This window comes from Musa acuminata, chromosome BXJ1-6, assembly GCF_036884655.1.
Source record: "Musa acuminata AAA Group cultivar baxijiao chromosome BXJ1-6, Cavendish_Baxijiao_AAA, whole genome shotgun sequence".
NCBI lineage: Eukaryota > Viridiplantae > Streptophyta > Magnoliopsida > Zingiberales > Musaceae > Musa > Musa acuminata.
The window spans coordinates 1,345,869-1,594,967 of NC_088332.1; the positions used below are offsets into that span (position 1 = coordinate 1,345,869).

A 249,099-nucleotide genomic window follows, 5' to 3' on the forward strand; every position below is an offset into this window, starting at 1 on the left:
TATCACCAGCATTGTTCCGTGCCAACATCATCATCAAGCCACTGCAAGGAGTCAGAAGGCTTTGACAAGCCTGCTAGTGTGGAGCATAAGGGAATAAGAATACCAAGGTGGGGAAGAGGAATGAGAATACCAAATCAAATGTAAATCCAATGTAGACCTGGATGTGGGTATCAGGAGATTTGCAAGGTCAAATCATCAGACATAAATAGAAAATGGGAGAATATTTCATCGAGTACGACTAAGACTACTGCAGAATCGATTTGACTGGAGGTACCCTACTCTGCACTTTATAGATGTTTATCTCTTCTTCAATCAATTACATTCATGTCTACATGAAAAATCAGATATGATTAGCTACGAGTGATAGTTACTGGTATGACATGTTACTACACGAGTGATAGCTACGAGGGATTGTGTCGCGTAGTATATTGTTGCATCACCTGGTACAAAGTCTCATGCCACCTGGTACAACATAGTATAGGTAAGTATACAGCATTCGATGCATGAATATGGATCGATATATTATCAATTTAAGCCTTACTCAGAACATTATTATTACCATTACAATAATAATAAAATCATAAATACTAACTATTTAACATCATCTATATAGATCTTTTGTTATTAAAAAATTATATATTTAATTAAGTTTAAAATATTTTATTTTTTTTAATAATTTTTTATAATTTTTTTAATATTTTTTTAATCTTCTCGTACCACTAACATTAATCATTTCACATCTTTTAATTATTACATTCGTAGGTATATTAAACATAAATCTATACCATCTTAAATAATTTTTTTTATTTTATCTTCGATCAAGGCAATACTTAATTATTCATAAATATAATTATTTCATTTCCTATCTTCGGTAGTGACTTTATGAATCTATCTCAATAGTTTTATTTTAGCAATATAAACTTTTTTTTGTATATGTTGTTTCCTAATTACTTGACACTTGAATCCATAAACTATTGCTGGTCTAATAATTATCTTTCAAAAATTTTATTTTGCATCTCAAAACTACCGTGATGACATATGACTTTTGACACTTCTTATCATTTTAATCATTTTATTTTTATTCTATGAATAATATCTTCATCAATCTCTCAATTTTTTTTAAATAATTGATATAAGAATCTTAAAGCTTTTACTTGAAATAAATTTTTGCCTACCCAACTTAACTATATTCTTCTATCTATTCATAACATTACTAAAATTACATCTTACATATTTAGTTTTTGTCCTACTTAATTTTCTAAGAATTATCTTTATAACTCAAGTTTATAATTAATTTCATTTAGATTCTCATCAACTAAGATAATATCATCAGTAAATAATATACATTAAAGATGTCTATCTTATAATTAACTAGTAAGTACATCCATTATCGATGTGAAAACATAAAAAAACAAAATTCTTTAATATAATTTTATTGTAATAAAAAACTATACTAGATACACTCCCTATTCTAATACTACTATATATTTTTTATATCTTCTAATTTTCTCTATATGGCTATAATATATGTGAAGTCTTTTGTATATACCATTTGTATTGGTATCCATCCAATCAACATTGGTGTCTTATTAATAATCATGACTATCAATGATTATTTTGAATATATTTCAATATATATATATATATATATATATATATATATATATATATATATTGAAATACATAAAATTCCTTTATATTCTCAACCATTATTTATTGCCTTTTCTTTTTCTTCACTTCTTTGTCTCACTTTTCATTCACCATGATTTGATATTAAAATAGAAAGATATTTTAAGGAACACAAAGTTGAGGATTGACATGATTACATAGCCATGCTATAGCCAAAATGGTTAAGCAGCATCAAAAAAAGAAAAAGAAATCAGGAAGAATAATGTCAATGTGGTACCTTCTTCTCCAACCTTAAAAGCGATTTCTAGAACAATAGGTGGCTCCATCTTATTGAAGATCTTAAGAATTTCTCAAGTTCAAATTAAATGATGATACTCCAGAATAACAACAAAATCATAATATCTCAACTATTTAATCCGAGATCCATAAAATGGTCACATATCTCACTAATGTACAAAAATAGTACTTTTAGTACCACAAATGACATTTCTTGGACAACAGTGTTATTGGTATTAAGTGTTCCTTTTGCAAAAGATAGTATGTCTTCGGCAAAGCAGAACATCCAGGCAATGTTTCAGAACAAGACTCCAAAGACAAGTTTACCATTTCTCACAAAAGCTGCCTTAAATCATTATCCACACTTCATAAAGAAATACACACTATGATCATACTATCTACCTCATCATGTCAACAAAATCTGCTGTTACTATGGCAAAGAGAGTACAAATCCTTTGCTGAAGTAGTTTTTCCTTACGATAATAAGATTAGATATGGAAACAATATTACAATGACAAAGTTGTGTTGCCAAAGAAACAAGATCAGAAGTTTCAATTAGTTGATTCTCCTACTGCTGGAAGCCGAGGAACTAAAACTGGTCCACCACGAACCTTGTCGATAGCAAAGCTTATTCTCAACGGTCGACCTAAGAATGCCTGAAAACAAGTGTTCAGAAGTTGCAAATGTTGCTTGTTGTATATATTTTATATATTATATGGTTTATGTCCTCTGTCAACTCAATTTATTGAACTGAAGCAATCACTCCTCTTACCTTTCCATCCATGGCAAATTTAGCGCATTTAGCTGCATCATCCGATGCAAAATGGATGAATCCAAACCCTCTTGACCTTCCAGTGTTCTTGTCATACATGATCCTCACTGAAACAAACAGGCAATAAACATGCAATTTCACATAAGTTGTCTGAAGCAATAATAGTCTATATTTTTTCAAAAATAAACAGTAATATTTTTTTTTATAAACTTTTTTCAAAAATCAGGGAGAAATATTAATCATACAAAGTAATCATATTTTGAAACAGAATCAAGGAGGTTTTCTTCAATGAACTATGATGATATACATATCAGCAACAGAAAGAAAAACAAAAAGTCAATATTTACAATGACAACAATAATTAGAAAATGTTAATGTTCCGACTGTTTGGATCAGTTACATGAATTTTTGCTCATCATCGAGTACTTTTACAAGGTGATATCTTCAATTAAATTGGAAGCATTCAGATATCTCTATTTTTATATAGTTTAGCATAAAGCCTTCTAAGTCTTTGCTGTTCTCTTTTCTATCAGTAACATTAATTGTCTCATCTTATTTAATCATAATATTTAAATCTTCTTATAATAATATTTATACAATCTTAGATGATTTTTTTTTTATATGAGTTACACCTAATTATTCATAATAAAAATATTTTTAATAAAAATATTTTTTCTATATTTCATAATAACTTCATACATCTATCTTGGTATTTTCATCTCAACTACAGGAACATTTTATATACGTTGTTTCTTAATCACCCAACACTTAAACTCTAAAGTATGCTAGGAAATTGCCTTATAAATTTTTTCTTCTAAATCTAAAGGGCATTGGATGGATAAACAAAATTCTCAACACTATTCTCCATTTCAATTCACTTATCTTTTACTCTATGAACAAAATCCATCCCGATAAATAATAGATTCAAGATACCTACATTTTTTCCTTAGAAGAACTTCTTATCCATTCATCCTCTCAGTTTTTCTCTTGTTTTTCCTAAAGCTACACCTCATATGTTTAGTCTTAATTTTACTTAATCTAAGACCTTAAATTTAAATGTTTGCCATCATCACTCAAGTTTAAAATTGATTTTGTTTACAACTTTTATCAATCAAAATAATATCATCGATGAACAACATATACCAAGGGGTTGTATCTTGTACCTGACCGGTAAACTCATCCATTGCAAATGTTACATAGGTAAGGATAGCAAAGCTTGTATTTCTGATATATAAAGTATTCAAATAAGATGCAATTACATTAGGAATTCTATGTGCAAGTTTGAGCATCATATTTTGCATGTTTGCTCCAATCTTCTACAGAGGATGTCAGGTTGTCAACTTTTGTAGCATAGCCACAGAGAAATCTATCAACAAGGAAGAAGAGACGGGGAAATAATGGCTCATTTCATCACAAAAATCACAAATTCAAATTTGAATAAACATCAAGCTTGATAGTGCAGATGCCTTTATGTAATCAGATGAGTCTCTCAAATAAGAAGCCTTCTTCTTAACATTCAAGTTGCGGGAACAAAAAGAAGTATACCTAAAAGTTACCTCAATATGGGCTGTTTTGATGACAGTGACAACACACTCCTTTGATTAGTGACTTCTAGAGACAGAACAGCAGAAAAAATTGAAATTATAAGTTACACTACGTCCATGCCACCTATGACTACTTGAGCTCACACTCAATGAACCCAAGCTTGGACACTCAACTCTTTAGCTTCCGATCTCAACTCAGATGCCACAAATCTTTTCGTTTGCTCTATTGAATGAATCACAATAAGAAAAAAGATGCATTAAATTGGGTCTCAGAAAACCTGAGATGGCAACTCACTTATTATTCCATTTTGTCATATCACAATTCTTGATTCATACTTCTTTGATCACTTTGTGCTGGTTCTAATTACTCTAAAATAGCAGTGATCTCTGAGACAATTCACCAAACAACTATCATGCAAGATGGCAATGACCCCAGGATCCAATGCAATCACCAAGCATCACAAGATCGATCACTCTTTCTGCATAGAATTTAGTGACTGAGCCTTTCCAACTAGGGGAACAAGAAGATCAAACACTAGTATCATCACTATTCTTCCAAGATGCGACATTCACGAGCACATTACAAACTAAAACAGAGAGAAGGGAGTGAAAACGCGCACCTTCGGTGACATCTCCAAAGGAAGAGAAGGCATCCTTGAGAGACATCTCATCCACAGACCACGACAGACCTTGATCCAATCCAAAGCAAAGGAATCATCATGAACTGCAACAAACACACACAAGAAGGTGAAGCCAAAAGAGTTAAACCCAATCAAACCTCCCACAAACAATTTCGAATTGGAAGGCGGCGGAGGCGGCGGCGGAGCGCAGTGGAATCGCGGCTGCTGCAAGCTCGAGGGTCGAGCGAGCCTCCACCTACTCACCAAATGCCTCATTCCTCTTCTCCTCTTTCTCTTCACGTCGACTAAGAACGGATCGTTATAGAGCAAGTGCCAATCGCTATCCCACCCATAGGTTTCGTACTCGTATATATACTTTCCTTATTATTAGTCTATATATGAGGTCCACTGTGGGACCCGCTTACATAGCGACAATTCTCCAATAAAAGGGAAGGTAGGCAGCTGCCGTGTTCGCTGGTGACGACGAACGTATCATCACAGAGCAAGTGCCAATCCTTATCGCACCCCTGTGTCATTTAACCGTTTGGTTACCTTTCTTGTGATTAGACGATATGGCATTCTCGAGGGACCCACTTAACATGCCCCTCCATTTTTCCAATAAAAGGGAGGGTAGGAAAACGTCGTGTTTGCTGGGTTGTGGGCGAATGAAGAGGTCTCGTTCTGTGATCTCTCGGCTCGTCCCGCACGCTGCTGTGTCCCCCTCGCCGCCCCCAACCGATGCATCTCATCTCGACGCCCTCCACCTCTTCCGCCGTGCGCACCGCCGCGGCGCCCCCCTCGCCGCTGACGCGTTCCCACCCCTCCTCTCCGCTTGCCGCTCCTTCCCCTCCCTCGGCCGCCAAGCCCACGCGCTCATGGTCAAGTCCGCAGCCGACCTCGACCCCGTCCCCGCCACCGCCCTGCTCGACGTGTACTCCAGGTGCGGCCTCCTCCGCTACGCCCTCGACGTGTTCGACGGAATGCCCGTCCGGGACTCGATCGCGTGGAACGCCTTCATCTCCTGCCTCGTCCGGCACGGCCTCCCCGCCGACGCCATCTCGGCCTTCCGCGCCATGGCGGTGGATGGAGGGTCTCCGTTCACCGGCTTCACTTTGTGTTCTGTGCTGAAAGCCTGCGCGTCCATGCGTGCGGTTCGGCTTGGCAAGCAGATCCACGCTCGGGTGATTGGCGACGGCAATGACTCCCTCGTCATGGCCACAGCGCTTATCGACTTCTATTCCGGTTGCGGAATGATTCAGGAGGCGTTCGACGTGTTCAACAGATTGAATCGCGAGAAAGATGTTGCAATCTACAACGCCTTAATCAGCGCGTGCATCCAGAACAGGCGATTAAAGGAGGCCTTCTCGGTGTTAGGACTCGTGAGGCCCAACGAGATCACCCTTACTTGTGCTCTTTCTGCATGCTCGGACTGTTTGAGCTTGTCCTACGGAAAGCAAGTGCACTGTGTGATGGTCCGCCATGGATTCGATTCAGATACGACCTTGTGTAACGCCATCGTCGATATGTATGCCAAGTGCGGGGAGCTAACATCAGGGCGAATATCTTTTGAACAGATTCATCGCAAGAACGTTGTTTCTTGGACAACCATGATTTCGGCCTATGGAAGCCATGGGCGTGGTGTTGAAGCTTGGAAGTTGTTTAAGAGGATGCAAGAAGAAGAAATAAGCGGTCATGTTTCACCAAATGCTGTGACATTCCTTTCGGTTCTCTCGGCCTGCAGCCATTCGGGACTGGTGGATGAGGGGCGAGAGTGCTTGTTTGCAATGCAGAGCAAGCATGGCATAGATCCTGGGCCTGAGCATGATGCTTGTTTCATCTACCTGTTAAGTCGTGCAGGTAGGATCGAGGAGGCATGGAAATTCTACTGTGATCTAATTTTGAATCCAGATAATCTGACCAGTGCAGTCTGTATAGCTATGCTGAATGCTTGCAAAGCCAACATGGATTTGAAGAGAGGTGAGCAGATGGCAAGGCATCTTCTTTCGCTGGATCCTGATAATCCTGGAAGTTATGTACTGCTGGCGAACTTTTATGCAGCTTGTGGACAGTGGGAGGGGGCAGAGTACTTGAGAAGAATGATGAAGGTCAGAGGGTTGAAGAAGGAGGCAGGTAACAGCCAGTTTGAGTTACCTGTTGCAATTGAAATCTGATGCTGCCTGAGCTACTGAGTGGAAATCAGGTTAGTTTTCTTAGTCAGAGATCATCTCTTTTTGATAAAAAGCTTCATACTTTCGATGATATCAACTGGATAAAAAGCAATTATACATCAAATCATATTGTTAGTGTCCTTCAATTCTTTAGCTGAATTAATATCCAAGGCACAAGGTGTAGGCCAACATGGTAGTTGAGAGATGCATCAAAGATAAAAGTTACGTTAATATTCGGAAGGTGTCGAACAAACCGATGGTGCCAAGGTGGTGGGAGGTGATCTTGTAAAGCCTGGATTAGTTTAGAGTTATATGTGTGTGAAACAAATTCAAAGATGCTTTTTCTAAAATGTCATTCAAAGTTCAGAAGTTCAAGAAACTTTGGTTTTGAACTCTCAAAATGATGAGATAGGAAACAAATAACTAATAAATATTCTCATATGGTACAGAACTTAAGTTTGAACTTGATCATAGTACTAATGAAGGAACAGGATAAACTATAATATTTGAAATGGAGTATAAATTTAATGTCAAGACACATCAACCAAATTTTGTAGGAGCTGAGGTGATTAAAATCATAACAAAAGAACAGGGGGACATGCATAGAGAAGCAAAAAAGAAAAGAGAATTTGCTGCACTCTCAGATGGATCAAGATTTCAGATGAGAGAGGGGGCTGACTGTGATATAACATAAAGATGATGTATCCTAAGAGTTAGAGCAACAAGTTCTCTTCCAAATGATTGCATGACAACTTCACTTGTTTGATATTTGGCTAGAGAGTTTGAAGAACCATTTACACATCATATTTGTTGCTTTCTGGACCTATTTACTCATGCACATAGAGGATCTATTGTCGTATGAAAAGATCACTAATGATAAATTTACTAGTTTTATACGTCTAAAGGTTACATATATATCATCAAACTCAAGTATATCTCAAGTATTTCAGATTCTACAAGCTCAAAGGTCCTATTCACTTCAAGAAGATGAACCAAATTTTATAAGTTTAAAGATATATATAGCACCCATGTACAATCAATATGATAGTTTCTCATTGTAGAGAACTGGAAAAATAACTACTGTTTTTGGATGAGTGCATATTTCATGGTAAAACATCTGGTATTTGATTACAGAGTTACTATCAATCGTTCTCTTCACATGCTGCCATCGTCTTTAGTACTAAATGGTCTCTTCTACTTTGTTGGCATTTAATGCAAATTTTTTTATTCATATGCAAATTATTATTATAATCACTAATAGATAGGTTTAATGAAAGTTTCTGTTGAACTTGCCTGCCCCACCTCTCTCCTCTCTCCTTTTCCTTCTCCTTTGCTGCATGGCTCTCTTCGTTCCTTTCAACCTTGTTTCCCTGATATTTATGTTTCATAGATCACTATCATTTGATATATGCAGGCGTCTGGATGCTAATTAGCTTGCTATTATGTCATTGCAAGTGGATTACATACCCTTTTAGAGGTGAGCTTTATGTTTGAATTGCCATCCTAACCTCAACCAAGCACCATTTTTTGAGGTGAGATTAAGATGACCAGTGGTTTACTTACAATATGAAAGAAAGCTTTGAGAAGCGAACTGAAAAAGAAGCTTTGAGAAGTGAAGTGAAAAGTCTCTTTCTAAATGGGCAAATCCAGAGCACGAGGCTCCCTTTTCGATGTGGTATCTGGCGAGAGTCAACATATGCAGCTTAGCTCTATATTTAGAGAGACGGTTTCCAAGTCTTGAACCCTGATCTTTTAGGTTGCAAAGAAGCAACCTCACCACTGTACTAAGGTTCACCTTCAAAAAGAGGTCTCATTCTATCCATCATATGTGAGAGATTGTCAGGTAAATTTGTTAAGACATCTTAATCAACTCCATTCACACTCACTCTTACATTTAATGTGTTTATAAGGCTGACCACTCCTCTACTCAGCAGATACTAAGAGGAAGGCTACCGACATATTTATCCTCTAATGCCAAATGGTGATATGGAGATAACTACTGCCTTCTTCCATGCTTGTTGCCTGTCCATGCCACACTCTTTGATTTCTCCGGGTTGTCATCTTCTCTGCTCCTTCAGATAAAGAAATGTTGACTTGAAGTCTTCCAGTTTGGAAATAAAGCAACTAGGGCAAGTTATTAAATCTCATTACCTTTTTCTCATTGTGAATTTGCATTAGTTATTTCATATCATGATACTCAATCAACAGTGTATCTATGTAAAATGATCTCATCTAGGGGTGTTACAGGACAATATCATTTTATGATGTTTTCTTAGCCTTTTAATTGTCATTTTTAGAATGAAATTAGAAATTAGGTGGTAGAAAAGACTTGTATTTCCTAAGAGCACAGCAACATAACATACTGACTCTCTATAAATCAGCAAGATTGATTTCATTATACTTGAGATTCACATCAGTCTAGGAATATTAGTTGTTATATTTCTAGATAATTAGAGTAGGCAACTACTCAATTATGGGTTGAGTAGGATGGTAACATATAATATATTAGCAAATTTACAGACAGCTCAAAGACTTAAGTTATTTCTCTATAACTAGCAAAAAATTATTCTTGAATGTAAGTTGCATGCTAATATCGGGTTCATTATTGGATAATTAATCTCTGCAAGATTGAGTTTGATGGTTGAAAAGACTTGTACTTCCTAAGAGCATAACTAGCTAAAATCATGCTTCTCTGTAATTCAGCAATACTGATTCCATTGTCTGTAAGATTCCGACTACTCTAGGAAATATTAGTTCTTCTATTTCTAGATAATTAGAATAGGATGAGAACATATAATATTTTAGCAAACTTACAAATAGCTCAAAGCATTTAATCATTAGATACATGTCTTGATTTTTCATAACTAGCAAAAGTACGCTCTTGAATATAAGTTGCATGCTATATATATATGCATGATTGCATCATCGATCACACGAAAAGTAAACAATTTAAGGATCCTTTAATTTCTATTTGTTTGCATTACTCCTATTCTTGCTTACTCATGTGCCAAATTAATTTTCTGCTCTTTTGGTTATATGCAATTGTGAATTGATCGATGTAAGACATCTTAGTGATTGATTGCTACATGTATTTTTAGTAATGTAGTTGCTGGGGCATGATTAAATTGTCGATTTGTGGGTTATTCTCAGTTTAATTTTTTTTACATCATCCAAAGTTTATGATTGATTTTTTTTTATTTATTTCAGGGGGTCTCAACGAGTTAAATGGAATCAAACAAGCTCAAAAAAATTTTGACGACTGCATCGATCCAATTGGAAGGAGGATGATAATGAGGTTCATCATCTGTTATCACTGGTGTGAATACTCTATTCGTATCATAAAGATGATTTTTATTCGCATGATGAATGTAAAGTATTTCTTATGAAAGAATTCTTATTATTTGCCATAGTTGACTAAGCGAAGAATTAGTTATTTCTTTTGTCTTTAAAGAAGGCATCGATAATATCTTAGACTTTCTTTTCTAATAATAATTCACATACAAATAAGATATTTTTTTAGGATTTTTTTTCATTTATATCTTTTCGAGGTTTTGAAATGATATATTTATCCCTATAAGTGTTGGTATTACAGATTTTTTAACATTATTAAGATAACATTCAGAGAAAAAAAATAAGTCAATTGTGTGACTAACTATAGTCAACCTTAGTTAATTTAAGTTAAAAGGATAGATACTAAGGTACATAACATATTCCTAATATTTGTTTATACTCTTATAATTCTTAGAAAATTAAATGTCATTTGTAATTTTAATTAATAGCATCCCATAAAAATTATCATCAATGGCGTATATGCAAGTTTTTAGGGTTTGCATAAGAGGGAACTACAAAAATAAGAACAAGGATTTCAACCCTCGGCATGTGAACAAAGGATCTAAAAGCAAGACATCATGATGATAATAACGAAGATCGTACAACAAAAGCTTAAGAAGAAAGTAACAAGCAAGAAGGGTAACAATACATCATGATGATAATAACGAAGATCGTACATCATGATGACAATACAGCAAAATTAACAATGACGACGAAGTATAAGAAGGATAGAGGACAATCTTGTGGGAAGCTAAAACTCTGTTGCTTAATCCTAATTATAAATGGGAAGATTCACCCTTCTTTTGATTACATCTTGTAGCATCACTTGGCATCATTAGACTCCACTTGGGGGAGATAACTGTCACAGAGGTGAAATGGCTTCAGAAGCAGCAGCACGAATGGCAATAATAGAGAGAGAGAGAGAGAGAAAACAATCAAGTCCAAAGACATAACTCTATGCTTAACACTGGTTATAAATGGAGATATCCTTCCTTCCTTCTGTTTTCATTGCTCCTCTTGACAACATTAAACCCTACCTGGAAGATGCAGTTGTCATATAGGATGAAAAGGTATCAGGTGTATGAAACATCACAACACATGGTGAGGATTTAAACCCTACTTGGCTACAAAACAAAGAAATACCTAAATGAACATGACTCAATAGGACCGGACATGATGGCACTACTAATTCCTTGCTTCTATCTGTATTTGAACAACAAGAAAGATGCACCAATTTTTCGAAGAAAAAATCGCTTATAGCACATTGCATATTAATCTTCGAAAAGATATATGTGTTACCAACTTTGATGATTTGGATTGTCCTTCGAGAGTACAGGAAATCAAAGTCCAGGAGATAATAAATCAGTAATGTAATGCATGTTTCAGTCTCTGTCTAGACTAAGATTACGATGCATCGGATTCACTGGCACAAAGTCCTACTTCTTGATTCTTGTATCATTTGCATGATCAAGAACAAAGCCTCTTCTTCAGAAATTGCCATTTGTGCAAGTGCACTGACATTTCTCAATCCACTAATATATTTTATTTTTTGTTCTTCTCCATCACTGAAGAGATGAAAAATCGAAGAATACATGAAGCAATCAAGGACATGATAGTTCCATTTCAGTGCTTTTTACTGGCAAGGCTTCTTAGAAGAACTGACAGTAAGACTTTGCGAGTAAAATAACAGCATAGGAAAAGGTATAGTAGCATTACACATACGAATGTTACGGAACTATTTGTTCTTTTTCCTTGATGATCTAATTAGAATTTTGAATCTTCAAATAGCAGATATCATGACATAAACTAAATTATACTAGACTATAACTATGTCCAACCAGAAATGGGACACACACTCGAAACTTATTGCAAGTCAGTCATCTAGATCATGACACAAGAATTAGCTACATTGATAAGATTCTCAACAATCTTAACAGATATATATATACACACACACACACACACTCAATTATCACCACTATGGATTACACTGGAGAAAAACACTTACAGTACTTCCTCATGTTTGATCCTTAGAAGGCGAGAAAATGTTGAGCTGTCAAAAAGGTTACCCTCTAGCAAAAATATCAATCCTCAGATAGACGTCTACATGGCAACTGAAGTCCATGGTGCAACATCCCATACTCCATGAGACACAATTCTTGATATGCCCCACAACTGCAGTTCCTTGCTGGTTGCCCACTTAGATCGTCTGATATAAATTTTGATAGCTAGGCAAAATAAACAGAAGAGGTGGTGTTAGAAACTCCAATGCTAGACTTATTTAGACAAGGTACAGTTTTACAATGTGTCCAAGCATGGAGTTGTACCATTCAATGAAGAAATAAATTGTTGTTTCAGCTGCATTTTGAGATGAACACTAATATAAGACCAATTTCCACATATGCATGGAAACTAGCTTGTCGGATCGAGCTCAAGAAGATTCACAATCTAGAAATACACTCATTTCATTCTTTTATAAATGAAGAAGACAAGTTCAGAATCACATTCCAAGACACAGTTTCAGTTCCACACAGTCTGTCACTTTGCATGGAATCATGGCCCATTCTTATAAGCTCTACAACTTTAGGACGATTCTTATAAACCCCTTGAATTTTTCATGATACCATTGATTTCCCAGATGAACAAAAAGATTTTCTTTGATACCAAAAGAAAGACTTTGAATGACAAACTGATGCAACCATTTTAGTGTGACTATTCCATAATCTTAGTTTCATTTTGCCACATATAAAATATGGACTGACCGGTTACAATTGTGTATCATAAATGGTTTCTCACCTGGATAGCCACCCAGCTGGTTGATGCTTGTTGCATTAAAAAAAAGCACAATTAAAGTACTCTAACACCAAGGTATGCCCTGGCAGCTCAAATCATCAATGCTCTTTGCCTTAACCAACCAATCATCTCGTTGTAAGACTAACCAGAAAAGAAGGCAACAAATTAATCTGTCCTGCATTTGATGCATGTCAACACCTTATTCTGAAATCTACAGCAGCTCCGCTAAATGTCAATCCAACTCAAGCCTGGAAGTTCGTTGAAATTTCTCTTATCATTGCTCTAATTCTTGCAATGTTATCATTGTCAGAAGCATACAGTTTCCCTAGTTCTTGGTTCCACCTTCAACAGTTAGTTCTCTGCAATCTCAGTATTGGCACAAGTCCTCCAAGCTGCAAGCAATGCCACTAGCGCTCCTGGATGAGGCTACACTAGAATACTCTGAACCATCTTTTGTGCTTCTCTATGCCTCCCAGCACATCCATGCAGAAAAGGAATCACAGAATTCCAACCCTTTGTGTGACAAGCTTTGAATGGCTCCAGGCACTCAGCGTGCTGACAAACATGATACAGACTGGCTTGATCACCTCCCAGCGCATTGTGTCAAATATGTGGAGCTCTGAATTATCTTATGTGCTTCCTTAAGCCACCTTGCCCATCCAAGCATGTCCGTGATGCAAGAAATGCTGTCGGCTCTCTGCTCCATGCCATAGCTGCAAACAATGCTTTCCCAGAACTCCTGACAAATGTGATGCAATCTGGCATCATCATCTCCCTTCGCAGTATGTCAAAGATGTCGAGCGCCATCATTTTGAGTCCACGGGATGTTATCCCGTCTATGAGCTCGGCGATTGAGTGTGCATCCAGGGAAGGAATCTCTTCGAATGTGCACAAAGCTTTCTTGATGTTGCCTCACTTGGCATGCATGTCCACAAGTGCATCGTGCTCGTTCCTCTCGTTCTTCTTGCTATTGACATACGATCCAACTCAGATCAGCAGCTCCACAATTCGCAGCTGAACAGAGGCGGAGATGATGCAGACCACAGTGGCTGCGTCTGGCTCTATCTTCTGCCATTTCAACTCGCGCAAGCGCCTCTTTAGTCATCCCTCGTTAACTTTAGTGGTCAACAAAACCAGGTTCTTCTCAGGCAGTCTGTCGAACAGTTACCTAGCAGAAACGACGGCACCGGCCTTGCAGTACACGACTACCATATGCGTCCACGAAACGGCATTCTGGTCGACGACGGCCCTGGCGAAGGAAAGGCTACCGGCAGGGCATAGCGTCGAAGAGCTGGTGGGTGACCGCTAGGCGCCGAGGAGAGCATAGAAGAAGACGAGGTCCTTCAAGAGGGTACCAAATGCCAATGAAGTTGGCGCGCGAGAGGGGGAAACTATAGCCCTCGCCGAACACGTCGACGACGGGAAGGACGGCAAGGCGGCCGGAGCGGAGGGCGGGCGCGGGTAAAGCGGGAGAAAGCAAGGGTGGCCAGTGCGTAAGAGGGTGGCCGATGCGTAATTTCCTCGAACCGATAAGAACGAGGTAGGATGTTCCTGCAGCTTATGATAAGAAAAACCAAAGTAAAATCAAATCTGTTAGATAAAACAATTTATGAATCTAGAAACACTAAAGGTCCACCGACAACACGCTGTTAGGGTCGCACTCGAGCTCAATGTACCCTTCACGATTACATGTGGCTTATTCCCCTCTTTATATATGCCTAACGAGGAACCATTCGGTGCTCGAATAGTTCTGCCATCATTCCTTTTCGAGCCGTAGCGGAAGAAAAGGGCGTCACTGCTTTCCTCGTCTCCTCCCTCCTCCCTTCGATTGATCTCGAGCCTTCTCGGTCTTGGTTTATGAGGCAATCTTCTCGATCCTATTTCTTTTACCCTTATGTATTTTTTGCTGCTTAGGGTTTGCTTCTGATTCTCGAGCATATTTGGGGATTTCTGATGGAAATCCGAATTCTTGATGATGATGTGGTAGATCGCCTGTTTTGGTTCTTGATTCGTTAGATCTGCCATGGTTTGGCCAGAGATCTGACTTTTGGGGCTTGTTCTGTCGGTGAACGTTCCGATCTTGATCTTGCAGTCCATATATTGAATCCAAGATGTTTTCTCTTAGAGGTGGCCTTATCGTTTTCTCTCATCTTGGTTGTTTTACAAGCGTCAGATGTAGAACACTTTCCGTTTCTCCTTTTTCATTGTTGTCTTTTGCTAATGCATCTGATCGGATTCTTGCTATTGAATTAGCATTTTTTGTGGGAGATCTATGGTAAAAAAGAGTTATTTTTGTTTTAAACCGAGATCAGTTAATCTTTTGTTCTTGATAACGTTTTATATGCAATGTCTAATTTGTCTCTTTTTGGATTATTACGCAGCTCGAAGGAGAAACCCACTCTAGGGTACGTTGATCTGCTTCCTTTCGTTTGATACATTTTATTTCGTTTTTCTAGGGCATGTTGCATGGATTAATTATACAGAATGGAAGTATGGTTTTATTTTGTTGTATTTCGATTATAAAAAATTTTGATGTCTGAATAATTATGGGTGTGCTGCTCTTGGGAATGATTAGCTGCAGCACTAGGCCCTAAAGGCTTGATCTGGGAAAATTCAGATAGGTAGAAATTGAATATATGTATTTTTTGGAAGGCTTGTTATGAAGGGGGTTAGAAGGTATGTTCTTTGCAAGAAATAAATTGTATCCAAAATTCAATCCCGTATTTATAAATTTACTATGGTACCCCTAGTTACAGATTGGTAAACTTTCTAATTAAATTTGTGCTATTTGTTACGTGAAAGGTCTTGCTTCTTGTTGTTAACCAATTTGGTCCTTTGTTTGACACTTCGTGCTTATGAAGCTGAGCCGTGACTTGATGTGATACTCCTGAGTGTTTCTTAACTGTCTTCTAAGTGGCTTCCCTGTCAATATCAAGTTAGGTCAACATAGTTAGATGATAATACAGCAACAGAAATTTGTATGGTCCCATAAGTTGGAGAAAAGTGCTACAGTCCAACGCACATCAAGCTGCTATGCACTTAAAAAAATTCATTGTACTATCTTCATTGACCATTAGTACTTTTAATATATAGGATAAATTGGATTGTTTGCAATTCCTTTTGATGTGTGTGGCTCTGAATTTGAATGGTTATTATTTTACTTCATTCTTATAATGGTTATCAGACATTGTAAAAGTTTTTGTGTCTATGATGATGTTTTTATTTGAGGAATGCTGAGGTACATTAATGATAATATTTCCAATGCAGTGGCACGCGGATAAAGACCCGCAAACGGAATATAACTGCTCCTTTGGACCCTGCAGCTTTTGCAGATGCAGTGGTCCAGATATATCTGGAGAATGCTGGTGATTTGGTATGTTTATCATGAAAATTTAGGTGCAGATGGCAAGTTAACTTTTATTTTTTTCAAGTTATGCTATGAGAACTTCAAATTGTTCATGGTATGATGACTAAGGGCATGCATGTTAGACAAAGTACTTGATCACATACAGAGTGATATATGTGATCAAAATGAAATCAGTTGCCAGATGACTACTGTGTTGAGACTCTTCTGCCTTTGCCTTTGACTTTGCTTCCCTTCTAATTTTCTTAGGAAAATCCATTTAGTCATAAATGATGGCTTTAGGAAATTCTATATTATAGCAGGTCTAATAGATGTGTTTGTTCCTGCGTTTATTAAACGTGGGTAAAAGGCTAGGGAAAATCCCTTTAATCTGTTGGCAAATAATTTGATTGCTTTAGGAAATTCTATATTAAGCCATCCTCTAATTAATTAAGAATTTGAATGCTTTAGGAAATTCTATATTATAGCAGGCCTAATAGATGTGTTTGTTCCTGCATTTATTGAACATTGGTAAAAGGTTAGGGAAAATTCCTTTAATCTGTTGGCAAAGAATTTGATTGCTTTAGGAAATTCTATATTTAGGAAATCCTCTAATTAACAATTTAGAGGATTAAGTCATAAATGATGGCTTTAGGAAATTCTATATATAGCAGGCCTAATAGATGTGTTTGTTCCTGCATTTATTGAGCCGTCGGTAAAAGATTAGGGAAAATCCCTTTAATCTGTTGGCAAAGAATTTGATTGTTTATAGCTCATGCTCTTAATATTTTTGTTTTGGGTGGATTTTGTGTGTTCGAGTGGTAGATTTTCTTAGCAAGGAACTCCTTTTCGCCAGACCAATACATACCTATCAGCATTGGTCCGGCCATGAATCGGCATGTGGATCTGACCCGAACCCCCATTTTAGGCACTCCGGTTTGTATGATAAAAAAAACTATAACTCTAATAATGAGTTGTGAGTCCTTGATTCCGACTGTCTGTGACACTTAGCACTCCACCAGCGTCGGAGCGGAGTGCTACACCCTACCTATTTGCTGCCCACTGTGTGCCATTGATCGGGTATGCTCCTCTCCTCTTCTTCCTCTCTTTCTCTTCCTTCTTCATCGCCTCTTCTTTCTTTTTCCTCCGTTCTTCCTTCTCTTCCTCCACCTGTACATTTTTGTGTATCATGTGGACACCAGTACCAGTCAGTACATACTGGACTAACCAGGAACCAGTATAGTACCATGGTATGAGATTGAAATCCTTTCTTCTTTGTTATTCATCTAGGTTGTATACTCAGGAATTGAGAATTTCCTTGCACTACTAATGCTAATGAACATTGCCAGTCAACTTAGATAAATAATTTTTAATCTGAAATTTCTCTTGTACTTTTCTTACAAGAACTTGATTTCTGTTTGTACATTTTTCATCTGATAGGAACTTGTTGCAAAGAACGTCGAGTCTTCGGATCTTAACTTCTCAAGATACGGTGACACCTTCTTTGAGGTACATGATAATTTCCTTGTGATTTTGAACAATCAATGTGTTCTGTGTTCTATGCTGATATTTTGTTTTTCTTTCTTCCTGGTTCTGTTCTCCCGGTGTTTCATATGTATATGGATTATGGATTATCTCTGAATATTTTTTTCTGGAGATCCTTTATACATCATTGATGTCTCTGGGAGCACCAAATACCATTTATTTTGGTTTGGTTGTTTCCTATCAAGAACATGTTTCAGTTTGGTTTTTTTTTAATCTTTTTTTGTACCTATTAAATACTACGTTATTCTGGAGGAGTTGGTAAATTTTCTTGGAAGTTAGAACTTGACTGTTGGTATCGTGATTCTTTACTTTTCGTTCGAGATTGCTTGGTAATCGAAATAATCTACTAAGAAGTTTAGCATTGAATCAATAATAATAACTCTAGTTATTTACTTTGGTTATTTTCAGATGTGGAATTTTTTTGCTTTATGTTTAAACACTAAGAGAGTGCAATCGGTGCCAGAGATTTATAATTTATCCATCTGTAATACAACCACATCAAGTGAATTTTGATTCTTTTCTTTCCTCTTTTTTCAATTGGTTTCTGAAAATATGAAGGTGACAAACAAAGTAACAATTTGGTTAAAAAATTGCATCTAACATTTGATCCAAGACTGATCTTGGTCTGGATACAGTGAAGTTTGATCCGAGTCCTTTTCTTTGTAACAAAGCTAGAATCTTATGAGGCTATTTCTCTATCCTGTTCGACTAGAATTGGATGAATGATGCTTCGCAACTTTGGGTTCCTTAGTTCTTTCCATTCAACTCTTTGAACTTACATGTTTGCAATGTTAACTACCACAGTCTTGTGAAAAAAATGACTGTTTATTTCTACCTATAACTGCAATAGGTGTATGGAAATTTACCTGAGTTGCTGATTACTATTGCTGTATCGGATATTGTTTGATCCAATTATAATTGCCATAATGTGGCATAGCATAAGGATATCAGTTAATTTCTTATCGACAAGATCATAAACTTGTAAGTTGATGCCATTTTGCCAAGTATATAACACTGTTTTTAAAGATAATATAGAGTTATACTTTTGCTTGGTTGAATAACCATACTTAGTTGTTCTCATATGGCAGGATGTTAGATTGCTTTCAAGTAGTTATTAGTATTATTGTGTTTTTTTACTATTTTTTACAAGTTCTCACATATTTTTTGAATGCTTATGAATATTTACCTGTGTTGTTGAGTTCATAACAAATCCATGCACACTTGATACCATCTGTTGTCGATTGTAGGTTGTCTTCACTGGTGGGCGTACACAACCTGGTACAATAAAACCCGATGAAGGAGAGAGGCATCCTTATTCAGTTCTAGATTGCCAGCCTATACGTGAAGCTATCTTACCTTATGTACTCTACATACAGAAGATCTTGCGGCGTAAACCCTTTTTGATTAAGAACCTTGAAAATGTTATGCGAAAGTTCCTTCAGTCCTTGGAGCTCTTTGAGGAGAATGAAAGAAAGAAGCTTGCTATATTCACAGCCCTTACATTCTCTCAGAAACTATCAGGGCTTCCACCTGAGACCGTCTTTCAGTCATTACTTAAGGACAATCTTGTGGCTAAGGGGATAGTTCTTCCATTTATTACTGAGTTCTTCAAGGAATACTTGGTCGATAACAGTTTAGATGATCTTATATCACTTCTGAAGAGAGGTAAAATGGAGGACAATCTCCTTGATTTTTTCCCTTCGGCAAGACGCTCTGCTGAATGTTTCTCTGAGCATTTCAAGTGAGTACATCTTCTGAATTATTATGAAGTTTATTATACCCCTAGTCCATCTGCAAACTAATCGCTTACCCATTTCTTCATTTGGTGATTTTCCAGCAAAGAAGGATTGGTAGCTCTTGTGGAGTACCATGAAAAGAAAATATTTGAGGTGAAGCTGAAGGTAATGAAATCAGCTCTGACGACTCAGATTGCAGAAGAAACTGATGTATCTGAAGTTATAGAGACTGCAAAGCAACGAGTGAAAGATGCTAACTTGCCTGATGTTGAAGTTGTGCGCATTCTCTGGGATGTGCTAATGGATGCTGTTCAGTGGTCTGGTAAAAACCAGCAGCAGAATGCTAATGCTGCACTCCGCCAGGTAAGTAATTCTTTTTAATTTAGTTCTATGTTTAGATAGAAGATCTTTGACATCTATATTGATTAGTGACATTTATATGTTCTCTTACAATAATTTCAGATTCTTCTGTTATTTCAGTTTCTTTTTTACTTTACTTTTCAAGAGAAACATGAGTCATAGTTGTAAACTTCACTAGATGCCTTTTCATGTATGTGCGACTCCTGTCTACCACAAATTTACAAGCTGCTCTATTTTAGTTAGTAGATACATTAGGGTTAGCATTTTGTGAATTAAAGTTCATGGGACGTGATAGGCAGAGCAACTTGTCTTGAAAAAGAAGTGAGCATGAAAACTGATCACCTTTGGAACTTGTAAAGTCATTTTATCTAAGATTAGTAATATGATTATCAATTTAGGTGCAACTGATTACACAAAACTGAGGTGTGATTGTGCAAACGTGCATTCTGATTTGATGTAACACGGCTTTGGTCTCAACTTTAGTCTAAGACAACATACTAATGTGAAAAATAACTTGATCAATATGATGAGAATGAAAGGGCAAGAAGGAGAGAGGGATAGAATTATACTAGAACCTAGAGGAAACACTTATTACAAAGAGATAAGACAACAAGACCAAAAAGCCTCTTGACAGAAAAATTCATGAGATCATTTTTATTGTCATTCTCATTTCACTGCATACTTGTTTTATTTATTAAACAAATGATAAGATGAGAATTCTATATTATCATCTAAAACTACTTACTAATCTAGATTATCTTGAAGATAAGATCTTGTTCATTTTAATGTTGTTTCCAAGAGAACAAACAAATTATAAATCCTACTAAGATGATGATATGATAAGACATTCTAACCGATTCAATATCTAACTAATACAAAAAAGAGAACTTGAAAGTCTAACCAAACTAAATTGAGTTGAAAGCATGAATCCTTTATAGGATGCATTTATTTGCTTTCTGCTGTATAGAGCTCATCCTCAAAATCCATGGTGGAGTTGCACTAGATTTGATATTAAAATTTCATTGGAATTCCTAATCAGGATGATTCTGGTTTTGAATTTCTCCCGCTGTTGCAATCACTTGAATCATAGAATTTCTGTCGTCTGAGTGAAGATTATAAGAATAAGGCTATAAGCAGGATGATTCTGGTTTTGAATTTCTCCCGCTGTTGCAATCACTTGAATCATAGAATTTCTGTCGTCTGAGTGAAGATTATAAGAATAAGGCTATAAGCTGGATGAGAATTTTAAGTGACTTTCAAAATTGAAATATTCTTCAATATTTTCTTTCCCAAGGTTTTTCGTAAGTGCTGTCTAAATGATAAGACATCCTTTCCAAACCCAATATCTGATCAGTTCAAAAAAATCTTGAAATCAAATCTGGTCTATTTTTTGGGAATGTGTTAGATATCCGAGAATGTCAATGGTTATCGGAAGAATAGGGAAAACAGAATGATTTTCTTTGAACATACAAAAGGAATGGCACTCTTCCATTGACTAGATGTTGTGGTATTTATGTAGTGTTATTCTGTGCTTCAGATAACTGTCACCCAATGCATCCAAGTATGGACTGGCAACTATTGCATATTTTCCTTCTATATGGTGTTTACATTAGATGGAAGGATGTGCTATTTCTATGTTTCCGTAGCTGAAATGCTCTGGTATCACAGTACATTGTGTCTAGACTCCAAGTGCTGTAATTTGGACATGTGCTTAATATTGCAAAGATACAAAGCTACGAAGTTCAACCATATCAATTGTTCAGTAATATGTCTGTTCGCTTTGGCAATTTTAATGATGCTATGCCATCAAAGTAGCAAAAAACATCCTGATTTTTGGAACCAAGATGTGTCTCATGTACAGAGGTTCAATTTCTCTAAAGATTAAATAATTGATGCATGAGGAGTTTAACTTGTGTTGGGAATTTTTTGAAAAAAGTGTTCTAGGCAGCAGAACTAGGATGCAGAGGTTAACTTTGAAAAATGGATTTTCCAGTTCAATCTTGATTGGCTGTTCCTTTTAAGTTGACTTCTAAGCGCATGCTTATTATTTCATGCATGTGCCCCTAATCTCAGTTCTATTCAATTTAGGTTGCCAGAATTACCTAATTATGAGGATCTTTTAGCCATAGGGGACTGAATATCAATGTTTCTTGCAGATACATTTTGAGCAACTGTTGTTTGTTGCTTATATGGGATGCCTGTCTTTTGTCTCGATGCTTCAACTATTTGGTAAAAATGTGCATGTTTTCTCTTTTGTTCTTCTAGTTAAGCATCCGTAGCCATCGTCTTGCACATCATATAAGTGTAGAATATTTGGTTCTATCAATGCTGTACTTGGAAGTTGGCTTCCTGTGCATTTGCTTTCATGAGTTTCATAGTATAGATTTCAGTGTATTTTTTTTCATGTATTCTGTACAGCATGTTAATTGATTATTTTTTATGTATGTTATGCAAGTGTACACGTAGGGTATGAAATCCCTTGATAATGACATTCTTTGTGGAGATGACTTCACCTTTTCCTGTTAAAAAATAAATTGAGCATAAAAGGAATGGAGAAAATACTCTTTATTTTTCATGCTATTTTTTTTTATTTATTTGGATCAAGGACTTTGCTATGTCTGCAGGTGAAAGCTTGGGCAGGGCTTCTGAATGCTTTTTGTACTAGTGGGAAACTGGAACTAGAACTGATTTACAAAGTCCAGATCCAGTGCTATGAGGATGCCAAACTAATGAAATTGTTTCCAGAAATTATAAGGTCTCTTTATGAGCAAGATGTTCTTGCTGAGGATACAATTCTTCTTTGGTTCCGCAAAGGTGCAAACCCAAAGGGCAGGTGCGTAAGCCTCCTTTTTCCCTCTTATCTATTTGGATGGAATGATGCTTTCTAAAGTTTGTAGGATGTAGACAGTTATTGATGCCAGTATCCAGATGTAATGGATACCGATGCTTGTTAGGTACTTGGTGTCAAAAATTTAGGGAATACTTCTCAAGTAATTTATGGGTGGCTTTTTTATTGACTAGATCTATTAGCACGGAACGGGGTGATTGATTCTAGAATTATTAATTTAATGTTGTCGTTATGGAGCATGTGACTACTGTCACAAGATCATCAACAGTATTGTTGGGTACTAGACCTTTGATGCCGGTTTATTTTGACCTTTGATGTTTTGGGTACTAGAACCGTGTCGGTCTCCAAAACACTGATTTGTCAGTACATTGACATGTGCCACAGATTTCTTTTCTTTTCTTGAGATTCAAGTATACGCTAGGCATATGCTGCTGCCCATTATGCTGACTTGAAAAGCCATTGATCTTTATGCATCAGTCTGGACTGCACTCAGAACCATGATTTTGGCATGTTATATGCACTAATTCACGAGTAGTACACCAGAATTCTCATCTTTTAACTGTGTTTACTTCAATTTCTGATTCTGTTCTCAAGATCATTCAATAAGCATCTGATGTTTGCAGGCAAACTTTTGTGAAAGCCCTGGAGCCATTTGTGAACTGGCTCGAGGAAGCCGAAGAGGAAGACTGAAGGAGCTGAAGCTGCATCGAGTGTGTTGTTTGAAATGAACTAGTAGTATAGTATGGCAATACAGTCTAATGATGATCTATATCTCCATGTTATAAATAAAACCTAAACTACTGCATGGAGTCATCGATGTCGAAGTCTACGAAAACCCAGACTTTTGGTAATTGTGTCTGATGCTTTTCCTGGTGAGATGTGCAAATACAATCTGTTTCTTGGTATCTGGCTAATGATCAGCTGAAGCTATTTCCAGATGAATGTGGATTATGCAGAACAAAATGTGGTCTTTACAGATCATAATTGAGGTGTGGGTGTGCAAACAGCTGGTGAGATGCTTGTTCTATATATCATATCGAGTGGCTTGCTTTAGCTAAAAAAACCTGCATGGATGCCTATTTTTTACTTTAGCTAATTTTTTTAAAGATTTGTTCTGATGGTAATTATATTAATTTGAATTAACTAGTAGTAGTCAACCATGATTAGAATTGAGTGAGTTATGTTAGGGCGAATGTTCTATATAGTGTCGCTATGACATGCAGAAACTAAGATTTAGAATGGATGGTAGATAAAATTTGTGTATATTTCAAGTCCACGAAGAAAATTTTTATTTAATGTTTAAGAAACATCTGTCCTTTAAAATATTTGTTTGGATATTTAAAGCGGCTAATGGTGTCCTTATCTTTTATGAAGGCAGGTCATATCCCACTCTTGCTGTCATCATTTTCTAATTGCTTGATAGCGAATTCAGGTGATATCTTTAAAGAAGTGTTAGGAAGAGGTTTTGAATTTTAAATATTTTTTGTAATTTTAATCCTCTTAGAAGTAGATTAGATGTATCTTTAGATCAATATCTAAATCGATAACTATCTTGTGTCTCTGGGTATTGATATTTGAGATTAATATTTGATTAATATTTGAGATGAGGAGACCTACGGATCACGTGAGATGAGTAAAACTAATGGTGCACGATACTATGAATTAAGATTTATTTACTCTTAAATAAAGATATCGCTTTTTAGTTAGTTATCTCAATAACGCGGTAAGTATACATTGATCAAGCCAAAATAATTGGAGCTTTTAGGTTTCGATGTTATCTATCAAAATTTGATGATGATGAACAATTCTTGGTCGATGAAAATGAATAGTAATACGTGAATCGTCATTATTTATTTTTTAGTGATAATGACGACTTAAATATGGGATGTTGAGGATTTCAATATCTTTATTGATGATTGATGTTCATATTCACATTTCATTATCTTTGTTGATGATGATGATGATGATGTGGCATAAATGGCATCACGAAATCATTATATTTTACTATCTTTATTGATGATAATGATGATGTCTCAGAATTGTTGAACCGAGGAGTAATTATTAGATATTAAGTTATAAAAAATATTACATAAAATTATCGTGTACTCGAAGAAACAAAAGAAGAATTTTGAGTTATTCTGTAATAAATGGTGTCACCATTGACTAACTGGGAGATGCGACTCTTAACAAAACTAGCGTTTTTAGTGTCAAATTAATATGGTAAAATTTTAATTTTTTTATTGAGACATCAATGTTAGTTGATGTATTATTGCATAAATGATGAGTTCTATAGTCAACTTCATGTGAGTATTATGTCTAGATATAATTTTTTAATTTTAAAAAAATTATATCCTTAATTTAGTTTGAGTCTAGAGTATACTAGCGTGAATATAATGGTAATCAAATTGTGATGAGATCATGAGAATGAGACAGATTCGTCTTTAAACACAAGTCTCTAAATCGTTTTGATCATAAGTTATTCAAAAAGGACATCGATATAACTGGAAAGACCGGTACGTTGTATACTCGTCAATATAATGGAGGCGGTTGGTTTCATAATAGTTCATGTAGGACATTAGAGGTACGGTGCAGGTGTTCATTGGAAAATGAGTTCATTGATTGATCCGCTTATGGAATGTTGGATGGTTAATGATACCTGACGTCAGACAACGATTTCGTAGTTTCAGTTGTGTGTCTGGTTTTTAGACTTAAGACATCAAGAACTTATATGTTTAGAAGTTCTAGATTTGGTATAGCTAGTTATCGAGAATGTCAACAATCATACGAAGACAATTGAGTGTTAATAGATGATCATCCACTCTCGGTATCACGAGAGAAATATCCCATGTGTGCTTGCTCAAATAAAATCTCCGTGATTCGGATTAAGAGATAGAGTTTTCCGGAAGAATCTGATTAGAACGAGACTCGAATATAATTCTATATAGGCCTAATATTACAATGTTCAATATAGGATACATAAGATATAAGATAGATGATGGACTATAGATACATTGTAATTAAGGATAAAAATGTTCGATATATTAGATCGCTTGTATCGTATAGGGACTATGGCAACATTGACCTTCCTAAGAGCATTATTCACCTTTCTTTTTTATTAATTTTTTCTCCTCTAAGACTAAACTCTCCCATATTTTTCAAGAAGGGAATGGATGTGTTAAGTGGCTTGCAAATCATACCAGCTGTAGTCGTTTCTTAAAATAATGAATTAATTGTTTTTCGTTTTCAAAAAGAAAACCAAGTAAATTTTGTTTCAGGCAATATGGTGAACTCTTCTTCTTCTTTCCTGAATCTTTGTAGAGATTATGCGAGTTTCAGGTTGGCAGATTCAATCATGGTCGAGTTCGAGAGTAATCGGATGAGCTCATAAGGATTTATTTAAAAGGAGGAGAAAATTATTTATTTATTGGTAGGAAATTTGTCTTTTGAAAGGTGCAGTTGTAATCTTGGTTGACTATAAATGCAATAAACTTGAGTGTTTTGCACCCAAAAAAGAGAAAAAAAAATTGTATCATTGCTCACTCTCCTGCTTAACGGGGGCATCTTTGCATGCTGCGTTTCCACCTCAGGCATAAGTTCTCTTTTCTTTTCTATTTTGGTTGGGTGAGGCATCAGTTATTTGAAGTTGAGCTACCTCATATGGATGAACATAACTTTGGGCTAATTTAGCATTCCCTGAGGATTAGGACATAATTTCTGATCAGATTAGCTCAAGGGGCATTAAAATTTAGCGATGGTATCTTATAAAAGATAAGAAAAGCAAGCAACGGGAATATAAGTTTGCGAAAAGCAATTACTGCTAGTTTACAGTTTTGATATACCATCATAATATAGCAGCACTAAACTGTAAAGGAAAATTGATACTGGTACTTTACACGACTGGCTTGGCTTTATAGGACACTCTCGCTTTGTTTGGGACTCGGCTCATTGTAGTCCTTCCTTTTGCCCATTTTCTTAACAGAAGCAAAATACTTGTTGATTTCCTTCTTTGATACTAACTATCAAAACCCACCCTCCGGTAACATGATGAGTCATAAGGATACTTAATTTTATCGAGACTGGAAATTCAAGCGATTCATTAAGATCAGCCAAAATTAGGTCTAATTAAAAGCCCGATGCAAAGAAACTAAGCATTCCAGCTACACACTCAGCCGAGTATTTAACATCTCAATTGAACTGTAGGCAGCACCCACCCGCCGGTGGCCAGGACAACTAAGAAAGTGGATATGACATCCAACACGTTTATTCATTCACGGTTAGAAAGGGAAGCGACGACCCCCTACTACAACCACTTCAACCAACACGACCTCAGAGAAGCATCCAAACTACTGATTCTTGTGAATGTGGCGGATGAGGTCAACAACTCGGGAGCTGCAAACAAGAAGACCAAAATTCAAATATATAAACATGACGGCGAGTCATTTTTGTGGGCAGGCGGGCGGGCAGGCGGAGTGAGATTTAGTTACCTGTAGCCCCACTCGTTATCGTACCACGACACGAGCTTGACAAACTTCTTGTTCAAAGCAATTCCAGCCTTGGCATCAAAAATGCTTGACCTGTAATGACCAATCAAAGAATTAGACAATTAAAATATCATCATAAAGGGATCAGCTTCGACAAGATTACCAAATCATGCAATGAACAACTTTTCAGCTTTGTCACCAAAGTAGTTTCTTTGACATTATTAAATATTTGAGCAGAGACAGCACCTGTTATCACCCACAAAGTCGGTGGACACCAAGTCCTCTTCCACATATCCGAGGATGCCCTTGAGCTTTCCTTCAGATTCCTCCCTGAGATATAAAATTTAAAAAAAAAAATCAAATAGATGTAAATGCCAAACATTAAAAAAAAGGGAAGATGATTTCCAACACATCTCCATGGGTTACAAAGCATAATACGATATACTTGTTTATTAAGCCAATAATTGAAAATATTATGTTTTATGACTTTCCAGCTAACCCATGTCCCGCACCCAGATGAGTAATATCTACAACACCAGTTGTGTGGATTTAATCATTGCCATTATAAGAAGAATCATGTGCGTCAACTTTCGCTACTTACTTAATGGCAGCCTTAATCTCATCATAGGTAGCTTCTTTCTCAAGTCTGACAGTGAGATCCACCACGGACACATCAACAGTTGGAACACGGAATGCCATACCAGTCAACTTTCCATTCAAAGCAGGGAGAACTTTTCCAACAGCCTGCATGATTAGCAGCAGATACAAGGTTTCGGTTCAGACGTGTAATTGGATGTCAGACTAGAAACAAGCAATTATCTCAATGGTCAAATAAGCAAGGGGAATAGAAGAAACAAATTTAATCAGGAAATAAAGTATAACTGTGTAATTTGTAACTCTTTCGAATGGCCACTTGCAATGAAATGAACATGTACACTTTAAAATGCATCCGCACAAGCATACTCTACACTCCACAGATCAACTTAGAATAATTTTAATGCAGAAAATCCATAGAAACACAGAAACAGATGTCTTCTAACTTGCAATCATCAGTAACCACCAACATACATAAAAAGCAGATATGCTATCTCAAATCATTCAAATGTGTGTATTCTTGAGCATACAAGCATTAATGTTATGAGTATCTACATAATATGTTCAAATGAGCACCTATAAGTTTATGTATATAACAATATAAATCATATTATGGAAATACCTTGGCAGCACCAGTGCTGCTAGGAATGATGTTGAAGCTTGCTGCACGTCCACCTCTCCAGTCCTTGCTTGATGGCCCATCGACAGTCTTTTGAGTGGCTGATAAACAAAAGCAAAGATCGTATCAACTTTGAAATGCTCCGTAGGATCATACAACTCGAATAAGAATTACCGGTGATGGCATGAACTGTGGTCATCAAACCCTCGACTATTCCAAATCTATCATGGATGACCTGCCATTAGAGATATTTAAACAAAATATTAATTAATATTAAGTACAAGATCAAAAATGAAGAACTAGGCCATCTTGAAAGTAATTTACCTTAGCTAGAGGAGCAAGACAGTTGGTGGTGCAGCTCGCATTCGAGACGATGTTAATGTCAGGCTTGTACTCGTTTTCATTGACACCTACAACAAACATTGGAGCATCCTTGCTGGGAGCAGAAATAATGACCTTCTTGGCACCACCCTGAAGTTAAATGAGAATAGCCCAACAGGAAAGTTCAGCTTGCTAATTTTAGGAAAACGACAAATCCTTGCATTCCACAAAGAAACACAAGAACTACAGAAACTCTGACTGCCTAGGAAAATGAAAATCCACAAACATATAATTGGGTTTGCTTCTAACATGCAGATCTTGTATTTCATGTTACCCACAAGAGGATCAAATAGAATACTTGACTGTCACTGTCAGATACTTTGGAGAAGCTAGACTAACTTGTAGATATATCCACAGGAAATACTTGATTTCCACATGGACACAGAAACTTGAGCGACTTCCATTCCTTGAACTTTTGAAATTAGCAATAATTGAACACTTGAAAGTTGCTCTGTTAGCACCTGATGCAACTTATTTTAACCACCATTTACTTACCTCTCATGCCACACTACTATCTCAAAGCAATCATGGTTTCCTATGAACATGGTAAAAATTAGAAAAATTGAGTTTAGATAGTATATATCATACTCCACAAATGTTTTAGCTGTGGGTTCTGCTAGTTTTCACAAACAACTTATCTTTATTGTGTCATAGTCCACTGCCCTTGTTTGACTAAAATATATTACCAAATGACAACTTCTGAATGATTCCCTGACATGACCTACATAATTTTCACGTTAAAAGAAGAAAAAAATCGTTTTAAGTGAATGTCAATTATTGGATTTGAAGTAACATTTGTGTGCTAAGCTCAACCTCGAGTAGGAGTCGGCCTATAGCCTGTGTCACCCAGGCTATTTGACATTGACGAAGAAGATTGACGTATAATATTAGAGACATTGTTACATATACCATTACCTTAAGGTGAGCAGCAGCCTTGTCCTTGTCGGTAAAAACACCAGTGGATTCCACGATGTACTCAGCACCAGCCTCACCCCATGGAATCTCCTCAGGGTTCCTAAAGACCAGAACAGCTTTATTACACAAACAAGGGCAGTGTCTCAAACATAATGATTACTAACATCTATATCAGAAAGGATAAGAAGAAGACTACCTAATTCCAAAGACAGTGACTTGTTTCTCGCCAAACAGAAGAGTTTTGGAGTCCTTCACCTTGATATCGTGATGCTTCCATGACCCATGCACAGTATCATACTTAAACATGTATGTCTGCGGTGCAATATCAAATCGTAAAAGTCAGATTCGACAATCAAACGGAGCAAATGCACAGGTTTCACAATAAACGAACAGAATAATAACCAAAACACACGTCGACATGAAAGACGATAACTAGGACAGTTAAATCCCACGGATCTGTCGAATTCGCCGTCAAAACCATGGATCGGTATCATCCTACTAATGATCCACACAAGAAAATACACAAAGGAGCTGTAATGTCATCAATCCACACAAAATCATTAGATCTGTACATACAGCAAACGAGATTAGTGAAATGACATAGTACCATGTAGTCAGTGGTGATGAAGGGATCATTCACGGCGACGAGCTCCACATCGTCGCTCTGGAGCGCGACTCTGGCGACCAACCTCCCGATCCTTCCAAATCCTATCAACAACCACAAGATCGAGTCATCGAACGCCCACAGATCGATCATACATCCCACCTAGTCCCAACCCCAACCACAAACACAACAGATCGAAGTGGGCGGAGAAACCAACCGTTGATGCCGATCTTGATCTTTCCGGCTACAACAACAAGAGAAAACCCAACATGAGATGGATATAGAGGAAAATTATAATATCAGAACGCGAGAGAAGGATTCGAAGCCTCACCCATGGCGATATCAGATGAGATACCAGAAGCGAGGAAAAGCGACGAAAGAGAGGAATGTAACGAAGAGAGACGGGTTAAGCTACGGAGTATTATATAGGCAAAGTGGCAGGCGAAGCCATTTAGTGTGGCGCAGGGTTTCTGGAACTTTCTTTCTTTTCTATAAAATATATGAAACCTGCTGCCGTCCGAAGCGGTTTTGTTCCAGCTGAACGATCTTCACCGTCGGATGGAGATTTATGTGCTTTACGTTTCGCGTACAATCACAGTGTGCGTTCCGCTGCCTCTTGGGACTGCTATGATTAAACTACATCGTGGAGGGAGTAACGGAGTCGGGAGATATTTGTTCTGGGACCAACGAATCAGAGGAAGGAGCGGGTTCGGCTTAGGGAGTTCCGGCGACGCGGAGGAACAGGGGATGCGGTGGTTCGCTCGTGGGCGGTCACGTGCGAGGGTGGCAGGGACCCGGAAAGAGCACTTAGGCGACCAAAATGGCCCCGGGATTTGGGGGTAATTTACGGATAATGCCACAGGGCCGGTCTCGGGGTTTGTGTGCCGTCCAATACCAGCTGCTATCCGGTGGGCTCACTGACACCTGCCAAACTTAGACCGGCGCCCAATGGTTTTATGCTCCCCTCGTTTTGAAGTTATTTATTACTATTATTATTATTATTATTATTATTATTATTATTATTATTACTATTATTATTATTATTATTATATATAAAGAAAAATTGATAAAAATAGGATTTATTATATTATATACTATAATATAATAAGTGAAAGTGATGACTGTCACTTATTTGACGTGCTCTTCAAAATTATATTTAAATGAGTTTATATATAAATTATTTAAATGACTATATAATTTTTCAAAAGTAATTATACTTGAATTAAAATACATCTCAAACTATATACTATAATATAATTTTTTTGTTGGACTTCAGCTAAGTTATGAACATTGATTTTGAAATGCGTTGATCTTGCTTCTTTTAAGTAAATGCACAAATCTGCCTCAAGGAATCCTATGCATGGAAAAGGCAAAAGATACGACAGTTACTGAGAATGAACACTTCAAATGTAAGTATCTCTAGGCATCTAAAAGCTTTGAGAACTTCAAGATAACACTTACTATAGAGAAGGTAATCATGTTACCAACTGGCTGACTAATTATGTCAGACTCTGAATTCTAAATTCTAATAGGATACAAAGTGGATAATGTAGCATTGAATTGGTGTCAAATTTTCAAGCTTATTATATTTATATCAAACATCAAGAACACCTCTAAACATAAGAGTGCACAAAAAAAAAAAAAAAAAAAAAACAGGGGTAAAAGAAACCGATATCGCTAAATAAAACAATGGAGCTCCTCATGGTAGAATGATGTATCATTCTTACCAGTTCCTGTCGATAATTTTCAACAGATTATGGAGAATATCAACAGTCTTAGCAGTTATTTCCACTGTTCTTTGACTAGTAAAGCTTATTTGGATTCTCTCTGCTGCAAACAAGAGGGACTCCATCTTCTCTCCAAACAATTCTATCCTCACATAAAGCTGAAACTACTTCCACATAGAGTTGATGCTCCTGTAATGGAAGATTTTAACAATAATTAGGAATCTGCAATGAAACCCAAGAGCAGCTCCTCAAGTTGAATTAGCTAGAAGAAAAGATAATTAAAGTCTCATTCCATTATAAATATAATCTACTCGCTGACCTCATGAAGGACTCTCGCTGCCAGCTGCTCGGCAGTGTCATCTGCAAGCACAGGGACTACTCTCTGAGCCACGATACGACCGGTATCATACCGTTCATCCACAAAGTGAACTGTGGGGCCAGAGTACCTGAAGGTCGAAGAATAGTCACCACATGGAGCCAGGTACATAGAGGGGAGGGTTTGTAAAAATCTCATCTATTTGTGATCATTGGAGAACAGGAAGTGTTTCCATACCTTGCCCCAGATCCTATGACAGCTTTGTGCACCTTTAAACCATAAAAACCTTTACCACCAAAAGCAGGAAGAAGAGATGGATGAATGTTCAATATGGATCTTGGAAATGCCTGAACTAACTCGATTGGTATAAGCTTCAAGAAGCCAGCAAGCAGAAGAAAGTCGACCTCAAAATTCCTGCAAACATTAAGGAAATGCATGAAAAAAGGCAAAAACATTCCAAAACTAATCAAAATACCAAGTATATAATATAATATTGCATGTGAACCTAAGAACAAAATAGGAAGAATGCTGCCTTTCCAGGTAAGGCATGACTTTGAACAAAGATGGCCTAGGTTAGGAACACAATAGTTTTACTTTATGCTAGTACCTCCAAATTTGACCACTATAATCACAAGCAGCATAGAACAGCTTGACTATAGAACCACAAACACCAACCGTTCCTTTCAATAAGTGTTCCTACATCCTACGGTTCATACATTCTGCAGTTAGATTTCAAAGGTTACATACTTGAGACCTGGAAAATGATAGACAATATTTTTAAGTTCCTATGTACAAAAAGAACAAAACTTCATCTTACAGTGTCCCTGCCATTTTGCTTTTTGTAGAAAACATGAGAGATAAAATATGGAAATGACAATTACAATACCTTAAAAGAGATGCAAATGTACATGTATCACAAGAACATTCACCTTAAAGTTGCTACAAGTTCAGCTGCTGATACAGCATCAGGCGAGGACATGGACCTGGGAAATACAATAACTGGAATTTGATTGTCTCTTGCATATTCAGCACCACCACAACCTGTCAGCACGAGTAACAGACTTCTCTCATAATGATTACTCTGGTGTTAAACTTCTGATAATAGATTACATTCCATATTCTTCTTTCCATTTTGTTGCTATGCTGAATTAGCAATCTTACCAAATACATATTATTATGACCATCGCAACTTTGTTATGAATTTATTACTGAGCAGTCAATGATGTTTATGGCAAGGTAGTTTGGTTGCAGTTTAGTTTAGAAGCCATCAATAGTAAGTGAAAAAAGCTATCCCACTTGGTTGCAACAACCTAAGTAAGCGATTCCAATAAATTAGGAATCCCAGTCACTATGACAAAACACAGGTTGTCAATCTAATAAGTAATAACTATAGTTCAAGGTTATATGAGGTTGGATGGCAAAACAAACTCCATTCTACATTTAGGACACTACTACTCGGAGAGTTTCCGTGAGCTGATATGTGAATTAAAAGTAGAATGGAAGAAGCTCAAAGATACAAAATAATACAAATAAAGCTTCAGTTCTAACAATTGGAGATTAAAACAGAAAAATCTGATTTGGATGTGATAAGACGAGCAATCCCAAAATACTTGTCAGTTTTAACTAAGAGAAAAAAATAAGCTTAACACAGAGCAATACAGTCTTGGATGAACTGGGTTACTGTGGACACAATTTCCGGAATAGAGAACTATACTCCCACAAAACGCTGATGAGCTTGACAGGGATTGCTTTTATTAATGTATTCATATTGTGTATGTCAAAAAAATCTTAAGTTAAATGCTAACATTACAGGATCACTGAAGGCAAAATTGACTGAAAAACTCGATACCTAAAAGATGATAGACCTGGTCCTAGGTGCGCTTGCAACCAATCAAGAGAAAGAAGTATCATGTTTCTAAAAGTCACAAACTGCACTTGCAACTATAGATTCTGTTACTAATAAAAAAATAAGAAGTATTTTTATTTCTTTAGAATTTGTCACTCTGCTGTCTTCTGATACTACTTATCGATATGTTTTAAATAAGTAGCAAGTGCTTTGATCAATGTCAACATAATACAATTCAATTCAGTTGATTAATAACTCTGCAACCTTAGAGGCAATGGCAAATGCCTAAAATCCATTGTACAAATTTATAAGAAAAAATTCACAAACCAACATATACAATCTTCAAACATCATTTATTTCCTCATCGGTTGAAAATGCATCTTGATAGTCTTCTTTTTTTCTTTATAATTTTATTTTTCATAATTTCTTTTTCTTCTTACTTTGAATTGTGGATTCATCTCCATAATATTTGCAAAATTACTCCGAACATTAAATGTGCAATGTTTTTCATGTCAACAAGCATCCAGAGTATATTAGAGAACTATGCAATATACAAACATTTTCCTTTTTCGAAGAAAAAATAAGACTGTCATTTATAGGTATCCAATATTCTCTTTTAGTATTCAGTATAGGTAAGAGAACTGCAGGCATTCTACAGGCATTAAGTTAAAAAAACAAAGTACACGCAGGTCATCCAAATGACTAGGGCATGCCGTAGATGATTGGAGAAATGCCAAAAAGGAGAAAAAGATGAACATAATCATGAGGGAAGAACAATAGAAGTGAAAAAGCTGCAGAAATATTTTATCAGCAACAGTGACCAGCAATTTCTTTGTGCAAGTACCTCAAACGTCCAAATATGAAACATACCGGGCTTATCCGTGACCAAAACCATAATATCTCCATGAACCAATCCTTCCTTGGCTGCTTCATGAATAGCTTTAAAATTTGATCCTCCACCAGAGACAAAAACTGCTAGTCTTTTCCTTTGTGTCAAGCTTCGTGAAGTGTTGTCAGTTGCCACATAGCTCTCCATCTCTTGAGCACTGCATCTACACTCGAAGCCCCAAGTTTTACTTCTTGCCTTATGCAGAACTACTTCTGAACCACTAAATGTTTTTGTTAGAACTTGTCTCCTATATGGGACTTTACAATGAGAGAGAACATCTCGGGATGCCAATCTAATGGTCAGACAATTTGGTGACATAGAGATAAATTTTGTGTGGGAAGGAAGACTAGTCCCAATCATTGATCCCAAAGCTTCCATTGATTCAAAGAAGCAAATGAAACCCACAAAGAAGCTTCTCCCAAGAATTGTTGTATTCTTCAATTTATTCAGTAAAAGAAAAAAGTCCTGCACGTTAAAACCAAAATCAATTATAAGGTCTAAACCAAGAAAAAATTGCTGACACATAAAATATAAAATCATATAGATATTCAATATGGAAACAGTCTTCTCTCTCCTCCCAAAGGAACCATCTAGCTAGATGTATTATCATTAGAGATGGGATACAACTATGACCAAGGACCAAATGCAGGTTTATCCAAGAAGTCATAATACTGTAGACAACATTAGGAACAAATTAAGCTACTTTTTTTTTATAATATTGACTAATCTTCAATATAACTCTTGGTGAAGACGTGCTATCATCACCTTTTGCAACATCATCATCACTACTTGACCTGATAACATGTCAGAATGATCACAGTCGACTCAGGAATAGCAGTGTTTTGAAATCCAATTCATAAAGCATTGATCATTATGAGTCTGTACAATCCATATAATTGAGTTGAAAATCTCATTGCATATGAAACTCTCAAATTCTCAAATCTTTATAAATGTTACTCCATCTAAAAGCTTAAGCCTTTAGCCAAGACATGCTCAATGATTTTATATTTTTAACACTTCCTATCACGTGCATATGACAGATTAACTCAAACCCAAGCCATGAACTTTCAAATTGATAAGGAATATAATATTATTTTTTTTATTTAATACGTAACATGGATAAGTTTTGAATACAGAACCTTTCGTTTGGATACCATCTTAAATTTTTATCACTATCTTTCATCTCAAAACTTAAGCTTCTAGATGAGACACCATCTAATTTATATTCTTAACACTCCCCTCGTGTGTAGGTGGCTTCCAAACCCAATAATTATTTTTCATGCGATTTGAACAGAGGTTATCTCGCTCTAATACCATCATAATTTTTTTATCACTGTTGTTCCATCTAAAATCTTATGCCACTTGATAAGACATGATCTATAGTGCTACAATTCTTAATAGAAACTAATATACACAGTAGTAGCATAGCAAAAGTTGACAGGATAAGGAAGCACTCGTTATCAAAGCAAGAACCCATACAAAGTCGTGGTTTTTATTGAGTAGTAGGAGGAACTGAGGAAGGTACTCGTACCGATTTCTTGAACTTTGATGTCTGGGAAGATCAACTTGTGTCCCACCTTTGCCACAGCGATTTGCTGAAGCGTCAAAAGAATCGTAGTGATCTCGGTACTCCTTTCGGGAGGACGGAGGCGAGGGATGGATGAATAGGTGGCGTCGAGAGATGGAGGGAGGACGGCGGCGAGAGCGGGCGATGAAGAGGGAGGGAGGGAGCGGGATCGGATTCATCTTTACCTTCCCTATCTAGCTTCTGAAAAAGACCGAAATGCCCTTAAAAATCAATACAATAACAACTTTTTTTATTTGTTCTTTTAATTTTGGAAACAACATTTTTGTCCTTTCAAAATTATATATATATATATATATATATAATATTTTTATTTATTTATTTATTTATTTTTCTTTTAATTTTGGAAACAACATTTTTTCCTTCCAAAATTATATATATATATATATATATATATATATATATATAACACATAGAAATCCCTCTAAATATTTGGATCTCATATAAATAGCTTCAATTATTTCAATCTTTCATCCAATAAACTCGACTTAACTATTACTAATCACAATTTATGAATACATTTTATACTATATACTCCATTAAGTAAATATCAAAATTATTCGTATATCTACATCCATGATAACCATTTAGTTATTTTAATTTTTTACATTTAATAATATATGAAATTTTATCTTAATATTCTGCTATGACAATAAGTTATATTATTTTTCAAATTTCGATACAAAATATTTATTATTTATGAATTTTTATATAATATATTTTTTGAATATTAAGATTCTCAAAAAATACATATCAATTACTACTATTTATGATTAGTTATTTAAAATTAAAAAACACATAGATCAATAATTAATAAATATATAAGAAATTTGATACAATATATTATGTGGTTGGATAATATTATGTCTACATCTATAAAGAAAATAAAATTCTTTAATATATGAAATCAATTAGAAGGTCTTTTGACACAATTTCTCTTGTATATCCTCTCACATGAGCTTTAAAAAAATCTTCTCTCAATCCTCTCTAAAACCACTATATATAAACTATCGTCAGCACTCAAAATATCTTACCTCTCAATATATATTTATAAGAATAAATTATATTTTTTTAATAACACTTTAATCTCTAATTAAATCATAATCTACCAAGAATATTGTATTTAATTAGTACTCCTCCCAAATAATTAGATCATCCTTAAAAAACTTGGCAACCCTAAAAATAATAATATATATGTAGAATATATATATATATATATATATATATATATATATATATATAAGTTATACAAGATATTGAGGATTCAAAGTTAATCTTAGTTTGAATATGAGTGCATCACAAGTTTGGTGTTGAGAGATGAGTAGATTTGATATAAGAACAATAAAAAAAAAAATTGCAACAAAATATGTTTGACAAAAGTTACTCGATGTTTTAGTAACTCAAAGCATAATAATATAAGATTTGAAGGGTTTAACGAGCTCTACCAAACATATTTGAGCTATTTTATAGAAGACTTTATTTAATAATCATCAAAATTAAGTGGAAAGTTATATTCATTAGAATGATTTTGTAATGACATAAAGCATTACTTGGATGCAAGAAGTTAATTAAAATGTCGAGTTTTGCAATTGGCATCGATGTATTGATTATATGGGTTACTGTCTTTTATGTTCAACTCAGTAAGACATTCGAAGTATAACATGATGAATTGTCAGGTTATCTAAGTATATTGGAGGCATAAGATAAGACGGTTTGATAGATTCACATCTGAATAATATATCATGTCATACTCAAATATCTTATTATATCCACGTGTAAGATGAGTAGGATATGTGAACAACATAATGGTACTAACCAACAATCGATAATTAGTCTGACTCCTTATGTCTAAATAATATTTAATAATTATAATTTTTTTTTTATATTGATTATCGAAGTCTTATATAAAGCGAATATTCTACGTTACCATTAATCAAAGTTATTAACTTATGATCAAGAATTTATTATTAAATATACCTTCGATATAGATTTTTATAGGATTATTTGTCAAGCTCACTCATTTTGTTTCAGGATCCTTTTTTACATTTAGAACAATCAAATTTTATATCCTTTCCATGATTATTAATATTAAAAAATAAATAAATATATATTTATTACACATAAAATATTTCACATAAGAATTTTAATATTTAGGATGATAGCATAAATTTAAATTTATAAAAAAAAAATATATATTATTTCAAAAAAAAATAAAGAATATATATGAGGGGACGCAACAAAAGATGTCAATCCCTATCAAACCCCTCTCATCTGCACCTCGAAGCACAGTGCCAATCCTACTGTTGTGCTCATCAACAGCATAAATTAAATCCAAATCCCCCCTCCTCTTCTCACTCACTCCCTCTCTCTCTCTATCTATTTTGCTCAGCTGAGAAGAGGAAGAAAGAGAAAAGAGGGAAGTGAGAGAGAGAGAGAGAGCGAGCTCAGAGTAGAATATAACCAAACCCTTCTTCTCCCCGTCCCCAAAAGAGAAGAGAGGAAGGGACTCCAAGAAGCACTCGCCCTCTCTCCAGATGAGGGCACATCTCCTCCTCCGTTGATGGCCGCCGCAGCGTCGCCGTCCGCGCCCGGGGTGGCCGCCCCCGAGCCACTGCCACTGGAGGTGCCCCCCTGGCTCAGGTCGCTGCCGCAGGCTCCGGAGTTCCGCCCCACGCCGCAGGAGTTCCAGGACCCCATCGCTTACATCCTCAAGATCGAGAAGGAAGCCGCCGCCTTCGGCATCTGCAAGATCGTGCCCCCCCTCCCCCCCGCTGCCAAGAAGACCGCCGTCACCAACCTCAACCGCTCCTTCGCCGCCCGTGAGCTCGGCCAGCGGCCCCCGGCCTTCGCCACTCGCCAGCAGCAGATCGGCTTCTGCCCTCGCCGCCCCCGCCCCGTCCAGAAGTCCGTATGGCAGAGCGGCGAGCACTACACCCTCGCGCAGTTCGAGGCCAAGGCCCGCCAATTCTAGCGCTCCCACCTCCGCCATGCCGCAGCAGGCGGCAGCGCTCGCAAGGCCGCCGCCTCAGCTGCTCTCTCCCCTATTGAAATCGAGACCCTCTTCTGGCGGGCTTCTGCCGACAAGCCCTTCTCGGTCGAGTACGCCAACGACATGCCCGGTTCGGGTTTTGCTCCGCTCCCCAGCGACGGCCGGCACTGCTGGCGTGACAAGGCGCCGGCTAATGTCGGGGAATCGGCGTGGAACATGCGGGGTGTGTCCCGGGCTAAGGGCTCCCTGCTCCAGTTCATGAAGGAGGAAATCCCAGGAGTGACGTCGCCCATGGTGTATGTAGCGATGCTGTTTAGCTGGTTTGCATGGCATGTTGAAGACCACGAGCTGCACAGCTTGAATTACCTGCATATGGGCGCTGGGAAGACGTGGTATGGAGTACCGAGGGATGGCAGACTTGCCTTCGAGGAGGTGGTCCGCATACAAGGCTATGGTGGTGAGGTAAACCCTCTCGGTAAGTCCGGTTGCCTTAACTTGTTCGTTGGTGCTGGTTTTTAATTAGTTCAGCTTCTTTCATAGTCTCATGATGCTTTTCTTGATAAGATTCGCCAAAATAGAAATGACTTCACCACCACTGTAGTGCAAACCGTCAAAGTGGAAGAGGAAAGTGAGAAATGTGGTCTAGTTTAAATACGCTGCACCTTAGTCTGATGCACAATTGAAGGACCACAAACTATCAACAAAGGAAAATAGTGTTAAATTTATCAATATTAGTGTTTTAGGATTCATATTTCTGAAGCTCTAGGTTTACTTTTATCTATATGAACTGCCATGGTCATGGTTACCTCTGTAGGACTAGAAAATCTGTTGTAATGTCCTTTAAAGCTTGGTCAAAGTCTGAGTCATACCTAGCAGCTGGCTGCATAGACGATCATAGGTATTCGATGAGTAGCTTAATTGAACTATTCTTGAAGTGCCCATTTGATGAGTCCATGACAGTTTTGCTGATGTATCTTGTATCTTGAGATGTTCTCTGAAGCTTGGGAGTGCCATTAGTTGACATGATTCTTTTTTACCATGATCTGATACCTTTCTGCTAGATTTTAGCAACCATAACTGGTGAAGGAAGTAGATGACTTGTCTAGGTGGTTGAAATTGAAATCTCAGGTTATCTTAGAACTTGAAAGCGTCTGTTTGTAGAGTCGGATCAAACAACACTCTGAAGGGAGAAACTTCAGAAATGATAATATTGGACCTTCTCATACTGTTCCAGCATGAAGCCATCTATGTAATGCCTAATTCTTGCTCTCCTATATGAGAAAGTTACACATGGTAGATGGCCATGTAAGTAGACCACTCATGGAACTATCACTTGACATCTTTCCCTCTTGAGAAAGCTCATTACCAATCATCTTCCGCCAAAATTGAAGTGTTATCAAGGGATTTTGCCCAAATTGGTGGTTTTACCTCTGATTCCCCTCAACAAATATCAGAGGCTTGATTTCTTACAAATCATAGTTGAGAATTGAATCATAAATGCATTTCTAGTATCCTAGGTCTAGATAATACTGTCACACTATACAAACAAGTGAAAAAATTACAAGATTTCTACTTGTTTTAAAAACATTCTCAAGCTGAGCAAAAATTAAATCTTAAAAAGAATACCATCATGAACCTGTTAGCGATCATTTCAGACTAGATGATATATGTTACAAAACCTGTAATGAACAAGTAATTTTTCATTTTCATTTTTTGGATTTCTTATATTTTAAAGGTTAATTCCTTTCGTTATGGATGGAACTAAAAATGTCAAATTCAACCAGAACATACTAAAATTGCTCAAATATTCTGCTCCAGCCATCAGATCTGATTCTGAAACTGTAACATCAGATCTTGCAGGAATCTGGCATCTCAAATCAAGTGAAGAAACCTAATAAGATATTGTGTTTTCATTTTCTTGAAATATGTTTGCCAAAATTTATTTTACTTGTTAAGTAAAACTACTAGAGGCTTCATTTGGGGGAACTTCATGGTGCACCTTGTTGTAACAGGTTCAGTTCTATTCTTTTGTCATAATAAAGGTTTTAAATACATGCCACACCAATATGCATACCTGCTACTTCTGGCCCAATTAAGTACCAGTATCAAAAATGCAAGTTTGATTCTGGTACACTTATTATTTATATTTACTTTGTATTAATTTATTCAAAGATGATAGTTGGTACTTGGTATAGATCATATATACATGCCTGGTGGATACTGGTATAGTACTGGTCTGATAGGCTACCAAAACTGTTGTTGAAAATTAAATCTCTGGTCATAGTATAGAATTGTCCTTTTCTTATTATGATTGAAATTGCAAGAAATGCATGGAAACACACTTCTCTGTATACACTTTCTTGCATCCATCACTTCCGGTTAATTTTTTATCATCTGACACTTGAGAATTCTTCTTGTGGTAATGATTGGAGTTCTTCCATGTTTCTTTTTATTTCTCCTGTGAGGAATGTTCAAATTCACATGCAATGCTTAAGGTGCAAAATAATATTTTTTAAGTTTCATCAATACGTTGAGGTATTCACCTCATTTTTTGAAGATATTGTTTATATGAGTTTTTAGCTAAGAAGACTGTTTTTCATGGTATTATTGTTTTTAACTATTCACTTTACCTTATATCGTGTACTATGATTGACATAATGACAGTTACTTTTACAATCTTGGGTGAGAAGACCACTGTTATGTCTCCTGAAGTTCTTGTCGGGGAGGGAATACCATGCTGCAGGTGATATTTAGGCAGATATATGATTTTGGCATATTCAATAGCTTTTCCTTTTAATGCCATAAAATTATTTAGTGTGTGATTTTTCATTTCGTCTGAGCAGGTTGGTTCAAAATGCTGGGGACTTTGTAGTCACTTTTCCTGGGGCTTATCATATGGGGTTCAGTCATGGTAGACCTTCTTTTACTTTTAAATTTTTACTTCACTTCTTTCCTTTTGGGAGCCCTGTTATAGACATAGATTTTTGCTCAATTGCTGATTCTTTGATGAATAAAAAAGAAGAATTTGGATGATGTTGATGGTTATATATATCGAGGCACATTTGACATTCCTACAAGGATACAACTATATGGGCAAGATATCATCTCCCAAAAATATAAAGACAATGCATTGTTCTCATCTGTTGGTTAATGGATGATGTAGGAAGTCGTATGGAATTTAATTGAGAAAGTTCAAATGGATTTGTAGTAAAAATATAAACTTTAGCAGCTAGAATTATGTTAGGGTTGATGGACTTCAAACCAGATTGACATGAAATAGTGTTAATTTGACGCCTACACAAACTCTGAATGGATTTGTAGCAAATATGGAATAAAAAAATCGCGTTTCAATTTGAAGACTAATTTTCTAATAAGAAACTGATTTTATCATGGAGTTAATGAAACAATTTAAAGCATGCACAACTATAGGAAGTTGTGGCTTCCTTGTTTATCAGCTGGATCTTTTGTTCTTCTTCCTCTAGAAAAACTTCTGTTTCCAGAAGAGAGTTGGAATTTTATCTTTTTTCTCTCTTGTTGAGGATTCATCCTGGAAAAAGTTTGGGTTTATTAGAGGAGGGAAAAGTTTGTCTTTGTTGCGCCGACGGAAAATTTATCTCGAGTCCACTAAAATCCATATGGTGACTGTGTTCATTATAAGTTGGAACAAGAAGTGCAAAATTTGCATGATTAGAGACTTTTGTTTCTTTAATAAATGTACATATTATAAAATAGGATCCATGTCTATTGTATCATTAGGATTTAGGAGCCTAAATATATTGTTAGAAACCCAACTATTTTTTCTTGGATGGTTCAATTTATTGACTAGGAATTCATCTGGATTAGCAATTTGAGAAGTATATATGAACGATTTGATCGAGTTTCCATGAGAGTGCTACCTAGAAGAAAAAAAGTTTGATTGCTTTATGCTTTTATAATTCCTTCTTAATAGCTTGATGAGTGATCAATAATGTAGTGTGATTTCATCTATGCTTGTTTTCTGTCTTTATCTGCATGAGAACTGCTTTCATTTTCTTATATTGCCTAATTTGATTTTTTGATATTTCTTGTTTTAGTTTTTTAATTGTTCCTACAGAAGTTCAAGTGGAACTGCTGAGATTGGCAAAAGAATCTAGTTTGCCATCAATCTAAACCCAAAAGAAAAGAACGAAAAAGAAAAATCCTAGAATTTATCATGAAAATGTCTAAAATTATCTGCCACTTGTGGGGTTGTGGCTAGGATCCTCTTAAGATCTCAAAACAATAGTGATACTTAAATAGCTAGTCATATTCCAGAATCATGTTTCTGTTTAATTTGCTTATGTTATGCTGAAGTTTGATATTTGAATGATGCTATTATACTTGAATGAGAAGAATAGTTTTTTATCACTGGATTTTTGCTTTTCCAGAAAATTTTCTAATTAATATGATTTAATCTGTCACATGTTTAATATGTAAGATACTTGTCTTTTTTTACTTTTGTTTAGCTTGCATGTGAAACTTCTCTAAGTGTCTAAATGCCATGTTCTCTTCTCTATTTTATTATTCATTGTCATAGTTATTGGTTCGTAAATTAGGTGGTGACCACTACCCAACAGACTTCTGATGTAGAAATGTTTAATGAACCCTAGGAAAATGAAAGATGAAATAGAATTTAACAGAGCTAGGAAGCTTTTTATAAACACACAAATGATACTTTGTTGTAGCTTTATTTGCAAGTATATGCATACAGAGACAATAATACAAACAGCTAGAAGGAAACCAAAAGAGTAGACAAGCAAATTATATACAGAACTATACTATTTTCTCTTCTGTGTCATCTAATACTCTTTTGTTACAGTGATACAGTTTCCAGAAGTAATTAAAACTTTCATTGTTAGTTGATTGAATTTAGAGTTCTAATGTTACGTCGGCAAGCAAAAGGTTTTTTCTTCATCTTTTTACCCCTTGTATATCTTACAAAGAAATTATGACAATATACTACTTTGGTGTTCATCTAGGCCTTAGTTTTGATTGAACAAATTTGAATTAGTAAGCATCTGAAATATAATCCTTTACCTTCTTGTTCTATCCCTTGCTAATGCCTAGTCAGTTTATTGATATGAATTATCCCCTGAGAATAAGATTGTAGAATGTGAGTTCATGCACATTTCTATAGGTGTTTTGGATACATATTAAACTAATATGGTAAAGAACATTAATTTGTCTATATGATTTTAAATCTCTTGTAAATAATTCATCATTCACATTTTCTTGAACCAGTTCATCGTTTTCTTCATAGGGTTTAATTGTGGGGAGGCAGCAAATATCGCTACTCCTGAATGGTTGAGATTTGCTAAAGAGGCTGCAGTTCGAAGGGCTTCAATAAATTATCCTCCTATGGTGTCTCATTTTCAGTTGCTATATGCACTTGCACTATCATTACACACAAGGTTTAGTCTTGTTGCCTTATTTATTTCTGGTAGTTCTTTTTTTGTATAAGTCTGCACTATGATTATCATTTCAATTTCTTTTTTCTTGTAAGTGTTTAGTGTTGCCATTGGGCGCTCGCCTAGGCGCCTAGGTGAGGCGAGGTGAGGCCTGAGTACCTCCCATGTATCCCAGGCAGTTCATTCACTTGAGCAGCGACTAGGTGTGCACCTGGGCCTGGGCACCGCATAGCCCAGATGCGTGCCCGAGTGTGATCACACCTGAGTTGAACCCCAGTTGGGTTCAACCAGGTAAGTAATTGAATACCAGACATCCCCAGCCTCAAGCTTTGGTGAGCCCTAATTGTAGGAAGTGGTTTTTTCAATAAGCTGGACCGGACCACATGAAATAGGGGCAGTCTGTGTTTCTGTTTGGGCCTGGACTGGTAGATACAGTCAGTAGGAACCGAACATGTGGAAATTGACTACCTTGGTTTTTAGTGTACTGTTGTTTATTTTGACATACAATATATTTGCCTGTTTCTGAGCATCTCAAAGGATTGATGATTGAGTAAATATGATTTGTTCACTATTGGACAAGTATGGACCGAAGAAGAATAGAGATATCTATTACTTAATTGAGTTGCATTTGTGTAAAAGGAAACAAATTCACTGTGGCTACTTGGAAGGAGGATGAGGTACAAAACAAATGTTTGATAGAATACGGATGCTGAATAGGAATTGGACTAACTTACCAAATTGCCTAGTTCTTCTTGGACAATTGAAAAGCTTGCCATTTAAATGTAGTTGGCACACTGCCTATACATTTTTGGTTTCCAGGCTGATCATTTTTGTGCCTTTCTATTCCAATTTCATCCTACAAGGATTTTTAAGAACAAAAATAGTATTTTCTAATGGATGAGTTTCTTCCCATCAATGGTCAGGCTTTGAACCATCAAAACTAATCCCATCCTTTGACCTATTTGAGCCTTGGTTGATGTGTCATTGGTGGAACCAATGGATTGTTTGATTGGGATGTAGATTTTGACAACATTTTTTTTAAAATAAGAAAAATAAGAAAGACGTTGAAAATTCTTAAAACAAAGACTATTCAAGTTTTGTACCTTAAGAGTGTTGTGAAAATATCACAATGATCAATGTTTAAAATAGTGGCCCATGCAAACTACAAGTATATATTGTATGACCACCTTGCTATACAGTGTTACTGCATGACCCCACATTTGCCTATGTAGTAGCTTATGCAATCAACATATGCATGGAATGTAGTAGCAGACATGACCGGATATACATATCTAGCTGCATACGTGGTCTATGTCAGGGTTCGTCTTACCGGTCCATATTGGTGTATTAATTGACTAGCGGTATGGTATGTACCGCTTCATACCAATATACTATGTGTTGGTATGGTTGGGCATATCGATGACACAAAAAAAAATTGAAAATAGCTCCAAATTTTTTTAAAAAAATAGAAAAAAAATTAGATTAGGGTTTTTAAGTTGAAAATAAATATAATTTTAGTATAATTTTAGCAAAATAATCTAAATTTGGAAAGAATAGTTGCACATTTTTTTTTGGGCTTTGAGAAGTGACTTTTTGGTATATTTCAGACCGTCTTTTCGTTGATATTGAATTATTTATAAAGAAATAATTTGAATTGTTAAATTATTTGTTAAACAACTTAAATTTTAAGATTCAAATGAATCAAGTAATCGATTGATGGATATACTTGGTTTTACCACCAAAAAGAATGGCAAGGCTCCAGGAGCGGTGGATCGGGGTCTTCGATTCTATGTATCTATATATCAATTTGATACGTTTGTCAGACCAAATTCTAAAATTGATCCCATAACATAGTATATTAATTTACAGTATGCCATTGGTGCATTAATGTGGTGATGGTCATAGTCTGATCGTCGTGAATCACACCTATCCGAGGCGACTCCTGAGGCAAGTATGATTGTGCTGTATTAGTGCAGAGGTTGGAGAATGTCAGAACTTTTACTTTCGCCACTGATTTGCTGCTTCGATAAGAATGACCAACTATCATTGTTGCTTGGAGAAGAATGGCCAATTATCATGTCGAGTTCCCTGATTTGAATCTTATGTGACATACGTATTGCTCCTCGATCCATGCACCACCATTAAACTATGTAGACGAGACAATTGACTCTTCGGTGTCACTGTCATCATTGGTCTAAGCACTACTATCCACATCATTGCCATGTCTCCGGACCAAGTGGGGTTGCTAAATGCGATTGAGAAGTTGTCTATGTACCTTTTATTAGAGAGTTCTTCAAGTTTAGTGCTAATTCTCCCCAATTAGCCTCTCAAGCTTGATCCAATCCATAAATCGTAGCTCTGTGGAGTTTAAGAGAGTGCAAATGAAAGAATGAGGAAAATATATGAGCGAGAAAGTGATAGAGAGAGTATATGAGTGGGTAGAAAGGGTTTAAAAACCCTTAGATCTGGTTCAAACGATCAGATATACTATTTGAATTCAACAAATCCCAGCTATTGATCGGTACAAACCCCGTATCGAGCGATATGGGGTCCCTTGTTATAGACCATCTGGTATAGGGTGGTCCATGTGCCGATCTCCTATTGAATCGGTACACATCGCCCATACCACTCGGTATAGGTTGGCATGGCGAGCCATACTCTACGTAAACATTAAATGTTGTTGCACACATGGTATATATTTTCTCCTTATTACTATTATTATCTCCTCTTATATTATTCAACCACAATCATGGACATTGATTATATAGCTTTGTGGTTACACCATTATCCGTTTTGTTTAAACTTACTGTTCAAATAACTTAAATGTGGATAAATATCATTTTCCAAGTTACTGATTTGATGTTGGTATAATTTACGTATCTATTTGTTAAATGTATTTCTTTATTTCTACTTAATTTATGTATTTTTAATATTTAAAATGAACCACATATGTGCTTGCATATAATTTCTGCTCTATGTGGTATTTTGGCTGCCTGCAACCTGTGGCCACTCTTTCTAACATTTGTAAATGTGATGAGTATAGAACTGCTTGGTTGGGGTTGAGACCTGCTTACTTGGTCAGACTAGCTTGCCCAGTTCAGTTCTGATACTGCTTAAACATAATGGTGAATCTGGTTCAATTAAACTATCCACTTTGACAAGGCTTTTTTTTGTCTAATTTTATAAACTGTTATGGTTTTAGATCTTTATGTATGTGGCTTAGTATGATAACATTAATTATAATACAGAATATTGATAAATGATATCAACTTGCACCACCACTAACTTGTTTATGAAGAAAAGAATGATTATTGTTTTTGTGGGAACTTATTTGTGCAGATCTCAAAACTGTTTTATTGTTTTCATTCAAATCATTTTTAGTCGATCAATTGATCTACTACTGGATTTTTTATTTTTTATTTTTTTTGCATTTTTTCAATCTTTCAATGTTCTCTAAACCTTTTTTGGACGACAAATAATAGTTGATTTTGTATTTTTATTGCTTCACTTTTTCACTTGTATTTGTTCTACTTTATCAACTATAATTGTTTCATGTTTTTTCTGGCAATGTTGGAAGGCTTGATTAGCATCCTAATTTAATAGTTTAAGAGATTTAGAACTTAGTTCAGCTCACTTGTTTTCATAGCTATGAGAAGGCATGCTGACTGTTCATGACATGTATTCACTCTTTCACCAAATTGCATGTTAATTCTGCATTCTGGTTTTTCCATAAAGGAATATTAGGTTACTAGTGTTTCTGTAGTCATGATATACCCTACTTGTCAGTTTATGTTTTAGTTGGATGAGGGGTAAATGTCTTGAATGTAAGTTACTTATGGTGCCATGCTATTAGTATAGAAAATTCTTATTTTTCTTAGATATTAGTTCAAAGAACTCAAGCCTTTTCTAAAAATAAATTTTTTAGCAACTCAGTGTTTTAGTTCTTGCCTATTACACATTTATGCAGAATGATGTTGCTTTCCTTCTACAGGATGCCCACAGGGGATGGAAGTGAGCCACGAAGTTCTAGATTAAAAGATAAGATGAAAGGAGAAGGAGAAGTGATAGTAAAAAATGCATTTGTTCAAAATGTGATTCAAAATAATCACCTACTTAATATTCTTCTTGATAAGGGAACATCCTGTGTAGTTCTTCCACAAAATACACCTGATGGTCCATTGTGTTCAAATTCACTGGTCAGATCTCAGGTAAAGGTAAAGCCAAGATTATCATTTGGCTTATGTAGTGAACAGGAAGCTCTAGAAGCATCACGACTTTTACCTTCCAATGATGTGGGTCCAGGCTGGAGTGCAGCAGTTAGAAACTTCAATGGTTTGTCTTCATTTAGAGGAAATTCTACATCCACAGGAAATGATAGAATGATTTCATCAGGGATATGCGACAAATTTGTTGGTGCTGATCAATACTCTTTCTCATCTGATTTACAAAATGTGGAAGGTGAAAAAGAAGGGTCAATTCATGGTGATGGGTTGCTAGATCAAGGACTACTGTCATGTGTGACATGTGGAATTTTGAGTTTTGCATGTGTTGCGGTCATTCAACCACGAGAGACAGCAGCCAAATATCTCACGGCTGCGGATTGTGGTTTCCTTAATGATCATGCTATTGGTTCAGCAGACGTTAGCGAGTTAAGTAGAGACACAAATTGGAAGCCGAGCAGAAACAATCTGGTTACTGGCATTGGTGAGTTGCAGTTTAAACTCTAAGTTGTGATATTTTTATTGCCCAAATTATTCACCATCATAAGGCTTTTAATTGCTTGTGAATCCTAATGTAACTCTTCAGATAATTTGTGTGTATGGTTGTCATTTATATCTGTTGAACATATACATGGAATCGTTTGCAAGATCACTTTGTTTTCCTTGTTAAACATAAGTAATGCATCCATATCTTGAGATTTAATTATGTATCCTTAAAATTTTTAAGCTTGTATTGCTTATGGCTTATGTGTGTTCATTATGAATGATTTCAGAAGACAAACAATTAAATATACATAATATTATATATCTTTATGATTGAAACTAGAAAACTTTCAGATCCAATGTTCCTATAAATACAAGACATCCTTGAAATATTCATGATCAGCTGTTGACATTGTAATATTAGTGCTGAATTCCTATTAAAGGAAAGTTTAGGTGATAGAACAGCTGGATGCGAAATTTGGATGCCTCACTGTCAATCACCAAAATGCACTTTATTGTCCAAGTGTCACCTTATGGTACCTTGTAGCAATATCTTGAGAATTTTCCAGACCTTGAGAGATATGGAGCCATACTCATTTATGGTTATGCTGGTTAAAGAGTCAACGTTACATTCGCTTCTTATTCCATTTCTATGAACTATAACCTAGCAGATAGTTATGTATACTAGCTTCTCTAAAACTTTTTGAGCTTGTGTTTTTAAAATTTTGGTTTTCTTAAAACTTGTAAATTTTAAATTCACATTTGGGGAACTTTTTGTTTATGTATGATGGAATGGTTGAATGACAAGAACCAAATGATATTTTACTTGCTTAGAGACTGTTTACCGATCTTGGAATATATATACTCTGGTTTTGAATGTATCTAATTTCAACATGTGGCATCTTGTTAGTTAGATATGGATTTTGGCTAATACTAATTTGTCAAGTTATGCAGCATGCACAATCCTTGATCTTCTTCTAGGATTGCTAAGATGGTTTCCGTAAAATTGGGACTGTCTGCAGAACCAGAAACAAAATTTCACCTTGTCTTTCTTTTGGGAAGACAGGGGTTATCTTCCAAGAGTAATTGGGTTGGGGATAGTGGTGGGAGGGGAAGTGATATTTGCTCAGTGATAGGCCTATGCATATTCTAACTAGGGATAATTTACAACTTCACATGTAACATGATTACTGTAAAAAAGCTTAGAGTTTCTTAGTAGACAATTTTATTTATGATTTTGTATTTTTATTAACAGCTAATTGAATTATACAGAGTCCATGACATTCTGTAGTAGAGAATCTTATGTATAGTCAGAATTCTTTGTATACAACATGAAGAAGAGACCTGAGGATGATTCCAGACCTACTTGATCTCTAGAAGATGCCAAGTATCTAGTTATTGGAGCTGGAACCAAAAGAGATCCAATTTAATTCGAGTATGACTTCAGCAAGCAAATGCATCAACTGTTTGAACCTAACTAGTTGTTTTTTAAACTTTGTTCAGGTTGTAAGATCCAAATTGTTCTTTATATTTCTCAGAAAGATTCCAATCAACACACAGTCTGTTGAGGTCAAATGCATGCAGTTTTCCAATCCAAATTGTAAGGTTCCAATCAACACACAGTCTGTTGAGGTCAAATGCATGCAGTTTTCCCTTTGTAGGTAGAGTGTCAGAGGCTTTTTTCCATGTCTTGAATCCTTGACATCCATGTATGATAGAGCAATCTTGCTGTGGCACCAAGTTTAGTCATATAACAAAATATAACATAGGATCCTTCCAATGTGGGTCTGGGAGGACCAAAAATGGATAGCCTTGCTGTAATATCCTTTCTCAGATGTTAGTGGTTTGATTAATTAATCAATATACTCTAAGGAATACTCTGGACTCTGGAGTAGTAGGGCTAAATAAGAATCAAACTTCAAAATTTTCAACTTCATGATTATCACTAATCTCATATTGTAGATGTTACAAAATTTTTCTGCAGGCTTATAGTGCTGATTTTAGTTAGACTTTACAGTTATCCTAATATTTGAGCTAATGGTTTAAATACTGGTCTATATTATGTTTGGATGAGCAGTTAGATCAATACAAATTGTTGGAATGGACTTGTATATCAAATTACCACCATAGGAAAGAGCAGGAAGAAAAGGAATTCCAAGGAAACTGAGGGAAAAAAGATACCATGACACTTGGATGATTGAAAAACGAAATTTGTTTAATCCTCCTTTCCACTGAGCATGCAACTTCATATCTCTCTCTACGCATCACGGAGGGCTTTTTTTGCTGTTCTCTGTTGAGCAGATTGAGAAACCAGATATTCAGGCCAAAAATGAAATGGTTTTATTATACTTCAACTGATCCAATACTACAAAAATAATCATGGTACAGTTGAGGCGGTTTAAGCCAGTTGGGCAGAAATTTGGTCCTACAGGCTGTACTGCATATTGTCTTGTTGTTGAACTGATAAATACAGCTCCATGCACACCATATTGAGTCGATATTTATTTCTTTACAGAAATTAGGAAAACAAACTAGAAAGAGCTTCCAGAGGACAGGAAATTTCTTTTGTTTTTATATATTCTACCCATTGTGTATGCTACAGCAAGTCCTTGATTGCATTTGAAAAACAGTTAGTATTTATGGAAAATTAGCAATATGAGTTGTACCTCTAATTAGCATGATAGTGTAGTAATAAAAACTTCCCAAAGTATTAAAATTAAAATTACATCCATTATTTGCAGAGTACAAGATGGCTGTTGATCTCTTTATTTAGCATCAAAAGGTTTTTATTATTATATATGATATTTCATATTGGCACCTCTTTTCTTTTTGTTTTACTGTTGTGCTTTAAGATTTGACCTTTTCAATTTTATTCACTACAAAAACTTTTCACAATAAATTTCTGATTAAAAAAAACTGATGTCTTCTACTAGTGTTTTACATGTGGTTGTTCCTTTACAAAACTATTTAGCTGTAGACCCAGGAAAAGTTGTACATGGATATGTTCCTGTTTGGATGATTCATCAAACTGCAAGAACGTTCAAAGTTTAAAATGAGACTGATTGTTAGACACACACATATATCAAATTTTGCTAGTTTCAGGGAGCGTTTAACAAACAGTGAATCTACTGAAACTTATAATTCCAATATAACTTGCACTAACTTAAACAGTTAGAACAAATTAAAGCATATTAAATTACAAATGTAAAAGTCAGTGAAAGTAAATTGAGTCAATTAAATTACTTCTAATAGCTGATCAATTTGGTTCGTAAAACTTGTAGGGACATAACTTACCTAATACCTCACTGAACTTTCTTCTGTCTACATTTCTAGTTGCAACACTCATATGCAACACATTAAACATATTTTGCTTAGGTCTATGCATGGTAGAGGCCTCTGTTTTAGATTTATGAGTCACCTCATGGTTTATATGATTGTCATTGGAGAATGATCTTCAAAAGAACTATCATAGGTTTATTAGTCACACAGAAACCTAACAAGTTTGGAAATGTACGGCTGTCTTTATGAGATAATACTTCCTGTCAGTTTTGTTTAGCAAATCCAAGAAATTGTTATGATTTTGTACTTGATGCCTCTGGTTTGCTCTTTGATATCTTCGTATCCATTTTTTTGCATCTATCCAATTGAAAATTGCTAAATACTTTCTTACAATGTGATTATTATATATCTTTTTACTATATTACCTACATGTGTTTTGCAGTACAAATTGAAAGGAATGTCGAGGATAGAGTGAATGATGACTTGGTTCATTGTGATGCATATTCAGTTCAAGTTTCGGACTGGAGTATCAAAATGATTTCTGATGTTACATGTCCAAGAGCTGCTTCTGCACTTGATCTTTTAGCTTCTGTTTATACTGATTCATCAGATTTTGAGGATGAGGATGTTCCATTAGAGAAGTCTACATGCTCTGATAAAAATAATATGGGAGACTCATCATTAGTGCTTAACACTAATGAACACTTGGGAAATGCAGTTGAAACCCAAATCCTTCATTCGAGTGAGGTTGCACATGAGGAAACAAAATTGCACTTGGCTGGATCAGAGAGCCAAAACGATCTGTTTGCCCAAAGTTCTCAATCAGTTGATGGTTCAGATAATTTAAATGGGGATGACAATGATGTTGCTGATAACAAATGCCAACTAAAATCAGAATTCTCTTGCCTGAATCTGTCAGAAACTGGGAATTTTATGGGTAAATCTTCTTTAGAGGATAATGAGGCAATGGAAACATCTAAGACTTCCATAAAGTTTATGGGGGAATCTAGAGATGTTCATCACAAGGAATTCGACTGTGGTTCTCATAATATTGAAACTGCTGATATTTATTACAGTAGCCTGAAGATGGGAAATCCAACTGTTTTGGCAGATCTCCCTGTCAAATGTGATGATTCAGCTGTGCCAGCAGAAGCTGTCACAACATGTCAAGAATTAAGAAATGTTGCTACAAAGAAGAGCCCAAAAATATCAGTTGTGCAAGGATTTGACAGAGATTCTTCTCGAATGCACGTATTCTGTCTTGAGCATGCAGCAGAGGTTGAAAAACAACTTCAGCCAATAGGTGGTGTGCATATGATGATTCTATGTCATCCAGGTGATTTCTTGATTTATTTAGATGTGCATCTCTGGAAAATGGTACCATCTTTATTTGCTATGCACTTTCATTTACACTTATGTATTACATGTTCCTTCTTGTAATTTTTTGGTTATTTCCCCCCAGGTTTGCTGTTGAGTTAATTTGATGCAGTTCAACTGCATGAGTTGGTAAAATAGTTGGCTTTTAAAACGGCTGGAAGTGCCATGATCAAGTTTATTGCAGAAAGATCCTTGTTTCATCTCATGTTCAATATGTACATCTTTTTTTGTTATAACCAATCTTTGGAAGAGGTTGGAAGGGCCTAGAGGCTTAACGTTTGAACTTTTTTTCTTCCTTTAGAAAGTCTAGGGTTTGTGACTCATGAAGTGAGTTAATGAAGTGCTTGAACATGGTTGTGATTATTTAATAAGATTGTGACAAAAAATGCTCTACTTTTAAAGTTAAATTATGCAAAACTGAAACTTATATTGTTTTTTCTTTCGAATAAAAAAATTGTTATATATTATCAGTAAGGTTAGAAAGAATATAATGCCCAGGGAATAATTGAAACATCTTATAGTCTTATTAAAGCAGGTTTTTTTCTGTATGTCATTGTATAGGAGTACTTCTAATTTTGTTTTCATGATTGTTTTTCCTGTGTGTGGCCAAGCTTTAGGCTGTCATGTGCTGGCCTGAGCATGATATGACCTACTTTTAGATTTGATATGTAAAGTTTATGCAGAAATTTGAAGAGGATTCGATAGAGATTTACAACCAAAGCAAGTCCTTTTGTAAATAGTGCGATCTGCAAGATGATGGATAATCTAATTTATAAAAAACTGGTATGGGCCACAATGCTGGGTGATGACAGTGAGGAGGGAGGACAAAGTTTTGTTAACTTTTTTCATGGGGGTATGGGGTCCAATGAACCAATTTCTCTTACTCCGGTAGGCGAAAGAAGTGTAGAAGGACAAAGGGAGAAATCAAGCTGTCCTCAAAATCTGGATATTGAAGCTGGAGGCATCTTATGAAGATGGAGAACATATTACGAACTAGTTATAATAATGTCAAGGGCCACAAGTAAACCATCGTATAGAAGTTTAATAACGTCCAACAGATTGTGAATTTTGATAATGTTATATGGTAGAAGATAAGGACTTTGCAAAGTTAATTTTAATTTAGCATGGTTCTTAGTTCCCCAATAAATATACCAGTATTGCAATTCCAAGCATGCTCGGCGACTGTGCCTTGAAACGTCATGCAGACATTACTTGTCTGAATGTGGAAAATACCATTAGATATGACCTTTTTGATGCTTTGTGTACATAAATATCCATGTACTCTTTTGTACCTTAATGATTATATGCAGTGTGTAAGTTTGCTTCAAATTTCAAGTTGTCTGCATTAGTTATGTCCTTTTACGTAACTGAAATTTATATAAATTAATTGGCAAGTGCCATGAATCTAAATAAAAATTGGACTCAGTATCTTCCTTATATCTGCTTGTACTAAAAATAATGAGTTCAGTAATGTGCATAGCCTTCAATATCATATCAGTGGAAAAAGGATAAGTTATATACTAAGTATTATAAGTGATGCAATTAAATGCTAAAGACTTGATAATGACATTCTGAAGAACTTGTTATCTACTACCAAATTGATTGAGGTAGTATAGCATGGCATGACAATGAAATCCACGGATTTAAAAAACCGATGTAATTCACCCAAACTATAAATTTACTCACGAATGTCTTGTCACTTCTGTTGTTTTCTGGCTAGCTATTCTGTAGCCTCATCCTTGAACAAGAGGTCCATCATTGTCAGTTGTCTCTGAGAACTCACAAGAACTTAGAAGTATGAATTAGAATATCTTGAAGTTGGAATTCCTCAAGTTATAATACCTTGCAAAGCGAAGTTTGTTAATGATGAGTTAGTTCAACATACCATTGGGTTAAATTAAAATGATGAGCCAAGTAATTGTTCCAGTTTAATGATGACCTATTCTAGTAGATCAATTCTACTAATGCTTGTGTCTTGAAAATAAGGGTTCTCTATAGGTTCAATCGAGCAAGGTTGTTGTCAGGAGCTTGTGTTGCTTTACTTGATTACATGTTTGTTTGCTGAAATATTAAATGCATCTGCATTGTGCAAAATTTCATGACTCTTAGATGCTTTTATTCTCTTGGACAGGCAATTTTGGTTATTTTGTGTTTTTCTGATGTAGTTTTCTTCTCTCTGTTTCCTGTTACTGAAGATTAATGATATACCAAGTTACTGATGGCTATTTTGCCATTCTGGTTACGAGTCATGTGTTGGCTGCAAAACATAACTTGAGAAAGCCAAACAACCAACTGTTGTATGTGGCAATTGCATTAGCTAGAAACCCTAATATATTCTCTTTGTATGTGACAATTACTTAATATATTTTACATGCAATTGCATTGTATGTGACAATTACTTAATATATTCTCTTTCTGATGTGAGTCAAAAAGTTCCTTTCTGAAAATTGAATGTGACTTTCCCATAATGACATATGCAGACTATCCTAAAATTGAATCAGAAGCAAAGTTGTTGGCAAAAGAATTGGGAATTGGCAATATTTGGAAGAATGTCAAGTTCAGAGAGGCCAGTAAAGAAGACCAAGAAAGAATCAGAGTGGCCTTAGAGGATGAAGAAGTTATACCCACGAACAGTGATTGGACAGTGAAATTGGGAATCAACCTCTATTATACTGCCAACCTCAGCAAATCTCCCATCTACAGTAAGCAGATGCCATATAATCCAGTTATATACAAATCTTTTGGCCAAAAATCTGCAGGTGACTCCCCAGAAAAGCCAAAGACAAGTGGGAGGCGCACAGGCAGACAGAAGAAAATTGTTGTTGCTGGCAGGTGGTGTGGAAAGGTTTGGATGACAAACCAGGTCCACCCATGTTTAGCCCATAAAAAGGAAACTCTAGAGCAAGAACAGACAGAAGAATATTATTCATCTGATAGTGATCAGAATCCTTCGGATGAGATAGAGATTGATCATTCCAGCAAAGTTTCCTCGAAAAGTAATTCATCAGGTAGTAATCTGGCAGTGAAAAGTTCTGGGAAGAAAAGGAAAAAACCTTCGAGAAAGGCAAAGACGAAGAAACCCAGATGCACTATGGCAGACAGCAAATCAAAAGCTACTGATGTATCTGGAACTTCTGCATCTCCACCTGGGAGGACTCCAAGAAGCAGTTGTCCTAGAAACAGCGAGAGCACTAAACAGCACAAATTAAATTCGAAAGATGAAGCAGGAGGTCCGAGTTCACGTCTTAGAAAACGTCCATCCAAGTCTGAGGAACAAAAGAACAAATTGGCTAACAAGAAGCAGTCTAACAAGAGGAAAGCTAAAAACAACCAAACTGCAAATCTTGTACCCAAGGATGAGGAAGAATATGCTTGTGATATTGAGGGGTGCTCTATGAGCTTTAGCACAAAGCAAGATTTGGCATTACACAAGCGGGACATTTGCCCCGTGAAGGGGTGTGGCAAGAAGTTCTTCTCACACAAGTACCTGTTGCAGCACAGGAAGGTACACATGGATGACCGGCCATTGGAATGCCCATGGAAGGGATGCAAGATGACTTTCAAGTGGCCGTGGGCACGAACTGAACACATAAGGGTGCACACTGGTGATCGCCCCTATGTCTGCCAGGAACCAGGATGTGGTCAGACATTCCGCTTTGTATCAGATTTTAGCCGTCACAAGCGCAAAACAGGCCATTCTGTTAAAAAGGGCCGAAGATGATGAGGCTTGAAGTAGCTAATTAGAGCAGAGCCTCCTTCGGTGTAGGCAAATTTGGGGACTGTAAATTAATGCTCTTGATTGAAGTTACCATTACTGGGTGATCAGGAGGGTAGGGTAGGAGAGCCTTACTACATTTCTTTTCTATCTTCGTTGAATACTAATCCTCTTATCATTAGTCCAATCAATTTGACGCTGATTTCTAAGTTATCTAAATTAGTCAGATGGAGGCTGATGTTGATGTAGGCAGAGGTGGATGTTCTAATGGCTAGTGGCCATCAAAAACAGGCCTAACAAAGCTGCTTGTTTGATTTTGTCAATTGCCCCATTGCAATACTGACACTCTTATATTGGGTTGCAATGATTCTTTCCTCAAGATAGGGACATTTCTGTCTGGTTTGTCAAGGGTATGTGTTGATAGCATTTCCTCAAGTTCTTTCTCTCTTTCTGGCTTCCATCATAGGGACATTGATATCTGTGGCTGTCATCTACTATATGTTAACAACATGGCAGGGGATCACCTGTGCTTAATGAATAATGAACGACTACTGCAGGTGAGTTTATTGCTAATTTAGCAAATTTTTGGCACATGTTAAGATAGGTGAGCCTAATGATATATTGGTTCAAGATGTTGCTGGTCCTGCACTCTCCTTAAGATAATTTATTAGGCAATGTGTATCCTATTGATATGATGCATGCAATGAATGAATTAGTTTAGGTTGTTCCTCTGGGTTGGTGCTGCTATCATTCTTCTATCAATTCCATTGGAAGCACCCTGTATTATACTTGTCCTGAACACACAAGTATCTTACTGTTGAAGGGTTTCTCTCACTTACAACCCTTTGAATACTCATGGAAGTCTCACCACCACCTGTAAGTTATATTGATGTTTGTTATATTTCCTTGGAAAAGTTTCACATTTCTAGGGTTTTTTTTTTTCCCATCATGTCACTACTACTGTTCATATTACTTATTTTTCAGAAGTAATTCACATTTCTTTAGGAACAGTGCAACAAAGCTGCACTGCTCCTAACGAAAGAAACAAAAAGAGAAAATAAAGCTGTCTCCTCTGACTAAGAAATCATGCATTCAACGTAGTAAATCAGATTGGTTAATGCATTGTTGTACAGATGATGTGTGTTAGGTTTGAGTGTATGTACATAGTTGTGTTTGAAGTAAGTGATCTTCCATATATTGTGTTTTCTCCTCTTCTTTTTCATTCTTTGAAAGTGTTTTCCACCTTTCTTCTTCAGTGTTATGGGTTTTTTTGCCTTCGATCCAAGCGATCTACATTGTTAGAGATGTAAGTATATTGAACCTAATCCAACATTTTTGCAAAGTTATATTTGTTTAAAGACCGTTAAGAAGATGCATATGTTGAATAACTTAGCCTTTATAGTGTTTTTGTGTTTAGTTTATAGTGTTTTATGAAAACAAATCGATAAACGTTCCGTATAAATAATGTAATGATATATTTGAATCATAGGGGTTAATAAATCTAGGATGCAAATGATGTCCCAGTGCAATTGTGTATATGCTAGGCATTGTAAATACTAAAATTATTATGAAAAAAAAATATCTATATAGTGTTTTTGTGTTATCTGTATAGTGTTTTCGAAATGCCAATGAAAATACTATAACACTTGATAAAAACACTATACCAATTTAACTCAAAAACTTACATATGTCACATGATTCTTTCCATAGTATGGATACCAAACTATTTGATTTATTGTTATTTTTATTCTTTGGGTGATCAAATTATTATCAAATTAAGATTGAAGCCTTAGTATGAAACCATCTTTTTAATGTCTATGGATGAATGTTAATCCATATGGTATGATATCATTTGGATGTTATTCTTTCTCTCTCTCTCTCTCTCTCTATATATATATACTTTTTGGAGTGATTTTACATAATTTTAGTGGGAAAGAATACATTACCTCTCTGTCATAGTTCAATTGTAGGGTGATATTAGTTTGAACCAATTAAAAAAAATACTCAAACTCAGAAAAAAAAAATATTTTGGTTCGACCATCGGTATCGTATCGTACGGTTTGATATCACTTAAAATTTTATTTTTTCAAATGACATATCAAATTAGTATATTATCTAAATTATTTAAAACCTTGGTCTAAATTGGTAATAAAAAATAAAAAATAATAGAGACACCCTATGCTAAATCCCTAAAAAAAACCATTTATAGGATGAAAAAAGGAAAGAAAAATGAAAACTGTTCAACTAAGTCTCCCCATATTCTCAACTCTGACCGGACTCTGCCGCATCACAGCCGACACACAGCTTCAAATAAGAGCAGCGGCGGCGGCGGAGAACGACGACCAGTCCCCCAAGTCAACCATGGTGTGAGATACGCATCAAGCGAAGACTTGTCAGCTTTCGTTACCTGAGCAGTAAGATATCCCATACAAATGCCTTTCTCTTTCTCCCCCACCATTTGACTCTTCAAAAAGCATATCACGACACCTACCACTTTTTGATCAATTTAGCCATCTATTTGATCGAGATCTTACATTCTGCAAACGAAGTCAAAGTCAATTTTGACCGAGTAGAAGAGTCAACCACGGTGTGTTTTAGAGAGAGAGAGAGAGTAGGACGTTGTAGAACGAACAAGGGATTGCAACAAACAAAATAGTAAGGAAATTATATATATATATATATATATATATATATATATATAAGAGAGTTTGGGTTAGTCTTCTTCTTCTGCCACACCAACCTTCCTCGTTGGAACGCCGTCCCCTCTCCGTCGTTGGATTAGACCGTATGCATTCCACGTTCGATGTTCTACATGCGCCCACCCATCTCCGCTGTTACCAAGATCAACCCTCATGCTTTTGAATCCAACCAACCTTGCTACTATATATATATATATATATATATATATATATATATATATATTTGCTCTCTCTCTCTCTCTCTCTCTCTCTAAGATCACCGACCACTATGTCTCGTTTTCTCTGCAGTTCATCAATCCTTCTGATGCTGCTGCCGTGGCAGCTGCTCCTACCGGCTGCCGAGACCCGGCCTTTGCCGAGTCCCACGAGCCGGTGGGCGCTACAGCTGCTGCAGGCTCTCCCCAAGGGGCCGGTCGTACCGTCGGGTCCGTCCGCCTGCACCCACAGCCCCGACTACATCGGAGCGCGCAAGTGCCCGGTGAAGCTGAGCCGGGCCGAGGCAGGCGCCTCTCTCGACGCCACGCACCTGAAGGCTACCCCACCTCCGCCGTCGTAGCAGGAGAGTGAAGTATCGGGTGCAGCTCATCTGCGGACGGCAAAGTTGTTTGTGTTATTGCCGGGGGTCGGAAGGTTGATGTGGTCAGCTTAGTCCATTCTTTACACTTCTTTTCATATATTTGTTTTATTTGTATTATTTTGGTGGGGATGGGTTTTACTTTGTTCATATGATCGGCCAATTCATCTATACAGGTTATGTATTCGTGATGGAGATTTTAGAAGATCCGAGAAAACATCCATCAGCTGATCATTTCATTTTGTTTCTGTAAAAGGCATATAATGAAAGTAAACTCATTGAGAATGACCGTCCGATATAATGAAACCATGCAAAGCGAATCCTTTAGCTACGCTACTCGTAAGAGCTGCACACGAGGAGGAGAGAGAGAGAGAGAGAGAGAGAGAGAGAAAGGAAGGAGGTAAAACGAGAAGGATGTAAAGGAGAGGCATCGAATTCGATTCCTCCCCTTTGCTCCACTCTTTCTGCGCTGCAGTCCACTGGCACAAGCATCATTCCATGGATTCCTCACCTTTCCTCTTGTGAGGTAGCTCCCCCCCCTCCCCTCTCCCAAGCCTCCCTTCTCCTGCGCAGCTCGGAGGAGTTGCCCCTCTCCTTCCACCAATTCATGCCTGCCTGCCTGCCTGCCGTGCTCTGCAATCCATGTCGGGTTCAGAGAGCACGACCGGTAACCATCTGCCCCAGCTGCGATCCATTCGTATGTTGTTTATTCTGATCCGAGCTAGCTTTCCTCTGGCTCAAGCTTTCTTGCTTCCTTTGTCAGCAAGCCATCATCACTTTGATTCTTTTCTTTGGCGGAAAGTTTCACATAGTATTTCTACTTCTTGTCATTCACCTTCGTTAAGCTTTTGATGTTGTTGTTGTTGTTCTTCTTCTTCTGCTGATGGTGCGGATGGAAAGTGGCTTGGGTTTGTCTCATGTTGTCTCTGTTGCATTGCAAGCCTTTATCTTGTTTGGCGCAGTAGATTACTCTGTTCTTGAATTCATGGAGATGAATGAATTAGCTATTCATATTTCTTGTGTCTGACTTTGCAGTAGCAGATGTGGTGCTTTACCCCTCTGTTATCTTCGTATTCATCTTCTTCTTGTGTTCAGGAAAGAAAGAATTGTAATGAAAATGATTCTGATGTCAAAAAAGAGAGGGTTTATTAGTTGAAGGGAATGATCATACTGATCTATCGCATCAAAGGACAATCCTCATCACTTGTCTCTGACTGAGTAGATGAAACAGTTTGCAGCATAGAATTAGATATATTGGGTATTAGCTACTCTAATTGATCAGAGGAAATTACTAGTACGTGTGCAACCTATCAACAATACCTTACTTTTTCCTTGTTTCGTGAAGCATATGATATGACAAATAGGACATGAAGATGATGGAAGATGAGACTATTTTAAGCACAAGAAGAAATGGCTTCCCTTTGTAGAAAAAATTATACCCGTCTTTCTGCAATTTGGAAGCTTTTGGTTTCAATGTTATGGTCAGTGATATGAAGATAGACTGCAAAAGGATGCTGAAATTGTGGAGGTCTAGAAGGTTGCAAACTCTATATTAATCATGGAAAATTGAATATGTTATGGCCAAAATGAATAAATGTTGTTCTACAAGCATTCTGTTCTCTTGGAGGCTTTTATCTGGAGATAATGAGTTAATTTGGATCAAATTTATGAAATGGATTGGTTACCATATTGGTTCAAAGATCCAGTTGTAGTCAGTGTTGGTGAGGTTTGATTAATTATAAATGTATTCTTCACATAATTTTTGTAGTTCTTTTATTTATAGATTTTTCACAGCATATCTTTCTCGTATTGAGGGTGGAACTTAGTACAATAGTAATATTACTCCTTTGCAACATGAGAGATTAGGGTCCTAGTGCCGATTTAAAATAAGACTGTGTATATTGATCCTTCGCAGACCTTGTATCGGAGAGAGTTTCATGCACGGTCATCGTTAGTTGTATCTAGAGAGTCTAGGGAAATCTCGCTAATTTCGATGCATTTGAGCTTCTTTGTAGAGTATAAATTCATCCTTCACTGCTTATTATGAAATGTAAACAAGAAGAATGATGTCTCACTAATTGGGTTTGACACTCCATAGCACTGGATCTTCTACTTGCTTTCTATTTTTACTTCCAAAATTGAATGTGCTTGAAAAGGCGTTATGATTCATACAGCCTTATAGAAGGGAGTGGTTTCATCATTTAATCTTGATATATGTAAAAATGTGAACCTGAACTGTGTTCAACTTGATATAATTGGTTCTTGAATGTTGGTGAGATTTAATGCTTGTTTTCTATATTGTAGTGTCATATATATTATGCTTGTATGCAATACTAGTCTAAAGATATTAACACCATACGACCTCTATGAACAATGTGCAACAAGTTTTTTCTTTGAATTGTTTTGCTTTATGTATGTTTCTTTTCTTTTTACTTATTTTGATGGAAACTTCTGGAAAGACTACGTTTTATTGATGAAGCAAAATCGGCACGGAAATTGAATAGTTTCCTTTTTTTGAGATTAGTGATAGACATAATTCTAGTGCTTGTGCAGTTCAATTCAATACTGAAACTCAAAAACATTTTCCCTTTTTTTATCTGCTTCAAGTTCTTTTTATTTAGATTTGGCTATCATTTTCCTTGGTTTATGTAATGATTTGCTTCTTTTCATTGTCATGCATATAAACATTACATTCTCCAGCAGGTATTCACTTTCACAAAGAACATTATGTTTCTTTATTTCCCTTATTTTAGATCATGAAATGGATCAGAATTTTTCTTTGCTGTGATGATTCACTTTCAAGAAAATTTTCTTCCATAATGTTTAAAAAAATAATCTTGTTTCAGGAATACCTGGTGATGGTAGATGCTTGTTCAGATCTGTGGTTCATGGTGCTTGCCTGAGAGCAGGGAAACCAAGTCCAAGTGAAAGTATTCAGAAAGAACTTGCAGATGAGCTGAGATCAAAAGTAATAAACCAATCCTTACCTCAATAAGACCATGGTCCCTTCATTTGCAACTCCTATATCATACATGTCAAAAACATCTGGATGACATTTCTAGTTAATGTTTCTTGGTCACTGTTACTTGCATTTCCAATCCTACACATTCAAAATCTTAAATCAATTATGTTCCTATAACAAGAAGAAGAAATCATAATATCCTAACTATTTGGAATCGGCTACACATGAAGTATTTGTAATTTTGTATCGTCAATAGTGTTTGTAGTTTTCAAAAACAAAGTGCATATCTACACATGAAACACTGTTGATGAAAACTGTTGGTTGTATCAGGTGGCTGATGAATTCATCAGGAGAAGAACAGATACAGAGTGGTGAGTAGTTTTTGGTATCTTTCTATTATCTCCTTCAGCTGATTCTGTAATTTCATCAACTGCTCTCATCCTTAAATAGTATCAGAATAATTTCCTTGCAATATGAAACTATGTAGATTCAGAATGGGATTCTACTATGTAACACTGCATGACCAACTTACTTATTTTGATGTAGTTTCATGAGAAAGATCTTATTCTCCAACATATATTTTATTAATTAGTTTGTAGATTCTAGCAGTTAGACAATTCATTTTAGGTCATCCAGATGTTTGAAACTTGATGTTGTGTTAAATGTATGAAATGAGCAAAACACTTCTATTGATTACAATTTACCATCAAAATCAATTTCATTAGAAGACAGGAGATTGTTCATAATTTCATATCATCATACTGATTCTATGAGCATCATCTTGTTGAGAGTGTTATAATCAAATGCTGGTTAATATTAATATATATGAGATCTATGACCTAAAAGCTTAAAATTATTAAATTATGGGACAAACATAATATATATTATCCGACTTTTTCAATCCTTATCAATGTGGGAGTGTTCTTTAGTCATCTTATTAATCTCTCACACATCTCTTTCTTATTTGTAAGGGTAAGTCTAACTGCGGTTTAGACTCATTTTCTTTTTCACCTGGCTGCGACTAACATCTAACTCTTTTTTTCCTTTTTTTTTTTTTGACTTGCTCATCTTTTTCTAGCCTCGGCTTTATATCATTATTGAAAAAAATAAAAGATAAGAAAAATTATTGAATAAACTTTATTAAAGAAGTTTTATTGAAGAAGTGAAGAAGCTTAAATGTATTAAGCTGTCCCTCTCCTATTTATACATTATACAGATTAGGAGGGAGGATTTTCCTCAACAGAATAAAGGATTTCCCTTAATAGAGTAGAGAGATTTCCTTTAGGGAAATCTTATCTACTATCAGTTAACAATGATATATTGCTAATGGAGCTTGAATCAAACTAATCAGAGTTAACATACATAATATCAAAAGCTCATTAAGTCGAAGACCAAATATAATATATGTCAACCGCCTCTTTCATTCTTTATCTATATATTTAGTTCTCTTTCTAATCTCTCACAACATAAATATTCTCTCAACACATTTAAGAGCTTGTCTTTATCAATAACCTTCAAATAGTTCATCAATTACTTGGTACATACAGGTTTCTTGAAGGTGACTTTGATACATATGTGAAGCAGATCAGAAAGCCTCAAGCATGGGGTGGTGAGCCTGAGCTGCTCATGTGTTCTCATGTTCTTAGGTTAGTAACCCAAATGCACGGATCATAACAAAGCTTCCTAATTATTTCACAGCTTCAAAGTAATCCACATGAAATGTACGTTCTTGCAGGATGCCAATCACTGTTTACATGTCTACCGACAGCTCCGATGGCCTCAAGATAATAGCAGAGTATGGTCAAGAGTATGGAAAGGAGAATCCAATTAGAGTTCTCTATCATGGATATGGACACTATGACGCATTGCAAATGCCTCTCACGAAAACAAAGTCAAAATGGTATGAACAACTCTCATTTGATGCTATGCTGAGCCATTACTTTTCTTCACATCCTTAGGGTCACTTTTTGGTTCATTGCAGATGCCTCTTGGAAGAATAGAGCCCCAATAGTAACATGATGCTATCATTCTTCCTTCATGCAATATGTTCTTTGCTAATTGATCACAATGATGATGATGAAGCAATTCTAGCAATTTAATATGTATCATTAGCTTCATCTAATGCTCAATTTTATGAAAGCAGTGGAATATTGTTTCTAGGCAATACAAACCCATTCTATTAATTAAAAATAAAATAAATAGATCAAACAAAGAATTATCTATATATTAAAGATGTCTACGGCATAAATTTGAGGAGCTTATGGATTAATTTCGAACTCTACATTGTGTGATATGTTTAAAATCATTTTTATTTTCTTTTTTCCTTCTTAATTGAAATCGAGAGCTTATTGTTAAAATGTTTTGGGATTTTTGCAGGTACATGAAAAGTTGAAGAATTGCATAGAAAACAAGATCCACAAGGTTTCAGATTACTTGATGTTCTTACATGAAGAATCATTTTAGAGCTAAGAAACGTATCATCTTAACCTCAAGAAATCAACTGTCAACAACATCAAATGTCAACCATCCTCCTTGGGTGTATGATGACACAGCTTATTGAGTTCCAAGTCCATGATATCATGATCATCAATTCATAGTATATGTTCATCATCAAGTATAAATGAGTTGACACCTCTGATGCATATGTGTTCCTGTTCCCTTAATACATACTATGAAGCAAATGTATTCTGATCAATTGGTTCCATAAACACCTCAATTTCAAGATTGCTGAATACAATAATTGAGCTGAAGTGGTACATTTGATGTGCTCTAAATATTCCATATTTATTTGTTCTTGAACCAAACAATGATTTCAGAGGAGGCAAAATGTATCCCACATTTACACAAATTAAAAAGAAAAAAGAAAAGAAAAGAAAGGACTTTAATTTCTGCTACAAAATATTTGAGATTTTTCATTTTTTTCCATATCCTAAAAATCAGATGTTATTAGGTTTTCTAATTCTAATCTTGCATTTAGTTAGAAAAATAAGATAAGATTATACTCATATCATGTTATTTGGTTTTGTGATCTTCTGACTTCAACATTTTCTAGAGGATTCACGATGGTTCAGTATTGGTTTGTATGTTGAGTAATTCTATTTCTAGATATTTCACTTAGTGACAAGTTTAGTTATAATTTATTTTGACAAGACAAAATAGTTATAATTTATTTAGTGCCACATCAAGTGAAGAGTAGAGGAACTAAAATTTCAAAGGAGTCAGAAGTTATCTCTATCATCAAATATATCTTTATGGTTCATCCTGAAGAGTAGTGAATCTTTACGCCATGGTCGAAGTGTCAGCATGGCTCAGTCCAATCTCGGATATGCAAGGTTGCCCACGCGGATGCTCGGGTGGTGGAAGCGAGCGTCGAGTCGGGTTATACCTCCTGTTGAGCTAATCGACCTACACGGATCCACGCCACACGACATTGTTCCGACCTTTCCGGAGTTGCTTTTTGTGCTGCGGGGGTGGTACCAAAATATGCCCTAGCCCCAGGTTCCTTGTGGAGAGGCTCGGGGCATGGCTTGGTGCCTTTTGCTAGCTGGGTTGGCTATCATGCTGGGATTGGCCGAGATGCATGGCTTGGGCACTATTTGGCCGAGATGCGTGGCTTGGGCACTATTTGGCCGAGGTGCACAACTCAGACACTGTTTGGCCAAGGTGCATGACTCGGGTAATGTTTGGCCGAGGTACACGACTCGGGCACATGCTCCAATGTAGCAATCCCCTTCTTCTTCTTCTTTTTATCTCACACCTTGGGCTCATCTACTTCCGGCCTCGTCGTGGCGGGCCTTCTTCTCTCCCCGATCTGCTGATATGGGTAGCTCCTAACGGGCCTTTTGTGCGACTCATCATGCTTTCTTGCTACTAGTGCCTCTACAACAACATACTGGTTGACATGTTGGAGCATCTCAGAAATGGTCACTGGTGGTCTCTTGACCCGTGACCAAAAGAACCTTGAAGGTCATAGGCCCATTAAGAATACCTATAAACCAAAGAAGGGTGGGCATTTGGAACCTCTCGAATCTCAATAGTGAAGCAGGCAACAAAGAAGGAGAGGGATTCATCCTCCTTCCGCCTTAGCCCGAGGAGCACGGCCGCAGACAGTTTAGGTCACGCGCTAGCTAAGAAGTGATGCTCGAGTTCCCTTATAAGCTGATCAAAAGATGAGACCGAGGACGGCCTCAATCGGTTGTACCACATCTGAACCAGGCCTCGAAGGGTGGTAAGAAATACCCGACACATCAAGGCATCGAAAGTGCCATATAGGGCCATCTGGACCCGAAAGGTGGCAATGTGCTCTATTGGATTGGAGCCACCATCATAGGCCTCCAACGTCGAGAGGTGAACGTTGAGGGGGATAGGCTTGTCTTGAATTTCTTGGGCAAAGGGGGACCCAACCGAGGTACTTTCCTTGAGCTTCTCCTTGGATTTATAGAATTCCCTTTGAACCTCGTTCAGGTGACGATTCACTAACCATAAATGGGCTCGGAATGAGTCGTTTGTCGAGTCGGACGATAGGGTGTTAGCTTCGGGGAAGGTCGAGGTAGCGCGTTTGGGCACAAGGACATTGTGCTCTACCATTGGCCTCGGGTGTTCCGATTGCTCCCCAGTTGGGTGGTGGGCATTTAGAGCCATAGGTGGCTGGTCGACTAGGATAGCATTGTGAGGTATAGGGATGAGCATAGGTTGGATCACGGGCGACGACCGTGGGGGGAGAACCATCTGCTAAGCTAGCTGAGGTATGAGGGGTACGATGATCTGCATCATCCCAACTAACGCTTACACCTGGTGGGTGAGGTTGAGGAATGCCTCGGCTGAGACAACAGGATGCCCCATGATGGTCCCTAGAGGCGACGACTTAGGATCATTGAACATCCACCAATAGTGACTTGGGGTTGTGGTTGAGGTATACTCTTATTGGCTCAGAGAAAGTGGGAGTTGCCCTCCAAACTCAAAGGTCGGGTGAGTCGGGGTGGCTCTTCTCCGGGGCACTCTCCCAGCTTACTCGGTTAGGGGTGCTCTTGTGACATCAGGCCCTCCTTTTAGTATCAAAACATTAGTGAACCTTTACGCCATGGCTAAGGTGTCAGCATGGCTTAGTCCAATCCCAGATACGCAAAGTTGTCCATGTGGATGCTCGGGTGGTGGAAGTGAGCGTCAGGTCAGGTTGAGTTTGAGTCTCGTCTCCCGAGTGCGGTCTTTTCCCTTGCCGAATGGCATACTTCTTTGTCGCCAGGCTCCTGCACACAGGTCGAGGTTGGGAGGGAGATTTTTCGACTCGACCCCTCTGAAGGTTAAGTTAGTGTTGAGTGAAGAGGGAGTTGAATGCTCGATTGAAGTCATCCATTGATGCTGATCAAGGGGTTGGCTTTTATACTGTGAATGAGGGTCGATTATATGTGATATGTTAATGGTGGTCAACTCCTTGGGCGGCCAACTTGTACCTCCTGTGTGAGCACTGACCGACTTGCATGGATCCGTTCCGAACTTTTCGAAGCGGCTTTGTGCTATGCGACATCGTCTCGTATGGCCTCGGATAGCATGGGAACAAGCGGCTGTCCTATCCGAGTCCAAGGTATCACGTCGTTGCAAACTTGCAATGCACTATATCAGCCCTGAAGCTCTGTGTTGGCGCTAACGTGGCTGCTGACTATTGCTACGGAGATGGTACCAAAATATGCCCTATCATAATAGACAATTTATTATGGGATCACACTGATATGGTCCAAGAGGCTTGAGCTCTCTACTAGGGGTGCTAATAAACATATTTAGTAACATATCGATTACGGAGTAGCGGAAGAAAATTCTTGTAAAAATTAAGACGACGAGTATAGAAATTAAGATTCTATAAGAGCCAAAAACTACTTTCACTTTTAGATATGGTTTTTGGGATCATCATAAAGGATAAATTTTACTCTATCCCATAATGGATAATTTCTTAATGATTTATTAGATGACACTCACCATGAGTGCGAAGAGGCATTTGACTCTTTTAGTGGGGGCATTGATAGATATGACACAAACACAAATAAGTTTAAATCGGTAGTTCGAACTAATCGAGAATGACAATTTGTATCGACCCAATAATAAAAACGAAAAAAAATATGATCAAGATGTTTGGGTATCACATAGATGAAGAGTCATCCTATAAAACACAGATCCTTAAAAATCATTCTGTCAAGTGTGAAAAAGAGATTGTCGTATAAGATTTTGATTTCTTTCTTCATAAGAAGGAGAGAGATCATGTACACTCCTCAAACTTTGACTTGGTTATTATGAACCCCTTTGATTTCAGTTCAAGAAAAAAAGAAACATGAATATTTTAAGGAAGTTGGCCACGAACAACACTGTTTGGTCTCCTGATTTTGAGTGGTAATTGGTAACCCTGTTGAAATGAAGAGTACTTGTCCTTTCTCATCCTGACTCTTGTAACTTTGATGAGCTTCTTTTGCTATCTTTCCTTTGCTTGCATTTGATCTTTTGTCGTTTTGCTTTTATCTTCAACTTGATGTGGAAATTTTACTCAAACTACTGTGGCAAGGCCTCTTAGATTAAGCTTGATGTGACTCATCAAGCATGAAATCTATGCAATAACTGACTGATTTCTCATACATACAGTAACTCTCACCTTTAGTTGGTTGATGAAGAACATGTCAGAGTTCATACTGTGGTCCTCTGTGCATGAGCATGGTGGAAGTCCCACTCATCATGTCATCAGTAAGTTTCAGTACATGTTGGATAGGTTCAGACAAAGCTTTGCTTTGAAGAATGATGCTTATTTGATTCTTTTTTGCTCACCTATACCTTCTTGGGATCTTTATGGAGTTTGTGCAAGGTGAATTGAATATTGTTTGTGATGGAATGGATCAAAAGGAAGGGTTTGAAAAGCTAAGCTGGTAGTAGTTGATGCATACAAAAATCAATCCAAGTAGAGGGAACAGAGAAGGTTCTTGTGGTCCTCCTATCATCCAAAAACATAGCCTTAGATTCTAATGGATGTGCAGCTTAGCCTGTTCTAATTAAGAAAAGATCAAATGCTCTAACTTGTAGAGAAAATATATAACATATTAATGCAAGATCAAAATATTTTGAGAAAATAATTAATTAATTAATTAATTAACAGGGAAGAAGACAAGTGTTGAGATTTTAGATTGGACAAGTTGAGATCAATTTGGAGGTTGGATACAAATTTAATCTAAAACTTGAGCTGGTCAAATTATGATTAAAATAAATATATATTATCCGACTCTCTTAATATTTAGGTTTATGGATTATTTTTTTTAATGTTATTTTATTCTTCATCTTATATATGAATGTTTTTTCCTTAATTTTATGGACGAGTCAAATTATAGATTGATCTCAAACGAGTATTAACATAAACGAGGCCGATCACCGATTCATCTTAAACACTTAAATTTACTAAGCTTAAAATATATGTCAAAACCAATAATTAGTGTAACTATTGATAATTCTTGCCTAAAAATCTACTAAATCATCAGTGACTATCAAGAACTAGTTGCATTTTACATAGCCTGTTAATCTAATAAATATTATTTTTCTTCTTGATATAATAATACATATTCTATTATTTTATTGAGTTGCACAAGAAAGTGATGGGTATATTATTTTTCATACAAGTAGATAAATTTCAGTACATATTTCCTTTGATGAATTGGAGATACATCTTCTTACTTAGCATGATATGTATGGACTGCTAAAATATAGTGCATTAGTACTAATTTATTAGGGTCATTGATTTCCCATTCCATGACAACCAAATCGGGGTTGTAGAATTAAAATGCTATTATTATGGTATTTAATTCACTTTCTACACCTAACAAAATAAGAACACAACATAAGTTGTTGGTAGATTTCATATCAGTTGAAATGCAAGCTCAACATTGACTTCTCTTCCCCAAGATTGTGATGGTAGCTTTATGATAGGAAAAGAAGTATCATATTATTAGATCAACTTTGTCCCATAGTTGACTAAGCTTACAAATAAAAGTCAACGTCAAGGATGTGCAAAGACTCATGGCATGGAACGTCAGTCTCCGGTGATGCTTACTGCATGCAGACAAAAAGACTCCAATATTTCTCCACCGGCCATTGATTTATCCATTGAAAGAGTTGACATCGTCTCTTTTGGTATTACCAGAATCTACTTGAAGCACACAAGTCAATGCCTCCTTTCATATTGGATGCTCCATAACAATATGTCTCACATTATGTATTTGTTGTCGTAATTAAGAACATCAATCCTTGAAAGAACTTAAAGAATACATAAAAAATGAATTATAAATGTCATCATTTACAACTTAAAGAATACATAAAGAGACTGAAACAATTATAATCATCAATTGCAAAGAATAAAATGCAGATAACTCCCAACCCACCATGGAAGCGAAAAAACGATGAGTGATGTGTGAGCTTCTCCTCAGATCAGTCTCAGAGACTGTGCAAGATTACCCACCTGCCTTGCTGCATCTGGCCATGGCCATCCCGGAAGTTTCTTATTCGTCTTCTTCCTCAGCAGCATCCTTGCCTTGGCCAGCAGATCCATACCCTCCTTGTGGACTTGTACCACCTTGGGGCGCTTCAGCAAGCCTATGTAGGTCTCCAGGTCATGGACGCACGCAGGGTTCTGCATCTCGAAGAAGTCGAGCTCCAGCTCGACTCCTACATGAGCGTAGCAGGAGCAGCTCCATGGCAGCTCGAAGCTACCCCCGAAGGCCTTCCAGTTCTCGTTCAGAAGCAGCCCCGGCAGCTTGGTGACCGGATCGCGGACGTTCACCACCCGCAGCACCTTCACCCCGAGCTCCTCGATCCGCTTCTTGAAGCCGGTGTTGCCGACCCTTGGCCCGCCGAAGGAGTACACCGCGATGGGTATCTCTCGCCGGAGGAGGCGGAGCCGGTTGAGGCCGAGCTCGGCGAGGTCGTACCCGAAGAGCAGCGCGAGGGCGCTCCCCATGCTGTGCCCGGCCACTGTGATGCTCATCTCCTCGCCCTTGTGCTTGTCGATGAGGCGGGAGACTTCGTGGAGCAGCTGCTCTCGGCAGCTGCCGGGGCCGAACCTGGAGGTGGCGTCGGCGGAGGTGTAGAGGCTGAGGAAGCCCGACTCGACCTTCACGTCGCGCCGGGGGTCGTGGGGGTCGAGGTTGGCCGGCGTCAGCGTGCTCATGAGGTTGGCGATCCACTCGGTGGCGGTTACGGTGCCGCGGAAGCTCACGAGCACGTCGCGCCTGCCGAGCCGCCGCGCGTCGTCGTCGGAAGACACGGCAACGTAGCCGATCCACCGGCCGCAGCGGACGCCGGCCTGCATGGGGACTCCGACGCCCGGCGTCGCGTACACGTACTTGGTGATCTCGTAGCCGGAGGAGCCCAGCCCGACCTCCCGCAGCATGCGGCGCTTTCCGTACTTGCAGTTGAGGTGGCGGGGGGAGGTGGGGTCGACGTCGAACGCCTTGTAGCACGCGGCGACGAGCTCCCCGTAGCGGACGATCGCCTCGCGCAGCAGCTGGCTGAGTGGGTCGACGAGGCCGCTCCAGTCGTCGGCGCCATGGATCTTCCTCCACACGCTGGCGAGGCCGCCGATGGCCTCGGGCGTCCTTACCGGGCGCGAGTGGAGCACCGGGGCGGCCAAAGGCGGGCCCTGCGGGGCGAGGAGGGACATGCCCTGGCGCGGGCCGCATGGACGAGTTTTAAGCGAAGTGGCCGGATAGTTGGGCACGGAGAGAGTGGAGGAGGAAGAAGAAGCCATGGGCAAAAACACAAACAGCAACGAGGGGGCGGTGCCAGGGGATTATATACACACAAACAGGTGAAGCGCATGGGTGTTGACTGGGGTTAATTTTCTAAAGTGTCGTTGATTGTTCAATGGGTAGATTGGATGGCTTGGAATCGCGGCCGGAAAATGCTTGAAAGATGAAGCGGCGGTGCAGAGTCAGAAAAGAAACAGACGACGAAGATGAATGGTCTCCGAGTGAGAACATCATGGCACGTAATATATAACCTTCTACCAACCATACCAGAAAACCTTTTGAATTTTTTTGATAGATACCATCAAAAGAGGTTAATTGAGAACATCAAAAAGTTCTCTTTGCCTCTCTCTCTCTCTCTCTCTTTATTTCTTTTCCTCTCCCTTACGTTTATAGAACTCTCTCTTTGCCTCTCTCTCTCTCTCTCTCTCTTTATTTCTTTTCCTCTCCCTTACGTTTATAGAACTCTCTCTTTGCCTCTCTCTCTCTCTCTCTCTCTCTAACTCACTTCAACAGCAGCAAAAGAGTCTCTTGTTCCTACACGTAACATTATTTCTTCGGAAACTAAAAGAACAAGATTCGAAAGAGTATGTATTAATGTCGATCTCACGCATTATGACATCATAAAAGTATAAAAAGGCCAACCAAAATTAAAAATATATAAAAAAAAATTGTCCATTTCGAAAAAGAAAAGATAAAAAGAAGAAGAAGAAGCATAATAATATGTAGCCAGACTCACTTTCTCTTGGATTTAGGATTCAAATGTCTTATTCAAAAAACAAAAAAAAATATACTTAAAAATATTAGCTTGATAGCGAGGCATCTGATTTACTTAATATAGATTGGGAGGATCAATGTAAATTTCAAAAAAAAAAATATTTGTCTAGCCTGACTGATAGATAAAAAAAGAATTTTATCAGATCATTGACTTTGCAGAGTATGAATGAGATCTCACTGAATGATCAGCTAAGCCTTTCACTAGAAATCCAGTTTGTGCATTCAAATGGATTGCTCCCTCCCACCATCGTTCAGCAGCAGCCCTTGACTGATGATATCTTTATCCCCTTCTTAGTCTGCCCGTTGAATTAGGTTTACAGCCCCAATGGCTTGGTTGTCTCCTTACATTGCATTTAGCCCAGAATCCCATCATCCGTCTTTGGCTACGTGCCATACAAAAGCCCTTTTTGTTCTCTTCTTCTGACCACAGCCGCCATTTCTTTTGCAGAGACCCAACCTTAAAAGATGCGTGGCCTCAGAAAGATGGAGGAGGTAGGAGATATCTTTAGCCTCCAAAAAGGAGCTGTTTGAGGTCTTAAAGATGCGTGGCTTCCAGACTTGTGGCAACGCCATCACCACGTGGGGCAACTCTCTGCCAATTGGAAGACTAACAACTGCTTAAGAGAGTTGCAAGTTTTGGCTTTCCGTGGTTGACTCGAATGTGTGCATGAAGCTACCTCGAACCATGAACAACTTTTTTGGAGTTCTAACAGCTGATGCCATGCCGACCTTCTCTCACAAATTCTAACGTGGACAGGCAATCAGAATCAGAAACTCCAGGTCTTTACATCATCAAGGAGCTTTCGTGATGTCATCATGATCGAGAGATTATAAAAAAAAAATTAAAAAAAACTAGAAATCATATTTTTATTCATCCAACCATTTTAACTATGATTAAAGATGGATTCAAATGGAAAAATAATCACATAATTAAGGCTTTGTTAACCACCATTAACTAGAGTTCTTCGTATGAAACATCAGCTGCTAAATATCACTATTAACCACCACCACCAACGACCAGATTTCTGAGGAAAATTTAGTGACACTTCAGCAAACTTTGCCCCACAAGATTTATGCAGCAGCGAACATGTGTTATTTCTGTAAAAAAGAGAAAAATAAAACTGTCTGTTGTTTACAATGTTTGGCATTTTTACCAAACTTCAGTATCAGACAATATCATCAATGACGGATGTTCATCCGATCTCTGATGAAAGTCCAGTGGTCTCAAGTTATAATTTGACAAGGACTTTCCTATGAAAAGAATGATGTCCTTTGTATGTTTCACGTGCAGTACTACTTCGGTTTATAATTATTAACTCTAAATTTGACACAGTATACACCACCCCTCTCTCTTCCACAATGTTTTCATAAAATATCCTTTGGAGACAATTGAGCCAAGGTGACATCAGGATTTATATCCATCACTTTGGAGGTTGATAAGTGCCTCGATTTTTCAGTCACACCCAACCATTGCTTCAAAAGTTGAAATACTTTCTCGTCATTTAACAAACCTCTGTGGCTACCTTTAATACCAACTCTTGCAGTTGCTGCGAACCCATCAGCCTATCATGCAAAAAACGGAAATGAACAAGATATCAAACATTACTCAGAAAAAGATACAAAAAGAAGTGGATGAACCAAGGCATAGTTAGCTGTTCGATGCAAGAATATTCCTGAGGCATTACAAGATTCTCAACTCTCATTCTTGGGAACTTTTTTAGTGTTATTCCAACAAAATGCTGATAAAATATTTACCTTAGCTGATTCAGAAGGAACAGTCCCATCTCCATCCACATAAGAATATTCAGGCTGAAAATAAACAATATGAACTAATGATTAATTTTAATCAACAATAACAACTAGAATAAGTAGAAAAAAGAGGGTGTGTCCAGTACTAGTGTATGGCACACTTTGGATAAGTCGCCAATCGGTGAAGTTTCAGATCCATAGCTGCAGTAGCAAATAGGAAGAACATTGCAATGCGTAGTGTAGGCAGTGCTAAAGCAAATTTTTACTGAAAATTAAATTAATAATTTGAAAAGGCTCCTTAGCTACAAAAGAAACAACAAGAATACATGATTTGAGTTTCAATGATAAACAAATATCATTTCCAATGACAGCAAGCATGGTAAATTGGAAACTTTATCAGGAAAACACTACCGTATTGTAAATGGAGCATCAAACACAACGTTCTACAAAACGTTCCATAAATTCCAAATGAAAGGTGACCATAATATTATCTACAGGAAAAGAGAAACAATCCAGCTCCGAACTGACTGATCATGAAATATGATTAAAATCAAGGTAAAATCAATGGGAGATCCAAAATCATTGTTCTAAAATGAGGTCTGTCCAGTCGCATGTGCATATGTGGGGGCCATCCCAATTTCCCTTCCCTAGGCATTGTAACATTGTCACACATAACTTCACCTAAGTATGAGGTGAGATCACATATGTGGTTTATATTTCATCATTGAAGTTCAGCCCATATATGACATCATTTACATTTTCAAGCTTGATTGAACTCCATTGATTTCAGAAAGGAAAAACCATCTCAATCATTCCGAAATATGTTAACCCCACTTCTGAAAGAAAGAAGACCAACTTTTGGTTTTCTCCAAATGTGAAAAAGGAAAAGGAAATTCAATTTCTTTTCCTTTTCCTACAATAAAAAAGAATTATGTTATCGTGGAATTAATTTCCCATGAAAAGCTCCTTTTCTGAATTTTTTTCTTGCAAAGAAACAGACCGTTGACTGCCGTAAGAACATGTACAATTGTAAAGTTTAACACAGAAGAATTTACTTGGTGAATGGTGGAACAAGTTATCATCATTTCCTTGATCTATTGTAGTATTAGACTATTAGTTCATTAACAATTAGTACCCAGATCTAGAAATCTGCATGGTCATTGTCAGTGTTTTTCTTTGGCCACCTAGTGGTTTATGTTTTCTCAATGTGATCTATATTTCCTCAATGGATTAGATTTTTAGGGTGCACCCAAACTTGGTGATCGCCAATCTGCTTTTGAAAAATTATTTATTTATTCTAGCCACAATTTTCAAGTGAAGGGTTCACTTTATCCTTCACCTTAAATTTATAATTTTCAAGTGAAGGGTTCTCAGCATTCACAAGGTTATAAAGCTTTTCATTGTTGCCAAAAGTTTATAAAGATTTCATAAAGTTAAATCGGACCTTGAGTTTAGATTACTTAACAAAATTTCGATTTCAGGGTGGCCACAAAAATCATCATGCCTAAAGTTAAATGTACAATGAAACACGGGACTAAACCAACCAAAGATATCAAATTGAAAAATAAGTTATTAGATTTTAGCAAAAGTAGCCACATATACATAGTTGAAGAAATACTCCAGCAGATAATAGATGTAGAATAAAGGGAAAAAGAAAGAGAAGCAGAGAAAAACAAAGAAGGAAAGAAAAGATACTAGAGCTGCAAACAGGAAAAGAAATTGGCCTGCCAAATTTGTCTAATTAGATAAGAGGTTTGTTGACCACCTATCAGTCGTAACTGGAGTTATTTTTCAATTCAATAGCAGCAAAATAAATAATTCAAAAAAGTCTAACGCATATTTTTGAAAATAAAAAGTATTATAGACCCATCCAAAAATCAGTCAACTCAACCTGAACCAACTCCTGTGCTAAGGACTACGTCACAAGGGGATTTTGTAATTTCCTGACAAGAAGTACTTCGCTAAATACTTGTTCACAGTCATGGGTACAAACTACCAGGGTTATTTATCGTGTCATCTATGCAATAGCAGGAGTACATGAATTAGAGTTAGATCATCCAAAGCAATCCGACCTAACACGCAAAGGCATCTTCATTATTATGAACAAAGTTTTACAAGGCTAATTTATCCACTGCAGAAAGACTAGGCCCAGCATGTTGACTGTCCTAAGAGATGAACCATGGTGAATGGACTTGGTGGGCACTAGGCAAAGGCTCATCCTCTTAGACAACGCAGTATGGAGTGTAATATAGTGACAGACATTTTAGAGGGGGAAAAGGAAGTAACTAAAGGTTTAGCCTTTAGCCTTTTACTTAACAAAGTGGACAACTTGTGAAATTTACTTGATCATATCATCATCTACTTAAAACAAGTACAGCTACCGAATCAAATACATACCACACATCATATGGAGAGTCAAATGATGTCCCAAATATGTTGTAAAAGCTAACACTCCTTGGTAACTGGGCTTCATCAATAATTTTGCGAGTTCGAGCAGCCCACTTGAGGATAGAAAAATTAAATGGTATGGAAATTGACTTTCCATTGTACTTCAGCTACATGAAGCAGTAAGAGATGGAAAAGAATGTGTTAATCAGTGATTTTGCTAATGCATACCTGTTTGATGGAACAATCCCTAACTTTGACATATTTGAATCCAAAAGTAAGTAATGTGCATTTAAATGTTTTTATCACATAATTTGTTGTCGATAAAGTCCATGCTGAAAAATTATATATTTATGACAGCCAACTATGAATTACACAAGAAATTTGGCATAAATGAATAATTTTACAATCTCTTGTTGCTCATATAAAAAACAAAACAGAAGAAATATCCATGCAAGAAGCAATTGCAGTAAAGGATAATCTAAAAAAAATCTAGCTAAAATTAGTGGAGAAATATTTGAATTTTTTTAGTCAAATTTTGACATGGTAGCTTTTATAGTGATCACTAAGAGATATAAGATGCAAAAGCTATGTCAAATTTGACTCTGTTGTAATTATCCAGGATCACTCAGATATAACATAGAACATTAAAAAATTGTCCTTGATGGGTCTGCGCAATAGAGGGGACTCGGGTTCTCTCTTCCACAAATTATCCAAGTAATACGGTACATCAACAATAACAACAACAAGCAATAGTTTTTCAACTATCCAGGGTAGCAACAAGAACTTTTTTGCCATCACTGAGCTTTATGTAAGGCAATTCCCTAGTTAAACTAAGAGAAATTAAATATATTGTATTGTTTCTGAGAAATACTTTTCAGGTTTTTTCTACTTGACCCTCGACTACCAATCCTCAGGAACTTATTTCATCTAACTATGGTACCTACATGTCCTCTTTGAATATGTTTGTCCTCTATTAGTACAGTAGATAAGTATTCATAGATAAAAATATTTTTTGTTCTATCTTTTATAGCAACCAAGGGCGGCTTGGATATAATGATAAGGTTGCTCCTTTATGCCCTGGTTAGAGTTAAGAAAACAACCGTTCTTTATTAAGCAGTAAGTACACGTTGATCCACCACAGACTGCCGATGTGGGATCCTCATGCACTTGATTCACCCATTTTTTATCTTTTCTAGGAATTATGCACTCTCATCTATGCTACATTAACTTCTTGTACATGTTGTTTTATGACTTTCCTATACTCTAATCCTAGTAATAAGGTGATTATCATTAAGTAATTAATATAGCAAGCATCCAGCCTCTCAGCATTCTTGACATATGCAAATAGATTACTTTACTGAATAATTGGTTCAGGCAAAATGTCATCTAACATGTCCCTTGCAAATTTGAAAAGACACTTCCTCACGTTTACTACCCTGATGATAAATATGAAGGATGACAAAAACTACCTGTGACTTCACTATTTAAGTTACATGGAAAGTGCTAAACAAGTAATAGTGTATACATAGATAGCAACAAACTCAATATAGTTGCTGCATGGATGCTAGAAAATTTTCAAAAAATAATAAAGGTAGTGTCAGTTGTCATGATGTCTTTCCTTGAGTAAGGGGTCATTACTTCCTAGCATTGAATACCTTTTGTCAAGGCACATTTCTATCACATGCTAGCTGCCACTCCCTTGATCAACACAAGCCGAAACAATTGACCTAGCCAATCACCACTATAGCATGGATCAACATGGTTTGTGCAACTACCTTTTCACAATGATACATTACAACTCGTGTTGACCCATGAGATCAACATGACAATTTGTGATTAAAGCATGGATTTTAAGGTTGTAGTTTACTAAGCATAATGGTTGGTACATGTTGTAGAATGTAAATATAGAGCTACTACCACCATACACCAGAATCATATAAATTTTCTTATTTTTTAACGTCCAATACTGGTACTACAACAATCTACACATAATGATTCAACCGGGTTCTGAGACAAGTACCAATACCAGTTTTCAATCCTTGAGTTAGAGTTCTGAGACAAGTTAAAATACTAGATTATATTAATAATTTTGTATTATTCTCAAGGAATAAATTTTGCAGCCTATAACAATCCCTGGTTATTCTGACACTAAAACCCCAAACTAGATTCAGAATCGAAAGACATTCCATGAATCATGTACAGGTAATGTATTTAACAAGTAAACAAATTTCTAGCTCATGAGATATTATTAAAATAATGGACAGATCAATGAAGTACAATATATTCAGAAATTCCGACCGTATATTTGGCTAAAATACTGCCCTGATATACAAGCCTAAATAGTACCTCATTATTCTTTAGAGCTTCTTCAAAGAAAGAGATGCATGTAGCTGGATCATACTCTTCCAACTTCACATTTTCCTTCTCTTCAGATAGCTTCCTCCAGACCTGTATCAAAGGCTTCTTCTTCCACTTAAATCCCGAATTTGGCAGCATCTCATAAATAGATGGGCACTCAATCAACTGCCAACACAGAAAATTCTTAAGGTAGATATTCTCTAACAGCAATACCTTTCAAACAGTGATGCAAATTAACTTTATAATCAATATACACATGCCTAGCAAAATCTGATTAGCATAAAAAGAAACTAAAGATAACAAAGAGAACTTATAAACCTGAAGTGTTCTTCATCGCTCAGATAAGCCAACTCATGAAAAATTGACTAGCCTATAAGTGAGACAGAATTAATACATTAGCTAATATGATCCAGAACATGACCAGAGGTAGTTCTCGAACTAAAATAGGCTTATATAAGGGTGAACATATACATCAGGATTCACATGTTAAATAGGCAGAAGGTAGATACATGATGCACTGCATAGTGGGCATTGAATGCTCCCAAATTCCAAGATAATAAATTCCAAACCTAAACCTATCAAATTTCAAGAAGATGGTTTGTATCTTGTGATGGCTATTAAAACTCCACCATGTACAAAGAATGGTTCGCCTTATCGATTTGTACCAGTATGCCAATCAATTGTTGGTACAGTATGTACCAAGTTGTATCGAGCATACCGACACATGGTACATGGAGGCATTCCGATGCACCGCCCATATTGGTCCTCTATCAAACCAATATGTACCGCCCATACTGAGCAGTATGTCCTAGTACAATGAACCTTGGTACAAAATATTACGAATTAATATTAGGTGGTTGAGGGATATAATGTGCAAACCATATATAAAAGGGCAGAGGTGGAAGATTTGCAGAGCATTCTCGTTTTTGAAACTTTATCAAACCTTTGTATTTTGAGCTACTAGCTCTTAGTTATCTCTTGAAAAAGAGAGAGTTCTCTTTTGTTCTCTCATATATCACTTATTTTTCTTGCCCTCTTCTTCTCTCTTCATCTTGTTTCACATCATTTAGTATCAGAGCCTTTCTACATTCCTGGAGTACTTCCGTCTTATTGGCAATTAGAAGGAGCAAAGGGCAGTGCGGCGAAAAATTGATGTAACCAAAAAAAGATGAAAGGGATGCGGAAATTGAAGCACTAAGGAGACAAGTTGAAGAGATTATTATGCGCCTCGAGCGTCGAGGAACCCATTACTCTAGAAGCTCAAGCCATGATTATGCAAATGATGGATTCGAAGACACGAAACCCTTTGCATCTAGAGAAGCTTTAGGAGACTCATCCACGAAGAGGTTTTTTCGCGCAAATGGCAATATCAATATTGACTTTTTAGAGTTCCATGGTCAACTTCAACCTGAAGAATTTCTTGATTGGCTTAGTGTCATTGAGAAATTCTTTAAGTACAAGGAAATACCTAAAAGTAAAATTAATTGCTAGAAGACTTCAAGGTTATGCTCCAATTTGATGGGACAAGGTGTAAGAGATGCGCCTTCAGAAGAAGCAAATCGACTCTCATTTGTTTGTTTTTCTCCTTTATTTAAATTTACTTTAATTAACTTCATGCTGCATATAGCGCAAATTTTTTTCCTTTTGTAGAGTTTATTTATTGTGGTGCTTCTGAGCAGATCACTAGACTATATTTCTCAATTACTTTTTAAGGTTTTTTTTATAACTAAAATATTTTGATAAGAATCATTTGATTTAAAAAATATTTATATGATTTTTTTTAGTCCGATTAAGAGATCTAAATTGTAGGTATATATTTCTTTTCTTGATCTATTCATATCAGGAGTTACATTTTCTCCCTGGTCAAAAGTATATACTGCATATGCATTTCATACAAAAAAGAAACTTTAAAAGAGTTTAAGACAGCATAATAATGGAATGATGAAAAATCATATTTCACAACCATGACATAAAGAACAAATTTTAGAGTGGAATCTCATCATTGTACAAACCTACAAGAAGATTAAAAGAAATTCACTAAGATGCAATTATACTTTTTGACATGACTGACACATAGCTATGACATTCAGTGTGTAGGCCATAACATATAATAAACTCACATGTTAAGGAATTACCAATTGATGCATCGTCCACCTAGAAACAAAGAAGAAGCTTTCAAAACCATAAACAAATTGCAACCCAGTTAAAAGGGAATCGTATATGCATCCTGGTGCTCCTGTTGAAAATAAATTAGAGCTCGAGCAAAAATTATTATCTGGATTAGAAACCTTGTGAAGACAAATTCAATATAAAACTTTCATATCCATGAAATTTCATACTTAGCATGAAGTGAAATGTGTAATACATAACAAAGACCATTTGACTCAGAAGATCAGTTACCTTGGAAGGGACATGCTATGCAGATCCACTTGTTGACATACTTTGAAAAATCCTGAATAATAATTTAGTTCATTTCACTTGCACCTCATGAAGTTCTGATTAAAGTAAAAATTACAACAGTATAAACAAGAAATTTTGTCCACTGAAATATGAGAAAAATACGCACATCATTGTGTAGCGACATGAAGCATTTGACAAGCAATCCACCCATAGAATGTGATATTATATTTACTTTTTTACCACCGGAAGCCTTATAAGCAGTTTCCAATTTTTGTTTCAGGCCATCCATAGTTTTGTCAATTCTGAGGAAAGATATCATATGGAATGGTTAAGAATGTGCATTGGGAGGTCTTTGGTATTGCACTAATTTGGGATTATTCACAATAAATAAAGAAGCACAGGTTTAATTTTAAAAATATTCTTACCGATTGCTCTGCCGAAAGTCATAACCAAATCCGAAGAGTGTGGTTCCTTTCTCATATCCACATCCAATAAGCATATCAATCATATCATGGAATTGATATACATCGGTCAGACGCAGAAGTTTTGCCCACTATAAAACATGAAAAGGTCTATTAATATATTTATGCCAACAACTAGTATATATGTGTAAAAGTCTTAAGAATAACAGTTCCATGACAAGCCATTTGCTAGTATAGCAGAACCAGATGACACACATCAATGCCAATCATGCGCCACAACAAAGCATGAAATCCTTGACACATACCATAACATGTACAATGGTGACAAGTAACCCTCGAGACTGATAAATCATTAATAAGATAATTCCATGCAAAGCTTAAAATATCGGTCTGATACCATTTTGACATCTTGCAGACTGGTATGGCACCATTATAGCTGATAGCCTGATAGTATATTGATTTGCACCACCATGTCTCAATAATAAATTATTAAATAAATAAATATCGATCAGTATGGATTAAAATACTGCCCAGTGCCCATATTGATTAAAAGAGACCAGTTTTTATTGGCCTGACAACCAACCAGGAAACTGACTTGGTAATTTCATATGGTTCAGTTAGATTATGGATTGTATAGCTCGCTAAGCTCATTGTATCAGGCTTACCTAGTGGTATCCAGACCAATGCCAAAACTGCACAGGATTATAAGCCGACCATCTGATACCAGTATTGTATTTTTTTATTTCTAATAGTTGATACAATTCTCTTCATTCAGCAGTATCAACCAATACAGACCAATACCAAGTGTTGGTAGGTTGCCACGGTAACACATACTGATACTATACCAGTCCAGCAGCATGCTAGAATCAGTACCAAACCGACATTTTAATCCATCAATAGCAAGATATATGGTCTATTACCGATGCTTGGTTTGACTAATAAGTAGCGGTTTATACATACCAGGTGATGAATATTTGAAACCTACGTTCCATGTACATATGTTTCAACATATAGATAGGTAGAAATAAAATACATGCCATGCTAAGTGATCAAAAATAAAAAAGCATGCTAAGTGAACAATTTTTATTGTCCAGTTAATATGAGAAATTCATTTTATTATGACAAAATAGTGGTAAAACATTTTGTATGGCCTTCGACATGCATATGATCTACAAAATGAGATTCTGTGCTTTGTAACATATTTCTTTGCCAAAGTGCATGTGTATGATTGCATAAAAAAAATGCATGTTTCTAAACAATTGATCAAACTTTTCTAACCCTGGGACACCGAGTTTGATTATGGTCTCGTGGCCTTGACAACCTTTTCTTATGTAAACACTTGAACTTAATCACTGACAAGTAATACACACACACACACACACACACACACACACACACACACACACACATATATATATATATATATATATATATATATATATATATATATATTATAATAATAATAATAATAATAATAATAATAATTCTGGTTTTTCTATCAAAACACTACAAGGAAAAATCACTTACAACTGTTTTACACAATGGTCTATGTACAACTATATTCAATAGAAATGTGCCTTTTAGAAAATTATAGATAATATTAACCCCAAAAAAGGTCTCTTAATGATGAAATTATTTGTCTTTGACAGGAATGAAAATGCCTAAGAAAATTTCTAGGTGGCTTAAAGCAAACCATTTTCAAAATCCAAATGAAATTAAGTTATAAACCTGCCTTTTTCAGATTAATTTAATATCCTTGAATTTGCTGATTCGAAACCATCCTCCATGATTGTACATTTCTCTAATAGAAAAAAACCACACAAATCTTAATATCTTTTCCTTCATTGCATAGAGGCTAACTGAGACAGGACCATCCTCTATGAAAATATGCCTAGGTCTCAGATTAGCAGAAAAGAGAAGCCGGTCTTTTATGACACAAAAATAATATGTTTCGTATATTATCAGGTTCACCACTTGCAGAGCTGGATGACCTACAGAAACTCTTCCTTTTAAACTGCAGAATGAATATTCTTTGCTAGAGAAGATGCTTTCAAATTTTCTTGTTACTCTTGTTCTTTGTTGCTTCTCACAAACTAGCTTTTCATGTTTTCCAAGCTTGTTAATTTTCGTACTTGAATAAGAACAACCATGTTAATTCCTGATTATGATTAACACACCATCAGTTTCACAGCTAAATCCAAATACTGGATTGTTGGTCCTAAGGTATTGGATGCCTCATCTACTCACAACCACATAAGTAAAACTACTTCTCCAAACACCAGATTGCTAGTCCCAAATTATCATATTCCTTATCTACTGGCAAACAGATAAGTGATACTGGAAGTCTTCTCTTCTCCTCATTCAATATATTCGATGATAAGGCTCCTGTCAAAATTAGCACACCAGCTGTCGTCTGAAAACCTACAACAACAATCCTTCTATTAAACAAACTTAATAAGTGCTCTCGTTTCTTAAAATAAATTTCTACACTAGAAATGCATGAACAGCTGTGCCAACAACTAGTTTGTGTGAAGATGTCAGCTAGCTTAGCTAGTAAAGATAGTTTTTCATAAGGTCCTGAGCTCGAATCCCACTTTCACCACTTACTCTTTGCAAAAAAAAAAAAAACTAGTTTGTGTGTTTCTTTGCTACATAAAATGCCTTTCAGGTTTTCTAGTTTCTTGTTCTCTGGTGCTTCTCACAAAAACTATCTACTCATGTTTCTCAAACTTGTTTTGTACGTGAATAATAACAACCATGTCAAATCCTGATTAAGATTAATACAACAAGAATTCCACAGCTAAATACAAATACTGGATTGCTAGTCCTAATTATTGTATTCCTCATCTACTCACAGCCAGGCAAGTAATACTAGAAGTCTTCCCTTCTCCTCATTCGCTATAGTCAACCATAAGTTTCCATGATTGATAAGGCCCACACTATCCATCACCGATGCTGCAAACTCTTAGAACCGTTTGAGATTGGCCGCTCTGGGTTGAGCCCCATACAGTTTTGCCCTTTTGGGGTGGAACCCCAAGGTTCCTCTAGGAGTGGATTCACCTTAGCTCTCCAGCTCTCTAACTAAATATCCCCTAGTTAGGAGTCAAGACCTCAAGGGCTCCATGATGGATGCCATCGGATAAGGTCCACACTAGCCATTATTGATACGAACTCTCTGAGCCATAAGAAATTATGTGCTGGGGTGGACCCGCATGATTTTGCCCTTTCAGATGGACCCCAAAAGGCGCTTTTGTGAGTGGATTCACCCTTCGTTAAAATATGATATTATCAGTGATGATTTAGGACTTCTGTCAAAACAACCACACAAGTTGTGATCCTGCCACTAAACAAAATAAGTGCTCCCGTTTCTTAGCAATTTTTTTTACACTTGAGGGCACATAACAGCTGTGCCAACAGCCAGTAGACATAGGACGCAACTGATGAGACTGGTTCGGTAAAATCTATAATGTCTTCATGACATTTGACATACGCACTCCAGTAAGGACCATAATGGGCATGACTAAAATTCTAATGTTAACTCACAAAACCCTGTAAGAGGGCATGTGAGATGACACTGCGACAATAAAACAGTAACAAAAAAGAACATAAACAAGAAACAAAAAGCAACTCACTAATGATGGATCTAAAATGTCGATCGCTTGGAGACCGTAGTCATCTTCAGGGACTACAATTTCGTCGTCAACGTTGAGCGACTCCGTGTACCCTGCCAAATCAAGACATATACATATCAAAATCACGTGATTATTGAATTCCAAGATATCAAAACCACAGAAACAAACACGAGACCAACGATCAAACAGGTGCGGCGCGAAGCAAAATTCGGTTTCTTGATACCAGAAAACAACAAAAGGACCAAGAGAAGCAAGGATCAAGAAGAGACAGGGGGAGGGAGGAGGCAGACCAGTGTCGGGGTTGTAGAGGGACCAGAGGTACTTCTTGAACTCGAAGTTGGCGAGGAGGATCCGCACCCAGACGCGGATGATGGACCCGCTCTTCCTGTTCCTCGCGTTCAGGATCGATCCCCCCACGCCGGTAACCAGGACCACGGGGTCCAGGTCCGCCGCCGCTCGTCGTCGGCATCCCCCGATGCACCGGCGGAGGAAGGGAAAGCGCAGCCCGCAGTCGCCAAACATCACGAGTGCGAAGGGGAGGAGGGCATCGGGGGAGGAGGTAGACGAGTGGGGAGGGTGTTGTGCGCTTTAAATGGGGATGGATTAGGATGAGGTTGGAAATAGCGCAGCATCGTGTGTCGCTCGCTCGTCAGTGGCCATATCTAACAGTCAAAGAAAAGGAAAGAGATGGAAGGGGGAGAAAGCGGGCCGTATGATCGGTAGATGGTTCGCGCGCACGATGGAGCGGGTGAGAGAGACACGAGAGACCACGCGAGGAAGGAGGACCAACGTGGGTCCCACTGACTGGTCTCTCGTGGGTGGCCAAGAGCGGTGCTCTTTCCTGACGCCCGAATGGAACAAGACATCCCATCCATAACAGCCAAGACGACGAAGGTGGGACCCACTCCACCTACCGACCCGGGACTCTGTCGCAGTGGAGGCACGTGAGCGGTTGCCACGTGGCGAACGGGATGGAACGTAAGAGGCGACATGTTCCCACGAGAAGAAATGTGGTTCCCGCTTGGCGAAATTTCGTGGGCGTCCAGGAGCGGTGTTCCCTCATGAAGCCTGCGTCGGTCGAGGCATCCGATCCTAAATCACGTGGGTAAGGCCATTGGGCCCCGTCACCGACGAGCCCTGGACCCTATATCCGCCAATGCAGCTGACCGACGGCTACGTGGCTCGCGGGAAGCGTGAGGATTACGGAACGAGACGCCGCATGTCCTCCGGAATATACTTCCCTCTGAAAATAAAACAATAAAAAACAGAAAACGTTTCGCCCTCGCTGTCTCGCTAAAGCGACACAATTCGGCAACATTAGCAACACACCTTGTCAAACAACGTTTTGTTTTGTTTTCAGATGAGGCCACCTCTCCCATCAACACCTAATCTTACGAATTTAGCATCCTTTACTGCGTTCTTTGTACTGATAGCATTCAATGCTTTTCTTGCGTTGAGTTGGACATGGTGGATATGAATTCAGGACATGAAAAATATGCTTTTATATATATATATATATATATATATATATATATATATAAAGAGTCAAGGTGATAGTTAAGATAGGGCTAATTATAGATTACCCCTATAGTAAAATCTCTTTAATATTCCGATCTTTAGACTTAAAAATTTTATATTAAAATCTCAAAATTAAAGCATTTAATTTCATTTACTGTTGTGGTTTTATCGACAAAAGATATAACATATTCATGAATGGTATGAAAATGATGGGTAAAAAAATAATTTTAATAGGGATGACGGATGGTGATACCCTAGGTGACTGTTGTGGTGGTGGTCAACGACAACAACGTGGGGGTTAGCCTTATCGATGTCGATCCAAACATTCACGACAAGGAGGCAAAGCAATAAGGCATCCGAGCAAGCGCCAAAGGATAAAGAGGAGGTAGGTGAGTCATCTATAACGATGTTGTGCTCAAATCCTCAAACGATTGTTTCATCTAATGACGTGATAAATTCGAGAAAGATGCGGTAGAAGACGAGGAGAGAGAGGTTGCAAGCGAGCTTGGCGAAGAGGTGCGCTTGCTTCGAGCTTTAGCCAATGCGCGAACGACGCGTATGCCTCGAATACAATGATATAATAGTCAACTTGCTTTCAGATCAACTCCACTTGCAACTAGAGGGGATTTGATTGAACAATGAAGATTGATCGTTGCATAGAATGGAAGCTCGAATAGTATAGATCCGATAGTGGGAGATACAACAAACCATCATCCTTCTTCTCACTCACCTCTAAAGCCATGGTGGTGGGGGAGAGTATAAAAAATATGACGATAATAGATACAATGAGCGGGGAGGAGGATGAAGGTTTATTGTCTCTCCCATCGTTGGATCTATACTCTTTTAGCCTCTATTTTATGTGATAATTAGTCCTCACCATCCGATCAGATCACCTCTAGTTGCAGATGAAGCTAATATGAAAGTAGGTCAATGACCATGCCACTGTGGTGAGAGCATACGTTTTGTTTGCGTGTTGGCTAAAACTTGAGAGCTCGAAGCAAGCACCCCTCTTTGCTGACCTCGAGTATAACCTCTCCCTCCTCGTAGCCAATCACCCCTTCCTCGAATCTACTACACCACTAAACGAAGCGATCGTTTAAGGATTTGAGCATGACGTTGACGCATATGCCTCACATGCCTCATCTTCCTTCTCCGGTGTCGATGTAGATGCAAAATGACGTTGGAAGAGGAACTAAAGTGGTGTAGCGTTGATGCAGATGCCTCACCTCCCTCCTCTTCCTCCTCTAGCTGCAATGCAAATGTCTCATCACTGAGCCTCCTCTTCCTCTCGTCGATATTCGAATTGACATTAATAAGATCAACTACCATGTCATTGTCACTGACCACCACCATAATAGCCACCTACGATACTATCGTTCACTACCATTGTTAAAATTACTTTTGTCCATCATTTTCATATTATTCATACACATGCTATCACGTATCTTCGGTAAGTAAAATTGACGGCATTAGAGTAAATAAGAGTAAATATTTTATTTTTATAATTATAAAAAATTAATATAAATTTTTTAAATCTAAAAATTGAGATAATGAGAACGAGGTCTAATTATTGGTAATACGTAATTAGCCCGTTAATAGAAGATAGAGTCGAACCCAAACCTATACACACTCGTTGCTCACTCTCTCTGCGTTGCTTCGGCTTCATCGCCCCTGCTTCTTTTGGGTTCTTCCTTCCCCGAGGGAGGGAGAAGGGACGAATGCGACGGAGGATGCCCCTGATCCGATCTCCCGGCTCGCGCCTCCGCCCGCTGGTGGCGCCGGGCTACCCTTCCTTCTCAACCTCCGCCGCCACCGTGGAGGCCGAGAGGACCATCGGGGACGGCCCCAGGAACGACTGGAGCAGGGATGAGATCAAGTCCATCTATGACTGCCCCATCCTCGATCTCCTTTTCCACGGTGTACTATACGCCCTCTCCCCCACCTCCCTTTTCTTTACGTACCTTTTTTTTTAACGATGCAAAATCGCGATGATGCTCATTTATGATGAATTTAGTTATTTCCGGCGGTTCGTACTGCTCTAATTGCAGTTCATCTGATAAAGCTTGTCTTTTGATGTGTTTCATGCAGGGTTTACCTGGTGGAATTGTCGTCAAAATTTGCTTTTTTCCGGAGCTTAAAGTGGAAGTTTTTAGTTGTTCCAATTTGTTTTTAAGTGATTTGTGTTTGCATTATAGTTATCAGCCAACATTAGTTTAGTTGTTAAGGAACATTTAAAATAACTCATCGAAGTTAGAATAACTTATGCATGAACTGTTCTAAATGACTTGTCTTTAGTGTCATTATCATGGATTTTACCAAAGTCTTTTCTTATAGACTAGGGATCACCTTTAGAAATAATATGACGGATGTCAACCTGACATAACTCTTCAAAAGGTGGTCACGATACAGATTAAAAAAAGGCATATTAGGAAAGAAATTTGTTTTTAATAGGCAAATAGAAAGGGTACTGATGCTTTTTTGTTGAAGTTCACACAAGAACCGACAATGCTAGGATTCCCTGAACTTGGGAGAAATTGTAGAGAAAGAAGCAGTGACAAGAGCAATTGTCGTCTTTAGGGCACAAAGTAGGACATGCAGCACAAACTCATTGTTTTTGCTTGTTTGCAACAAAAAACTTGTTGAAACATGCATCATAGTCATTTAAGACTTGTACAGTGTTTATACCAAAGGAATTTGCCTAGTGTTCTAGTGTGATTATAATTTCAACTTGGTTAACTACAATATTCTTGGCCTTAGTTGATCCAAGTTGCCAACAAAGCTGTCAAAGAATGCTGGGTTACAAAAGGGACATGTGTATCATAAAACTTCTCGTATGAGCTTTAGAACGGCTGGTTATGATAACTAGTTTTATCTAGGTTAGAAAGTTGTCCAACCTAACCACTTGATTTTAGTCCTTAACCTGCTCCATGATTCCCCTCTTTACCCTGAATCATATGCTGATAGATCATATGCTTTGCATGTGTATGGCTGTGCATGCTGACCCTCCCTAGACCCCTCTTTGGAGAACGCACCATACTCTAGACCACCATTTATCTTTTCTATTTGGGAGTTATTTACATATTATGATATTGGTGACACATACATCTGTGCCAACCAGAAAGCTCATCCTGGTTAGACATATTTATTTAAAGTTTACTACGGTGGAAAAACAACATATGCATATTTTGGAAGGTGCTTATATGTGGTACATTCAACCAACGATTGACTTTTCATGTACCGGACCAGTATCAGTCCCTGGTCGGACTCGTACTTACAGGTCAGTACCGGTGCTTTGAAGACAAATGAGAAAAAGGAAAAGAGGAAGGTGTAGTGGAGGAAGAGGAGAAAGAAGAAGAAGGAAGAGGAAGGAAGAAGAGGAGGTGGTGGAGGAAGAGGGGGATGAAGCAGGAGAAAGAGGAAGGAAGAGGAAGAGAAAGGAAGAAGAGAAGATGATGAGGAGGATGCCTACTTGTCGGCGGTAGGCAGCGGACGGTGACGGGCAACAACACTAGGTGAACAGGCTCACATTTGGGCAAAGAGGGCTCATGAACACGAGACCTAAAGTGTGTTTTTAAATTTATTTTTTAAATGGTTTGGACCAAACCTCTAAATGGAGGCAGTCTATGTACAAAACAGATTTTGAAAAAGGTGTATGCATTTCTTTTTCCTGATCAAGGATATCTCCATATATTTTTTATTTTATCATGTGTTTTATGTTTTCTTTGGTGTGTAGATAGTATCTTCAAATTTATTTTATTAGCAAAAGTCCTTTTTTTACCCTACTATTTAATTACTTCAAAATGCATGGTTTATTGTAGGCTCAAGTCCATAGGCATGTTCATAAGTTCCGGGAAGTTCAACAGTGCACTCTTCTATCTATAAAGACTGGAGGATGTACCGAAGATTGTTCATATTGTCCCCAGTCATCAAGGTATAGTACTGGTCTGAAAGCCCAAAAGCTGATGAACAAGGATGCTGTTATGCAGGCAGCAAAGAAGGTAAGTCTTCTGGACATTCTGATAACTCACCATGACATGTTGACATTTGGTGGTAAAATGTTCTTGTATGCATCAATGTTCTATGAAGTGCTAGAAATGTTGTAGCAACAAAATTATATTTAAGTTTTGCTAAATTCTCAAGATACACTTACTAGTGAGCTCTGCTTTGGTTATTTGAAAAAAAAAAAATTAATTATTTGCAGGACATTCTACATGGAATGATGTCCTGGCTTTGATATATTTTTCCCACTTCTATGCATAGTTCAACAGTAAGCTTGGATGTCTGCATCCACTAGTGCATAATCATGATCTTCTTCTGTCCAAGTTTTCAGAATTTTTCATTGTTGACTTCTTTTGGGAGTGTTACAATTTGGACAGTTTTATGGAAGAGTCAAATATGATGGCCGAATTTTGAAATAATCAATCTATTTTCAGGATTTATATTCTCATCCAAAAGTTTGTTTAAAATTTGTTGCTGGTAACAAAATCTGTGGCTTATTAAGCACTTTTATGAACTGCTGATGTAACTTAACAAAAATAACTTTGCTCGTATGATAATGTCATTGTTTAAAACTATATAATCACTAAGGATCTGTACTCTAAAACAACTGATATCAACATGTGCTGATTTTTCTATATCCATTTTTTTCATTCTAACAAATATCTAACCACACTGATAATCCTCAGTTTTATGAATCTCTTCCTTGACATTTTTATGGCAAAACTGATGCATAAGAAGACCATTATAATACAATTTAATATGTGTATATACATCTGAGTGTCTGTTGGAAATGACTTATAGTCCCATGATATCCACTCTGTGATGGTCTACCGAGTTAGGAAGATGACAACTAACAAAAAAAATCTTTTGTTTATTCCAATTAGTGACTTGTGAAAGCATGAAATGCCAGAAAATAGTCAAATGCAATGAACAAAATGATTCAATTTATAACTATAATTTTTTTCTTGATTCTTCAAATGGATTGTCTGCAAGCTTGAAATAATGTTAATAAACCCAAGTGGTAAGTGGTAACATTATAGTTTTAGTTCTGTTGGCAGCCTTCAAATTTTACATGCTACTTTGATGAACCATATTCACACTACATATTGATCCAGAAATCAGTTGCTTAACGTGATTATGCATATATACTTTCTAAGATTGCCTTGATATTTCTTAAGCTTTCACTTGTCGATCAATTCTTTGTTAACGAGATTGCAATCTTCTTGTTATAAGATCTATCAACATCTATAATATTTTATGCAAAATTTATAATTACCATTGCTACATAGGCAAAAGAGGTTGGGAGCACACGTTTTTGCATGGGTGCTGCATGGAGGGATACAATTGGTAGGAAGACAAATTTCAACCAGATCCTTGAATATGTGAAGGTATGTATCACCAGGCTTTTTTACATAGGACACCTGATATTTGTAATCATCCTAAGGTTATGTTTACAACAACAACAACAACAAAATCGTAAGTTTCAACTATTTGGGATCAACTACATGGATCTTTTGCCGTCATCGAGATATGTAAAAAGCCATATGTTTAGTTAAGTTTAAACTTTAAAGTACTTCAATCTTTATTTATAGTTTTTATTAATGTCTTTTTAGGTTTTCCTCTATCTTTCCTCATACTACTAACATTAATTATTTCACCTCTTTTGACTACCACATCCGGAGGTCTCCTCAGCATATGCTCATACCATCTTAAATGATTTTATCTCATCTTATCTTTTATCGAAGCGACACCTAATTATTCATATTTAAAAGTATTTTTTTTCCTATCTTTCTTAGTAACTCAATACATCTATCTCAGCATTCTCATCTTCGTAGTACAAACTTTATATATATATATATATATATATATATATATATATATATATATATATATATATATATATATATATATATATATATATATATATATATATGTATGTAAGTAGAGCTGTATCGTCCCAGGTAAGCAGTGGAACTACTGATTCATCTATGAATCTGGTTGGCTTTGGACAGTATCTATTTCGCTTTCAAGGAGATGACCGTTCCTTCATTTTGAAGGAGGCACTGGAATATGCAGATAAGAACGGTATGTTCTTCATCGAGACATCGGCAAAGACAGCTGACAACATCAACGAACTCTTTGAGGTATACATTCATGTAGCGTTAACTATGTCTCTGAACCATGTCTGGTCAAAACCGGTGCCGCACAATAAAAGAAAAAAAATCAATCATTTGCTATGATCAAAGTTTTCTTGTTTTTATTTCAGGAAATCACAAAGAGGCTTCCTCGAACATCTTCTTAGCCGTCCGTCTGGAGATTGATTTTAGAAAGCTCCATCTTGCGCATGGGATTGTAGTAGACCTGTTGTGACGCTGCCTATAGGTAATGTATTATCGTCTCGCTAGTTCTTATGTTATGACTTGAATACTTTTCACTAGTAATGGCATGCAAAGAGGGTATAATGTCCCACTATTTCCAGTTGTGGTATTTTGTTCTCTGATGAGCACTATGTTCTGAACGGTGCCAACTACATACATACATACATATATATATATATATATATATATATATAAAGTTTGTACTACGAAGATGAGAATGCTGAGATAGATGTATTGAGTTACTAAGAAAGATAGGAAAAAAAATACTTTTAAATATATATGTATGTATATATATGTATATATATGTATATATATATGTATATATACATACATGCATATATATTTATATATATATATTCCTAATTGCCTAACATTTAGATCCATAAAACATTGTTGGTCTCACAATCTATCTTATAAAATTTTTTTTCTAGTCTCCAAGATATCCGATGATCACACAAGACTCTTGACGCCCCTCGCCAGTTTAATTATTCTGTTTTTACTTTATGAATAATATTTTCATTGATGTCTCCATCTTGTTGAATAATTGATCCAGTATACCTAAAACTTTTACTTAAAGGATTTCTTGTCCATGTAATTTAATTATATTCTCTTGTCTATTTCTAGAATCACTAAAATTGTATTTTATATATTCAGTTTTAGTCCTACTTAATCGAAAACATTTAGTTTCTAAGGCTTGCCTTTATAGCTCAAGTTTATAATTAATTCCACTTAGGGTCTCATCAACTAAGACAATATCATCCAAGGTTTGCCTTACCGGTGTATCGACCAACCATCGGTATGTTACGTACCGACGTACTGTATGTCGGTACATTGGGGCATATCAACAGTATAGTAAAATCACCAAAAATAGCTCCAAAAACACCTGAAAAATAGAAAAAAAGGTTAGATTAGGGTTTTTAAGTTGAAAATAAATATAAATTTAGTATAATTTTAGCAAAAATAATTTAAATTAAGAAAGAATAGTGACCCATATCTTTTTTAAACTTTAAGGAGTAGCTTTGTGGTACGTTTTGGACCACCCTTTAGTTAATATTGAATTATCTTGAAAAAAAAAGGATTTGAATTGTTAGATTATTTTTTAAATAACATAAATTTTAAGATTCAAATGAATAAAGTAATCAATCATACCTGGTTCTACCACCAAAAAGAGCAACAAGACTCCACGGGTGGTGGATCGGGGTCCTCGATCTTATGTATTTGTATATCAATTTGATATATTTATCGGACCTAATAATAAATATTGATACACCGTATGTCATTGGTGCATCAATGTGGTGCTAGTCATAGTTTGATCATTGTGAACCACATGCGTCCAAGGTGTTTCCTAAGCTAAGGATGATTATGGCATGTATTAGTGCGGAGCAAGGAGAATGTCAGAACTACTTTCGCCACTGATCTGTTGCTTTGTATCATAAGATCGATCACTATATTATTGCTCGAAGAAGTATGACCAACTATCACCGTGTTGTTGTTGGTCGTAAGACTCTCTATAATATGATGGTTGTGAATACGATGAGCTTCGCACTGTATCTATGTCGTGTAAGCTCTGTCGCATATGCTCATAATCATCCATTACCTTCCCCTTCTCGTTCTCCTTCTCTTTCCCCTTCCGTGTATAAATTTGACCAATACTCGAGCTCCATGATCTAAATCTTAGGTGACATGTGTAAAATATTGTTTCTCAATCTATGCATCACCCTCAAATTAGGTGACGTGTAAAATATTTGTTGTTTAGAGTGTTCTTCCTCTGAATCCTCCCAAATTTGATTCAATCCACAAACCGCAGCTTTGTTGAGTTTAGGAGAGTAGAAATATGATACTGAGAGAGAGATGTGAGTGAGAAAGAGCTTGAGAGATTTGAAGAGATTGAGACAATGAAATAAGTTGAGAGAGGAGAGCGGAAAGGGTTTAAAAACTGTTTTTTGTGGTTCAAACGATCAAATTGACCATTTGAAACAGGGCAATCTCAACCCTTGATCAGTAATGGTTGGAATTCGATCGTAACCGACCAATACAGGTTCATAATGGTCAGATTTCGATTGTTATTGATCGGTACAGACCTCGTATCGTCCGATACGGGGTCATGTAACTGTACCACCCGGTATAGGGCTATTTGTGTACTGATCCTTTATCGGACCGATACATACCACCTGTATCGGGCGATACAGCTCGATGTGATGAACCTTTATATCATCAGCAAATAACATACACCACGGAGGTCCATTATGTAAGTGATTAGTAAATTTATCCATTATCAATGTGAAAATGTAGGTTTTTAATGCAGATCCTTGGTTTAATCCTATGCTAATAGGAAACTCACTGGACACACTCCCTATAGTTCCAATACTAATTGTTATGTTATCATACATATCTTTAATAACATTAATTTAATTAGTGGATACATCTTTCTTTTCTTAAAAATGTGGATGTTGCACAATTAGTATTATTAGTATCATTTTACATTGGTAACTCTACTATTGACTCCTGTTACTCAATGCATTAACAAATTTTATTGTTGGCAATTGTACAATGGTTTTTCTGGGAGATTTTTCTTGAAGATATATAGAAGTTGGAACAAGCCACACATAGCAGTATAATGGAAAATCTTCTCCAGTAGGATGTTAAAGCCTATTAAAGAACATGTATTTTCTATTCATAGATTTCTGTCACATGGTGATGATGTCACTTTGATCTTCTGAGTCTAATAATTTGAGTAGATTTTCTTCCACATGCTTTGTTTCTCTTAAAACTTGGTCTCTGAGTAGCTTCTTGCATTAATTGCTGCACGTAGGGCTATGGGTATGGAGGTGTGCTGCACCTTGGGCATGTTAGAGAAGCAGCAAGCGGAGGAGCTTAAGAAAGCAGGCCTGACAGCTTACAATCATAATCTTGATACGTCCAGAGAGTACTACCCCAACATCATAACAACACGATATTATGACGAAAGACTGGAAACTCTTCAGTATGTCTGTGAGGCAGGAATTAGCAATTGTTCAGGTAATGCAACTCTATTTCCATTGAGCAACTAATCCACAATCTTCTGATCTCATCTCTGACAAACATAGGATCTGACCCAATCAGGGTACTTGTGAATTCTGCTGACATATTGTGATATTGTTGTAATTAATGTTACTAAATTTGATTTTTTTTTTGGGGTCATGTAGCCATTAGCAAAGTTATTTATAGCATGACTATGTCACTAAAAACTTTGTATTCCTGCTGCTTCCAAACTTGAAAGACCTCGGTAGGAAATGTACCACCTTGTTGTCAAGAAGATGGTAGTAGCATGCACAGTGAGGCATTGGATTTTTTCTCACTTTTTCACCACATAATGGTGCTATTCTTAATTTTATAGGAGGAATTATCGGTCTTGGCGAAGCAGAAGAGGACCGTGTAGGATTGCTGCATACACTGGCAACCCTCCCTACACACCCTGAGAGTGTTCCCATTAATGCTCTGGTTGCTGTCAAGGGTACACCACTTCAAGATCAAAAGGTGATAACTTTACCTCACCATGTTGACCGTAACCATTCTGCCTTTTCCCAAATATTCGGTTTAGTGGACTTCACATAGTTGGGTCACTTAAGAGTTCCATTTGCATTAATCTGTTGTATCTCTGTAGCTGTTCATTCCCAATTTTCTGTGTCTATACTCTATAACCTTTATGAAGCATTTTGAAAACCTACCTATTTTGCTCTTATTATAAGTAGACATGCCATTAATTCTCTGTATATGAATGATACCTCAGCAATCTCCTCTTGTGCTTCATGAAGTACACCTTTCGAGTACCAAACCTGCTAACTCATGCTTTCTCTTCAGCCTGTTGAGATCTCGCCACAGCTCGTATTGTAATGCCAAAGGCAATGGTGAGGCTATCCACCGGCAGGGTTCGGTTCTCGATGCCCGAGCAGGCACTTTGCTTTTTGGCCGGGGCCAATTCCATCTTCACCGGAGAGAAATTACTGATGACTCCAAACAACAACTTTGACGCTGACCAGCTGATGTTTAAAATACTTGGCTTGAATCCGAAACCACCGACTTTTTCCGAGGCAGAAGAAGCACTTGAGCCAGAGAGATGTGAGGAAGCTGTCTCTAACTAGGTTAAAGTTGATGGTGATACAATTTTTTGTGGTACCTGTGGTTAAACAGGGAAATTGAATTAGCTGAGCCCATTATATATGCTTTTGATGGTGTTACCTTGCCATCTGTGTGTTCTAGGAAGTCAAAAGCTATTCTCATCTGAGAAAAAGTATTGGAGGATCTATTTATAGGGAATTTTATATATAGATCCTCCTCATATATGTCACAGAGTTTAAGAAAATAAATATTTAAAATATATTTATTATTGTCATTGATTATTTTAATCTTTCTTTCCTTTTCTTTCATTGTACACTTTCATCTATCAAAGAAATTGTCCATTGATATTCTCTATTTATCTTTTTTAAGGGCAATATTTAACCACAAAATGGCTTATGATTTAACATTTCTGCTCCTCAGCTTCTTTCTCTCTCATTTCTTTTCTTATTGTCTGCTTCTCTTCACCTTCTCTCTCTTTCATGTTTTCAGTGATTTTTTTTTCTTTTTTTTTTATGTCTATCTTTTGTCATTTTCAAATAGATTGATGAATACTTGGTGGCCACCACACCATTTGTTGTAGATTGTTAGGTGTTGCATAGTTGGACCACATCCACATGGTCAACTAGATAAATTTGACATGAGGAATTTATGGTCACAATATGTCTGTCCATTTTTAAGATATGATTCACACCATGTAACAATTTCTCCTCTCTCCATTTATATTCCTTTTGTTGTGCCATCTATTCTAACATTCATCTTCTACTGCTCTTCCAAACCCTGTTCTCCATCCACCACCATTGAGAGAACCATTCTGTGTTCACTGTAGTGTTCGATTGCTTCTGACAAATCCTGCACTCATTCTTGAATAATTTTGGGGAACAAAAATGTCAAATACAATTGGAAGAAATGCTTTGAAATGTGCATCTCTTTCCACAATAGAAGTTTCCTCCTGAGTAGAACAATTAATGCCAGTATCATCATATAGTAAATGGTATATGGCAATGTCAAGACCCCAATCTTCCATGGATATTTTGCTGCATCAATCATACACTCATTTAATCAATGTGAATGATACATGTAGATTTGAGGACCCACAAGAGCATGCTAAATAACTATCATTAAACAACTCCAAGAAATCAAATCAATCTATCATAAAAACAGGCCTCCATGGCCAGAAATCAATTAAATGGAAAAGCAAAGAGTTTTCCGCAAGTAAATGATGCAGGAACAATATGTTCCAGTGGTGTTTTTGGCCAAGTTATAATCAGAAGAATAACATTGGTTTTCTTTTGCTCTCTGTGGTGAATGCATCACCTCCCTCTTGTCATTAACAAGCATCTTATGGCATGTCTGTGAACTGTAAAACATTGTAAGACTGCAAATCTATGATTATAATTTCATTCATATTACATTAAACAATATTCACAAACTTGAGCAATCAATATGGACAAGGAAAAAAGAAAACACATTTGATCCATCTATACTATCAGACACGAAAGACAAGAAAGATGTGCTTTACAAGACTGTAGGTTAGACTTGATATCAACTGATCTCAGACCTCAGACCATCCAGATAACTTCCTCTCTTGTATATCTCTATCTTTATCTTCTTCCTCTATGCCTCAGTTTTGTACCTCTGGTATATGATTCTGACAAGAAACTCCCCTCTCTATAAAAAATGCTGCAGCATGCCATGACACCAGAGGATTAATTCTATTAATTCTTCCAGTCCCCAGAAGAACACAAAAAAAGATGAAACCCTTGTCAGCTGCATAATCTAATAGTACAAGCCACTGCTTGAGCCCAATACCTCAGCCTTGCTTTAACTTCATCTGGATGATCCCCTGGTGGGAGAAATAGAAGCGAAAAGCTGAATCAGATACCAGGTCATTGCAGCTAAAACAAATTCGTCAAACCTAAAGATCAGATCTTTTCTTCACATTCCAAGTACTTCCCGCAAACAAGGGCTGCTCCAAATGGTATATGGAGGAACAAAAATGGAATCTTTGAAACGAGGGCTTCGTAGAAGGGGGGATGCAAGAACGGATTTTTGTACCTGGGCTGGAGATTCTCCAATTGGCGATGGGAGGAGACGTCAGCGACGCGCACAGATCCATGGACTCGCCAGAGGAGGAGCGGTCGAACGAGCGCTGATGATGATGATGGTGGTGGTGGTGATCGTCCAAGAACCTCTGGGTCATGGAGTAGCAGAGCTCCAAAGCCGGGAGCGTGTTGCAGAGCTCGGGGATCTCCTCGTAGCTGAAACCGAAGCCGAGGTCAAGGCACCCCTTGAGCTCCTTCAGGTCCTCGTCCGTCAAGCTCTTCGTTCTCAAGAATCCGCCGGGTCCCTGATCCCCACCGCTGTCCGCGCCGTCCACGTATCCCTCGAGCATCACCCCTCCACTCTTTCGTGGCCACGGCGCCTCTCCCCTCCATCCTCTCCATTGTACCCCCACCTCCGCCTCCTCCTCCTCATCCACTGCTACTGCCGGCTCCACCATTTCCTCCACCTCCTCCTCCATCCTCTCCGAGGAGATCGAAGCAGTCAAATCTCTCTCTCTCTATCTCTCGGGTGTTCTTCTTCTGGTGATGTGGGTGGCCTTTTATGGCTTCCGCTCATGTGGGATATGTGATAATGATGATGATTCATCATCATCATCATCATCATATCATGGCATGTGATGCGGCCTCGAAGGCCCGAGACAATCTGGACCAGCAATAATTCTGCCACCAACTGTAATACCACCTTTTGTTGCTTACTTTTTGTTTTATTGGACAGAACAGTGGGATCCACTGTTCTGTGATCAATATGGCAATAATAAGACAGGTACGAACCTGGGTACATGGCGCCGGCTCCGCAGTCGCAGTGGGTCGCAGGCCACGCAATCAACGGGAGAGGTGAAGAACCCGCAACTTGGTGCCGGCCACGTAGAGGTGCGCTCATCGCCGCCGTACGCGTGGCGCCCTTTCGATTTCAGTACGATTACATTTATATTCCCATATATATATAATTACTTTTACATTAATTCCTCTAATTTTAATGTTAACAGCCGAGAAACTTACTTATATGTCCTTTTAATTAATCTATACTAGTTTGACTGTCATTTAAGTGTTATATCAGGGATGCTTAAACTCTAATTGGAATATTTTTTGCCAAAAAGCTTTATTAAAGCAATGAGAATTAATTTTAGAAGTATTTTATTTATTTTTGTATTTAAATATTTTTATAAAATAATATTAGTAATTAATAACCAAGACTAGTGGTAATTTACTTTTAGATGGATGTATATATCAAGGATCTTACTATTTGGAGTAATATATATATATATATAATATGTTGATTGTTTGTAATGTGAAATAGTTCTAAAAGAGTGTTAATTAAATAGGTACCTGAGAGTTAGTTCTATAGAATTCCAAATAATGAAAATAAGTTAGTCAAAAAAAGATTTCACTTATAGAATTTAAATAAATGGTGGATTAAATTGAATAGAGTAGCAACCAAGAAAATTAAAATAAAATCACTTAGCTAAATTCTAATTATTTGGTCCAAATTATTTAATCTTGAATGAAAAACAACAATAAAAAGTTTTCTAAGGTCATGAAAAAACAGTCTTGAAAAACAAACATAAAGACACAATCAAAGTTGACTATTGACACATAAGGCCATATGACTTGTTGACGCTCTATGGAATGGGCAGTCAGAAACATTTAATTCCTTTGGATTCAAGTCCTGACAGTAAGATTTATAGCTCCATGCTGCTATTAACTATTGGGAGATGTCTTATCAGCATAAGGAATTAGTTGTTGTCATTATTGATTGCTTGATAGCAGCAAATGCAGATACAAATCATGTAGGAAGCCACAATTTAATGCAGTACACAAAAAAATCTACTCAAGACTTGCATTGGATGTTTCTAGTCACAAATATATATATATATATATATTTGATGCTTTTGATATACTTTATTCTTCATGCAATTTGGTCCTCCATCAATCTATTCATGAGCTTCTATTTGGATAGAAATGGCTACCTGTATACATTTCTTTCCACAAATAAAATGTAATTGCTGTAATGGATGGAAATCACAGTTTTCATTCTTTTTATCGCTGTAATGGCTGTAATAAAAGTATATTTGAGTAGACTCATTGAATATTTGTAGTTTGATGTTGGTCAGCCAGCACTTGGAATCTATTATTTTGGTGCATATGATCCACACCATATAATTATCTTATATGATCCTTCTTCAAGCATAAGCCATCAATCTACTACATCAAGATAGAAATGGTTACCTATGTACATTTCTTCCCCCACAATAGTAATTATTGTTGTTGTTGATTTTTCACCACAACTTACAAATGCTTCCTCTTTCTCTTTCTCTCTCTCTCTCTCTCTTTCTTTTTGACAACACATTGCATAAAACAAGCAATTTTTTAATGATAATAATATTATAATTTTAGGATAAAAATAATATATTATAAAAAAATAAACTTTATTAAAGATATCAACTTAGCTTGACTAGTAAAGATTTTGATTATCCATAGCAAAACCTCAACGTCAAATCACATATTCACCGAAACGATAAATTTTATTGGCGCTCTAAATTATCTATACTTTATAATTACTATTCTAACGAGTCTAAGCCATAATCTTTTTATCTTGATTGAAATAGCAATATATTTTTATTTTTTTGTACGCGTAAGAGGTAATCATTGAAATGGATATCATTCTTTGTTTTATTTTTATTCACGATGTATCATAATAATAATAATAATAATATTATCATGGTTACTTGGTAGAATTATCTATCAAAAAATTTCTAAAAGGTGAATAGGAGTCTGATCAAATATTGTTCATACAAGATAAGTGATGGCCTAATTGGTCAAAATGCGAATCCAACCAATCGACATATGCATTTGATACCTTCTCATGACCATGCGATGAGCTATACTTCCTACCAACCTGCTACTATTCTGTTCTGTAAGGCAGCAAAAGGATGTCTGCATTGCCATGTTCATGACATAGACTGACTAATTAAACTATTGAATATGAATCGCTAGTCCTTGGAAGATAGATATAATATGTGGTCATTATTTCAATCGACTTCACCTCCTGTATCGCATGATGTGGATGCTGGCATTGCAGTTGCCGCCATTAATTAATTTGATGCAGCATTATTATTCTAATCCATTCAACACCTCTTTTGGTCAATCCAATCAAACTACACCACCCACATTTACTTCATTTGATCATTGATGGGATTTGTAGTTGGGACGAGTCAAGCAAGGGAGGGAGGGAGGGAGAAGACAAGTCGAGAGTGAGACAGATAATTCAACATGGAGAACCTGTCTCCTATATTATACATGTAGAGAACCAAAATAAACGAGCTATGTGGCAACATATGAGCAAGACGTTAGGTGAGGATAGCAATTTGGTTGGGAGAGATGTGATCACATTAGATATCAATTGCATATGCAATGGATTCATAATCCATAGAAATTTAGTTCCGTCATCGAGTTTGATCAGCAACCAACCGTATAATCCTAAATTTTCAATCATGGATTCAAGCTATTTATTTTCATTAACTAATTTTCTTATATTTTTGTATACACTTAAATAAATATATACATATATTAAATATAAATCGTAAAACAATTTCATATTATAGATAAAACTTATGCAAGAAGTAGTTCATATCAAAATACATAATACCATATTATTTGAGTTCTGAGTGACGTCATGATACAGCATGACGTATACGGATATAATGACATAATGATATAATAAGACGCATAGGGTATGAAGAAAGCACATGCGACTTTACAGCATGACAAGCATAAGCCAACTACCATATGGCCAAGCATAAGCCAACTAGCATAAAATTGACTTACGAAAAAGGGTATAAGATTTAAAAATTAAATGATAAATAATAATAATAAAATCGTAAGATCCAACTATTCGGAATCGACTATCTAATTTTCTTTTTATCACCATTGAGATATATAAAAAAATCATCAGCCTAATTAAATTTAAAATATTTAATTTTTATTAATAATAAAAATTAAATAAATTCTCCTAAAAAAACTCTTTTCTTTTCTTCTCCCTCCCTCTCATAAATCGTCCCATATTTTTTTAATAATACCAAAATGCTCTACAATTTGCACATTTGTGTCCTAAGCAAAACCTTTTTTTTCGATAGGAGAAATAAAAGGAAATAGTACAGAGGTATTGCTATAAATGGAGAAAAGCTGAGAACTCTACAGGAAATTTGCTGAAAAACGGGAAAAAAAAAATCTTTTCTGAAAATACATACACCTACGAAAAATCACTCATATTGCATTATCAAAATTTACTTGCTAATCGATGACTAACATAATAGCCTGAATAATAATTACCGATCTATATAAGAATTTTCTTCGATCTATATGCATATATATACCGTGAGAACATGCTTCAAAGCATCACAATGTCATCATGCATTTATGAAAAGATCATTGGTTACAATATGCTTTACAACTTCTAATGTTGTTTTCTAAGTTTATATATAAAATCCAAGAAACGGTTCCTAACTCGTAAGGAATATGTGAGGATGAGAGCCCAAAAAAATTACTGCCAATTGGTAGGCTAGCAGTTCATATGAATTTTAGTATATAAAGACTTTAGTGAATCTTGCTGGTAATAACCGGAGAGACCTACAGAAGAGCACAAATTTCATCATCTTTCAAATATGTTTGGGTCTGTATCATACACCAAACAACAGTCATAACATTAATGTATTTAACAATATTCAAGAATATAATATTGTTTTAATGTACCTGAGTGCCAAGTTCATATATATAGATTCAAACCCTGACCCAATAAGATTATGTAAACAAGTTTAAGATCCATAGCTGATATGATAGCCTGATGAATCACTGCCTTGAAAATTATAGGAAGCTTATGCTGGAAACACTTCTAAACATTATTAGAAAGAAACTCACCTTTGGCATGCAGTTGTGTCCCGACCATCTCTCTACCCACAAACAAGGGGTACTAGAATTCTAATGACATGAATGACAAAGTTAGATGCAATGCAATTCACAATATCATGTAATCATGAAACAAGTTACAAAACCTTTAACAGCTAAGTACATGTATATGATAAATGCAGAAAAACATGGGTGCCAAGTTAAGTTCACAAACCTTTATCATGTAGATGTAATAATCCTCACAACAACTATCTTCAACATTAATATAATAGGCCATGTGACAGAGGACTAATATCATGGAAGAGTTATGAGTTTGATTTCTTACCTCGGTTTCTCCATGTAGCGTTTCCTGTCTAGTAATATAGAATTAACATTAATCAGAAACTTAATCCATCAAAGTCCATATCAGTATTTCATTACACATCAACTATCAGTTAAATAACTGATCTGAAACTTATAATGAAGTGTACAAGTAATGAACACATACAATACAAGTCTTCTATGTTATTGAAAAATGATCGACCTGTATGAATGTCTAGTAACATTAAACATAAATACAAAGTTGATTTTGAGAGGGCTTGTTCCCTTTGCATTGTGAAATACCAGGAACTTAGAAGGGATAGGATGGAATTTCAGATGCTGGTCTTGAACCAATTCCATGATGCAATGCTGTTGCCATCTGGGTGTTATTTCAAGATTCTACATGGAACCCTCGTGGCCTACAATCCTCTCTTGATGACAGGCGCTGGAGTTGGTTCAGTGTTTAAAGTTGTTTTTTGAAGTTCAAATAGAAAGCTTGGTCTCTGGAGCAAACAACAAATGGCAACTGTAACACAGTACAGGAACAGTCGTTTGTGACATGCAATGGATTTTACTGCACACAGACAAAAAAAAAGAACAAATTAGTCAACAAATTGTAGGTCATGAAGTTTATAATCAAGGAAGTACTGAAAGAACCATTTTGATGCATGATACAGAACACTTACCAGTGTTCAAAAACTAAAATGGTCATTTACATCCAAAATCTCTTGACCTCTTTAAACAGATTATTTTTCCCTATTTAATCAAGTTACAGCAAAAGCATGGTCAGTTGCACATCCATCACAGGTTCTTCCTTTGTTTTCCAAGAAATTTATAACAATTACTTTATTCAGTATGGCCTGGAGAAAAAAAAAAGTGTTCCTGCATTCAACTCTATATTCTTTCTATATGAATGTGCACAAGCCACATGCAAGAATGCATGTGGTATATGGTATATGGTATACATGCAAGCATGCATGTGGTATATGGTATATGGTATACATGAAAGACTGAACCAAAGGTGTATAGCAATTGAATCTAAGACCTATCATACATGTGCCACAGCTAACAAGACAGCAGAGTATTAACACTACTCACTAAACAGAGCACGTTCATGAGTCAGACCAGCTTAGTCAGCTGATATAAATCAGGACCTTGGCTCAATGTTGAGTCACATGTTGGATTCCCCTATTCCTCTTCCTAAATTTTTTCACAAAAGCATAGAACAGATGCTAGATATGAAAGTCTTATTTCTCATATTTGCCCCTCTCACTTTATACATTTTTTCTTATATTTTAGATTTCCATTGCTCAATTCAATATTTCAAAATTTATTTTGTGAGACTAGTTATTAATATTTTTTTTTCAAATCTAACTATACAAAACTTCATATTCTACTAATAAACCCTCTCTACATTACCATTCTTGCCCGTATGGCTTAAAGTTTTGACCACTAGGCTCATCCAGGTGCAACATGATGAAGCCTGGACATTTGCTTAGACCTAGCACTGAATGCAACTGTTGGATAAATAAACTCTTTGTTTGACAAGATGAAAAACATGTGCATTTTGTAAGGAGTAATTTGTGACGATAAGGCATTTTACCTGTGTCCAAAATCCAAATATTTGTATTAGCATCATCATATATAACATACAGTAGAGGGTTGCAAGAAATAGAAGCTGACGGTGCTAAATTAGAGAAACAGTTGGCAGATAAAATTATAGAGGGCAAAGGAACATATGAATATCTTTATAATAATGTTATGCTTATGGACCAACTTACAAATACAAGTACCGAGTTATATGTCACAAGTTTTTTTTTTTTTTTTGAGGTCAAAGAAATGTTGCTGAAATTATTTTCCTGCCTGTTCATTCATTAAATTAAATCACTTTCCTTCTGCCCATCGAACATCAAGGACAACCCATATATTACAAGCTTATGCCACAATTAACAGGATCTATTAGCAAAAACATCCCTTCAAATCTTTTTTGGCATTAGGTTTAAGTTTAATCCACTTTGTATCTTTTAAGTAGACTGTTAAATCTAGATCTGTTTGACTTAATCAAGGATAAATAAGAAAACAAAATGCATTTTCTAAAATATAAGCTCAACCTGTGCAGCCAAGACAATTGGAAGCAGATAGAATTTTAGTTCCATAAGATTAATGAGAAATATTGTATCCATCAACATGCTGGAGTACTTCAGATTCTGTAATCATATTCCTACTTGAAATGGAAATAAAAGAGTCTTTTGTAATGTAAATAGGGAAGCCAGATCAGAAGGGATTCAGCTCCATGTTTGCAAAATCTAAAGCTGAAATAGCATTCACATTTCATTTCTGTGGACAAAGTTCTCCAAAATCAACCAATCCTGAACGGGGCAAGCTGAACCAACCCAGTCACCTCTAATCTTTCAATGGTTGACTATCCTAACTCAAGAATTAGTGAATCCAGTCAATATCAACCGATTTCCCTTACTCTAATTTGTCAAAGGATGTTAACCTAACTCAAGAATTGGTTGATGTCAATCAATCTCCACAATCCAACCTGATCATAGACACCAGCCAATCCTGAGTAATTCCAACTTATCCAAAGCTAAGGATGGTGCATTTTGACCTGTCTTGACAACTTTTCAGCTGATCTAAGGTCCGTTGAGACAGATCTCAACTTGAGCATAACTCACCTGACCCAGATGATCTAGTCCAATCCCAAGATTCCAGATTCTAATCCTGATAAGGAAGCCAATCATGATCTTTTGAGCTAAACTATGAAAACACTTGACTACATATTACACCCAATTTGCTTAAAGTTTCAATAAATTTAGCATCTTTGAGCAAAAAGAACAAGACTATTTGTTTTGTCTTTTGAGCAAGACTAGCATTTTAAATTGACAAAATTCTTATCTAACTAGTTGACAATCATCATATCACTCTTTTTCAAGTGATCTTTAATTTCTTCATCACTAAGATTGCTCACAATACCTAGCACAGCAGAGCCATCAGTTGGGAGCAGATAAACCCATTTGATCGGCTCAAATTCATGTAGATCAAACAATTCTGAGCCAATTCAACTGCTGATCATCTGCTGTCCTATAGAAAGGACGCATAAGAACAAATAAAGCTAGCAATAGATAAAAAATGAGATCCCAATTTCTCCCTAGTATAAAATATAGATGTCAAGAACCACTATTAATAGAGATGCCAAGATGTACTAACAACTAGGGGTGAATAACATAATGAATAGGAGTTGCACACCATCATTAATATGTTCCAATCGAATTTACAATAGACAAATTTACATGTGTCCTCAGATGCTGTCAGAACAAAGGAGGGAGGATGGAATAATAAGGTACTTGTTAACTACCATGACAATGTAAAAGAAAATCAGGAATGGGGGAACATTACCCTTAATTCCACAAGTGCTAGTATGTCATGGACAAGCATTTTTAGCTAGCAAGAATTACTGATCGAAAGATAAGTTGATTAGTTCACCTAAATGGCTCTTCAGTGAAGGCAGATAACTGAAGGTGATTGCATTAAGGTAACAAATGACATGAAACAAAATCAGTATATTTTGGGGTCAAAATTAGGAAAAAATAACAATGGAGAAATCTCCATCGTGATGAGACGAGAAGGGAAAGGTGCTTTATTCAGCTGCAGGACTATATAGGAGCCCACATGAAGTAGAAGATATGTTCTCATTAAAGGTGTCCCGTCTTCCTGAAAATTTAATCAACTATCTCAAGGAGCTCAAAGAAAAAAAGTCATTTACTCTATATGACATGAGAAATTTTTCACAGCCTTAAAAAAAGAATTTGTTTTCCAAACAAAATAACATGTTTTGAAAGGAAAAAAAGGAGCCTTCACCATGATTTTATTATGGATATTTTTCATAAAACCATACCTATTGTAAAGAATAAGTGCACACATGACAACTTGAGAAAAGATGAGTTCCCAAACAATCCTAAACGTGCACTATCTGTCAACACTATACCTTTGCATATTTGCATGTGATACGAATGCCTTTACCATTCAAAACGGATCCCTGGTATAAGCTATTACCTGATAACCTTTACTAGTAGATGAAACTGGAGTAGAAATAAGTTATATGAGTTTAAGGCATGATTAGAAAAGTTATAATACTGTTTTAGGTTAGGTAAGACTATCTCTGAATACATGAATAAGTAAACTCAACAAATAATTGAAGATTGGGTATTGGATAACATTTGGAAGTCACAAAAAAAGTCCAGTACATCTAAAGTCTTGGATCAAGGAAGATCCCAAGTATGACAAGATATAGGTTCCTGACTCAAATTGCAAAATGGTAAAAATTACTAGTTAACTTAACAGCATTTAGCAAACTAAACTACTTTATGCAATTATATAAGAACTGAAGAAACTCCCACTAATAACAATTTTCAACATCTGTAAATCCATGTCTATTGTCTAAGGACAAATCTTAAAGAGAAGCAGACTGAACCTTAGAGACAAGCCTTGTGGAACGCCTAGGTATAACAATCTCATCAGACATTGCTTCCTTGGCTGAACTTTTAGTGCTTTTTAAGTCCATGATTGTCCCACTCATATTTTCACAAGTGTGCTGCCTCTTAACATGGATCTCCTCAGGAAACTCTAAGTTGCTAGATCTCTTAGAACAATTGTCTAGGGAAGTCTGCACTCCAGAACATCTGCATATTATAAACCATGTTTAATGCTGAAATGCTGTAAGGAATTTAAATGCAACTCGAGCTTTGATCAAACATCACTTACTCTGAAGTGTCCTTTCCCCTCAATGGTGTGCTGTGACCCTGCATCAAATGGTACAGTTGGTTGGTTATCAAACATAAAGGAGGCATCAGTTATAAATTCATAAAATAGCAAATAGAGCCCACTTACAATGTCCCACAATTATTATGGTTACAAAAGAAAATACATAATCCAATGCTATTAAAAAGAACAACATGGACTTCTAAAAGAAGTCAGTGTCCTTTCAGCTTAGATGAACAGGCAAATAGGATTCTCCGAACAAATGAAAAAAGTCTAATATGTAGTTATTGTGCCATCACATACATTTGTGCATACATGGTTCTCCACTAAAATGCAATAGCTTTAATGTGATAAAAGTTGATAACCATCCTTTAAAAGCCTAACATCTTAAAAGGTACCGAGAATTTAGTGCAAGAAAAAAACAATTACCGATTCATCTTGAAACGTTGAAGTTTGATCCTCAGGATTCACCGTTCCAGAGTTAACACATACTGGTTGATAGAGAAGGCCATCTGCTGCCCCCACCTCTGACTGTGCATCGGCCATTGGACCATCTGGTACCATCGGTCCAATAAGCTGAACAGAATTTGGCGACCCTTTGTGTGGACTGGCATTCTCTGGCAGCTCGTCGGTGGCATGCATAATTGAGTCTTCACATGCTCTACTATAATTATTAAGATGGCCATAATGATTAGTGTCTGTACTATTCTGTATATCCTTGGACATAGGAAGGTTACTTTTATCAGGAACGTCACTCAATGTATTAGATAAAGCATTATCTTCAACACCAACAAAATCAATGCATGCAGTCTTAGAAATGAAGCCATCAGTTGTAACAGGAGTAATGGCACCAACATCCTTGTTATCAATAGATTTTGTAGAAGCATCAGGAAGTGATGCATTGCCCTTGACCATTGCAAAGGAAGCATCAATAGAGTCTTGAATTAACACTATACCTTCTTGAGGACAAGATGCAATATCAGATGCCACGTTGTTTTGAACTGAGTAAGCTGCACAAGAAGATGAAACCACTTGATTCTCCTCCAAACCTGATATGCCAGCAGGAACACTGCCTGATGTCAAAACAGAAGATCCAGATGTCACCACAGTTGTGTCAGGTGGGTAAGCCTCAGAATTGCAATTCTCACTGACGACTGAACTCAATGATGAATTAGTACAACCAGTGTTCCGATCAACTCCAACACACTGAAGGTGCATCCCACTGTCAACAGATGGTGAAATTTTCATATGATCATCTTCTGGTGAACCACTAATATCTTTTGAAAGAGTCCTTGACTCATGATGTTCTGCATTTTGATGGACACACACTTCATCCTTTAAGCTATTGATCCATTCTAATGGACAAGAATTCAAATCAACATATAAATTAATTCCCTCCTCTGACATCACAAAGAATTGAAGTGAAGGGGTTCTTGTAGAAATTTCATCAGCAGATACAAACCCACTTTCCATGGAGTATTCCTGAGGTTTATTATGTTCACATGGTACAGGAATGGTATTACAAGTTCTACTGTTTGTAATAGCATCCTGGGTTAATTTCTCCTCTGGATTTCTATGATCCAACAATTTTCCAGATGCACTTCTGAAACTCGCTTCCTTGCAATCCAGACCATGAAGTCGATTTGTTGCAATTTCTTGGATATCAGCAGCAACACAAGATATTGTTCCCATGTTACAATGCTCAGAAGAAGATCCAAAACCTTCCGTACCTTTATTATTAGCAGGCCATGTTTGTGGCTGCATTAAAAAAATATGTCCTAAATAATATGCACAATGAAATTAATATTAACCAAGTATAAACATACCTTTTCAGAAGTTAGATTGACCATATGGCCAATAAGTTTCATTTGATTACCAGTCCGACAGAGTGATCTACTTTCACCTGGAATTTCACTAACGCTAGAAGACCGTCCATGTATATTAACCATAGAAGAATTTGATCTTCCAAACAGTCCTACAAAATGTTTTTCTGGATGTTGATTAAAAATAATTCCTTTGGCACTTTGGCATGACTATAGCAAAATTGCAAATTTCATGACATATGACCCTTACCTCCGGCTGATTCGTCCAGAGAAATGAATGTTTGTTTGACTTTTGTTTCTAATACAAATGATTTTTTGGAAATTCCATCCTTAGAATTAGTTGATTTCTCCAGTGATGATGCTGAACTGGCATTTCTTTTCTGCGAAAACATTAGATATGTATTTAACAAATTTAAATTGCAACTAGACTGCCACCAAGTTTATATATTTATGGAGGAATTTTATTAACTATATGGTAATCTACCTTAAACAGTGAAACCAGTGACTTGGCTAGTTGAGCATGGCTTCTATTTGCAGGAAGATCATGCTGCTTGCACAATTTCTGAAGTTCCTTTCTCGACTTTTTGAGATTGAAGTTTAAGTTCTGATAATCCATCATCTCGACTTTACACTTCCAAAACAGCTAGTCCCAATAATTCCACTTTTATGCCCAATAAAACTGAAGAGAGAAAAAAATCAACATAGTTACAATTTTTTAGTATACAGCTGGAACTGTATACCCAAAACAAGAAAACCAAGCAGTAAATTAACACCATTTTCTAAAGAACATGGAGGAGAGAAACAAAAGCAAGGAAAGCATGTTCAGTCAATTAATTGCAAGAAAAGTTATAACCAGAAACAACACTGTATCAGTTATATTAATAACTTCAAAAAGAAAAAGAAAATGGACACACACACACATGTGTATGTGTGTGTGTGTGACGATGACTGACAAAACAGAACAAGATTGCTCTGTCAGATAGTGAGTAGAATTTCAACAGTTAGCATCTCTATTTGATTTTCATGGTCCTTTGAAAGGCTTTACATAATATCAAGATGCAAACAGATTGTTTTTCACATAGATATGCACTTGCTGACCACAATAATATTTTATGTTCAATACTTCCGTTCAATGTATTAGATCCAAGGAATAAAATATAAAGTGCAAGCAGAAACCAAGCAGGCATGCATAAACTCATATATTTCAGTAATTGACAACATGCTTAAGAATGAAAAGGCGAGTCTGGCATCAGGATGAGGTTATTATTCCTTTGTGACCTGGGTAACCAGGGTTTCAGTCATGCATTGACCCTCCCAAGATGTCGCACTGGTGAGAGAGCAATGTGGACCGGGCCACCTATTTATGTTAATTCTCAGGACTGGAATTGCTCTATACTCCAAAATAGGTCTTCCTTCAAGGACATCGTTCGTACCACTTTGCGGCCAAACCAACAGAGCCACTCAGTTCCATAGTAGATAAGAAAAGAAAACAAAGATGAGTATGTATGGCATCTTCTAATTGACAAACGACATGCAAATACAACTGCACGCTGTCCTCCAGATGGATGCAAGTGAAGAAGCTGCAAGTTTTGAACCTAACTCCGAATCCCATCTCGCAAATCGAGTAAAAAAAAACATAGCTATATATCGAAGCAGCTACCAATTAAAGAAGAAATCCATGAAAAATCAAACAGAAAGCTCAGAATCGATTATCAAAGATCGAACCAAACTTGCAAGGCCTGGAATCTAAGAAGCGGAAAGAAAGGGCGAGCTAGGGTTTCGGATAGGTGGGGTTAGCTCGGTACCTCTTCGACACGAGGAGTCTCCAGAGCTCCGTTCATCTGCTGGGCGCTCGCGATGATCGTAGGGATAAGCCGGAAGAGAACCACCGAGAGAGAGAGAAGAGACGCGACGAGAGGAGGGGCGAGAACAGGGAAGGATTGCTCAAAGGCGCCGGTGGAGATCGATCGATCAATCGACGGAGACCACTTCATGTTGATCCGGGTTCGGGTTCACCGCATCGAGCCCGATCCATGAGATCGCTCTTGTGTTTTCTTGGATTCAAGAACGGATGATAGCGGGTCGGATGTTTTTTATGAGATTAATTTGATTAAGGCCATCGTAATATTTGTGCATAGCCCGTGATACGAGAGTCGAGGCCCAACGAGAGTCGGGTCGGATCATGTCTATTAACCCGACCCGAACTGTAAGCATATGTAGTGATTTGGCGATTTAACGTGTGAATAATCTTATTTGACCGGACGAGATCCACTAAGATGGAGTGGGTATGTTTCCAAGTGAATTAGTTTGAAGGTCCACTAAGATGGCAGCTACGCACGTGACGCGGCCTCGTGATCTGTAACGGGTCCTAAACAACCGGTGCATCGTTACCCGATGTGACGGAAACAGCGTTCCACGCCCGCATTTTTATCGGAGGAAACTTTGGGACCCATTGACTCCTCCAATAAAGACACGGGTAAAAGATTCGAGTGCGAAGGTGGAAAAATATAACAACACCTGATCTATTTAGACCTCGACATAGCCGCTAAAGACCCCCGTTCTTGGGAGGCACGTTGGGCCCAGTTCGACTCCTCCAATAACGCCATAGGTAAAAGATTGGGGTGTGGTCGAAGGTTAAAATAAATAATTGATACACTCTCCAAAACAATACCAATAACGTCATATACCCGTTTACGCACCCGCTTTCTCGTCGAAGATTTCGGGTCGAGGGTCGAATCCGCCAATCACAAAACAGGTAGAGTGTTTTGGTACAAAAACATCTTACCACAAATAATTATCACTCGCTTCTTTGGCCTTCGGAGGTAACGAAGATCCGCTCCTCCAATTGAAATAGTCTACCGGGATCATTTACCGCTTTATTCACAGGAGAAAAAGGCGGGTCCCATGGGAACCACCGGGTTCGATTCCAATCACAACACAGGTAAGTGAAATATCTCTCTTTTGTCGTCTTTTCTCCCTCGAGATCTACGAGCCTCCCCCCCGGCATCCGAGGTGGCGATGGCTCATTCAACACGGCAAAACAAAGATGAAGAAGCTTTCACCATTAATTTTTAATCTCCTTTATATTTAATATAATTGAATTAGACTTGGGAGACATCTTTTCGGTCGTCGGTTGTATCGGTAGATGATTAGATCATTCCAACAACTAATATTATTTTAGAGGGGAGGAAGGAAAGAGAAAGATTTTGGTGAGGTCGGTGGAGATCTAACCTAAGAGTTGGTACACACTTAGACCTGATTCAAATTAAATTAATTATTTTTAATTTTAGATTTTTTTTTCTAGTACTCTTTGTACCACTAATTTGTTCTTCTGTTTTAGTTGTAGTGATTAATTAACATTTCATCTACTTTTACTTAATTTTAACATGACATATTTTTAATTTATCTTATATAATAAGTAATAAATATTTCTCCTTTTAATTATTTCTTTTCCTTCACAAAATTAACATTATAATTGCAAATGGCATGGAAAAAACAAGCTTATTTAGCACATGGTAGGAGGTCTCAATCTCTCCTCAGTGTGATCATTTCTCCCACCGACTCCCTCTCTCTCTTACTGTCCGTTTACTCTCTCTCTCTCTCTCTTCTTGGTTATATACACCGCCAATCGCTCATTGAGCGTCCTCTCCTCTTCTTGCTCTTGCTGTTCTGAGTCATATCAAGCGCAGCCAAGATGGTGACGGTGAACGGGGACGCGGCCGGGCTCGTGGTGAGCTTCGGCGAGATGCTGATCGACTTCGTGCCGACGGTGTCGGGGGTGTCGCTGGCGGAGGCGCCGGGGTTCCTGAAGGCGCCGGGGGGAGCGCCGGCCAACGTCGCGATCGCGGTGGCTCGCCTCGGCGGCCGCTGCGCCTTCCTCGGAAAGCTCGGCGACGACGAGTTTGGGCGCATGCTGGCCGCCATCCTGCGCGACAACGGCGTCGACGACTCCGGCGTCACCTTCGACGCCGGCGCCCGCACCGCCCTCGCCTTCGTCACCCTCCGCGCCGACGGCGAGCGCGAGTTCATGTTCTACCGCAACCCCAGCGCCGACATGCTCCTCACCGAGGCCGAGCTCAACCTCGACCTCATCCGAAAGGTGTTCCACAGGCGACCGAATCTTGGCTAGATCTCGTTAAACTTAGCTTCGACTGAGCTCAGATCTGTGTGTCCCCACAGGCGAAGGTGTTCCACTACGGATCTATAAGTCTGATAACGGAGCCGTGTAGATCTGCTCACCTGAAGGCCATGGAGGTGGCGAAGGAGGCAGGAGCGCTGCTGTCCTACGACCCCAACCTGCGGCTGCCGCTGTGGCCGTCGGCGGCGGAGGCCAGGGAGCAGATCCTGAGCATATGGGATGCGGCCGACATCATCAAGGTGAGTGACGTCGAGCTGGAGTTCCTCACCGGGACAGACTCGGTGGAAGACGAGGTGGCGATGCGGCTGTGGCGGCCCAGCCTCAAGCTCCTCCTCGTCACCCTCGGGGAGAAGGGTTGCAAGTACTACACTAAGGTAAAGCCTATCTCTGCTTCTTCATTCCTTTAATGGCAGAATGACGAGGAAATTTTGACTCGAATCGACTTTATGGTTTCATAAAATTCATTCCTTTAATTAAAATCAGTATAATTAAGAAAGAAGACACGAAGCAAAACCAAATCAAGATGATATGCATTACAATTCTTATTGTGCCTAAGATCTTATAATCTCTGTAGGAACGGCGGCTACATTTCTTCTAAGATTTCATTCAATAGTTACTGTGTATTTGTCTGCTTTTCTTTGAGATCTCAAAAAATAAAATGGATCTTTTTTCTAGAATTCTTATAAGAGATTTAAGATTGAGTTTGAATTAACTCATGAGAATTTATATCTAAATTTTAGTTTGATACTTCGGTCGAGATTTGAACTCATCGGTTTTCTTGAATCCAGGACTTTCATGGCAGCGTCGAGTCCTTCGCCGTCAAGCAGGTAGACACCACCGGCGCAGGCGACGCCTTTGTCGGTGCACTGCTGGGGAAGTTCGTCGAAGACCAGTCGGCTTTGCAGGTCAAGCATGCCATGCTTCATTTTCTTCCACACAAGCTTGCCTGCCATTAGAACAGTGATGGAAAGAGGCTGATTCATGTGTTGTGTTGCAGGACGAGAAGAAGCTGAGGGAGCTGCTAAGGTTCTCCAACGCCTGTGGAGCGATCACCACCACCAAGAAGGGCGCCATCCCTTCTCTGCCCAACGTATCGGAAGCCATGCAACTGATGGAGAGGGCATAAGAAATGCTTCGATTGCTGTGTTTTGATACGAGAACTCTCTCTCTCTCTCTCTCTCTCTCTCTCTCTTTTTGCCTTCGCTGTGTTATTGTTTCTTCCACCAGCTTTAATCTGGTGGCTGCAATTTGTTTCTGCTGTGATGTTCTCGTCATTAATCTCATTAAACTGCATTGGTGATGGTTTTTTTCCTTCATCTCTTTATCTTCTCAAACCTGCTCACATGTGTTTCTTCTGGCAGAGCATTAAAAGATTAATGGAACTATATGATACCGTATGCACAAGATTTTTATATGTTGTTTTGGAAGATTCATGATAATGACTCACTCCCATATATAAAGTTTATCACGAATAATCGGAAAAGAAATGTTTTTGTTTTCATTCGTAGACATCTATCTATATTATTGATTAGAAGAGGCAAAGCAATTACCATCCACCATATTGAAATATTCATATATCTTTAATATCATCGATCCTAAATACTTGAAATATTATGGTCTTATTGTTGCAGATTTTGCTATCAGGATATTATCGATCAAGAGAATTTTATGTAGCTTGCCAAAACAGAACAGACAAGGATCAAGCATTTATCAAGATCAAGAACCCACCACTGGATTAGTTGGATCAAATACATTTATCGAGCCTGAAGTATCACATCACATACCAAGGAAATATATTAACATTTGATTCTGAGATTGGTTCAGGACACCGCATAAAGGTTTCACATTAATGTTTTGAAGGATTAATCACATTCAACAATGGCAGAGCAAACACAGGCTGCCTTGTTCCTACTCTAATTGCAGGGCTGATACATGACACACAGAACATAAGAAGCTTCCATATGTACAATTTTCGTCAAATCGGGACTTGTTCGATAGCTTAACACAGACAGTGCACTCTTATGGAGATAGAACCCACGTTCATTTCCACCTGCATAGCACAACTCACCAATATCAGAGGTGATTTGGCAACGAAACGGGAACGCTCTCTGTTCTTCGGAAACTCATCATTCGAACTCCTACACCTGCAAAAGAATGTTAAAATGGGATGTCAACCGTCTTGAAGAATCAGCAAACAAACAGAATTAGTAGACCCAGATTCCAGAAGCAATATATTAAACGCTGCAAAAATTGCAGTCTTGAACCAATTTGCTCACCTCCACTCCACATATAGATATGATTATGATATATGTGAGGCTTAGATTTGTTTATATTTGTTACCCTGACAGTTGTTGATCAGTTTTTAGATAGAAACTTATTTCGAAACTTGGTTTTGAATCTTGCATTGCATGAGGGCAGGCTGCTAATTTGAGAAAGTCGATGAATTTGTGATTACTACATAGTTGATGACTAATCTATTCAGAACATCCAAGTAATGTGCCATTTCTTCAAAGTGAAATACCACTAGCACATTTTGTTTTACTCCATTCATTCCTCAAATATTAGAATTTTCAGTAACTAAGGACAATCATCATATTGAGATCTTGCATCGAGTATTAACTGAAAGTATCTGCTAAAGACTCTTTAACAATGCCCTCTAATGCTAAACAAAGGCAATTTCATCTAATGTTTTTGTTAAGGTTCATGATTGTTATATGGTACATGGTCGATCCCAGGTGGTCTTGGTACAAATTCCAACTTTAGAGGTCTATCTACATAAATATAGATATGTCGTGGGGTATATATTTATGCAGGATATCCAGTGTGTGGAGATCACATTTTTATGCACCAGTATCATAACATTCATATTAGTTCTTGGGCAAACAGGTATACACCGGCCAGCACAGTATGTCATCCATTAAAAATCCATGCAGAAAAGGATATCATTTTCATAATTATAGCATACCTGCCGCCTCCAACGGTTTTGTATAAAGTAGCAGGAACGTGCTATCACATAACATGGTATGAGAAAGCCAGCAAACTGGAGAGTTACCTGCAAATGAATAGCCAAATATTATGGATTTCTAACAGTTGTGAAACAGCAAGAGCACTGACAAATGTTTGAATTGCATTCATTATGATTCAGGCTTGCACCAATAACACATCATTATCTCAATGGCATCAGACTTTGCATAATCACAGAGCTCAATCTAAAATTTTCATCTTTTCACTTATATTACAAGCATCTTGCTAATGTTTGGGACAAAAACAGAACTATAACCTTTTTTGTACTGCAAACAGAAGAACCTTCAGCATTCTAACCACCTATATGACATTTCAAGGTACCATGTACTGCACCTCTAATGAAAGGAAAAGAAATGTACTAATTGTTTTCAAACTATGCTTCTATTTCAAAAGAAGATATATGTAGGAGAAGATCATAGGATTGAAATCACATTGACAGAACATATCTGAGACTAAGCAATATAAGTATGTAATTGTTCTTTTATGAAAAATCAACTATTAGACAATCTGAATTCTAAGGTTTGGATTTAATCCTACCAATGCTCATTGTTACCATTGATATATATACTCTTACAATGTGACAATGTTGTCTGGAGATAAAACCCTGGCCATTCATCTAATGTTAACAACATGGGCCAGATTCAATTTGGGCTAATAAACTTACAGTAGCTTCTCCCAAAGATAAATTGCAATATGATAAACCAACTTAGTATTACAGAACATCAATATTTTAAAATCTTTGTGTAAGAATTGCAAAAAGTGCTTCCATGTGATTGCCACATAACTTCAAAAAAAAAGAGAAAAACAAAGGCTCACTTGGCATAAGGAGTAATATTATGACACATTGTAAATAAAACAGGAGTGAAAATATGAAAAGAATATAAGATAAGAATCCAACTTTTGCATAAAAGCTTTTAAAATCAACTAAATCAAGAGAAGCAATCATCCATCAAAACATGTATACTTCAATTTTACAGAGAATCCAATGCATACATCACTATTGTGAAACCAAGATTAGTATAATATCAGGAGATGTTAGGTTGGGCTGATAAAGTTTAAGTAGGTATACTATTAGCAACTTAAGCTAAGGCATTTTGGTGATCACATAAATAAGGTCAAATTATCCAAACTATTGGGTCAACCTATCAAGTCAAATCATAACAGAAACTACCTAATTAAAGAGGAAATGGTTTCTTTAGGATTTCCACCAAAGTGCCAGCAACTACCTAATTTTGCACTGTGATATTATGATGATGAAAACCTGTAATTGTTTGTGTCCTAATTGGAACTGTCTTGTTTGGTTGGAAAAAAAAAAAGAGTGAGAAATGTGACTCTTTCTATTGTTTGAACTGATTCACAGTAAGTGTCTTTTAGTTATAAGAATTAGCATAATTTAACACTCATACTTTAGAACATATAGTAAATCATCTTACATTGAATAATGCTGATATGTCCTGCATCATTCCAACTTCCTTCATAGCACTAAGAATTTGGCGAACAAACAATAGCACCATCAACTGTAAAAGATCACAAACCATTTTGACTTCCATACTTCATAGATACAAGTTAAATAGCACTTGTTGAAAATATAATGATAGATCATACAATTAGAGCAACGGTGTGGCAACAAGCAACTCCACGGGCACTTGCGGCTGCATAATCTTCATATTCTGCATTTAGTAACTCCTGCTCTGCAGCAGCAATGGCAAGGAAATGGGAATCATGAAGATCAAACCGTGAACCCCAACTTTGCCTGAAAAAAACCATTGAATAAATAGGTAATGACTGAAGAATATGAAGAAGAAGAAGAACATATCACTACTATAAGTAAAGTTAGTACAATTAGTATCAAGAAACTAAATTGGAACAAATGCAATTCTCTTAATGGAATCCCATGAAATATGAAATTAACATAGTAGACCCAGTTCATGAGTGTTCTCCAAAATGCCCTTGGAACTCTCTATTGGTGACCAAATCATTCAAACAAAAGCTAGGATGACAGATGAGATAGACTCCGAAATCACAGAACCATTTTTTTCAAATCAAACATGGCGAGTAGTAGTTTTTTTAGGATGAAAAAGTTTGGTGCTTCGGTTAGTTACAATTGGGAGAACTTAATAGTCTTCCCTCTTCTCTAAAACATGACAATGATGTCCTTAAGCTTATGACATATATGCCCTAGTCATTATCATCCTAAATACTAATAACAAAAAATGAAAATGCAGAATACAACAAAATAAAATGGAAATCATAATCTCTGATAGATGACCTACTTCTGTAGCAAAAAAGAACACACAGAATGGTACATAAAAAAATCATGGACACAAGATCAAATAGACAACACACTTAAATGTAAAAAAGTCTAAAAGCCAAAATCCAGGGTTACCGAGCATATCTTGTGACTAGATTCAAAACTATAACATGTGGTTCACTCGAATTATGTAGAAACTTTTATGCAAATTGTCATTAACTATTCAGGAAGCGATGCAAGCAATGCTGCATGAGAGAGTAAAACAACATTGGCAATAATGGTAAACGCCATATAAAAGGTTCGATTAAAATTTTTCTTTAATCCTAAGTTCTTGCATCTACTTTGTTGTGAAATCTTGGCAAGAAAACCTCCTGTAGTTCCTGGCTGGGTGACTTCATATATTAATATGGTCACATAAACATTGTAAACATTTCCGACGATGGGAATATTGAGTTGCCTGTTCATGACAGCTCCAAAATAGTTTCTTTAAAATTGTTATTTGGTCCACACAAAAAAATTCCTAGTAGCTACTGAAAGACATTAATCCCACAATTCACCTTAAAATTGATTGGTGATTTCAAAATTCATAAACTGACTTAACATGCATTTACGTTAGAACAAAAAATACAAACAGTCAAGAAGTACCTGATATCGACAGCCATTACATCAGGACTGGGTCTATATGGGGCAGCATAATTTGGGGCAAAAACCTGTTATCGCAGAAATACTCCAGTAAGTGCTTTACCAGCTAAAGGTGAGAATAATAAATCCAAAAGAAGTTTCTAGTGTCATAAGGATACCAACATAATTTGGGGCATGCTTCTCCTATATGAACACTCAGATATTTTTTTAACCTAGAAGAGGAGTGTCATAATTGACATCAGGTCATTTGCCTGACATGAATCACTAGTCATTAAGTATATGGGCATACACTTCTACAGTCATTTGCCTTCTCCTAATTTGGCTTAGGGCTAAACTTACTTCATCTTGTACACAGAAAACTAATATTTACGGTAAGGTCTTCTTTGAGAATTCCTTTCATATTCATGGTAGAAATAGTACATGACAGTTCCCCTTACTCAGTGGCTTGTGTGAAAGGTAAACTTTTGACACAGGAAAGACTGGCACAGAGAGAAGTTCTGCAGCAACCCAAAAGTATTTTTAATTAAATTGAACCTGGAAGTATCAATCACCTATTTATTCAATTCAAATCACTGATGCTCAAGGAACAGAACCTGAAATTGTGTAAGGTTAGTAGGAATCTAGGATTGAGGGAAAGGATGTCTGGCAGATGTTGTTTCTAACACATGGATTGAGAATTGGCAGATGGTTTAGGGAGAAGATGGTTATAGTGGACATAAAATCCTACCACAGAAATTTCCATTCAAATGATTTCGGAGCATTTATAGTGGTTGCTGCTGAAAAACACTCAGATACTTGTCTAAGTTGCAACTTAAAAGATAAGGATGTATGACTACAATATCTTGAGACTACTCATAATACTAGCAATTGATTTAGTATGCCCCATTTAACACAATCAGGTAGGCCATCTTTAAAATAACTATTGGAAAGATCAGGCCAATTTTACTAAGTCTAAGCCCTTGAGGTGATCTACATCAGGCTAGATGTGAAAGATCGTCAACATAGGTTAAGGTTGCACAAATATATGTCAGAAGAAATTAAGTAGGAGGCATTTTGCATGCATACTAAAGGGAGAAATGCAGCTGAATCCAAGCTCTTCTTTTTTTTTTTTCTAAAAGAATAAACATTAGGAATACAAGGCTGCATCTAAGTTTATGCATCCCCCTTTTGCCCACAACATATGTTCAGATATCAGCATCTTGAAGCACAACCTGGTTGCAGATTTCACAAGTGATGTTTCCTTTCTTGTTGCACCATTTCTGGATACATATCCTGTGGGCAAACTGCATACAAAGGCCAAAGTAATAGCTCAAATGATTCCCAGTATTATTTGACATAAAATGAAACAAAAGAAGATTTGTGACCACACAAAACCTAATTCCTAGAAGATCACATGCTTGAATGAAGAACAAAAATTGACCTATCTTTAGAAACAGGTCATTCATAGGTAGATACAAGAAGCTATAAGAGAAATGATGAGAGAGAGTGAGGAGAAAGACTGATATATAGTTTACAGAAACAATACAAAAGAAAAAAGTCATATGCTTAGTTAAGTTTAGAATAATCAAATCTTTATTTATAGAACTACAGTGCATAGTGAATTATCCTCAGTAACACTATGTTAATTCCATATTTATTTAGTCAATTATCCTCCCCAAATTTCTTGACTATGCTTGGACTAGTAATATTTTTCCTCACTAGGGCACAATGGCAAGAAAAGATTCATGCAGCCAACTGCAACTAAATGGGACATTACCGCTTGTTGTTGTTGTTGTTGAAGCAGTAATTGTTGTAGCATTGACCGTAACGACATGTACGACAGTCAACCAAAAAGCTCTACTCATTTGGAGACCTTAAAAGAGGAATTGAATGCCAAAATCCACAAGAAAAAAAAGCATATGAAAAATTACGTAAAACTATATTATGAAAAATGGAAATTATAAATCAGAATGTACAAACCCCACAAAAAAAGTTTCAATTTTTATTATAAAAATAGTAATCCTTCGGAAAAAAGAAACCTTCCCCCTTAAAAAACAACTCAACTTTATTATACTAAAAATCATAAAAATGGGGATAAATTCTGGAAAAGGATTGCGAGAATGGGGAAAGGACAAAGAACAACCAAGAGAGAGAGAGAGAGAGAGAGAGACCTTGAGGGTTCCATTACAAGCGCAAGGGGCTTCCATGTCGCACTCATCCCCTTCCTCTTGGCATATCCTGCACTCTATCATTTCACCTCCCTTGTTCTCCTTCTTCTTCTTCTTATTATTATTATTATTATCGGCATTGGCCATCCTGCTCACCGAGCAACCCTCCTCCACCAACCCGCCGTCCCCTACCGGCGACACGATGCCATTCTCTGGCTCGAAGCACGCCGCCGTACCGATGATCCTGTCGACGCACACCATAAAATCCCCCACCATCTCTCTCTCTCTCTCTCTCTCTCTCTCACTCTCTCAGTGCTCTCGGTTTCGGACAAAGAAAGGGAGGAAAAAGATGTGAAGAACAATAAATTAAACTTGAAATAGAAACTGGATCGAGCCAAGTGAAACACCAAAACTACCCCTCCACCCACTGCCTCCGCCTTGAATTTATTTGACCATTTTGCCCCTCATTATATAGCACTGAAAAGGAAATCTCACACTTCACATCCAGAATAATGTCTCAATTTTAAGACACCAAAACCCTTTAAATATATTTAAGCTATATATATATATAAATGTATTAGTAAATGTATTTAAGAAATAATATAGTCATAGTTATACACATGAATGACACAATCAAGTCTTGAGGTATTCCGAGGTTAAAGTTGAAGACGAGTGTGCAACTCTCAAACTCTGAGATGTTGTCAGGGTCAGGTCATTTGCAGAGATGTCCATTAACCACAGTTAAACCAAGTCAACTCCTTTATGTGGAAGTCCATCATGGGTGCTGTGTTGGACACCTTTTATCCACTGCAATCAATTTTTCTAAATAATATTTATATTTTCTAAATAATTTTTCTAAAGCAAATCAACTCCTCAATATATTATGTTGGACACCTCTTTAAAAAAATTCATCAAAATTTTTTATCAGTTTTAAATTGTTATGGTATTTTTATTTAACTCGTTTACAATATTTTTTAATAATATTTAATATATTTTTATTAAGATATTAAAAATATTATAAATGTTATCAAGAAAGATATTAAGTGGCAACACATTGTTTATGATATAATATAGTTAAAGTTATAATAATTTATTTGGTTAAAATTAGAAGTTCATTTGAATCATTTATAGTATTTTTAAATAGGTTTTAAGGTGTTTTAATTTTTTATTTTTTTATTTTGGTGATGTTGTTTCTAAAATGTTATAAATACTTATCTGAATCCATTTATTAAAATCAATGTTAAATCAAAATGAGAAGATTTATCCACATTATATATATATATATATATATATTTATTTATATTTATTTTTTTTTTATTTATGTATAGTGTTGTGCATAGACAACACTGCCTCAGTGTGTATCCATTTATAGCTCTTCCAAGAGAGGACAAGTTGGATAGGCATAGGATAAAGAAAGTAGTTGTGAGTTTGGTAGCAACAAGACAAGGAGATCATTTTTATATGATATGTAAGGGTGGTAATAAGTAAGATCCCACAATCACATTAAAATCATATTTTAGATATAAGCCTTGTGTTTACTACTACTATTAGAAAACTTAAAAAGACAATTAATTACTTGTCCAAAAAAAATGTTGGATAATCTTATAATTATTTGTATTTTTTGAAAAAATAATTACAAATAGTGAATAAAGATTCATATAATTGATGTTACAAAAAGATTTTTTATTTTATGAAAAATATATTTTTTTGATATTTGAAATTAAAAAAACCATTATATTATTATTACCATTGCATCAAGTCATAATTTCCATTTGGACTCCCTCATGAATTTATTATGTAGAAAGTGGATGCCACTAAATGATCAATTTAGTTTGTTTTTTGAAGTATGAAAACACATAATCCAACAAAGTATGATTAATGGCTCTCCCATCAAATAATAATTTCTTTTATTTGTTCTAAGAAAAAGCCCACAAATCTTGAGAAAAAAGAAAAGGTCACCACCATGGGATCATTGCAAAGTTAGGTCAGTGACAGCATGAAAGCCCCACATTGTCCTTGTTAGGTGCACCAACAAGTCTAATGGCTCATTCGAGCCCCACCAAATGCTGCAATTATTAGTGAAAAGGACATGCCATTTGAGCCCCCTCCCTCCATCGGCATGCAATTAAAGATGAAAAGTGGCAAGACATAGGAACAATAACAATTGCATTTGGTGATTACGAGATATAGTTTCATGTTGAATTTTATGTTCTTGTATTATTATTATTATGAACACACCATTCCACTGTATAACTGTGATGTCCACTATATATACTCCTCTCCTTTTCCTTACTCTATTCATTCACCTATTGCATTTGACTTTGTACAAATCCTTTTGATCCTTCTTATGTTCTCTCTTTCGTCTTTCCTTCTCTCGATGCATTATTATGTTGTAATATTTATATTATTAATTCTTAATACTATTCATTCTCTTAATACTATTTAATAATTAAAAAAAATATTTAATTTTGAGATCTAATATTTAGATTGAATCATTTATATATAATGTAGGATTAAATCGGAGTGTTAAATTAATATTATTTATATTGGTTAATAAGGCATTAGCAAAGAGACACGAAATGAGAAGGGACGGTGACGATGTGACTTGATTCGAAACCAACGGTCGAGATCAAAATATCTCGCTTGATTTAAACAGGGCTCGGGCTCGCTCTAACCGACTTCTCGCGATCGACTTCGAGGCTTCTTTGGGTCTTCTTAAGGATCGAGGGAGGGACGGCATCAGCGATCTGCTCGATCGGAAACGCTCGCGATGGTGGGCATCTCCTCTTCCTCCTCCTCCGATTCCTCGAAGTCTTTGCAATCGTGGATTGATTTGGTCCCATCTTGCGCTTCATCGTCCGGTTTTAGGGTTTTTCTTTTCCGATCCTATTGGTCTTCTTGATCTCATATTGTTGCGCTTAATTGCTTCGTTTTTGGTGGGTTCCACATCCTCCTTGTTCTAATCGGAGGTGACGGTCGTGCGGTGGTGTCGCGATTAGGTTTTGGTTGGAGCAGATTTGTTTCGGAATCGAACGCCGTTTCTTTCTTGCTTGTTGTTGTTCTTTCAATTGTCTGCGTCGAATCAACGATGTTTATGTTGTTTCTTTCATCAAGATCTGACCATGTTTCTTCTTTGATGAGATAATTCTGTTTCTTTATCCTTCTCCTTCGATTAACACTTCTTTTTCCCTTCTGTGCATATATCTGTTTTCAAAAGATTTGCATATCCTGCTTACTGCTTTCAAGTGTAAGAAGATCTTCACACGTCTTGGACTTTTCGGTTTTATGGCTAGTGAAATATTTTGCCTGAAGTTGTTTCTTCTATCGAGATATATTGGCTGTGCAATAATGGGTTACGATTCTTTTTTTATTTCAGGTTCTTCTGCAACCCGACCCGTTTCTCAATGAGCTTACGAGTATGTTTGAGCGCTCGACGGAAAAAGGATCCGTCTGGGTCACCCTCAAGCGCTGTAAGTTAGTAGGCTCCCTTTTTGTTCATCTGCTGCTGTTGTTCTTTTGTTGTTGCTGTTAGAAGAGAATGTATTGTACTGATTCTCGTGAAAACTTGATGTGGTTTTTGTAAATAGCATCTATGAAATGCAAGGCGACGAGGAAGAAAATGGAGACTGCTGGGGAAACAATTGAATATAGATGCCTTGTTCGTGCAACTGATGGCAAGAAGACCATCTCTACTTCGGTAAGCTCTCAGCTAACTGACATTGTTTTCTTTACCTTGGAACATTTTATGTTAGTGTGTTGCTATGGAAGTGAAGTTATTTAGATTCTCCCTGAGCGAATAGGGTAACCATTTTTAACCGTGTAAACATTGTCTTCTATATCCTTTGCTCTCCAGTAATGTAATAATCGATTCAGTTTTAAGTACACCTGCGATATAAACCTCATGCAGCGTTAGGAATTTGTAAAAGCATATTTTACTGGAATAAATAAATAAATAGGCTGTTACTGTAGTGATATCTTTGTGATATATGCTGGTTGAGCTGTTGCTTATGCAATGAGCAGTAGGAATCTTGTGTGATTTTACATGTGAATGTGATCATGATGCATGTCAATGTGCATTACACCTTTTGACTTCTAGTGTTACAGAAGTTCATGAGCCATGGTAAGCTACTACAATATTTTAGTTGCAACCTAGCTCTAGTTAAGTAATTGAGTTAGAAGTTGTAATTATGATATCAAAGTTGCTAGTGAGTCAGAAGGCTGTTGATGTTGGTTTGGGCCACAGGTATTCATGATTGTTTAAGGGTAAAATTAGCGTGAGGTAATTATATAAGTTCTTTCTTAACATCTTTCATTTTCTTATAACCTTATATGGTAGTACAATTTGCTTGTGGTAATTATATCGGTTCTTTCTTAACATCTTTCATATTCTTATAGCCTTATATTCGTATGTTCTCGCTTAATTATGCTTGTTTTTACTGAACTTTAAAATGGAGATTATTAGTAATGTCACTGTCTATTTATTTGGAGTTTCATATTTTTACTACATTTGATCTTTTTTTTCTCATTCCTTATATATCCACCTGAAATCTTATTTTTGCTCCTTAACAATAATCCTTATTTTTGGCCTCCTATTACTTTTCCCATCATCTTTTATTTATGCTTCAATTTCTTTATGTCATTTTTCTTCTCTTTCAATTTTTTTTCTTTTTCTGCAATCTGTAAGTAATTTGTGTTCTGGACGACCATTAGTGTGGTGCCACCTTGGAGCTCCATTTGAGCAAATATCTGTGAAGGATTATGATAAAAAATGACATATGTCCTAGAGGAGGCCTAAAAATTATCTAATTTTGGCCAAAATCTCTCTAGAAGCTTGTGAAGTTTTCCCTTGTGCAAAAGGTAAGTGATGGGATGGATTTTGATGCATTAGATAAAGTAATGTCTGCCACTATGGCAATGTGGCCTCACATTTTTGAACCATGCTATATTGATACTTAAGTAATTTAAAAATTATGACTACTGTCTTATCTTACGTACATCAGAAGTAGTAGTTTTATTCTCCTGTTCTTGTTGTATTTGCCATGTTTTAATTGCTGATTTCAGACAAGGTCTCAACGAGATGGGATTTGATGAACTGCACAGATTGGGTTGGGACTAGCTTATCCTAACTAAGATTGACTTGAATGCTTAATATAGTGACAATGATGTTCATGTCAACTTGAATGCTTAATATAGTGACAAAATGAAGTCACCAGTCTTCAAGTTGGCATCTACGCTGATGAATGTTGTTCTTCTTTCGGAAAGTGTATTTATGAAGAGTATCTTACCTAGATTTAATGCATGATTTCAAAATACCATTCAGATGGATTACCTTTTTTAACATAAATTTTTTAATTCTGATTAGGATTTAAAGGGATTAAAAGTATTATACATTTACCAATAAATGACTTGTTGAAAATATTGACATTCTGTATATCCTAGAGTTGCATCAAATAGGTAAAGCGCACATTCCAAGGATCTGATCTGATGTGGCAAGAGGGGGAAAGAAAAAGAGGGGGTTGCGGAGGAGTACTAACCCAGGTGCATAAGGTTGCAAACTTTTAAGATAAATAGGGGTGATAATGAGAGACCATGTACCATTAGATCATAAAGAATCACAGGGAAAAGTTTTGAACTTTCTGATGTTCAGTGTGCTTCGATCATTCTCTTGCTAAATCTTCTTTTAGGCATAGAGATTTGATGGATTTTCACTCAATTAGTATAACACCTTCCATTGTTTAGATAATTAAGCATTTGCCTTTGTCGTAGAAAGGGCAAACCTAGTGCACGAGATTACTGTCAAGATGGGACATGGGGAGAGGGTCAATATATTTCTGTCAATGTGGGTTCAGAGAGGATCAACGTATGTAAAATTAATGAGATTTGTCTCTATGACTCAAATCCTTATCGCTTAGATCATGAAGGAGCAAGCTTACCATTCTAACAAGGCTCGCCCTTAGCATTTGTTTGCTCCATGAGGATGATTTTCATTCACACTGGAATTAATTTGGCCTGGAAGTAAAAGAACTAGAGTGCGAAAATAGATCGAGGAGTTCCAAGTTGTAAAATTGATGGCTTTGGTAGAAGGACATTGTTGAGCCCCCCAAAAATATGTCTTTTAGTCAGCCTGGTAGCTGAATCTAAGGTTGTAATATTCTCTCGTACCAGTCTGACCATTGACATGCAATATACCACACATCACTGACGTATTCCAACACTTTAGTGTGTTTTTATTTATATATATATATATATATATATTTTAGTGACATACTATCTGTGTATGTTATGTGTCCAAGAGGACATTGAGAAAGGTTATTGGCCATGCATATAACCTTTTTTGATTGTCACGGTTTTTCTTGTTTGTTTGGGAAAATGATCTTTTTGAATTGATGGCACTTTCTTACTCTTTTTTATTTTCTTTAATGGTACTCATCATCTCTTCCTTTAGTTATCAAAGAATTTAATCTGTTGTTGGTAATGTGTGTTCTGCCAGCTCTCTGCGAGGGATTACCAGAAATTCCAAGCTTCTTATGCGACCGTCCTTAAAGCCCACATGAACGCTTTGAAGAAAAGGGAGCGGAAGGATAAGAAGAAGACCGCTGAGCCCGAGAAGAAACAAGCTTCGTCGAAGAAGAAGTCAGAGCCCTTCAAGAAGCCAGCAGCACCCGCTTCGAAGGCCTCTCAATAATGACAAAAAAGCACATACATTTTTCTGCTGTTTTGGGAGAAACGCCAGAGGCAATTTGCGAAACATTAGAAAGAGTATTTTATTTATTATGTTCTCATCACTGATGATGCTATTAATTTTCCTATCAACTGAAGTTAAAAAAGGACCGTTGATTCAGAATTCTGAATATGAGGGATGCTTCTGAAGAAACACCAAAAAAAAGTGTTTTCAAGAATATAACTTGTATTTTGTGCAAATAATATGATAAATCGAACATCATTCTCTTCACATTATTTGATCTAAAAATATATCAATCTTCCCAAACATGTATTTTGTGGAGGGAGGGAGAGAGAGAGAGAGAGGATGAATTGTTGTTGTTTCCGCGGGTGCATGGCTAGTGGCCGGGGCCTCCGGGGCTCGGCCCCGACGGCAGCCTCGCCATCCACGCCGTCACAGCCGCTCTCGCCTTCTCGTACACGCTCGGGTGCGCCAAGTAGTTCTCTCCGTCGAAGCAGTCCGGAGCCGGCCTCGCCGCATCAACTCCTCCCCCAGCGCCCGTCATGACGACGGCCATGATCGAGACGACGATCACCAGCAGCATCGCGCAGGTCCTTCGACACCCCATGCAAGCAGAACCTTCAGCTCTTCCTAACACTGTGAGGCTATATAGGTCGAGCACAAGTTTGGATGCATGGGAATGGGATCGAGGAGTATATATAGACACGTATTAGCAAAAAGTCTCACTGCATCGAAGGCTTGGTCAGGTACGAGTTATTGTTGGTGTTGACCGAGCAGAATTGACTGTCACGCTGCGAAGTTGCTCTTCCTCTGCGAGAGCCGATGAGATGGTGGTGACAGCTGCGTTGAATCCGTCTGCAGCAACAAGTAGTAAATTAAATTAGCCATTAGATGTATCAAAGGAATTGACTATGTAACCCCTTGATTTAGTCTCACAGGAGTAAAGTTTTGATATAATCAAAACAAAAATTAGTAAAGACTTGATTTGAAGGTTTGATGAGAGCATAACCATTAACTTAGATTTGGATGAGATGTAGATGGTTGATGAAGGCAAATGTCCACACTTGTTGGGGTTGGTGGAGGTCAAAGACGTGTGCACTTACTGGTTCTTGTTTCAAGCAGTCAAAATGTTGAAGTAGTCAATGATGCAATGGCGCGCGCGCGCGCACACACACACACAAACACACACACTCTCTCTCTCTCTCTGCAGTTTTTATTAGCAGTCGAATTATGGACTGCAGTCAATGATAGATGAGGTATTGACCAGCTAAACTTCCCGTCCAAGCATATGAACCGGTAAACTATCATGACACAAACCTCAGACATTTGGTGTATGGTATTGAGATGTTATTCCGGCTAGTTACGTTAGTGGTATGTCAAATATCATGCTAGGAGAGATCATCCTAAACGATAAGATCTAATTAGATAAAATATATTATAAATATAATTAGATCATGATTATTAGTCGGGAGGGATTCATAATTATTTATTCTAAAACATCTTCTCTCGTTAAATAGACATGATCTCCTAGTAATGTTATATTATACATTGAGAGATTATAGATCCTTTCTTATCTTCCCTTAATCTTCATCTCTCCTTAGTCCTTATTCCATCAATTATAGTGATCCAATAAAAAAATAAGAAAAGAGGAGAATACAAGTTTAGTTCTTATTATAGATTAACATCACAGTTTTTTTTCCGATTTAACGATGACACACTTGTAGATTAGATAAATATTTTTTAAATAGTATCAAAAGATATATAATCATAAACTTTGATCTATCATTATTTTATTTTATGTTCTACTATTAAAATTTTTCATATAATAGCATAATTATAGTTTTTATACTTAATTATCATTAGAGTCATGTTTTGAAATCAAATACTATAGATTATAAAAATATGTTAGATCTAATTTGTATTTAGACCTACTTATTGGCACCTTTCATTTGCTAAAAAGTGTTATTTGATTTTGATTATAATAATTCGTTTGTGTTGTTGATCTACTTTCCTATCTCATCTTTAAATCTATTCCTCTATGTTCGTTGCCTGTTTCTAAAGTGGGCGAAACCACGATAAAATTATGTTGTATATATTTGTTCAATGGGCTATTATCGGTAGCTTGCTATTATAACCAATGAGGCTCGTGCGACGATGATAACCATGCGTGTGAGAACTGTTGCTCGTGGATATGGTGGAACACCGGTGAAGGCTAGTCGGTAGGTGAGCATAACCATGTATCATAGTGACTATGGGGTTTCTTCGTGCTAACATTAGAGAACAGGTGGCATGTGCAATAGGATGGTGGTGAAGCTTTCATCGTCGCGACCACAAGTGACAAATAACCACTGGACCACAGTGAGGACTCGCTCATGTGGGCATAGTGGAATGCAACGGTGTCTACGAGAGAAGGTTATATTATGATTGAAGGTAATAATAAGATTTTCTTGACAAGATAAATTACAAATACTATTTTAGATTATATTAGAAAGGGCTAATAGTGTTCCGATATATAAAAGAAAATATGACATTGATGATATACAATCACTATGACTTGTATTGATAGTCATAGTTATTGTGATATATTATTATATTTATCGAACTTATTGACTTATTTTATGAAAATCATGTGCACATGTAAAATATTTTTTCAAAAAAAAATTAAAATCAAAATAGGTAAATTTATTTTTAAATAAAAAATTATTTTATTTATTTTAATTTTAAATTTTTTTTATATCTTACCAATTAATGGGCCCAATGAGATCCTATCTAACTAGGTAAAATATATCATAAATATGATTAGTTTATGATTATAATTATTGACTAATAAAAAAAAATCCAATCATAATAGTATTATTTAACATATGTCCTCGATGAGAAAACCTCTACTATTTATTTATCATAAATCCTTTTCTCTCATTTATAAATAAACAAGATTTCCTAAGACTTAATAAGTGATTGTTATAAATTGAGAGAGTACAAATTCTTTCTCGTATTCTTTTAGTTCTTATTTCATCGTTTATAGTTGTCTTATAAAAAATTAAATGAGAAAAATACGAATTTGATTTTCCTTATAGACCGACATCGTTGTTTCATTCGAATTCGATGATGGTGTACTTATAGATAAAATAAATTTTTTAAATAATATAAAAAATATGTAATAATAAAGATTTTAGTCTCTGACATTAAATTTCTTTTATATAATAATATAATTATAGTTTTTATACTTACACTTCCTACTATAATATAACGATGCAACTTGTGACTAAGACTACCAATTTCACATAAGAGATAATAAGGTTTAATACAATAAATGATAAAATAAAAAAGAAAATAGTAAATAATAATAAATCAATGAATCCTTATGAACTATTTATGAAATTAGGTGCACTTCAATGAACAAAACAATATTTATTATATATTTTATCTACAATAAATGATTTAAAATTAAAAAAGTAAAAGTAAAATTACAATTATGATAATATTATTTATATAACTCTAGGGAATAAAGTAACATTTAATATATTTAAAGCTAAAACATAATATATCATGAAGAAATATGAAAAATAAATCTCAATTAAAATTATTATTCTTTATACAAATTTAGCTCACATTATATATTTCAATGTATTTAACATACTAAAAAAATTTAAATAAATATTTCAATAAAAATAATATTTGTGAAGTTAGGTGCACTTCAGTGAACACAATAATATTTATCATATATTTTGTATAAAAGAAATGAAGAAGAAATATAAAAAATAAAATTTATTAAAAAAATAATATTTTTACATAATTTTAGCTAAAAAATGTTAAAAAATTAAATTATGGCCCATGCAGGTCTCGAACCTGCGACCTTCGCGTTATTAGCACGACGCTCTAACCAGCTGAGCTAATAGGCCAATTGATTTTGTATCGAATTCAAGACATGTCATTGTGATTCTTCTAACTAAGTCTCATAGAACAAAAAAGCTTTTTTTCCCCTAATTAAGCACAAATATCTCACATTCAATCGCAAACCCAAGCAAGATTGCTCATGTCGGCGACTTCTCTACTCTTTTCGTTCGGGAAGACGATGAACCAAGTAACAATCAAGGTTCATGAACATAGAAAAAGAGATCGATCTTCACACATGAAACCCCGAAATCCCCACAAGAGTCTACCGCACGTACAATCGACAGAACCATCGATTCCACGTTCGATAGCAAAAGAAGACAACAAATCCAGAAATGGGATGCATTACCTTCTAATCCACGATGGAAGGGAGGATGATAGGTCGAGATAGATGGGTTTTTCTTCACGGGTTCAGCCCATCGGCTCTCCCTCTTCGCCTTGAGACGATGATGGGATGGGCGAGGAAGATAGCTCATCTGTGGCATCCATAGCCAAGGGGGCTCAGATCGGACGGTTGAGATCGTCTCGCGAGACCTGATGCGAGATCGGGCGGTCCGATGGACGTCGACGCGCGCGAGACGGAGGATTCGCCCATAATTGTTCCGGCCAGTCTCACAGCTCGGCTGAGTTAGACCGGGTCAAATAGACAGCACGAGCCGCAACTCGACCTGGTCGAGCCGAGTCCACGGCCGCTATTAGCGCATGCGCTTAGATCGGGCGGCTGATGTTGTCTCATGAGACCTGATGAGATATTGGACCGTCCGATCGAGATCGACGCGCGCAACTCGGAAGGATTCGCCCAAAATTGTCCCGGCCTGTCTCGTATGTTTGCTGCAATTTGATTCTGGGCCGGGTCAGATAAGCAGCAAGGGGCCGCAACTCGGTGTAGTTAGGCCGTGTAGGCTACCGAAAGGACTGAAGCACCCATGAAACTTTCACGGCTGATATGGCATGTTATTGACCGATCTTCCAATTCCAATCGAAGTGGCGGAGAGCGACGAGAAACCCATGAACCGTCCCGGGGTGATGTCACCGTGGACGGCACCGTGCATAAGGTCCATAAGATACAATGGCGGGAAAATTTTTGGGCGAATCTTCTAACTCGCGCGCAACGTCCGCGATTAGACGGTCCAATCATTTTCATGGTTCGTGAGACGACAGTAGCCGTCCGATCTGAGAAATTGATGATATAGACGAGCTTTTTTCTCCCTTTTCTCTCTGCCCATCCCATTACCGTCCCGAAGCGAAGCGGGAGAACCGATGGCCGAACCCGTGAAGCAAAGCCGAACGATCTCGAATCGGCGATACTCCATTCTGCTGTGGATTCCAAGGTAATGCTTTTCTGGCTTTGTCGTCTTCCTTTTTAGGGGAGAAATAGTGGATTTGATGGTTCTGTTGCTTGTGTTGAGGTAATGACTGCCTTTGTTATCGGTGTGATGTTGTTTGTTTGACAATGGTGAAATGGGTATTTCCAGATTTATTGGAAGAAGGGCAGAATCATTGGCTGTGGTGATGATGGAATGTAGTTTTTTTTAATCGAATTTATCTTTTTATATTTAAGTTTAATTTTTTTTTATACGATAATGATATGTATTTGCATTGCAATATATCTTCATGTAAGTTAGCGGTCGAAAATAACATCAAATCGATCTATTAATCAACTCAGTTGGTTAGTGCGTCCTTCTAATAACGCGAAGGTCTCAAGTTTGAGACCTGCGTGGGCTAAATGATTTTTTTATTATTTTTTATATAAGTATATTTAACAAATTCTTTTTTATTTTAATTTTTCAGTGTTTCGTTTGCTTAAGCTATATAGTAGTATTATATTCATGAATTTATATTTTTGGTTTCTTCTTTTTTTCATCGTTTATTGTGTTTTAGTTTAATAATATTGTTTTTCATCATTTATTTGCTGAAGTTATATCACGAATATTATTTTTAATAAAAATGTGTTTAATTGTATTTTAGCTTAAATTTTCTGTTCATTTTAATCAGTTTTTAATTATTATGATATTTTTATTTGGTTTATTTATAATATTTTTAAATAATATTTATAATATTTTATTAATGTATGTGTCTCTTTGATTGTCATCGTTTATTGATCATTACAATATTATATTTTTAAGCTCATAATAGTTTGGTTGAGATTAAAAAAAATATTTATAATATTTTAAAATATATTTTATAGTACTTTTGTTGTGGTGGTTAGAATACTATAATAGATAAAAAATATTATAACGGATCAAAGTACGGTAATAGATAGAAATTTTTTTAAGGGAAATTTAAGTATTTTTTAAATTAAAGGCATTGCTTGAAAAAAATAATATGAGGGTATTGATTGAGAAATATTTAAAATATGAGTATTTTCTAGATAAATCATCTTATATTATTTTTTTCGCTATATATATATATTTAACATTTATTGTATTTGAGCCCTAGATATACAAAAACCTGTTTTGTTTGCTGAAGTTGTGTGAAGAATACTTTTAATTGATTATTTATTGTATTTTAGTTTAAATTATGATAATAATAAGTAAAGTTATATAAATAATATGCTCTTTAATGAAATATGTTTTAGTATTTCTTTTCACTATTTCTTGTTTTTTAGCTTAAAACATATAAAAATTCATTTTGTATCTTACAGTTGTATAAAAAAATATTATTTTTAGCAATTTTAAAAAAATTCTTAAAATATTAGTTTTATTTGTATTTATTTCTTTTTCATTAAATATTGTATTTTAGCTAATATTACTTTGATGTTTTATCTATTAATATGATCTCCAAGTACTTACGTGTGAGAGGCCTTCGACCCGGTCCAAACAGGCCGAGTTGCTGGCCCGCGCTAACCTTTCGAACCGGTCTAACTCGACCGAGTTGCGGTAAGGATATGAGATCGCCAGGAATAATTATTGGCAAGCTTTCCACTCGAGCGCACCGACCTCTGGGTGGCTTTCTTGTCCCCTCTCTCCGCCCATTCCATCACCGTCCCAAAGCGAAAAGGGGTGAACCGATGGATCATCCTCCATACTGTTGTGGATTCGAAGGTAATGCTTCCCATTTCTTCGTGGTATTTGTCTTTGTTGTCTTCGTTCATTGAGAGAAACGGAGGAATTGATTGTTTGTTGCTTTTGAACGGTGACGTCTCTTTTCTATGTTAATGAACCTTGATTTGAGCTATGTTCATCGTCTTGTCGAACGAAAAGGTAAAGAGGTGGTTGAAATGAGAAATATTGAAAGGGGTTTAGAGTCGAGCATGCAGTGTTTGGGTCTCCAAAACCTTAAAATGTCTTCTCTTGAATGGCGATTGAATGTGACGAATCCGCAAGATTTCAAATATTAGATCTTCATCTTTCTGTAGTTATTGTGTGTGAGATTTAGTATGAAGAATTATGATCAGTCATCTTCCCATCTGCATGGTTTTCATTTTTATATGGAGAAATGAAGGAATTGATGGATTTGCTGCTTGGTATTACGGTTGATTTTTGTGGAGATTTCAGAGGGTTTCTTTTCTATGTTAATGAACCTTGATTGGATCTTTTTTGGGGCAAAGAATTGATCGAAATGAGCAATCTTGAAAGGAGATTTAGTTAAAATCTTCTCTTGAATGCTGGGATTTAATGTGAGGAATTGGTTATAACAAAAAAAACTCTCAATATTTCAAGCATAAATTCTTCTGGAGCTGTTTCTCCCCATATTTAGAATGAATAATTAAAAGATTATGATGAAGAATGTGATGGGGATATGATGGGCTCTTGATAGAACCCCTGCTGACACACCTACTTGAAAGCAAGTAATTGAGGGCCATGAAGGAGCTTACTGCAGAACTGCAATGAGAGGCCTTTGTGCTGTTGCAGCAGCAGTAAGCTCAAATATGCCTGTGGAAAGTGCAACACTGAAGTGAGAGATTAGGAGAAGAGATGAAAGTAGGTGTTATAAAGAAAGAGAGTATCTATTGATGGGAATTTGACCTATGATACCAAGGAATTAGTGATGAGTATCTTTTGATCCCATTCCTACCGTAAGTTGGAGGGGATTAACTTGTCATATGTTGTTTTGTTGGACAGAGAATGGTGTATGGTATGTCCGGTGTCGGATGAGTCTAATTTTTTTTTATAAAAATAAGTCTTGTTTTTTGTATTTTCGAAATTCTTTTTTCAATTGAGAATTTAATGAAATTCTTATCGTCGACTACTTATTATTTTTGTTTAATATAGGTATTAATAAATTGTTAAATTGACCTATTAGCTTAGTTGGTTAGAGCGTCGTGCTAATAACGGGAAGATCGTAGGTTTGAGACCTGCGGCCATGCTTATGATTATTTTTATTTTTTTTAAAATCATTTAATTATATTTAAACTTAAAATATAGAACAAATATTATTTTTTTGTAACTAATGTCATAAATATTATTTAAAAATATTTTAACCAATGTGTAATAAAAATATTTAAAATAATATCTTAAATATTATTTAGTTTGCCAATGTCATAAGATATAGAAGGTATTCAGATAAATAGAAATTATTTTAATTTTTAACCATTTATCTTTTCATAGTTTCAAATATGTAAAAATACTTTTTAAAATTTTCATTATTTATTTTATTTTAGCTAAAATATGAAGTACATTTAGTTTCACAAATAAGTCAACAAGGATTTCTTGATTTGTAAACTTTACTTTTTTTCATCATTTAATGTAGTTAACTTAAAATATTAAAAAATATTATTTTGTTTGCCGGTGTCATAAGATGTAAAAAAGCTACTATGATAAATAAAATAGATTTTAAGTTTGAACCACTTAATGTATCTTTTTAAAATATATAAAAAGCTTTTAATTTTTTTTATTGTCTATTTTATTTTAGCTTAAATATGAAGTGCACATAATTTCACAAATAGTCGATGAGGATTCTTTACTTTTATTTTTTTCAACTCCTTGTGTGGAAATGGTTTAGTCATAGGCTATAGCATTATGCTGTGGTAGGCACAAGGTAGTGCTTTTCAATTTGACTATCTAACCTACACAATCATTCATGGTCCTCTCATTCATTATGCTGTGCCAAAAAGATGTCTTCTTAGTGTCTGCACTTTCTTATAATTTTTTTAATCCTTTAAATGAGTTAATATTTAGATAACTGCCAATCTTTTTCTCTTTTCTGTTATTGCCCTATTCTGAGTACCTTCATTATGCATTATATGGTTTTCTTCTTTCCTTCTTCATTTATGGTATTAATTACCTTATGTGTACCCTTGAACTTTTTATTGCATTCTTCATCATCTAACAAAAGGAATCACATGATCTTGGGAAATGCTGTAATATGCTTTTTGGCAGTTATTTACTTTGGGAATAGAATCTGCTAACAGTTCTTATTTCTTTGTCTGTGCTGATGAGTCCTACACATACAAATACCATGGATATGATATGATAAAAACATCAATGAAGCTTGGGAAGGTGCTAAATAAGCAAGGGATTTCTTCATTTGCTGAAAAGTCAACTTAGTAGAGTTGTGCTAATAGGTATGCTTTCTGTCCAAATTTATTTCTGAGTGTTTCAAATCTTTTGACAATTCTTTCAAATCGACACTAACTTAGAACATTATCATTTTGTCATGGAAGGCTGAGAAAGAAGCCAGGTTGCTGAAAAGTACTGTTAGCAGGAATTCATGAAGTAAATTAATAAAAGTAAGCAGGTTGTGGAAAAGGAAGAAAAGCAAATGGGTCTTGAGCTTGAAAAGGAGAAATTAGTGTCAGTATTTTCTTGAAAAGGAGAAAGTACTGTTAGCAGGAATAACTTGCTGTCTTGGATCTGAAGAACAGAAACATAGCTTAATTCCAGAAAATTTCATAGAAGCATATTAGAGGCAGCTTAAATTTCATAGAAGCATATTGGATCTGAAGATCCATTTAAATATTGACGGAGTCTCATTAAATGATTCAAAAAAATGATTGTTACTAATGTTTGAACACAGTATAATTCATCTTATAATCTTTGCTTCATTTACTGCTAAGATTATTCAGGTTATTTACTTCTTTTTCGCTAAAACTTTCTTAAAATTAAGGCGCTCTTTAGGCCCAATAATGGCCTTCGAACCGGCCGTGTTGCGGGAAAGATGTGAGACTGGCGGGAACAATTATTGGCGAATCTCGATCGGACGGTCTAATCTTCCATCATGTCTGATGAGATAACATCAGCCGTCCGATGTGAGATATTGATGACATATATATATATATATATATTTGAGCCTTCTCCGCCCTTCCTCTTTTTTCCGCCCATCACATCCTCGTCTCAGGAGAAGCGATGGTTGAACCCGTCAAGAAATCCAGCCATCTCTATCATCCTCACTTCTACTGTGGATTCGAAGGTAATGCTTCCCATTTCTGCATCGTCTCTGGCTACGTTGCTTGTGAATGGGTTTCATTTGTGAAAATTGGTATCTTTCTCTACATCAAGAACCTTGATTGGATCTATGTTCGTCATCTTCTCAAACGAAAAGGGCGAAGTAGTAGTCAAAATGTTCGATCTTGAAAGGGGTTTTAGAGTGGAACAACAGGTAGCGTTTGGATCTTCAGAACCCAAGACATCTTCTCTCGAATGACGACTGAACCTGAGGAATTTGTGCCTATCACGGTAAGAAACCCCTCAAGATTTTTAACATTAGTTCTTCGGGCGTTATTTCTTCCCATCTTTCTGTAATTGTGTGTGAAATTTAGTTAGATGGATCACAACGGCATGTCCTGGTGATATGGTTCTTGATCAAACCCTTGCGATTAACAAGTGGAGGGCCCTTATGATAAAGATTTTTTATTGGTTGATCATTAATCCCAAAGAAACCTTAAACCCTTAGGAAAATATTCGGTGAAATATTTTAAATTAAATATTGGGTGAAATAGGGTTTAATATTGTGAAAGAAAATTTGAGAAAAGTATTTGACTTCAAATTCTCGAAGTCATCTCTTTCTAATGAGAAGGGAATTTACAAATTTTTGATTGGTTGAAATAAGGATCCTAATTCATTAGTATCAAAAGCTTACTCATAGGAAAGGATTGGGTGAAATAATTTTAATTAAATATTGGGTGAAATAAGGATCCTAATTCATGATGTGTTCTGATATTATGAAAGAAGACTTTGAGAAAGGATTCAACATATTTATTAGCTTTGGGTGAAATATTTTTAATTAAATATCATTGTGAAATAAGGACTGTAATTCATCATCTATTCTAATATATGAAAGAAGACTTAGGAGAATTTGGATATGAATGTATTCAAATCCTCGAATTCTTCTCTTTCATATGAGATTTGAGTTTGCAGCAGAAAGCTTCTTCTGTTGAGGTAGGGAGAAAGTGCAATGCTGAAGTTAAAGATGAAGTAGATGTTGACAGATGTGAATTATGATAACAAGGAATTGCTGGTAGTGAAATAATGCCAATGGGGACTTGATGTAAGAATGTGAAGGTTTGTGGTCTTAGGTTGGGACTATGATGATGGCTCATGCCATTTATTTGTTGCAAGAAAATAATGTTCCATTGCTAAGTGTTTGCATGAAATTTATGATAAGTTGAGGGTGTCACCTTGTCATCTCTGCTTGGTATTATTGTGCGCTTTGTTGGATATAGAATTGTGTATGGCATTTCCATTGGAGATGTTGATTTATCTAATTTATTTGCCTTTGTCTTCTAATTATTTGAAAAATTCAAATAAATTTTCAATTGGCCTATTAGCTCAGTTGGTTAGAGCGTCGTGCTAATAACGCGAAGGTCGCAGGTTCGAGACCTGCATGGGCCATAATTATATATATATAATTTTTTAATTAAAAATTTAATTAGAGTATTTTTTTCATTACATATTTAGTTTAAATATAAAATATTTATATTATTTTATTTTTCATCATCTATATTATTTTTGTTTGCTAAAGTGCATTTTTTTCTAATGAAATGTCATCGTTTGTTGTAATTTATCTTATTTTCTTTTAAAAGAATTATTAGCTTGTTCACATGGACCATAAAGTATAGAAAAAATATCATTTAGTGAACATTTATTTTCTTTTATTTTTTTTGCATCGTGTACCATATTATAAAAAATTATTTAGAGAACTTTCTTGTTATTCATTACATACTTATTTTTAATATAAAAAATATTATTTTATTTATTAAAGTGCACCATAAAATTTGAAAATTTTATTTATATTATATTATTTTTTCATCATCTATATTATTTTTGTTTGCTAAAGTGCATTTTTTTCCTAATGAAATGTAATCATTTAGTGAAAAATTATTTTCTTTTAAATTTTTTTTGCATTATGTTATCGTATTTTATCTTACACTTTATGAAAACAAATATTATTTTGTTCATGAAGCGCTGTACCTAATTCCACCAATTGTCCAACAAAGAGTTGGTGTATGGAAAATTGGTATCTTTGTCACTCTTCAAACTCTTCTATATATTTTAAATGATCATCCTATCTATCACATCCAAAATGTACTGTTGTTCCACAAGTATTGATCAGCCTATCTATCACACCTAACATTTACTGTTCGACAAGTATTGAATAAAAGACATGTTCCAATCATTGTTTTTCTGGTTATAGTCATCTTAAAATAGAAGTGTGTTAGCTTCCATTTATCAGAATTGCTGATAAATCTGACACTGAATTCTCACTCAGCCTTGTTAATCTGAACAGCCACTGTTTTGGGATTTTAAATTATGTTCTTATTACTTTCACCTCATGTATGTATATGATTGGGATTTAATTTTTGAACAAAGGGTTTTATGTTTTGATATAATTTTAAAATTTTTTATCAGTGTTAATCTTTAAATGAGAAATAATCTTAATTTATATTCTTAAAAAAATGTAAAAGAAATTCAATATAAACAAGGTTTGTAAATAGAAAGATAGAAGGATGGATTCAAGGAATCGGTTCAATAGATAAGCACTATAAGCATATAGTTCCAGAAGTAATAATTCCAACACATACATCCAAGTAAAATAGTAGAGTAGAGCATCATATATGGTGTGGTAGAATGGGAACCATTCTCCCCTTCCTTATACTTGAAATGGCCATGGCCAGTTCTTGAGCTCCTCCTCGCCGCCGACCTTGGAGCTACGCCTCGCCGGGTCGCCACTCTCGACGTGGGCGTGGTACCGCAGCGCGAAGGCGAGGGTGAGTGCAACCCACTCGAGGCAGAAGACGGCGAGGCCGAGGCTGCCGACCATCTTGAGGATGACCTCGCCATCCTCCTCACGAACGTAGGAGCGGAGCTCGGCGAGGAAGTCGGGGGCGCGGGTGAGGGCGAGGAGGGCGACGGCTCCCTGGAAGATGGCGGCGAGGACGGTGGAGGCCATGTGGGCGGCGTGCCAGCGGGGGGTGGAGGCGGGGGTGGTGGCGCAGGCGGAGGCGGCGGCGATGGCGGTGAGAGCGTGGAGGGCGATGAGGAGGAGGCCGCAGGCGGAGGGGAGGAGGCGGAGGGAGAGGGTGAGGAAGACGCAGCTGGTGGCGGCGCCCAGGAGGGTGTAGTTGCAGAAGAGGAAAGCCTTGTGGGTGTGGCAGTAGTGAGAAGAAGCGGCGGAGAGTCCACCCATTTTGCGGATGAGATGAGCTGTGAGAGAGAGAGAGAGAGAGAGAGAGAGCAGATGGATGGGGGGAGAAGGAGAAGGTGGTGGCATTTTGAAGGAGCTAAAAATTCGAACGTTGGGAGCCAGCGAAGAGCGTTGAAGGGACTACGAGCCGTTTAACAGTAAGAAAGAAGAAAGACATGTGAGTGATCACGTGGAGAGCCGTTGGGTTTTGGATTAAAAATATTCGGCAATATTTCATATATATATATATATATATATATATATATATATATATATATATATATATATATATATATATATGTATAATGTTATATTTGAAGGGCGTTGCACATGGGGCGACATGACATTCTCCGGTTGGACCGAGGAAGGTATGAATTCTTTTCTTTTGGCTTTAACTATTTTTGCTTCATAGAGAAATGCTGATACACATCTTAGTTTTCATCTTTCTAATGTTATTTCTTTTCATTATCTTCTTACATATACACATCTTTTCCGTTTTCATCTTTCTTATATTATTTCTTTACATAATCTTCTTTCTTTGTTGGTGCTGAAGATTCTTTATGATCATAATCAAAGAAGAATTTGCTACCGATTGCTTTTTCGAACGATTTTTTTTATTAAATTACCTAAAAATACATCTTACGACAACATATCATGCTTTCAGGTATTCTAATCTTTCTTTCCAATTTTAATCTTCTCTTGTTAGATTTCTTAATTGGAACATTTTTATTTGATTTTGTTCTAACAATTTGTAGGAGCAAATACATTATATTCAAACTTGAACCTCAATAGTTGGATTTTTTTGTTTTTTTTTAGGTTGTGACTTCATTAGGATCTATTTGGTTCTAAAGGATTTATCAATCTCCCCTACTATTCAAATACTACAAATATATTAATCTTCTTATCATATTATTAAATTATATAATTATATCTAATTAGGTAAGATATATTATGAATATAATTAAATTTTGATTACGATTATTGATCAATAGGATGTAAATCTAATTATGATAGAATTCATTATGAGATGACATTGATGAATACGTTATATGATTAAGAGATTATAAATCTTCCCTTATCTTTTTTTAGTTATATGAACCAATTAATAAGATCTTACAATTCTTTTCTTATTTTTTTTGTCACTAAATTCATTGCTCATAGCAGTTTTATAAATGATAGGAAGAGAGGAGAAGATGAGTCTAATTCTCCATACAGATCAACATCGCTATAGCTTTCGGATTTAATGACGATATGCTGGTAGATCAAATAATAGTTTTCTGAATGACATCAAAAGATATGTATCATAAATCTTATATATATATATATGATTTTAGATTTTGACATTAAAATTTTTCACATAATAATAATCTTTATGCTTATAATTGATATCAGAGCTATGGTTGTAAACTTAAATACTTTAGGTCTATTTGATAGTATATTTCACTCGTGAAAGGTGATAATCATTTTTTATTTATGATGCATGAATGATTGGTTTATATTGTCGATTTATGTTTTTATCCAATCTATCATATTACTTGCTGGTGATATAAGGTTCCTTATGCTTGATTGGCGGACCACTATTGACAGCTTACTGTCGACAATAGTATTATTTAGGGTGGCGACCTCCGATGGTCGCTAGCCTAATCGCGAGCAATAATTATGTACACAACACTATGGGGTGCAGTAGCCCTACGATGGCTATAGTAGCATCGCTACCTTTGATAGCTGTGGTGGTTGTGCACTATCGTTATATGCGGTGGCTACACCAATACCATCGTTGCTTGCATCGGTTGTGGCAGTTACAACAATGTCGTTATGGCGACATTTGCTAGCCGTGGCCAATGTCACTAGATGTCGAAGGTCAATGGGGTCATTGGATGATGTGTGTGCACGGTCGCACTATAACTACCTTGGGCGAAGTGGTTGTTGTGCACGATGGTTACGACCATGCCTTGTGCAGCGATTATGGACAATGGTTGCGACACCTCAAGTAAGCAACAGTTGTGTTCTCAATTATAAAATTGATTAATTTAATTTATTTTAATCAAATATTTTGATCAAACTTAATAATTACTACATTTTGATTGTTTGATTGGATTTATATTCGATTAATTAAGTCTAGATCAAATTCGAAAAAAGTCAAATTTTGATTTTTTTATTATTTTGATTGATTTTAATTTTGATGGGCTTAATTAGGCAAATGGTTGCCCAAATCCATGAGTCCAATTTGGGTAACCTAATTGTAGGCATGTCCAATTAAATAAGGTTGATTGGTCTAATTTAAGGTTTTATACGAAATTAAAAACATATATAAATTATGATTTTCTTTAATAGTTTTCTCATATGACATGATGATAAATTTTTATATGTGATAAATAAAAAATTAGTTATTGTTCTTATATATTTATTTGGTTATTCACATGCATATATTTAAAATTATAAAATAATATTTATTTATTTTTAATAAAAATATGATTTATGATTTATCATGATTACAATTATGAGTTTTTCTTTATAATAATTAATATTTAATAATTATTATGATTATTATTTTATTATTGAACCTTTTTGGTATAAATTATATTAAAATTTTTTGATGAATACTATTTGTAACTTATATCTCTAAGTTTTATCTTTTACGTAGTTGGTGACTTGGGATGATATATGCTTATTGAAATAAAATATAATTTCGTACACTCCTTGAGATTATATATTCTTATACTTGTGAGTCACTTCATGTTTTTATTTTTGTAAAAAGAGACATTCTATTATCTTTATAGATAACATATTAAAATATGACTATATATATTTAATTCATGTAAGGTCTCAAATTATTAATACAAGTGTACATAAATGAAGTCGAGGGACAATTAGATACAAAAAGTCAAAAGGAGAGATAAATTTTATGATAGTTATAATAAATCCAATCATCATTCTAATTCTTTTGTTAGATTTTTTAAAAAGTAGGATATTTGTATTAGTATGATTTATGATATGTGCCACAATATAATAGGGTTACTAAAAGATAAAATCGTACTCTTATGGATATGGTTAGGAGTTTGATGGATTATTTTTTGTACTCGAATCAATATAAGAAGAAGCTCTAAGGATAATTATATATATCTTAAATAAGATTCTTAATAAATCAATTTCATCTACTTTTGAGTTATGGATTGATAGAAAATCTAATTTAAGATATTTATATATTTAGGATTGTCCTATAGGGTCTTCAATTAACATAAAAAGAAATTATATTTAAGGACTATTTATGAATATTTTATAATTTATCTAAAAAAATTCAAAGGGTTACATATTTTATTAACCTAATCATAGTTCGTAGATAATTAAATTTGATAACCGAAGATTCTTACAAAATAATGAATTAGCGAAAGTGAAAATTTTAAATTTTAATCTTGATATTGAGAAGATATAGGTTGATAATCCTTTATCATTCAAGATATTATTACTACTCAAATTATTAGATGATTTGATAAAGATAATCAATAAAATAATATTAATAAACTCTCATATAATATTAATATTGCTACTAATGATTTTATAAAATAATCACAATTGATAATTTTAAAAATATCTCAAAGAAAAAAAATTATTAATTTTTATTATTATATAGTATATCTATAAGAATTAGATTATAATATAAGAATCAAAAGTATTCCTCATTATTTTCATAAGTTATTAAAAATAACAATTCTGAAAAGTGATATGATGTAATAAAAAAATTAAAATAAATTATTAAAATAATATTTAAGAACTCATCGACTTGCCCAATAACTGTAAAAAAGTCTATTATATAAACACTACTTAAAGGGTAGTATCAAATGATATAACAATCAGACTTATGGTCAAATGTTTTACTCATGCATCGATCATAATGAGATTTTTCTAGTTTTCTTAAATGAACTCGTTAAAAATCGTTATAACATTACTAACATTATGATTTTGAGTTATATTATAAGAATATAAAAATAAGTTTTGGGGGATCTAGATTTATATGAGTTAATCTAAACAATTCGTAGAGAAAATAAATAATAATAATTTGGTAAGCATATTTAAACAATCTATTAATGATCTTAAACAAGCTAGTAGATAACGATATATAAAATTTCTTGATATTATTACTTCATATTTAAGATATTTATATCTAAAAATCAACAGAAGCAAGTTTATTATATTGGTCTTATATATGGATAATATTTTACTTACCGATCTTAGTTTATTATATTCAATCAAGAAATTTTTTACTGAGAATTTTAAGATGAATGAGAATGAGACATATTATGTTATTGGTATTAAAATATTTAAAGATAAATCTCAAGAATTGTTAGGACTATCTTATAAATAATATATTGATCAAGTCTTATAGAGATTTAGTATATAACATTATTCGAACAAATGATGTAGTTAAAAAATTTTAATCAAAATAATTTTTTTAAAAATAACTTAGAAAAGAATTAAATAAAAAAATATTCTTTATGTGTGCATAGTTGAAAGTCTATTACATGCTCAAGTATATGTGTGATCAAATATTAATTTTTAATTGAGACATTGGATAGATATTAGAGTTATCTAAGAAAGAAAATACTGAAGATCACAAAGAATGTAATAAGATATTTGGAATAGACGAATGATTATATACTCACATATATAAAATTAGAGCAACTTGAAATAATAGTATTTTTTAGGTATTAATTTTATAAATTACCTCGATAATAAAAAGTCTATTTTAAAATTTTATAGTTATATTCTATATTAATAATATAAGCTGATTTTGTGACTGAGGCTACTAATCAAGCCTTATAAGTATAAAATTTTATCTGAAGACTTGATGTAGTCAAACTCAATTATTAAATATCTGAAAATACTTTGTGATATATCGTAGTAGCTTTCTTATTTATGAATGACAAATACTATTGTAGATTTATGCATTATTATATAAGGTATTTAATAATTAGAGAAAAAAAGTCTAGAGGAAATTAATATCAATTAAAAATTGAGTTTCACTATATTGATCGGCAAGAATATGTTCTTATGATTGGATTTGTGAGTGACCCATATAAGATATGGACTATATTGATTATAGATCCATTCGTGAAAAAATATGTTCTTATGATTGGATTTGTGAGTAACCATAGAAGATATTGTAATGTATGATTGAATGAATATTATAACTGAGATTCTTATTTACGTGCTTAAAATTATTTGTTTTTGCTATCTTATTTATATTTACGTATGTATATATTATGGTTGAATGTGATAACAGGATTGTCGACAAATTACAAGAGTCATTTTGAATTATATTAAGAACTAATAGTATTATAGTACATAGAAGGAAGTATGATCTTGATGATATATAACTGTTATAACATACATTACTAATCAAACTTAATGAAGTATTATTATATTTATTATACTAATTAATTTTTTTTATTAAATTCACATGCGTATAAATGATTTTTAAAATTTAAAATCTAATTAGATAAAATTATTTTTTAAATAAATATTATTTTATTTATTTTTGATTTTGAACCCTTTATATCTTACCAACTAATGATTAATTAGAAAATATTAGATTATGTGATCCTATCTAATTATGTAAGATATATTATGAATATGATTGGATTGTGATTATAGTTATCAAATAATAATAAAAATAATTATGATATAATTTCTGATAAGACGATCTTAATAGAAGGGATTCTCATAATTATTTATCCTAAATCCTCTACTCTCGTCAATAAAAAAAATAAGACCTTCTAAAAACAACACAAATATTTGGATACGTAAATGCATAAATAAATAAGGATAAATGAATACGTGATGATTGAAAAATGATAAATCTTCCTATATCTCCTTTTAATCACGTGAACAAATCAATGAGATATTACAAATCTTCTCTCCCTTTCATCTCTAAATATATTGCTCATAACGATCTTATGAAGGATAAATTAAAAAAAAAATTACATATTAATATCACTATAACTTTCTAATCCGACGATAATACACTAGTAGATTAGATAAAAACTTTTTAAATGATATCAAAAAATACACATCATAAATTTAAATATTTTATTATTTAATTTCAAAATTTGATATTAAATTTTTTCATATTATAATAACATAATCTTTAGGCTTACACTCATTCCAAATAAAATAAAATAAACACAATGCACCAAAACAAACAACCAAGATAATACTCATAGCCCTGACTTACTATTACACGAACAATTATGGCTTAATATTTTTAATTACCATTTAAAAGTTTCCAAACTGCAACTTGACAAAATCTAAACCAAGCTGACCTAACCATCAATTGGATCCAATCTGTGCTTTTACATGTGGGATGAGCCAATGCTTCAAATCTCAAACTTTCTTGTAGTACTTTGTATGTGTTATAAGTAGATGGTCTATCAACAATACTAGTAACCTTTTCTGGCTGCAAATGCTATACACCCAAATACCAACATGAGATGATTTAATTTACACATATAAATACAAAGATATATTTAGTGTACTGATACAGCAACAAACTCCACCCCATCTAAGAGATCATAAAAGAGAAAAGAGGGAAATAACAAAAACATTATTTTATAAATGAGGTAACTTGACAACAAATAAGGGTGGAGTAAGCATCTGGAAGAAGCATAAAGCTCAAAGTACATTCAAATGACATGCAACCCCTCATCCGTTATTAGAACTCTGCCTTCAGAAGCTTTGATCTAGGTCTAATGGTGATGTAATCAGAAGGCCTCTCTTGTTCAACTTGAATAAAATCCTTTGTTTTCAGGACCTGGAAAGATGGACATTCACATCAAAGAAAAGAGAGACACATGAAGAGAGAGAATAGTTAACTTATTAGAAGGATGGTCTCATTCCATGAATCTTGGCATGATTAACTGAAAGCTCATAGTTGCATTGTTATTGTAACTAGTTTGTATGTTTCATTGCCAGAGCAGCCCTAATGTTTCGTGATGTTTCAGCCTTTCTCATTATTTCTCTGATTAATCATCCATAATTAAGAGACAATGATGTCTTAAAGTCTGTAATCCTATGCTAATTTAACCCGAGTAACCATTAAAGTGGTAAGGCTTGCTTCATGATGACAGATACTAAACACATAAGCATTCGCACTTCTAACCATTTGCTTTGGCAAAAAATCATTCAAACATAATAGGCCAATTTGCATTCAAAATGTCAGAAAGACGAGGAGAGGGGATTAGCATACCAAGGTTTCAAAGAACATTCTTGATGCTTCTTTGCGAGTTTTGCCTGCTATAAGCTGGTCCATAGCAACAGATTTTCTCCCACGCCCAAATTCTTCATCAAACAAAATTTTCAGGTACCGTGCTACACCTCTGTAACATCCACACCAATAATTTTCTCCCTTTAGAAAATCACTGCCAATGTAACTAAACACAAAAAAAATGTTGACCAAAGATTTACCTTGTCCTTGAAGACCAACCACTGTTTTCGAGTGATCCACCTTCAGCATTGGGCACATCGTCATCTCCTTCATGGTAATCGATTTCATCATCTACATTAAGAAACTCTAATACAAAGGTAGATAAAATAAGGTTAGATAGATGCAGATAAAATTATGAATAATCTCCACTGTAGTCAGCTTGGGCACAATTAACTATCTTCTTAGAAATATGTGCACAAATTTGAATAGTGAATCAGTACACTGCATAAAAGATGTCAATCCAGCTCTTTGTAGACCATAAAACTCACACAACATAAATTATATAAGAAAAATGCAATTTTCAAAGTTCATGCCTATGTTTCAGATGACTCGAAAGTCACTGCAGCCCTCATATTGCTGGAAATACTTGTTTATAATGCAGTATATATGGTAGGTAATCTCCTACACAATTCACTTCCTCTAAAGCCAAGGATGTGTATCATTGAAGTGTCGTCAGACTTCTATAGACGAAACCTCAGATACCTCTCACTGGTCATACAGACACCAATTTGAGGTCAGAAAGGCTGATTGCTACTGCTACAAGTCTGTAACTTCCAAAAAAATGAAAAAGACATCTCTCTATATCAGCCACTACAAAACTTAATAAATTTATGGATCCTTAAACCTGAAGCATACAGTATTTCATGATATCATGGGATGTTACTAAGGGAATAGACATAAAGTCATGATCAAAGACCAGCAAAAAGGCTGTAGGACCACTTGCAGGTTGCATGCAATAGGATGCTTGCATACCAAAGTCTAGGCTTCAGTATCATCCTCTCATCAGAACAAAATTCTAAAACTACATTGGATCACATCTCGATCCAAGCAGGAGACTTTAAAGAATATAGATCAACCAAATAAGGCAATCAGTTTTAAGGGAAAATCCAAAATAACTGCAAGACTTGGTTATCTGTGATTATGGTTAAGGAAAACAAAAAGGACTGATTCTGCATTTATCAAGTGTAGCTCTCATAAATGGAGCAGAGGATTTAACATTATCTGATATAATATTCAAAATCACAATATCCAAAACTGATAGATGTTGCACTAACAGAAATTAAATAGAAAACTACCTGTATCATTACCATCAATTGTGCTGCAAAAGTCCTGGACAAAAGTAGAAAATCAATTAACAGAAAAAAAATAAACAGAAGATTTGGGAGCACTATTGATGCCACATTTTGTTGTCACTAAATCGTAAAAAAAAAAAAAAATTTACAATCACAGATAACTATTGCATCAGTATAAAACTAGTAAATGAGACAGGATCTTACGCTACACTCTTTTCCAGTAACCAAATCCATGGGAGTGCTTTCAACAATTATACCACCATCTGGGATAAATTCCTGAAAGCTAGAGTTTTCTCTTATGGCTGATGGAACATTTCCACTCTCATTATTTATCTGACTCGGAGATGAAGAAACCGTTTCAAGCCTTTCAGAACATATAACATCACTGATAAGGTTTCCCTCATGCATCAATTTCTCTTCATTCTCCACCTTTGCACCCACTATTTCTTCTTCTATAATACGATCATCAGTTCCAGGAACCGGATCAGTTACCAAATGTCCCTCCGATTCACGGTTAACATTATCGAGCTCAGAGATCAATGCCTCACCATTAGCCTCCGCAACAGCACACATATCTTGTGGGTCACTTGAGGTTATAGCATCTGGCAGCCCCATTCCTCTGTCCACAGTGGATGCATCATTGGAGGCATGAGCTTCTTCAATATGCATTATATGATCATCATCCGCAATTGCAAGTGCATTGTTATCAACCATCCTGTCCTTGGAATCACCACCAGCAGAAGCTAAATCTATTGTAGAATCATTTTCAGTGAAATGTTTTGCCTCATCATTCATCACAGAAGAACCATCTCTAGGCTGCTGCAAAGGATATGTGTGTATTGTCATTCTTCCAGAGAATAAAGCAGCTGGTAATATTAAAAGAAATCTCACCAGCTGTAGAATCAATGGTCATTACCTCATATTCACTAGAAGGTGCAGCTGAAGGCATGGGAGTACCAACTCCAGCATCTTTACCATTATTGATTTCTGTCGGCAACATCATACATGATCCATCATTACCTGAGTGCTCCAGCAGAGGCAGGAAAGGTACAGAATGCTTTTGATCATCACATCCGTTCTTGCTCGTGCTGCTCTGCACCTCAGCTGTTAAAGAAACATGAGATGGTCCTTGCATTTGACCATCAATATTTTCTGGCATGATTGAGTATAGCTTAGCTCAGCCATTACTATGTTATTAGTTTTCCTAACAAATTTCAAGTTTTCAGAGATCAAATGCTTTAGTTGCTTACCACAGGAATAATTTCGGGTAGTTTCAGGATCATATCTTCGGGTGTGTAAGTCGTTCATTATGGATGATATACCTGAAAGTAGAAACACAAGCAGATTACATAAACACTGGTTTGAGGATGCCAGAAGTCATTAAAGAAGTATTACAGATCATATTATCATCTTCAACAAGGAATTGATGTTTTACCAGTAACACATATTGAGAGGAACACTGAAATAGTAAAGGTTCTGGTAATATGCAGAACAGTCAGAATAAAATGGAACTCAAGACAAGAGCCGAACACTTAAAGTTAGAACCCAGTAGCTTTATGTTAAATTAAATATATATTCTTTGGCATTCCCAGTATGCATATGGTGCCTGAAGTCTAAAACTACCCAAACCCAAGCAGGTTTTACATTAATAAACCAGGTTTATATTGAGTAGCAACCAAGTAGAATTCAACAATGTCTCACTCGCCCTTTTTGGTCAAAGCTCCTTAAATATGTATCTCCGTGATGCTTGTGACTGTACCAACCATTTCAGTGTTTGAGCTTAATTTTCACCTATTTCAATTTCTACAATGGCCCAGAATAATATGTACAAGACCTTTCTACCCATGTAATCCCAGGCCTCACCTTCTTGACATGCTCTATTGGTATTTTATACAATTCAACTATTCTCTTGGTGTCACATTGGCAATCAACACTCCCATGTCTAAACTAAACTAGCAACTTATATGCCAACTCTAATTAACAATAAAATTTAAAGTTATTATAGTTTAAATTTCATGTAAAAGAATGTGTCACAACTATTATTCCTAAATCATGATGAGGCCAACCCCAAGAGAGAAGATATATAGAGATGCTCATAGGTCTCTCATCAAAAAGCATAAAAAATTCACATATGGCATGAAAAAGAGGGGACGCAAGTACAATACAATGGGGAAAAAAATGAAAATATAGATGTCCGACTGAAATCACATATACGATGAGCAAGCTGCTCATGTTCTCCATCACTCCATCAGCTACATAACAAAAAGGATTGGTAGTGGATGGATATAGAAAGGTATGAAAAAGTTCAAAGGTTGTGATATCAGGTAGGAACCACTAAAAAACATTTCTTGTCATCTTAAAGTTGCATCTTCTGGTTCTATCATGTGTATAACAGAAAAGGCACACTTGGCAGTAGTTGCCCTGCATTTTACAAAATAAACATTATATTTCCATGATGAATTATCCCATAGGATTTAGTTAGAATTTCAAATTGTAATGTGAACCAAAAATCAGACTAACATACTTTAAGACCGTTGTGTGGATCAACCACACGCTATAGAGTGTAACGTAGCATTTCAAGACCTAAAATTGTAGTTTAAATCTTCATAACAGATGAAACCAGACAATGCAATTAGAATTATCCACAAAACTGGCATCTCAAACAGCTGATGCAATGCAGGAAAACATCATATTCCACTTATACTGATCTTTGATTGATTTGTTTACTCAGAATGCAGGTTAGTTTCAATTATATTATTCAGTTTAGGTTTCAATTTTTCACAAAAACACTGGAAAGATAGTAATAACCAAATTTGAATATAGGTCTACATCACAACTAAAAGAAGATGCTTCCAGTTAGCAACAATAGACCTTCACACCTTTCAGCAATGTTTAAATCAACATCAAACATCAACCACAGGAAAATGAAGTGGTTAAGATAATTAAGATCTTAATAAAAGCTGCAGAAAGTCTTTACCAGTCATCATAGGTTCATTGAAAATTTCATCTTCTAGTGAACTTTTCTGAATCATCCAAATTTCAGGACGTGTACATGGTGCCTTCTTGCGCATGCGTCGTATGTCTTCAGTATTCATTAGCTGCTGCCTTATTGCACTGCATAAAGAAGAAAGAATAGATTCTTTCAATTGCACCAAAACTATTTATTGGCTAAGTTGAAATCAATACAGCTGAAAAAAATTCTCTATTTTTTCTGATTTGGAAATTTTTTATGGTTATGCATTCTTCATTGAAATGTTCTTAATTCATACCACATGTTGCATACTACTCCAACCTTTTGTACCAACTTCAGGATCAATCCAATTTTTATAGATAATAAGGTGATCACCTACAATTTAGTACCCCATGTATTACTCAATCGAAACATGAAATTTTTGTCTTGTCCAAGCTCATGCACACAATAGCATGTATATCTAAATGAGTACTGATGACTGACCTACATGTTAGCTCTCTCATTCATGCTAGTTGCATATACTAGCTTTGTCTAACTTTATCATGGTTCCTGATAGTATCCATGAACTACTCAAAACTATATATATATATATATATATATATATATATATATATATATATATATATATATATATATATATATATATATATATCTGTGTGTGTGTGTTACTGGAACAAATATCAGTATATAACAGCATTATTCTTGCCAGAAGTTGGCAGGCTGTAAATGACTGTTGAAGAATATTTAGCCTAAACTTGCCCAGATAATCACACATGCACTTTGATTTTACATATAGCTTAATGTAAAACATATACCAATGACATAAACAATGTGTAAGAGACACATATATAGCTATTGATTGCTTAAGTCAATAATGGTATGTATCATTCATCAACTCTTTTCATTTAAGACCCAGCATCAATGTACAAATTATCATTCATCCACCATGTGTCCAAAATGGTTATACTCATAGTCAATTTTCTAATGAATGCCAAAGTCTAGAAACATATATAGTTCTTAAAAAGATAGAAGCAACTTCACATTAATTACATCATTTGAACTATTTCCTAGGAATCTATTCAACCTCTTGGCTATTAGGCTAGGCATGGATTAAAAACTCAGCTTGTAGCAGTCTGTATGGGCCAGTATTTAATGGTCTGACAGCCAATTGAATTGTGGACCAGATTATTTCGCCTGATTCAGTCCGAAATCAAGCTTCCAGCCATGAACTCCCTGTAACAGACTTCCCGGACAATGAACAGACCGGTATTAAACTGTATTGTTGGTAAGCCTTCCATCAGAACCAAATATTTTTTTTTTTTTTAATTTTCTTTGTCTTCTCTTTTTGTATCAGGTTTTCTCTCCCCCCTCCACACCTCCTAGTCCTCATCATCACTATTGCATTAACACCTTTGCCTCCTCCTAGCCTGGGCTGCCTCATGCGAGTTCATTTCCTGCTTCTTCACCACCTCCTCCTCCTCTTCCTCCCTTTCGTTTCACTTCCTCCTACTCCTCCCCTCCAAGTGTCAACATGCCACCCCATACCAGTGTCATATTGATCCATCTGTTGTTCAGTTCCAAGGTTACCTGGCTATTTGCCAATTAAATGTGCAACTTCCAAACAAATTATAAATGTAGAGAATGACACAGAAAATATGAGTCACTGCACAGAATGCCACTATATTGCATTTTTCTACTGTTTTTTCTTTTCTTTTCTTTTTTTGTTCTTTCTAAATATTATCATGCAAAATGAGCAAAAAACACTCAAACAAAAAAAAACTGTTAATTGTTTTAATGTTATTAAGCTTGTCTGTCACAAAAGTACGGTTACAGATTGAAGATAGTACTTGAGACCTTGATTTTAAAAGGTGAGTCAGAAATCTAATGTAGACAAAGCTTTCAATAAAAAATCTAGTCAATTATGGCTCTCAAATGGTTTCTAAATATTACTTTAGCTGTGTCAATATTATTAGCATAACCTTCTCACTTATCTCCTTTCACATTCTCCTGTAACTCCCATCTCTTAGCTGGGAAGTGCATTTTTAAAAAAATCCACAATGGAAAATGTCAGACATCAACTCATGACAACACAGTAAAATCCAAGGCATTTGTTTACTAAAAACTTCATAGTAACTAAGGTCATCTTTCAACTCTTTCCCCAGTGTCCTTTTGGAGGCACATTTTCAACTAGTACCTACAAAGTAATGGGAAAAGAATAAGATATGCATTTCATGACAAGCCAGCAAAAACCAGAACATGTATTACCAAAACTCTAATAACAACTTTATGATGTTTCAGTTTTTTGAGATTTTCATATATGAACATACATCGATCTTCCACAAAACATTCTGTAAAAAGTACCTTTAGTATGGTTAAAGCAACACAGAAAAGGATACTATAGACAAAGAAACATAAAGCAAGATAACATACTCAGCATGCAAGACTGTAGTATCATCCAACAGCACCTTCCTCTTTGGCATGCACAATCTCAGTGCCAATCGAGGACGTTTTGGAGAAGTTGCCTTATGGGGAGGTGTAGACCCTATCCTCAAAAGTGGAGTCTTTTTCCCAACTGACATAAACATAATATTGCTTAAGACTTTCAATAATGAGGATATGTAGTAATTCAGATGGAATTTTAGCACCATGTTTGATCTTTTGTATGTACATAAACATAAAACAAAAACATAATCCAGGCAAAACAAAAAAATCATTGTTGTACCTAATATAGATGCCAACAAATCATCATCATCAGGAACATATTCAGTGTTTTTTCTCAATCGTGACCTTCCATATATTTTCCCTGAGCTACCATTTTGCAAAGCTGATATAGTCTCCATTGGACGGCGCTTTTTCCCAGAGAGACTTGTGATCCTGTTAACACTACCATCAGACTCTATGACTCCCTTTTCTTCAGTTACCTGGCTTAACTCATTTGCATGGTCAACATCTCCAGTAGAAGCTAAGAGCATCTTTTCAGGTTCAGGGAATTCAGAACTCAAAGAACAGTTCAACTGATTCTTTTGGGTGTCTTTTTGAGATAGATCAGCCAATAACTCATCTGTGTTGCTAACGTCTACAGCAGATCCTGTCAGTACATCTTGGGGGTTTTCCCTTACCTCCAGATCAGCATCTGTAGTATTAGCACCATTAGAATCTTTGCCTGAAAAATAAAAAGAAACAGCTTAGACATCCATTCTTTACAAAATCAGAATATAGCAGGTAAGAAAGAAGTCAACATCTGACAACAGACCTTGCAACTCAAATGAAGATTCACTATCATGCAGCTTATTCTCTTGCCCTGGTGTTTGCGAAGGAACACTTGGTTCTTCAATCGAAACTCCACAAATGTTTTGTGCTGAAGTCTTATCTTGTGCAGAGAGTATTTTGACTTGATTGATTTCTGAGGTAAAGGATCTCAAATGAAAATCTGAACTAAGTGCAGAAGCATCTCCATTGAGGGAAGGGTTCACATCTTCTACATGTTCTGTACTGCAACAACCTGATGGCTGACCTTCAACCCCACATGAATTGCTAATGGCTACTTCAGTATCAACTTGAGATCTGTCCACATGAGCTTTTGAATTTGATTCTTCATATGAGGCATTGGAAGATACTAAACTTTCAATCTGAGCTACTTCAGGAGGCATGGCCTCTCCATTATCTTGTATTTGTTCATCAACTGTTAGGTCTTTTGTTTCACTACAAACATATCCATTCTGCAAATCACTGGAATTCTTCTGTTGACATTCCATTTCAGTTTCAACAGTTGCAGTTACCTGTTCTTTATGTTCAACTAGTTCTGAAGTAGGGGAAACTACTACTTGTACAATATTTGCTGAATCAGGGGCCACAGTCACCTCAGGCATGACACCACTGTCAGTCACTGAATCTGGATGTCCATTCTGCAAGTTAGAATTTCCATGCTTGAGGACTTCATCAAAAGATGATGAAGGTTTCGTCTGGGGACTCAAAGCAGGACCTTCATGCATGTTACCCAAGAACATCTCTTCCATCAAACCAGGAGTTGGAGGAGCATGAGGACATTCAGCCAGATCTGGTGTCGGGACACCATCAGCAATTGATCCAACAAAACTTTGACTTGGTGCTGCAGAAGGCCCTTCAACATGATCGTTTGGAGAAAAGACTTCATTGAGATCAGGAGTCTGAATGTTGTATATGTCATTCTTTTTCATATATAGTATACTTGGATGAGTATGCCTCTCATGCGAATTAGAAAGTTCTTTTGTTGCTTCAGTATCATTATCTTCAACTAAACCATTTTGGTCATGGTCAATATCCATCTGAGTTAGAGGAATAGAGGATGAAGATTGACCCTGGTGCACAGCACTGAAGCAAGACATATATACAATAATGAAAAACATGATTAAACATTTTCAAGGTCAAGCCACATGAAGAATATCAACCTTAAACATTAAGCAAAATTCAATAGCAGTCACATTTCCACTAGACCAGTATCTAAGTAAAAGTAAAACATCTCAAGTAAAAAGTACTGTATACATGAACTTCCAGTAAACCATTAAAGGAAAATCTAAACACATGAAAACAACATGAAGACGAAAAGAAAATACCATTTTGAACAAATTATTCAAAAAGAGTATATGTTATAACTTTAGCTAATTAACAAATGTATATCTCAATAATATAATCTATTATCTTACAATCAACCAGAAGATCTAAATGCACCTATAAAGGCTTCAAATTTGACAGATGAATCAATATATAGTAGCATCAGTAGGATAGGACAGAGCAAACAGATGCCAAGTTGCCAACCAATATTATGATAACACTCTCATGGAACTAAAGAAGGCAAAAATGTGTAAACTGGATGATTCATAAAAAAAGAGCAAGATGGAAGATGAAACTAAAAAAAATAGATTAATTAGTTAAGTACTAAAGGCTTCAGCAGTAGAATTTACCATTCACCAGGTGCAACATTACTTGAAGCAAGCTGAGAAGAAGGATGACTATCCTCCAAGAACAAGTCCTGCCAGCAAAAAGATAGCAAGAATATAATTGAACATCTTGTACGCTGTTTAATATAATAGAAATTTCTTCCATTTTTTTTTTAAAGATAGCAAGAATATGATTCACATGTTTTTTGTGCTTCTAATTTGTGCAACTTTAAATGAGAACAAAAGAAGTTTTGACACACTGAAAACATATTTTGATATGATTGATCATACAAAAGCATCAATTTGTTGAACTTTTGTATGCATGCACCAAAAAGCACATCAAACCCATAAAAGTTTCATTATCCAAGTGCTTTTTCTGCAGTCCGTTTTGTGATAGACTAATTAAAATGCAGAAGGTCCTCAAATTACATAATTTCTTGTGCCTAGGAATTTCAAATGCTGTAGTTGACAAAACACAAACACGGGCAAGAGCCTATTGAAATCCTTTAAATGAACTTGGCAACGTACAACAATCTTCCACTTCCAAGTTAATATCGAAGAAACATATCGAACAAGAGTGATTAGATTGAAGCATAAAAAGAGTAAGGACCATCTTATTTATCCATATTCCAAATACTAAACACTAGAAATGCAAGCACCTTCATATTAACAAGGTAATATGTTGGAAACAACATATTTTCCACAAGGCATCCAACTGGCATAAGGTGAACCATGGAAGCTACAGACCTGATTTTGCATGAAAAGTATATACATACACAATAACTCTATAATTTAGAGGAAATAATTCCAAACTATGATTATGAAGCATAAAGCACTTCAAGAATTAGCCACATCTGTCCTGTGTCACAATTTGTTCAGATGTCTCAAAACATATAGGACATGGCATATCATATACACCTTTTAGTTTTTATATATTCTGTATTTGGCTTGAACTCTTATTCCAATGTAAGTAATTTCCTTAGAGTTTTACATATGCATTTAAAATAACTATGGTTGATTTTTATTTATGAGAACAGCCATTATGCTTATCCTAATTTACAAGTCATAATTATAAATATTCAAATTGGCCATAACTTCACATGTAAACAATGGCAAGAAAAAGGCTGGTCAGTGCTCAAGGTGATTGGTCATGTGGAGGTTCGGGAAGGTAAATGTATTCAGACTTACCCTATTGTATCTTTTATATTGCATCATGTTGATCCATGTCATGACTATGTCTATCCCCGTTGCTTTATTAGGTTGTAACCAACCGATCAAGACAAACCAACTCAGCACGTTTCTAACCAATTTAAGTTGGACACAAGTCAACATATCAACCATTGGTATAAGTGCTTGTCAATCTAGAACTATTAGTAGGTCAATCATATTTAAATTAAAACAAATTTTCTGAACTACACAAGCTAATCGGCTTATTCTCCAGAATAAGAGAATCCACCTCAACCAGCAAATTCCACCAGGGCTGACCAATCTGACCAGTTCATTGTGTAGGACAATTCTCCATTAGTGAAGTTTGACATGGTGGCACTTCCCTCAAGGTTGACCGTAGGTAGTCTTACTACTTGACCTCGACCAATCAAACCCAGTCATTGTAAGCACTACTATAAAAGAACAAAGAATATGGTTCAGATCTCAACCCCAGCTATTACCAGCTATTATATAGATGACAAGATGAGAGAAATTTCTTGTTTGTATACCAAGCAGTGAGAAAGCCAATTTTCGTAGTTCTTTTGACCTATTAATCATCACATCACATGATGCACTCGAGAAGACTGCAACCTCTATGCCAGATTTGAACCATAGAATATATGAAAATTTGAGTTGTCAATAGATGTTTACATAGATTTTGCTTGTAAGTGTTTACATGTACTAATAACCATTAAATCTTTACAATTTACAGAAATTATTTGTATTCACTCCACTAGGGTCCTCTTTCTATTATAGCATCTAGCTCTAAAACCATATGGAATCATGTTTTACTTTATATGAGAGTAATGGCACTACCTAACTGGCAGCGACAGGGGAAAGATCTACTTTTTTTCATCACAGTATAACCAAGATGGATGGGTGTTTGTGCAAGCAGAGACAGACATTCAAAACATGAAATTTACCTCATCAAGGTCTAAACGAATCTGGGAAGCATTACCATCACCAAATCTTTCTGTTCGAAGAAAAAACAATAGAACTTCATTTAGTTTAACAGGAAATATGAAGTCAAATTGTACAACCCAATCTATTGAGATGATTCAGATGCAAACCATCCAATCCAAATTGCAATGTCGAATATCCCGTGCCATCCATAGTATCTTGAAGTGTGATCTGCTCTTTTGTACTGACATGGTGATCAACAAAATCACTGCCAAATCATCAAAGTAAAACTTACATTAACACCACGACTAGGATAAAGTGGGGATAGAAGAATGCACAGGAAAATAATTATGCAATAATAGGCACTATTTTGGTGTTGAAAGATAAATGCAACAAGAATACAGGAAGCCAACACTGACCCTGCACTATCAGGCAGTTCAAAATCATCAAGGTGAAAAGTCTCTGGCAAAGTGATGGAATGATAAGGTGCAGTAGATTCTTCAGGAGGAAGATCCACCGCAGTCGATCTGAAAGCCTGTTTTATCTTAAGCAAAGCCTCACTGCAGTCATGGAAGAGATAGTTCACCTTCCGAGAGTATATTCTCACAACACCTAGGAGCAGATGACTTGATAACCGAAGTGCTATTGGAGCTTCAGGGAAAAGTATTGAATCTGCATTAAGGATTTTTAAGAACGAGATTGGTATCAGTTTATTGTAGTCAACATAACCAAAGTAAGTGAAAGTTGTTAAGGCTGCTCAAAATCAGTTTCTTAAAAACAGTAAAGCAAACATAAAATTTTTTATGTATCAGTTCTCTAATTAAAGAAGGATAACACAATAAAATACATAGCCAAAGTAAATGTAAGTTGTTAACGCTGCTCAAAATCAGTTTCTTAAAATCATCAGATAGTTGAGAAGATTAAAAGAAAAAACTTCGCGATGATATTTGTGCTCCTCGAGGCATTTCCATGTGCGACTTCTAGGAGTAAATCAGACTTTCAATCCCTTAACCTGATCCATCTCAGATAACTATACGTAAAGAATTGAATTTGCATTAAATACAAACAAAGCTAAAAGTTCAGAGTGCAAAAAGAACAGAAAAAAATAAAAGAAAACATCCAGAAATTTGTACAAAGAATTGTCATACTGGCCTTACTGAAACATACTAATCAATATGCCTTGTTTTATGTACCAATGCAGGATTTCATGCAACACCAACGGGGTGGCAACACAACCACAGCAATGTAATTGGTCTTTAACGGTCAGCATAAGGACCATGTCCTACCATGCTAACCTTTACTGTATTGGTAGACAAAATGGCAATTGCACATCAAATGATATTTTGCCCACCCCTACTGTACAGAAGACACTGCAATTTAACCTACGGTCGATTTTCTGACAAAGTTTACTCCAAAATTCCAACTAAGAGTATCACATATTTACTTTTTAATTCTGATTTAAAAATAAAACATATAGACAAGTTGTTATTCAAGATGAAATAAGTTAGATCTCTTAATGGACTGATTTATAATGGGAACTTATTTATTCAGTTCCTATTCACCATCCATGCTGACCATTTATCTTATACAGTTGGTAGAGTAACTAAAGGCATCTAATGAGACAGTTTCCCTCTTTGGATTTTATTGCTAGATGAAGTGATCTGAAGAAATTCCCATGAGTGTCATGACTTCTGGAGTAGAAACTTCTCTGATACTTTTCAAAGTCAAATCGGGAGAATGGGTGTCCAGAAGTAGTAGATGCTTTACTTCTGTCATTTATCTTGTCTAGATATACAATTAAAGTTTGTTGCAAGATGGACCTGATACCCAATAGAATCAACTTCCTGTCTTCTAACTTCTCATTTTGTCAGCTACAGCCCCCTTATTGTTGATCAGAGAGAAAAAGGATAGCAGATGAGGTTGTGCAAGCAGAAACAGAAAGATGTGCAAGGTGGGCAATAAGGTTGCAGAAAGGGCATAGTGCAATATCAAAACGCAGTCCTTACGAGTTTAGGCATCTGCGTAAAATCGAGCAATCTGCCACGTGCCAGCAGCTAAGTTTTCTCTCTATATATAATATATTTATTTTCTTTACCCTGCACTAGGGCTCCTGACATGACTCCTTGCAAGGAGTTGCGAGTCTTCTTGTCACCACCCACATGCCATCTGCCCACACGCAATCCTGCTGCCTACCCACTGCCCGCATGCTCATCACTACACACGCTCACTCCGATACAGCTATCCCTCCTCTTCTTCCTTGTCCCTCCCCTGACAATATCATGGTATGTTTTAATTTACCGATACACAATGCACTAGCACAGATCGGACCTATAGTGGTCCGGCCATGAACCAGCAAGGATATTGTAACTGAAATTGAATTCTTTGATATTCATACCATAACACATGCTAGAAACACATATTCCTCCAGAGGCTGATTTGGACGCCGGCATCAGGATCTTATTTTCATGTTTAATACCAAAGAGGTGTAAGTCTGTATTTTTACACAACTAATCGGTATCATGGTTGATCAACATACTTCTCTTGGTTGTATGTGCTTTCCTAAGACAGGTAATCAAACGTCTCCACAAAGATCTTCAAATTAACTATCGTTATGTTGATTTTCAACAACTTTAGAGGTAATTCCTGTACTTTTTTACATAAATACTCAATCTAATACTTGGTCAACATTCTTCTTATAAATGAGTTTATAAAGCCATCAATTAGCTTAAGATATATCTTGTCGTCATTGTTAGGCTAATTAAAACTATATGGTGCATCCATACATTCTAATTAAATATATGAAATAAGAACTATTTATAGGACCAATTATCAATCTTACAAAGCCATTGCAACTTTTAAACTTGACTCAATAAAATTAAGACTAGAGATAGCAAGTTAGTGTTACCTGTTGGTTTCTGGTAAATATTGAAGTCCAACCTTATACCACAACTTTACTTGTCTTTATGTGTCGAATTACTAAAATTTTGACAAAAGTCATTGTTCCAGTAAATTCATTATAAACAATTAATGACTTAAGCATGTTAGGGTTGGTAAATATTTTAAGAGTCATAATTGGGTTTCAACTACTCGGGACAAGTTCTAATTAAATTCAAATTCCTTGACGGATTAGAATTTAGATTAGAGATTCACGTAGGAAGAGTCCTTGAAGAATTAAGATATGTTCTTATAAATACACCTTGAATTTCAAGGTTTTGGTGAGAGAGAGAGGCAAGAAAACTTTGGTGCTTTGAGAGTTTCTCTCTAGTGAATATAGAGAGGGTTTGAAAAAAGAGATCTTCAGGTTTATGTGAGAGGGTGTACAGGGGATTTAAGGCTTGGGTTTGGGTTAAGTCAAGGGAGAGTGATTCATCGTATTGATTTGTCTCACATATTGAAGAATTTAGTTTTTGGGTGCATGAGGGCTTTGGTTATGGGGAGAGAAATGATGATGGTGGTATAGTTTTGAATTTTACAACTTCGTATGATCTTATAATTGTAAATACTCACTTTAAGAAGAGAGATGAACATTTAATTACTTATAAGAGTGGTCACAACTATAGTTAAGTAGACTTTTTTCTCACTAGAAAGATAAATAAAGTTATTTGTAAGAATTGTAAAGTTATACCTATTGAAAGTTTGACGAACCAACATAGGTTGATGGTATTAGATATTTACTGTTAAAAATGGAAGAAGAAAAAGATATTACAAAAATTTACTAAGACTATATGATGTAATTTTAAAGATGATAATATAAGCACTTTTAAGAATAAGATGATAAGGGAGACGATGTGAAACTTAAATGAGGATAGTAATGATATTATTTGGACTATGATGGCTAATAAAATTAAAAGCTTAACAAAGAAAATTCTTGGTAAAACTAAAAATAGAGGTATAACCTTAAGAGAGAGTTGGTGGTAGTGCGAGGAAGTTTAAAAAAATTAATTTTTACTAAAAGATCATGTTTTAAAGATTGAAAAAATTGTAAAAATGAGAAAAAATTTAAAAGATATAAAGATCTAAAAAAGGCTAAAAAATGATTAGTATGGCAAGATATAAAGGTTATGATAATATTTATAATAAATTAGGTGCTAAAGATTGTAAAAAAGATATATATCGAATTGCTAAAGCTAGGGAAAGAAAGTATAAAGATTTAGGTAATATTAGATACGTTAAAGACGAAGATCAAAGAATACTTGTTAATGATAACGAGATTAAGAAAAGATGATAAAATTAATTTTATAAATTATTTAACAAATATTCCACACAATACTTAGATTTAATGATAAAATAATAATGATATATTTAATAATAATAAATTTATTCGTAAAATTATAGCTAATGAAGTAAAAGATGCACATTAAAGATGATAAAAATAGCTAAGAGTGTAGGGCCCGATAGTATCCCTATTGAGTTCTAGAAAAGTTTTCCGAACAAAGGAATAACTTGGTTAATTAGATTATTTAACAAAATCATGAGATTCGAAAGAATGCTTGATAGATGGAGAAATAGATTTTAGTGCCAATGTATAATAAGGTTGACATATAGAATTGTTCAAATTATAGAGGAATCAAAATCATGAGTCATATTATGAAATTTTGGGAAAGAGTTATCAAAAGTAGGTTAAGACTTGAAACAAATATATCCGAAAATCAATTTGGTTTTATGCCCAGAAGATCAACTATATAAGCCAGTTATTTATTAAGACAACTAATGAAAAAGTACAAGGAGAAAAAGAAAGATTTGTATATAGGTTTTTATTGACATAGAGAAAATCTATGATAGGATTCATAGAGATTTATTATGGTGAATTTTAGAAAAGAAATGTGTATCCACTAATTATATTAATGTTATTAAAGATATATATGATAATATAGCTACTAGTGTTAGAACCATATGGAGTATGTGTAGTGAGTTTCCTATCAGTATAAGATTACACCAAGGATCTGTATTAAGTCCTTGCTTTTTCACATTGATATTGGATGAACTTATTAGTCGCTTACATGATAGACCTCCTTGGTGTATATTATTTGATGATGATATTGTCCTAGTTGATGAGAGCCTAAATGAAATTAATTATAAGCTTGAGCTATGGAGGCAAGCCTTATAAGCTAAAGATTCTATATTAAGTACGACTAAAATTGATTATATAAAATATAATTTTAGTGATTCTAGAAATAAACAAGATAATATAGTTAAATTGGAAGGACAAGAAATCCCTTGAAGTAAAAGCTTTAAGCATTTCAAATTAATTATTCAACAAGATGGAGAGATCGATAAAGATATTATTCATAGAGTAAAACATGATGGTTGAAACGACGAGGGACATGTTAAGTCTTGTGTAATCATCGAATACCTTTGAGATTAAAAGAAAAATTTTATAAGATAGTTGTGAGACAAACAATACTTTATGGATCTAAGTGTTGTGCAGTTAAAAAAAAAAACATATATAAAAAATTTATGTTGTCGAGATGAGAATGTTGATATAGATGTATGGAGTTACTAAAAAAGATATAAAAAAAATATTTTTATTCGTGAAATAAATATTACTTTAATAAAAGATAAGATGAGAGAAAATGGTTTAAGATGGTATGGACATGTGCCAAGGAGACCTCTGGATACAACAGTTAAAAGAAATAAAATAATTAATGTTAGTGATACGAGGAGAGGTAGAGAAAGACATAAAAAGACTTTAATGAAACTATAAATAAAGATTTAAGTACTCTGAACTTAACTAATCATATGGCTTTTTACATATCTCAATGGCGACAAAAGATCCATATAACCGATCATAAATAGCTAAGACTTACAGCTTTGTTGTTATTGTTGTTGTGAAGAATTTGGTTTTCTCTGTGGACCTCAGCAGAGAGCTATCGAATCACGTTAAATCTTGCGTCGACTTTATTGTATGTTACTTATTTGTTAATCTTTGGGCATTCTTTGGTTTTTCGATTCTCCTATCTCTCCCCAACAAAGCATTGTAAGTTTATTATAAACAATTAATGATTTAAGCATTGATTTATGAATCTAACAACTTTTAACCCTTTCTATCTTTAAGAAATAAGAGACAACTACCAATAAACCATTAAGGGAAAAATAATGCTTATAATATGCTCCTGATCAAACATATATTTATTGCTATCTCCACCTTCAAATATAACCTCACTGGAAACTGTTTCATTCAGCTTTAAAATCTCATGCTCAATAGTTTCTATATGCATCATGGTTGGATAAATAGAAGATGCACATCATACCATGCAGATAAGGCAATATAGTGGTTGTCAACCAAAGAGATATTCAAGACTAAGATGTATCAATATGACTGAGGTAAATATTCCTTATGCACCTAAAATTAATAGTCTCAAGTAGAAGAGCATACACACCACTGGACCTATGTGCCTTTTCTAAGCATGATGTTCATGAATTTCCTCGTACATTTCACTAAATAGTAGTTCCACAGAGGAAAAAACACAAAAGAACTTCTTTTACAGAACTATACTGAAGATGATTCAGAAAGAATACATGAATCCACTATAGCCATAGCTGAGAAGTAACTTGATTCCCCGTCTACTTCTCATACACCCATGAGAAAGAAATTAACCACCAAGGATACAGAATCATCAATTGGGATGTCCAATCACACTGATGCTTCAACACATTAGCACAAGTTATTTAAACTATATGTACTTGTTGAACACAGCATATTGAAGAAGCAAAAAGCCAGTAATATGAACCAAAAGGTCGCTACCGCATCCACAAGAAGCTAACGCCAAAAATCATAGAAGAGAAGAAAAACGAGAAAATGTTTGAGTAGGTGATGAATTACGAGATACCGACCTACAGAGACGCCAATATCAGTATCCGCCACCTGATTCTTCCGCAGCTTCCGCTCCAAATGCGCCGCGATCCATATAGTTCCAAGCGGCCCCTTCTTGGCCAAAATAAACTGAGAATAGAACATTTTCCAGTATTTCTCAGCTGCCACGAAGATCCTAGAACCCCATCAAACACAAAACACTCCCCAAACCCTAAGCAACAAATTCCCCACTGAAACGAGCCTCAAGATCCGAAATTTCCAAAACCCAGCTCACCAAACCACCACCAAGCACTCGAACCCTCATCCAATCACTCGATCTCCAGCTCCAGGAACGAAATCCTCAGGGGAGCAGCATCCTCCAGAGAACACACCGCAACTCCGAGCTGTAGAGCCCCAATCCCGAACCAACTACAGGAACAAGCCCTCAAAAAGGTGGGATTTTGAGCGGGCGAAGAAGGTGGACGAGAGATCCGCACCCACTCGACGCCTGAGAGGGTTGGAATCGAGCACAAACGAAGCTGAGGAATGGGAAGGCAGGAAAAAGAGAGTCACCCGAAGAGGGGGTTGGAATTTGGCGTGGCGTCCGCTTGCCCCTCTAAAACATCGGGGCGATCCGAAGCCTGAAGCGCCGGATCGAACGGTTCAAAAGTAGTTTCGACGCTGCGAAGGTGTAATATTGACCGTTGGATATGGAGTTGACGAATTTATCGCGATACGACGACCAACGCGGCGAGGTTGCTACGGACAGGGGTCAGCTCGGGAGGGTGTTTCGGTCATTTCGGTACGCGGTTTTGCTCCACCGGATATTAATGTATGGGAAGTTGCGGTGCCGTGTAGTAGTGAAGCACAAAGACTGTGGGATCCGTTGGCAGAAATAGGTATGTGACAATAGGCCAATAAAAGAAAGAATTAGGGACAAAAAAAAGGAATATAAGCCAAAAAAAACCCAAAAAACTATCCAAAAATAAAATGATATTTCATGTTTATCACTTCAAGTCTACAAATAATATGTTTCTTTCTTTAAATCCGATATTATATTGATAACGAAAAATACACTACACTAATTCTCTTGGTTTTCCTATGTTCTATCCTTCTTTACTAGTTCGTAATATTTTGATTGTGTAATTCATCTTTTGATACATCAATAAAAATCATGATAGCGTAGATGTGTGATGATAAATAATGAACTATTCAACTTTATCTATGGTGTCACTCTTCTACTAAATGTCTTTCTAATGTTATGCATCATTCTTTTGTCACTGGACTCCATATTCATGAACCTAAAACAACAAACTCGATCGACTCCATTTTAGACAACAATCTCATCCAATCATAAAGATCTCCCATCATATACTTCCGTATATATCATTTAAATATTTAAACCTTTCACTTCATAAGATAAAACTAATTACTTTATATCATAATTACTAATATTTAAAAAATATATAATAATAATAATTTTAGAAAGGATAGTTATAAAAAATAATTCGTAGGAATATAAAATATTTTTGATAATTTTTAATATCATTTGAAATTAAATATGATGATATTAATGGTCAAAATTAACTATGATGGCATTTACTTAAATGTGGAGATTTATATACTCGAATTTAGAGCGATAAATACTTAAATTACGAATTTTGAGACATACATATATATAATTATGCTAAAAAGTAGTGCACTAAATCGGCACCCACATGTGGCTTACACATGCATGTACCTGCCTTTTGATTGGAAGAAGCATGGGAGCCACCTCGGTCATTGCTCCGATCGTAAGGCAGGTACGCAACATGTGTACGTGTGAATGATGATCAAACAAAGAAAACATTTTAATACACGCACAAAGATCTGATGTCGTCATTCCCATCTCACAGCGCTGACCTTTTTCCCACATCACTCGTTGACTCACACGATTCATATATATGAAGTAAACATGCCGTGCTTATCGAGTCATGTTCCATAGAAATCACATCATTAGGTTGACTGCAATGATGATAGCACACCATTAATTTCCATTTACTACGATTAGATCTGAAGTTTCTGTTCAACACATGGATCTACTCGAACGTGTCATCGGAAGCAGACATCAGTACTTCGTGAGTCCGCATGCAGTCTTCAACCTCACTTTCCTGGTACTTGTATATGTAGGTATGCAGATCAGCTCAAGTTCATCGTCATATGCAGCTCGGCGGCACGACGAAGCCCGAGGTAGTGCCATCGGCGTGCTTGCACGACGACTCTGCCGGCCTGTTTCCATACGTGAGCTTGATGTCCTGCAACCCGATTCCCGTGCACGGGTTGCTCGCGCTGCAATCGAAGTTCACCGCCACCTGCGAGGCTGACGATCCATGGATGTCGTTGTACCTCACCTGACTGATCTTTACGCCGGAGTTCTGCGGAGAATGCGAGCCGCAGAGGAGGTTAGTTCTGTTCTTGATGGCTTCTGCGGAAGGGATAGGGATGAGTCTCTGTACCTGGTCGGGGCATCCCTTGTTGTCGGGGCAGTAGTTCTGGTCGATGATGATGGGGTTTCGAACGTTCTGCATCACGGCGTGCTCGAACACCACTCCCTTGACGAACCCCTCGCTCGGCCTCCCCCACGTCTTTATCCTCAGCCCGTTCTCCGTCCCCGTGAACACCGTCGTCTTCACCGTCACGTTCTCCACCCCCTCCTCGTCGTATCCCTTCCCCAAGCTCCCTATGCTGCCACCGCTCACGAACTGGTTCAGTGGGTGAAAAGCTACGTGGTGGTTGTGCATGAACGTTCTTACCTTATGCCGTGCCCTGGGCCGCAGTTGACTTGTTCGATCCACAGGTTGGTGGTGCCGGGGCCGATGGAGATGCAGTCGTCGCCGGTCCTGATGACGGCCCCCGTGATGGTCACGTAGCTAGACATCTGGACGTGGATGCCGTCCGTGTTGGGGCTGTTGCCCGGCGCCATGATCCTGACGCCCTGGACCGTGACGCCCTCGCAGTCGTTGATCACGACGTGGTACAGCTCGCTGTTCATTGACGTCAGCCCACTGATCATGATGCGCTTCGAGTTCCTAAACGTCAGCGACTGCATGCACGCGTCGCGAAGAAGACAGCGATCAGTGCAGTTCCAGTTAGATCAGAGTCACGTTTTGTGGTTGAAAGCTCACCGTGGCGCCGCCGGGACACCTCCGTCCGGTGGCCTTGCAGGCCCACAGGGACGCGCCGCGGCCGTCGATGGTCCCGCCGTACACTGACACCCCCTCGACGTGATCAAACACTATCCACTCACCGACCCTGCCGAGGTCGGACGCCACCACGAGAGTGCCGTCGATCCGGATGACGATCTTGCTGCTCTTGCAAGGGCCATCGAAGGTGACCTGACGAACCAAGAAGGATCCAGCCGGCACGTGGACGGTCGACGGCCCCGGCGAGCCGCATGCTGCCTGCCATGCACCGAGCAAGGGTTTGGTCGAGTCCGTCCGGCCATCGGACTTGGCTCCGTACTCGGCGATGTTGTACACTTCATTGGCAGATGACAAGAGGTGGGTGGAGATGAGTACAACAAGGAGAAGGATGATGGAGCTGTTGAGTTCAGCCATGTAAGCTTCTCATAGGGCACTCCGGTTGTGTTGGCTGGTATTTATAGGGTTTGTGTGGGGGTTTTAGTGTTGGTGGCTGAGAAGTAAAGCAAACTCTGCCGAGATTTATGAGATGACACACAGAGACCTGGGCATAGGGAGGGAAATGCGCATGGCATGCATGAAACTGGAAGTTTTCATGCAGATGGCTTCCATGCTTTGAAGTCAATTGAGGTAGGAAGAGGTTGAATCCATTTCAGGTTGTGCAATCAAGATCTTGACAACAACTGCTTGTGCACCAAGGATTGTGTTCCAGGGATGCAACCTTTCTGCCAAACCCATTCTGAAACTGGTGTGCAGTTTGACTATTGGGTTTGTGTTCCCAAGATCAAAGTTGCTATTGCATGGTTAAGTTCTGTAGGCTAACTTGATCGGTGGAGTTAAAGGCGGAGAAGATAGCGGCACTGATTTGGGTTATTATGACAATATTCAGTCAAAAAGTATAAGTAACATTCCATCAATATGCAAGTAGTATAGACTCTTAGTTGACCATTGCAAGTTAGTTATAAGGCCACCATATCATACTTCTTCTCTTTTATCTTATCTTTTCTTTCCTTTTGATCGCGCATCAAACCCATCTAAGAGGTTATGAAAAACGAATGTACAATGGATGTCTAAAGCACCAAAATGAGATTTCAAACCCTCGACCTATAGGAAATAGACCAGATCATACACCGATGTACTTAAATCAAGTACTTAAGATTATTCTAATATTTGGATGATGTTCTTTCTTTATTAATGATCTACGGATAATAAAACAAGCAAAGATCAACTAATGTGATGTATGGCTTGCTTTCATGTATTAGACGCTGATTTTGCTAGGTGTTTGCTTAAATGTCAGACATCATAATCCACCTAGTGGACAGAAGCAAACTGCAAGAAGGGTTGGTGGATTGGCAATGGCATTCTTTCATCTTTTTGGTAAAGCCAATAGAAAGAAACATGCTAAAGACTAAGTTGAGGCTAAAAGAAAGGTGAAAAAGAGTACAAAAGAAAGCAAAAAATGGGTTTAAATTAACCATACAAAAAAGATGGATTCGATAATTTAGCCATGATTATGTTGATCACATATGCTATCTACAACATGAGGAAATATTATGATGGCAAAGAGCACTAAAGGTCTTGATTCTTGTCCAAGCATCCATAGAGTCTCTATGGCACTCTAATCTTTGGCACCAGTGGCCCATTCAGGTGTGACAAAGTGATAAGCAGCTGTGTTCATGGATGCAAGGGTGCTTGTTTCATGGCCCTTGTCTTAGCTAACATGGGGAGTTTGAGCTTGACAGCAGCTGCGGATAAGTTCATGCTTGTTTCTTCTGCCTCTGACTGAGCATGGTGAAATGGGGTAACACACATGACCTCATCCTGCAGACTAAAATATTGGAAGAAGTTGAAGATAAGTTTCACGAGCAGGAATTGGAGGTTGGAGTGTGAAGGACATAGGAAGATAGAGTAGCAAACATGACCTCATCCTACAGCAGCAACTGGAGATTAATTCTATAGACACTATTTCTTTTGGCACATACTTCAGCAAGCAAACCGTCAGAAGTGATTATGCCATGTTGATGACTCAATCTCTCACTGTATTTAGGAACTGAGAAGCTACTAATCCCTCTTGTATCCTAACATAATGTAGGGGAGAACATCTTGATACCAATAACAACAATACAAAGAATCAACAATAACATATAGATAAAGAACATAACGAATATAAGATTTACTTAATTTGATCGACTCTAAAAATTAAAGAAAAAAACTTGTTAACCCTAACAAATATACACTTTACATGCATGGTTTTCGTGAACAGTCAAGAGCAGCTGCAGGTATTGTTCACGCTCAACTTCATGAATTCTGGAACTGCAAACTGATATCCATCATTCTCAGGGCCTACAAACATAAAACATAAGGCATATATTGTGCCGAGGCCATATGCACGGGTTTTGTGTCTGATATCACCTGACCATCGACAGACTTAAGACTTAAACATGGAGAACAAGGTTAACTTGAAGGCCGAAACAACGGCAATCTTGTTGTTGGAGGATCATCACATGCTGTCACGCCGCAAGTTTAGTAGATGAGGAAGGAAATGAGCTTGTCAAAAGGATTCTTCCTGAAGAAATGGATGGAGTTATAGGACTTCTCATCTTGCAAGCAACAACATAAATTAATGAAAACAAGTCACAAGCAAGTGGAAGGTTTCTTTTTCTTTATATCATAAAGTTCTCAACTTAAGGAAACAAGTTCATCATCATCTCTTTTCTCATTGACTAAAGTATTCTTTCCAATTGTCGTGCTTTATTAATCCAGTTCATTTATACAAATGGAAAATGGAGCCTTCTTTCTCTTTTCTCTTTCTTCCTTCTTTTTTCTCTTGTAACATTACAAACAAAAATAACATACTCTTAAAGCATTTTCTATGGCCATCTTGATTTTTTTTTTTCACAAAATTAATTTAAGGAAAAATAGAGAAAATGATGAGAGAGATGTCACTTTTTATGCATATATATATATATATGTTTGACATATTATAGTGAAAGGTTGTGTATAGTGTCACCTGGGTAAGTATAGAGAAAGATACTGCTTTGCATACACATATATGTATATAAGTGTATATAAATGTGCTAGGTATATTAATATTGTGCAATGTTATATATAATGTCTTCTACTATAAGATGGTCATATAGATGTGTTTGATGGATTAAGATCTTATTACTGAAAGAAAGAAGGAAAGAAATCAAGAGAAAGAGATGGTCACATGGATAAGTATAGTGGATGATGGACACATATATGTATAAAAGTCTATATAAAATGTATTTGGTATATTATTATGAAATTTTATATACATTGTCTTCTACTAGAAGATGATCACATAGATATGTGTTCGGTTGGATTGGTTGAACAACCATTCCAAACCTGTCCTAATTTCAATTCATTTCAAGATGCACTCAAATCAACATATCACACATTAGAGAGAGAGAGAGAGAGAGAGAGAGAGAGAGAGAGAGAGAGAGAGAGAGAGAGAGAGAAAAGAATATGCTTAATAATATTAGGCAATCAGTGATTTCAGATTGAGTTAGTGTCGGAGAATTTGGTACACAAAATAGCTAAGTGTATGCATTTTTCCAAAATAAAAGAAAAAGAGAAAAAAAGTACGTGTGGAAGGTTGAGATAAGTCTTCGGCACTTCGCGTTGACCACGAGCATGCTTCCACTGTTGACTTGGTTCGATTTGGACTTCCATTTCCTCAATTTGAGCAATATGGTTCATATTATAGTCGACGAGGACCTCAAATTTCAATTATTCGATATTCATAATTTTTTTTACGTATTTTCACATATTATATATATATATACATATATATATATACATATATATATATACATATATATACATATATATATATACATATATATACATATATATATATACATACATATATATATACATATATATATGTATATATATATATATATATACATATATATATATATATACATATATATATATATATATATATATATATATATATATATATATATATATATATGTATATGTATATATATACATATACATATTATCCAATATGATTGAGAAGACCAGTAGACAACATGCGATATATATTACGTGAACTCATGATTATCTTATCAATCATATGTATTATTCATAAATAAATAATTAAAGTAGAAAATTCGTGAAGAAGACATTTTTGTTTTTGTCCAAAGATTTTATGATGACATTGAATCATAATTTTCATGTTCCTATTGACTAAGGAACAAGATACTCTTTTACATTGTCCATATCCCAAGTCTTCCATGACTAAATTACAAGGAGACAGACCTGTTATAGTGAGAAACAATTATGGGAGTGGGGGAGAAATACTTGCCACAAATCAACAACTTAGATTCCTTGTTATCATAGTATTTGTTGGACACACTAATTACCATCACACATTGGTTGATAGTGGATCCCACTCCACCAACCAAATCATTATTGTTGTTTGTAGTCATTACATGAAGTTCTATAAGTTTATAAATAAATAAATAAATATGTTTGGAAAAAAAACATATCTTCAAACACTAAAAATTGCATACATGTCATTCTAATATTCATAGGCTATTGTTAGTTAATTGTTAGATGAAAGTGTAATTTATGTTGATATACTTTAAAAGTTCATTTTGATGCTAAAACTAGTAGGGGTATTTTAGATGAATTATATTTTTATATACTTCTCTAACATACAAAAAAGATGAATGCTAATGGCAGTGACATGTGGAGTATCTTAATATATGGAAGCATACATATGCTTTGTTTAAATTTGTAGTGGCAATGTGCTATTTTTTTAAACTTCAAAAGGTCTTCATATAAGATTCTCTTTATTTAATAAGCATATAGAATTAGTATAATTTTTTGGATGTTTGGTCTCAATACAAAGAATCTTGATCAAGTGGTCAATGACTAAGACTAGGAGACATTTTATTGACATAATAATATTTTTGACAATATTTCCAAATTGTTGTGTGGAATAGATAAAGGAAGCATGCAATGAACTTTGAAGCTTACCCACCAATAATTTAGTAAGTACATGGCCTGAATGATTCCTTCTTACTGTGGTTTAACAAAGGGAACCATGTCATGTGTTTATGTACATTATATGAAGAATGTCCCACTTATGTCTCTCAAAGATCAAGCATATTGTGGGTCACTTGCACTATTGTTGTGGAACATGGTGACCCACATAAAAATATATAATCTAAATATTCAATATGATCTTGTGTCATCGTGTGATCTTATGATGTTGGGGTTGACTCAAATGCTTATACTCCATTTCGTATATAATCTTCAAATGAGAAGATTATATCTCAAGGATTATCATAGAAAAAATATATTTTATTATCGAATGGCTTTGTTCGAGAAATGAATCACGAAGACGAAGGAAACAAAATGAAAAATAATGTGTGAAAACTGAGATAGATATTGACAAGCCTGTATATGAACTCTATGGATGAAAATTATTAGAATATTTCTCACGTAACATGGCTATTATAATGAGTTGATGGATTTTGCTTCTTTGGCATATTTAATGGAATTATCAATGGTAATATGTGGATATGGAAAGATGCGAAAACCGTGAGCCATCTAAGATAGTACTGAACCATCACGAGGAGTCAAAATCCAACTCAATTGTGATCTTGCGGGGTCAAGTTCAAGCTTCAAATGCTTGTGATCCAAGCCAAAACCACTTGCTTGAACTCGAGTTATTTTACCTCTTTCTTTATCGTACCTTCTGCAGGCAATTTGAGGCCGAACTAAGATCAAGTGAGATCGTTCTCTTTTGCGACTCAAATTACGGTGGATGATGATGCGCTAAAAGGAGTCTCGGTGGCCAACTCAAGCCGGTTAGACTAAGCAACAAAAGATGCGGCATCATTGGTTTTAATCGGTCAAACTGTTGCTTTTGATGCACATTATAATACATAATAATGGCTGCTGATGCAGTGCAGATTTTGGTAGCTGCAATGCATCGTAAGCGGATCGAAACCTCGTGGTTGTAATCTATGGGGATCCAAAGCTGAAAGTTATTTGGTTCTCTACCTCTTCATGAAGTTGAGAATAAGCGATTCAAGATATGGCTTCTTCTCATGAACATTATATAAATGATGGTCGATGATGCAGTGCAGATTTTGGTGGCTGTAATATATATTATACGGAGACGAAAGCTGAAATATGAGGTTCCCAAGCTGTTCATCTGCCACATGAAGTTGGGAACTTTGTGATTCGAGATACTACTGCTTCTCATGAAGTAATACGTCACAAGGATATCAAAGCTGAAGTATTCATCAGGTTCTAGTTTTCATTCAAAAGGAATCATATCTTTAATGTTTTGTATTGACTATATTTTCTCGAGAGCCAAACCTTATTATGTTTCCTGCAAGTCTCCGGTGGAAGTCAAGCCATGCTTCCGATGACATCACTAGCTTGGGTTGGTCAAAATCTTGCTTCTCATGCACATTACGATGGTTGACGATGCAACGAAGACTTGGATAGTTGCAAGAGGTCACAAGGAGCACAAAGCTGAAACCTCTTCATTCAAAGTACAACCTTTTTCAACTTGAGGTAGTGTGTAAAAAGTCAAACCTTGTGGCCAAACATTAATGATTTTTCATGTACAAAAAAATCATAATATCTCAATTATTTTTGTAGAAAAGAAATATATAAATATATATATAGTTAAAATTAGGATTATTTTTTAGATCTTCTTTTACCTCTAGCTATAATAAATCTCCTTAGAACATTGCTTCAAAAGCACATTTAATATTACAAAATTAAGTTGAAAAAATGAATCATGGTCATCTTTGCAACTATAAGCTAAAAAGTTGATCTTAAGCTAATTAGACACCTATATATCAAGAAAAGAAGACACAGTTTGCACTCAATTTCCATCACAATGGATAAGAACAACAGCTACAATTTAACATATCCTATTAAACAACATTTGTATTTTATGCAAAAGGGATTTGTTGTCGGCAGATCAGAAAGGCAAAATCCACTGTTAGTTATTATCTATTTGAATAAGACTACATTTTGGGATGTCTCCTTTCTGATTGATCTACATGGATGAAGAACATGTCTATATTGACTAAAAAGTCTTAAATAATAAAAATGGAGTTAAAAAAGATAATCCAATCACACTACCAAATTGACGATGACAACGGTCATATTTTACTTATAAACATTAACATATTTATGTGGTAGAGGTTAATAGAGTGAAATTGTGATCTATAATGAGAGAGAAATCTTGCAAAAGCATTTCCAAAATTACAATGTTTCTTAAAATCATTTTGTCGTTCATTATGAAAAAAAAAAATTCATGAAGATTTCTCTCTCTCTCTCTCTCTCTCTCTCTCTCTATATATATATATATATATATATATATATATATATATATATATATATATATAAAATTTAATTTAATTTAGGATCTCTAATAGCATCTTAAAATTTTAATTAGTGACATTACATCTACGTATATATGAGTGCATATCTGATTAAATGGGCCCTAAAAAGTATTTATCTTTCCATAAATATACTTAAATTACTCACAGTGAGAAACATAAAGAAAAAAAAAAGAAGATATTTACAAAGATACACACACACACACACACTAATATTAAAGCAGTAAACTCTGTTGGCCTTCAGACTGCAGTGGCCACCTTTCCTTGCTCTCGCCGGAATCTTATCTGTCACTGGTTTTGCTTTGGAGTCTTGCGCCTGCAGTGTGCCCCCCCCTCCCCTTGTTTGATGTTGATGGCAATAGCCGCCATCATTCCCACTCTCTTTCAACCTACAGGCCCGGGCCAACCAAATTCTGGTTTGGCGAAGTGGTGGCACGAACGCTGAGGCCAACGCGCACCATTGCTACGCGTCAAGCAATCGTTTTGCTCGTTGAACACAAGGGTGAATGATCGATGGGCAGGCGTCTCGGTGCTTCTTTAGCTGCTTTAGGTTCTGTTCTGGAAGCACGAAGGTGAAAAGGAGGAGAGTAAAGCGAAAAAGAAGGGTTCTTGGTTGTCCACTCTGAGTCTTCTTCTCAGCTACTATGGTGAAATTTCTGGTCGCCAGAAGGAAGTGAGCGTGATTTTTCTGCTAGAAATCTGATAAAGGTTGGATTTCTAGCTTTATTCTGGGTGTTTTGGGTGTGGGACGGAAGAAAGGAGGTATTTTTGCTTGGTTTGGGGCTTGTGATGCGGGATAATAGGGTTTTTCCTCTTTCATGATTGGGAGATGTGTGTAAGCGATTGATCCGAGCCCTGTTTCAGGACATCTGATGTGATGATAGCTGAGGTCTGAGGTGAATTTGTAGATTTCTGGTAACCGAAGTTTGAGCTGAGTGATTGGTGAGATTTCTTCTTGTTCTGACATCTGATTTGGATTCTTGAGAGGAAAGAAGAATCATTTGCCAAGCTAGATTTTGTGGCCACAGTTTTTCGTCTGTGATGTTCTTGGTTGTGAGATAGAAGAAGGGGGGTGGGGCGGAGCAAGGAAAACTCTTTTCTGCAGAATCCTTTTGGCTTTGGAGATGGAGAAGCAGTCGAGCCTTCGAATTGGAGCCTTGGAGAAATTGCAGAGCTTTCGGCTCGGGGTGATGGAGAAACAGAAGAGCTTTCGGATGGACAAACAAAGGAGTTTTCGATTGGGAGATAGACAGCAAAGTTTCAAAGAAAGAAAGAACAAGGAGAGCCCTGGCAAGCGTGGGGATTTGGAGCTCCATCTTGCTGCTAGGGCTGGCAATGCAGTGCGTGTACACAAGATACTCTCGGAGTGCAGTGAGACCCAGTTGAAAGATTTGCTTTTCAAGCAGAATCAGGATGGGGAGACGGCGTTGTATATTGCTGCAGAAAAGGGTTATGTGGAGGCCGTTCGGGAGATATTAAAAGTTTCAGACATTCAATCAGCTGGCATCAAGGCCAATAACAACTATGATTCATTTCATATTGCCGCTAAGCAGGGCCATCTTGGTAAGCCATTAATCCAGATCACAACCTTTTTTTGTTATTCCATGGGTGTAAAATATCAACGATGGTAGATGAATAGATAAGTACATACCTTATGAAACAACTACCCATAGATGACATCAATTGTTTACTTTATTGTGGTTGATATGGTGTTATTATTCCTTGTACTTTGAAAGAAGAATTTTGTTGTTTTGATTAATGTTGGCTAGTCTATTGGTGTCACCGCAACCATGAGACTCATGTTGGATGTGAAGATTAGTGAAATAATGTGGTGATTTCTAGGTTGGCGCATTGAAGATGTTTGATGATAAAATAATGTAGACTTTTTCCTTTCCTCTATCTGATGTCAGGATCTCCTGATTCCTTTTATCAATCACATCGTTTAACTTTTGAAACCTAAAAGGATGAATTCATAGAGTTGGTAAAGGTTTTCAAAGTTACATATACAATTGACACTTTTTGCCCTGTTAGTTATCTGGATTTTTCTTTCTGGCATTTACTTTAAACAGCCTTTGCTCAAATTCTGCTTATTTTTGGTAATTTACGAAGATGCTAAACAGCTACATATAGGAAAGATGTAATAGTTTGATCGAATATTCGGCAGCTTTGTTGACCCAAGGATAATAATCGTTCTTCACTATATAATATTTTTGCTTCCTAAGAATAGTGTAACTTTGTCTTCAATAAATCCCATGGATTTTCCTCACAATAATAAATCTATTTGTTTGTTCCACACTTCCACTTCCTATCTGATCACTTGTTGAAACTATTCTTATTGAGTTCCTTGTATGATTTGATTGTTGGATAATTAATCTGTCTTTGCTTGTATCTTTGGATATGCAGAAGTGTTGAAGGAACTCTTCCATTCTTTCCCTGCACTGGCCATGACGACAAATTCATTGAATTCAACAGCCTTGGACACTGCTGCAACTCAAGGTCATGTTGATGTCGTCAATCTACTGCTAGAAACTGATGCAAGCCTTGCTAAGATTGCAAGGAATAATGGAAAGACCGTCTTACATTCAGCAGCAAGAATGGGTCATGTGAACGTGGTGAAATCTCTATTAGATAAGGATCCTCGCATTGGTTTAAGGACTGATAAGAAGGGACAGACAGCATTTCACATGGCTGTGAAGGGCCAAAATGTTGAGATGGTGATGGAGTTGCTGAAGCCTGATCCATCAATAATCAATTTAGAAGATAATAAAGGGAATAAACCATTGCATATTGCTACAAGGAAGGGCAATCCAAAGGCAAGTTACTATATCTTAAAATTTAATTTGGTATTAGCTGTTTGCAAGCCCTACAGGTTGCATGTTTGTTTTTCTGTGTTTTTGTCTTCTGCCATCTATGGCATACCCTTCTGTTCCGTCAACTTTTAAGATTGAAGTGCTAGATCTCATTGTTTGCAGATGTGAGTTTGTTTGGTCTAAGGTAGCTATGCATGCCTGATTTGTTTTAATTATCCTTTTGCTTGCTTGATCACCGATAACTCTTATGTTATCCCTCAAGTGACCTTTCTAACAAGAAATTACTGTGACAATCTATGTCCCAAATTGGAATTAGGAGGATTTTGACGATATATAAAACTAGATGTGTTCAGTATTAACAATGCAGGCTTAAGCATTTCGGGTCATCTGGTTATAGGCTCAGTCTATTGAGTCACTATGCCAGGGGACTAATCAGGTCGGGTCATGATATCTGGTTGTTTATTGAAAGTTATTTGTGAACTACTGTTTGGCACCACCTGTCTGTAATATGTTGCTAGTAAATTTACCTTAGGGGTCATACTGAAAAGCTAAGAGAGATGTTTATATAGGCAGTACTTATATTATTATTTATTCTTTAGCACATGTGGAGTACTTGCTGTCTGCAAGAGAGATCAATTGCCCGAAGCGCAACATGCTTTGGTATAATCTTCTTGACTGTTGACCTTTAATATTTATCTTGAAAGCATTGTATATTTCATTCTAGAATCTGCAGTGTTAGGACACTCATGTGCTGGACTGCCTTATCATCTATGTAATTCATGTCAATTTGCTAGTAACGAGTAAAAAATCTGCTTTATGGTACTGCAGATTGTACAGGCTTTGATATCAGTTGAAGGAATCGACATCAATGCAGTGAATAGAGCAGGTGAAACAGCCCTCAGCATTGCGGAGAAATGTGAAAATGAAGAGATTGCTGCCATTCTAAGAGAATTTGGTGCAGTTGTTGCAAAAGAACCAGCAAATACAATGACTGCTGCTAAGCAACTGAAGCAAACTGTCAGTGACATAAAACACGATGTTCAGTCCCAGCTCAGACAAACGCATCAAACCGAAATGAAGGTCCAGAAGATCAAGAAGAGGCTCCAAAAGCTCCACCTGGGAGGTCTCAATAACGCCATCAATTCCAACACTGTGGTTGCGGTTCTCATCGCCACGGTGGCCTTTGCAGCCATATTCCAATTGCCCGGCCAGTTTGTTCCGGACGCTGAAGATGGATTTACTCTTGGACAAGCCTATATCGCGAAAAATGCAGCATTCATCATCTTTTTGGTTTTCGATTCTTTGGCTCTATTCATCTCATTAGCAGTGGTGGTCGTCCAAACTTCCTTGATAGTCGTCGAGCAGAAGGCCAAGAGGAGGATGGTCTTTGTGATGAACAAGTTGATGTGGCTGGCTTGCCTCTTCATATCAGTGGCCTTCATTTCCCTGACATACATTGTGGTAGGCCACCACGACTTGTGGCTGGCTTGGTCAACCATGGCTATAGGTGCCACAATCATGCTGACCACCTTAGGATCAATGTGCTACTGCATAATTGTTCACCGAATAGAAGAAAAGAATATGAGGAACATAAGAAAGAACTCAGGGAGCAGGTCCCGCTCGTGGTCTATTTCAGTCGGTTCCGACTCAGAGATACTAAATAGTGAATACAAGAAGATGTATGCCCTTTAGGATGGATATGCTTTACACTTCAGTTTCTGCACTAAAAGAGCTATTCATAATCCTCGGTTACAGTTCGTATATATATATAGATATATGACACGGCTTGTATTGGCCACATTCCACCAGATGAAATGATTGAGGAGCAATCTCGAAGGGCACTGCAACTTGTAGGACATGAATGATCTACTGAAGTTGCCTTGAGCTCAAGATGTCAATCCTAGTGGGTAAAGGGTATCCTCCATAGAATGTGATGGGTGTTCATCTTCTATGTTTAAAGATGGAATCACACTACTATATAATATTTTTAGAGGAATTTGCATGGAAATATGTCTCATCCATGTACATTTATATCTCATTAGTAAAGGTCACCAGTATATCTTTGGAATCAGCATCGATGAGATTTAACATGTGACTTCAAATTGTTACTGCCAACTGTGGAAGAAAGAAGCTGAAGCACAGAACAGGCTGAAAACTTCTTCTATAGCAACGAGGAAGAAGATGCTCAAGCAATAACAAGCATTGAGGTACACTGAGATGGTGAAATGGCTAATTAATTACGTTTCACTGAGACATTAAATTTGTCTGGTGTTGTACTACACATGGTTTTTGGAGTAAAGGTATGGAAATAATTGAGTCAAAAAGGAGCAGGAAAAGGAGGATGCAACAGCCACAGCCAGCCATGGAGATGCTATGTGGGGCTGGGTTCGTCAGTTTCCCAGGACATGCCACATGCTGCTACTAAACTCTTTTGTCTTCCTATCTCAATCCTCAGCCAAAAAAAAAAAAGAGAGAGAGGCTATTTTATTAGCTTATAATTAGCAAAAAAATCGTGCTTTTTTAGGTTGATCTGTCTATTGTAAGCCTCTCAGAGATCACATCACTTGAAAAAAGAAAAATTAATTAGGAGTAATTATGTGGGCATCGGTGAAAAAAAGTTAATATGAGCTCATACATGGTATGAAACCTAAAACAAAGGAATGGGACCAACTTCTTCTTATCAGCAACTTGGGGTAGGGAGTTCCTCCTTCTAGGGTTTCTAACTTGATTATGATATGAGCATGATGTGCAGCACTTCTGAAGTTAAACCTTTTCAAGAAGTGGCCTATGCCTTCAAAAAGTTCTATTGAGGACACACATATAGTTGGCAATAGGATAAACACATAAAAAAGTAGCAAAAAGAATCATTTTTTTTATTTTAACAAAATAATTCAACTAGGGTCCCTTTTTTTTTTTTTTTTTTTACAAGGAGTTCAACAACAAGAAAAGATCTAAGAATATAAATTTTATATTGAATATTTTTATTATGATAATTACAAAGGATTTAAGATCTAAAAATAATATTAGCAGTTTTACATATATTTGATATATCTTTTATCAATTTTTTTTTATATTTTATAATTTGATTATGTTGGTCGGGTCGAAAATTGATTTACCTATCGGTCCGATTTTAAAAATATTATCTTGACCCATCTCACAAATTATATGTTTTGTGTTATTGGTCCTACTTTTGTTCCAATCTAATAAATACCAAAACCTAATATTCCAGATGGCATTTTACCAAAGTGATATAGTAAAATAAAGTGACTAATTTACCCTTGCCAATTCTTCAACTGTTTGATGCATTGTTTGGCCTCTCATGCAGAGTGTGTGATTCATATAAGTGGTCCAACCTATCCATCAAACTAATAATTGCTTAAAATCCAATGAATTATATAATTATAGAAAGGATGACTGATTCATCACTACCCATTCTTTTGCATGAAGTCAAGCCCCACAAGTCCTTTCCTCGAGAGAGAGAGAGAGAGATAGAGAGAGAGAGGGAGAGAGAGCTGTGCTGTGGCAACCCAAATCATCACATAGTAAAGTGTCCCTCTCAGACTTAATTATGATCTTTCCCATTCCCTTTCTTAAAATAAAGTATCATGCATTATCTTAATGTTTCTTTTCTTTGGGCATAAAGGTAATCAAATTTTTTAATGATTTACTAATAATTGGGACAACTTGTTAGGTAAGAAATCATCATCTTCAATTACCACAAAGCATATAAAAACAAACAAATATATATATATATATATATATATATATATATATATATACAAATATATATATATATATATATATTTATGTCTAAAGAACTTGAAAACTAATAAAAACTTATTATAATCAATTTATTTAGTTGAAGATCCAAGTGACATTAATACCTTCAGGAGATATACTCCTACAAATTAGTAAGTTTTTTACTTACTACTTTAAATTCAAGTTTATAATGAAGTATTTAAAGGGTGTTTTAGGTATTTTAATATTTGTTAAACTCATTAGTAACAATGACCAATACTGAATTAGCATGAGTTTATTGGATAGGTACCATTGGGAGTGACATATATGAAAGATTCAAATATTTGAAGATATATATATAAGATGTAAAATTTGGAGGGTTATATTAAGTAGTACATAAGATTTTGGAGCAGCAAAAGTATTTTTATATGTTATTTTCTTTTTAGTATTTGGGGTAGTAGATATATATTTAAATATATGTATGTATACCATATGATAAATAGAATTGCCTCTATATGTGCTTATATGTTTTCAAAAACATAAAATAAATACTTGAACTGACGTTTCTAAAATAATTAAATCAATATTTTAATGGGAAAAAAAAACAAATATCATGAAAAAAATTAAAATCCACATTATCTTGTCTTCTAATGATCAACAATTTTCATCCTAGTTTAGACAAAATATGAATGCAATCTAATTTCAGTTTCGGAAAAATTATTTTTTATTCCCATTTTGTATCTACATACATGTATATATATGTATATATTATGTGTGTAATTGTGGGTATCATAAAAATATTTGTATGTTATTTTTTTGTATTGGGGTAGTGATGCCTCTAAATATATATGTTTAAATAATTACTTGAAACTCTATTTTTTAAAATAATTATATCAAAATCATAATGGAAAAAATATAAAAGATAAAGAAAAACACTAAACTCCATATTATTTCGTCTATTAAATTAATTATATTGTCTCTAGGTTTTAGCAGAATTATATTGTCTCTAAATATATATGTATTGCATGTGTATTTGTGTGTATATTATATAAGTATTTATAACTTGATAAAAAAAAAGAGATTTGGTGTTATATATGTCGGCTAAATAAGGCATGACAGTAAAAAGGCGTGACTGTGCTGTGGCAGACGAGCAGGTAAATCTGCTCTCGCTCTCTCTCTCTCTCTCTCTCTCTCACGCATTCTGCCTGGCCACCAATCCAAGGAAGTGAAAGAAGCATCCAACACAACCATCACTACTGCATTGCCCACGCAGAGATCCACGAGCAAGAAGCTCTGCCATCCCAGAACTGCCCCTCGACTCCTCTCTCTCTCTCTGATATCTGCAACTTTATCCTTTTTTATATTCACATCTTAATTGCTGCGTTTTTGTCTCCATCCCTTATTAAAGAGATTCCTTTCCTTCGTTAACACCCTTCTTGTCTCTGCATCTCCTCCCTTCCCCTGGTCTCTTCGCTCAATCCCTTCATAATATCCCTGCTGCTGGAACAGCAAAGCTATCAGCTTCAGGTTGTTCTTGTTCTTGTACTTGTTATTGTTCTTTTTCTCAGAATGGCGCTCTTTTCCTTGCATTTCTGAAACTATCAGTTTCTTGCATCGAAACCAGATCTTGGTTCCACCTCTTTGCGTCCTGGCCATCTGCATTGCTCGGAGTGCTATAAAAATCGCTCCTTTCTTCTCATAATGCCGCTGGCGGTTGGAAGCTGGGCTCGAGAAGTCCTCCTCTGCGTTGGGTTGCTTGCTTGCTTGTTCGTGTTGGCATTTGGTGGAGAGCATGACGGCGTTAACATCTGGCCGATGCCCAAGTCGGCGAGCCATGGCTCGCAGATGCTGTTCTTGAGCAAGGATTTCGTGCTGTCGACGCAGGGAAGCAAGTATGGAGACGGTTCCGAGCTGCTGAAGGAAGCATTTGACAGGATGATTGATGTGGTTGAAGTGAATCATATCGTTGATGGCCGCACGCCAACCTCTTCGGTGCTTGCTGGCTTAAATGTGGTGATCTTGTCACCTCAAGATCAGGTATTTGTTCTTCATTGTCCATAATTTGGCCTTTACTTAATCGATTGACCATCTTTGGGGAGACTATTTATTGTCGCCATAAATTTGGAGAAAATAATTGCTAGATTATCATGATTAGTTTTCGATTAGTCAGATATTGTTGTTGTTGTTGTTGTTGTGTGTTTCGAATTACATGAATTATGACTCTTTATATTATTATCCTTACCTGATTAGTACATATATGTGAAGTAGTGACAATTTAATGTATGCAAAAAACTTGTGAAATGCTGCCAAAATTCATTCTTGATATAATTAGTATCTCTTCATATGTTTGATTGGAACATAGATTTCTTGAGTAAAATGTAAATCCTGTAGAGGCATTACTTTGATGGTCTACTGATACAGTTTTTTTTATTTTGCAGCTGAATTTTGGGATCGATGAGTCCTATAAACTGGATGTTCCTGCTGCTGGGAAACATATGTATGCACGTATTGAGGTAGATGAAGCAATAACTTCTTGAAATTGTCACCAAAGAGTCCAAACAATCCATGTGTTTTCCAGGAACATCATATGTTCAGAAGTGCATATTCCAATTTTCATGAAAATTTGAGTTAGCTTTTAGCATAGTTATCTGGAATTTTGTTTGGTTCTTCTTAAATTCCATTTTGTCCTCTGAACTACACTTAAATTCTGTTTTGTCACTGTGGGATATTTATTTTAGTCCATAATAAATTTGTCGAGCATAACAAGAAAATAGAGATCATCTTCTGGACAAATTGGTCTGGTTGCAAAATTTAACAGAAATTAGTAGGTCTGACACAAGAATTTTAGTTGTTTCGCTTTTGATTTTGGTCTCAGTGGAGTCTTTTCTGCATTTATCAAGTTTCAATGGGATTGGTAATCTTTTAGTTACAGATATCTACAAAATGTACATATTAGCTAAGGATTGGCAATTGAAATATTAAAATCCTCTACTGAAATGCACTTCAATAAGGAAAAATGCCTCTGTTTCTGCTGATCAAGATCAGGATTGGCCAATTTCATGACAAAACATTGGTCTGAAAGAGGAGGGGAGTCATAAGATGATGCACTTATAAGCTTACAAGGATGCCACAAAGGGATTTGTTGTTCATTTCCTCATTTGGTTCTTTTATAGTTCTAAATAAATGCCAATCAACCATGTTGTCATAATCTAATGCAAAAAGATTTCTCATCTCAGTTAATTATTATTCTTAATCAATTCGCCATCATAACTTTTGCAGGCACAAACTGTTTACGGAGCACTTCATGCTTTGCAGGTAAGTTAGGCATTACGAAAATGGATTTCATTTGTAAAATATACTGTAGTAGATCTAACCAACAATTTGATTTTGTTTGATTTTGCAGACTTTCAGCCAACTGTGTCATTTTAATATCTATAAGAGAATTGTTGAATTACAGTTGGCTCCTTGGTATATTTTAGATCAACCAAGATTCCCATATCGGGGACTTCTTATTGGTAAATACTATTCCTTATAGATTTTCTTTTTTAGTGTAAATTTTTAGATCAACCTGAAAGGATACAGAAGTGTGTACATAGGCTTCTTATAACCAAGTTGCATACACATAAATGAACTAAGCTTGCATTAAAAACTTTTAAATCTACTATTTGTTATTTGTGTATGATATTCTCTTTGCTATTTTTGACAATTTCTGATAATTATCTAACAATGGAGAAATTAATAACTTTATGGAAATTTTCCTAACTCCATGTGATGATTCATGATAGTCTTCATGCATGAGTGAAAAAGTATCTGTTACAACCTATTACTGTGTATGTTGCAGACATCGCAGCCTTGTATATAATATCCTATTAGCTATCTTAAACAAAATCTGATAAATAGTTAACAATTGAGAACTTCATGACTTTATTGAAATTTTCTTACCTCAATATGATTGTTCATGATAATCTTCATGCATGAGCAAAAAAGATTGGTCACTACTTGCGACTGTCTATGATGCAGATACATCACGACATTACCTACCCCTCCCAATAATAAAAGGTGTTATAGATTCAATGGCCTATAGTAAGTTGGTATGTTCATCTTTTCATCCTTTTATCATACACTTTCCTTTTATAATCCTTCTATCTGCGTTGCAGCTCATCCTCAAATTTTCATAGTATAGATTGTGTCATGTCTCTTTAATAATGATTTCAAATTCTCAGTATCTTTTGTCTCTTTTATGTGTTTGTTTCATCAATTCTAGCTTACTGTCATACAGAATGTGGTTCACTGGCATATCGTGGATAAGCAATCCTTCCCCTTGGAGATACCATCATATCCAAGACTGTGGGCTGGTGCATACTCCTACTCTGAGCGATATACTAAGGCTGATGCTCTTGAAATCGTACAGTAAGCAATGAATGGTTACTTAAGCATCCTTTTCAAGATTGTGATATGTTTGTTCTTGGAGATCGTCACACTGGCCTAGCTCTGATCATTTACCAGCCATCTGTACCTAGCTCTCAACAAGAGATGGTGAATATGCTAGGGTTATACCTAGATCATTACAAGCATATGATTTTTTAGGACAAAAAGTTTGCATACAGATATATTTGAGTGTAACAGACATCTGAACTAAGAAGAAAGTAATTATTTTTTCTTATGTGATGTCTAGTTTCCTTTCATCAGTTGAAATATTTTTTCTTGCAATGTATGACCCATATAATCTCCATCACACTACTGTTGTCAGTGTCTCTGCATCATCCCCTCATGCACATTTATCAGTGGCACATATGATCAGACTTCTTAAAATATACTTAAGTTTTAATTACATGCTAAGCAGGCCTACTTCTTCTCTGTGGTCATGCACATATATTAGTGGCACATATGACCCTCTGCTCTGATGAACATTGAACAAACCCCCAAGAATATACATTCTGGTGACAAGAATTTGGACAAAAGCTCCTGTCTGATGCCTCACATGCATAAATTATCATCTGCACTTGTGTATGTTTTTAAATGGTTCATATGTGTATACCTGTAATTTATATATCAGTATGAGTTTTATGGTGCTTCTTAGTTTCTTCATGACTGAATCTTTTTGTACTTCTAAACATGAATATTTTCAGGTATGCAGAAAGAAGGGGAGTAAACGTGTTGGCTGAGATTGATGTGCCCGGCCATGCTCTCTCATGGTAGATAAAGTCCAAAGGCCTTTTAGCTCTTATTTTGTTGTATGGATTTAAAAATTCTTGAATTTTTAACTAAAAGAAATCATGTTATTATATTAACTCATACTGCTCTTGGTGATCATAGCCTGCATCTCCAAAGATGTCTTCTTTTCTGCAATGCAATATTCTTTTTCAATTTATTTGATTTTTCTCTGTGAATTGGGAGTGATTACACAACCCAGATAAAACTCTATAAATTATCTTTTGTAGGGGTGTGGGCTATCCTGATTTGTGGCCCTCAGCTGAATGCCAAGAACCACTTGATGTCAGTAAAGAGTTCACATTCAAAGTAATTGATGGAATTCTTTCTGGTAAATTTCTTCTTCTTGCTGTTTGCATCTAATACAATACGGTTTCAGTGATTTAGATGTTAACAAGACTAGCCACACATAATAATCAGGTTCCCAGAGGCACCTGACAAATAAAGCCAGAACTTTCTACAAGATTAACGGCAGAGTTTGATCATATCTGCAATTGATAATATTGGATGAATACAATACAGTGAATAGATACTTTTGATGTGACTTCTTTTCTAAGAATTTATTCTCAAAGTTCATGTTATTTTTAGTTTAGAAAAGCAAGTTAGATTATCTTTCATGATGGTTGTTAGATGAATGACTAATTCCTGATTAATGTTTCAGATTTCACTAAGGTTTTCAAGTTCAGGTTTGTCCATTTGGGCGGTGATGAAGTTAACACAAGTAAGCTCATACATTTCCTGTTAATTGTAATAGCACCTCATTTGTTTATGCCTCAACATGTTCTTTTTAGTCATCATGGTCAGTGGTGGGCAAACTTGAAACTTCTAGAGACAACGGAAACTATCAAATACTACTTCACTGATTTAACTTTCTTTTTGGGTCATTTCTTGACATTTGATCTTTACAAAGTCACTTTTCATGTTTTCCTATTGGTCTTTCTTTTTCTACCATTCATGTTTCATTTGATGTCTCATACAAATAGCAAAAGATGGCTTTAAGAAACAATTGTTTTAGAAGTTTAGATACTTCAAATCAAGGTTTTAATTTTGGTTACTGGACCGAGACATATCGAGTTTCAAAAAAAGATCTGAAAAATAAAAAAAGGTTAGTGTCATCCTATGCCAGCTATATTGGGTGGTGCAAGCCATGTACCACACATACCATCCGGTTTACTTTGGTCCACGTGCTAGTAGGTTATGGAATTGGTAAATACCGCTCATACCAAGCCACACCAGGTGATATTTTTAACTTTAATTTAATTTAATATTTTTAAGTATGCAAGTGTTTCTTTTTTTTTGCATAATATACCGCTTTTGTTGTGGATTTCAGGCTGCTGGACCAACACTCCTCATATAATTGAATGGTATGTATCCTTACAAATGTAAATTTCCACCTTTATAGAATTTATTCATGACATAGATCATAGTTTCTTCTACCTCTAATAGTTTTTATGAAGACAACTTCATTGTTTATCTACATTCATTAGAATGCCCATGTCTTTGGGACTTAAATTTTATAGTACATTTTCAGCCTTTAATTTCCATTCAAATTTCGTATCAGCTTTGCCCACCTCTCTTGAGGAACAAGTTGATGATTACGCTTAAGCAAATTTTCTTACTCAGTGAATTTATAATTGTTTTGGAACAAAAACTTATTAAATATCATGAGAGAAGGGTTTTTGAAGTTTGAAAAAAAAAAAAGGAAACTTAGGTTTCACTTTTTCTAAAAATTATCAAATATTTAGAATAACTTTGAAATGACAAACATAGTTCTAAATGATCATCGTTTTCTTAAGGTATCAAAATAGGTGTTTTCATAATTTGATTCCTTTAAATTTTGAATTTGTTTTGTTTATCTAATTTTATCAAATTTAAGTTAAATTTACAACTACTTCGGCCAAAAAATCACTTGAATATTATCTTAAAAGGTTTTCTGAATTTTTATCCTTTTAAAACCTGGATCATACTATTTTTGAATGAGATTATACTATCTTTAGGTTCCTATTAAAGAAAATTTAACCCCATTAATTTTTTTTTAGGAAATTTAAAAAAATTATAAGCACAAATACCTATGTTTCTAATTTTAGTCTTTAAAATAGGTATTTTCACTGATTAAAGCCCTTAAAAGATTGAATTTGTCATTATCTAAAGTAACCTAGTTTAAGGTGAATTTACAACCACCTTGATCTAAAAAACCAGTTAAATATTATTTTTCTGAAGTTCTACTAAAAAATTATTTTCGAGACTAAGAGTTATATTATTTCTGGAGTCATATTAAAAACAGTATAATCTTATTAAAAAAGAATAACTCATGATCCACTTTTCTCAAAAACTATCAAATTTCCAAGATACTTTGGAAATGACTTACACAGAATGATTTTTTCTATTTTTTACCCTTAAAATGATGAATCTGTGTTAATTTTATAAATTTGGCCAATTTATGATGAATTTACAACCACTTTACCCGAAAACCACTTTGTATATTATTAGAGAATGTTTTTTTAGTTACATAGTTTTCAAACAAGGTATATTGTTTTTGGAAACCTATTCTAAAATAGTATAATCCTAATAAATAAAGTGTAATTAAGATAAGTCTTTAACATTGGTATTTTCACTGATTTCGATCCTTAAAAGGTTTAATTTGTGTATTTATTTAATTTTGGCTAATTCAACATGAATTTATAACCACTTTGAGCAAAAAAAAATATAAATATTGTTAGAGAAGATTTTTCGAAGTTGAGAGAAAATTTTTTGGAGACCTATCTTATGTTGTTTTAAAATGAACAAGGTCACATTATTTTTTTAGTCCTATTAAAAAAATGGTGTAATCTCACTTTAAATAAATATAACTCAGATATCACATTTTAAAAAAAATTATTAAAATCTCATAAATCCTTAGAAATGATATACAAAGGCCCAAATGACCTCTTTTTGGACAAAATTACACAATTTTTAATTTTATTAAAAATAGTATAATCCCATTAAAAAAGAACATAACTTAGGTGCTAGTTTTCTTTTCTTTTTTTTTGAAGTTTTAGGAAACTATGGAAATAATGTAGGAAGGTCTAAATGGCCACTTTTGGTTCTTAAGCTTTTAAAATGGATGTTTCCAATATTTTTAGCCTTAAAATATTTAATTTATCTCATTTTAAAATTTTGTCCAATTTAATGTGAATTAATAACCACTTTTGGTCACAAAAAATGAATATCATCAAAGAATATTTTTAAAGTTTTGAGAAAATAATTTTGAAGTCCTTGCTTATATTATTTTTGAATATGATTGCATTGTTTTTATTATCGAGTTCAAAAATAGTGCGACTCAATTCAAAAATTTTATAACTCAGATCTCACTATTTCTATATTTTATGAAATTTTAGAATTCCTTTTAAATGACTTACAAAGGCCTATATGTATTTTTTTTCCTATTTCTAAGTCATTCAAATAGGCATTTTCACCTATTTCAACCCTTAAATGATTGAATTTATGTCATTTTTTATTTTTATAAAATTTGAAGTAAATTTAAACTATGTTGGGTATAAAATCACTTAAATTTTATTGAAAAAGTTTTTATAAAATAATACAAATAAAATTTTGGAGACTCGAGTTACATTTTTTAAATCTAGGGTTGCATTGTTTTTAATCCTATTTAAAAAAAGCATTTAATGTCATTCAAAAAGACTATGAAGACTAGAAAACAATTTAACCCCATCCAAAAAGCCTTTAAAATAGGTATGAATATTTATTTTAACCATTAAAGCAGTTCATTAAAGTCCGATTCCAAATAAAGTTCATCATACTTTTATTTGATCTAATTTGAGTACCACTACTACTGGATAGACCTCAACAGAAACTCAAGACCACGATTATTAGTATACAAGTATTTTTTAAATTTTTAAGAGAAAATTATTTTTTTAGATCAACTATTTTTAAATATGGTCACACTGTTTTTTAGTCCTATTTAAATATAGGATAACCTCATTCAAAAAGAGTAAAAGTCAGGTCTAACTCTTTTTTATTTTCTAATTTTTAAAAACATAAAAAACTATTTACAAAGGCCTAAATCATCAAATAAACATTTCACATATTTTTAAGCTTCTAAAAGGGCCAAGAGTCAATTTTTTCGATTTTGACCAATACAACATGAATTTACAACTATTTTGTACTAAAAATCACTTATATGTTATTAAAGAACGTTTTCTAAAGTTTTGAAATAATTTTTTTTGGAGACAAAGTTACACTGTTTTCAAATTTTTAGGTTTTTATTCAAAAATAGTGTAATTTAGGTCTAACTATTTTAGAAATATCCAAAATTTCATAAAACCTTGGAAATAATATATAAGACCCAAATGATCATTTTTCATTTTTAATCTTTTAAAATAAGAATTTTCATGTCATTGTTGAGACAAACTAATTGTTAGTGCATTGTTGCAATATTAATTGATGTAAGGTTCGACTACATGTTTGAGTGTCTTATACATTGTTTAATGTAATAATTTTTTAAAACATATGGTTATTAATTTTTTAAACCTTTGAAAAGCTCAATTTGTACCTTTTTTCAATTTTGATATTTAAAGTGAATTTACAATTACTTTAGGCCAAAAACTAGTGAATATTATCGTCGTATGTTTTCCAAAGGAGTTGAGTTACATTGTTTTTTGTTCTCATTTACAAACAATATTTCTTCATTAAAAAATAATGCCAATTCAGTCAACTATTTCAAAACGATCCAGGATTTAATAAAACCTTAAAACCATTTTATAAAGGCTTGAACAATCACTTTTTCTATTTCAAACTTTTAAAATAGATATTTTCAACTTTCAAAATCGATATTTTCACTGATTTTAGTCCTTAAAACATTTGTGTCAATTTTTTAGTTTCGACTAATTTGAAAAGAATTTACAATCACTTAGGCCAAAAATCACTTGTAAATTATTAGAAATTTTCTTTCTAAGTTTTAATTAAAAAATTGGATACTTGAATTACAATATTTTTAAATAGCATCGGACTATTTTTGAGTCCTATTATAAAAAATGTAACCTCAGTTTCACTCTATTCAAAAAATCATTAGATTCTGTTTCTCTTATAAATTTGCATTCCTCCAATAACTTTCAATTATATTTCATCTCTTGTTCCTTAATCCTTCGGTAACTTTGGTTGTCTGACAAGCATAAAAAAAAGGTGTATCTGTCTGAAAATTGCAAAGAATTTTGGTGAACTTGTATGATTCATAGAGGTTTATCCATCACTCTTCTCCTAATCTAGCTTACAAAGTCATAACTCATATACGAAGATCTTACTCAAATACAAAGAATTTAGTATGACTCTAGATAACACCTTTTAATACTAACTCAGATAAACTTTAGATTATCTTTCAACATTATGTAATTTCTTTTACAGGTTGAATAAACATGGAATGAATGAATCTCAGGGCTACAAGTATTTTGTTTTGCGTGCACAAAAAATAGCATTATCACATGGATATGAAGTCATCAATTGGTATGAATTCTACATCTGGATGAATTGTATGTCCTCGGTTGTTTCTGCTCTAAAACTTGTGTTCCTTGATGAACAGGGAAGAGACTTTCAACAACTTTGGGAGTCAACTCAGCCCAAAAACTGTGGTTCATAACTGGTATTTTTTCTTGATCTGCCATGTTTGTTCTAATTGGTATCAAGCAATACATATGCTTTCAAATATGTCAAATGTAAGTTCTCATCATTAATGATAAAACACACATCAAATGTTGATTTTTTGGATAATAAATGTGGTCATTAACAACCCTCATGTAATCAGTGATACCATGATGATACGTGGGAACAGAGACCATCCATCATTCATTCATCATACTTGTAGTTGATGTTGTAAAATGTCTAATATTAGTCAAAATAAACATATTTATAAACTTTGACTATGTATTTGTATAGTAACAGTTTGCTTTTTCAAAATCCATCTTTTGGTCAGCATGGCAAACTGAACAAACTAATGCAGCACAAACTTATCATCCAATGAGATCAGATCATTATTTCTTATAGAAAGTTAATTGCATTATGCTCTTGATGCCATTTTTTCTTTGTCCAATCTGTCTAGTCAAAACAAAAGTTATGATGATACACTATCTTACATCATTCAAAAACCTCATGTGTTTCCTCTCCCAGATCCTCACCCGAAAAAAAAAGAAAAATCAGAATGCATGTTGGAAATTTGGATTTATTTATGTGTACAGCGATCCGGATCGATTGTGTTGGTGTCATCACTGTCATAAGACAATTTTCCTGGTGTGCTTGCAGGCTTGGTGTTGGAGTAGCACAGAAGGTGGTGGCGGCCGGACTGAGATGCATTGTGAGCAACCAGGACAAGTGGTACTTGGATCACTTGGATGTCCCATGGCAGAAGTTCTACATGAATGAGCCCCTTACAAACATCTCCACGCCTGAGCAGCAGAAATTGGTCATTGGTGGTGAGGTGTGCATGTGGGGAGAAAGTATTGATGCCTCTGATATCGAGCAAACCATCTGGCCTCGTGCTGCAGCTGCTGCAGGTAATACTGGCGAAAACTAAGCATTAAAATCTCGGTTAGATATCAGTTTCCATAACCTACCCAACCAATATAAGACCAGTATATATATAATTGAATAAAATAGAAAAAGAATTAAAAAGTAATGGTATTGTATCGCTATCGAACTATATGTTCCAATATCGTCATTCAGTCAGACAGCAAACATCAGTCCATGCATATTCGCATACAGATCAATTGAACATTTCAAAATGGTAATATCTTTATTGGTCTGACACTAGATGTGTGCATTGACAAATTCACAAACTCGGCATGAGTCCACCATCTTTTATACATCTGAACTTGCATGTTTGTAGAACAAGTGATATCTTCTTGTGCATCCAAAGTGCTGTGGTAGTATAGAATATCAAACTTGCCAATACAAGATTTTATGATATAGAGGTAAATAATTCTACTTAATTTTTTCATATGAAAGATTCAAGAATAACCAACCTGCACCAAACCAGCCGAGTGCTACCTCTGCTGTCTCCTTACTTCGACAGAATCATATTATCAAGTTGTCTTCTTCAACATGCATGCTACTCATATCTGAAAAATGTATTGTGTAGTATCAAAAGCAGAGATAAAGATCAATACTTGTATAAACTGTTTGTCAAAATTCACGCCATTGTTAGTTAAGTGTTTCTGATCATCTTTCGTGAATCTACCGAATTCTGCAATCGGTTTGTTTTTTCCAAAGAGAGGTTGTGGACTCCTCTTGACAAACTAGCGAAGGACCCAAGGCAAGCCACAGGAAGATTGGCTAGATTCAGATGTTTGCTCAACCAAAGGGGGGTTGCTGCTGCGCCGGTAGCAGGACCAGGCAGAACTGCTCCATTGGGCCCTGGTTCTTGCTACAAGCAGTGAACAGCCATTAAGATCATCGACAGCAGTGCTTGCATGATGCTAAGAGAGGATCAGCCATTGTTGCCGGCCTTTATGGGGGGTAAATTAGTATTTATATGACAATAGTTAATCAGTTTCTGCTGAAATCTTGCTGATTATTGTCATTCAAGCAAACCCAAAAAATAAAATTTCTGCTGTGGAGCAAATGTGACATAATAATGTTTCTTTTTGTCGATCGTTGACATGTTTAAGATTAACAAATTAGTTTTCCTGATATCTGAGTTCTTTGCATCTTCTTCTTATTTAGTTCTATGCTGTTAGCAACAAAACAGTTCAAATCTCTCAGCAGTCAGATTTCTCATCTCTTTCCTATCCTTTCTTAGTTGTTGTTTCTGGAAGCTATAGAAGATTGCCCTGTTGTGTTATTGGAGCAATACAATAAGAAAGCTATGGTATATAGTATTCTCAAGCAGTGTGCAATATAATCCTTTCTACATACAACACCAAACTATGGATTCACGCAATATGCATGCTTGTCTCGGACACTGACACAGTAATGCATACCACGATAAGATCCATCCATGTTGATCAAGCATGACCACCTCTTTCATTACAGCAGAGTCGAGCAAATCATCTCGTCTCGCCGGTGATCGTCAAAGTCATAAAGGAGACTAAATGGTCTCTCTGTACACCCAACCATACACCTAAGAACAAGAATTCACAAGCGACGGCTAATCATCCCATCTTTTGCTGCTTTCCATAAGCAAAACATCTTGCATTAGTGATCGTTTCGATTGATCGACCACGAGACATCATTATGCAACAACTCCTGGTGCTGGTGCTGTAGGACAATGAGCAGAGGGGCAATGGGTGTCCATCTTCGATCCCTACTAATCTGATCCATATATATACCCCATAATTAAAGAGAAAGAGTATAAAGATACTCTGGAATTTAATCCGACCGATACCATGACAACATTTAGTTGCAAAGAGTCCAATAACAAGAAAAATAAAGATAATGAAGTATGTGTCATGAGAATAGAATATTATAGTTGGACCTACAACACCTGTTTTATTAAACAAGTTTTCATAAAATAAAAAAAATAATTATTTTTTGAAGACCTAAGTTCCATTTCTTTAAAACTAGGGTTGCATTGTTTTTTAATCCTATTTTTAAAAGGAATTTAATGCCATTAAAAAACACTATAAAACAATTTAACCCCATCAGAAAAGCCTTTAAAATAGGTATTAATATTTATTTTAACCATCAAAAGGCAGAATTTGTGTTAATTTTCTAAATTTGATCAATTTAAAGTCAAAAAATGAATCCCCAGTAGTGAACAAAATAAACTTTACTGTCGAGTAAGGATGTGTTTTTCCTCCCCTCTACCACTGCCACTTTAATTTTGATATTTAAAGTGAATTTCTAATTACCTCAGGCCAAAAACTAGTGAACATTATCATAGTATGTTTTCAAAAGGAGTTGAGTTACATGTTTTTTTTGGTTCTCATTTACAAACAATATTACTTCATTAAAAATAGTGTCAATTAGGTTAAACTATTTCAAAACCATCGAGAATTTAATAAAACCTTAAAAACATCTTATAAAGGCTTGAACAATCACTTTTTCTATTTCAAACATTTAAAATAGATAGATATTTTCACTGATTTTAGTCCTTAAAAAATGAGTCAATTTTTCAGTTTCGACCAATTTGAAAATAATTTACAATCACTTAGGCCAAAAATCACTTGTATATTATTAGAAATTTTCTTTCTAAGTTTTGCTTAAAAAATTGGATGCTCGAATTATATTATTTTTAAATAGCATTGCACTATTTTTAAGTCCTTTTAAAAAAAAAATGTAACCTCAGTTTCACTCTATTCAAAAAATTAAAACATTAAAAAGTCATACAGAGGTCTAAACAATTAATTTTTCCAATTTTAAGCCTTTAAGATAGTTACTTTTACTAAGTTTTAAGCTTTAAAAGTTCAATTTGTGTGTTTTTTAATTTTGACCAATTTAAGATGAATGTACAACTAACTACTTTGGCCAAAAAGTAGAATATTATGAGGAAATGTTATTTTTTATGTTTTGAATTTTCTTTTTTCTTTTGTTTTTAAGAACAAGCATATACTATTTTTTAACATAGTTTAACTATTTTTGACTTCCTATGAAAAAAATTAATAGTATAAAGATATAAATTTCACGAAACCTTTAATATCACATATAAAGATATAAATAACTATATTTTTAAAACTTTTATACAACTAAATTTGGTATTACCACTAATTTCATCTTTTTAAAAGTAGACTTTTTTGGGGATTAAGTTCTCATTTTGGCTAATGTAAACTAAAATTTCAAACTACATGAATATTATATATTTTATGAGAAAAATCTGATAATAAAAAGTTATTTAAATTTAAGTTTTATTATTATCATTATTATTTATATATAAAAAAATAAGCGACGAAGAAGAGATTAAAAGCTACGACGTGACGATAAACTATCAAATTAGGTGTTGATAGATAACTAGATGGAAGTACATAGACATGATTTTACAATCTCGTAGGTTAATGAAATAAATGCACACCAAATTAGGATGACGGACAAGTTTCAGATCCTCTTTGGCTTTCAATCGCAAATGGTATTTTCTGGTCCGGTGTAGATTTTTTTTGTGGAGGTCACATGTTAATTTCTTCCAACAACAACCTAAATCATATTCCAACTCTCTTTCGATGCTGTGGCTTAGTAGAAACGATGCCAAGTTTTGCAATCACAAGCCCTCATCCTTCCTTCTTATCGTGCAATGAAAGTTTGAAACTCAAACAACATGTATGTGAAAATGCTTAGTTGGGCATGTGTTATTATCAGTACAGGGAGTTCTCCTAACTTCAATTTTATGCTTGAAACTGATGGCTCATTCAGTGAATCAGAATTGGGTTTATCATCGAGGACGACAGTGGAAAGATCGTATAATATATTTTAAGGATAAAACATCAAATAATAATAGTATAGTGGTGGAGATTCTGCTGCTCCACTATGTATAAATATTTCTGTAAATTGTTCCTAGACCCCCTCATATTACTTATGGTGCTTGGCTTATAATAACCTGTATATACTAAAAATAATAAAAAAAAAATTTTGTTTCAAGTGAAGATTGCATAAATAATGGAGAGCCGCCTCTTGGGAGATCAATATAAGATACCACATCCTACGTGTGGTCGACACATCTCAATCGACCCTCGATATCATGGATGTAATCATCTTTTTAGATTCAACATAGTAAAATTCCCAAGTGCAACGGAGGAGTAATAGTTTTCAAGGTTCATCATAGAGGATTCCTCAAGTGCATTCTCTAAAAAAGTTATGAATAATATATATATATATATATATATATATATAGAATAATCAAAAACCAAAACTAATTTAATCATTAGAAAAGATTTTTGGGTAAAATCCCCATGTAGTTCTTGCAGGTTGGATGCTTTCAGAGTCACGGAAGAATTATATCTCGGTTGAAATTGAACTGAGACCTACTTGGGAAAGGTCTTCGATTGGTTTAGAATTGGCACTTAGCTCGGACAACCATCTGAATTCACAATAACCATCTCTTCATGCAATGATACCCTTCTACTTTTTTTTGTTGAAACAAGTTATTCAAAAAATAAAATGTGAGCTTAAGTTCAAATCTAAACCCATGCAAGCTCAATTCCTGAAATAAGTTCCTTGCCCCATCGATTGGTTCCCAATAAGCATTCCAGCTTCTCTTCTTCTTCTTCTTCTTCTTCTTCTTCTGTGGATGTCTAATTGCAAGAACAAAGTTTTGGAGATGAGAAATTAGGGACGTGAAACACTATTCCATCGTCTCCTTGAGAAGTCCGAATGGAAGGGATATTCCATTGTCAAAAGGAGGTATATGTAAAAACTCTCGATGTTACAACCATTTTATCATATTTAAAAATAATATAATGATATAAAATATATCTAAAATAAATTTAATATTTTTAATACGATAAAAAAATTTAATACAAAAATCTTGAGGATAACACTCCGTACTACATTAGTGTTCTCGACACCACTAAAATAAAAAAAAAATATTAGCTCAAATTTTTCTCTCTTGTAGCGAAGACTTAGAAATGCGAACAAGAATATGTATATCTAATTTTACCCCTTTTGATGTGCGGTGAAAAGCTGAATTGCTAAACTCGATGAGATTTGTAAATATGCATTTTCAATTTAACCCTCATATATATGGGATGGGTGAAACATTATATTGTATTGTTAACCTAAACGTTAATTCAATATTTTTTTTTAAAAAATAGTAATTCAAGATTAATAAGCGCATAATCTATGGGTTATTTTAATCTAAATATCTTATTTTGATGTTATTATATTATTTTATTAAATGACAATGATATTTTCTGTTGAACAACATGAACGTCGTCTTGGGGACTTGACGACACATAGATGAAGGTGTTTTTTGGGTGGAATAAGATATAATAACTTTTAAAATTTCTTTAGCATAGCAAAAAAAATCACATTCTCAAAAACCTTTTATATGAAAAATTTAAATGCGGTGTTAACTTTAGACCTCACCTCATTTGTTCGAGCTCCTTTTATTTTTTACTCCATATCCAAGAGATTGTATAGGTAAAAGTATCTATTTTAACAATAAATTATATTGTTTTAATAATTGAATCATAAATAATACCATCCTTCCAACAAATTAATGGCAGTCACCCATGGCTTATCACATTTAGTGATCGTCTCAATTGATCATGGGACAACCTTTTACGACAACTCCTGATGCCGTAGGACAATGAGCCAAGGGGCAATGATCATACATCTCTAACCCCCACCAATCTGGTCCATATATACCCCGAAATTGAAGAAATATAATAACAAAAATAGTCAAAAAAGCTGCTCCGGAATCCAATCCAACTGATAACAGATAATTATAACGCGCCCACCACCCTTTGAACTTTCGAAAGACAAAGTAGTTAAATATTAAGCCAACTATGAACCATGACCAAATATTAACCGAAGTAGCAGGAGGCACGATGGAACCAACACTGAATATAACTGGCCAGTTAATAAGTCTTATCCATGTTTTTTCTGGGTATAGACGTGATAACATCCACACTCCCATTGGTGCAAAGAGTCCAATAATAATGAAGATAAAAATGATCGAGTATGTGCCATGAGGATAGAACATTCTAGCTGGACCTATAACACCCCATGTGACTCCTAATGCGAATGACCTTCTTTCCCAAGGGCATGTCCAAGGACTTCCCTTGGGCAATAATTCTGGATAACATATATTCTTCACCGACTGTAAGATCCACCATTGGACACCGAAGCTAACCACACATGCTAGTAGACTACCTGGAATCTACATGTAAAGAAAACATATAGGACGATAAGTATAATATAATAATGTTATAGAATTCAAAATCTGGATTTGCAAGAATATGTCAATATATGTATGTAAATTGTGATGCATCATAATTTTTAAATCTATTCAGATACTAGCTAGATGAGGATATAACACAGTGGTCCAGAAAATACCTGTATCAAGAACATTACTTTTGGAGGAATCTTCATGTAATGTGCTAGCTTCAGTTGTACGATGAAATATTTTGCCGTATCAAGAGCAGAAGAGCCGTATGTTGCGAATGCTATATTTGCAATAGGTTTACCCGATTGCAAGTACCCGATTATGACCTCTAATAAAAGCCTAGTTCTAAATCCCTGAAATATAATAATTATTATATTAAGTTGGATGAGAAGAAAAATATTTATAACGGTGTCTCAATATTCATCTTACCTGACCGGTCGTAGCTTCCATGACACATTCTGGAAGCAAAAATATAAACACCAAGGCACAAGCGAATAGAACTCCCCAATAGCGAAGTTGAAGTTGATCGTTAAATATTTCACATACCAAGATGGCAAAACCCATCATGGAGAAGAGTAGAGAGTAGAACCACCACCGGGGAATAGACTCATAATTTTGTTTCATCAACCTCGTGTGAACATCTTGCATTTGATGCCGATATGAATCGACAAATTGTAGCCATATCGATCTGCTTAACACCAGAAGAGAACTATCTAAAGTTATCACTACCAACGAACAAGATTATAACATGCAGGACTAAGGTAATTATTTCAACCATAAAAACATGAGCACACTAATTGTACCAAAAACAAACATTACAATGAATATTTATTTACAAGATAAAAAAAGTTACAGTTCCTACCTCCCATAGAAGAGAGCAACATGAGAGATGCTTGACGTAAAAGCAGCCAAGATAAAACCATAACTAAGCATAAGGGAAGCACTGAAGTATAATTTCGAATAATTGTTGTATGCTTCTTCGTTGAATGTGAGTGACTCCTCATCTAAAACCCGCGACACATTGTAAAATTGCCCATGGACATCAAAAATACTTGAAGTAAAAATAGGAAAGCGTTTGGCATCGTAAACATTATTCCAATAAGATAATGGTAGCAGAACATAAAGAATGAGAATGAATCCGGCCATCATGTTGATCACCACAAATGCTGGAAGTGGCAGTGGATTGCCCACGTAGGATGACATGGTTATCCAATCCAGTGCAAAGGACCCGATGCCTAATCCATTAAATCCAGAACCAATTTGCTGCGCAGTTATCGAGTCTTTCCATATCCAACAAACAAACGATAGAGCCGTGATAGAAGGAAAAAGGTAAACAGGAACAATGCTGTAGGTAAAAATTACAACGATGACTATGATAAAGAACTGATATCGTGACAATTTTCCCTTGACTCTTTTCTCCGGCTCGTGTAACGTTCTGCCAGTGAAAACAACGAAGACATGTTAAATAAATTAATTAATTAAAAATCTCCTGTCTTTTTTGCATTGTTTACAAGGAGAGGCACACCACCTGTAGAAGGAGACGTCTACTAGAGTCGAAGGCCACCACATATAGGGTGAGTCCACTAGCAACTTCGTGAATATGCCAGCAAACTCATATCCGAGAAACTACACACCATAAGGGCATTTAAAAGCCGTTACTTCTTGACCGGAAGTAAGGAAAGATCAATTGGAATTAACTAACTAACAAAATCATCAGAATTCAGCAACCATATTATTTATTACCTTTTCTTTATAACTAAGAAAATCATCAGAAATCATCAGAATTAACCAACTAACAAAATCATCAGAAATCACCTGAATCGATAGCACCAGCAGCATGGCCGGCAGTAATGGGATATCCTTGTGGTAGAAGATCTTGGACATGGATAATATTTCGAAGCCGGCAGAAGCACTTTCCGTGCCGGCCAGTATGGTGGTCACCACATGTTCTTTCAAGTTGAAGGGTCCCGGATTCAACGAGAAACCCCAGTTTGTGTATGGCATCCGTACCACTTTGTTTGGTAGCATATTAGCCATTAGTTTTCCAACGATGAGCACGATGATGTTGATGCAGACTTGTGATAAATAGAACAATTGCTGTCGGTAAGAAGATAATGCTGCAATTACGGAGCCGAGGATGCAAATGGGGATTCCGATAAACCATGTTCGGAACGTTAAGACCTGCAATGTCTTATCATCTGTTGGTGGGACTGTCAACCGAACTTGCTCGATCGGAGAGTCATCCAGAATCGAACCTGAAAGAAGAGGAAAGGGAAGAAGAAATTGAAAAAGAATCTTTTGAATAAGGATGACAGTAAGAAGTCAAAACGAAAGATGTCAGGGAGGGGCATGTCACCTTCTTCATCGACCATTTGGTAGGACTCGTATTAGAGAGAATAAGCTGTATATTGAGCAGATATAAAGGATGAAAGCATCTCTAAATATAGTGGAAAGGATTAATTGTCCGACCAGTGATGGAAACAGTTGTGATTCCGTTGCCAAATATACTTTTATTAGTTTTAAAGGTGTCGGTGTGGCTGTGATAGTTAAGGAATTAAATATGCAAAAAAATCGTGAACTGGATGGTGGGAATATTCTTCTATACTAAGTGGATTGGCGTTGGCACATTATAGGTATCAAAATTCTTTTTCTTTTTCTTTCAAAATCACCTGAATCGCACCATATTATTACCTTTCTTAATATGGTGGAAAGGATTAATTGTCCGACCATTAAAAGAAACAGTTTTGATTCCGTTGCCAAATATACTTTTATTGGTTTTAAAGGTGTCGGTGTGGCTGTGATAGTTAAGGAATTAAATATGCAAAAAAATCGTGAACTGGATGGCGGGAATATTCTTCTATACTAAGTGGATTGGCGTCGGCACATTATAGCTTTCAAAATCCTTTATCTTTTTTGTCACCTGGTTCTTGATGGCAACGTGAACACCGGCATGGCTGACGAGGAAGAAAAGGAGATGAGGAAACGAGGTGTGGGAAGCACGGGATTCGGATTGGGGTGGAAAAAAGACAACTAGAATCGCACCCTTGGCCATGTATCTCACAGAGCAACTATTTCACTCATACTCGGTCTTGTACAGAACAGACAGTCCGATTGCAATGGCTAGTTCTCCTCTGGGGCTGCTTTCATTCCTCTACGGCGGTGATCTCCGGTCTCCAGTACTGGAGTTGACTCGCTCATGTGGGACGACAGGTCTCTGTTTCTTGAAAGCCAGCGGGCTCTGCACCTCCTCCTCTTCCTTCACCACCGCCGCCACCCAACGCTTGACGTCGTCTAACTCCGAGTCCGGCGTCGCTGGCACGTTCAGATAGAACGGCATGTGCCTCGAGCTCGCCCCCTCCGACGACGTCATCGCCGCCGGCGTAGTGCCGCTGCCGACGCTCCCGTCGTTGTGGCACGTCTTGTGCCACCCAGCGCTTGCCCCAACGGAAACGTCTTCAGGCACACCGAGGGAGCACCGGTGCACCCTGCCGCCACCGGAGGCCGCCGTGGAGGCGCTTGCGCTAGTCGTGGAAGAGCCCGAGGCCGAGGTTTCCTTGACACCGTTGCTAGGCTTCCGGTGGCTGGCCTTGTGCCCGCCCAGAGCCTGGTAAGACCCGAATGCCTTCTCGCAGACTCAACGACCCGAATGCTGAGTCGGAGGCCAACAATGACAGGCGATGAGTATCGGACCCTCAGCCGCAGAGCGCCAAGTATTCTTGCTTTGTCGGCGCTAAGTACCGGACCATCTCAAACCTGAAAAAAAAAGAAAAAAAAACGAAAAAAAGAAAAATATATTATGCATAATGAAATAACAAAAATTTTACCATAACACCTCCTTGGACTTCCACCGCCACCGCCCTGCCCCCGCACCTCCAGTGGGAACACCTCCTTGGACTTCCACACACTGGCCACCGCCCACGTCACGGGCGGGTCGGCCAGGAACGCGCTCACCCCCTCCCACCGGACTGCGACGGAGCAGCCCGAGGGGACGGCGAGGAAGGTGCCGGAGGGCGGGTTGGCGAGGACGACGTCGATGTCACGGTGTCCATCTCCGCCGCCATGTACGCGTACTCGGTCGTCTTCACCTTAGATCACTCCTCTATCCTCTGCACCAGAATCGGTTTAATCCCTCTTCGCCTATGGATGCCACTCGATTAGATTAGTATTAAAGACAGTGATTAATATGATGGGAGAGGCACCCCTTGCCTTTGATTGCCCTCACCCTCGAAGAAGAACACGGTGACATCGACGCCCCTCGGCATCTTTCTCGCCGTCCATCCTTCGCCCGTGATCCATCCTAACCGACGGCGCGTGGGCCCTGTCCCGCAGGTCTCGTGATTCCTCCCACATGTGAACGCCGCAACAAGGTGGGGGACTCCGACTGCCGAGCGGTGGCGACGTACGAGCCTCTCTTTGCACCGAATGCAGAAGATTGAGGAGTGATTTAAGAAAAAGGTGACGGAGCTCCGAGGGATGCACAGCCACGGTAGCGCCCGATCCCCACGCCTTGTAGCACCGTTCACGGATGAGAGGGATGACGAGACCTGCGGGACAGGGCCCACACGCGCGGTCGTTTGGGAGGGATCAAGAGCGAAGGAGGGACGGCGAGAAAGGTGCCCAAGAGACGCGCCGAGGGTGAGGATAATAACACCCCTCTGAACACCCCTCTGAACTCCCACCCGTGAACTCCGTCACGTGCACCACACGGCGTGGGGGGACCCCGACTGCCGAGTGGTGGCGGCGTGCGAGCCGCTCCGGGGGATGCGCAGCCACGGTAGCGCCCGGTCCACCGCGCGGCTCACCCGCGCCAGCCTTTGCCGCAACAGCCCTGCCCCCCGCACCTCCAGTGGGAACACCTCCTTGGAGTTCCACACGCTGGCCACCGCCCACGATGCGGGCGGGTCGGCCAAGAACGCGCCCGCCCCCTCCCATTGGACCGCGACGGAGCAGCCCGAGGGGACGGCGAGGAAGGTGCCGAGGGAGGGCGGGTTGACGAGGACGTGTAATCCCCGGATGCCATTCGATTAGATTAATATTAAAGACAGTAATTAGTGCGATGGGAGAGAGGCTCGTACGTCGCCACCGCTCGGCAGCCGGGGTCACGGGAACTACTGGGGTCCCCCACGCCTTGTAGCGTTGTTCGAGGGATCACGGGACCTGCCACCCGGGATCACGGGCGGACGGCGAGAAAGGTGCCGAGAGACGTCGCTCACGGTGTCCTTCTTCGAGGTTGAGGATAATAATAAGGCAAGGAGGTGCCTCATGCCACGGTCTTGATGCACCCGGGACAAGTCCAATGATCTCCTTCTCCGGCCCGCTAATCATTTCCGTCACCTTTATTAACATTATGATTGTGCTTCTTCGCATACGCATACGCATACTTACTGAGGAGAATAAGATCACAAAAGGATGTCCAAAGTGCGTTAACTCAGAAACAGGAGATGATCGGAAAGAATGGAACACAAAAAGAAAAAGAAAAAGAAAAAAAGAGAAGGAATACGGACGAGCATGAGGAAGGAAGGGGAGTGGCGGACACGGCAGCGCTGCTGTACCCCACCTCCCACATCTGCTCCCCCCAGGTCCCGCTACGCGTCGTAAATCACCACGACCGCCATAGACTCCACCATCCTTATATGGCGGCCAATTATGACGGTGGCGAAAGTGAGGGATGATGCAAGTGTTTCTCCCTCTGTCCTCTCACAAGGCTCGATCACCTAGTATGCGGCAAGCAAAAGAAGAACAAACAGAAACACGCCGCTGCAGCTTGACTTCAGATATGTACGTGTCTTTCCCATGTAGGGGAAGTAAGTGAAACTTCCTCTCTGTACACGCCGCTGGCAGTGGAACTTTTCTCTTTCTTCAGAAAAGAGTAGTTGGCATTAATTGAAAGGCAGCAATGGTGAGTTGAGAGACAAGATGGGAAGGGTAAGGTATGTGGTTCAGTCAGTAGTTGGGACGAGGTGAGGAGGTGCGGTTACTCTCTCCCTTCCTCTTTTTATATATAGCAGCAGCTCATCAGTCATAGAGAGAGAACAGATAAAGACCAGATTGAGAGAGAGAAAGAGAGCAGTGTGCATATACATAGCTGTATGAGAAGCGCAGGAAGAGGGGTTAAATTTCCAAATGGAAATAGCAACTATGGCTGTCGTGGTCCCTTTGCTTACTTCCTGTGTCAGCAGAGCAGGGCAGCGTGGCACGAAGGGAGCCGTGTGGACGGTAAGCAGCGGGTAATGGCGCATCATCATCCTTATGGGGCGTATGTGTCACACACCACTCAATTAATGATGGTGATGGTGGGCGCACATCGCATGGGTGATGGTGATGACGGCGAGATGTAGGCAGATGCGAACCATGTAGCTTTGGGTGTATCGCCATGGTCGAACTGGCCCGTTTCGATCGACTTCCAATGGTGGTACCTCCGAGTCCCACAGCTTTCCATCGATAATAAGATGATGTTCCCTGGTAGGTGCCTCCGCCGTGACGACGGTTGTTTTCGTGGATTCGTTTGATGAAGGGTCGGATGGTTAAATTCAAGATGATGTATTGACCAACAATCAGGTTACGATGATCTCATCACCGTTCGATATGAAATCAACGGTTCGATGCTCAAGATCATTCACATTTATCTCATTTATCTTGTTTGGGTGAGGTTGTCTCAGTTGACGAACCAACTATAGGTATCGGATCGAGATGTGATGGAACCAATATATAAACTCGACTCGTATCTTGTTATTGTTGCATTGCGCTCGAAACATCTCTCAACGCTAAGTCGTGTTTGAGGTTAGATAGCGATATACTCTTAGAACAGAATTGAGATCCGACCACGAAAAGGATCAATCCATTAATATCATGATTATATATATATATATATATATATATATATATATATATATATATATATATATATATATATATATATATATATATATATATATATATATATATATATATATATATATATATATATATATATATATATATATATATATATATATATATATATATATATACGAAGAGAGATTTGGAGCAACTTAATAAGTCATTGTTTCCGATGGAATTGGTGATAGTGATGAGGGAGAGTGAATAAGAGACACCACCGCATGTCTCTATCTCTTTAGGGATTTATGTGACGAGTAATCGAACAAACTTTTTGTGTTCTTACATCTGTCTAATTATTTCTCTTTGGTTCCCAAGGGGGTATTTGGTTTCTCGCTAGGTATTTTATGTCGAGCATCCCTCTTTCATCAAAAAGATTTTTCAAAATTTATAGTTTAGCCGATTTCATGTGTTATGCCACTGTTTTCCGGAGCCCATCTAATCTCTTTTATTGGTTTTGGATAAATCAGATCATGGATCTCTCATGATCGAGGGATATATATCGAATATTTTGCTGACTTGAGCTATCTCATCAAAATTGTTTTTGGTTGACTTTGATACGAGAAAGATATCTTACATATGCTTTCGAATATGTCAAATGTAAGTTCTCATTATTAATGATAAAACACATAAATATTGATTTTTGGATAATAATTGTGATCATTAACAACCCTCACGTATTCAGTGATACCATGATCATGATGATGCATGGGAACAGAGACCATCCATCATTCATTCATGTAGTTGATGTTATAAAATATCTAATATTAGTCAAAATAAACATATTTATAATCTTTTGACTATGTACATGTATAGTAACAATTTACTTTTTCAACATCCATCTTTTGGTCAGCATGGAAAACTAAACAAACTAATGCAGCACAAACTAATCATCCAATGAGATCAGATCATTATATTAACATTATGCTCTTGATGCCATTTTTTCTTTGTCCAATCTGTCTAGTCAAAACAAAAAGTTATGATGATACACTTTTTTACATCATTCAAAAACCTCATGTGTTTCCTCTCCCAGATCTTCACCCCAAAAAAAAAGAAAAATCAGAATGCATGTTGGAAATTTGGATTTATTTATGTGTACAGCGATCCGGATCGATTGTGTTGGTGTCATAAGACAATTTTCCTTGTGTGCTTGCAGGCTTGGTGGTGGAGTAGCACAGAAGGTGGTGGCGGCCAACCAGGAGAAGTGGTACTTGGATCACTTGGATGTCCCATGGCAGAAGTTCTACATGAATGAGCCCCTTACAAGCATCTCCACGCCTGAGCAGCAAAAATTGGTCATTGGTGGTGAGGTGTGCATGTGTGGAGAAAGTATCGATGCCTCTGATATCGAGCAAACCATCTGGCCTCGTGCTGCAGCTGCTGCAGGTAATACTGGCGAAAACTAAGCATTAAAATCTCGATTAGATATCAGTTTCCATAACCTACCCAACCAATATAAGACCAGTATATATATAATTGAATAAAATAGAAAAACAAATTAAAAAGTAATGGTATTGTATCGCTATCGAACTATATGTTCCAATATCGGCATTCAGTCAGACAGCAAACATCAGTCCATGCATATTCGCATACAGATCAATTGAACATTTCAAAATGGTAATATCTTTATTGGTCTGACACTAGATGTGTGCATTGACAAATTCACAAACTCAGCATGAGTCCACCAACTTTTGTACATCTGAACTTGCATGTTTGTAGAACAAGTGATATCTTCTTGTGCATCCAAAGTGCTGTGGTAGTATAGAATATCAAACTTGCCAATACAAGATTTATGATATAGAGGTAAATAATTCTACTTAATTTTTTCATATAAAAGATTCAAGAATAACTAACCTGCACCAAACCAGCCGAGTGCTACCTCTGCTGTCTCCTTACTTCGACAGAATCATATTATCAAGTTGTCTTCTTCAACATGCATGCTACTCATATCTGAAAAATGTATTGTGTAGTATCAAAAGCAGAGATAAAGATCAATACTTGTATAAACTGTTTGTCAAAATTCACGCCATTGTTAATTAAGTGTTTCTGATCATCTTTCGTGAATCTACCGAATTCTGCAATCGGTTTGTTTTTTCCAAAGAGAGGTTGTGGACTCCTCTTGACAAACTAGCGAAGGACCCAAGGCAAGCCACAGGAAGATTGGCTAGATTCAGATGTTTGCTCAACCAAAGGGGAGTTGACTCGCTCATGTGGGACGACAGGTCTCTGTTTCTTAAAAGCCAGCGGGCTCTGCACCTCCTTCTCTTCCTTCACCGCCGCCGCCACCCAACGCTTGACGTCGTCGAACTCCGAGTCCGGCGTCGCTGGCACGTTCAGATAGAACGGCATGTGCCTCGAGCTAGCCCCCTCCGACGACGTCATCGCCGCCGGGGCAGTGCCGCTGCCGACGCTCCCATCGTTGTGGCACCTCTTGTGCCACCAGCGCTTGCCCCAACGGAAACGTCTTCAGGCACACCGAGCACCGGTGCACCCTGCCGCCACCGGAGGCCGTCGTGGAGGCGCTTGCGCTAGTCGTGGAAGAGCCCGAGGCCGAGGCTTCCTTGACACCGTTGCTAGGCTTCCGGTGGCTGGCCTTGTGCCCGCCCAGAGCCTGGTAAGACCCCAATGCTCTGTCGGAGGCCAACAGGCGATGAGTATCAGACCCTCAGTCGCAGAGGGTCCAAGTACTCTTGCTTTGTCGGCGCCAAATACCGGACCATCTCAAACCTGAAAAAAAAGAAAAAACGAAAGAAAAAAAAATATATTGTGCATAATGAAATAATAAAAAATTTATCATAACACAGATTTTATCATAACACAGATTTAAACTTATCGTTCCATTCATAGCATCATTCGTTCATACAACATAAAAACATACTCCTACATATTACAATATTAAAACATACTCGAACATTTAATTATACATCCACATACGTAAATAAAAAAATTAAATAGTACTATTAACTAAAGATGCTGTCTGAGGGTAGCAGCATTTCCAGCCGCGAGCGCAGCATTCTTTCGCAGTTTGCCCATTTACTGCAATCAATACAATAAATATCATTAGCAGAAATAATATGACAACCTTACCCTTAATCATCTCTCACGCACTATCACGCTGGTACTTGATTTTGTACTATGAGAATCAACGCTCGTACTTGGTTTTTACTGTAAGAATCAATCATTTTATAGACACTCTCAAAAGCCCACCCGTGACGAGTGTGGTTGCCCACCCCTCGGAACGTCGTCACCCAGCTGGGGTCCCCGACGCTTTGTAGCGTCGTTGATCACGGGACCTGCCATCACGGGCGGCCCACCCCTCACGGGACCTGCCACCCGGGTCGAGGGATCCTGCCACCCGGGATGCCACCCGTGATCACCCGGGATCACGGGCGGACATCGTTCGACCCGGGATCACGGGACCTGCCACCCGTGATCACGGGCGGACGTTGATCACGGGACCTGCCACCCGGGTCGAGGGATCCTGCCACCCGGGATGCCACCCGTGATCACCCGGGATCACGGGCGGACGTCGTTCGAGGGATCCTGCCACCCGTGATCACACGGGATCACGGGCGGACGTCGTTCGAGGGATTGCTGCTTGCTCAACCAAAGCGGGGTTGCTGCTGCGCCGGTAGCAGGACCTGGCAGAACTGCTCCATTGGACCCTGGTTCTTGCTACAAGCAGTGAACAGCCATTAAGATCATCGACAGCAGTGCTTGCATGATGCTAAGAGAGGATCAGCTATTGTTGCCGGCCTTTATGGGGGGTAAATTAGTATTTATATGACAATAGTTAATCAGTTTCTGCTGAAATCTTGCTGATTATTGTCATTCAAGCAAACCCAAAAAATAAAATTTCTGCTGTGGAGCAAATGTGACATAATAATGTTTCTTTTTGTCGATCGTTGACATGTTTAAGATTAACAAATTAGTTTTCCTGATGTCCGAGTTCTTTGCATCTTCTTCTTATTTAGTTATATGCTGTTAGCAACAAAACAGTTCAAATCTCTCAGCAGTCAGATTTCTCATCTCTTTCCTATCCTTTCTTAGTTGTGTTTCTGGAAGCTATAGAAGATTGCCCTGTTGTGTTATTGGAGCGATACAATAAGAAAGCTATGGTATATAGTATTCTCAAGCAGTGTGCAATATAATCCTTACTACATACAACACCAAACTATGGATTCACGCAATATGCATGCTTGTCTCGGACACTGACACAGTAATGCATACCACGATAAGATCCATCCATGTTGATCAAGCATGACCACCTCTTTCATTACAGCAGAGTCGAGCAAATCATCTCGTCTCCCCGGTGATCGTCAAAGTCATAAAGAAGGAGACAAAATGGTCTCTCTGTACACCCAACCATACACCTAAGAACAAGAATTCACAAGCGACGGCTAATCATCCCATCTTTTGCTGCTTTCCATAAGCAAAACATCTTGCGTTTCGATTGATATAAAGATACTCTAGAATTTAATCCGACCGATATCACGACAACATTTAGTTGCAAGGAGTCCAATAATAATAAAAATAAAGATAATAAAATATGTGTCATGAGAATAGAATATTATAGTTGGACCTACAACACCTGTTTTATTAAACAAGTTTTCATAAAATAAAATAATAATAATTTTTTGAAGACCTAAGTTTCAAAAGGTCTCTCTGTACACCCAACCATACACCTAAGAACATGTATGTGAAAATGAAAGTTTGAAACTCAAAAAACATGTATGTGAAAATGCTCAGTTGGGCATGTGTTATTATCAGCACAGGGAGTTCTCCTAACTTCAATTTTATGCTTGAAACTGATGGCTCATTCAGTGAATCAGAATTGGGTTTATCATCGAGGACGACAGTGGAAAGATCGTATAATATATTTTAAGGATAAAACATCAAATAATAATAGTATAGTGGTAGAGATTCTGCTGCTCCACTATGTATAAATATTTCTGTAAATTGTTCCTAGACCCCCTCATATTACTTATGGTGCTTGGCTTATAATAACCTGTATATACTAAAAATAATAAAAAAATATTTTTGTTTCAAGTGAAGATTGCATAAATAATGGAGAGCCGCCTCTTGGGAGATCAATATAAGATACCACATCCTACATGTGGTCGACACATCTCAATCGACCCTCGATATCGTGGATGTAATCATCTTTTTAAATTCAACGTAGTAAAATCCCCAAGTGCAACGGAGGAGTAACAGTTTTCAAGGCTCATCATAGAGGGATTCCTCAAGTGCATTCTCGAAAAAAGTTATGAATAATATATATATATATATATATATAGAATAATCCAAAACCAAAACTAATTTAATCATTAGAAAAGATTTTTGGGTAAAATCCCCATGTAGTTCTTGCAGGTTGGATGCTTTCAGAGTCACGGAAGAATTATATCTCGGTTGAAATTGAACTGAGACCTACTTGGGAAAGGTCTTCGATTGGTTTAGAATTGGCACTTAGCTCGGACAACCATCTGAATTCACAATAACCATCTCTTCATGCAATGATACCCTTCTACTTTTTTTTTGTTGAAACAAGTTATTCAAAAAATAAAATGTGAGCTTAAGTTCAAATCTAAACCCATGCAAGCTCAATTCCTGAAATAAGTTCCTTGCCCCATCGATTGGTTCCCAATAAGCATTCCAGCTTCTCTTCTTTCTTCTTCTTCTTCTGTGGATGTCGAATTGCAAGAACAAAGTTTTGGAGATGAGAAATTAGGGACGTGAAACACTATTCCATCGTCTCCTTGACAAGTCCGAATGGAAGGGATATTCGATTGTCAAAAGGATGTATATGTAAAAACTCTCGATGTTACAACCATTTTATCATATTTAAAAATAATATAATGATATAAAATACATCTAAAATAAATTTAATATTTTTTAATACGATAAAAAAATTTAATACAAAAATCTTGAGGATAACACTCCGTACTACATTAGTGTTCTCGACACCACTAAAATAAAAAAAAAAAATAGCTCAAAATTTTCTCTCTTGTAGCGAAGACTAGAATATGTATATCTAATTTTACCCCTTTTGATGTGCGTGAAAAGTTGAATTGCTAAACTTGATGAGATTTGTAAATATGCATTTTCAATTTAACCCTCATATATATGGGATGGGTGAAACATTATATTGTATTGTTAATCTAAACGTTAATTCAATATTTTTTTTAAAAAAATAGTAATTCAAGATTAATAAGCGCATAATCTATGGGTTATTTTAATCTAAATATCTTATTTTGATGTTATTATATTATTTTATTAAATGATAATGATATTTTCTGTTGAACAACATGAACGTGTTTTTTGTGTGGAATAAGATATAATAACTTTTAAAATTTCTTTAGCATAGCAAAAAAAATCACATTCTCAAAAACCTTTTATATGAAAAATTTAAATGCGATGTTAACTTTAGACCTCACCTGATTTGTTCGAGCTCCTTTTATTTTTTACTCCGTACCCAAGAGATTGTACAGGTAAAAGTAGCTATTTTAACAACAAATTATGTTGTTTTAATAACTGAATCATAAATAATACCATCCTTCCAACAAATTAATGGCAGTCACCCATGGCTTATCACATTTAGTGATCGTCTCAATTGATCATGGGACAACCTTTTACGATAACTCCTGAAGTCGTAGGACAATGAGCCAAGGGGCAATGATCATCCATCTCTAACCCCCACCAATCTGGTCCATATATACCCCGAAATTGAAGAAATATAATAACAAAAATAGTCAAAAAAGCTGCTCCGGAATCCAATCCAACTGATAACAGATAATTATAACGCGCCCACCACCCTTTGAACTTTCGAAAGACAAAGTAGTTAAATATTAAGCCAACTATGAACCATGACCAAATATTAACCGAAGTGGCAGGAGGCACGATGGAACCAACACTGAATATAACTGGCCAGTTAATAAGTCTTATCCATGTTTTTTCTGGGTATAGACGTGATAACATCCACACTCCCATTGGTGCAAAGAGTCCAATAATAATGAAGATAAAAATGATCGAGTATGTGCCATGAGGATAGAACATTCTAGCTGGACCTATAACACCCCATGTGACTCCTAATGCGAATGACCTTCTTTCCCAAGGGCATGTCCAAGGACTTCCCTTGGGCAGTAATTCTGGATAACATATATTCTTCACCGACTGTAAGATCCACCATTGGACACCGAAGCTAACCACACATGCTAGTAGACTACCTGGAATCTACATGTAAAGAAAACATATAGGACGGTAAGTATAATATAATAATGTTATAGAATTCAAAATCTGGATTTGCAAGAATATGTCAAAATATGCTATGTAAATTGTGATGCATCATAATTTTCAAATCTATTCAAATACTAGCTAGATGAGGATATAACACAGTGGTCCAGAAAATACCTGTATCAAGAACATTACTTTTGGAGGAATCTTCATGTAATGTGCTAGCTTCAGTTGTACAATGAAAAATTTTGCCTTATAAATTGCAGTAGAGGCGTATGTTGTGAATGCTATATTTGCAATAGGTTTACCCGATTGCAAGTAGCCAATTATGACCTCAAAAAAAAGCTTAACTGAAAATACCTGAAATATAATAATTATTATATTAAGCTGGATGAGAAGAAAAATATTTATACCGTTGTCTCAATATTCATCTTACCTGACCGGTCGTAGCTTCCATGACACATTCTGGAAGCAAAAATATAAACGCCAAGGCACAAGCGAATAGAACTCCCCAATAGCGAAGTTGAAGTTGATCGTTAAATATTTCACATACCAAGATGGCAAAACCCATCATGGAGAAGAGTAGAGAGTAGAACCACCACCGGGGAATAGACTCGTAATTTTGTTTCATCAACCTCGTGTGAACATCTTGCATTTGATGCCGATATGAATCGAGAAATTGTAGCCATATCGATCTGCTTAACACCAGAAGAGAACTATCTAAAGTTATCACTACCAACGAACAAGATTATAACATGCAGGACTAAGGTAATTATTTCAACCATAAAAATGTGAGCACACTAATTGTACCAAAAACAAGCATTACAATGAATATTTATTTACAAGATAAAAAAAGTTACAGTTCCTACCTCCCATAGAAGAGAGCAACATGAGAGATGCTTGACGTAAAAGCAGCCAAGATAAAACCATAACTAAGCATAAGGGAAGCACTGAAGTATAATTTCGAATAATTGTTGTATGCTTCTTCGTTGAATGTGAGTGTCTTCTCATCTAAAACCCGCGACACATTGTAAAATTGTCCATGAACATCAAAAATACTTGAAGTAAAAATAGGAAAGCGTTTGGCACCGTAAACATTATTCCAATAAGATAATGGTAGCAGAACATAAAGAATGAGAATGAATCCGACCATCATGTTGATCACCACAAATGCTGGAAGTGGCAGTGGATTGCCCACGTAGGATGACATGGTTATCCAATCCAGTGCAAAGGACCCGATGCCTAATCCATTAAATCCAGAACCAATTTGCTGCGCAGTTATCGAGTCTTTCCATATCCAACAAACAAACGATAGAGCCGTGATAGAAGGAAAAAGGTAAACAGGAACAATGCTGTATGTAAAAATTACAACGATGACTATGACAAAGAACTGATATCGTGACAATTTTCCCTTGACTCTTTTCTCCGGCTCGTGTAACGTTCTGCCAGTGAAAACAACGAAGACATGTTAAATAAATAAATTAATTAAAAAGTCTCCTGTCTTTTTTGCATTGTTTACAAGGAGAGGCACACCACCTGTAGAAGGAGACGTCTACTAGAGTCGAAGGCCACCACATATAGGGTGAGTCCACTAGCAACTTCTTGAATATGCCAGCAAACCCATATCCGAGAAACTACACACCATAAGGGCATTTAAAAGCCATTACTTCTTGACCGGAAGTAGGGAAAGATCAATTGGAATTAACTAAGTAACTAAACCATCGAAGAATAAATAAATCATCCAAGTATAACTAACTAACTAACTAAATCATCAGATTCAGCATCATATTATTTATTACCTTTTCTTTATATAAAAAAGAATAAATAATGAATTTTTTAATACCAATTTCTCGATACTAAATCATCAGAATTCAGCAACCATATTATTTATTACATTTTCTTTATAAAATAAAAAAGAATAAATAATGATTTTTTTTAATACCAATTTCTCGATACTAGAATAATAAATCACCTGAATCGATAGCACCAGCAGCATGGCCGGCAGTAATGGGATATCCTTGTGGTAGAAGATCTTGGACATGGATAATATTTCGAAGCCGGAAGAAGCACTTTCCGTGCCGGCCAGTATGGTGGTCACCACATGTTCTTTCAAGTTGAAGGGTCCCGGATTCAACGAGAAACCCCAGTTTGTGTATGGCATCCTTACCACTTTGTTTGGTAGCATATTAGCCATTAGTTTCCCAACGATGAGCACGATGATGTTGATGCAGACTTGTGATAAATAGAACAATTGCGGTCGGTAAGAAGATAATGCTGCAATTACGGACCCGAGGATGCAAATGGGGATTCCGATAAACCATGTTCGGAACGTCAAGACCTGCAATGTATTATCATCTGTTGGTGGGACTGTCAACCGAACTTGCTCGATCGGAGAGTCATCCAGAATCGAACCTGAAAGAAGAGGAGAGGGAGGAAGAAATTGAAAAATAATCTTTTGAATAAGGATGACAGTAAGAAGTCAAAACGAAAGATGTTAGGGAGGGGCATGTCACCTTCTTCATCGGCCATTTGGTAGGACTCGTATTAGAGAGAATAAGCTGTATATTGAGCAGATATAAAGGATGAAAGCATCTCTAAATATAGTGGAAAGGATTAATTGTCCCACCAGTGATGGAAACAGTTGTGATTCCGTTGCCAAATATACTTTTATTAGTTTTAAAGGTGTCGGTGTGGCTGTGATTAGTTAAGGAATTAAATATGCTGAAAAATCGTGAACTGGATGGTGGGAATATTCTTCTATACTAAGTGGATTGGCGTTGGCACATTATAGGTATCAAAATCCTTTTTCTTTTTCTTTCAAAATCACCTGAATCGCACCATATTATTACCTTTCTTAATATAGTGGAAAGGATTAATTGTCCGACCAGTGATGGAAACAGTTGTGATTCCGTTGCCAAATATACTTTTATTGGTTTTAAAGGTGTCGGTGTGGCTGTGATAGTTAAGGAATTAAATATGCAAAAAAATCGTTAACTGGAAGGTGGGAATATTCTTCTATACTAAGTGGATTGGCGTCGGCACATTTTAGCTTTCAAAATCCTTTTTCTTTTTTGTCACCTGGTTCTTGATGGCAACGTGAACACCGGCATGGCTGACGAGGAAGAAAAGGAGATGAGGAAACGAGGTGTGGGAAGCACGGGATTCGGATTGGGGTGGAAAAAAGACAACTAGAATCGCACCCTTGGCCATGTATCTCACAGAGCAACTATTTCACTCATACTCGGTCTTGTACAGAACAGACAGTCCGATTGCAATGGCTAGTTCTCCTCTGGGGCTGCTTTCATTCCTCTACGGCGGTGATCTCCGGTCTCCAGTACTGGAGTTGACTCGCTCACGTGGGACGACAGGTCTTTGTTTCTTGAAAGCCAGCGGGCTCTGCACCTCCTCCTCTTCCTTCACCGCCGCCGCCACCCAACGCTTGAGGTCGTCGAACTCCGAGTCCGGCGTCGCTGGCACGTTCAGATAGAACGGCATGTGCCTCGAGCTCGCCCCCTCCGACGACGTCATCGCCGCCGGCGTAGTGCCGCTGCCGACGCTCCCGTCGTTGTGGCACGTCTTGTGCCACCCAGCGCTTGCCCCAACGGAAACGTCTTCAGGCACACCGAGGGAGCACCGGTGCACCCTGCCGCCACCGGAGGCCGCCGTGGAGGCGCTTGCGCTAGTCGTGGAAGAGCCCGAGGCCGAGGTTTCCTTGACACCGTTGCTAGGCTTCCGGTGGCTGGCCTTGTGCCCGCCCAGAGCCTGGTAAGACCCGAATGCCTTCTCGCAGACTCAACGACCCGAATGCTGAGTCGGAGGCCAACAATGACAGGCGATGAGTACCGGACCCTCAGCCGCAGAGCGCCAAGTATTCTTGCTTTGTCGGCGCTAAGTACCGGACCATCTCAAACCTGAAAAAAAAAGAAAAAAAAAACGAAAAAAAGAAAAATATATTATGCATAATGAAATAACAAAAATTTTACCATAACACCTCCTTGGACTTCCACCGCCACCGCCCTGCCCCCGCACCTCCAGTGGGAACACCTCCTTGGACTTCCACACACTGGCCACCGCCCACGTCGCGGGCGGGTCGGCCAGGAACGCGCTCACCCCCTCCCACCGGACTGCGACGGAGCAGCCCGAGGGGAAGGCGAGGAAGGTGCCGGAGGGCGGGTTGGCGAGGACGACGTCGATGTCACGGTGTCCATCTCCGCCGCCATGTACGCGTACTCGGTCGTCTTCACCTTAGATCACTCCTCTATCCTCTACACCAGAATCGGTTTAATCCCTCTTCGCCTATGGATGCCACTCGATTAGATTAGTATTAAAGACAGTGATTAATATGATGGGAGAGGCACCCCTTGCCTTTGATTGCCCTCACCCTCGAAGAAGAACACGGTGACATCGACGCCCCTCGGCATCTTTCTCGCCGTCCATCCTTCGCCCTTGATCCATCCTAACCGACGGCGCGTGGGCCCTGTCCCGCAGGTCTCTGATTCCTCCCACATGTGAACGCCGCAACAAGCTGGGGGACTCCGACTGCCGAGCGGTGGCGACGTACGAGCCTCTCTTTGCACCGAATGCAGAAGATTGAGGAGTGATTTAAGAAAAAGGTGACGGAGCTCCGAGGGATGCACAGCCACGGTAGCGCCCGATCCCCACGCCTTGTAGCACCGTTCACGGATGAGAGGGATGACGAGACCTGCGGGACAGGGCCCACACGCGCGATCGTTTGGGAGGGATCAAGAGCGAAGGAGGGACGGCGAGAAAGGTGCCCGAGAGACGCGCCGAGGGTGAGGATAATAACACCCCTCTGAACTCCCACCCGTGAACTCCGTCACGTGCACAACACGGCGTGGGGGGACCCCGGCTGCCGAGTGGTGGCGGCGTGCGAGCCGCTCCGGGGGATGCGCAGCCACGGTAGCGCCCGGTCCACCGCGCGGCTCGCCCGCGCCAGCCTTTGCCGCCACCGCCCTGCCCCCCGCACCTCCAGTGGGAACACCTCCTTGGAGTTCCACACGCTGGCCACCGCCCACGATGCGGGCGGGTCGGCCAAGAACGCGCCCGCCCCCTCCCATTGGACCGCGACGGAGCAGCCCGAGGGGACGGCGAGGAAGGTGCCGAGGGAGGGCGGGTTGACGAGGACGTGTAATCCCCGGATGCCATTCGATTAGATTAATATTAAAGACAGTAATTAGTGCGATGGGAGAGAGGCTCGTACGTCGCCACCGCTCGGCAGCCGGGGTCACGGGAACTGCTGGGGTCCCCCACGCCTTGTAGCGTTGTTCGAGGGATCACGGGACCTGCCACCCGGGATCACGGGCGGACGGCGAGAAAGGTGCCGAGAGACGTCGCTCACGGTGTCCTTCTTCGAGGGTGAGGATAATAACAAGGCAAGGAGGTGCCTCATGCCACGGTCTTGATGCACCCGGGACAAGTCCAATGATCTCCTTCTCCGGCCCGCTAATCATTTCCGTCACCTTTATTAACATTATGATTGTGCTTCTTCGCATACGCATACGCATACTTACTGAGGAGAATAAGATCACAAAAGGATGTCCAAAGTGCGTTAACTCAGAAACAGGAGATGATCGGAAAGAATGGAACACAAAAAGAAAAAGAAAAAGAAAAAAAGAGAAGGAATACGGACGAGCATGAGGAAGGAAGGGGAGTGGCGGACACGGCAGCGCTGCTGTACCCCACCTCCCACATCTGCTCCCCCCAGGTCCCGCTACGCGTCGTAAATCACCACGACCGCCATAGACTCCACCATCCTTATATGGCGGCCAATTATGACGGTGGCGAAAGTGAGGGATGATGCAAGTGTTTCTCCCTCTGTCCTCTCACAAGGCTCGATCACCTAGTATGCGGCAAGCAAAAGAAGAACAAACAGAAACACGCCGCTGCAGCTTGACTTCAGATATGTACGTGTCTTTCCCATGTAGGGGAAGTAAGTGAAACTTCCTCTCTGTACACGCCGCTGGCAGTGGAACTTCTCTCTTTCTTCAGAAAAGAGTAGTTGGCATTAATTGAAGGGCAGCAATGGTGAGTTGAGAGACAAGATGGGAAGGGTAAGATATGTGGTTCAGTCAGTAGTTGGGACGAGGTGAGGAGGTGCGGTTACTCTCTCCCTCCCTCTTTTTATATATAGCAGCAGCTCATCAGTCATAGAGAGAGAACAGAAAAAGACCAGATTGAGAGAGAGAAAGAGAGCAGTGTGCATATACATAGCTGTATGAGAAGCGCAGGAAGAGGGGTTAAATTTCCAAATGGAAATGACAACTATGGCTGTCGTGGTCCCTTTGCTTACTTCCTGTGTCAGCAGAGCAGGGCAGCGTGGCACGAAGGGAGCCGTGTGGACGGTAAGCAGCGGGTAATGGCGCATCATCATCCTTATGGGGCGTATGTGTCACACACCACTCAATTAATGATGGTGATGGTGGGCGCACATCGCATGGGTGATGGTGATGACGGCGAGATGTAGGCAGATGCGAACCATGTAGCTTTGGGTGTATCGCCATGGTCGAACTGGCCCGTTTCGATCGACTTCCAATGGTGGTACCTCCGAGTCCCACAGCTTTCCACCGATAATAAGATGATGTTCCCTGGTAGGTGCCTCCGCCGTGACGACGGTTGTTTTCGTGGATTCGTTTGATGAAGGGTCGGATGGTTAAATTCAAGATGATGTATTGACCAACAATCAGGTTACGATGATCTCATCACCGTTCGATATGAAATCAACGGTTCGATGCTCAAGATCATTCACATTTATCTCATTTATCTTGTTTGGGTGAGGTTGTCTCAGTTGACGAACCAACTATAGGTATCGGATCGAGATGTGATGGAACCAATATATAAACTCGACTCGTATCTTGTTATTGTTGCATTGCGCTCGAAACATCTCTCAACGCTAAGTCGTGTTTGAGGTTAGATAGCGATATACTCTTAGAACAGAATTGAGATCCGACCACGAAAAGGATCAATCCATTAATATCATGATTATATATATATATATATATATATATATATATATATATATATATATATATATATATATATATATATACGAAGAGAGATTTGGAGCAGCTTAATAAGTCATTGTTTCCGATGGAATTGGTGATAGTGATGAGGGAGAGTGAATAAGAGACACCACCGCATGTCTCTATCTCTTTAGGGATTTATGTGACGAGTAATCGAACAAACTTTTTGTGTTCTTACATCTGTCTAATTATTTCTCTTTGGTTCCCAAGGGGATATTTGGTTTCTCGCTAGGTATTTTACATCGAGCATCCTTCTTTCATCAAAAATATTTCTCAGAATTTATAGTTTAGCCGATTTCATGTGTTATGCCACTGTTTTCCGGAGCCGATCTAACCTTCTTTTATTGGCTTTGGATAAATCCGATCATAGATCTCTCATGTTTGAGGGATATATATAGAATATTTTGCTAACTTGAGCTACCTCTTCAGAACTGTTTTTAGTTGACTTTGACACGAGAAAGATATCTTACATATGCTTTCGAATATGTCAAATGTAAGTTCTCATCATTAATGATAAAACACACATCAAATGTTTATTTTTGGATAATAATTGTGATCATTAACAACCCTCATGTATTCAGTGATACCATGATGATGCATGGGAACAGAGACCATCCATCATTCATCATACTTGAAGTTGATGTTGTAAAGTGTCCAATATTAGTCAAAATAAACATATTTATAAACTTTGTCTGTGTATATATATACTAACATTTTACTTTTTTATCATCCATCTTTTGGTCTGCATGGCAAGCTGAACAAACTAATGAAGCACAAACTTATCGACCAATGAGATCAGATCATTATTTCTTATAGAATGTTAATTGCATTATGCTCTTGATGCCATTATTTCAACTTCCAATCTGTCTACTCAAAACAAAAGGTTACTGCTTATATTATGGACTATCTTGCATCATTCAGAAACCTCATTATGCTTACTGTTGAAATTTTGGATTTATCGATGTGTACATCGATCTGGATCGATTGTGTTGGTGTCATGACATTTATATATTCTTGGATATTTATTTAAAATTATAAATATATTTTTAAAATTTGTATATTAAATTTTATATTTCTTTTATTTTTTCTATGAATCCCTAATTAAAAATTTTATTTTCTTATTCTTATATTGTAACTCAAAATCATAATAACTTATTAATATCATGACAATTCTTAATGAATTTATTTAAAAAACTAGAAAAAATATCTTGTTATGATTGATGCATTCTCTATAAGTAAAATCTTTGATCGTCAGTCTAACCATTATATCGTTTGATATTATTCTTTGAGTTATATTTATATTACAGACTCTTTTATAGTTATTGAGTAATTCGACGAGTTCTCAAACATCATTCTACTCATTGATTTCAATTCTTCTTTTATTGCATCGTACCACTTTTCAAAATGCTTGTTTTTCAAAACTTGTGAAGAAATTGAGAGATCATTTTGATTTTTATATCATAATCTAATTCTTGTAGATATTACACATAATAATCATAAATAACATATTTTTTTTTTTTGAGATTTTTTTGGAATTGCCAGTTGTGATTGATCTACATGATCGTTAGCGACGACATTAAAATCCAATAAGAGTTTATCAACATTATTTTATTATTCATCTAATCAATTCTTTTAATGATTTGAAGAATAACAATCCATTGAAAATAATAAAAGAATATCAACTTGTATTTTCTCAATATCAAGATAAAAATTTTGAGATTTTCACTCCCAATTATTTGTTATTTTCTAGAAATTCTGCGTTATTAGATTCAATTATTCTCATATTATAATTAGAGTAATAATATATATATATATATATATTTAATTTTTTATGGATAAATAATAAAATATTTATAAATAATCATTAAATCTAGATTTCATTAATGTGAATTGAAGACCTATATATTTTTAGGACAATATGCAATGTTTAAAGTTGAGTATCATATCAGTCCATAATACAAAAGAAGTTGATGGAATTGATTTACTATGAACCATATTCAAAATATGCATAATTATCCTCAAAGCTTCTTATCACATTGATTCGAATATAGAATAATAACTCATTATACTTTTGATTATATTTATAAGAGTATAATTTCATCTGTATGATAACTCAATTATAACGTAACCATCCCACTTTGGATATTCAGAAGATGAAGCAATTAAATATTATACCAATAAATGAACCAAGACCAAACGTTAATTGGAGTGACATACTAATCCACAGAATATAACTGATCAATTAATTGATCTTTCCCATGTTTTTTTTCGGTTATACACATGACAAGCATCTATATTGTGCATAAACATGACAAACATCTATACAATCATTGGTACAAGGAGTCCAATAATAATGAATATATATATATATATATATATATATATATATATATATATATATATATAACAAATAAGTAATTGATGTGTTGGTCTCATTGATCCTACTTTGAATTCCTTGATTGAGATTGCTCGTAGGAAAGAATCAATCAAGAGGAGTCAATAAAATTGTTTTGGTTTTATATCAAACCAATAGCTCAAGCAAAAGTCAAAATCATTTAATCATTATGATGATAGGTGGAATTGCTAAAACATATATAGCTCTCCAGGAGGTAGAAAACAGTTAGTTCTTGAAGCATAATTACAAGAACTTGAGTAGATATATTGGGTTTAAAAAAATCAAATAATATGAATGAAGGGATGGTCATCATAAAAAAAATCTTAATATATCTTTTATTCATGGTAAACTACACTTAATTCTTCTTGTAGATAAGGTAGGTCTTGAGGCACATTCTTTTGGGAATTTAGCAAGTTGAGAAAGCCATTGAACTCAGAAAGATAACGAAGATCTTGCCTTTTAGAGGCATTTGTTTATTCAAATCTTTATTTTTTGAGATATGTTCTTGCTGCATATAGGAAGGCATACTCTAAACCAAATCTCTTGTCTTGCTTTTGTTGCGTCTCCACATCACTAGGGTGATACATGTGACGTATGTATCAAGCTTTTACGGACTTGCATCTTTGAGTTAGCACCATGTTGAGATCACATCCAAGTACGCTTCTCCACCTGGGAAGGCTAATATCCAATTCTTATCAACATGCTGGTTAATTATCAATCTTAGAAGTAAACTATGTTTCTTATATGTAATCCCTTGTTTTGCTCATTGAGTTTGTGTAGCACTCCATCGAAGTGGTCGAAGCTACTAACTGAAATCACCCCATCGATGAAGTAAAATATGAAAGAAGTGTCATGATAGGTTGTTCGAAGGACCCCTTCCTTCTTATGTACATGTTATGTACTAATTTATATCAATAAATATGTACGTCTAATTTTACCCCTTCTTATGTACATACTCATGTTCGTGTTTCTACGTGTTCGCTTTGCTACAAGAGAATAAATTGAGCTATTATTTTTCCTTTTAGTGGTGTTGAGAACACTAATATTATATGTACCCCCGAGGGAAATACCGAGTGTTAGAGTGTTGTGCGGTGAAAAGCTGAATTGCTAAACTGGATGAGATTTGTAAATATGCATTTCCAATTTAGCCCTTATATATATGGGATGGGTGAAACGTTATCTTGTTAAACTCGATGAGATTAGTCATTTACAATCTTTTAGACTTGTATTGTTAATCTCAACGATAATTCAATATTTTTTTAAAAAAATAGTAATTCAAGATTAATAACCATGGGCTTACTTATAATGACAAATGAATGCCTTCCGTGGGTTTACTTGCAATGATAAATAAATAGCTTCTTGTACGGGTTATTTTCATCTAAATCTCTTATTTTGATGTTATTATATTGTTTTACTAAGTCGGTGTTGCTGAGATCCGATAGGTTAAGTAAAATTAAAAAAAAAAGCAGGATTAGAGGAATAAGATTTTTGAGTATTTATTGCTTGCTTCTTTGTCACCACACCATTAGGAGAAGTGAATTCCATTTTTGAGTACTTATTGCATGCTTCTTTGTCAAAAATTTTGTTTTTGTTGCAACGTATAAAAGTGATGGGATCCCTTACGTTCTTAATAAAAACAATATGATATTTTTTAAAAAAATATCTTAAAAAAATGAGATTGAACAAGCAATGTATCTATTTTAACAACTGAAACAAGGCAAATTATTTTGCTTTAATAACTGAACCATAAACAATAACATCCTTCCAACAAATTAATGGTAGTCACCAACCGGCTTGATCAAATTTAGTGATCGTCTCAATTCATCACAGGACAACCTTCTACAACAACTCCTGATGCTGTAGGACAATGAGCCAAGGGACAATGATCATCCATCTCCAACCCCCACCAATCATGTCCATATATACCTCGAGATTGAAGAAAAATAGTAACAAAAATGGTCAAAAAAGTTGCTCCGAAATCCAATCCAACTGATAACACATAATTATAATGCGCCCACCATCCTTTAAACTTTCGGAAGACAAAGTAGTTAAATATTAAGCCAACTATGAACCATGACCAAACGTTAATCGAAGTGGCAGGAGGCATGATGGTACCAACACCGAATATAACTGGCCAGTTAATTAGTCTTATCCATGATTTTTCTGGGTATAGACGTGATAACATCCACACTCCCACTGGTGCAAGGAATCCAATAATAATGAAGATAAAGATGATGGAGTACGTACCATGAGGATAGAACATTCTAGTTGGACCTATAACACCCCATGTGACTCCTAATGCAAATGACCTTTTTTCTCAAGAGCATGTCCAAGGACTTCCCTTGGGCAATAATTCTGGATGACATATATTCTTCACTGAGTATAAGAACCACCATCCAACACTGAAGCTAACCACACATGGTAGTAGACTACCGAGAATCTACATGTAAAGAAAGCATATTGGATGGTAAGTGCAATATAATAATGTTAACGAATTCAAAAACTAGATTTGCAAAGAATATGCCAATATCTGGTAAGTAATTTGTGATGTATCTTAATTTTCAATTCTTTGCATATACCAGCTAGATGAGGATATAACGCAGTGGTCCAGAAAATACCTGTATCAAGAACATTACTTTTGGAGGAATCTTCATGTAATGTGCTAGCTTCAGTTGTACAATGAAAAATTTTGCCGTAATGATCTCTAATAAAAGCTTAGTTGAAAATCCCTACAATATAATAATAATTATATTAAGCTGGGTTAAAAGAAAAATATTTACAACATTGTCTCAATATTCATCTTACCTGACCGGTCGTAGCTTCCATGACACCTTCTGGAAGCAAAAATAAAACCACCAAGGCACAAGCTAATAGAACTCCCCAATAGCGAAGCTGAAGTTGATCGTTAAATATTTCACATACCAAGATCGAAAATCCCATCATGGAGAAGAGTAGAGAGTAGAACCACCACCGGGGAATAGATTCATAATTTTGTTTCATCAATCTAGTGTGAATATCTTGCATTTGACGCCGATATGAATCGACAAATTGTAGCCATATCGATCTACTTGACACCAGAAGAGAACTATCTAAAGTTATCACTGACAACAAGATTATAACATGCAGGACTAAGGTAATTATTTCAACCATAAAAACAAGAGCACACTAATTGTACCAAAAACAAACATCACAATGAATAATTATTTACAAGATAAAAAGTTACAATTCCTATCTCCCATAGAAGAGAGCAACATGAGAGATGCTTGACGTCAAACTAGCCAAGATAAAACCATAACTAAGCATAAGGGAAGCACTGAAGTATAATTTCGAATAACTATTGTATGCTTCTTCGTTGAATGTGAGTGACTTCTCATCTAAAACCCGGGAGACATTGTAAAATTGCCCATGGACATCAAAAATACTTGTTGAAAAAATAGGAAAGCATTTGGCATCATAAGCATTATTCCAATAAGATAATGGTAGCAGAACATAAAGAATGAGAATGAATCCAGCCATCGTGTTGACTGCCACAAATGCAGGAAGTGCCAATGGACTGCCCACGTAGGATGACATGGTTATCCAATCTAGCGCAAAGGACCCGATGCCTAATCCATTGAATCCAGAACCAATTTGCTGCGCAGTTATCGAATGATAAAGCCGTGATAGAAGGAAAAAGGTAAACAGGAACAATGCTGTAGGTAAAAATTACAATGATGACTATGATCAAGAATTGATATCATGACAATTTTCCCTTGACTCTTTTCTCCGGCTCGTGTAACGCTTTGCGAGTGAAAACAACGAAGACATGTTAAATAAATAAATTAAAAGTCTCCTGTCTTCTGCATTGTTTACAAGAAGAGGCACGCCACCTGTAGAAGGAGACGTCTACTAGAGTCGAAGGCCACCACAAATAGGGTGAGTCCACTAGCAACTTCGTGAATATGCCGGCAAACCCATATCCGAGAAACTACACACCATAAGGGCATTTTAAAGCCGTTACTTCTTGACCGGAAGTAAGGAAAGATCAATTGGAATTAACTAACTGACTAACTAAATCATCAGAATTCAGCACCATATTATTACCTTTTCTTTATAAAATAAAGGAATAATAATAATTTTTTTTAATACCAATTTCTCGATACTAGAAGAAGAAATCACCTGAATCGATAGCACCAGCAGCATGGCCGGCAGTAATGGGATATCCTTGTGGTAGAAGATCTTATACATGGATAATATTTCAAAGCCGGCAGAAGCACTTTCCGTGCCAGCCAGCATGGTGGTCACCACATGTTCTTTCAAGTTGAAGGGTCCTGGATTCAACGAGAAACTCCAGTTTGTGTATGGCATCCTCACCACTTTGTTTGGTAGCATATTAGCCATTAGTTTCCCAACGATGAGCACGATGATGTTGATGCAGACTTGTGGTAAATCGAACATTTGTTGTCGGTAAGAAGATAATGCTGCAATTACGGACCCGAGGATGCAAATGGGGATTCCGATAAACCATGTTCGGAACGTCAAGACCTACAATGTATTATCATCTGTTGGTGGGACTGTCAACCGAACTTGCTCGATCGGAGAGTCATCCAGAATCGAACCTGAAAGAAGAGGAGAGGGAGGAAGAAATTGAAAAGGAATCTTTTGAATAAAGATGACATTAAGAAGTCAAAACGAAAGATGTCAGGGCATATCACCTTCTTCATCGGCCATTTGGTAGGACTCCTATTAGAGAATAAGCTGTATGATGAGCAGATATAAAGGATCAAAGCTTCTCTAAATATAGTGGAAAGGATTAATTGTAAGATGTGGGACTCGGAGGCACCTACCCGGGAACATCATCTTCTTATTGATGGAAAGATGTGGGACTCGGAGGTACCACCATTGGGAGTCGATCGGAATGGGCCAATTCCGACCATGGTGGTACACCCAAAGCTACATGATTCGCATCTGCCTACATCGCCGTCATCACCCTCACCCAGGCGATGTGCACCCACTATCACCATCATTAATTGGGTGGTGCGTGACACATCTGCCGCATAAGGATGATGATGCGCCGTTACCCATACTTACCGTCCACACAGCTCCCTTGTTGGGGCGAAGCTGGCATCTAAATTACATAATATATGGCGCTATTCTTGCCACGCTGCCCTGCTCTGCTTACACAGGAAGTAAGCAGAGGGACCACGCAGCCATAGTTGCCATTTCCATTTGGAAATTCAACCCCTCTTCCTGTGCTTCTCTTACAGCTATGTATATGCACACTGCTGTCTTTCTCTCTCTCAATCTGGTCTTTTTCTGTTCTCTCTCTGTGACTAATGAGTTGCCGCTATATATAAAATGAGGGAGGGAGAGAGTAACCGCACCTTCGCACCTCGTCCCAACTACTGACTAAACCCCATACCTTACCCTTCCCATTTCTTTTCTCTCAACCCACCATTGATGCCCTTCAATTCATGCCAACTATTCTCTTCCAAAGAAAGAGACAAGTTCCACTGCCATCACTTACTTCCCCTACTTGGGAAAGAAACATACATATGTGAAGACACAAGCTGCAGCGGCGTGTTTCTATTTGTTCTTCTTTTGCTTGCTGCCTACTAAGTGATCGAGCCTAGTGACTGGACAAAGGGAGAAACAATTGCATCATCCCTCACCTTCGCGATCGTCATAATTGGCCGCCATATAAGGATGGTGGAGTTTATGGCGGTCGTGGTGATCAGGGGGTACGACGCGTAGCGGGACCCGGGGGGAGTGGATGTGGGAGGTGGGGTAAAGCAGCACTGACATGTTCGCCACTCCCCTTCCTTCCTCATGCTCGTCCGTATTCCTTATATTTTTTTCTTTTTCTTTTTGTGTTCCATTCTTTCCGATCATCTCCTGTTTCTGAGCTAACGCACTTTGGACTTTTTTTTGTGATCTTATTCTCCTCAGTAAGTATGCGTATGCGTATGCGAAGAAGCACAATCATAATGTTAATAAAGGTGGCGGAGATGGTTAGCCGGCCGGAGAAGAAGATCGTTGGGCTTGTGTGCATGACCGTGGCCTGAGGCATCCCCTTGCCTAATTATAACACTCACCCTCGAAGAAGGACACCGTGACGTCGTCGACGCCGCACCTAGGCACCTTTCTCGCCGTCCCTCCTTCACCCATGATCCCGTGATCTCTCCCACCTGTGAACGACCGCACGTGCGCCCTATCCCGCAGCAGCTTTGATCCTTTATATCTGCTCAACATACAGCTTACTCTCTCTAATAGGAGTCCTACCAAATGGCCGATGAAGAAGGTGATATGCCCCTGACATCTTTCGTTTTGACTTCTTACTGTTATCCTTATTCAAAAAATTCTTTTTCAATTTCTTCCTCCCTCTCCTCTTCTTTCAGGTTCGATTCTGGATGACTCTCCGATTGAGCAAGTTCGGTTGACAGTCCCACCAACAGATGATAACACATTGCAGGTCTTGACATTCCGAACATGGGTTCTCGGAATCCCCATTTGCATCCTCGGGTCCGTAATTGCAGCATTATCTTCTTACCGACAACAAATGTTTGATTTACCACAAGTCTGCATCAACATCATCGTGCTCATCGTTGGGAAACTAATGGCTAATATGCTACCAAACAAAGTGGTGAGGATGCCATACACCAACTGGAGTTTCTCGTTGAATCTGGGACCCTTCAACTTGAAAGAACATGTGGTGACCACCATGCTGGCTGGCACGGAAAGTGCTTCTGTCGGCTTCCAAATATTATCCATGTCCAAGATCTTCTACCACAAGGATATCCCATTACTGTCAGCCATGCTGCTGGTGCTATCGATTCAGGTGATTTCTTCTTCTAGTATCGAAAAATTGATATTAAAAAAAATCATTATTTATTCTTTTATTTTATAAAGAAAAGGTAATAAATAATATGGTTGCTGAATTCTGATGATTTGGTTAGTAAGTTATTCTTCGATGATTTATTTATTCTTCGATGGTCTAGTTAGTTAATTCCAATTGATCTTTCCCTACTTCCGGTCAAGAAGTAATGACTTTAAATGCCTTGTGGTGTGTAGTTTCTCGGATATGGGTTTGCTGGCATATTCACGAAGTTGCTAGTGGACTCGCCCTATATGTGGTGGCCTTCGACTCTAGTAGACGTCTCCTTCTACAGGTTAGGTGGCGTTCCTCTTCTTGTAAACAATGCAAAAGACAATAGACTTTTTAATTTATTTATTTAACATGTCTTCGTTGTTTTCATTGGCAGAACGTTACACGAGCCGGAGAAAAGAGTCAAGGAAAAATTATCACGATATCAGTTCTTGATCATAGTTATCGTTGTAATTTTTACCTACAGCATTGTTCATGTTTACCTTTGTCCCTCTATCACGGCTCTATCGTTCGTTTGTTGGATATGGAAAGACTCGATAACTGCGCAGCAAATTGGTTCTGGGTTCAATGGATTATGCATCGGATCCTTTGCACTGGATTGGATAACCATGTCATCCTACGTGGGCAGTCCATTGGCACTTCCTGCATTTGTGGTAGTCAACACGATGGTTGGATTCATTCTCATTCTTTATGTTCTGCTACTATTATCTTATTGGAATAATGCTTACAATGCCAAACGCTTTCCTATTTTTTCAACAAGTATTTTTGATGTCCATGGGCAATTTTACAACGTGTCGCGGGTTTTAAATGAGAAGTCACTCACATTCAACGAAGAAGCATACAACAATTATTCGAAATTATACTTCAGTGCTTCCCTTATGCTTAGTTATGGTTTTACCTTGGCTAGTTTGACGTCAAGCATCTCTCATGTTGCTCTCTTCTATGGGAGGTAGGAACTGTAACTTTTTATCTTGTAAATAAATATTCATTGTAATGTTTGTTTTTGGTACAATTAGTGTGCTCTTGTTTTTATGGTTGAAATAATTACCTTAGTCCTGCATGTTATAATCTTGTTGTCAGTGAATGCATATGTAAGATATCTTTCTCGTGTCAAAGTCAACCAAAAATAATTTTGATGAGATAGGTCAAGTTAGCAAAATATTCGATATATCTGATTTATGCAAAGCCAATAAAAGAAGATTAGATTGGCTCCGGAATACAGTGGCAAAACACATGAAATCGGCTAAATTATAAATTCTGAGAAATCTTTTTTATGAAAGAGAGATGCTCGGTGTAAAATACCTCAGGAGAAACCAAATACCCCCTTGGGAACCAAAGAGAAATAATTATATAGATGTAAGAACATAAAAAGCCATATCAAAATCAATGAAAACATAGATTTTGAGAAATCATGAATGAAAAAACCGATTGTTGAAAATTGTTCGATTACTTGACACATAAATCCCTAATGAGAGAGAGAGACATGCAGTGGCGTCTCTTATTCACTCTCCCTCATCACTATCACTAATTCCGTCCGAAATAATGACTTATTAAGCTGCTTCAAATATATATATATATATATATATATATATATATATATATATATATATATATATATAATCATGATATTAATGGATTGATCCTTTTCGTGATCAGGTGCCAACCCTTTTCTAGAAGTACATCGCTACCTGACCTCGAACACGACTTAGCGATGAGAGAGATGTTTCGAGCGCATCACGATGCAACAATAACAAGATACGAGTCGAGTATATATATTGGTTCCACCACGTCTCCATCCGATACCTATAGTTGGTCCATCACAAGATAAATGAGATAAATGTGAATAATCTTGAGCATCAAACCGTTGATTTCATATCGAACGGTGATGAGATCATCGTAACCTGATTGTTGGTCAATACATCATCTTGAATTTAACCGTCCGACCCTTCATCAAACGAATCCACGAAAACAACCGTCTGTCACGGCGAAGGCACCTACCAGGGCACATCATCTTCTTATCGGTGGAAAGATGTGGGACTCGGAGGTACCACCATTGGGAGTCAGATCGAAATGGGCCAGTTCAACCATGGTCGTACACCCGAAGCTACATGGTTCGCATCTACCTACATCTCGCCGTCATCATCACCCAGGCGATGTGCACCCACCATCACCATCATTAATTGGGTGGTGCGTGACACATCCGTCCCATAACGATGATGATGCGCCATTACCTGCTACTTACTTTGTGGCGAAGCTCGCATCTAGATTACATAATATCTGGCGCTATTCGTGTCATGCTGCCCTGCTCCTTCTCTTCATCCCTGATTAACGTATGCCTATGAACGTATAAATGTACATACACGTCACATCCTTCGAGTATGCTATTATGGACATGGGAACGGAATAGCTATGGCATTTCCATTATGTACATTGGAAGTAAGCAAAGGGACCGCGCAGCAATGGTTGCCATTTCCATTTGGAAATTCAACCCCTCTTCCTGTGCTTCTCTTACAGCTATGTATATGCACACTGCTCTCTCTCTTCCTGTGCTTCTCTTACAGCTATGCATATAAAAAGAGGGAGGGAGAGAGTAACCGCACCTCCACACCTCGTCCCAACTACTGACTGAACCCCATACCTTACCCTTCCCATCTCTTTTCTCTCAACCCACCATTGATGCCCTTCAATTCATGCCAACTACTCTCTTCTGAAGAAAAAGAGAAGTTCCACTGCCATCACTTACTTCCCCTACTTGGGAAGGACACAAGCTGCAGCGGCGTGTTTCTTTTGTTCTTCTTTTGCTTGCTATATACTAAGTTACCCTCACCCTCTTACCTTGTTATTACCCTCACCCTCGAAGCAACACACCGCCCCCATCTATGCGAAGGTGGACCTCCGCGGCTCCCCCTGTTGCCGGTTTTGTCTATAAAATGGTTCTCATGGTAAACACAGAGTGCGAGTGACCGACTGTGTGATGGCTAAGTGTTTGATATTATTTATTTTTATACTAATTATGGTGCTTATTTTTATAATGACAGTTTATGGAAGAATGACTAGAGAAGAAGAGTATTGTCTGCGTCATCTTAGTTCCTGCCTAGACTAATAGTACTATGTAGTTTATTATTGTAATCCTGCTCATATTTTTTTTTATCTATCTTTATTTAGTGGATGTGTGATTAAGTATTAGGAATGTGCTTTAATTTTGTACGTGGATACTATGAATGGAATGAAATGAGGAGGTTAAATCTGTGTTATGGTAAAACTTTTCTTTCTCAGCTATTTCTTTATGCACAATATATATTTTTTGTTTTTTTATTTTTTGTTTTTTTTGCTTCTTTCTTTGGTTTTTCAGGTTTGATTCGATCACCTGGGCGGGCACAATGCCAACCATCGGAAGCCTAGCAGCGGCGTCGAGGAAGCCTCGGCCTCGGGGCTCTTCCACGGCAAGCGCAAGCGCCACCGCGGCGGCCTCCGACGGCGGCAGGGTGCACCGGTGTTCGGTGTGCCTGAAGACGTTTCCGTTGGGGCAAGCGTCGGGGGGCACAAGAGGTACCACAACGACGGGAGTGTCGGCAGCGGCAGTACCTCGGCGGCGATGACATCGTCGGAGGCGACGAGCTTGAGGCACAGGGCGTTCTATGAATCATAGAAGTTCACCAAAATTCTTTGCAATTTTCAGACAGATACACCTTTTTTTTATGCTTGTCAGACAACAAAAGTTACTGAAGGATTAAGGAACAAGAGATGAAATATAATTGAATGTCATTGGAGGAATGCAAATTTATAAGAGAAACAGAATCTAATGATTTTTTGAATTGAGTGAAACTGAGGTTACATTTTTTATAATAGGACTCAAAAATACTCCAATGCTATTTAAAAATATTGTAATTCAAGTATCCAATTTTTTAATTAAAACTTAGAAAGAAAATTTCTAATAATTTACATGTGATTTTTGGCCTAAGTGATTGTAAATTCTTTTCAAATTAGTCGAAACTAAAAAATTGACACAAATGTTTTAAGGACTAAAATCAGTGAAATTATCTATTTTGAAAGTTGAAAATATCTATTTTAAAAGTTTGAAATAGAAAATGTGATTCTTCAAGCCTTTATAAAATGTTTTTAAGGTTTTATTAAATCCTGGATCGTTTTGAAATAGTTGACTGAATTGGCATTATTTTTTAATGAAGAAATATTGTTTGTAAATGAGAACCAAAAACAATGTAACTCAACTCCTTTGGAAAACATACGACGATAATATTCACTAGTTTTTGGCCTAAAGTAATTGTAAATTCACTTTAAATATCAAATTTGAAAAAAGGTACAAATTGAGCTTTTCAAAGATTTAAAAAATTAATAACCATATGTTTTAAAAAATTATTACATTAAACAATGTATAAGATACTCAAACATGTAGTCGAACCTTACATCAATTAATATTGCAACAATGCATTAACCATTAGGTTGTCTCAACAATGACATAAAAATTCTTATTTTAAAATATTAAAAATGAAAAATGATCATTTGGGTCTTATATATTATTTCCAAGTTTTTTCGAAATTTTGGATATTTCTAAAATAGTTAGACCTAAATTACACTATTTTTGAATAAAAACCTAAAAATTTGAAAACAGTGTAACTTTGTCTCCAAAAAAAAATATTTCAAAACTTTAGAAAACGTTCTTTAATAACATATAAGTGATTTTTTTAGTACAAAATAGTTGTAAATTCATGTTATATTGGTCAAAATTGAAAAAATGACTCTTGGCCCTTTTAAAAGCTTAAAAATATGTGAAATACTTATTTGATGATTTAGGCCTTTGTAAATAGTTTTTTATGTTCTTAAAAATTAGAAAATAAAAAAGAGTTAGACCTGACTTTTACTCTTTTTGAACAAGGTTATCCTATATTTAAATAGGACTAAAATACTCTGTTGAGGTCTATCCTATAGAAGTACTCAAATTGGATCAAATAAAAGTACAATGAACTTTATTTGAAATCGGACTTTAATGAACTGCTTTAACGGTTAAAATAAATATTCATACCTATTTTAAAGGCTTTTTGGATTGGGTTAAATTGTTTTCTAGTCTTCGTAGTCTTTTTGAATGACATTAAATGCTTTTTTTTTAAATAGGATTAAAAACAATGCAACCCTAGATTTAAAAAATGTAACTCGAGTCTCCAAAATTTTATTTTTATTATTTTATAAAAACTTTTTCAATAAAATTTAAGTGAATTTATACCCGACATAGTTTAAATTTACTTCAAATTTTATAAAAATAAAAAAAATGATATAAATTCAACCATTTAAGGGTTGAAATCAGTGAAAATGCCTATTTGAATGACTTAGAAATAGGAAAAAAATACATATAGGCCTTTGTAAGTCATTTAAAAGGAATTCTAAAATTTCATAAAATATAGAAATAGTGAGATCTGAGTTATAAAATTTTTGAATTGAGTCGCACTATTTTTGAACTCAATAATAAAAACAATGCAATCATATTCAAAAATCGTGTAAATCAAATCTCAAAAATAATATAAGCAAGGACTTCAAAATTATTTTCTCAAAACATTAATCTCATGATATTCATTTTTTGTGACCCAAAGTGGTTATTAATTCACGTTAAATTGGACAAAATTTTAAAATGAGATAAATTCAATATTTTAAGGCTAAAAATCGTGGAAACATCCATTTTAAAAGCTTAAGAACCAAAAGTGGCCATTTAGACCTTCCTACATTATTTCCATAGTTTCCTAAAACTTCAAAAAAAAGAAAAGAAAACTAGCACCTAAGTTATGTTCTTTTTTAATGGGATTATACTATTTTTTAATAAAGTTAAAAATTGTGTAATTTTGTCCAAAAAGAGGTCATTTGGGCCTTTGCATATCATTTCTAAGGATTTCTGAGATTTTAATATTTTTTTTTAAAATGTGATATCTGAGTTATATTTATTTAAAGTGAGATTACACCATTTTTTTAATAGGACTAAAAAATAATGTGACCTTGTTCATTTTAAAACAACATAAGATAGGTCTCCAAAAAATTTTCTCTCAACTTCGAAAAATCTTCTCTAACAATATTTATATGTTTTTTTTGCTCAAAGTGGTTATAAATTCATGTTGAATTAGCCAAAATTAAATAAATACACAAATTAAACCTTTTAAGGATCGAAATCAGTGAAAATACCAATGTTAAAGACTTATCTTAATTACACTTTATTTATTAGGATTATACTATTTTAGAATAGGTTTCCAAAAACAATATACCTTGTTTGAAAACTATGTAACTAAAAAAACATTCTCTAATAATATACAAGTGGTTTTGGGGTAAAGTGGTTGAAAATTCATCATAAATTGGCCAAATTTATAAAATTAACACAGATTCATCATTTTAAGGGTAAAAAATAGAAAAAATCATTTAAGTCTGTGTAAGTCATTGCCAAAGTATCTTGGAAATTTGATAGTTTTTGAGAAAAGTGGATCATGAGTTATTCTTTTTTAATAAGATTATACTGTTTTTAATATGACTCCAGAAATAATATAACTCTTAGTCTCGAAAATAATTTTTTAATAGAACTTCAGAAAAATAATATTTAACTGGTTTTTTAGATCAAGGTGGTTGTAAATTCACCTTAAACTAGGTTAATTTAGATAATGACAAATTCAATCTTTTAAGGGCTTTAATAAGTGAAAATACCTATTTTAAAGACTAAAATTAGAAACATAGGTATTTGTGCTTATAATTTTTTTAAATTTCCTAAAAAAAATTTAATGGGGTTAAATTTTCTTTAATAGGAACCTAAAGATAGTATAATCTCATTCAAAAATAGTATGATCCAGGTTTTAAAAGGATAAAAATTCAGAAAACCTTTTAAGATAATATTCAAGTGATTTTTTGGCCGAAGTAGTTGTAAATTTAACTTAAATTTGATAAAATTAGATAAACAAAACAAATTCAAAATTTAAAGGAATCAAATTATGAAAACACCTATTTTGATACCTTAAGAAAATGATGATCATTTAGAACTATGTTAGTCATTTCAAAGTTATTCTAAATATTTGATAATTTTTAGAAAAAGTGAAACCTAAGTTTCCTTTTTTTTTTTTCAAACTTCAAAAACCCTTCTCTCATGATATTTAATAAGTTTTTGTTCCAAAACAATTATAAATTCACTGAGTAAGAAAATTTGCTTAAGCGTAATCATCAACTTGTTCCTCAAGAGAGGTGGGCAAAGCTGATACGAAATTTGAATGGAAATTAAAGGCTGAAAATGTACTATAAAATTTAAGTCCCAAAGAAAGACATGGGCATTCTAATGAATGTAGATAAACGATGAAGTTGTCTTGATAAAAACTATTAGAGGTAGAAGAAACTATGATCTATGCCATGAATAAATTCTATAAAGGTGAAAATTTGGGTTTGTAAGGATACATACCATTCAATTATACGAGGAGTGTTGGTCCAGCAGCCTGAAATCCACAACAAAAGCGGTATATTATGCAAAAAAAAAAAAGAAACACTTGCATACTTCAAAATATTAAATTAAATTAAAGTTAAAAATATCACCTGGTGTGGCTTGGTATGAGCGGTATTTACCAATTCCATAACCTACTAGTACGTGGACCAGAGTAAACCGGATGGTATGTGTGGTACATGGCTTGTACCACCCAATATAGCTGGCATAGGATGACACTAACCTTTTTTCTTTTTTTTTCTTCAGATCTTTTTTTGAGACTCGATATGTCTCGGTCCAGTAACCAAAATTAAAACAAAACCTTTTGATTTGAAGTATCTAAACTTCTAAAACAATTGTTTCTTAAAGCCATCTTTTGCTATTTGTATGAGACATCAAATGAAACATGAATGGTAGAAAAACAAAGTCCGAAAGGAAAACATGAAAAGTGACTTTGTAAAGATCAAATGTCAAGAAATGACCCAAAAAGAAAGTTAAATCAGTGAAGTAGTATTTGATAGTTTCCGTTGTCTCTAGAAGTTTCAAGTTTGCCCACCACTGACCATGATGACTAAAAAGAACATGTTGAGGCATAAACAAATGAGGTGCTATTACACTTAACAGGAAATGTATGAGCTTACTTGTGTTAACTTCATCACCCCCCCCCAAATGGACAAACCTGAACTTGAAAACCTTAGTGAAATCTGAAACATTAATCAGGAATTAGTCATTCATCTAACAACCATCATGAAAGATAATCTAACTTGCTTTTCTAAACTAAAAATAACATGAACTTTGAGAATAAATTCTTAGAAAAGAAGTCACATCAAAAGTATCAATTCACTGTATTGTATTCATCCAATATTATCAATTGCAGATATGATCAAACTCTGCTGTTAATCTTGTAGAAAGTTCTGGCTTTATTTGTCAGGTGCCTCTGGGAACCTGATTATTATGTGTGGCTAGTCTTGTTAACATCTAAATCACTGAAACCGTATTGTATTAGATGCAAACAGCAAGAAGAAGAAAATTTACCAGAAAGAATTCCTTCAATTACTTTGAATGTGAACTCTTTACTGACATCAAGTGGTTCTTGGCATTCAGCTGAGGGCCACAAATCAGGATAGCCCACACCCCTACAAAAGATAATTTATAGAGTTTTATCTGGGTTGTGTAATCACTCCCAACCCAATTCACAGAGAAAAATCAAATAAATTGAAAAAGAATATTGCATTGCAGAAAAGAAGACATCTTTGGAGATGCAGGCTATGATCACCAAGAGCAGTATGAGTTACTATAATAACAACATGATTTCTTTTAGTTAAAAATTCAAGAATTTTTAAATCCATACTACAAAATAAGAGCTAAAAGGCCTTTGGACTTTATCTACCATGAGAGAGCATGGCCGGGCACATCAATCTCAGCCAACACGTTTACTCCCCTTCTTTCTGCATGCCTGAAAATATTCTTGTTTAGAAGTACAAAAAGATTCAGTCATGAAGAAACTAAGAAGCACCATAAAACTCATACTGATATATAAATTACAGGTATACACATATGAACCATTTAAAAACATACACAAGTGCAGATGATAATTTATGCATGTGAGGCATCATACAGGAGCTTTTGTCCCCAATTCTTGTCACCAGAATGTATATTCTTAGGGGTTTGTTCAATGTTCATCAGAGCAGAGGGTCATATGTGCCACTAATATATGTGCATGACCACAGAGAAGAAGTAGGCCTGCTTAGCATGTAATTAAAACTTAAGTATATTTTAAGAAGTCTGATCATATGTGCCACTGATAAATGTGCATGAGGGGATGATGCAGAGACACTGACAACAGTAGTGTGATGGAGATTATATGGGTCATACATTGCAAGAAAAAATATTTCAACTGATGAAAGGAAACTAGACATCACATAAGAAAAAATAATTACTTTCTTCTTAGTTCAGATGTCTGTTACACTCAAATATATCTGTATGCAAACTTTTTGTCCTAAAAAGTCATATGCCTGTAATGATCTAGGTATAACCCTAGCATATTCACCATCTCTTGTTGAGAGCTAGGTACAGATGGCTGGTTAATGATCAGATCTAGGCCAGTGTGACAATCTCCAAGAACAAACATACCACAACCTTGAAAAGGATGCTTAAGTAGCCATTCATTGCTTACTGTGCGATTTCAAGAGCATCAGCCTTAGTATCTCGCTCAGAGTAGGAGTATGCACCAGCCCACAGTCTTGGATATGATGGTATCTCCAAGGGGAAGGATTGCTTATCCACCGCGCGGCTCGCCCGCGCCAGCCTTTGCCGCCACCGCCCTGCCCCCCTGCCCCCCGCGAGGACGTGTAATCCCCGGATGCCATTCGATTAGATTAGTATTAAAGATAGTAATTAGTGTGATGGGAGAGAGGCTCGTACGTCGCCACCGCTCGGCAGCCGGGTCCCCACGCTTGTAGCGTCGTTCACGGGTGGGAGGGATCATCACGGGACCTGCGGGGTCCCCACGCCTTGTTGCGTCGTTCACGGGTGGGAGGGATCATCACGGGACCTGCGGGGTCTCCACGCCTTGTAGCGTCGTTCACGGGTGGGAGGAATCATCACGGGACCCGCGCGGTCATTCACGGGTGGTGGCAGGGATTACGGGCGAAGGAGGGACGGCGAGAAAGGTGCCGAGAGGCGGCGCCGATGTCACGGTGTCCTCCTTCTCCGGCCCGCTAATCATCTCCGCCACCACGGTGTCCTCCTTCTCCGGCCCGCTAATCATCTCCGCCACCTTTATTAACATAATGATTGTGCTTCTTCGCATACACATACGCATACTTACTGAGGAGAATAAGATCACAAAAGGATGTCCAAAGTGCGTTAACTCAGAAACAGGAGATGATCGGAAAGAATGGAACACAAAAAGAAAAAGAAAAAAAAGAGAAGGAATACGGACGAGCATGAGGAGGGAAGGGGAGTGGCGGACATGGCAGCGCTGCTGTACCCCACCTCCCACATCTGCTCCCCCCGGGTCCCGCTACGCGTCGTACCCCCTGATCACCACGACCGCCATAAACTCCACCATCCTTATATGGCGGCCAATTTCTCCCTCTGTCCTCCCACTAGGCTCGATCACTTAGTATGCAGCAAGCAAGAGAAGAAGAAACAGAAACACGCCGCTGCAGCTTGTGTCTTTCCCAAGTAGGGGAAATAAGTGATGGCAGTGGAACTTCTCTCTTTCTTCGGAAGAGAGTGGTTGGCATGAATTGAAGGGCATCAATGGTGCTGCAAAAGAAGAACAAACAGAAACACGCCACTGCAGCTTGTGTCTTCACATATGTATGTGTCTTTCCCAAGGAGGGGAAGTGATGGCAGTGGAACTTCTCTCTTTCTTCAGAAGAGAGTGGTTGGCATGAATTGAAGGGCATCAACGGTGGGTTGAGAGAAAAGAGATGGGAAGGGTAAGGTATGGGGTTCAGTCAGTAGTTGGGACGAGGTGTGGAGGTGCGGTTACTCTTTCCCTCCCTCTTTTTATATGCATAGCTGTAAGAGAAGCACAGGTAGAGAGAGAGAGAGAGAGAGAAAAAGAGAGCAGTGTGCATATACATAGCTGTAAGATAAACACAGGAAGAGGGGTTGAATTTCCAAATGGAAATGACAACTATGGCTGTCGTGGTCCCTCTGCTTGCTTCCTGTATCAGCAGAGCAGGGCAGCGTGGCATATTATGTAATCTAGATGCGAGCTTCGCCCCCAACAAGGGAGCCGTGTGGACGGTAAGTAGCGGGTAATGGCGCATCATCATCCTTATGGGGTGTATGTGTCACACACCACCCAATTAATGATAGTGATGGTGGGTGCACTTTGAAATTATCAAATATTTAGAATAACTTTGAAATGACTAACATAGTTCTAAATTATCATCATTTTTTTATGGTATCAAAATAGGTGTTTTCATAATTTGATTCCTTTCAATTTTGAATTTGTTTTGTTTATCTAATTTTATCAAATTTAAGTTAAATTTACAACTACTTCGGCCAAAAAATCACTTGAATATTATCTTAAAAGGTTTTCTGAATTTTTATCCTTTTAAAACCTGGATCATACTATTTTTGAATGAGATTATACTATCTTTAGGTTCCTATTAAAGAAAATTTAACCCCAATAAATTTTTTTTAGGAAATTTTTAAAAAAAATTATAAGCTCAAATAATTATGTTTCTATTTTTAGTCTTTAAAATAGGTATTTTCACTGATTAAAGCCCTTAAAAGATTGAATTTGTCATTATCTAAATTAACCTAGTTTAAGGTGAATTTACAACCACCTTGCTCTAAAAAACCAGTTAAATATTATTTTTCTGAAGTTCTATTAAAAAATTATTTTCGAGACTAAGAGTTATATTATTTCTGGAGTCACATTAAAAACAGTATAATCTTATTAAAAAAGAATA

At 36.5% G+C, this 249,099-nt stretch overlaps 22 protein-coding genes, 5 long non-coding RNA genes and 2 other non-coding genes across 44 annotated transcripts; 11 read left to right on the forward strand and 18 right to left on the reverse strand.

The window, feature by feature from the left end:
* Positions 1-2,215: 2,215 nt before the first annotated feature.
* On the reverse strand, positions 2,216-5,179 carry LOC103971105 (glycine-rich RNA-binding protein 4, mitochondrial). The gene is made up of 4 exons (XM_009385060.3): positions 5,000-5,179; positions 4,842-4,910; positions 2,678-2,784; positions 2,216-2,561 (listed from the first exon to the last, which is right to left on the reverse strand). Exons 1-4 carry the CDS (start codon positions 5,115-5,117, stop codon positions 2,457-2,459), a joined length of 399 nt encoding a protein of 132 aa, XP_009383335.2. The 5' UTR covers positions 5,118-5,179; the 3' UTR covers positions 2,216-2,456.
* A 196-nt stretch (positions 5,180-5,375) lies between these two features.
* LOC135585781 (pentatricopeptide repeat-containing protein At5g66500, mitochondrial-like) lies at positions 5,376-10,414 on the forward strand. Of its 3 annotated transcripts, XM_065185809.1 has the most exons (5): positions 5,376-6,698; positions 6,777-7,041; positions 8,424-8,852; positions 8,944-9,138; positions 10,217-10,414. In XM_065185809.1, exons 1-2 carry the CDS (start codon positions 5,414-5,416, stop codon positions 7,010-7,012), a joined length of 1,521 nt encoding a protein of 506 aa, XP_065041881.1. In that variant the 5' UTR covers positions 5,376-5,413; the 3' UTR covers positions 7,013-7,041; positions 8,424-8,852; positions 8,944-9,138; positions 10,217-10,414. The 3 variants fall into 3 exon arrangements, with proteins under 3 accessions (XP_065041881.1, XP_065041879.1, XP_065041880.1); XM_065185807.1 differs by having other exon boundaries at positions 5,376-7,041; XM_065185808.1 differs by having other exon boundaries at positions 5,376-7,041; positions 8,944-9,062.
* A 554-nt stretch (positions 10,415-10,968) lies between these two features.
* LOC108951750 (uncharacterized) lies at positions 10,969-14,647 on the reverse strand. Of its 2 annotated transcripts, none has more exons than XR_010513900.1 (3): positions 13,136-14,647; positions 12,348-12,567; positions 10,969-11,376 (listed from the first exon to the last, which is right to left on the reverse strand). It is a non-coding gene; the product is annotated as an uncharacterized LOC108951750 (long non-coding RNA). The 2 variants fall into 2 exon arrangements; XR_010513901.1 differs by having other exon boundaries at positions 12,667-14,647.
* Positions 14,648-14,861: 214 nt separating this feature from the next.
* Positions 14,862-23,902, forward strand: LOC103971107 (uncharacterized). Its single transcript, XM_009385061.3, has 8 exons — positions 14,862-14,994; positions 15,514-15,537; positions 16,400-16,505; positions 17,916-17,984; positions 19,268-19,761; positions 19,858-20,119; positions 22,741-22,949; positions 23,588-23,902. The coding sequence occupies exons 1-8, from the start codon at positions 14,990-14,992 to the stop codon at positions 23,652-23,654; spliced, it is 1,236 nt and encodes a 411-aa protein (XP_009383336.2). The 5' UTR covers positions 14,862-14,989; the 3' UTR covers positions 23,655-23,902.
* A 3,127-nt stretch (positions 23,903-27,029) lies between these two features.
* On the reverse strand, positions 27,030-31,019 carry LOC103971108 (glyceraldehyde-3-phosphate dehydrogenase 2, cytosolic). The gene is made up of 12 exons (XM_009385062.3): positions 30,890-31,019; positions 30,776-30,802; positions 30,562-30,662; positions 30,151-30,266; positions 29,955-30,054; positions 28,983-29,129; positions 28,833-28,893; positions 28,662-28,759; positions 28,047-28,189; positions 27,692-27,775; positions 27,449-27,538; positions 27,030-27,353 (listed from the first exon to the last, which is right to left on the reverse strand). The coding sequence occupies exons 1-12, from the start codon at positions 30,891-30,893 to the stop codon at positions 27,308-27,310; spliced, it is 1,017 nt and encodes a 338-aa protein (XP_009383337.2). The 5' UTR covers positions 30,894-31,019; the 3' UTR covers positions 27,030-27,307.
* A 1,017-nt stretch (positions 31,020-32,036) lies between these two features.
* Positions 32,037-37,068, reverse strand: LOC103971109 (phosphoribosylglycinamide formyltransferase, chloroplastic). Its single transcript, XM_009385063.3, has 6 exons — positions 36,868-37,068; positions 35,318-35,801; positions 33,531-33,642; positions 32,839-33,015; positions 32,605-32,731; positions 32,037-32,474 (listed from the first exon to the last, which is right to left on the reverse strand). The coding sequence occupies exons 2-6, from the start codon at positions 35,712-35,714 to the stop codon at positions 32,361-32,363; spliced, it is 927 nt and encodes a 308-aa protein (XP_009383338.2). The 5' UTR covers positions 35,715-35,801; positions 36,868-37,068; the 3' UTR covers positions 32,037-32,360.
* A 2,109-nt stretch (positions 37,069-39,177) lies between these two features.
* On the forward strand, positions 39,178-59,003 carry LOC103971110 (lysine-specific demethylase REF6). Its single transcript, XM_009385064.3, has 7 exons — positions 39,178-40,385; positions 42,575-42,653; positions 42,754-42,821; positions 45,189-45,339; positions 49,328-50,040; positions 53,761-54,654; positions 57,176-59,003. The coding sequence occupies exons 1-7, from the start codon at positions 40,034-40,036 to the stop codon at positions 58,414-58,416; spliced, it is 3,498 nt and encodes a 1,165-aa protein (XP_009383339.2). The 5' UTR covers positions 39,178-40,033; the 3' UTR covers positions 58,417-59,003.
* A 3,061-nt stretch (positions 59,004-62,064) lies between these two features.
* Positions 62,065-67,401, forward strand: LOC135582949 (OVARIAN TUMOR DOMAIN-containing deubiquitinating enzyme 4-like). 5 transcript variants are annotated; one of them, XM_065185811.1, is made up of 6 exons: positions 62,065-62,494; positions 64,530-64,651; positions 64,976-65,016; positions 66,193-66,291; positions 66,381-66,545; positions 66,627-66,977. In XM_065185811.1, coding segments are annotated over exons 1-6 (597 nt in total). In that variant the 5' UTR covers positions 62,065-62,325; the 3' UTR covers positions 66,628-66,977. The 5 variants fall into 5 exon arrangements, with proteins under 5 accessions (XP_065041883.1, XP_065041882.1, XP_065041884.1 ...); XM_065185810.1 differs by lacking the exon at positions 66,627-66,977 and adding an exon at positions 67,022-67,401 and having other exon boundaries at positions 62,076-62,494; XM_065185812.1 differs by lacking the exon at positions 66,627-66,977 and adding an exon at positions 67,022-67,401 and having other exon boundaries at positions 62,102-62,380.
* Positions 67,402-72,931: 5,530 nt separating this feature from the next.
* LOC103971151 (galactolipase DONGLE, chloroplastic-like) lies at positions 72,932-75,772 on the reverse strand. The gene has a single exon (XM_009385109.3). It carries the CDS (start codon positions 74,409-74,411, stop codon positions 73,089-73,091), a length of 1,323 nt encoding a protein of 440 aa, XP_009383384.2. The 5' UTR covers positions 74,412-75,772; the 3' UTR covers positions 72,932-73,088.
* A 484-nt stretch (positions 75,773-76,256) lies between these two features.
* LOC135582962 (phospholipase A(1) LCAT3-like) lies at positions 76,257-88,784 on the reverse strand. 2 transcript variants are annotated; one of them, XM_065185815.1, is made up of 11 exons: positions 88,426-88,782; positions 88,136-88,227; positions 84,507-84,634; positions 84,248-84,383; positions 84,082-84,133; positions 83,817-83,917; positions 81,670-81,846; positions 79,333-79,490; positions 77,082-77,136; positions 76,942-76,995; positions 76,257-76,749 (listed from the first exon to the last, which is right to left on the reverse strand). In XM_065185815.1, the coding sequence occupies exons 1-11, from the start codon at positions 88,655-88,657 to the stop codon at positions 76,552-76,554; spliced, it is 1,383 nt and encodes a 460-aa protein (XP_065041887.1). In that variant the 5' UTR covers positions 88,658-88,782; the 3' UTR covers positions 76,257-76,551. The 2 variants fall into 2 exon arrangements, with proteins under 2 accessions (XP_065041887.1, XP_018676375.2); XM_018820830.2 differs by lacking the exon at positions 77,082-77,136 and having other exon boundaries at positions 88,426-88,784.
* A 2,504-nt stretch (positions 88,785-91,288) lies between these two features.
* LOC135675540 (biotin synthase, mitochondrial-like) lies at positions 91,289-100,230 on the forward strand. Its single transcript, XM_065185816.1, has 6 exons — positions 91,289-91,572; positions 93,472-93,651; positions 94,942-95,040; positions 98,817-99,048; positions 99,407-99,574; positions 99,880-100,230. The coding sequence occupies exons 1-6, from the start codon at positions 91,372-91,374 to the stop codon at positions 100,149-100,151; spliced, it is 1,152 nt and encodes a 383-aa protein (XP_065041888.1). The 5' UTR covers positions 91,289-91,371; the 3' UTR covers positions 100,152-100,230.
* Positions 100,231-101,481: 1,251 nt separating this feature from the next.
* On the reverse strand, positions 101,482-102,685 carry LOC135587024 (uncharacterized). Its single transcript, XM_065185817.1, has 3 exons — positions 102,184-102,685; positions 101,938-101,971; positions 101,482-101,808 (listed from the first exon to the last, which is right to left on the reverse strand). The coding sequence occupies exons 1-3, from the start codon at positions 102,647-102,649 to the stop codon at positions 101,730-101,732; spliced, it is 579 nt and encodes a 192-aa protein (XP_065041889.1). The 5' UTR covers positions 102,650-102,685; the 3' UTR covers positions 101,482-101,729.
* A 4,836-nt stretch (positions 102,686-107,521) lies between these two features.
* Positions 107,522-115,945, reverse strand: LOC135675541 (uncharacterized). Of its 2 annotated transcripts, XM_065185818.1 has the most exons (9): positions 115,786-115,945; positions 114,465-114,659; positions 114,231-114,360; positions 113,984-114,132; positions 112,587-113,915; positions 112,161-112,198; positions 111,871-112,078; positions 108,080-108,149; positions 107,522-107,967 (listed from the first exon to the last, which is right to left on the reverse strand). In XM_065185818.1, the coding sequence occupies exons 2-8, from the start codon at positions 114,597-114,599 to the stop codon at positions 108,102-108,104; spliced, it is 2,037 nt and encodes a 678-aa protein (XP_065041890.1). In that variant the 5' UTR covers positions 114,600-114,659; positions 115,786-115,945; the 3' UTR covers positions 107,522-107,967; positions 108,080-108,101. The 2 variants fall into 2 exon arrangements, with proteins under 2 accessions (XP_065041890.1, XP_065041891.1); XM_065185819.1 differs by lacking the exon at positions 108,080-108,149.
* Positions 115,946-117,546: 1,601 nt separating this feature from the next.
* LOC103971118 (fructokinase-1) lies at positions 117,547-119,434 on the forward strand. The gene is made up of 4 exons (XM_009385074.3): positions 117,547-118,079; positions 118,160-118,492; positions 118,907-119,023; positions 119,116-119,434. Exons 1-4 carry the CDS (start codon positions 117,675-117,677, stop codon positions 119,242-119,244), a joined length of 984 nt encoding a protein of 327 aa, XP_009383349.2. The 5' UTR covers positions 117,547-117,674; the 3' UTR covers positions 119,245-119,434.
* A 465-nt stretch (positions 119,435-119,899) lies between these two features.
* On the reverse strand, positions 119,900-126,510 carry LOC135585561 (uncharacterized). The gene is made up of 7 exons (XM_065185820.1): positions 126,186-126,510; positions 125,247-125,318; positions 124,039-124,103; positions 122,748-122,895; positions 122,576-122,659; positions 121,084-121,170; positions 119,900-120,262 (listed from the first exon to the last, which is right to left on the reverse strand). The coding sequence occupies exons 1-7, from the start codon at positions 126,456-126,458 to the stop codon at positions 120,257-120,259; spliced, it is 735 nt and encodes a 244-aa protein (XP_065041892.1). The 5' UTR covers positions 126,459-126,510; the 3' UTR covers positions 119,900-120,256.
* A 2,330-nt stretch (positions 126,511-128,840) lies between these two features.
* Positions 128,841-133,134, forward strand: LOC135675542 (signal recognition particle 14 kDa protein-like). Its single transcript, XM_065185821.1, has 4 exons — positions 128,841-128,955; positions 129,559-129,652; positions 129,770-129,879; positions 132,673-133,134. The coding sequence occupies exons 1-4, from the start codon at positions 128,953-128,955 to the stop codon at positions 132,865-132,867; spliced, it is 402 nt and encodes a 133-aa protein (XP_065041893.1). The 5' UTR covers positions 128,841-128,952; the 3' UTR covers positions 132,868-133,134.
* A 3,558-nt stretch (positions 133,135-136,692) lies between these two features.
* TRNAI-AAU (transfer RNA isoleucine (anticodon AAU)) lies at positions 136,693-136,766 on the reverse strand. Its single transcript has one exon. It is a non-coding gene; the product is annotated as a tRNA-Ile (tRNA).
* Positions 136,767-138,007: 1,241 nt separating this feature from the next.
* LOC135675543 (uncharacterized) lies at positions 138,008-142,755 on the forward strand. 2 transcript variants are annotated; one of them, XR_010513903.1, is made up of 3 exons: positions 138,008-138,089; positions 139,582-142,264; positions 142,364-142,755. It is a non-coding gene; the product is annotated as an uncharacterized LOC135675543 (long non-coding RNA). The 2 variants fall into 2 exon arrangements; XR_010513902.1 differs by lacking the exon at positions 138,008-138,089 and having other exon boundaries at positions 138,845-142,264.
* A 1,701-nt stretch (positions 142,756-144,456) lies between these two features.
* Positions 144,457-144,530, forward strand: TRNAI-AAU (transfer RNA isoleucine (anticodon AAU)). The gene has a single exon. It is a non-coding gene; the product is annotated as a tRNA-Ile (tRNA).
* Positions 144,531-145,646: 1,116 nt separating this feature from the next.
* On the reverse strand, positions 145,647-146,395 carry LOC103971122 (uncharacterized). Its single transcript, XM_009385078.3, has one exon. The coding sequence runs from the start codon at positions 146,323-146,325 to the stop codon at positions 145,789-145,791; it is 537 nt and encodes a 178-aa protein (XP_009383353.2). The 5' UTR covers positions 146,326-146,395; the 3' UTR covers positions 145,647-145,788.
* A 6,393-nt stretch (positions 146,396-152,788) lies between these two features.
* LOC135675544 (sister chromatid cohesion 1 protein 4-like) lies at positions 152,789-172,256 on the reverse strand. 3 transcript variants are annotated; one of them, XM_065185824.1, is made up of 16 exons: positions 171,703-172,256; positions 165,288-165,540; positions 165,039-165,136; positions 164,892-164,941; positions 162,787-162,854; positions 161,100-162,196; positions 160,569-161,009; positions 160,277-160,418; positions 157,853-157,989; positions 156,126-156,197; positions 155,792-155,979; positions 155,080-155,694; positions 154,879-154,912; positions 153,784-153,889; positions 153,566-153,695; positions 152,789-153,130 (listed from the first exon to the last, which is right to left on the reverse strand). In XM_065185824.1, the coding sequence occupies exons 1-16, from the start codon at positions 171,824-171,826 to the stop codon at positions 153,032-153,034; spliced, it is 3,654 nt and encodes a 1,217-aa protein (XP_065041896.1). In that variant the 5' UTR covers positions 171,827-172,256; the 3' UTR covers positions 152,789-153,031. The 3 variants fall into 3 exon arrangements, with proteins under 3 accessions (XP_065041896.1, XP_065041895.1, XP_065041894.1); XM_065185823.1 differs by having other exon boundaries at positions 155,080-155,691; positions 155,792-156,027; XM_065185822.1 differs by having other exon boundaries at positions 155,792-156,027.
* A 1,405-nt stretch (positions 172,257-173,661) lies between these two features.
* Positions 173,662-175,257, reverse strand: LOC135677613 (polygalacturonase-like). The gene is made up of 4 exons (XM_065189977.1): positions 174,826-175,257; positions 174,454-174,743; positions 174,157-174,385; positions 173,662-174,075 (listed from the first exon to the last, which is right to left on the reverse strand). The coding sequence occupies exons 1-4, from the start codon at positions 175,255-175,257 to the stop codon at positions 173,857-173,859; spliced, it is 1,170 nt and encodes a 389-aa protein (XP_065046049.1). The 3' UTR covers positions 173,662-173,856.
* Positions 175,258-182,507: 7,250 nt separating this feature from the next.
* LOC103971124 (ankyrin repeat-containing protein At5g02620) lies at positions 182,508-187,130 on the forward strand. The gene is made up of 3 exons (XM_009385082.3): positions 182,508-183,812; positions 184,653-185,062; positions 185,888-187,130. The coding sequence occupies exons 1-3, from the start codon at positions 183,374-183,376 to the stop codon at positions 186,749-186,751; spliced, it is 1,713 nt and encodes a 570-aa protein (XP_009383357.2). The 5' UTR covers positions 182,508-183,373; the 3' UTR covers positions 186,752-187,130.
* Positions 187,131-189,965: 2,835 nt separating this feature from the next.
* On the forward strand, positions 189,966-201,682 carry LOC103974897 (beta-hexosaminidase 3-like). Its single transcript, XM_065185825.1, has 15 exons — positions 189,966-190,324; positions 190,422-190,834; positions 191,236-191,310; positions 192,077-192,112; positions 192,201-192,312; positions 192,818-192,888; positions 193,077-193,207; positions 193,927-193,992; positions 194,239-194,339; positions 194,670-194,729; positions 195,339-195,372; positions 199,406-199,504; positions 199,581-199,640; positions 200,297-200,547; positions 201,263-201,682. Exons 2-15 carry the CDS (start codon positions 190,499-190,501, stop codon positions 201,427-201,429), a joined length of 1,599 nt encoding a protein of 532 aa, XP_065041897.1. The 5' UTR covers positions 189,966-190,324; positions 190,422-190,498; the 3' UTR covers positions 201,430-201,682.
* Positions 201,683-207,665: 5,983 nt separating this feature from the next.
* LOC135677919 (oligopeptide transporter 5-like) lies at positions 207,666-209,179 on the reverse strand. The gene is made up of 4 exons (XM_065190329.1): positions 209,164-209,179; positions 208,551-209,062; positions 208,336-208,433; positions 207,666-208,242 (listed from the first exon to the last, which is right to left on the reverse strand). Exons 1-4 carry the CDS (start codon positions 209,177-209,179, stop codon positions 207,666-207,668), a joined length of 1,203 nt encoding a protein of 400 aa, XP_065046401.1.
* A 616-nt stretch (positions 209,180-209,795) lies between these two features.
* Positions 209,796-211,876, reverse strand: LOC135675545 (uncharacterized). The gene is made up of 2 exons (XR_010513904.1): positions 211,030-211,876; positions 209,796-210,944 (listed from the first exon to the last, which is right to left on the reverse strand). It is a non-coding gene; the product is annotated as an uncharacterized LOC135675545 (long non-coding RNA).
* Positions 211,877-214,775: 2,899 nt separating this feature from the next.
* On the reverse strand, positions 214,776-216,875 carry LOC135675546 (uncharacterized). Of its 2 annotated transcripts, XR_010513906.1 has the most exons (3): positions 216,771-216,875; positions 215,538-216,410; positions 214,776-215,085 (listed from the first exon to the last, which is right to left on the reverse strand). It is a non-coding gene; the product is annotated as an uncharacterized LOC135675546 (long non-coding RNA). The 2 variants fall into 2 exon arrangements; XR_010513905.1 differs by having other exon boundaries at positions 215,538-216,869.
* Positions 216,876-224,059: 7,184 nt separating this feature from the next.
* LOC135675552 (uncharacterized) lies at positions 224,060-227,664 on the reverse strand. 3 transcript variants are annotated; one of them, XR_010513916.1, is made up of 3 exons: positions 226,564-227,216; positions 225,295-226,443; positions 224,060-225,209 (listed from the first exon to the last, which is right to left on the reverse strand). It is a non-coding gene; the product is annotated as an uncharacterized LOC135675552 (long non-coding RNA). The 3 variants fall into 3 exon arrangements; XR_010513914.1 differs by having other exon boundaries at positions 225,295-227,664; XR_010513915.1 differs by having other exon boundaries at positions 225,279-227,664.
* A 17,021-nt stretch (positions 227,665-244,685) lies between these two features.
* LOC135677920 (uncharacterized) lies at positions 244,686-247,433 on the reverse strand. Its single transcript, XM_065190330.1, has 5 exons — positions 247,311-247,433; positions 246,840-247,033; positions 246,054-246,119; positions 245,699-245,799; positions 244,686-245,367 (listed from the first exon to the last, which is right to left on the reverse strand). Exons 1-5 carry the CDS (start codon positions 247,431-247,433, stop codon positions 245,027-245,029), a joined length of 825 nt encoding a protein of 274 aa, XP_065046402.1. The 3' UTR covers positions 244,686-245,026.
* Between the last annotated feature and the right edge of the window lie 1,666 nt (positions 247,434-249,099).

Bases quoted from the DNA above. Each gene is read 5' to 3' on its own strand.
- LOC135585781 (XM_065185807.1), top strand. From the start codon at position 5,414: ATGGCATTCTCGAGGGACCCACTTAACATGCCCCTCCATTTTTCCAAT.
- LOC103971108 (XM_009385062.3), bottom strand. The intron at 29,130-29,954 runs GTAATGGTATAT...ATTTAACTTCAG, and splicing joins AGGCTGCTGCTCACCTTAAG to GGTGGTGCCAAGAAGGTCAT. The intron at 27,539-27,691 runs GTGCTGTCTCTG...TGGTCATTACAG, and splicing joins GACTTTGTGGGTGATAACAG to GTCAAGCATTTTTGATGCCA.
- LOC135677613 (XM_065189977.1), bottom strand. From the start codon at position 175,257: ATGGCTGAACTCAACAGCTCCATCATCCTTCTCCTTGTTGTACTCATC. The intron at 174,386-174,453 runs GTAAGAACGTTC...GAGCGGTGGCAG, and splicing joins GGCCCAGGGCACGGCATAAG to CATAGGGAGCTTGGGGAAGG. The intron at 174,076-174,156 runs GTACAGAGACTC...CATTCTCCGCAG, and splicing joins ACAAGGGATGCCCCGACCAG to AACTCCGGCGTAAAGATCAG.
- LOC103974897 (XM_065185825.1), top strand. From the start codon at position 190,499: ATGCCGCTGGCGGTTGGAAGCTGGGCTCGAGAAGTCCTCCTCTGCGTT. The intron at 191,311-192,076 runs GTAGATGAAGCA...TAACTTTTGCAG, and splicing joins ATATGTATGCACGTATTGAG to GCACAAACTGTTTACGGAGC. The intron at 193,208-193,926 runs GTAAGCAATGAA...GAATATTTTCAG, and splicing joins GATGCTCTTGAAATCGTACA to GTATGCAGAAAGAAGGGGAG.
- LOC103971118 (XM_009385074.3), top strand. From the start codon at position 117,675: ATGGTGACGGTGAACGGGGACGCGGCCGGGCTCGTGGTGAGCTTCGGC. The intron at 118,493-118,906 runs GTAAAGCCTATC...TCTTGAATCCAG, and splicing joins GTTGCAAGTACTACACTAAG to GACTTTCATGGCAGCGTCGA. The intron at 119,024-119,115 runs GTCAAGCATGCC...GTTGTGTTGCAG, and splicing joins AAGACCAGTCGGCTTTGCAG to GACGAGAAGAAGCTGAGGGA.
- LOC103971107 (XM_009385061.3), top strand. The intron at 19,762-19,857 runs GTGAGTACATCT...GTGATTTTCCAG, and splicing joins TGTTTCTCTGAGCATTTCAA to CAAAGAAGGATTGGTAGCTC. The intron at 22,950-23,587 runs GTGCGTAAGCCT...TGATGTTTGCAG, and splicing joins GGTGCAAACCCAAAGGGCAG to GCAAACTTTTGTGAAAGCCC.
- LOC135675541 (XM_065185818.1), bottom strand. From the start codon at position 114,599: ATGATGGATTATCAGAACTTAAACTTCAATCTCAAAAAGTCGAGAAAG. The intron at 113,916-113,983 runs GTATGTTTATAC...TTTTTAATGCAG, and splicing joins TCAATCTAACTTCTGAAAAG to CCACAAACATGGCCTGCTAA. The intron at 112,079-112,160 runs GTAAGTGATGTT...TATAATATGCAG, and splicing joins AGGGGAAAGGACACTTCAGA to ATGTTCTGGAGTGCAGACTT.
- LOC103971105 (XM_009385060.3), bottom strand. From the start codon at position 5,117: ATGAGGCATTTGGTGAGTAGGTGGAGGCTCGCTCGACCCTCGAGCTTG. The intron at 2,785-4,841 runs GTGCGCGTTTTC...TGTTTGTTTCAG, and splicing joins CTTTGGAGATGTCACCGAAG to TGAGGATCATGTATGACAAG. The intron at 2,562-2,677 runs GTAAGAGGAGTG...ACTTGTTTTCAG, and splicing joins AATTTGCCATGGATGGAAAG to GCATTCTTAGGTCGACCGTT.
- LOC135675542 (XM_065185821.1), top strand. The intron at 129,653-129,769 runs GTAAGTTAGTAG...TTTTGTAAATAG, and splicing joins CTGGGTCACCCTCAAGCGCT to CATCTATGAAATGCAAGGCG. The intron at 129,880-132,672 runs GTAAGCTCTCAG...GTGTTCTGCCAG, and splicing joins AGAAGACCATCTCTACTTCG to CTCTCTGCGAGGGATTACCA.
- LOC103971151 (XM_009385109.3), bottom strand. From the start codon at position 74,411: ATGGCTTCTTCTTCCTCCTCCACTCTCTCCGTGCCCAACTATCCGGCC.
- LOC135587024 (XM_065185817.1), bottom strand. From the start codon at position 102,649: ATGGAGGAGGAGGTGGAGGAAATGGTGGAGCCGGCAGTAGCAGTGGAT. The intron at 101,972-102,183 runs GTACAAAAATCC...TTCTCCCACCAG, and splicing joins TTGGAGAATCTCCAGCCCAG to GGGATCATCCAGATGAAGTT. The intron at 101,809-101,937 runs GTATTGGGCTCA...GGCATGCTGCAG, and splicing joins GAAGTTAAAGCAAGGCTGAG to CATTTTTTATAGAGAGGGGA.
- LOC135675544 (XM_065185822.1), bottom strand. From the start codon at position 171,826: ATGTTCTATTCTCAGTTTATTTTGGCCAAGAAGGGGCCGCTTGGAACT. The intron at 157,990-160,276 runs GTATGTTATCTT...TTCTTTATGCAG, and splicing joins ACTACAGTCTTGCATGCTGA to TGCAATAAGGCAGCAGCTAA. The intron at 153,890-154,878 runs GTAGTTTTCTAT...CCTTTGTATTAG, and splicing joins AATTGATGGTAATGATACAG to AGTTTCTTAATGTAGATGAT.
- LOC103971122 (XM_009385078.3), bottom strand. From the start codon at position 146,325: ATGGGTGGACTCTCCGCCGCTTCTTCTCACTACTGCCACACCCACAAG.
- LOC103971124 (XM_009385082.3), top strand. From the start codon at position 183,374: ATGGAGAAGCAGTCGAGCCTTCGAATTGGAGCCTTGGAGAAATTGCAG. The intron at 183,813-184,652 runs GTAAGCCATTAA...TTGGATATGCAG, and splicing joins CGCTAAGCAGGGCCATCTTG to AAGTGTTGAAGGAACTCTTC. The intron at 185,063-185,887 runs GCAAGTTACTAT...ATGGTACTGCAG, and splicing joins CAAGGAAGGGCAATCCAAAG to ATTGTACAGGCTTTGATATC.
- LOC135585561 (XM_065185820.1), bottom strand. From the start codon at position 126,458: ATGGTGGGGGATTTTATGGTGTGCGTCGACAGGATCATCGGTACGGCG. The intron at 125,319-126,185 runs GTCTCTCTCTCT...CTTTGTATGCAG, and splicing joins CTTGTAATGGAACCCTCAAG to TTTGCCCACAGGATATGTAT. The intron at 122,896-124,038 runs GTACTTCTTGAC...GGTTTTTTTCAG, and splicing joins GTAATGGCTGTCGATATCAG to GCAAAGTTGGGGTTCACGGT.
- LOC135677919 (XM_065190329.1), bottom strand. The intron at 208,434-208,550 runs GTAATAAATAAT...TATGGTGTGTAG, and splicing joins TTCTTAGTTATAAAGAAAAG to TTTCTCGGATATGAGTTTGC. The intron at 208,243-208,335 runs GTGGTGTGCCTC...TTTCACTGGCAG, and splicing joins GTAGACGTCTCCTTCTACAG to AACGTTACACGAGCCGGAGA.
- LOC135582962 (XM_065185815.1), bottom strand. From the start codon at position 88,657: ATGTTTGGCGACTGCGGGCTGCGCTTTCCCTTCCTCCGCCGGTGCATC. The intron at 76,996-77,081 runs GTACTGGACACA...GTTTATTTTCAG, and splicing joins CCAAAGTGTGCCATACACTA to CCTGAATATTCTTATGTGGA. The intron at 76,750-76,941 runs GTAAATATTTTA...TTTGCATGATAG, and splicing joins TTCCTTCTGAATCAGCTAAG to GCTGATGGGTTCGCAGCAAC.
- LOC135675540 (XM_065185816.1), top strand. From the start codon at position 91,372: ATGCGACGGAGGATGCCCCTGATCCGATCTCCCGGCTCGCGCCTCCGC. The intron at 93,652-94,941 runs GTAAGTCTTCTG...ATTGCTACATAG, and splicing joins TTATGCAGGCAGCAAAGAAG to GCAAAAGAGGTTGGGAGCAC. The intron at 95,041-98,816 runs GTATGTATCACC...GTCTCTGAGTAG, and splicing joins AGATCCTTGAATATGTGAAG to CTTCTTGCATTAATTGCTGC.
- LOC135582949 (XM_065185810.1), top strand. From the start codon at position 62,326: ATGTCGGGTTCAGAGAGCACGACCGGTAACCATCTGCCCCAGCTGCGA. The intron at 62,495-64,529 runs GTATTTCTACTT...ATCTTGTTTCAG, and splicing joins TTGGCGGAAAGTTTCACATA to GAATACCTGGTGATGGTAGA. The intron at 65,017-66,192 runs GTGAGTAGTTTT...TGGTACATACAG, and splicing joins AGAAGAACAGATACAGAGTG to GTTTCTTGAAGGTGACTTTG.
- LOC103971110 (XM_009385064.3), top strand. From the start codon at position 40,034: ATGCCCGGTTCGGGTTTTGCTCCGCTCCCCAGCGACGGCCGGCACTGC. The intron at 45,340-49,327 runs GTTTAGTCTTGT...TTCCTTCTACAG, and splicing joins GCACTATCATTACACACAAG to GATGCCCACAGGGGATGGAA. The intron at 50,041-53,760 runs GTGAGTTGCAGT...TGTGTTTTGCAG, and splicing joins CAATCTGGTTACTGGCATTG to TACAAATTGAAAGGAATGTC.
- LOC135677920 (XM_065190330.1), bottom strand. From the start codon at position 247,433: ATGATTAGCGGGCCGGAGAAGGAGGACACCGTGGTGGCGGAGATGATT. The intron at 247,034-247,310 runs GTAATCCCTGCC...CTAATCTAATCG, and splicing joins TCGCCGTCCCTCCTTCGCCC to AATGGCATCCGGGGATTACA. The intron at 246,120-246,839 runs GTAAGCAATGAA...GAATATTTTCAG, and splicing joins GATGCTCTTGAAATCGCACA to GCATGCAGAAAGAAGGGGAG.
- LOC103971109 (XM_009385063.3), bottom strand. From the start codon at position 35,714: ATGGAAGCTTTGGGATCAATGATTGGGACTAGTCTTCCTTCCCACACA. The intron at 33,643-35,317 runs GTATGTTTCATA...TCGTGCTGACAG, and splicing joins TTTGGTCACGGATAAGCCCG to GTTGTGGTGGTGCTGAATAT. The intron at 32,732-32,838 runs GTATGGAAACAC...TTCGACCTTCAG, and splicing joins GTCATAGGATCTGGGGCAAG to GTACTCTGGCCCCACAGTTC.